Raw genomic sequence first — 253,076 nt, 5'->3', positions numbered from 1 at the left:
GCTGAATTTTTCTCAAATTTTACACAAGTTATGAGGGGCTTTTTGGCTACAATTCTGATTTTTTTAAAGTTTCTGTGTAAATTGCTGGGAGCACTACACTGACATTTTGTTTCTCAAGTCACATGTGAATTTTTAGGAAGCAAGACAAACTTCTTAAAATCTTGCTATAAATTTTTTTTCAATTGAAATTCTCAAGTGTTATCAGTTAGAACAGACTTTCATCTACAATTTGTAAAAAACAGGTAGAAAAAGTATCAGTTCTTTCTTTTTTTGTTGCTATTTTCATGTAGTGGGGTGAAATGGGACATAGTTAGGCTTAGCGAATTTTAATTCATAATGAGAGTAAATTGACTTTTAAAATCCATAAATAGGTCTTAAACGGAAATTTAGAAGATTTTTACATGTAACAAAAACAAAGTATGTATTATTAATGTGTAGAATTCAAAAGCTAAACTTGCCATCCATATTTACAACCTATTACCTACCTACTATTTCCTAATTCAAATTTTTTATTTATTCAATGAAAATGCCTGGGGTGTATGTAAGAAAAAGGGAAAAGAAAAATTCAGACTATGATTTAGAGGCTGCACTTATTTTAAGTTGAAGGTGATTTAGCAATTCCTGCAGCTGCAAGGAAATATAATATGCCAAGAGAAACATCGAGGAGATGGGTCTCTGGCGCACAAAGTCGAAAAGGTTGGTTAGACGTACAATGCTAAGTGAAGAAGAAAAATGTATTGCTTCAGCTCTACAAAGTGCGATTCCCCATTTGATAGAAAGATACAATCATTGTTGCTAAGGTATTTATAAAGACTATTTCTGAAAAATGCAATTGTGGCACTCTTGGCATAGAGTGAGCCAGGAATTTCGAAAAAAGATTGGCATGCCACTTATGTAAGAGAAAGCAAGAATTGCTCACGAAAGCAAGAGCCTGGACATCTTCTAAAAAGCAGCAACCGAATGAAACCCAACTCTTGGATGAAGAAATGTCTGAGTTACTTATGCAAGAACAAACACCTGGGAAGTGGGTTCTTGTCTAATACACGAGCAAAAAATCATCAAAAGAATTTTTTGATCACTTGTAATGATGTGGATCGGGTAAATACCCAGCGGGTAGGTAAATATTTTTTGGGTATTTACCCAAGGCCTGGGTAAATACCCAAAAACTGGGTATTTTACAAAAAAATGCAAAAAGTGAATGAGAAAATTTTTTTTCAAATGTAAATATGAAATAATTGGTAAAACCGATACATACTTATGTATTACACAGTTTATAATATTTTTTATTGAAAGAAACATATCGTGAATTAAAGAATCTTTCTTTTCAATGCCATAATTAGAGAAGATTTTTGCTTTTTTTTTTTTTTTTTGTAACCATTTGAGCTTTTCACTTTTTGTAGAATGGCTTTTTATATGTGAAATTTGGCTATCAATATTGATTAGGCATATCCAACACATTTAATGTGAATATCATATTAGCTTGCTGAGTTGTTTCACACAATAATTCTTTAAATATGTGATCAAAATACAAATTTTAGGGAAAAATTTATTGTTCTGTATATGGTTGGTTATACAGGGTGTTCTGTTTTAACCTGCAAGACCTTTATTTTTGCAACCGTTACTCCTAGACGCATATGTTCAATTGCAAAATATTTAAAATCAGATGCAGAGTAAAGATATTGAAAGTTTGAAGCAAAAATAAAAATGAGTCAAAAACTACAAAATTTACGGCCCTAGGTCCCCTAACTTATATTTAGAGAAATGATCTGCGTTTAAAACTTACTGACACAAAAAAAACTTGACATTTGTGCAACCAAAACTCAAGGAGATATTCCATTTGAAAGTTTTAAAGGACCATGCAGAAGATGAGATTAGAACTTATTACCCTTTCAGAAGAATGATAGGTTGGCAAAGTAAAAAACACAAGGTATTTACATTTTTTATTTCTATTAAAAAATTCATGCAAATGTTACGCCGTGATACGCAAAACCTTGAACAATTTGGAAAACCACACTCTGCACACATATAATTTTATATAACACTCATTAACTACTATATTTTCCCTCAAAAGATGTTACTGAGGGCGAGTGTAAAGTGGTGTAAGTCACAAAACACTGCGTTTCATATCTCAGTGAATATTGGTCGTACTAATGTCAAACTTTTTTTGTATGTGTTTTTCAACGGAGATTATTTCCCTAAATATAAGTCAGAGGACCTGGGGCCCGTGTAAAAAGTTAAAATTTGTATTTTTTTACTCATTTTTATTTTTACTTCAAATTTTCAATATCTTAAGTCTGCATCTGATTTCGAACATTTTTGCAATTGCAAGTCCTAACGGTTGCAAAAATAGAGGTTTTGAAGGTTAAAACAAAACACCCTGTATATATACATAGTGGAATACATACAGAAAAGTATTTTAGTTGAATATAAATTTTTGAAATAAATACCCGGGTAAATACCCATTTTGGGTATTTACCCGGGTATATACCCTGGGTATTTACCCCTAAAAATAAATACCCAGGTATTTTACATCACTAATCACTTGACATAAAGTCAATGACCAAGATTAACATTAATGACCAAGCGTAAATTTTCTTCGAAAAGCCAACTCAGGCAAATACTACATCTTTCCTGAGTAGATATACAGACATTGTTTCTAGATGTCAAATTCTGAAAACGTCGAATGAGCAGAATTCAATTGTTGCGGACATTATATTTTTGAGTTTTAGTTCAAAATATTTTGGTGTTGAATATGTTAAAATAAATAAATAGTTCTTTGGAAACAATTTCTCTCAGCTATTGTACGTGTTTTGGTAATAATTTCTTAGTTATTGTATGTTTCCATTGCAATGACCCATTTCACCCCATTAAAACCCATTTCACCCCACTGTGGGGTGGAATGGGTCAGATACTTTAATTGCAATTTTCAGATTGTCAATGACAACAAATTTCAATGAGAAGCAGCTTAAATTATAGGGAAAGAATCAGATGTAAAGAAGAAATTTTAAAAAAAGTACAAAAAAAAGTTTATGGGTTTGCAAATGACATCATTTTAAAAAATAGACAAAATCCGCCCCATTTCACCCCACCTGACCCTACTTGAATAGGAAAAATCTATATAATTATTTATTATTTTCAAACTTTAAATTTTTAACTCAAAACTTCCAGTTTACTGATGAAGTGAACAAAATGGACGAAATGGACAAAATGACATTTTGTCTGTAACGTTTTTTTTCCGGGGCTGACAAAATAGGACAACCCTGTCTAGGTGGGCACCCCCTATATTTGCTGGAATGTGGAATATCAAAGTATAAAAGTACTGGGACAAACCCAATGAATTTTACTTGTCTGCAGAATATAGAATATTTGCTGCATCCCTAGTTAAAACTAAATAAACCATCAGCTGTCTGAAATCCGCCAACTCTACAAATGAATGAATAGAACATGAAACTCAACTTAAAGTTATAGCTTGCATTTTACTATGCTTCAAGCAGAACTTCTCAACTAAATATTAAAGCAATGAGATAAGGAAATAGTTTAAATGAACATTCTAAAATTAAAAACAGCATTTTATTTCAGGGGCATTCGAAGGTATTTTTGACATTTATGTAGAGTTCGTAACATGACGTTTTTTGCCGTAACTTTTTAATTTACTGTTTGATTAGCATATTATTTTATTTTGATCTTTTCCTACCAACACACCAGCTTAAATTAAAATAATTTGCAAATCAAACGGTAAATTAAAAAGTTATGGCAAAAAAAGTTCACGTTACAGACTCTACATAATGTCAAAAATACCGTGGAATGCCCCTTCACTGATCTCGTTCTTTCTGCTCAAACTTTTTCAATTTCAGCAAATCTTTTTTTCATTATTGAATATGTAGTTTTACTGAAAAGCAAATGCAACAAAGAAAAACTTTTTGACTAAACGAGACAGTAACAAAATTTTCGGGCCTAAAACAACCTCCCATTCCATGAAAAAGTCAACATGTTCTTACTCTGATATTGTAACGTGTTCTAAGCTCTTAAATGCATGTTTTAACATTGCAAGAATCTTATTATTTAACTAAGAAAATTTTCAATAACCAAATAGAGAATTTACAACATGTTGTCAAATGAACTAAACTTTATGAAACTAAGTTAAGTTCCTGAGTTTCATAAAGTGCAATTACTTGTACATTAGCAAAGCCGCATTTAACATGATTGTGACATCTTTCTTTTGAAATTTAATAAAATTTATGACTTTTCAAAATGTTTGACACGCGGCATCACTGATTTTTTTCACGCCAGTCTTAACTGGAAAATTAAATGACATTCACATTGAAAAATTGTTCTACAGGAAAAAAGTTCCAAAACTTCTAAAAAAAATAAGCTCTGATATTTTCGCTTACAAGCAAATATTTTTTGGCAAGATGTCCACTGTAAGCAATTGCAAGCTGATTAATATGCAAAGGGAAAATTAATGGGAGAAAGCTACAATATTCCGAGGAAAAAATAAATAAAACAAGACGCCATGTTTTCACCTTACCTGTCCACTTCTAAGGGCAAGGTACTCTTTTCACCTGTGATCAAGTATAAAAATCCGGGGAATTTTTGAAAACACTTATTCACACACAAGCATAATCCTTGGCAGAAGATTTGTAATCGGTCATTTTCAAGTTAACTAATTTGTGATTATAACAACTCCTCTAGAAAATACAAAAGACTCCGGGACAGGACAATAACAAAACACAATAGTTTCCTAGCAGCCGCCGTGCGCAATGGATGATGGGAAGGAAATAGCAAAAGTTATTATCGATGAAAAACTTGTTCTCGGTTAATCGTTTTTCTGCGCTCCTGTCATCGCAAACGATGCTACATCCCAAATTGTCATTGAAGGACTTTTCCTTGAAAACGGAGATAAAACACAAGTAAAATATGCTACTAAAAAGTGCATTTGTCTGAAAAAAATTATTTGAATAGTTGTAGGGGCTCAATCTTAATACTTTTGACATTACGATAGTAGAATAAGCTGGAAGGGGGGGGAGGGCATGGGAGGTCGCTGTGCCCTCCGAAAAATATCCTTATTCGGAAAATTTGGAGGCAGCATTATAGAAGAATGCAGTTTTTTCTTCGTCTTCTTCTTCTTTTTAATTTATAAATGCTGTGTTCGTGGTACCCCTGAAGGGGGGTAGTTTCTCCTCCTCTTTTATACTGCACTCAAATATATTTTCAACTGAAAATTATTTACACCCTTTAGGATCAGTTAATAAATTGCACATAATAAAATTATTTAAATTAAATAAATAAACAAATTACTCAAAAAATATCTCAACCATAAAAACTTTAATTGAAACCTTTCTTTTCAGGATCTTTTTCATATCAAAACCTCTAATCCAGGCCCGTCATTTGGGGAATCAGGGGATCAGGGGCAATACGCCTTGCGGCCTTGCTGTCATGTATGTTTTTTCCTTCAACTGGTTCGACTCGTTTATTATCATTTAGTTTCTCTTTTCATTTTTGTTTCTTCTCTTTCTTTCTTTCTTTATTTTATTTAATTTTATTTTTTAATTCATTTATTTTATTTATTTATTTATTTTTATTTTATTTATTTATTTTTTTTTTGAAAAGACCAAAAACATATTTTGGTTTAAAATTTGTTACTTTGCATTGATACAGGGGCTCCCCTATGGGCAGGGTTGGTAAAAAAACTGGGTTTTTTCAACAAAAAAAACAAAAAAAACGGTTTTTTTTGGTTTAAACCGGGTTCTTTTGGTTTAAATACTATTTGCGAGAAAAACAATTAATTTTCGGAAGGTAATTAAGGTTCCATGTAATTAACAGTTTTTCAATAGTCACATTATACCTAATTTCTTGATTAATTAAAGAGATAAGAACAAAATCTTGTAACTAAATTAAATAATTAAAATAGCTTTCTTCGGGGAAATATTGATTGAAATGTTTGACTTGATTAACATATCAGTATGCATGTATATATAGACCCTTTATGATACGAAATACTTCAAGAAGTGGTTGTGATGCGGGTTAAGATAAAATATAATGAAGATCCAAGAAAAAAACTTTATAAAACCAACATAATATGAATAATTATCGAATAAAGGTAAAAGTTATATTTTTAAGCATAATCTTTTCAAAAGAACAATTTTCGTATTTTTTCTTTCTGATCTTACATAATTCTGATTTTTATATATGATCTTTCATCCTTTTAACTTGCCCTTCCATTTCACGACCACAGTTTTTACACTTAGCTCTTAATCCTTTTCTGGCTTCATTTTTGATTTCATCAAATGAAAGCCAGATTAGGTCTTTTTTTTTTTCTACCAGAATTCGACATTCTTTTTAAAACAGTATGAGTAAATAACTTTTGTAAACTGCACAGGTTAGCTAAGGCAAAGCAAATACCGAAATCCCAATTCCAATGAACAAAAGGGGGGGGGGGGACTAAGAATTATCTGCACCCAATAGTCATAAAGCAGCATAGGTGTATAGCCACTCAAAATCTTTTGAGCACACAGAATCCAAAAAAAAAAAACACCAATGGAGAGTGTAGTTTATATGTGAAGATTTATATATTTCTCAATTAATTTTTACACATACATTAGCATTTTGTTCTGGGAATTTAAAAATTTGTCTTTTGATCTTCCTACATTATAATATAAGGAACTATTATGTATCATAATATGAAGTATAAACTTTTTTTTTTTTTTTTTAATTTGATTCAAAAAATATTATTTGTGTTCACCTGCAGAACAAATCTTAATTTTTAGGTGCAAACAATTAAGACTGTTGATTACCTTACAAGTCAAAATTCCAGGAAAGTGCAAATAATTGGGCAAAAATGTCACACCCCTGCAAGAGGAGTGAGCAATACAATGGATTGCATCTACAATAAAGGATTCAATCCTTAGTAAATCTTAACTAATCATACAAATTAAGCATAATGATGGAAGTTGACTGAAATCTGCTTTATGGCACATATATGAAATAAAAAATATATTAATTTTTTTTTTCGATTAAAGCTTGTAATACATTTTGAAGAAGCAACTTTGCAATTTTAGTATTTATCTCTGCAACTTAGCTAGGAACTTAGCATAAATGGGATTTTACATTTTTCAATATGTGTGGGGAAATCAATGTAAACCTGTAAAATGGATTTTTTTTTTTTTTTTTTTTTGGGGGGGGGGGATTTAAAAAAAAAAAAAAACATTTTTTTAAAAAAACAGCATGGTTTTTTTAAAAAAAACAATTGGTTTAAACCATGGTTTAAGCCAACGTGGTTTAAACCAAACAACCCTGCCTATGGGAGGTCACAAAATTAAACGAAACACCTACGAAAAAATTTTCTTATTCGGTATATTTGGCTTACGATTTGGCTTTTTTAGTCAGTATTGCGACGTTGAAATTCTTTTCCTTTTTTTGTTAAATTTTTTTAATACATTATTTTAGTGATGTTTAATGGTCCTTCTCAGATGCTACGTATGTGCAGTATGCACAAGGGCGCTTTGATGGAAGGCCACGGGAGGTCACTGCGATCTCCAAAAAGTTTCCGTATTCGGAAAGGCTCGACAAAATTTTCATCTTTCTTAAAAATTTGGAGCTCTATTGGGGAAATTTTTCATCATTCGGCAAAATTTGGACTTGCATCCGGCAAAATCATTATCAATTGGAAAGATTTGAAGTTCCATTCGACAAATTGAGAATTTCCGCCCTATCTCAAAAAGGCCCTATCTCAAAAAGTTAAGTTCGGGGCGCCCTCGTGTTTATCATTCTGTAAAATTCAGAGTATCCTTTAGCAAAATGAGAATCTCCCCCCCCCCCCAAAAAAAAAAAAGAAAAATTAAATAACTCGTGCGGGGCGCCCCTGACTACATGCCTCATTTGAATAATGTAAATTTTGCAGCTCAATAACAAATTTCCCCTTTAGGGGAAAGAGGTACAGAATCAGAGTATACAAAGTGAAATTTTAAATTATTCTCACAAATGTGCACGGAGAAAAAGAAATATGAAGTGCATTTATGTCAATTCAACTACAGTTCTTTTTATTTTTACCAATGCTTATTATTTGTTTCCCTTCGTGAATATTTGTGAGAAAAATTTAAAGAGCTTCGAACATTATTTTTCTTCTGTTTTCTCTCCTCCAAAAATAACAATTTTTGGTTGTTCAGAATTCTGATTCGGTCCCCCAGCCCCGAATGAACAATTTTATTTTTATTCAGTAAGTTCAGTAAGTTATTCAGTAAGTAATTTACTGAATATACATGCCTTGCCTTCAATATTCGAGTTGAACCGAACCATTGATTCGGTCACTCGTCTAGTCAGCGCTAATTCTGTATTAACTACCAGTTTGTTTGGCACTCTTGACTTCCTTAAGAGGTTTTCCACCTCCAGCTCAGTCACTTCCTATGCCGGGCTGATGAGTGCTAATAAGCACGAAACTGCAGTCCTCGGCTGGAATTGACTGAGCTGGCGGTGTATTTAATTTAATTTTTATTCTTATTTGTACTACAAACATGATTCTATCATAAATGCAGTCATGTACATGCAATGATGATATAATTGATATAATTACATGGTTGAAGTTAAATGAGAAAATATTGATAAGTTAATTGCAGTAACGGAATGAATATATTTTCAGTTATTCGTGGCATTAATTATCGTCCCACATCACCAAGCACATGGTGAGCGAAATTAGTGCTTGGGAGCGAATGAGAACATTTTCAGTTTCTAGATTCTTGTCTTTATTTTTTATTTTTTATGTATTCTTTTTGAATTCTGACCGCCCGATTATGACATCCAGTTCAGAAATTGCAGTTTTGACCTTGTTATGTACTCAGCAGTTTGGAACAGTCAACAACCGAGTTGGAGGCAGATATTTTCCTCTTACTGAAGTAGAGATTAACTTCCAACTGTTTGCTAAGGGAAAATCTTTAGGTACTCATTTTACAAGTTGAGCTGCACCATTCCTTACATGTTCTTACTGGTGTTCTAAATTAATTTTAGCAACCAGTTTGAAGTTAATCTCTGCTTCAGTAAGAGGAAAATATCTGCTTTTTTTGCTCGGTTATTAGCTATTCCACACTGATGAGTCCATAGCAAGGACGGCGCAGTCTCTGGACGTCATTAAAGGGCTGTTTGGTAAATGCTTGTAGATCTGCCATAGCTCTGGTTCAAGGGCGGCAACTTACAGCTTATTGCTTAGTTCTTTGGTTGTAACCAAAACAACCGACAGACTTGTGCACTTATATTTGATTAAAAACACGCCGATCTCGAAAGTGACCAAAATGACTCATCGCGTTCAGTGGGATCCGAGCAGCGACTTAGGTCAGGAATAGAGATGAAAACAGTCAGAAAAAAACGGAAAATTTCCGAAATAAAACGGAAGAAAACGTTTTTTTTTTTCGAAGAAGTAAATTTCCACTTCGGAAAAATTGAAAAACAAAAATGAATGTTTTCAACTTTTCAGGGTTTTAAATAAAATTTTCAGCAAAAAGTGATTAGAAATTTTTCCCAGTTAATTTCTGATGCAATTTCCTCCCCCCCCCCTTTTGTGTTAAAATACTGTCTAACCTTAATGCAAGTTTTTGTATGATAATATAATTTGCATATAGATCAAAAAACGTTTAATAATATTTTTTGCAAAAAAGCTTAAACCAATAACCTTAGTGAAGAATTTATTTTCCTTCTTCATGAAACAAACAAGCATAACATCAACCACAAAACTATGTTTCTGGTGACTGTGCGAATCAAATGTACAGGGTGCGGCAAAAATACCCGGGCAAGCAATTTTCCATGAAACTTCATTAAAAATGAATAAATTAACAAAACACAAAAATAATAATATGAGCAGACCTTTAGCAATCAATAAATTTAATTGGTTTCAAACTATCAGTCTTTTGCAGTAATACAGAGATGCAACTGCTTATTGAATTTTTCATTAAAGGGCCACAAGTCCTTTAATCAATCCTATTCCCTATAAAGGAATTGGTTTAGAGAGTACGTGTAGTTTAGGGTAGATCTTCGACACCTAAATAGGCCATGCAGTGTAATAAATGGGATTGAGGTCTAGCGAGTAGAGCGTCCACCCAAAAATAATATCATGTCAAAAAAAAAAAAAAAAAAATGCGCCTTGCACTACTCTTGTCTTTTTGCCCATATATATTGGTGTGGAGTTCAAGGAAAAAGTAAAGTTTACATTGCTAAAGTGCTCTTAGGCCCACAGAAGTACAATAACTTTTTGAATGTCCTTCTGGTTCACTTTTTGATTCATTTTACGGCCCTCATTCACAAAAAAACTAGAGATTTTTTTCGCTTGTGCTGATTCCATCATAGACCGAGCCTGACTTCGGATTTTGGCGATATTTAACATTTTTTAAGGTGCTTGGCTACAGACCAATTCTTATTGTTCTGGGGAATAAAAGCTGGTTGAATACTATATCTTTCAGCATGGCCTTGCGACCCATCTCAAACGTTTTTGGCATCTTTGGAGTCATACAAATGCCTGAACTTTTTGAAACGCGTAAAACTTCTGTTTGAGCTGTTTTTGCACTTAGTCGCCCTTATCGGGCTCAAATTCCCTATCTCACGAACGATTTCTCTCGTATAAACCTAAGGATTTCATTGAACTCACTTTTGGATGACCTGACGATTAACTCAAATGTTCATTGTTCATTTTGTTAACTTTCCGAATATTGACGATCATTTCCAAGCCACTCGAAACGACATACTGTTTCAAATACTGTTTGTCGGGGCACAACAAGCAAACGAACTGTCGTTCTATTTTTTTAAACAACTTAAAATAGCAGGTATTTTATTTAAAATTGTAAGAAAGCACTTATTAAAATGAAATTACCTTTCTTCCATTCGATGATACAATTTTCGTCCGATATTTTTTTTGCCGCACCCTGTATAGTGCCATGCTAAGCAAAAAAGTGGAATTTGAAGTTGGGCTCAAGCTGAGATAGTGTTTTAAAATTTGGCTCTCCCATATATTTGATTCAGATTTCTTTTTTTTTTTCTTTTCTTTTTTTAAGTTCTTGATCAAATGACCCTAAAACATTTTATTTATTATGTAAAATACGAGACAGAGAACAACTTGGTTCTAATAACTCAGTTTTGTTCAAAAGTGCTAGTATGACTACTTTTACTACTGTGCTTAGCACGGTCATATGAACAAACTGAAACTCCAGTTTAAGTTTTGGTTCAGCTAAAGAAAAACCAATTTAGTTTTGATTTAGACTTAGACTGGATTGGAAAAAATCAAAACTCAATAGCCAGAGCCGATCCTAGGGTGTCGGCCGCCCGTGTGCAAAGACCTAATGTACCGCCCCTCAAGAGTAATTTGCATATTTTGACTAATCTTTAACGTCTATATAAATCTTTCTTTAAATTTCTATGCCAAGTTCGAATTTTTTAAAAAACAAGAAGTTCTGTCTAGAACTAGACGAGCCTACTTTCCCGTGTACCCATACCACTTTCTGGTACCTGATCAATATTCTCAAAAATAGCGAAAATCGCAAATTTTTTCAAACATATTTTTAAAATACTTTAAGCTGATTTCTAAGAATAAAATATTCCTCACTCATCTAAAAAAATTAAATGCGTAAAAAAAATAGCAGCAACTTTTAAACAAAGCAGCTAATACACTTTTTTCCATTAAAAAAATCTTTAACAGCTTTCAAAACGAAAAAATAAAAATTAAAATTAATAAGCTCATTAAAATAAATACATCATATCAAAAAAAAATCGTTTCTTTTTCCCCTGTTGCCAAAAACAAGTTTTTAAATGAATTAATGCACTTACCAAAATAAATAAAAACAATAAAATGTCAACTTAACGAAATAATTTTCATTCTAATTTTATTCATAAAGAAATCAAAATTTCCATTTTTTCCAAATTTTCCCGAAAAAAAACGGCAAAAAAAAAACGGTTTTTTTCCACCACTTCAAAATTTCCGGAAATTTTACATCTCTAGTCAGGAATAAACGTTACGTTGATCAATAACATCCATGACCTCGCAGGGGCTCGAACACGTGTCATTGGTTGGTCATTGAGGTATCTTTAGCTCTGCCGACTAGGTAAGCGATATCAATTCAATGTTTTTACCATCGATGTATTAAGGTCGATGTTTTTCTAACATCGATGTATTTGTATGACGACTGAAAGGAATTTTTAGCTTCTCCCTTGTGCCTTCTAATAGTTTATCGAGGAGAAAGTTGACGCATGGCATGTCAAAAGCATTTGTTTGTAATAGTAGTCAGTTACAGAAATCAAATTCAAATACGTTTTATCCATTCTTTAAAACAAATTTTCTCAACGCTTACAATGTATTAGTTAAGATTTTTTTTTTCTTTTTTACTTGCTTTTACAAAAAAGGAAGTATTGTATTCGCGAAAAAAAATTTCACTCAAAAATTGGCCTTAACTTCCATTCTATTCACCCCGAATGAATGTTGAAATTTTTTTTTTCGACTCGATCACACGTGGATAAGTGCCTAATAACGTATAGACACGCGAAATATCCATTTTGACGATTCCCGAGTTAATTACAACGAGTTTTCTCGTGACATCTGTATGTACGTATGTATGTGCGTATGTATGTCGCATAACTCAAGAACGGTATGTCCTAGAAAGTTGAAACTGAGAAAGTAGACTCTTAGTGGGGTCTAGTTGTGCACCTCCCCTTTTGGTTGCATTCGGGTGTTTCTAAAGGGTTCTTTTGCCCCTTTTTGGGGGGAATCATTGTTAATTTCGATGTAAACTCAAGTGGTGTTATAATTTGGAGGACAATTGGCGATATATCACCAGTCTTTTGGTCGCCAAGTTTTGTTGCCAACTTGGAGAAAAAAAATTTGGCGGTTTTTTTTTTTTTTTTTTAATCTGATTTCAATTTGGCCACTGTTGGTGATATTTAGAGAGTAAACTATTGAATCACATTAAAATTGCCAGTAATGGGGAAATGACATTAAATTGGAGTAAAAGGAAGTCATGTGATGCACACATCAGCTCGTTTCTTTTTTCAAATCTTGAGCCTCTTAATTTTGTAAGACGGGGGATTTAGTTTGCCCTACGTTTGTAACTTGAAACCCAGCAAAAATGAGACAATTCTGAATTAATTTTGAGGTTACACTTTGCTAACAGCGCTTACAAAGATTAAAAAAGGTTAAGGAATAACGCATTGTTTTATAGGAAGTCATCTGGCACATAAATCTCAACTGCAGCTCGACGTAGCTACTGCGATCAACTGTGATATTCGTGCAAAATTAGCTTGGTAGTTGAACAATAGAGATGTGTTCGAACGGTGTCCTACTCCCGTCCCCGTATTCCATGGAAAGCTAAAGACTAAAAAGTCATTTCGACCATGAAATCAAACGATAGTGTAACAATGAAAAAACTGTAACTAAGTAAGTCGTAAGTGCATAGTGAAACATGTTTTTGGACGAATAAATTATCTGCCTTCTTGTCCCAGTTATTGAAAAAATCTAAAAGTCTGCCGAAATTTTAAGAGAATTCGTAAAAAATTGCGAGTGAAAAGAATGGAAGACCTTTTTCATCCGCTTTGCAGGTGGACGTTTTTCCACATGCATACGATGAAATGGCGGAATACCGTCAATTTCTCGCCAAGTCATTAAATTTGGCGATATTCATAAATTTTCGGCGGACTTTAAGACCTCGTATCTTGATAACGGGAGCACGAGGGCAACTATTTTTTGCGCCAAAAAAAATTTTAATATGTTCTTTTGATTGCTACCTATTTACTTTTTTTTTTCATTATTACACTATTCATGTAGTTTTCTGGTAAGATATATAATCTTCCATCATTATATCAATAAATTGGCGAAATCTACGTAAACCTGTTCCGTAAAAGTTTTCGCCATTCTTCTGCTCAGACCCGTTCCTTTCAAATATGTTAGGGGTTTTATGCAAAAAGTATGAATTTAATACATTTTACAGAGAAAAAACAACATACATGGAAAAATGTATAACTACATTCTGTTTCTAAAACACGGGAGGTCAATTGACCCCCTCCCCCGATTACCCATAATGAATTTTTTTTTTCTTTCTTAGATTATTTACCTTCAGAATAAAAAAAAAAATACAATATTTTTCTTTAAAAAAATCGCTTCATAAATCCGAAAATTCGAATTCTTTAATTTAATTTTGAAAACGTCTGAAAAATTTTGCAAGCGCATTTAAAATATTTTTGATCAACTGTACTTGTTTACAGATATTCTACAGATTTTGTAAAATCTGTAGTAGATCTACAAATTTTATGCAGCTTTTTTTTTAGAAAATATTAATATCGTAAGATAAAAAATACTTTTTTTTTTCTGAAATTTTACGTAACTTTCAAAACTTTTAGTTCGTAAAGATTGTGAAGCAAAAGTAAATGTGAGCTCAACCACAAAGTTTGTTGAAACCAAGAATTTAAGGCACAAATTTGCTATGGTACTTGTTTTGAGGTTACAGAGTACTACTTTTTTAGTACACACAGAACCGGCGACGGCGCTAGTAGTTTTGCCGCCCCCCTCTCTTGACTATTCCTGCAAACATCATTGCATCTTATGGCACTAGATAATATTTTTTTTTTTCAGTTTCTAATTTGACATCAGTAAGTTTGCCGCCTCTAAAATCTTCCACCCTAGACGGTGGCAAGGGTCGTCTACCCCAGGAGCCGGGCCTGAGTACTCACAAATGTACATCTATGTAACAAAAACAGCCAGAAAGAAACATATTCTCAAGAAAAGTGAACAGAAAAGGAAAGAAAACCGCTGTGAAAATTAGAAGCAAGTGTTTTAGGAATCGAAGGACTCCTTTCTTCAAGAAATGGAGTTGCGAGCTATAGAAAAAATAAAACACTAAATTTGACAGAGAAAAGGACATGCATCATACATGTGTTAAGGGTGAAGATATTTTTTTCCTCCTTTGTGACATTTGCATGAATTGAGAAGTTCTTTGCAATTTGAAGCATTTGTCTATTTGTTTGTGTTGAACATATGACCTAAATCATAGCCCGAAAACAAATCGTTTCCGAAAACAAATAACGGGGAATTCAGAAAATCTAGCGAACGATTCCATCAAGTGTCACTTCATCGATAAATCATCTAAGAAGGAAATTTTACTCCACAATACCCTCCACTTTCCTTCCTCGAGTAACAGGAGGTGGCAAAACAAGTTGCACAAATTGATTACTTGGAGATCAGAAAGCTTGGAAGTGGAATCGAAACGATAATAATTGTCCAGAGTATCCAACTGGAACACAAAATAGAGCCCCTTTTTTAACTCCTGCTGGCGTGAGTTAAACCGAAGCGGAACGACTGAAAACGGTGAACTGCTTTGTTCTTTTTCTGTACCACGACTATCAACTAAATCTAGTGCAAAGCGTGAACACGGTTGGCCATGAAGGTTAAATATGAATACATATTTGTGGATTGATTGGAAGTAACAGCATGCGATGTCTAAAGTAACTTAGGTCGGAGGAATATAAAGTGTGTCGGGTTAAATTTTATCTTCGTATTGAAGCAGAAAAGCTAATTTTAGTATCGATTCACGAAGCAAGTATTGATGTGAACAAAACTGGGGCTTGTATCAGAACTTCAAATTTGATGTTTACAAAGATGAAGAGCATCTTCATCCACTGACCTTCAAATGGCTTCGAACTAATGACCTTGAACAGTGGCGCCGACTCCATGGGGCTTGAGGGGGCCCGAGCCCCCTCAAAAATATTTTTGAGGGGGCAGAGCCCCCCCCCCCCCCCAATAAATCAAGAAAATTATAAGTTACATTATGCTTTCTAAACTCATAAATTTATCTTTTATTTTCCTTGTTTGAAGATAGTTTACCTTGTAAAATATATTCAGTAATGAGTTAAAACAAATAATTATTACGGTTGTGTAAGCAGGTTAACTGAAAACGAGTGGTGCGAATGATGATAGTGTTACAGTGCTGCGAGTACTGTAAAAATTTGTCCCAGTGCGCGAACTTACGGGTCAAGTCTGTTGCCGGTGGGCAGCGCTGCGGCGCGCTCACCTAAGTGTTGCTGATCTGGAAAAATATATATGAGAGTTTGATTTGTATATAAAATGGGAGGCGTGATAGTTTTGAATACTTTTGGGAATCGTGTTTAAAAGAAAACCTTCACAAAATGATGATCCTTCCCTTCCTCGGAATCGACGTGTACCAAAGAAGTATGAAAACAATGAAGGCAGCTCACCGCACACTTTCAAAATCCCAAAGGAAAACATTTGACTCGCGCTACTTATGCGAAATAGCTATAACACGATTTTTTCTCCAGTATTCAGAGCTAACGCGAATTCCTCACCGCAACACGAAAATTCTCGGAAGGGAATCGTGGTGTGTTCGTATCAGCTTTGTTATTGGTACTAAAAATGTTTTTTTCATGAATGTATCTTTATCCTTTTATCATCGCTGAGAGTAGAAGCTCACTTTTCATTTTAAATGCGAAAGTTAATGAAATATAATGACACCTAAGAGCGCTGTTTCATCTAAAGTTTGTGAAGCTAAAAAGAGAAAGTTTCATGACAATTAAAGAAAAGCTAGAGCTTCTTGGAAAGCTGATGGTCAACTAAAAAATGCGTTGAAGGTAGCACGAAAATTAGGTATGAGTGATTCTTCCGTACATACAATTACAAGTCAAGAAAAGGAAATCCGTAAAAATTCACCGAGTAGTGTCTTGCAAAAATTTATGAAAATGGAAACTGCTCATGTATTGTGTACGAATATCATTAATTGATCGACTGTACAGTACAACTAAAGATGCATTTGCTTTTCTTACTATATACTGTGTCTACCGTATACCGGTTTATTTTTTATTTCTTTCCCATTAATCACTGATTTTGTACATCGTAGCAGTATTTTACGTTGAATAAAACGTTTTTTTTTTTAAATACAAGTAAACATTCAGTTCTTTATGTAAGAGACAGTAATGTACAGTTAGTTAAGAGATGGTTTTTAACAGTTTGAGGGGGTGTTTACAAGTGTCTAAAATAATTGGGTACGTTTATAAAAAATTTTACACATACCCTTTTTCACAACGCAAAAATTCGACCTACGCGAGAGGTCTTGGAATGCATCCCCCGCGTAAGACGGCAGTTGACACATTGGCTACACATTGCACTACAAGGCAATATACATTGAGGTTTGTAAAATGGTGCAATTTTGCATTATTGGGCGATTTACATCAACTGGACGCACACAGGTCATTGCAGTTGAACAAGAGTGCTTGCTTTTATTAAACAGAGGTGAAAGAGAAGAGAACATTTTGAAAAATCAACTGAGTTTTTCAAAAATGACCTAGACATTGAGAGACTGCGTTTACACTTGAATATGTTAGCCGAAGTCACTAATGTAAAAACAACTGGTCTTAAAAAGCATGCCTAAATTAAATTTCCTTTTTACAAAAATACTGTGTGTGTTTGTATTTATTTCTTCCGTTTTTCGAAACCAAAAAATATGTGTCGGGCTTGTCGAGTTTTCGAGGTTCTAATGTTGATTACATGATTTTAAAAAAACTTTAAAACTCACTATTTTTCATCTCAAATTTAGAAAATTTCCTGCGGCATGCCCCCTTTCCCCAGGTATTTTTTAAGTCGGCGTCTCTGGCAGTGCCCTTCAATGCAAGTCAAGCGCCCTACCTTTTCCATGCCTAGCTACGGCACTGCATGACTCCCCATAAAATTGAACAAAAAAATGTCTCTTACTAAGATAAGTGACATGATCTAGTTGAACCAGAAAAATTTGTATACCTATTTTTGGATTGTTTTACTTTGAAAACGCCATGTCACTTGTTTTTTAAATTATACACACCAGAAAATATGTAAATTGGCATTTTCAAGGCACAACAATCGACCTTTATTTGGGGGGGGGGAACCTCCATGGGATTACATAACCCCTAAACCCCCGTGATGACTGGGCCAGCCCCCCCAATGATTTTTGCAAGTCGGCGCCCCTGACCTTGAATTTACCTCTTAAGGTCGACGCGGAGGTGTAGAATAGGGATCCTTATGTTGTTCCTCCAGAGTAAGTATACCCTAGCTCTAGGGCCCGATCAAGACAAACTGGTGCCCAGGTCCTGAGAAGAAGATAGTGCCCACCCCCCCTCCATGAGAAAATCAGCACAATTTTAAAGTCAATGTTTTATCCTATAAATCTAATGTACTAGAAACCTACACATTACGACAGAAACCTAGGATTTGAATACCAAACACTTGATAGTCACCATACTAATCATAGTTAAAATTGCTTTACCTTAAGGTGAAAATGAGTTAAAAAACAATTTAACACTGCAAAAATAGCAAAAAAAAAATCTAATTCTGACATTTAGCTTTAAAAAGGCTTCTTTCTGGCGTAAACAGAGGCAAATGTGTCGATCACATCATCGAAATCTAATTTTGATGGCACTGAATTTTCAACGGTCAATAAGGAAAACGCTTAAATTATCCTGAGAAACGCAGCTTCTCAATTGATTTTTGATTCTTTTCAAAGCTGAAAAGGAACGTTCACTGGAGCAGAAAAAAAATGAAGGAAGTTAATTTAAGATATATTTTAGCGCCCCTAAATTTGTGGTGCCCAGGTCCGCGGACCCGCCGGACCGTGCGTTATTCAGGCCCTGCCTAGCTCCTCATAGAGAGATCACCCTCTTTTGGAATCAGGAGAATGCTCCCCAAAGATGTGTCATTTTCACCCATTGGTTTTTGCATTAACGTTGATTCGATAATTCATTAGCAACATTTGGTTATTGTTGTTTCGTGTTAACTTGAACTCTATAGGACATTTCTGCACAATACAGCGACAATTAGCGCGACAGTAAGATCCATTGACAAGAAGAATAATCAGGAGGGAATGTACCAAATAAATTTCATCAAAACAAAACGAGCTAAGTAATTTTATTTCCCCCTCCCGTTAACACGTGACACGACGACTTAACCGTAGACTAGGGTGGTTCAAAAATACATGTAAAAAATGGTTCTCCTAGATAACGGGACACCCCTCAATATTTTAAGGCTTGTGGATAGTAATATACCGGAAGAATTTTAGCTTCCTATTTCAACTGAAAGAGTCCGCTCAATCCTCTTCCCCAAACATCATACGTATGGGGAGGGAGGTTAAAATACATTGAACTGTAAAAACAATGCTACACATTATCATATACACTAGTTATATGCATATACACTATATAACCAAAAGTAATGGGACACTTTCAAAAATTCACATTTTAAAAGATTTCTCAAGAAATAAAAGACTAATTGCTTTGTAACTCTTGTCGTATAAAAGTTATGTTTAAGCTGTCATTTTCCAATAAAAGTTATGTCACCCATGCATTTAGGGGACCAGTAACAAATTGAGGAAAACAAAAATGTTTTTTGATCATCGTTCATCGTAAATAGCTGAGAATAAGCCGTAAATTTCAGAAATTAGTTACCTTACCATGCAAATAATTTTACGTACTTTCGAGAAAATATCACTGATATTCATGAAGACATAAGCATTTCTCTCAGAAGTACGAATTTTACTTGAAGGTTTTTGGCTCATAACACGCAAAGTTTTTCATCAAAGCTTACCAAACTTTCAGAAAACTTGACAGCACACAAGAGAAGTGTAATATTAAAATTTGAAAGTAAAATATTGAAAACTTGATAAAATATGGACATTTAAAGCAATTAATTTTTCTCTGCACGAAAGATAGCAATTTATAACTTTCATCAATCCAAACCCTAACTAGATTCTCCAACTCATAATAAAATTCCAGTTTATTATCATAAAAATTCAGAAAGTTATCATCGATATAATGAGCCAAGTTTGAATAGATCTTGGATAGGTGACGACTCGTTAGGGGTCGTTCGCAAGTTTGCAACATTTGCTTGCAATTGCTCAGTGTGATTCATGATAAAAACTGATTATTTACGAACAATCCATCACGATTCGTAGTCTGCCCAAGAGCTATTCAAATTCAGCCTATTAGAACGCTGATAACTTTTTGAATTTTTAAGATATTGTACTGAAATTTTTTATTATGAGTTGCAGAATCTAGTTGGGGTTTAAATTATAAAAGTTATAAATTGCTATCTTTCGCGCATGACAGATAAAAGTTAATTACTTTAAGCGTTCATATTTAATCAAATTTTCAAAATTTTAATTGCAAATTTTAATATAATACTTCTCTTGTGTGCTGTCAAGTTTTCTAAAAGTTTGGCAAGCTTTGATGGAAAACTTTACACGTTATGAGCCAAAAACCTTCAAATAAAATTCGTAGCTCTAAAAGAAATGCTTATATTTTCATGAATATCAAGGATATTATCTCGGACGTAATTAACATAATTATACATGGTAAGGTAACTAATTTCTGAAATTTACAGCTAATTCTCAGCTATTTACGATGAACAATGATCAAAAAACATTTTTGTTTTCCTCAATTTGTTGCTGGTCCCCTAAACGCATGGGTGATATAACTTTCAATGGAAAATGACAACAAGAACATACTTTTTATGTGACAAAAGTTACAAAGCAATTGGTCTTTTATTTCTCGAGACATCCTTAAAAATGTGAATTTTCGAAAGTGTCCCAATACTTTTGGTCATATAGTGTACATTGCAATAAAATAATTATTTATAAAAAAAACAGCTGGGGAAATTAAAAGTTTCTAAATTTGTGGCGTTTTCTATGCTACGGTTAATGTTAAATTAAGGGGTCATTGAGCACTCTCTTAAAATTTGAGCAAGAAACTTTTACAGCGTAATACTATATATAAGTTTAAAAAACATAGGAGGTGTCCTGGAATCTAGCTGAAAAAAAGGGTTTTTTTTGAACCACCCTACCGCAGACGTTATTGTTTGAGTTTTGCATTGCCGTAATGGATATCAGAATTAAATCAGGTGACTTTTACATATTTATGCATTTTTTGAAAGAACATTAGGTTTCAAGAACCACTGCAAAAAATCAGACTCTAATTTCTGAATGCTAAATATTTAAATCGTGTATTTATACAGAGCATCATGGTATGGAGTTACACTTCTAACCCCAAAACCTGCAAAATGTCAATAAGACTAATCTGAAACTAGGTGTGTGTCAAGCAGGTGTGCAAACTGTTTTGAACTAGGCTCAGGCAGCAAGGGTAAGCATTGGAGCTTCCAGTCATGCAATTGCTTCTGTCGCTTAAACAAGGTTTACGGTTGGTGGCATTTTTAGCAAACGAATTACATCCGTTTTTAGAAAATGTAACTGTGATATGCTCAATTCATTTGCCCGAATGTGACATTTAAACGAATATATTTGCACTTTATTTCCGGAATTTTGTACTTTCGCGTTCAGTTTATTTCTATTTGAATGTAAGGATTATGTATCACTGGTGGTACCCGCACGGCTTTGCTCGTAATAGAAAAATTAAAAGGTCGTTTGGTTCGTCTGTGTATTTACAAATAATGTATGGTGAATTTTCTCGCCAATTGGCTTGTACCCATGTTATGGTTCCACGCTATGATAATTTCGTATCTCGCCAATTGGCTTGTGCCCATGTTACGGTTCCACGTTATGATAATTTCGTAATTTACTCGTCCATCTTATGATGATTTTGTTCTTAAAATTGGAATAGAAAAAGAACCACATCGAATTTTTGAAAAATCGCTTCAAAGTGCACACCCCCATGCTACAAACTAATTCTGTGCCAAATTTCATGAAAATCGGCCCAACGGTCTAGGCGCTATGCGCGTTACAGAGATCCTGACAGACAGAGATCCGGACAGAGAGACTTTCAGCTTTATTATTAGTAAAGATAATACAAAGTATTAACTTTCTTTAAAAATATTTTTATTTTTAAAAATGATGATTCGTACTTCTTGCTGGAGACCACGCCAACGAAATGTACAGATCATTATTTTTTAAACACGCAGTTTTTTTTTTAGAAAGTTGATACTTTGTGTTATGAAACCAAATGGTTTCTAATATTCAATTATATAGAAATACTAGCATTCCCGTACCCGGAATTGCTCGGGTAATGGAATTAGCAGGGGTTAACAATGCTTGGTGCACCTGGTTTCGAAAATCCCCTATAATAATTACTTATTACCTATATCTTTTTCTAATTTTGGGAGGATCCCGGGGCCCCTGGACTCCTTATATATATGCCCTTGTCCTTAACCGATCTTTAACTGTCATTAACGATCCTTACAAAGTATTGATTATGTTTGCAAACACAGGTCATCCACATTTTATTGTTATACCTATGTTTAAGCAAAAACTTCTTTGTACAGAACATTTTTAGTTTTTTTTTTTTTTTTTTTTGGTGCTAAAATTATTAAGCTGCTTGATTAACTGACTTTGGAGCAAGCTACATAAAATTGGCCGTGTGAAAAAAAGTCTTCTCTTAAATCGATCCCTGCTATTTTTAATGTCTGTCCTCTTGTGACTTATTAACGGTTATTGCAAAGCAAACTTTTACAGGAAACTGCACTCTTCTAAATTCAAAAGGATAGTCCGCCTGTGATGATGTTCTTAAAAATTTCGTTTCTAGTTTTGAAAAAATGAAAGCAAAAGCCAGAAACATTATTATTTGACTTGAGAAAAGCCTCGAACCACGTGAGAAACAAAACCAATATCAAATTTAAAATTCGCTATCGACCAAAAGTTGAGATGAAGTACTGAATAATGATTTGAATGGAGGAAAGCCTTCGAAAATAAGGGATTTAAATTTCAATGACAGGTTTTAATTTCGCAGAAATTAAGGGGTTTTAATTAATTTCTCCCGAACTAATTGAGATTTCGAAAAATCCTTTCTTAGTGGTTACTTTCGTAATCATGCGGACTATGCCTGCCAAATTTCAAGTCTGAGGTATCAGCGGTTTCGGCTGTGCGTTGATATATATATATATATATATATATATATGTATATATATATGTTATCTCAGGACATTGATTTTTATGTATTAAGACTAGCTGCATTGCCCGGCGTTGCACGGTTGCCCCCGAAAATAACAGTTGTGTCAAGTGACGCATGTTCAGCAATCAGGTTTAAGAAAAAGAAAAGGAAAAGAAAGTGCAAAACTGTAGCTTCTGTGTAGAGAAGAGCAACTTCGTGACTCAAAATTAAAATTTAGACGATTCTTGATTTATTTATTTTTAACTCCAAAAATTCAGGCATTCTTATTGATAGTTGTAAACCGTCTTACCAAAAACATCTCCGAATCCCCATAGCTCCGTAAAACATCAGCAGTGTCGCAGAATTCAGCTGTGTTACGACAGAGATGATGTTCTACCGATGCTTATGACTCTAAAGACTTCCAAGGTAATTGTGAAACAAACATTCAACCATTTCTTCACGATTTTGAAAAAAAAAAAAAAAAAAAGGCGGGGGGGGGGGGGGTAGAGAAGTTGTACACCCACTTTCGGACCACTCTGTACATGTAAAGACTGTTATGGTTCATCCCCCCCCCACCCCTTCCCCAAAAGACGAAATCTGGCAGCACTATTATAGCAGTATGAAGTAAAAATAAATTCTTGAATTTGGAATTTTTGAAAGGGAGATCAATTCTAAAATAACCGCTCGAGAGAAGTAAGGGAATTATTTCAGGAAACGCAACAGCCTGTGAATTCTCGCTTTCCCACTAAAAGTAGGTTTGAAGCGATGCCGCTCTGTCAATGCTCACTGCTAATAAAATGAAAATGATGCGCCAAAGTAAATAATATTGTGCTTGTAGCGATATTTGACCCCTCCCCCCTTTCTGTTGGTGTATAGAGCAGTCAAGAACCACTTGTCGTTTGAACTTGATATAAAGTCCGCTTCTAGCTTCCCTCTTCGCACTTAGCAACCAAGAATTGCTATACTGCACCTCGGCAAAGGAAAGTGACACGACTCGAAAAAAAAAAAAAATAATAATAATAATTTGAATTCTGAAATTTTGAATTCAAATTATGTTTTTCGCAATCACGAACTGAGACAGGACCCTCATTGGAGTTATTGTTTCTAGAAACGGCTCCTGTCCCCCCCCCCCCCCAAGTCTGCCTCTCCTCCTGGGCGGTTACTTGTGCATAGTTTTGTGTGTAGGTGTGTAGGCTTGTGTGTGTGCGTAGACCTGTGTGTATGCACGGAGGCATGTGTGTGTATGTGTGTGAGTGTGTGAGCGTGCGTGTGTGTAGGACATGGACGCCTCCGACCAGGAGAAGCGGATAACTCAGGACCGGAGCAGCCGCGCCGCCTGCAGAGGACGGTGGGCGGTGGTGCTGCTGAGGCTTCTGGTTCAAGCTGAAAAAGGCACGGACCTCAAAAACGTTCAAATGAGAACAATAAGCAATCGTGATTGCTCAAAAAAAAAAACTGAATTCGAGAAAATTAGGCTTTACGAAATGGTCGATTTTAGTGATTTCGTCTGAAATTTTACAATACGCATAAAAACATTATGATGTGATATGTGATGCTTAAAGTAATAATGCGTACTTAAAGTTCGAAAAATGTTCTTCTAAATCATGAAAATTTAATGATGTTTCAGTATTGGTAATATCGTTTTTACGCCACCACGCACCAGGTATGTAAGCTAACTTTCTGCGAGTTTTGTGGCAAGAAAGAGCATTTTGTTTAGATTTTAATTAGTAGCTGGTACGTTTTTCTTAAATTTTGAGTTGCGTCACTTTCCAAGTCGGGATGCGATATGATGTAAGGGTCACTTCTCTTTTTTTAATTCAATGGATAGCTCATTGATTGAGATTGATGTAAGTGTCGCCGACTTTTCTTTTTTTTTTTTTTTCAAATAAAGGGATGCTCGTTGGTTGAGGTTGATACATGGATCACTTCTTCCTCCTTTTTTTACACTATGGATTGCTCATTGATTGAGATTGATGCAAAGGTCGTTTTTCGATTTTAGGTAAAAGATTGTTCATTGATGTAGATGGATATCAGGGTCACTTTTCTTTTTCTTATGCAAATGATTGCTTATTGATTAAGTTTGGTGTAAGAGCCGCTTTTATTTTTTAATTCAATGGACTGCTCATTGGTTGAGGTTGACATAAGGATCACTTCTTCTTTCTTTGTTTTTTTTTTTCTGCACTAAGAATTGCCTATTGATTGAGATTGATGCAAAGGTCGATTTTCGTTTTTGTATAAAAGATTATTTATTGATGGAAATTGATATAAAGGTCACTTCTCTTTTTCTCATGCAAATGATCGCTTATTGATTAAGGTTGGTGTTAGAGTTGCTCTTGTTTTTTTTTTTTTTTTTTTTATGCAAAGGATTGCTCATTGACTGAGGTTGATACAAGGATCACTTATCTTTTTATGCACAGGATTGCTGATTGATTGAGATTGATGCAAAGGTCGATTTTCGTTTTTGTATAAAAGATTATTTATTGATGGAAATTGATATAAGGGTCACTTCTCTTTTTCTCATGCAAATGATTGCTTATTGATTAAGGTTGGTGTTAGAGTTGCTCTTGTTTTTTTTATGCAAAAGGATTGCTCATTGACTGAGGTTGATACAAGGATCACTTTTCTTTTTATGCAAAGGATTGCTGATTGACTGAGGCTGATGAAAGACTCACGTCACGTTTTCTTGATACAATCAAGAGTTATTTTGTGTCAGAAGTTGAAGCAATGGTCAATTCTCTTCTTGTGTGTTTTTTTTTTTTTTTGAGCAATCACGATTGCTTATTGTTCTCACATGACCGTCTTTGATGTTGTGGTTCCTTTTTCAGCTTGGACCAGGGGCCTCTACAGCACCACCGCCCACCGGCGTGGATCCTCTGGTCCTGAGCACTCTCCCCCAGAATCTACTTCTGCTGGACGGTGGCGTCCATGTCTTACACACGCATGCTCATACACAGTCACACTCACACACGCGCGAGCCTTTACACACATACACATACACACACATATACCTTCGTGCACACACGTATGCCTACACACACACACACATACACACCACACTTTACACACCTAACCAACCAGGAGGAGGAATAAGCTTGGGGGGGGGGGGGCATTTCTAGAAACAATAACTCCAATGAGTAAGGTCTTGTCGCAACTCGTGATTGCGAAAAACATAATTTGAATTCAAAGTTTCAGAATTCGAATTAGAGTTGATTGGAGAAGCAGGGGGTTACAGTTTTTTTTTTTTTTTTTTTGAGCAATTAAGATTGTTTTTATAGACTTCAGAATTTCTTTTTCTACAAAAGCCTGAAATCTGATAATGCTGCTGACGGAACACTGGATACATTGTGAATAATTTATACAAACTCCTTCTCTACAACTATGAAACATTTTCGTATGTGTAAGCTACTAGTGAAGAAATGTGAGCATGATTTCCTGTGATATTTAATCAAAACTTCATATTTCAATCTACAAATAACATTCACTAATTCCATTGCTTAAGTGATCCTTACACCAAGATTCGCGCTGCGCCCCTGATAATTGGCGAATTAAGTGCCGGCCTTGGGATGATGGTGAGGAAACTTCTAACGCTTTCACAAAGAAGCGTTGTAGTAGAGAATTCAGTTTGTAACACAACATCCAATCTGATAAAATTCGGTCAAGTGTTTGAGTACTTGTTACGAAAAATAAAACTCAACACCAGAACCGCACTTGTAGCATTCGAACCTAGCGAACCAGGCAACATGCCTTTAAACAAAGGCCGTCTCTTTGGCATCGAACTATAACCTTTTTTATTTTTTTGTTTTTTGTGGCATCTACGATTCTATTCTTGGTCGCAAGCGAGACAAGGGCCCCTGATTTTGGATGTCGGAAAGTGAGCATGTCCGGGTGATTGCCCAAGCGTGAATCCGAAATCATTATGAAATAGCTTCCGCTCGTTTCCATGGTAACTAGTCGAAGCACATTATTTGCTTTATTGTCACCGCGAGTTAGATAATAGTGTTTACATACCGATATACTGCTGCTACTGATGGGAGTTTAGTGGGAAATGTTTCAAGGGAAAATGGGATTTAGATGCTGCCTCTTTTTTAAGGAGCTGCTGAATTCTAATAATGAAGGAAAAGGAACAATTCATAATTTACATTTTTTTTTCTGCGTCAAAACTGTAGCATAGTTATGATTTTTTTATGCGATACTCTTAGAAAATTTTGATTTGATTCATCGTGTGACTCATTCTGGCGTTGATTTTTCTTCGCCATCAGCCGCTCAAAAAGCCGGACGAAATCCGGACGTCTGTGTTATGACCCCAATATCAACCGATGCTCCTTACTTTTTGGACTCACTCAAAGAAAGTGGCGTACTCAAGCAATTTTTTGCTAAGCCATTAAAATTCGTGATGAGTTACTTTTAATGGTTTCATTTGAAATAAAAGTTCTATCTTTTTAATTTTTTCAAATATAGGGGATAAAATTGGCAATTTTGAGTAGTAGAAGGTTGTTTTGCAATATTTCTTGAGTCGTGTATTTGAGAGTACAAATATTTATATCTTTTTTAAATACAAAAAATAAATAAAGCCTAGTTGATAGGGTTTAAGCTTTTGAGTTGTTGTTGTCGAGTGGCAGATAGGTTGGCAATTTGGGGGGTGTGCAGCTTAACTTTTCCAACTGTACCATAATTTAGTGTGAAATCCGACTTCCAAAGTACACATATGCCATAAAAACCCGGTTATAGGGTAGGCAACCATTCACAGGACAACAACACATTCCCACAAACATAGGACAAGAGCGAAAGTATATCGATGCCGGAGCCGGGATTCGAACCCAGGACGTCTCCACCGCAGTCAGACTTCTCTGACCATTAGACAAGGTGGGCGGCAAGCTTTTGAGTCATTTTTGGTATAACCAAAGGCATTTAATGAAATAGAAGTGCAGTACAACCTCGTTTATTACGACTGGAATTAACAGGACTGTGACTTCTTACTAACTAAGACTTCCGGATAACAGAAAATCTGGATAATCCGGTTAGTATGGGTGATCAGCAAAGCAAATGCTTAAATGAGTAGACTTACCGGTCACTATGACAAAAGACCATATTTTGTAACAAAATTACATAGAATTGATTACAAGACGTAAAGAATATATTGTTACAAATTCTGTAAATAGTAATTATTGTAGGGACGTAACCTGTAAATAGTTTCCCGCAATGAATATACAACCCCTTTTTCATTCGGCTAAATTATACGACCCCTATTTTCTTTCTTTTCATTGATAACGGTCTACCATTTTACAGAAGCGTGTGGAATATTTGAGAAATTTCTTTTCGGTGTATTTAAGCCGTTAGCGATGGATAAACAGGGAGTTTCGATTGAGATTTCGAACTGAGTGCATTTTTGCTCTGTTTATTGCGAGGCATTTTCGCTGTATTGTTTTCGTATTTGGAAGTAAATACGTGTGTAAACGTTGAGTTTACGGTGTTGTGTGATAATTGCTTAATTGCTGATGAATAATTTAGCAGTTGTTGAAGATCTTTCCTGTACATAGTGTAAATAAATTTCCTGTGTTTTTATCAAGAACTGTGTCTTCATTTCAAGAAAGTGGAAGTCGCACCGAATCCGTTACAATTTGGCGCCCAACGTGGGGCTTCTTCTGGACTTTCTTGGAGTAAGTGTGACTTTGGACATTTTTTTCATAAAGACTGTTTGAATTTATAGACTTTGTTTTTATGGTGATTACTCGCGCAATGGATGACCAATTAAAACAACTTCTGGAAGCAATTAATGCTGTGAAAAGCGACCTGACTGAAAATATGGCGGCTAATCAAGAACAATTAAAAAATGAATTGGCGACTAACCAGGAACAGTTAAATAGTGATTTAACTGCTAAAATTACTACAAGTCAAAATGAAATAAAAAGTGACATAACGTCGATGAAAACCGTGATGGAGAATCAACTAACCGCCATGGGAGATAAAGTTGATGCTCTGGAAGAAAAATTTGATACTGTGGAAGAGCGTATCGCCAGTGTGGAAAATAAATTGGAAGAAGAAGACAAGAAATTTACTTCATTTAAGGAAGAAATAATTAAAGACATGGAACGGAGATTGGAGACCGCGGAAAGCAGCTCTGTACAGTTTGGCGCTCCCACATCGGTTGCTCGACCGTCCATTAAACTTGCCACATTTGATGGGAAAACTTCGTGGCAGGTTTACAAAACTCAATTCATTACAGTGGCGGAAGCGAACGGATGGGAATCTGCTACCAAGGCCTGTCATCTTGCAGCATCCCTGAGAGGTGACGCAGCGGACATTCTCCAGACCCTTCCGGACAGCCAGCGCCTGGATTTCGCCGCCCTCACATCTGCGTTGGAGCTTCGCTTCGGTGAGAAGTGCCAGAAAGATTTCAGCCGACTCCAGTTGAAATCCCGTTTCCAGAAAACCGGGGAAACCCTGCAAGAGCTAGCGGCGGACGTCGAGAGATTGTCTCATCTTGCTTTTTGCGACTGTCCTGCGGATGTTCGGGACAACCTGGCACTCAACTACTTCATCGACGGAGTTCGGAATCCTGAGATCCAGAAGGCCCTCCGGATGGCGAATGTAAACGACTTGAAATCCGCTTTGATGTATGCGATGAGATACGAGGCCGCCCAAGAAGCAACCCGTGTGGATCGCCATCTAATCCGGACTCAGGAAGCTGATGAGTCTGATTCCAGGTCGTCCCACCTCGTTGAACTTGAGAGACAACTCGGTGACTTGACAAGACATCTGAGCAGCATAACAGCCCAAAAGAAACAAGAGCAGAAGTGCTGGAAATGCGGTAGTGAAGGACACCTGCGAAGGAGTTGTCCGGCTCGCCAAGCTACGCGAGGGAAGGAAATCACCACCAATAAAGCTCTGCAGATTTCCTCTTCTAGTAGTGGCAGTGATGGACTTTTCATTTACGCACATGTAAATGGGAACCCCTGCAGACTGATTGTCGACACTGGAGCCAATGTGACAATCATTAGGACAGATGTGGCTCGTGAATTTGGATTGAAACTGCTGTGGACATCGCCACGCGTAAGTCTCCAGACTGTGACAGGTGACAAGATCGAGATTGACGGTAAAGTGGACTTGGAAATAGTGTTTGGGAATGCCACCTACCATCATACGGCATTCGTCGCTAACATCACGGACCCCTTCATTCTCGGATTGGACTTTTTGAAGAAATATGACTTCACTCTCGACTTCAAGACTAATGAGCAGCACTCGATGAGGGAAGACATAGCCGTTTTCCCTGCAGAAAGTGATGTAAAATCCGCTCATCAAATAATAGCCCAAACAGATATATCGATTCCCTCAAGGTCAGAATCATTAATACCTGGCTCCCTTGCAGAAAGCAATAGTTTTCGATTTGGACTCGTTGAATACCCTAACCTAAACAATAATCTAAAAGGAGTGCTGGTAGCATCTACGCTTGTGGACCTTTCTAAGGATGTAATTCCTGTGAGAGTCGCCAACGTGAGTGACAGGCCAAGGAATATCCGGAAAGGCGAAGTGTTAGCAACTTGTACTCCCGTAAACTGCATCATTAGAAGAATCAATTCCCCCGAGACTGTGTCTTCTGAGTCCTTGACATCGAAGTTAATTGGGAGTGCACCCTTATCGAAGGATCAAAGAACTGCTGCGGAACAATTGGTGGACGACTTCAAGCATCTGTTTTCATCTACATCGGAGGATGTTGGCCGTACGAATTTAACGCAGCATAGGATTTACACTGGAGAACACCCCCCTATTAAACAGCATCCAAGACGACTACCGTTCGCTAAGAAGGAAGAGGTTGAAACCCTCCTGAAAGAGATGAAGGAGAATGATGTAATCGAACCATCATCCAGTCCTTGGGCCTCTCCCATCGTCTTGGTCCGAAAGAAAGATGGCTCCACCAGATTTTGTGTCGATTACCGACGACTGAATGAAATCACCAAGAAAGACAGTTACCCTCTTCCACGGATAGACGATACCTTGGACACTCTTTCCGGACACAAGTGGTTTTCGACCCTGGACTTGAAGAGCGGCTACTGGCAGGTTGAGATACACCCTGAGGACCGAGAGAAGACAGCGTTTACAACTGGACAAGGCTTATGGCAGTTTAAAGTGATGCCCTTCGGCCTCTGCAATGCACCAGCTACGTTCGAGCGTCTTATGGAGACAGTGTTAAGAGGACTCTCTTACGAATCCTGTCTGGTCTACTTAGACGATATCATCATCGTGGGACGCAGCTTCGAAGAACATCTGGCAAATCTTAGGAAGGTGCTGCAAAAGCTTAAGGAAGCCAATCTGAAGTTAAGCCCGTCCAAATGTAATTTGTTCCGCCGGGAAGTGAACTACCTTGGTCACATCATCTCTTCTGAGGGTGTGCAAACCGATCCAGAGAAGGTATCTGCGGTCAGGAATTGGAGTCGTCCCGAAAACATCCATCAGTTGCGAAGTTTCCTGGGGCTCTGCACGTACTATAGGAAGTTTGTGAAGGGTTTTTCCAACATTGCACGACCTTTGCATAAGCTGACGGAGAGCAAGCAAAAGTTTGAATGGTCCAAAGAATGCGAAGATGCATTTCTACGACTGAAGGAGGCTTTAACATCAACGCCTATCCTCGCCTATCCTCAGCCTGAAAAATCCTTCATCCTGGACACTGATGCGAGCAACGAGGGAATTGGAGCTGTTTTATCCCAAGAAATTGACGGAAATGAACATGTCATCGCTTACTGGAGCAAATGCTTATCAAAGTCGGAGCGAAATTACTGCGTCACCAGAAAGGAGTTACTGGCCATAGTGAAAGCTGTAGAACACTTCCATCATTACCTCTACGGCCGAAAATTTCTGCTTCGGACAGATCATGCCTCGTTAACTTGGCTATTGAACTTCAAGAATCCAGAAGGCCAGATAGCCAGATGGATACAGCGGCTCCAGGAATATGACATGGAGATCAAGCATCGAAAAGGGTTATCTCACGGTAATGCTGACGCTTTATCAAGGAGACCCTGTCCTGAGAACTGCCACTATTGTTCCCGAATCGAGAAACAGTATGGAACGACTAGCCCTACCGCCTATCAGGTGACAGTGACTCCAACATCATCAGAACCTGATCCATGGAGTGATGACCAAGTTCGAAAAGATCAACTTGAAGACCCCGACATAAAACCAATTTTAGAGTTCATGGAAAGTGACAGTCGACGCCCTAGCTGGCAGGACGTTTCCATCTTCAGTCCTGCAACAAAAAGATACTGGACTTTATGGAACTCACTCCATTTACGGAACGGCGTGCTACACCGGAAATGGGAATCTGACGACGGCAAGACATCTAGGTGGCAGTTACTACTTCCTCGATCCAGGATTTCAGATGTTCTGAAAGAAATACATAGTAGTGCGACTGGAGGACATTTTGGTGTCTTGAAAACTCTCACTAAAGTTCGGGAGCGCTTCTTCTGGAGCAAGGCGAAGGATGACGTGGAGAAGTGGTGCCATTCTTGTGACGCCTGTGCTGCTCATAAAGGACCGAAGAAGAGAAGCAGAGGGAAGCTACATCTGTACAACGTTGGAGCTCCTTTCGAACGAATTGGGATCGACATCCTGGGTCCTCTACCAAGAACTGCTGATGGGAACAAATACATTCTTGTTTCCATCGACTACTTCACCAAATGGCCGGAAGCATATCCCATTCCAGATCAAGAGGCTACTACCGTAGCAGAGACTCTAGTCCAACATTGGATCTCGAGATATGGAACACCTTTGCAGATTCATTCCGACCAAGGGAGGAATTTCATCTCTGCTGTTTTTAAGGGCCTATGTCAAATTCTCGGAATTGAGAAAACTAGGACAACACCACTACACCCACAATCGGACGGCATGGTGGAGAGATTTAACCGCACAATCCTGAATAATCTCTCACTTATGGTCTCCAGAAATCAACAGGATTGGGACAAGAAGCTGCCTTTGTTCCTGCTGGCCTACCGCAGTGCTGTCCACGAGACTACCGGATATGCCCCATCTCAGATGCTCTTCGGACGAGAGCTTCGGCTACCTTGTGATCTCGTCTTCGGTCGTCCTCCGGATGCGCCTTCATCGCCTGAGGAGTACATCCAGGATCTCCAGGCCCGGTTGGAAGACGTTCATAACTTCGCACGAGAGCGAATCAACATCGCGGCGGAGAAGATGAAGACCCGATACGACACAAGGTCTACTGGACATGAATTCAACGAAGGCGACAAGGTTTGGTTATGGAATCCCATCCGACGGAAAGGTCTTTCACCCAAATTGCAGTCGCATTGGGATGGACCCTACAAAGTCGTTAACCGACTAAATGACGTCGTAGTGAGGATTCAAAAATCACCTAATGCAAAACCTAGGGTTGTACATTATGATCGGTTAGCCCCATACTATGGCCATAGTTCATGAGTATTACGTAAACAACCATGGTTGATAACATAAAAGTTGTAGATAATTTTTGCTTTTAATGTTTAGTAATATTTCTTGTTATTATTGTGTTTTCTGTATCTGCTAGTTATTAATTAATGTGTATATTTGTAAACTTGTGATAGAAGTTTGGCACCCTTTCTGGGGATTGTACTGCCCGGGACGTGCAGTCCTTAGGAAGGGGGCAATGTTACAAATTCTGTAAATAGTAATTATTGTAGGGACGTAACCTGTAAATAGTTTCCCGCAATGAATATACAACCCCTTTTTCATTCGGCTAAATTATACGACCCCTATTTTCTTTCTTTTCATTGATAACGGTCTACCATTTTACAGAAGCGTGTGGAATATTTGAGAAATTTCTTTTCGGTGTATTTAAGCCGTTAGCGATGGATAAACAGGGAGTTTCGATTGAGATTTCGAACTGAGTGCATTTTTGCTCTGTTTATTGCGAGGCATTTTCGCTGTATTGTTTTCGTATTTGGAAGTAAATACGTGTGTAAACGTTGAGTTTACGGTGTTGTGTGATAATTGCTTAATTGCTGATGAATAATTTAGCAGTTGTTGAAGATCTTTCCTGTACATAGTGTAAATAAATTTCCTGTGTTTTTATCAAGAACTGTGTCTTCATTTCAAGAAAGTGGAAGTCGCACCGAATCCGTTACAATATAAATCATTTTTCAAATCATTTCTTGACAAAGAATTGGTTCGGTGCCTTATGCTTCAAACACATGTGGTGTTTCAACGAAACATAATCAAGCAAACTTTGATTGATCAAAATAAAAAACTAATGTTTAGCGTACTGAAAGTTATTCCAGCTGTTATAATTTAAAATTATGTATGTGAACATAAAATTCAAAACAGGCTGAAAATTTGATCCGGATTATCCTCAGATCCGGTTAAACAAAAGCCAGATGATCGAGTTTCCATTGTAAATAATTATGACTCATTAAAAATTAAGTTATTCTTTAGTCTTGTTGAATTTTGAGTCCCTAAAGTCAAGTCATGACAAAAAATAATCAAATCCTGCCTTGAACATTTCAGATTCCATTAATTCAGTTACTTAGTAACTGGCTAACCTCATTTAGTTTTACTCGAGTAATCAAACTTTACCTTGAACATTCTTAAAAACTGAAATTCTGGCTAACCTCGTTTACTTCACTTTCGTCCAACTGAAACGTTTTACCGCTTCATCTTTCTTCATAAAAAAAAACTCTTCGTGCTTCTCAACTTTTCGCAGGATTTGAATACAGTAGGAAGTCAAAAATCAAGACGTCAAAAATCCAAAAGGTCAAAAATTCGAACGCACATTAGAAAAGGCTCTTTGCCAAAAATCATCGTTTTTTTTTTTTTTTTTTAATAAAAAAAAATATCAGTTTTTCTTTGCAGAAATTAGTTGAGGCAGTGAGAAGCAAAGGCATGCAAGCGGCAAAATTAAAAATTTGGAGATAACCAGTACAAATGGTAGGTGAACCTCTCCTCTGTCTTAGGGCAATAAATTGTACTAGTATCCCTAATAGGTGCTGCTGTATAGCATGATTTAGAAAAAAAATGTCCATGAAAGCCTAGCTAGGATCTGATCTTTAAACGCGTTTTACTCGAAACTTAAAATAGTCCACTTGCATCCCTTTGCTTCTCACTGCCTCAATTCAAGTCGGTGTATTGTCAGAAGTTCATTCAATTTCCCTTGTTTCATTCTGGAAATAGCTCCTCACAGAGTACATGAAGTACTGTAAATATTTTACATTTTCCTTTATGTTCAACCAGCAAAAATACCCGGCGTTGCCTGGGTCAGTAATAATGGAGTCGTTTCCAAAATTTTGAAAGTATTCTTTTCTGAAAGAGCATGCTTAAAAACATAAGATCTGACCATTTTTTAAATAATTTGTTTAAGTTTAATGTTTTAAAAAAATTACTTAAATCGGTGCGCTTTTATTGTTTATATTTCTGCCGGATAACATCACAAATGATGAAATGTGATTTAGTGTTGCCCCTCACAGAGCTAACCCGAGTAGCATCAACTCATCGGCCGATGATCGGCCGTTCATCGAAATCCGATCAAACTTTGATCGGTCGATGATCGGCCGATGATCGGATTCCGATGAGTTTTCATCGGAAATTGCTCCAATATGTCTCATCGGCAATAGTAGAATCCGATCATCGGAATCCGATGAATTTTGCTCCCTATACCGATGAGATTTGGAGCAATATACGAGCAGTGCTGTTCCGAGGCGATGAATTTTGGATAAAAATACGATGAGATTTGGAGCAATATACGAGCAGTGCTGTTCCGAGGCGATGAATTTTGGATGAAAATACGATGAAATTTGGAGCAATATACGAGCAGTGCTGTTCCGAGGCGATGAATTTAGGATGAAAATACGATGAGAAGTAGTAACACTCGCGATATAGGGACAAGCAGGAGGGAAAAAAATAACAGTGGGAAGATGGGTCCGCCATCTTGGATGATCACGTGACCCTTCCGCCATCTTTAAAACTTCCAGAAGGGGTATTTTCGGTTGACGTCATTTGGGAATTACTTAATATATATTATTTTTTTAATAACTTGTTTAACTAATTTCTAATTTAACAACTTTTGATGAGCGTGATTCATGAGTTGAATCTTAATCGCTCTAGCCGGGAATCGAACCCTAGTCCTCTGGAATACGAGACTCATATGCTAACCACTAGACAAGTTATGCTCGCTCCATGGCAGGAAATAATGTATTAAATAGAAAATCATTTGTGGCGCCATCCATCGGGTGGCAAGGCCATGACAGATTTCTGAACGGAAAGTGAGAATTTTATTCAGTGAATATACTTATGGCGCCAGCTAGTGAAGAGTCGGAGTCGGTAATTTTGGGAGTCAGGAGTGGAATTGTTTTGGAGATAGAGAGAAATCATTCAAGAGTCGGAGTCTCATTTTGTTCGCAATTCCAGTGAGGTAATCGGCGTTGGAATCGTGGAGTTAAAGTTGAATTGATTTTGCAGCAAATTGAAGTAAACCCTTCCAAAATCCAGGAGTCGGATTCGGAGTCAAAGTCTCAGTCATTTTTCCTCCTATTCTTAAACTTGAATGTTGATTCGTATAGCCTTACGTTTGATCAATAGTCGGATATTCAAATAATAAAATTTATCCTATTTTAACAGTTGGGAGATTCCCAAAAAATTTAGACTGGGAAAATTTTTATCGGAAAATTTAAACGACCTACTTTTTTTAAGATGAAATGTAAGTCGGCAAATTTTCATCGGAAAATTTGATCGTTACGATCTCTTTTTCCGATGAAATGTAGCTTAGCAAATTTTCATCGGAAAACTTGATCGTTACGATTTCGTTTTTCGATGAAATTTCGCTCGGAAAATTTTCATCGGAAAATTTGATCGTTACGATCTCTTTTTCCGATGAAATGCAGCTCGGCAAATTTTCATCGGAAAATTTGATCGTTACGATCTCTTTTTCCGATGAAATGCAGCTCGACAAATTTTCATCGGAAAATTTGATCGTTACGATCTCTTTTTCCGATGAAATGCAGCTCGGCAAATTTTCATCGGAAAATTTGATCGTTACGATCTCTTTTTCCGATGAAATGCAGCTCGGCAAATTTTCATCGGAAAATTTGATCGTAACGATATAGTTTTCCGATAAAAAACAGCTCATCGAAAACCGTTCTCGGATTCTGATCGCAACGATATCAGCGTGCATTATGCGATGAGTTTAGGAGGAGTCGATGATCGGTCGAGCAAAATCCGATGAGTTAATGCTACCTGGGAAATATTTAATTCGCATCTTTACTCACGTGTATTTGCAACGATATGGTTGATTGCAAGCGCAGAGCGAAATTTTAATTCGCTTCTTGATTATCATAACGTGGAAACGTGGTGAAAGATGCGGCAAAGTGCATCATTTGCGACGTCATTAAGACCACGCCTTGTTTCAAAAATGCTACATTTGAAAAACTTAATGAAAAAATTACCGCTGGGAAAATAAAGTTATTTCTGGGTCCAAGTTATTATTTTTTTTGCTTATTCTATTGATTTCAGTGACTAAAATTACTGCTTTTGACTGAAGTAAACCACCCCATTGTAAAAAAAAATCGCTACTTTCTTCCGTTTTCTGTTTTAACTGAAAGAACTCAAAACACACCGCTTTGACATGATTAAAAATCGAGCTTCTTCCTTACCCATAAAAGTGAAATAGCAATAAGTATAAAGAATGAACGAATATTCATTTAGAAACGAAAGCACGAATTTAAGCACATAAAAATTTGAAGAATTTTCAAAATATGAACTAACAAAAACAAAGATCGCTAAAAAAACCGTGCACTTTATTTAATTATATAGTATACACACACAAAAGAAAAAAAGCTCTCTGCTATGTTTCTTTAAAGGTGCAAAGTAGTGTTTCCAAATGTTTAAGTGACTTTAAACTCATGTTTACTCCGGAGAAGCCTTGATTCAAAATTTTCATTATGATTACTTTTAATATTGCTGTTTTTAGGCAACAAATTTTTGTAACAATGGGTATTATAAACGCAACTCCAGAGCTCGAATACGCTACCTTGCGGTGGTTACCAATACTAAAGAAAAAGGTAAAACATTCCATTCCACGTGTTTTATTTGGGGTAAATTACAGGCTTTAAGCAGTTTGTGATATTGTAATGTAATTTCAGAAGAATAGAAAAGAAAGCTCCTCACAAATACGATGAAAAATTACTTTTGTTACTGTGTAAAAATTTGTTTTACCTTTTTCATTCGCCATTAGACAATGGTTGCTGCGCCCCCAATAGTTTATTAAAGTTGCGAATTTACTAATTTGATGGGGAAATTACATGAAATTTACTGTTTTCCATCGCGACAATTTTAAAACAAAGTTCTTTAGCAATAAATTATAGCCTAAGTTGACTCTGATAATGTAGCTATCTATGGTAAAAAAATGGTTGAAAATTGTCCAGTAGTTTTGAAGTTTACCCCGGACATCCGGACAGAGATTAGCCCTTTATGTATAACTAGTGGCACCCGCACGGCTTCGCCCGTAATAGAAAAATTAAAGGTCTTTTGGTTCGCCTGTATATTTACAAATAATGTATGGCGAATTTTCTCGCCAATTGGCTTGTACCGACGTTACAGTTCCACGTAATGATAATTTCGTATCTCGCCAATTGGCTTGTGCCCATGTTACGGTTCCACGTTATGATAATTTCGTAATTTATGATAGTTTTTTTCTTAAAATTGGAATAAAAAAAGAACCACATCGAATTTTCGAAAAATCGCTTCGAGGTGCATACCCCCATGCTACAAACTAACTTTGTGCCAAATTTCATGAAAATCGGCCGAACGGTCTAGGCGCTATGCGCGTCACAGACATCCAGACATCCGGACAGAGAGACTTTTAGCTTTATTATTAGTAATAATAATAATAATAAAGATAAAGAAGATGAGGATACAACTCCTAAGAAAGCAATAAATGTCATGCCTGTCCAGAGAAGCCTTGATTAACAATATTAATAGTATAAATAAATACCTTTGTGCTGAACAGTAAAGTAAGACAAAACAATGTTAGAAGAAGCACAAATTTGTAAATTACAGCAGACACGTGTTTCGGCGTTACAGGGAACGCCTTTTTCAATGCAAAAAATAATGAGCCTATGGATGAAAAGACTTCCGACAAAAGCCAAGAGCAGATAAGCATGCAGCTTAAAAGATAAAAACAGCGGATTAACCAAACACCAATGACAAAGTTATAAACCGATCAGGAACCAATAGGAATGGAAGCAAAGGCCAAGAGCTTTCTCTTAGGTACGAACCCAGAAAGAAAGAATTCAATTGGACAAAGATTAAGCCGAAGCTTAAACAAAAAGAAAAGAAATTGTCAGTAACCGTGGACCGCAAGAAAGGAAAAGCTGAATGGAAAACCATGAAATAAAATAAACAGAAACAAAAAATATTCGAAAAAAGGAAAAATAAAGATAAATAGAAGAAAATTGGGGGAGGGGTGTCAATCAAGACAAAAAGGTAAAAATAAACAAAGGAAGATCAATAAAAATGAATTGAGAAAAAAAGGGGGGATGGATGGGGAAAGGGCAGTATTAAAGATATGGGAGCCAAATGTTAGAAAAATATGGAACTGCACTAAGATCGTTAACTAAGTTAGAACTGTTCCTCAAAGTATGAAAGTATTCCCAAAAGTCAAGATCTGATGAATTGGGGCATTTTTGGATAATCTGATTAGAGTTAAAATCAAAAGAGTGATTCGAATCCCTACAGTGTTGAGCAATACTAGACTTATTTAATTGTTGTTTTTTCACATAATTTTGATGCTCTTTCAAGCGAATTTTTAAAGCACGCCGAGTCTGTCCAATATAGGCAAGTTTACAACTACAATTAATTCTATAAATTCCACGACAATTAAGAGGGTGAATAGGATCTTTAAGGGGGTCCGGGACACAAAAATCCTCAAATTTTGCAATTTTTTTTTATAATTTGAAAAATTGCTCCGTTTTTTTCTGCTTAAGAGGACGTTTGAATCTTGTTTCTACCTTAAATAGAACGAAAGTTATAGTTATTTTGGTTGCATACATCTAACGAATGTGTACATAACTTTAAAACTTTAAACGCGTTTTTCTCCATGATGCAATTTTTCCCGATTTCTTGCATTCAAACTCTTATAAGTCAGGAACCGATAGAGATAAAGTAATGAAACTTGGAGCATATCTTTTTCAAGCAATTTACTTTAATTTTTATTCGGCGAATTTGAAAAAAACGTTTACTGCAAAAATTATGATTTTTTTAAAAAAAAGTATCTTCGAATTTTTCGAAATTTTTCTTCAAATATTTTTTATTTTTTATTTAATCAATATTTTTAAAATCGCCGAATAAAAATTAAAGCTTAGATATTTGTGCATACTTTTTTGAAAAAAAATTGAAAATTGACCAACAATATTTTGAGTTATAGCAATTTAAAGCAACCCCATTTTTTTGAAAAAAACTAATTAAATTTTAATAAAAAATATTTTTTTTTCATATTTATGTTATGATTTTGCTTGTTAAATAAATGATGAATCAGTTCAAAAAATTTCAAAACTCTAAAGTACATAATAAAAAAAATTTCAAAATGTGTCCCGGACCCCCTTAAGAGAAGAGAATGAAAGTTTATTAATAGGAGAGAACACCACCTGGAATTAGAAACGTTTTAGAATCTTAGCAACCTGATAGCTTACAGATGGAAAGAATGGCAAAACAACCAAATTCTTTCTGATGAAGGTTCGGTTAAGAACATTAGTTTGGGATTTATTTGAAAGTTTTTTATAAATGGAATCAATCAAAGTTGGCAGATAGTCTCTATCAATTGCCACAGCTTTAAGATAATTAAGTTCCACTTTGAGAAGTTCCGACGAAGAACAAATATTAATTGCGCGATAAACAAAAGAATTGAAAGCAGAATATTTTTGATTTGGAGGATGAGACGATAGTCTATGAGGAGGTAAAGAAACAGCAAAAGGTTTGCAATAAACAGTAGTTTCAAAACCAATTTCAGTACGAGAAACAAGTACATCAAGAAATGAAATTCAATTATTCCGTTCTTTCTCACAAGAAAACTGAATATGAGGATCAATGGAGTTTAAAATAGATAAAACCTCATCACTCTCAAACTGATTTTGGTTCATTAGAACAAAACAATCATCAACATACCGAACCTAAAATTGGAACTGCAGTTTTTGGAACAGCTTAACCTCAAAATAATGCATGTAAATATCACTAAGAATGGGGCTAAGTGGATTTCCCATAGCCAGATCATCTAACATAATATAAAATTTCCCATTAAAAACAAAAGAACATTACTTAAGACAAGTACGGATAAGGAAAATTAAATCCTCAATTTCCGTATTGGTGAAATGAAATTCAGAAAGTCTTCTACGAAGGCATAACAATGAACCCTCGACGGGAATGTTCGTAAATAAAGAGTTAACATCAAAAGAAGCCATAAAAGAATTATTTGGAACGAAACTATGAATTTTTTTAACAAACTCAACAGAATTTTTAATAGTAAATAAATTGTGACTCCTAAGGGGAGAAAACACAGAGACTAAATATTTTGCAAGTTTGTACGAAGCCGTACCAATATTGGAAACAATCGGCTTGAAAGGAATACCAGCTTTATGCTCCTTAGGTAAAGCATAAAATCTAGCACAATTAGCAATAGATGGAACAACAGAGCGTTTAACATTTGAAGGAATAGACTTAACAGACTTGACAGCAGATGAAATAGTTTTTAACTCTTTATCACTAGGATCTTTAGAAATTTCAGCATATGGCCCAGAAGAAATCAAATCATTAGTTTTATCAACATAAGATGATTTGTCAAGAACAACAATTTGGCTACCCTTGTCGGCTTTGGTAACAACCAGATCAGAATTCGAAACTAAGTCTTTAACAGAACGGCTAACAGTATTAGCAAATACAGGTTTAGAAATTTTCGAGTTAAAGTCAATATTAGAAGCTATAAGATGCCGAATCGAATCAATTTGAGAGGAAGTTAAGGCACTAAATTTAAAAGCTTTCTCAACAGGAGCAATAAGCTTTGAAAAAGAAGGATTAACACTCACAGCAAAATTATCATTGCATTTTAGAGCCTCAATTTGAGAATTACTTAATGGAACGCTAGAAAGATTAACAACAACATTCATATTAACAACAGGTAAATTATCAAAAGGAACGACATGAGAAGATTTACAAAGCATAGCTAATTTCTTTTTCAAAGCAATTTGATGTTTATCAGAGGAACGAAGGGTTCTAGACCAAGAATTTCAGTCAATAATGTTAAAGTTGGGAATGGAATTAGAAACCGAAAGATGTAAATCATAAAGTTCACGTTCAATAAACGATAAATGTTTCCTATTTTTTGCATTGAAAAAGGCGTTCCCTGTAACGCAGAAACACGTGTCGGCTGTAATTTACAAATTTGTGCTTCTTCTAACGTTGTTTTGTCTTACTTTAATATTAATAGTGATTACTTTTAATATTGCTGTTGTTAGGCAACGAATTTTCCTAACAATGGTTTTTATATTTAATCATTGAATAGGGAAATTACATGAAATTTAATGTTTTCCACCATAACTTTTTAAAACTAAGTTCTTTAGCAATAAATTATAGCCTAAGTTGTTCCCTGATAATGTAGCTATCTATGGTCAAAAAATGGTTGAAATTCGTCCAGTAGTTTTGAAGTTTACCCCGGACATCCGGACAGAGATTAGCCCTTTATGTACAAGTAGTGGCACCCGCACGGCTTTGCCCGTAGTAGAAAATTAAAAGGTCATTGGTTCGCCTGTATATTAACAAATAATGGAGGATGAATTTCTCGCCAATTGGTTATGTTAAATGGCTCGCCCATGGCTCATAACGGTTCCACGTTATGATGATTTCGTAATTTACTATTCCACGTTGTGATCATTTGCTCGGAAAAAGTTTCTTAAAATTAGAATATAAAAAGAACAAAATCGAGTTTTCGAAAAATCGCTTCGAGGTGCACACCCCCATGCTACAAACTAACTTTGTGCCAAATTTCATGAAAATCGGCCGAACGGTTTAGACGCTATGCGCGTCACAGACATCCTACAGACATCCAGATATCCTCCGGACAGAGAGACTTTCCGCTTTATTATTAGTAACTAGTGGCACCCGCACGGCTTCGCCCGTAATAGAAAAATTAAAGGTCTTTTGGTTTGCCTGTATATTTACAAATAATGTATGGTGAACTTTCTCGCCAATTGGCTTGTACCGACGTTACAGTTCCACGTTATGATAATTTCGTATCTCGCCAATTGGCTTGTGCCCATGTTACGGTTCCACATTATGATAATTTCGTAATTTATGATAGTTTTTTTCTTAAAATTGGAATAAAAAAAGAACCACATCGAATTTTCGAAAAATCGCTTCGAGGTGCACACCCCCATGCTACAAACTAACTTTGTGCCAAATTTCATGAAAATCGGCCGAACGGTCTAGGCGCTATGCGCCTCACAGACATCCAGACATCCGGACAGAGAGACTTTCAGCTTTATTATTAACTAGTGGCACCCGCACGGCTTCGCCCGTAATAGAAAAATTAAAGGTTTTTTGGTTTGCCTGTATATTTACAAATAATGTATGGTGAATTTTCTCGCCAATTGGCTTGTGCCCATGTTACGGTTACACGTTATGATAATTTCGTAATTTAACCATCTTATGATAGTTTTGTTCTTAAATTTGGAATAGAAAAAGAACCACATCGAATTTTCGAAAAATCGCTTCGAGGTGCACACCCCCATGCTACATACTAACTTCGTGCCAAATTTCATGAAAATCGGCCGAACGGTTTAGGCCGCGTCACAGACATCCTACAGACATCCTACAGATATCCTACAGACATCCAGACATCCAGACATCCTCCGGACAGAGAGACATTCAGCTTTATTATTAGTAAAGATAACTAGTGGCACCCGCACGGCTTCGCCCGTAATAGAAAAATTAAAGGTCTTTTGGTTCGCTTGTATATTTACAAATAATGTATGGTGAATTTTCTCGCCAATTGGCTTGTACCGACGTTACAGTTCCACGTTATGATAATTTCGTATCTCGCCAATTGGCTTGTGCCCATGTTACGGTTCCACGTTATGATAATTTCGTAATTTATGAGAGTTTTTTTTTTCTTAAAATTGGAATAAAAAAAGAACCACATCGAATTTTCGAAAAATCGCTTCGAGGTGCACACCCCCGTGCTACATACTAACTTTGTGCCAAATTTCATGAAAATCGGCCGAACGGTTTAGGCGCTATGCGCGTCACAGACATCCTACAAACATCCTACAGACATCCAGACATCCTCCGGACAGAGAGACTTTCTGCTTTATTATTAGTAACTAGTGATACCCGCACGGCTTTGCCCGTAATAGAAAAATCAAAAGGTCTTTTGGTTCGCCTGTATATTTACAAAAAATGTATGGTGAATTTTCTCGCCAGTTGGCTTGTACCCATCTTACGGTTCCACGTTATGATAATTTCGTATCTCGCCAATTGGCTTGTGCTCATGTTACGGTTCCACGTTATGATAATTTCGTAATTTACTCGTCCATCTTATGATATTTTTTTTCTTAAAATTTTAATAGAAAAAGACCACATCGAATTTTCAAAAAATCGCTTCGAGGTGCACACTCCCATGCTACATACTAACTTTGTGCCAAATTTCATGAAAATCGGCCGAACGGTTTAGGCGCCAGGCGCGTCACAGACATCCTACAGACATCCAGACATCCAGACATCCTCCGGACAGAGAGACTTTCAGCTTTATTATTAGTAAAGAAGAAGAAGATAAACAATATAAAAGTTAAATTTTGTAAAAATTTGTTTCAAAATGTAACTCAGTTGAACTCCAGTTATCCGTATCAATTGGGTTCGGACCCTATTCGGATGATAAAAAATTCGGATTATTGGATTTTTCGAAAAAATAAACGTCTATTTTAATAATCAATTACTGTACGTTTGCTGAAAATAAGAGAAAGAAAAACATTTTTAAGGAAAAAGAGCTTTTCATTAATCAAATAGAAAGTTAACGCTTTTTATGCTAACAAGTGCTGTACATTAGTACAGAATGTACTATGTACATTTCGTACTGTAAATGACAGTTATTGCTCGCAGAACATTTCGGTCAAAGTCATCTGTTTGTCTAGCTTACGCTAGGGAAAGAAAAATGCGTGCATCGACAGAATCATTATTTTGTGAATCGCACCAAGTGCAATCGCTTTTTTAATTGTTTCGCTCTCTCTCTTTCTAATACCTACTCTCTCTAACTACTCTACACTACTCTCTCTTAATACTGAAAGCGATTTGGTTAATCAGCGATTCGGATGGTTAGAGTTCGGATAATTGGAGTTATGCTCGGAAAAAACGTAATATTTCCAACTAGCGCATTTTTCAGTGATCCATTCGCATTGTAAGAATTTTTATCGGTTATTGTCTGATTTCGGAGCTATGTTCCAATCAGTAGCGTAACTAGGGGTTGGCAGGAGTGACTCTCGGCAGGGGGGCGGCATTTCAAATAATATATATATATATATATATTTAAAAAAAAAAAATTTTTTTTTTTTTGATCACAGAGAGAGAGAAAATTTAAAAAATGCTATCAGAAAACTAAAAAACACTCGCAAGAAAAAGAGCTAGAGGGGGTATATACATAATAAATACGAGGGGGACCCAAAAATAACCGGATTTTTATTCTAAAATATTTATATATTAGTTTATTCACAAAATTTCTTTTGTCTCCTTTAAAGTGTTCACCCTTAGATGCAATACACTTGTTAATTCTTTTTTTCCACTGTTAGAAGCTCCCCTGGAACTCTTTAACCTTGACCATGTACAGTGCCCGTCGCGAAGTAGTTTTTACAGCCTCTACATCATCAAAACGCTTCATTTTCAGATTTTTTTTCATCCTCAGGAACATTGTTTAGCTCAGGATTCGATGGGTTTTCAGAAGGTTAGGTACCAATTTATAGGAGGCACTGACTTCAAAAGGTGATTAAAAATTAGATTAGAAGAGATCGTATATAGTTAGTTAGGAGTTAAAACAATTTGTGGCATTTAAAATCAGGACATTTTATAATTTGGTGTTTAGTTTAGTTGATTTTTGTACTGGAATTGTAGAATAAATTTGATTTATAGGTTTGGGTAGGAAATCGTATGTAAATGTGACCAGTTATTTTTTTGCTTAAGATCCTGGGTGTTTTTTTAAAGCGGTTGTTTTTTTTTAAATTAAAAAATAATTGATCGTTACGTTAGTGAAATCACTATCATTATTTTTTTCATTTATTAATTCATTAATTATTATTATTATTATTATTATTATTTTGTAGCCGAAAGTTTGAGCAAACTAAAACCAAATAACAACTACCTTTAGTTAAATTTTTTTTCCAGATTTTGGAGGGGACCCGGGCCCCCTCATCCCCTCCCTTATATACGCCCTTGTGAAAGTTAACATTGGGCATCATTGAAAACAATTCTAAAAAAGAAAATAAGAAAAAAAAATACAATGCTGCCTCCTATTTGTCGAATCAATTAATCAAAATGTTCAAAGAAAAAAAATTAGGAGGTCACAATGACCTCTAGTGACTTCCCATGTAGGCGACTCAAGGGGGCGCAATTTCTTAACTTCGCCAGGGGCGCTAGACCCTATAGTTACGCTACTGGTTCCAATGCATGTCTACATTTCATGATAAAAGACATTAGGCATCATTAATGAGTAAAAAAAAACTAATTGCAACAATGGTTGTTTCCATATTTTTCGAATCACAAGTCAAAATTTCTCGAATTAGACACTTTTTGGGAAATCAGAGTGTTCCTGTATGTACATGACTCTTGCTTGTTATCGTATGCCTAACTTACTTGAAGATTATTAAACAATAGGTCAGAATCACACTGTACGTATAAGAACTCGCACAAGTCTATTACTGTTTGCTTCAAAGTCGGCTTCAACTACTTCATGTTTCACCAAATTATTCTTGAAACTCAAGAGTTAAAATTCTACATACCCTCCGAAATTCGGGCTGAAATTCAATACTCTTAAAAGCAATGAAACCATCCATATTCCGCATTGTCTTTTGTAAAGATGAGGGCTGTGAACTCATGGCTAGAAGAAATAATATTCAAATATATTCCGCATTGTTTTCTCGATTCTGCTATCCTGCTAAATTTCCTTCCTGTGAAAGAGCAAAGTTCAATGCCTTTCAAACATTTTCTTTCGCGAGCCCTTGCATTATTTGCAAAGTAGAGTGAACATGTGTAAAATATATTGATGAAGGAAGCAGCATGCAGCTTTTTCGAAGGCAAAAATATACTGAAAAAGAAAAAATACATTTATATAACAATGTATAGGGGAAAGGAGGGCACATGTTTTTTTTTTTTTTTCTAAATATCCTTATTTTCAAAAAAAAAAAAAAATGCACACGGGAGCTATACTGTACAGACATGGGCGCCCATATAGGAGGGCAAGCGGGGGCTCAATCCCCCCTCCCCTAGAAAGGAGAACTTCCTTGCTTTTAGTACTTTTTCTTTGCAAAAATGTAAAAACATTTCTTTTCCAGCCATTAATGAATAAGTTATTAAAAATGTCAAATTTTAATATCTCTACTAGCTGCGTGCTCGGCGTCGCACGGGCTACTTAAAAAATGAAAGAGATGTCCAATTGATGTTTTTGTATTACTCTGACATCAGTTTGGAAAGCGCTAAGGAATAATAAATACGCTTAATATAAGGTTTTCAAAACACCAGTAGAGCATATTTTTGGCAAAACTCTCTTTAACGTCAATCATAGTTATCAATGATACAAATTTTGAGTATTTTCAATTAGCACAAAAGATGAAAATATATGCATTACCAACTATAATCTTTGCTCACGTTAAAATGAATTACATCTGATAGACTACATCTGAAATATTCATGTACAATTACAATCGGCTTTTTACATAAATGACACATAATGTGTATTTGATTACTAAAGCACCAAGTATTAGTAAATACCAATAAGCATTAATTTAGTACCAACGCATCAGATTCTAATTTAGCTTTAGTTAAAACCCTTAAAAACAATATTTTTTGTTCAACTCTGTTTCACTTAAAGAAATCCAAACAATCTTAATTTAACATGTTCTTTTAACGATACAAACTGTATTTCAAAAATAGAAACAGGATGGAAAAAGAGAGTTATTATAATTTGAAAACTCACCCATGTGACGGGAAAAAGTCCAACAAAATAAACATCATTAGTCGCACATCCTAAATGTACCAAAATATGAGTCCGGTCAATGGTAAACTTACCCTACGATCAGTAAACATAGCTAAAGAAACAACTTTCATATGCTGAAAAGAGCTAAAAAGGTTGAATGTAAAAAATAAGAAAAAGGACAGACGATAAAATAAAGGCTATGTCCGAATAGAGCAACCAATTCTAAATTAATTTAAAATGAAATTCTAGAGGGAAACGTTGTTTTAAGGATTTGGACCTCAGTCAAAAAAATCTCTTTTAAAACAATTATTAGAATTTTACTTGCTCACCCATATGTAAAATGGCAACAGGAAAGAAATAAGAATTCCTAAATAACGTTATGTTAATTAACGTCTTAATTAATATATCCGCTAATTAAAGTCGCACAATTACGAGATTGGTCCTATTGTTTTTTCTTTGGAGAATTTCGAATTGATCGGTATTTCGTTTGACTCTCGATTCGCAGCGGTTCTCGAGAAGATCGATCTTCAGACAGACAGACAGACAGACGCGAACAGATTTTAATATTATAGTGGATTCTGTACTGAAACCAGTTTCCATGGGGAAAATATCCTGCTAAACCACGGGAAAAGTATCCGAGACGGCCCCTAAAATTTTGCATATAGGCGCCCCATGTGTACAGCTCGAGATTATATTGTACGGATATAATAGTAGTATGCTAATTGTGCACATTGTAAAATGTTTTGCAATATTATAAACAAAAGTAATAAACTAGGTGTAAGTTATACTGCACATGGGGTCTTTTGCGGCTTCCACCGTATCCCCACCACAAATGTCGGATCCTGTATATGCTTGTAAGGAAGGCTATAATCAATATCGATATCCAGAAGAAAAACATAACTTGTATTCCCCATTCCATCCCCACATATCAAAGAGAAACTTCTGCCTGCACTTGGTAAATTGAATACGCTCCAAAATAGCATACATATTACTCGAAGGCACAAATCGAATACAACTCTTTCATATTTAAGCCTGTTAACTCAATGCAAAATTTCGTCGTATTTTTAATACCTGCCGTATATCATATCCAGCGAGAAAATAAAACATACTGAAAGGGGCACAACAAGCATTCTTGCAGCTATTTATGGTTGCAAACAATGTTTGGACAACCTCGAATACCACAAAATTGTGATTACCAAGCAATAAAAGGATTAACTTTCAAAGAAACAATGAAGGAATAAAAATTTCGTTTCCATCAGCAGTCATCATCCCATAAATGTGGCTATATCTCTTGTAAACATGACAATTATTTTGAAAAAAAGTCTCAGTAAACCTTTTTTTTTTTTTTTTTTTTTTGAGGAAGAAAGTAATTTTTTCATTTTTATCAAAGAGTGCTGGGGAAAAACCTTGTTCTTGTTTTTCTTCTGGATTTTTTACATTGTTTTTAAAAAACTTCGAGGGATGTAAAAAGAGGTTAAAGATCGTGTAACTTTAAAGCAGGTCCTCCCGAAAACCATCTTACCTTTTATTAACCGACTTTCTTGAAGAAGGAGGTTAACAGTTTTTACCGTATGTTGGGGAGGGTGGCCCAAAGCAGGTAGGTTATCGAAGAACGCTCGAAAATTGTAGTTTTTGGACTTTTGTCGCAACAATTTCGGTTTTATTTCCTAGCAGGATTCTTGAAGTTCAAAATAAAAAGTGATTTTTGTATTATTTCAAACCCAATATTTATTTATTATCAAACTTTACAAACATTTGAAAAACTCGCTTTGCCCTACCAGGGCGTAAGCCCAAAGCGGGTAAGCTTAACTAATTGTGATTTGGTAAATTTGCCAATAAAATATGAAGTTATAAATGATTAAAATAGTTGACTAGCAACCTGCCTTTATAAAAAATATATAAAAGAATTGTACTTATCCAATTTAAAGTCGACACATGTGTTTATAAAACATGAAGAACTAACTGATTAAATTAATAGACTACTTAATTGCCATCCTAAAAAATAACTTTTTAAAGTTATAGTTATCCGAATGATATAAGTCAGCACAAGAAATTATAAATAAATATATGATCAAATCCTATATCCGCTTTGCCCGAATTCACGTTTTTTATTTCAATAATTATAACCTTAAATTTAAAAAAGAAACAAACGAAAGGACTATCGTATAGTTTGTAGGTGGATGGCGTCAGAATAACGTAATATTATTGACAATAAAATAAAAAAAATAATAAGCTGGTCCTCAACTAATCACAAGTTACAAAACTTCATTTTTTTTTTTTTTTTTAGAAACGTATCATTTTTTAAATTTTAAGTCTGGTCGCGCCGTGCCGATTCACTGCTGCTTCGCTGGGATTGATTAAAACACGGGGTGTTCACGTAAACACGACATACATATGCATCGCCGCTTACACACCATGGGGGGCCATACAAAGGCCTACCCGCTTTAGGCCACAATCTCCTATGTTCTCTTTGCTTGAATACTCACAGCGTCTAAATTTACTTTGTAGATGTACGACATAAATTTATAAACTGTAATCGAATCGGAATATTCACTCAAAACTTATTAGGGGAACCGACACACAGACCGACAGACATACATTGTCCCCACCCAAAACTCTACTTTCCAATTTTTCGATATTTCTTGAATTATTTTACTTATTTTTGACCTTTTTTTTTGTGTGTGTATTAGGTGATATTTTCAAAATGCATTAAACCTTCTTTCATGCTTTTTTTTCTCCTTTTTTTGCTTTTACGGGAAAGTAGACTAAAAACGCGAAGCCGAAACATCAAAAATAAGTTGAGTGTGGGAAAAATGCATTCAAATTCTGATTCATGGATAAATCCATGAACTATCTCTGACAAATATGGTAATTTGAAGCTTGCGTGTGTTCATGCATGCGTACTTGGCGCCTGCGTGCTCTGTAGATTCGTTTACATTGCATGCGTGTGCAATAGAATCGATAGAGCATTATTTATAACGGAACATGTAGGGGGTCCTAAAATAGACTGATATCGTATTTTCAAAAATGTATAAGAGGAAAGCGGTTGAAGTTAGAAAAAAAAAACAATTCTTGCAGAAAATTTATGGATCAGGGCATAAATTTTTCCTTCCGGAGTTCCCGGTTTTAGTTCTAAGTTTTCCAATAGATGGCACAGCAGATGGCAAACCGGTCAATCAAAGAAAAATAATTGAAAATCGCATCATTTTTTTTTTAAATTTTTAATGAATGAAATCACACTAGAATATCTCAAAATGTCTACCATCTGTAGAAATTATATGCACGTAAATAATAGACTGAACGGTTTTTAAAAAATCATAAATAGAAAGCGCTGGAGGTTAACTAACAATACTCGAAGCTTCTAACTTTTTCATGGCTTCATGCGGCAAGTCCTAATTTTTCCACCCAGAATTTCTGGTTTTAGTTCAAATGTTTTCTGAGGTTGCAGTATATGCCGGCAAAATCCTTGATTACCTGAAAAACATGGAAGAAATAATCCTTGATGAATGTGCAGTCATTCTGTTGGAAACTCACCAAAAATGAGTGTAATTTCATCCTCCGATTAAGACACGATTATTTGTCTTTGATTTACGGACAAACTATCTGCAGTGCCATCTATTGGAAAATTTTAAACTAAAATCAGGAAGTCAGGGAAAAAAAATTTATGCCCTCTCATATGAACTTTCTGCAGGTTAGACAATCCTCATAAATCCGAATGCCACTAGAAAGCCCAAAAACAATTTTGGATTGCAAAAGACCTCATCCTTTGCAAATCCCAAGCAAACTAAAGTGTGAGCACGTGAGGCCTCACCAGCAGAACTCCAGTGGCATACTGGAAAGGTCTCATGACCATAAGCGCCTATATGGGGGTGGGGCAAGTGGGGGATCAAGCCCCTCCCCCTTTGAAATTAGAATTTCCTTGCTTTTAATGCTTTTTCTTTCCAAAAATGTAAAAACTTTTCTTCTGCAGCCATTAATGAATAAGTTATTAAAAATGTCAAATTTTAATAATTCTAATCTAAACTGAAATCGGTTTCCATGGGGAAAATGTCTGAGCCACCCCCCCCCCTTAAAATTTTGCATATGGGTGCCATTGCTTATGACTTTCACAAAACCTGAGAGATCTCTTATGTCCACACAAAAATATGGAGTAGGTAGTCTAGTGGGATCTATGTCTGAGGTCTAAGATTCACCCGGACATTTTTCAAAGTGCCATGAGTAAGTGGAAGGAGTTTTCATTTTTTTATTTGGATCCCTCAGTTGCCAAATCGATTAATTCCACTTTTTAAAAAAATCATCATTTCTGCTTTGATAGTGCTTTATCAATGCTTAGCACGTGAATTTATATTAAAGTTTTGGTTCAGAGCATTTACGACCATGTGATGGCAGAAAATGTAACACGAGGTCCTTTTTACTCCTATGGATAACACCGTCTTCTTCATCACTTTTCTTGACTTTTTGTCTTATGGCGTTAATCGATTTGGCAAGTGAGGCATCCATTTATAACTCAATTTCTGACTTAGAAGAAATCTCACAAAAGGTGAGGTCCCGAAGATTACTCACACCCTCCTCACAGCAGCAGACCTAACCAGGGAGTCGGCTCTTTCATTGCCTTCAACTCCGACATGTGAAGGAATTCATTGGAAATGAATGGTGTGTCCTGGTGAAAGTCTGTGAAGAAGATTGTCTTCCTTTCGAGCAATCAAAATTGCTTATTGTTTTCACTTGGCCGTAGTTGGTGTTCTATTTTGAGATTCATTGACCACCGCGCTCGATGCTTCAGAACATCGATGTTTCAAAAAAGTGAGAAAGTTGTAACTTCGATAGGCCATCTAGAACGGTGTTCGTTTAAGACAATGATTTATCTACCACTTTTGGACGGTGCTACCTATTTATAAAAATTTCCACGGTTCATGCAACTTTTCACCATACACTTTTGTCATTCTAGTAAAGAGCATATATTAGCTGTAGCTTCTCCCCTGCAGAGATCAAAAAACAAATCACAGAACGATGTTAAACAAATGAGGAATTTTCAACAAAACCCGACAAATTTGTTTTACTTCCGTACAGGGCCGCGCCGTCCCTATGTGCAAGATCGTGCGGCGCAGCAACGATGGCGCCAGAGTCAAAAAGGACCCAAGCTCAAAAAGCCAGAGTTGAAAACAGCGCTTTGGATAATGCATTCGTTTAAGATATTGAATTCAATGCCTTTTCAACGATTCCGTATTGTTTTTCTGGAAAATATTTTACTTTTTCAGATTTTAAGGCGGAATCTCTCTTCATTATTATACTCTTGCGTGGTTGAGAGACTTGTATCGGCAATTTTTCAACACTGGAGTTCCAAAATTGTTTCTAAGACGATTTTCGATTAATTTAAGGAGCTCCCTAACCGGAAATGTTTCGGAACTGAAGTCTCAAAAACACAATTGCGAGTCATCTTTGATGACATTTCGATGAGGTTCGGAACTCTCCTCTCCCGAATTTTGAAATTGGGGCACTAGAAAAACAGAATTTTATCATCGGAGTGTTAGGGAGAGAAAAGGTTCTGGGGCTTGCAACATTTTGCAAAATTGAAATTTGGAAATTTGATTTTAAACCAACTTCGTTAACGTTAGAGGAATGCATAAGGTTCTTCTCTCTGCTATTTTTTCAAAAGTGCAGTTCCAGAAATTCAACTTCAATTGTTGTTTGATGATGTTAGAGAGAGAGAGAGAGAGAGAGTTCGGAGATATAGATTCTCATCTGTAATTTTTCCAAAATTGAAGTTCTAAAAACGCAATTTCGTTTCTCCCTTGACGAATTCTTAAACCCGCCTTTGATTACACTTCAATTTTGAAATCTAATCAGTGCCTTGTTGTTATGTTTGAAGAGGCAGAGCGGTTAGATTAATTATTCTTTAATTATAGATTAGAGAGGTATTTATAGCAGCGTTAACTTTGATGTTTAAAATAGTCTTTTTTCAAAACGCATTAGCAAATCAGAGAAGCTACTGAACTCGAAATAACTTCAAGATACGAAGTAAAAACGTAGATTATATTCCAAAATGAAATATTAGCACACTGTTTTTTTTTAATAAATTAAATGTTAAACATATTTCTTTCCATATTATATTTGTCTACAGAACCTCACTCCAGGTGCAAACTATACATTCCCTGAACATCACAGAATAAAGGCGCTCAAAAGACATTTGCACGACGGCGCCGATCTGGCTAGACGCGGGCCTGCTTCCGTGAGTAAAATAGCCCCTAAGGTTTTAAGTTTTAATGTAGGGGAGAGCGGGGCTAAAAGATCCGCGGGTAAGTTGTTCCCTTTGAAATAGTTTAATGAAGAAAAAAGATAAATGCATTTTGTAAATACCTGGTTAAATGGAATGTTGCAGCGCACCGATGGCAGCCATATTAGCCAGACTATTGGCTTCCGGTACATTAAAAGATGAGCACGTGCATCACTGAACTACTTTTGAAAATATTTTCGTTTTTGAACTTTTTGGTCTTTTTCACGGTCTTTAAGTGATAGTGTTTAGTTATTTGGTGTTTTTATACAAATATCAATTGTGCGTCCTAAAATATTACGATGAAGCGATTTACGTTTCTTTATCTTTCCTATAATTTAATTTTTCAAGGACTTGTGTTTGTGGGGCTAGTTGTTCCTCGAAACAACTTAAACAAAATAAACAACAATAAGTAGGGGAAGGAGTTTATAACAAAAGGAACTCCTTGCCCTATTTATCTATACGAGCAATGCAGTAAACAAAAGTACATATAAATAAATATTATAGGAACATATTCGTTATCGTAAAATATATATATATTGGAGAATGTCGACTCTCAGCGATGTCACCGTTGATTCACCAAAAATATTTGGTCGTTCTCCTATCAACAGATAGAAAAATATGAACATTTTCGGAGATCAAAATATGAACCAAAATCTTTCCTACTTTAGTATGAAAATGTGAAATTTGTTGCTCTTGAGCTTGATAACGCCACCTTGCGGTGATTTGAGGAAGTAGCCAAAGAGGTAAAGCAGTTCAATGTTGCTCAGACAAGGCAGATGTCTCATTGGCCAGATCATATCCTACGCAAGTGGATCTGTCTAGGCTTTAGATGTTTAACCGTTATTAGCCAGAGACTGCAGCTTCTCCATTGTGACTTTAGCCTGGTCGAATCTGTGTAGAACTTTCATTATCGGAAGAAAAAAAATTTAAACTTTAAAGTGAAAAATTCTTAGTAAGTTCACAAAGTTGTTTTATTTATTTATTTATTTTTTTGCTTAAACTTAGACTGCGCAACTCAGTTTCAAAAGAATCCGACCCAGAAAGAGAGTGTACATTGAGTTTCAAGATTCCGTAAATACACTAGATAACATCTGGAATCAATTAGGTTTTGTTATCATTGTTGCGAGAACCGAAACCGGTGGTTAGTATCCCCGTTCTTTCTCCCCACTTTTTCTTAAAATTCTTAGTGTTGTAATCCCTACGCCAATTCCAAGAATCTCCAATTCAACTTGGCGACCATAGCTTTGAATGTTAGTTTTTTTGAAGGACCAGTTTTCATTCTATTTACATTTGTTTTCCTTGCCATAGCTAAAAACCGATCGTCGAGTGCCCAATCTTGACTAGTATTCTATTATCTTTGACTATACTACGTAAAAATATGTGCGTAAATGCAAGGAAAGAATCGCTCATAACTGCAAACTGACACAGAAAAACATGCAAACGGATCAACCAATACAAATCAAGTTAGGTTGCGCCAAAAGCGTGTAAAACAAAAAACAAATTCTAACAAAACTGGATCGGTCACTCGTTTACGGGCATAAGGAGTGTAGATGCAAAAATATGATTTCAACTAGACAGGTTTAGGTGACCGAGGAGAGTTTGATGTCTTTGTGAAGAAAGGAGAAAGAAGAAACTGGAGTGTCTAAAAATAGATCTTGACCTTGTTAAGTTAAAATGAGTATATAAATTGAGTAAAAACAAATAAAAGTAAAAAAAATATTAAATAAACGAATATGCAATAACAATATTCGTCCACGAGTAATCAGGAGTTCATTGTAACTTACTTGCACTAACCTCTTTTATGGATCGTCTGCGAAGTATCGTATCATTTATAGTCAAAGATGGTTTTCTGTTATGATTGCAGACTGAACTGGTTATCATAACTTGATAGCTGAAGAAGCTTTTAAATATTGTATTCTATTTCTACTATATTTTACTATGTTAATATCTTATAATGTTACTATACTAATTAAATGTGTTTCAATGTATGTATTTGTACTTAAAGGGTAATAATTGAACCATTAAATACAAATTATCAACGCTAAAATGTAAAATAAGTTAAGTTTGTTTTAAGTTTAAGAAAAACATCTGATTATTTGGACGATATTGCTTATTAGTCTTTAGATAAACACTTGTTTTTAATCAACATTATTTTTTTGATTACAAATTATACCTTTAACAATTACCGTCTTCGAAACCATGTTCACTACGAAATCATCATCGTTTATCGAAATCATAAACATCGTCGGGTTAATATCGGAACAACTAGCCCCAAGAAGGGGCAAGTTGTTCCTTTTCTACTTTCGGTACTATAAAATTAACTATAAAAAAAATCAAACAAAATACAATTTTAATCTCAGAATAATTCTAGAACTAAGCTTTCATAATAAATTTTGAGCTTGCTTGAAAATCGAAACTTCTAGGTCCCGCTCTCCCCTACTTATTCTAGGGGCAAACCTAACCAGGCAGCATCGTAATGCTGTGACTAATACGCGCGTAATGGCGTAATCTTCACAGTGCAGGCCAAATTAGGTTTGTTCAACCATAATTTAAAACGGAAATGCTTGAGAGATTGGCGATTTTTCACAAATTAACAAATTATTTTGACTCGTCAAAACAGAAACTTCGCGAAATTGGGCAACCAATTGTAATGATTCAGTGATTCAGAGAGTGCCGGGAAAAACTATGAAGTGCTCATGAAGTATCTGAACACACAGCGAAAAGATCCTTGACCACGTTCTAAAATGATTTAAGAAATGGAAAACGAAGAAAAACAAAACGGCACGTCGAAAAACTCTTTGCGCCGTCAAGGTCGGAATGTGTAAAACGTATTTCCGAAAAGCTCCTTTCACTCTAATAACAATCTCATTTCACGTAACACGGCGCTGCTTATCACTACCACAGAGAGTGCACTGAACCGCAAAAGCCACAGGTTCCGAATTCTTAACGATTGTCTTTATTGTGGCTCTCGTGCAGCTTTGATTATTTCAATTTAAATCACAAAAATACCAAACCACGAAGGAACTTTTAGTCATCTTTCTACTTTTTAAATGTGAAGGAACTGGTTTAATACATTTGACTTCGTAATATGAATCATGCGTTCGCTTTTCTTTGGAGAGGAACAGAGTTTCAATAGGGATGCACCGATCAGTCGGTAGTAATCGGTCACTCTGCCACGAATTTATAATTGGACAATTGTCGCCGATTAATCGGTTTAAAAAATTTTTAATCAAAATTACTTTTAGTAAGATCTATAACAAAATGTTGGTAAAATTATCGAGTCGAATTGTCCCGCAGTTGACGGTGGAATAGCCCTAAAACGGCTTTACGCTACATGATGGTGGTTCATAAGTCGGACCTCCATACAGTGACTCCCAAAACTGTTCGTACACTTTGAAATTTTTTAGTAAAATCGAAATAACGCAAAATTGAATTCGAATATGAAGTCCAATATTTTTTCACATTATTCCTATGTCATTCTAAATAAAACCCTGTAGTTTTTTCAAAACATTGACGGATCTTCTTTTTAAAATGGGACAAAAAACGAAGAGACAGAGAAATATTGCGCTACAAAAGTCTTCGTACACTCAAATATTTTCGAATAAATTCATGATTAAAATTTATCATATGTCGTTTATTTATTATTTTTGCATTGTGTTGACCCTTAAAAGTCAGTTGGCTTTAATTTTTTGTTAATTTATTCCTTAATATTGTGCTTATTACTTTAAATTGGCTGGCATTCGTAAAAAAGCAAACACCATTCGAAATTTGAATTTTTTCCTCAAAGTATCCGTAAAGTGGTTTGAAATGTCTCTAAATTAGTTAATTTATTCCATTCAAGCGTAAAGTGCTTGATAAAATGCTTTAAAGAAAATAATTGGACCGAAAACAAGATAAGAAAAGGTCAACCGGCGAAGTTGACAAAGCGTGATCGAAGATTTACAGTTAAAAAATTTGTGAAAAATACACATTTGACTGCAGTAAAGGTTTCTGCAGAGTTAAATGAAAATTTTTATACTTTATTTTCACCTAAAATTGTTCGCCAAGTTCTCTGATTAGCTGAATTAAATGGGACCTCTTCCCGCAGAAATTTTCTTAGTCCAGCAAAAAACAGAAAGCTTTCGCTTTTCGTCGCAAAATCAATGATAAATAAGCTCAAAACGTTTTGAAATTACGTCTTACTTACAGATAGAAATGTAGTCAAGATTTTTGGTTAAATTGTTGTATATTTGTAAATAGAAGAAAAAATTAGGAACTTAACCTTGAGAACTTAGATGGAGCAGTTAACCAGGACGGTGAAGGTGTTCTTGTGTGAGGGTGCATATCAGCACCAAGACTTAATAGTTTGGAATTTTTTTATGAAATAATGAATCATGCTGTTTATTTAAATATTTTAAAAAAACAATTTTAAACTATTAGCCCAAAATTTGGTAATCGGAAACAACTTTGTTTTCTATCAAGATAACGATAAGAAGCACACGTTTGCGTTTGGTGACTCAAAAATTGTCCTTAAGCATAGAAATATCTCCTCAATCGCCAGATTTAAACTTAATGGGACATATTTAGAGATATCTGGAGGTTAGATTACGAATTTACGGCTTCGAAACGAAAATAGAGCTAGAAACAGTAAGACTCGAAGTGTGGTTGAACACTTACTCAGAAATTACGTAAAAGAAGAAAGAAAAAGGAATGAAATCTCTTCCCAGACGTCTAAAAGGTGTTGTTGATACTGTATGATATTCTACTAAATAATAACTTAATAAAAAGTTAGATTATTCAATAATATATAGACATTTTTAAAACTGTACGAAGACTTTTGTGAGATAAAATTTCCGGCACTTTTTGGTTTTTGATTGTTAAAAATTAAGTTTTAATATTAAAAAAAAATTCATGTAGTTTTGTTGAAAATTGATCATAGATCTTATAATTAAATACATATTCCGAAATATTAATTCTAACCAATGGATAGAGTCCTATTTCATTGAAAATCGTAGGTGTACGAACACTTTTGGGAGCCACTGTATATCGAAGTAGCAACTTGCTGGAAAAATATTCGATATATAGAAATTTCGATATATGGAAACGATCTTATTTTATTATAAAAGTATCCTAAAACATTAAAATAAAAGCTAATTTTCGTGTATGATACCCAATTTATAATTTATACGAGCATCGGATTAAATGAAAGTTAATGATTTAAATATTAACAGAAATTACATTTTTACGTCAACATAACATCTTCATATTCTTCGGCAATTCAGCTTGATCGAAACGTTAGAGGATTTTCGTTTTAAGAATGTGATCAAGAGAAAAGAAAAAAATCAATCTACTTAAATGATTTTTACTGAAGCTAAAAAGACTAGGAATGATAATCAACAGACAAAAGAGATAACTTGTAACTGATTTTACAGTGTTACTGGTTACAACTAAGATTTGAAATAAACTTGAGGGAATTTAAGAACTTCAGAACGGAACAACGACTTAACTACACACCCTTCAACCCCAGATTCCTTATGAGTTCCGTAGCAACCTTTAGTGAACATAATTTTCCTACGAATGTCTCGAAAAAAACTTTCGATAGATAGAGATTTTTTCGATACATAGAAACAATTTTTCTATATAATGAACATAAAAATTCGCTGGGATTTCGATGTATAGAAAATTTCGATATGTGGAAGTTCGATATATGGAGGTTCGACTGTATTTGAATATTCAAAAAACATTTTTCATAAGCATATTTTAAATGGGAATGTCCCCACATGTTAAAAGACTTTTCACTGCAGTAAGAATATTATTGCATAGAAAACAAATTCACAGGATTGTTCAAGGAGTGAAAAATCGATAAATGGAACATTTTCTTGGTTAAAAGTTTAAAAATAACAAAAACAATTTTGTTTCATCAGAAAAATTAAACTTTTTGCAATCAAGGACTGCAGCTTAGAAACTTTTTTTAATTTTTAATTCATATTTTTTTTTCTTTTCGAAGTTTTATGCCACCAAGTACGGTAGGTTGCTCCATGCTTCAAAAAATTACAGATTTGCATAAGTTTCAGATGTTTTTAGGGAAGTTGCAACCAATTGAATGTTTATATTTTGACTATTGGATATTGTTAATTGATCCTCAAAACTAAAAAATTCACCATCGCCGAATTTTAAAACACCTCGGTTGATTTAATGAATTTTTAAAAATCCACTCGCAAAAGTGCGCTCTTCTGAAACGTCAAGAACTTACGTCACAGGGCACTAATGGGCAACCTTCCGCTGAAGATCCCTTGTTTTCGCTACGGACATTTTGAATGCGCTGATATTTTTATTTTTTAGAAATTCAATAATCCTTTTGAACACACTATGGAGGCCGGATTCGTTAAAGCACAATCTAATAATCTTCCTCAAGTAACATCAGTGATGGTATTCGAATATTTCCGAGAGGATGAGACGTTTAATGTTCCAGAAACGCGAGGAGTTAAATGCGAGAAGGTAACCCTTACGTTTCGTCTTCGAAGTCGACTGCACGTCCTTCGGCTTCTCCCGCCGCGGAAGAACGCATGACGTCACTTCCTGTGCCATTTGACGTCACAAGCGCTTGAACTTCAAAAATTAATTTAAAAAAAAAATACTTATCGCATCGCAAAATTTTTTTCACCTATGATGTTCATACATGTTATTCTATCATATAAAAATAAAATTGAAAAATCGAAAACTTCTCTAATAGGGAAGTTTTAAGTTGGAACAGTTCAAGCGTTATATCATAAAACATAAAGTAATCATTTAAATATAAATTATCGACGCGGCAAGAATGGGACAGTTGTAATGCAGGCAGGGTTGAACTGGCCCGTCGTCGGCCCAAGGGCCAGTGCGCCCTCCTACATATGCGCCCTTGAATCTGTGCGCCGTCGGATTTCTTTCCACTCCCTCAAACCAGTGTGACTTTTTTTTTAATTAAGTCTTATTTATTTTTATTTTATTTTATTGTTTATTTACTTATTTATTTATTTATTTTTATTATTATTTTCATTTATTTATTTTTTCGCGAACAGGTCCTCGAACCTGTGCGCTTTATTTATTTTATTATTATTATTATTATTATTATTTTTTTTTTTGAGCAATCACGATTGCTTATTGCTTTTATTTGACCGTTTTTGGTGTCCGTGCCTTTTTCAACTTGGACCAGAAGCCTTTGCAGCACCACCGCCCACCGTCCTATGCTGGCGGCGCGGCTGTTCCGGTTTTGAGCTATCCGCTTCTCCTGGTCGGAGGCGTCCATGTCCTACACACACGCACGTTCACACACATACACACATACGACTTCACACACGCCTACGTGCATACACACAGGTCTACACACACACACAACTATGCACAAATAACCGCCCAGGAGGAGAGGCAGACTTGGGGGAGGGGGACAGGAGCCGTTTCTAGAAACAATAACTCCAATGAGTAGGGTCCTATCTCAGTTCCTCAGTTCGTGATTGCGAAAAATATAATTTGAATACAAAATTTCAGAATTCAAATTAATTTTCTTTTTTTTTTTTTTTTGTGCTCTCAAACGTGTGTGGCTTTGGGGTTTCTTTTTTTTCTTTTCTTTTTTTTTTTTTTTTTGAGCAATCACGATTGCTTATGACCAAAACGGCTCATTTGACCGTTTTTGGTGTCCGTGCCTTTTTCAACTTGAATCAGAAGCCTCTGCAGCACCACCATCCACCGTCCTCTGCGGGCGGCGCGACGCGGCTGCTCCGGTTTTGAGCTACCCGCTTCTCCTGGTCGGAGGCGTCCATGTCCTACACACAGTGGCGGATACAGCCGGCGGGCATTTGCCCGGTGGGCCGGTCATGCTTTGGGCCGATCAACTAACAGCATATTTCGGGCCTGTCTATTAACAGCAAAATGTAAATTTTGCGCGGATGTGTTTAGAATAACGCAAATTCGCAAAATACAGCCTCAGCTCCTCTTTACGCATGGATTAAAGCTTGCGGGTGGAGGGAGGCAGGACGTTACCAAGAGGGGGGGGAGGGGGAATTTCTGAAATGGGGCTGCCCAGGGCCTGATTACCACACAGGCTTACTAGGCCTAGAACTGGGGCCCCATGTTCCTAAGGGGCTCCACATTTTTCAAAGAATTATTCATAGTATTGCAACGATATGAAAAATACATGTATTTCAAAAAATATGTGACTTATTAATTGGAAAAAAACTTTTTTAAAGGGGAATTTTTAATCATTCTTCCAGTAACGAATTTCCTTGATCACGATTATGAGGGGGCCCAAAGGGGATTCATAAACGCACATAAGTGATTTATACATAGTTGTGTGATTATACAAAGAGACCTCTAAAAGTGCTTTCGTGCTTTAAAAATGTAAATCAATCACAGCATAAGGTGGCCTCCAAATTAATGTGGACCTAGAGCCTTACTTTTAGTTGTTCGGGCCCTGGGCTGCCAATATATTTTTAGTGATGTAATAAAAAATAAATGAATAAATTTAAAAAAAAAAGCAGGGAAACCTTAGCGGTCGTAAGAAGTTAAAATAATTTTGGTTTCTTTGACGCTTTTATTTATAAATGACCATTCAAATTGCTCTAAAATGCAGCTTACAACAAGGGCCGACGTGAGGTCATGTCAGCTTAGTTGGAGAATAGGGGTCCGGCTTTTAACTGAACTCGTGCAGAGGGTAAAATATCCTAATGGTGAAAGGTGTAGAAGGGGGCCTGTGAAAAACATTGACCTATGTCATTTTTTTCCCTTTTTTCTCTCGGCAACTCTGTTTATAACAATTGGAATAAAAGTGACACAATATTTTTTTCGGAAAAAATTATTTAAAAAAATGCAATTGTAAAATTCCATTGAGGAGCTTGAAAGGCTCTACATTATTAAGATTATCAAATTATAGGCCAAATGCCGCCGAAATGTGAGTTTCAAACATTTTTTGACAAAACATAAAGTATTCTGTACGCTGTACAAACTCACGGTTTCGGGCCCCTCAGTTTAAAAAGAAAATAAGTTGATAAAAACCAACGTCGGAAGAATTCCGGTGGTCCCCAGAACCTCCCCCCCCCTAATATCATCGAAGATCGTGTAAAATTTAAATTTTTGGGCTTCAATTTTGAATAATTTCATAAGAGAACAGCCGAACCCACTCCCGCCATAACATGGAATTTCAGTTTCGAAAATTTGCTGTAGGAAAGCACTCGAACCTCTCCCATTTTTTTAACTTTTCCAAAGATGGTCTAAAACTGGGTTTTTAACTTAACAGTTTCAAAAATTTTCTGGGAAAGTGCCTCGTCCCCTCCTCTCTCTCGGCATCATCAATGAAGAACGTTTTAAATCTCGTTTTTAGTGCTTCAATTTCGAAAATTTTCCGGGGTGAGCCTCCGGAAAATTCCTTTTCCTAACATCACTGAAGGTCAGCAAAAATTTCGTTTTTGGAACTCAACTTTCGAGTAACTGCTGGTGCCCTAGTCTTTACCAACATAGGCGGATTTAGGCTGTGAATTCTGGGGGTGCAACAAAAAAGCAGTGGCGTAGCTAATGAGGGGAGGAGAGGGTATGGTCCGCCCGGGGCGGCGATTCAGCACTTTTGGTGTGAAAAAAAAATCAAATAAGGGAATCATACTTTAAATCTAATACTGGAGGCAAAGAAGAAAAAAAAAAACCCCTTTGAAATGTAAGGTTTTGGACTGAACGATCATTTCCGTGTTCAAAGATGTAATATTTCCGTCGTGAGCCCTTGAATCTTCCTCATTCTTAATGTCTTTAAATTGTAAGTCCTTAAATTGTAATTCAACACTTAAGTTGTATTTTTAAAACTCAAATTTCGGAAAATATTCAAATATGTAATATGAAATATATTTCTGGAAATATAACATCTGTTTCTGTATATAAGTATCAAATATATTTCTGTAAAAGTTGTTTCTTTGCCAGTGCTGAATTAATGCAGGGAAAACATTATTGAACTTTGTTACGGAATAAAAGCTGATTCTCTATCGTCCTCAAAGGTTTAAACTGACTTCAGTTTTGATAAAGATTCTGTAGAGAACCCCATTCCCCCAAAAGTTACTTTAACTGCAATTTTTGATGTAAATTCAGAATATTTCTCCGAGATAGGCGCCTGACCCCGCCCCCTTCATTTTTGTAGGAAGAATACGGATTACATTAGTTTCCTTTTGCTACCTTAAATGAAGTTTTCTATTTTGAGCGATAATTTTCAATGCTTTAAATATTAGATACGTCTCAATGAAAAGGTGGCAAATAGAAGAACCGCCCCGGGCGACAGAAACTGTAGTCACGCCATTGCAATACAGGGGACGGGGAGGGGGATACAGCACTGCAAATGTCGACTAAAGCTGCTATTTTGAGGGCAAAGGCGACTATTTTGATGACAAAAGCGAGTATTTTACAATCATTTGTAAAATACAGCGACTATTTTAGTAAGTGTAACTAAAATTCATAAAAAAGATTTTTTTCTTCCTCCTAGAAGAAAAAAATTGTAAAAAAAAATTAAAAAATCGCTTTTCCCCCTACTTACCACGAAAAAAAAGGAACAGTTTTACCGCGTTCAATTTTTGAAAATAATTCTTTTAAAAAGTGGGAAAATGAAATGTAATAAACCATTCACGACCAGAAAAAAAATGTGAAGTTTATATTTTTGTATAAAAAAAAGTTTCGTAAAGTTTCGTCTCGATCGTAAAAGATCGCAAATTTCGTAACGGTATCGTTTCTGTGAGTGCGATTTTCGTAAATTATTAGTTCGTGCAATCATTTTTTTTTTTTGGTTTTTAATTTCTTTTATTCGCACTATACATTCATTTTTTTTTTTTTTTAACGAGAGCTAATTTTCTCTAGATAGGAAATATGAATGTGACGGCTCTTTTTGTAAGGTCAGTATTTTACTGTTGACTTTAATCAACAGTCAGACAGTAAGAAAAATATACTAGAATCTGTCAGTGCTGGTTTCTCTCTGGTGTTTATTCGAGTTGGGCTAAAATTTGGAAAATATTTTTTAAAGTTTTCCTTTTTAAAGGTTGTTTGGAGAAAATTTACCCCACGGCGTACCCCCGTAAATCCGCCTGTGTTTACCAAAAATAGCTTTTAAGACTTCAATTTGAAAATTTTCTGGTGGATGGCCTCGGAATCTATCTCGACTTAAAATCACCAAAGATCTTCTAAAACTGCGTTTTCAGAGCTAATATATTTTTAAAAATTTCAGAGGAGAGCTCCCGGAACCGCTCTTCATAGTATATACTCGGAGATAATTTAAAATTCTGTTTTTGGATTTCCACTTCCGAAAAATTGCAGCAGGAGAAACTCTGAAACTACGCTCCCCTAACATCGCTAAATATTGCCTAAAATTGAATTTTTAAGACTACAATTTCGAAAATTTTTCCGGGGGAAAGGCCCCCTGGACCCCCTATTTCAGACTCAAAGTTAATCTTTCCATTAAGTTTATATTGCTAATACTTTAATGACTCCCAGAAGCCAGAAAGTTAAGTCCACTTTCTCTCTTTGTATTGATACATGCGTTTGAATAAAAAAATTAAGGAGCTGTAAGACTCGTACCCGACTCCTCCCACCAGGTTTTTGACCTCGTATCGAGTCTGGGGGTCGTCAGGGTATGGTAGTATAAAAAAGGGAATGTTTATGACAGGGCCCAGTAATGTGTGTTTGTGTCGAGGGAACCATCACGTTCTAAAAAGACGGCCCTAGTCTTTCACCCATGAACATCGCTAGATCAGTTTCATAAAATAGGAAAATTAAGTTACTTGTTATGACTGCAGAAAAGGACACACTGAACAAGCAGTGTTATCATTATGGAAACATTCAATCATGTTCCGGGCATTATAAAAATACTTAAATGGGCAATTACAATCACAAATTTCCCCCAGAATAAGGTTTAGCTAATACTGTATCAATGTGTTCACCATTAAAGCGCAGAAGTGTTCCTATCTGTTAAAATTCGTTTAAATAAAACATATTTAATTGTTAGGAATAATTTCCTTATATTTAAGGGATATCCCAATCGTTAGGTAAAATTTATCTATAAGAGCTAGGGGGCCGCTACATCTCCTGATGCCAGGGCCGATTTTTTCAACCAATCCGCCACTGCCTACACACACACACGTTCACACACATACACACATACACTCACACACGCCTACGTGCATACACATAGGTCTACGCACACACACAACTATGCACACGTAACCGCCCAGGAGGAGAGGCAGGCTCGGGGGGGGGGGGGGGACAGGAGCCGTTTCTAGAAACAACAACTCCAATGAGTAGGGTCCTGTTTCAGTTCGTGATTGCGAAAAACATAATTTGAATTCAAAATTTCAGAATTCAAATTAATTTTTTTTCTTTTCTTTTCTTTTTTTTCTTTTTTTTTATGCGCCCCCGACGTGTGCACTTTGTGAGCTAAGGTTAGTTCTCTCTTGGGGGACCCAACCCGCCCCTACTTAATGGCATAGTTTTTCCTTATTCGATTAAAAAATTTTTAAAAGCAGAGTAAATAAAAACTGACAGTTGCATTTTCAAAATAAAATATAAGCGAAACATTGAATGGAATTCCATTGATCCCCGTTTGAAAGTCTAGGAAAGTCGTGACTCGACCTTCACACCAAAAAGAATAATAAAACAAGAGCTCCTATTCTTTTTGTTCTGATGTTCGCTTCCTTCTTCAGTTACCTGCATCTATTTGATCAGGAAGACAATGCCGTTTTGCATTCGCCACATATCATAAATAATGGAACAGCGTGGAACTAAATCCACTTATCAGAAGAACCTTTTCCTTTTTACACGTACACCTTTTGCCGACTGAAAATGGATTGTGATTTAATGGTTTTTGCAGTACAATATGCCATATTTTTTATCGGTGGATTAGCGTAAGCCGATTTTTTGAAACATTGTTCCTTTGCACTTTTTTTTTCTGTCTGACTAAACTTTGACATTTTTGAAGCGATAAAGCATCCGTCTCTCCTCCTTACTGTCTTTTCTTTCTCACGAATCCGCCAAGTATGTTCTTAGAATTTTTGTCTATCTATTCTTTGTAATGCTGTCAATTAGAATTAGATTTCTCAACTGCTATGAGTTTGATAATGTTTCCCAATAACACGTGCCTTTTTATGACAACGACAACTATGTGCAGAAACACAGGCGTTTAAAATCATGATTCAGGAAAGAAAACCATATTTAAATTTCAAAAAGAGAAGCAAAATAATATTTTAAAAAACCTCTATGAAAATACACGCGTAAATTTTTAAAACTTCATTTATATTTTTCGCGTATCCGTAGTTTCAATTTCAATGCAAAACTGCATGCTGCCAGTAGATAATCCTTATATATATATATAATAGACAATGATCGAGTAACGCTCCTGACACAATGAAACTCGCGCCACGACATGATAATTTGATAATATGTTTTGGTAGTGTTTGACACGCAGGGCTTGCATGTCAAACATTACCAAAGCAGTGCAGGGCTTTGCAGGGCTTGCTTGACATGCAGGGCTTGCATGCTTTATTGTGACAAGGCTAAACTGGATCCAGTAACTTAACTGTTTTACTAGTAAGACTGTGTCATTTCAAAGGAATGAAAAAACGAAAAAATGTTCAACAATGAACGCTTTCGACTGGAGATTACGGTTCATTCACTCGAGCAAGGGTTAAAATTTCAACTATCAAAATATCACCATACAAGCGATTGCTTCGTTCCAATACAAAAGCAATTCGCAACTCCAATAAACTATTGGGGGCGCTGCAGCCACTGTCTAATGGCGGATGAAAAAGGTAAAACAAACAAATGCCGTAACTTATAACTCGCTTTGACGCTTAGTGAATGACAGTAATTTTTCATCGTGTTTGTGGGAAGCTTTATTTTCTATTCTTCTGAAATTACATTACACCATAAACTGTCTGTAGCCTATAATTTACCCCAAAGAAAACACGTGGAATGGAATGTTTTACCTTTTACTTTAATATTGTTAATCACCGCAAGGTAGCGTATTCGAGCTCTGGAGTTGCGAATTCACTACAAAAACTTTTCCATAATATTTCATCGATTTAAAGACGATCAGGGCAGGATTTAGACCAATCGGGACAGTAAACTATTTCAGGTATGGAGCCCCTTTTGTAATCCGAACAACTTTTTCTGACGGTGGCGATAGAGGCCATTTTTTAAAGGTGTTTTTGTTTTTTCCCTAATTTGACTCCTTCTTCTGATACATAAAGTCATGCTTTTTATTTATTTATTAATTTAATTTTTTGGGGGGGGGCGGTGGGATTGGGGTCGTTTTCTTATGTTTCGCCTGCTGTCCTTTTTGGATTGACCTTAAGAGGGGGAATGCTATCAAGAGAATGACCCCAATTTTAAGGGGCTTGAGGGGCTTCTCCCACGGAGGAAATTTTGCAAAATAGATATAAAATTCTGCATTTTGAAGTCTTGTAAGGGTTAATTGGAACTACAAAAATCTATGGGACTTTACCCCACATTCCCCTACTCTTTTGCAATTAAGACAATGCACTTACCACCGCTTATTAAAATCACATTCGTTCTGAAGATATATAAAAGTTTAAATACTCCAAAGAAGGAAATGAATTACTATTTATATGTATTTCTAAATGTTTCAAAATACAGTTGACATTGAAACTAAACATGGTTTACATTTTTACTTGCACAAAGGTCTTAAAATATTGGCGTGTGATAAACAAAATTTTAAAATCAAAATTCTACATCGATTGAAAAATTTTAAAAGTTCTAGCGATTTTCAACATTTTTTTTGGCTACATCGTACAACATTAAGTGCTTTTCTGATCTATATTAAAAAGGGTCAATTTGGCACTGTGATTTCCTCATTTTCAGAGACACTATATGCCGCTTCTTGGTGCGACATAACTTTGGAATTTATTATGTCTGTTGCCATTTTCAACCTTATTATAGCTGCTGTTTTCAAATTTCAGCATATGCCCTCAAAAAGCTTGATTTTATAAAACGGCGATAATGATTTTATTAAAGGATGATTTTAACATATTTTGATACTTTTGATATTGTAATGAATCTGTTCTTCCAGATTTAATTTTAAAAAGCGGCTCATTTTATAATCCAGTGATTTTATAAGTGGCAGTGGCAGCATAGTAAAAATTATTTTTGATTCGACAAATCAATGACAGCAGTTGACAGAAAGAAAGATCGAGGGATTATTACTTTGTCACATCGGCTTTCTGTACAATTAGTTTTTGATAACACTTCTAACCCACCGACAAATGCAACAGTGAATTGAATATAAAATGATCAATAGTGAAAAATTCTTTAAAAGAAATGATGTACAGATTTAGAAAAATTGTTAACAAGAAAGTACCGTATTGCCCATTTGGTCAATTCCTGATTTATACAATTGATAAGAAATTAAAATTGAAGTTTACTTTGCTTAGGAGTGTCAAGACACATCTAATAATTTTCAAGGACTGTAGAACAATTAAAATTATTTTAAGGTACCCCATTTGCACTTTTCACTCACTGACATTTTAACACTTAATTGTATAATTTTACAGCACTGTAATAACTTTGTAAGAAACAACTATTGTAAGTTTAAAAGAAAAACATAAACTATAACTGTCTCGTTACAACAACTTTTTTTTTTTTAAATTCAAGTAGTGCCGAAAAGGTAGGGTTTTTTTTTTTTTTTTTTTGTGCTAAACTGATTGGCAATATGCAATAGAAATAAGACAAAAGCAAGTAATAACAAAATAATTTCAAAAATATTGCATTCAGGAATTAGTAAACAGTAGGATATGAAACATGTGAGTCACAAAATTTATCTCTAGCAAAAAGTTACAGAAACGTAGTAACCATGATTTTTATATTTTTGATGCAGAATGTAGCAAGCAGCTGAATTTGACATATTTTGTCATTCATCCTCCCTTTCATTTGTTAGGAATTTTAAAATTCAAGAATAACTTTTCCAAATTTTTAAGGTTTTCAAGCTTTTGAAAATGAATTTTCTTTCAAGTAATTTGCATTTTTTAATGAATGAATCATGCAAACTGCGTGCTTTTGGAGTTAGGGATCCGTCTACAAAGCGGGGCCCTAAGCTAAAGCTTGCTTTGCTTAAATTGGTTAATCCGGCCCTGGATTCGGATGAGAAATTTTTCGAAATCTGTGTAGGTGTCTATAAAAAGCGCTACATCGACCAGGAATAATGCACCTAAAGGGGCATTAGCGTTATTAATTAGATTTCATAAGCAATGAAATGAAGTAGTATCGCAAATGTTTACTAAACAAGCTGATGTGTGCATCACATGACTTCCTTTTACTCCAATTTAATGTCATTTCTCCATTACTGACAATTTTAATGTGATTCAATAGTTTACTTTCTAAATATCACAAACAGTGGCCAAATTAAAACAGATTTTTTTTTTAAAAAATCGCCAAATTTGTCGCCAAGTTGGCTACAAAAGACTGGTGAGTTTACATCGAAATTAACAATGATTTCCCCTCAAAAAAGTTAAAAGGACTCCTTCAGAAACACCCGAATGCAACGAAAAGGGAAGGTGCACAACTAGATCCCACTAGGAGTCTACGTACCAAATTTCAACTTCCTAGGACATACCATTCTTGAGTTATGCAACATACAAACGCACATACGCACATACATACGTACATACAGACGTCACGAGAAAATTCGTTGTAATTAACTCGGGAATCGTCATTACGGATATTTCGCGTGTCTATGTTCTTAGGCACTTATCCACGTGTGGTCGATTCGAAAAGAAAACTCAATATTCATTCGGGGGTGAGTAAAATGGAAATAAAAGTCGATTTTCGAGTGAAAATTTCTTCGCGAATACAATACTTTCTTTTTTTCAAAGGAAGTAAAAAATAAATTGAAACGGATACTGCAATCGTTTACATGTTATTCACATTAAATATTTCAACACAATACGATGGATAATATTGTCGACGATTGGGGGGAGGGATCATGACCCCCCTGACTCTCCCCTTGTATCCGTCTATGGTCGAAAAAGGTAAAGAAACGCTGCTCTATACAGAATATCGTCTGGTATGGAAATATCAGCTTTCATGAAACTAACTTGAAAAGAAAAATAACACGCATGAGTTGATCTCCATTCAGCTATAATAATGGCATTCCGCGATACAGAAGTTGTTGCTATATTTATCAGATACAAGAGCCGCTTGTTTCGAAAAATGGCAATGATATTGTAATGCAATTATTTAAGATGAGATAAACAGCTTGAGCTGCTGCTGTGTCCTGCATGCTTTTCATTTTTTATGTACATTTTTTCTATTTTCATCGACTCGCTTTCGTTCCAGTGCTTGACGTTTCACTTAACGATCCTCGGAAAGTTTTTTTTTCTCTTTTCATATAATCTGCGCTTTTTGCTCGTTATAACCGAGTGCTCGTAAAAAACGAGTAAGAAAAAAATTATGAAAATGTATACCTACTTGCTGATCCATTCCCGGAAAACGGTAATTTTGTCCAGCACGTGACGCTTCATATATTTCAAAAAATAAAAAATAAATAAATAAATAAAATAAAATAATAATAATAATAATAATTTAAAAGGATGATGAACAAAATTTTGTTGCTTAAGAAATCACAAATGCATGTGTAACTTCTTAAGCAAAAACTTTCTTCAAAAATTATTTCTTTTTAATGAAATATAGGAACCGTCACGTGCGGGACAAAATGGCCATTTTCAATGGAATGGGCATATACATATTTTTTTTCTTTTCAATGGTTTAAATAATTATTTCTAAACTAATGAGATAACGAACCATAGCTTTCAAAATCTACAATTTGTTTCGTCATTGCTGTATTAATAGAGCAAAAATATCAGCTTATGCATAAGCAAGTTACCAGAGGTTGACTTTGGATGTTCCGCACATGACGCATGCAAATAAATTTTATTTTAAATAACAAAATTGTTTAATAAAAATATAATTGTGTCAGGAGTATCTTTGTATCAAATGTAAAGATTTAAAAAAATTGCTTACCCCTGTTTCATTAAAATATTAAAAGATATGACGAAATGTTACTGAAATTTAAGCGTATTTTACCCCGAACGTGACGGTGGAATGGCCCTGCTTATTATTGTTGTTGGAAAATTTAAGTTCATTCGCTTCGAACTGTCTTATTGCCTCATTGTATCGTTAATGTGCACTTGAAAAAAAATCGACACTTTGAAAAAAGGTTCAAGTTTTTCAGTACATCAAAAGTCATTGATATAAAGATAGTTCAGTTTCAATTGTTTCACATTTGTTGTTATCTTCGTCGCTTTTATTATGTTTCTACATTTTCTTGAATTTATTCTACTATATCATCGGAAGTATGCCTCGGAAGTGACAACATAATGGCGTCAACAAATATTTGTTATTCAAATGCTTCTCTACACCACAAATAATTAAAAAAAAAAGACCGTCATTACTTGTTCTCAGGATGTATATGACTCATTATACTAACTTTCGGTTGACTTCGGAATAGTTGTGTACATGAGTGTTTGTGTGTGGTGGGGAATGTGTATGTGTGTGTAGGCATATGTGTTTGTGTCTGTGTGCAGGCATGAGTGTGTGGGTAGTTGTATGTAGGCATGAGTGTGATGAGTGTGTGGGCAGTTGTGTGTAGGTGTGTGTGTGTATGTGTAAATGTCTGTATGTATGTATGCGTGTGTATGTATGTGTTTGAGCGTGTGTTTGTGTATGTGTTTGTGTATGTGTGCGTAGTTTTATGTGTTTTTGTGTGTATGTATGCGCGTGTGTGTAGGATATGAACGCAACCTGGAGATGGCTTTCGCTAGAGGAGCAGCATTGTGAGGAGCCGGTCGACGGTGATGCTGCAGAGGGTGCTGGCAGGAAAATGAAATGACAGCACATCAAAACAGTCAAATGAAAGCAATAAGCAATCGTGATTGCTCAAAAAAAAAAAAAAAAAAAATCGAATGGGAACTTCGTCTTTTCTTCTTATTTCAGTAGTAACAATTTACACCTTTCACGAATTGTTTTGCTCGGAAAATAAATAAATAAATAAATAAAGCTATAATTAAGTCATTTTATCAATTCACTCTAAAGCGAAACAGATAAACCGGAGAAAAAAAGCGAGCAAATGGTTTCTCATTAAATATGATATAACTCAATTACCTCGTTCCTCATAAAATAATCATTTACCAAAATTCTCCCTCTTTCAAAAGGCTGTAAAAGAGTGAAATGACAGAAAGCAAAAGCAAAGAAGAATTAAAAAAGAAAAAAAGAACGGAACACGGGTTAAGTCGGTGAACCGCGACACCTAATGCCGGTCTTTTTACATCTTTCAGTTACGGTTGCGTGAGTCTTGGCAGAAGGGAAAGGTCCTCATAATAATGGAATGCGCCGAAGGCCGCGAGTGGCAAAGACTTCGAACACCGCCTATCCTGTCGGAGTCGAAAAGAGAGGAAATGTCGTACGCAATAATCAGTAACCTCACGCACGTTTAGATGAGCAGCTTGATTGGACTTTGCTTTTCGTCGCAGTGGTTTCTTTGTTTCGTCATTCCGTGTCAAGTGACACCCTAATTGAAATAGTGGTTGGAATAGAAGTAGAGTTCATAATCCTTTTCTTCAGGGATTGTTTCGTCAACAATTAAACAACAGTGCGGAATTTGTCTGTTTACATTGATCAAAAAGCTGATTCGCTGCAGGTGTGACATGCAGTCTGAGAGCATTTCATCCAACTTTGCCCTCGAACCTTGAGGTCTTTCTGGTTTAGTGGTGAGGCCGTTATGTATCGGTAAGGCATCGAAATTGTGACCGGAGGGTCACGGGTTCGACCTAGCCGGATTGAAAATCCACCGTCTTCATTAATGGTGACTGGGGGACGTTAAATATGGTCGTGGTCACAAAGTCCTCCAATACAAGTGAAACGATACTTCTGGGGTTGCTGGACCCCAGGGATTGCTCGGTTTCTGGTCTGGATCAAAAAACCGGAGTTGTCTTCAGTGTACCATCCAACTGGTTAAACCACAAATAGTGGTAGGTACGGGGGAACCCTGGGGGGAAAAGTGACTTAGTGGTAAAGTACTGGATTGTACAACGAAGATCAAGTGAATCAAAACCTGCCACGGACATGCATTGCTCACTCGCTTCACGTAGGTCAGTCAAAACCTCTTTTTCTCTGGAGATTCGTCAGCAACTAGAAAATAGAGCGGAAATTTGACTTATTTGAGTCTGTTTATACTGACCAAAAAAGGACTCAATTTCGGTGTGGCGTACGATCAGAGAGCTTATAAACCAACTTCTAACCCCTGATTTTTGAGGTTCGTATGGCTTAGTGGTAAAGTACTGGATTATAAAACCAAAGGCCCAAGGATGAAAACCAGCCATAGACAGATCACGGTCACGCATCACTCACTCGCTTCACGAACACAAGTTTATAATCCTTTTCTTAAAGATTGCTTCATCTGCAATTAGAAAACTGCTGAAATTGTCTACATACTTTCAGCCTGTTTAAGCCGACCAAAGAGCTGGCTCATTGCAGGTATCTTCAAACCGCGAATACAAAATTTCCCATCTAGGGGAAAAAAGCGGATCATTACAGGCAATACAAACGGATCTTTTCGGAATTCCCTACTTCCTACTTTGAACCGAGTACCTACTCGTTGAAACGCGCTCTTTATAACAAGACAGAACATGAAAATACAGCCTCATGTGTATATTTCAACAGAACGCCCCAAAACATATTGCAACAAATTTTAGGGGAGAATGCAAAGAATGTTCAGCTGTCCCACAGCTAACTTATTTTGTTAATTCGCTTGAAATAATAGGAATAAAATAAGTGATCAAGCAATTAACTTTAATGTAAAAAAAAAGATGGGGGTCTTGATATCAGATGTCATAGATTTCTTATCGCTAGCTGCGACGTTAGAAGTTTTGAAATGATGCAGAATCCTTGCAAAAATCTAAATGGCGAGCACCCCACGCTTCTCCTTCAAACATTAAAGTTGATTGCTTGATCAGTTATTTCATTTCTATTAATTGAAATTATTTAAAAAATACGCTAGCTGTGGGACAGCTGAACATACTTTACATTCAAAGATTATTTTTGAGCAATCACGATTGCTTATTGTTCTTATTTGACTGTTTTGAATTCCTATCATTTTATTTTCCCACCACCTCCTTCTGCCAGCACCACCGTCTCGTCGACCGGCCTCACGATGCTGCTCCTCTTGCGAAAACCGTCTCCAGGTTGCGTCCATATCCTACACACACACGCATACACAAACACACACACGCTCGTGATTGCGAAAAACATAATTTGAATTCAAGATGTCAAAAATTCAAATTAATATATATATATATATATATAACTTTTTAGTTCATTTTGCTACAAGAGAGCGTGTTTGTAAAGTTTTTAAACTATCGACTATACAGCTAGTATTAATTTCAAAACTATGTTAACTAAAATACACGAAAGTAAGAAAAAATACGAACTAAAATGGGTTCTTCCCACCGCAATTAAGTCCATTAGATACCATTAGATATAAATTTTAAATTTATTAAGCTCTCAAATGAATAAAATATTTTGTCAAAACATTCTACTATTTCTCTCATATGTCATAATTATCTTATTGTATAAACTTACAAATAATAATAATAAAGTAGAACTTACAAATCCATATAATCCCAAAACTTAATACCTCGAAAGGTAAAAAAAACCTTGGAATTAACTTCATAAAGAAACATTTGAGCGTTTGTAAAAATAGAGGAAGAAGAGGAGGAAAAAGATGTTAAGTGGAATTTACGATGACATATCTTGGTTGGGTAGTAAAGTATGAAATGTATTTCCAGTGAACTTCGCTTGAGATACGAAGGGTTTAATTTTTTTCTGCAACAATACATCGCGTGATTAATACAGTCTAAGTATTTAGAGTTAAGTGAGCAGAAAATTCCCCTATAATAGAAGATAAATACAATTCTGTTTCATTTTTCTTTTACATTAAAAACAAATCGTTTGGACAAACAATTTTTTTTTCGCGACGAAATTTCTTGTTTTCGAAAAGTACTGGAGTGCTATTCGCAACTCCAGAGCTTGAATACCTTGCGGTGATTAATAACACTAAAGAAAAAGGTAAAACATTCCATTCCACATGTTTTCTTTGGTGTAAATTACAGGCTTCAGACAGTTTACGGTGTAATGTAATTTCAGAAGTATAGAAAAGAAAGTCTCCCACAAACAACCGATTACTGTCATTCACTAATATAAGCGTCAAAGCAAGTTATAAGTTACGGCATTTGTTTGTTTTACCTTTTCCATCCGCCATTAGACAGTGGCTGCAGCGCCGTCTATAGTTTTTTGGAGTTGCAAATTTGACTGAAGTGTTATTTAAAGTTAAACGGTTCGTATAGTCGTACAGCCGTCTGCTCGAGCCGAATAACAACTAGACTTGCAAAGAATCCCAAGTTGCAATCTTCAGTGGCTTACAAAAACGTTCTTGTATGTAAACTATATTCAAGTACGTATTACCAAAAATGAAAAGCTTTTTACATCTACGGTGTTTGGCTGAATCAAAGACACATATCCTCCTTGATCGAATTAAATAAATAATAAAATGTCCTATTCGAAAAAAAGAATGCATAACGTGATATCCTGTGTTCCATAGTTTGGGGATCTATATGCAACACATGATATGATTATATCTAGCTTCCGTAGAAAGGTTAAATTAAGCTTCCATTCTGTTCTGTCCTTAAGAGGACGAAGAGCACACTTGTGTCAAAAAACACTTAGTTAAATGGGCAAAATGTATTCTTCCGCAAATTGCTGACTTCAATATTAATCTTACAGCTGACTATAACTACACTGAAAAGCAAGAAGTGTTTAGCAAATTTTAGCACTACTTGTGGGAATTAAGAAAGTTTTCATAAAAAGAAAATTTGGTTATAATTTCATGGATATACCCTCGAATTTAAGAAAAGAAATAAAAGGTTTTTTTTTGTTTAGCAATGTTATTTATCTGATAGGAAAGTGGAAGCAGGCAGCAGTGACCTCTTTTCCGCAACATGCGATAAAGCAACAAAAAGAGTTGTGAGCTGTGATTTAAAACACTGGAACTTTAAACGTCATGTATTGCAACTAAAGCAGAAGAGTAACAAAAGAACTAGAACCAGGATTTGAGGCAAAAGAAAGGAAATAGTGGGGAAATCCGAATTTCCTCAGACAACATGTGATAAATGAACGCACCATTTATGATGTTTCGATAATTTTTAACCCGACCGAGAACCAAACAATCACTGATCCAGTACCCCAGAGCATGGCACGGCTCCTCTATTTCTTTGCAGTTTTACATGCAGTTTCCATATGAGACGTAAATACAGGTTATTATGTGACGAGTTTCCACTTTTTCTGGATTGTACACCCAACTGAAGCGCTGTGTGCCCACAACTAAGGCCCCTATAGTAGAGGAGCCGACGCATCCGCCATTTTGGAGCAAACTTGATCCAGTGCTTCGTAGCGATAGCATTGCTGCTGATGTTTGCCTTTCTTTAGGATGTGTTAAATTGAGTCAAATGGGTGGTTGTTCGGCTGTTAATTGTGTAAACAGCTCCAAAAAAGGATTTCAGCTCTTCAGATTTCCAGCAGTTGCAGAAAGAAAAAAGATATGGATTAATAACAGCCCGCGAAGCGACTGGCAGCCTGGAAACGACGCCAACTGTATCCAAAATTTCGCCAATGTTCACCTTCGATCTCCGACTCTCTCGTTTCCTGTTTGGCGAATGATTGCCAATAAAGGTAGCTTTCCCTGTTGCACACTTGCTCCAAAATGGCGGATGCGTCGGCCTCTCCAGTTATAGGGGTTCTATCCACAACAGGTTTGACGCAGTGCTGATCCTACGCCTGGGGTTTCCTACTTATACTCTGTTCAGGGGAAAGATATGTCGAAAGTAAACAAATGGACTGTTAGAAGATTTTCGAGTTTTGGGGATTTTCTGTAAAAGACAAAAAAAGTAAACCAATATTCGCCGTTTTGCTTTTCGTTGATTTGTTATTGTCTGCGCTAAACACGTGGTTGACGCCGCCAAATGGCGTATTTCATTATTTACATCAAGTCTATCTTTTCTAAGAACGCAGTGTAGATCTGGGTTTTTTGGACATTCCTCTAAGTGGATAGTTCTTTTTCTCCCCACCTTCAAAGGGTTAAAAGACGAATTCAAACTTTAGGTAACTTTCAACTCTTTAAAAAACCGTGTTTCGCACAAAAAATAGTTTCAAAAGTACTCAGAAGAATCTTACAAAGCGGAAACCTTGAAAAGGCACGGATTGTAGCGAATTTTGCGTAACTGTCTGAGCAAATACAAAAGGTGTTATCAGCGAGCTCCATCTACAGAGTCTTAATCTTCTGTGAAGGTTAGGAGACATCATTCTCTCCTGAATTGCTCACTATTCGCTAAGCATGGTTCTGTGCGGAAGAAGACATTTATGGTTTGACATTACAGAGGAAACAGTTCGAGTTTTATCTAAAATGGTACTTATCCGTTGCTTGGCACATTTTTAACTTTTAGCGATTTTAAATCACTATTGAAAACTTCTTAACATTTCGCAGTTGGTGACATTCAACTTCAAATTCTATCGTTGTCATATACTTGTAGATATCGTTGCCATATACTTGTAGATAGCTTTGAGCAATTTTTCTATTGTCGTCCAAGCAGAAAGTCAACAAGTCACCAAACCAAGTAATGTATCTTTAACGGAAAAGTACATCTAAAATTTTACTCAAGCAGTAATCAGGGGCGCAGCAATTCCATCTCCTGGAGAAGATTTTGACTGCACCAGTATAGTTGATAATTAGCCTTCTCCAATTTATGAACCAATAGTATAGTGTTCTTCAGAACTGTTGGCACTCGCTTTTTGAAGGGTTATATCTGTACCTCAGAGCCAAGAACAATGTAAGTCACATAATCGCTATTAGAGAGGGAAAGCATTTAAGAGCCATTATATTTTGAAATTCAGACAAAAAACGCAAATTTTGGCAGTGACCATTCTTGATTTTCCTAATTTTTTTATATGTTAAAGTAGGTCATAAGAAGTGAACATTCTGAAATTTTTAGCCTTCCAAAAATTTTCTTTCGCTCGTTAAAAATTCCCAAAGTTTGAGGGTTTGCAGCGCTTTTTTAGAAAAATTCTATAAGTCGCATTTCAGTGCGCTATAGCTCTTTACAGAAACACCACCTCACGGTTATGTTTATATTTATTGGTTGTACTGTATCTAGTGAAGATGACTTCATAGTTATTTTGGTTGGGGATTGTTGCTTTCTTCAGATAAGGGGTCGCAAAGTATGGATTTTATCCGTTTTCGCGCAAGTTTAACCTGCGTTATTTCCCCCCAAAAAGCCACCCCCCGAAAAAATGTGACATATACTGAAAGTTTATACTATGAAGAGAGTAAATAGCACAAAATTTGTTTGAGGTTTAATTTTTTTTAGGAGAAAAATGCCCTGATATTTTTCAAATTTTCAAAAATTGTGCTTTTTTGATCGCAATTAACTCAAAGCAGCATCACTAGGGAAAAAAAACCTTTTGTATATTATGGTACCTGGCTATGTGTAAAACATCATGAAAAAGAAAACAGCATGGGATCTCTTCTTGTTTTCTAGAAAATAATTTTTTTTGTAGCTCATTTTATGCGTTTTCTCGTGCGTAAAACGTGTGTCCAGTATGCAGATTAGATCTGCTAAAACTTAAAGGATGTAGTAAGAATGTATATATGTATGTATAAAGAAAGAGAAAAAGACTAGCACTACTTTATTTTTCTGATTTTTACAAATTGATAACATTTTAATTGCAGGTAAATCAGAAAACGATAAATCGATATCATATATATATATATATATATATATATATATATATATATATATATATATATATATATATATATATATATATATATATATATATATATATATATATATTTGATAGCAATATAAGGATTGAACAAGAAAGAGAAATTCTTTTAAAATAACGACAAAATGAAAAATCCCAAAATACTCTGGGGCCTCATCATGGGGTACTTACTCCCCAAGGGTAGATACCCTTGGGGGATACTATGATACTATCTATCCCCAAGAGGTCTACCAGTATCATAGAGCAGCCTATGGCGCCTATTAAACTGAGTAGTGAAGTTCATTTTGGTTGACTTGTCCAGATTATAAATACAGTATATGATAGTGTTTCTTTATATATATATATATATATATATATATATATATATATATATATATATATATATATATATATATATATATATATATATATATATATATATTAGGGTGGTCCTTATTTATATGGGAAATTTTTTTTTTCGGAATTCAACAAGTGACGCCCCCTAGTTTTGTGACACTATAATAAAAAGTAACGTGTGCAAAATTTGAACTCAATCGGTCAATAATAACACGTGCCCCTAGGCCGTTGAACTTAACGCTTTTGATAATTCTCCCACAAATCTTCGAGTTTTTACTTCAGACCCAGTACATCGTTTCTCTTAGGTTTGCAAAATATTTTTACAGTGAGGTAGCACTAAAATTAATCTTTTTAATTACTTTATATCATCTAAAGATTTTACGTTGAATAAGAATGAAATAATGCTTTGAGAAACGTTCCTTAATCATACACTTTTCTCAATGTATCTGGATAGTGTGTATTTGTTTCCGATAGTCTTGGACGGTCTGTAAAATCAATTGTTTCTGTGATTCATAATTTGGTAAATTAGTTATGAAATTCTTCAATTAATATTGTGCTCCTCTTTCAATTGCATCATTCACAATTTTCAGTATTTTAACAATATCTCTTCCCTTTAAATACCTTCCTTCATTTTCCTTGAATCAGGATCAAATAGGAAAAAATCTTTTAGTATTTGTAACTTATCAAACAGTTTTATTGACACGTAATTAATTCTATTAAGAGGAAGATCTTTACTAAAAAAGTATTCCAAATCATCTACTGTTATCTGAAATTTGTTAAACAGTCATCAGGCACCTCTTCCTTATCACAAGCATTTTTTGGACTAGTCATTTCCTATCTTCAAAGTTAATTCCTTCATCTATTACCGACAAAACTACTAGTTTATCCCCTAAATACCATAAATGATATGTGAATTTTCCAATCACTGCTTCTGCTGCATGTTTGTCATCAGTTTTTACGCTGCTAGTTTTTCAGACATATCATATTATTCAAAGGAGCTTCGATTGGGTTGCTGCGAAAAACCATTTCTTCATACAGCATTTAATTGTAAAACAGCTTTGAAGGGCTTTCTTTTCATGTAAGGCCAATTAAAATTGTTTCCTAAATATAAAAATTTTCAAACCAAAATTCCTTTTGCCACCCGGGATAAGCTCCAGGTTGCCGAAAACATATCCCTGTAGGAGGAAATTCAGCAGGAAATATTATTACAAGTTACGAGAATTCTCTGTAATCTTTCTCAATTCCGCTTTTTACGAACAATAATATGTCATCAACTTCGTCTTTTAGAATTTAAGTGGAATGTGTACTTGATTGAAATGTTATAAGTTCTGAATGATGGAGATCTTTCCACTAAGTTTTGAAGCGCTTAAATAATTGAATATCTGATCTAGAACTAAGAAAGGCAAGAACTACTTTAAGGACACACTCTGCAGTACGATTTCAAGTGCATGATAATGCCAAATGTAATACATCACCGTTCAGTTTTTGCTCCAAAAAATTGCATGTACAATTTATACGGTTGGTATTGCAAGTCGTTGTATCAAACACAACAACTAGAGCAGTTAGCAATAAAGAGCTATCTCATCTAAGATATCATATACAACTGAAGAAATATCGAAGGAATTCCGAGTAGCTATTCAATATTCGGACCTGAAGCAATCACGGTAATCCTGTCGGCGTTCTTTTTCCAGTTACATCTGAATGTAGCTTTGTACCCCAGTAAATAACTGCAAAATATAACTCGAAGATTTTCTCTTGATCTCTTAAGGAATGTACGATTGATCACTAGGTCATTTGGATTTAAATTTACTGCATCTACATAGGCTGTAAATAAATGAACAACATCTTTATCCCTAATGTGGCATTTGTCTAACAGTAATGAAAGGCGAGATGATATCAATAGCTGGCAAGCTTTTTTGCATTGTGGTAGACCAGCTGTAGAAAACAAAAGTTCAACAGGTTAGGATAGATACACATTTCGGTTTCTAAATCTTGGGAATCGCAATAATTTGATGATAATAAAGGACTATGTACTGAAATAGAAGAAAATTAATTTATAGATTTCTACATTGTTCCGATCTGGATATTTTTTTTAAATTTCTATTTTAACTATGTAAAATACAGTATATTTTTATGTTAGGGGTAATCGAGGGAATTTTGTAAATCAACACCCCCAAAGCCTGGAAGAGGCAATTTGTTGTTGTCAAAGATCATTCATTAATGCCCTAGGTCATTCATTAATGGCCATGTGTTTATCTTGGTGGGAAGAAACGTTCCCCTGCTGCTTGGTTGGAACAAGCGCAGAAAAGCGGTACGCTTGACCCAAGTGGCCATTGGTGTACATGTATTCTCTGTAACATGTTAAATTTTACAGAATGAAAGTGAGAGAATGGTCAGTCTGGAAGTAGCAGCACCTATTGAGGTTCAAAATTACTTTAAATATAAAACGTTAGAATATTTTTACATAAAAATGAGAAAATCCGCAATTTTTTTCTTCGAAATTCAAAAAAGGGGGCCCTAGGGGCACGTGTTAATATTTATGGATTGACTTAAAATTTTGCAAGGATCATTTATTTGTATAATGGAACAAATTGAGGGGGCGTCGCGTAAAATATCTGCAACTTCAAAAATAAGGACCACCCTAATATATATATATATATTTATCGTATCAATCCCAAAATAATTCTTTCTTATTTATTTATTTATGTCCATAGCAATGGAAGAAATTTCATGAACAATATCTGCTTCACTTTCCTCTAAATGTCTATTTTTTATGTTATCTTCATATACCTCTAAAAGGCTGTTGGTTCTTGATAAATAAGTATTATTTGCTTTTTTTTTGCTTTGTATATCGGCTAAAAGCAGCTTGAATTTGACCTTTTGTCAGATATTGTTCGGTTGGAATATTTTTATGTCTTCAATCATCTCTGTTCTCATTGCGTGTTCTACTTGGTCGAGCGTCTGATTTCTCCCTGTTTTCTCCCCATAAAGGAACTTTTCTTAAAGAAACTCTCTTTCTTTCATTGAAAATCGTGTACTTTTACGAGCTGGGAGAGCCCACCCCTCACATGAGATTGACAAAATGTTTTCTTTGTTTTCTCCTCGTTGACTGGTAGATGCCTGACCAAGACCATAAGAGACAGAACTCTGAACAGTTATTTGAAGATGACATAGAAAATAGACATTTAGAGGAAAGTGAAGCAGATATTATTCATGAAATTTCTTCCACTGCTATGGACATAAATAAAAAATAATTATTTTGGGATTGATACGATAAATCTATATATATATATATATATATATATATATATATATATATATATATATATATATATATATATATAATATCGATTTATCGTTTTCTGATTTACCTGCAATTAAAATACCATCAATTTGTAAAAATCAGAAAAACAGTGGCGCCGACTCCATGGGGCCTGAGGGGGCCCGAGCCCTCTCAAAATAATTTTTGAGGGGGCAGAGCCCTCCCAATAATTTAAGAAAATTATTAGCTATTTAATGCTTTCTAAACTCAAATTTATCTTAGTATTTTTTATTTTCTTAGTTTGGAGATAGTTACCTTGTAAAATACATTCCGTAATGAGTTTAAACAATTATTACAGTAAAAAGCAGGTTAGCTGAAAAGCAGAAACGATTAAACAACTTGGCTGTTCTTTATATCCACCGAGATATTTTGGATGAATTAAATATTTGACAAGTCGTCAACGACTTCAAATTCAGTAATCTAGTCAGGCGGTCGACATATGCACCTTTCTAAAGAGAGCCCTAATATTGGTGTTCAGAGCAATTTTAAAAATCTCTGTAAAATAGAGGATTAACTACATACACAATGTTAGATTAAAATTTCGAAATATTAGTACTATTATTTTATTACCGTATTACTATAGTACTGCATTAGTTTTTTTCGAATACTTAAATATTTTTAGGGTATAAGACAATAAAAACCGGCTATTTTAAATACTATAATAACTTTATTAACTATTATTAAACAAATTAATTTGGGACATTATTTTTGTTTAATGAACTCTGAGCCTTATTCAAAGCAAGTTTAAATTAGCTATTTCACTTATAAATCAAAGTGCGATAGCAGTATTTTATGATTTATTTTTTAATGATAGTTTAAGATTTATTTGAATATCATTTCAATCTTTATATATATATGTATATATATACTGTTCTGTAATAGTCTAAAAAGAAAATTATTATACTATAAATTAGATTAACTTTTTACGAAAATACCGTACAAGTGTTTTTTTTTTTTTTTTTTTCGTTTTTCAAAGCCAAAACGTGTGTCGAGTTAGCGAGAGTAAAGTTTTCGGGATTCTAATGTTGATAATATATTGTTCTAAAATGCTTAAAAAACTGTAAAACTACTTTTTCCATCTCCAATTTAGAAAATTTCTCAGAGTTAGACTCGCGGTATGTCCCCCACCCTACCAATTTTTTGTGGGTAGGCGCCACTGGGAGTGCCCTTTCATGCAAGTCAAGTGCCCTACTTTATATCAATCCCTAGCCAACGCACTGCACGAGGACTTCCCCCAAAATAGAATTGTAAAAATGTCCCTCACTGAAGACAAGTGATATGATCTAATTGAACCAGAAAATTTGCATACCAATTCTTAGATTGACTTTGAAAACGCTATGCCACATATTGTTTGTTTGTATAAATCAGAAAATATGTAAATTGGCAAGTTCAAAAATCTGAACTTTTATTTATTTATTTTTTGAAAAAGGGCGGGGGGGGGGGGGGGGGTCCGTGGATTTACATACCCCCTGTATCACCGGTGACGTTTAGCCCCCCCCCCCCTCCAATAATTTTTGCAAGTCGGCGCCCCTGCAGAAAAATAAAGTATTGCTAGTCTTTTTCTCTTTCTCTATTCACACATATATACATTCCTACTACATACTTTAAGTTTTAGCAGATCTAATCTGCATACTGGACACACGTTTTACGCACGAGAAAAGGCATAAAATGAGCTACAAAAAAATTACTTTCTAGGAAACAAGAAGAGATCCCATGCTGTTTTCTTTTTCGTGATGCCATGATACACATAGCCAGGTACCATAATATATATAGGTTTTTTTTTCCTAGTGATGCTGTTTTGAGTTAATTGCGATCAAAAAAGCACAATTTTTGAAAATTTGAAAAATATCAGGGCATTTTTCTCCTAAAAAAAACTAAACCTCAAATTTTGTACTATTTACTCTCTTCGTAGTATAAACTTTCAGTATATGTCACATTTTTTTGGGGGGGGGAGGGGGTGGCTTTTTGAGGGGAAATAACGCATGTTAAACTTGCGCGAAAATGGATAAAATCCATACTTTGCGACCCCTTATCTGAAGAAAGCAACAACCCCCAACCAAAATAACTATGAAGTCATCTTCACTAGATACAGTACAACCAATAAATATAAACATAACCGTGGGGTCGTGTTTCTGTAAAGAGCTATAGCGCACTGAAATGCGACTTTTAGAATTTTTCTAAAAAAGCGCTGCAAGACCTCAAACTTTGGAAATTTTTAACGAGCGAAAAATTTTTTTTGAAAGGCTAAAAATTTCAGAATGTTCACTTCTCATGACCTACTTTGACATATAAAAAAATTAGAAAAATCAAAAATGGTCACTGCCACACCTTGTCTGAACTTCAAAATAATAGCTCTTAACATGCAAAGGATGGGATGCACACTCTTTTAACTCTGGTACAAATTACAAAGGACTTTTTTGGCTCGATGTGGAATAGGATTCTACATACAATGCACAAACAAATGGAAAATTGCAATTTTTGGACTTTTTTTCCTCACTGTATTCATACTGTATTAACTGAAAGTTCAATACATGGATGCCTCAGTTGTCAAATGAATTAACTCCACTTTTTAAAAAAATCATCATTTCTGCTTTATTAGTGCTTAGTCAATGCTTAGCATGTGAATTTATATTCAAGTTTTTGCTCAGTACATTTCTGACCATGTGAAGTCAGTACATTTCTGACCATGTGAAGGCAGCAAATGAAACACGAGGGTCTATTCACTTCTATGGATAACACTATCTTCTTCATAACTTTTCTAGATTTTTTGTTTTACGGAGTAAATCAATTTGGCAAGTGAAGCATCCACATATCGTCGCCTCCAGAGCAACATTTTATTATTTATTTAAGATATTTTAGTGTTATTTCTGGTATTAGATACCTTACTGTTGCTCTGAGGCCACGATATCTTTAAAATGATTTTTCAACCCAGTTTATTTTTCAAATAACTAGTTAAAAATGAACGTTTTTTGACATTTATCCGACTCAATTATAGATGTGAAGTTGGTATCAATTGTCCCTTAAGAGTGAAGTCGAGCTTGGATCGCCACTGATTTGACAGATCGATAATTCATCAAATTCATGTGCACAAACTCCAAAATGATGTAAATATTTCGGACTTACGCATTGCTCAGTGATCCATCGCCATCCGCATTGTGAGCATTTTTTTTCGGACTCTGATTTCAAAGTTTGGTTCCAACACGCGTATAAACTGCCTTGGGAAGGGTAACTCAGAGGCTTCAACGAATTTCATTTTTTGAAATTGCAACTCTAAAAACGCTGATGTAGTTTATCTTCGGTTATGATAAAGGGAGAGTGGTTCTGGGGTTCTTCCCTGGATATGTTTCGATCCTGTAGTTAAAAAAAAAAAAACGCAGTTTTAGATGATCTTTGGTGACGTTAGAAGGCGGAGGGAAATGGAGGCTCTTAACCGCAACCTTTTCAAAATTGAAATCCCAAAAACGCGATTGCAAGCCATCTTTGCCCACATAGCACAGTCACATCTCGGCAACGTAGCAAATACGTCGCACTGCGACGTCTGTAACGTCTCGGGCACATCACGGCACATTCCAGAAACGTCCCAGAGATGTTCTGGCAACGTGGAATTGTCCGACTTCAGTTACGTCGCAATGCGACGTGTATGGTTCGTCGCAATGTGATGTTGTCGTCGCATTGCGACAGCCCAGAGACGTTCTGGAGACGTGGAATTGTCCAACTTCAGTTACATCGCAATGCGACATGTATGGGTTGTCGCAATGTGACAGCCCAGAGACATTCTGGAGACGTGGAATTGTCCAACTTCAGTTACGTCACAATGCGACATGCATGGGTTGTCGCAATGTGACAGCCCAGAGACGTTCTGGAGACGTGGAATTGTCCAACTTCAGTTACGTCGCAATGCGACATGTATGGGTTGTCGCAATGTGACAGCCCAGAGACATTCTGGAGACGTGGAATTGTCCAACTTCAGTTACGTCGCAATGCGACATGTATGGGTTGTCGCAATGTGACAGCCCAGAGACATTCTGGAGACGTGGAATTGTCCAACTTCAGTTACGTCACAATGTGACATGTATGGGTTGTCGCAATGCGACAGCCCAGAGACGTTCTGGAGATGTGGAATTGTCCAACTTCAGCTACGTCGCAATGCAACATGTATGGTTTGTCGCAGTGTGATGTTTTCATCCCAATGCGACAGTCCAGAGATGTTCTGGACACGTGGAATTGTCCAACTTCAGTTACATGCACATTCATTGGGCTTGTGATATTGCTGAGGAAATGTGACAGCTCGCAGCTAAAAATTTCTGAAATCTTTTCTTATTTATTGGGAAAAAAACAAAAATTTTGTATTTTTCATCAAGTAACATTCACAATAATTCTAAATGTTTGCTAAAATTGTATAGCTAACCATTCAAACAAAATATTTAAATTCCCACATAACACAAACAATTTGTACAAGTTAGTACACACTAACTTAAGAAGTACAAAAGAAAAAAAAACTCAGATTAGTTATTGCCAGGGGCGTGCAAAGGGGGGGAGGACACCTGTTGACAAAATATTTTTTAAACTAGGGATGAAAATAGGGATAAACAACATAAAGGGTAACGGGAAAGACATTTGTGATGGGGCCCCAAAATTTTTGTGCATGCCCCTGGTTGTTGAATTCGAATAGTGATTGTTCAATTTAAAAAGTAGAAGGAGCATTCCACGGTATTTTTGACATTTATGTAGAGTCCGTAACGTGACCTTTTTTGCCATAACTTTTTTATTTTCTGTTTGATTAGCATATTATTTTATTTTGATATTTTCCTACCAACACACCAGCTCAAATTAAAATAATTTGCAAATCAAACTGAAAATTAAAAAGTTATGGCAAAAAAAGGTCATATTACAGACTCTACATAATGTCAAAAATACCTTGGAATGTCCCAGAAAATAATATAGCAAGAGAATATTGTCGCCTCAGAGTAACAGTAAGAAATCTAATCCCAGGAATAATACTAAGATATCCTACTGTTGCTCTGAGGTGACGATATATATATTTTAGTAGCATTTAGACCCAATAATAAAATATTAATGCAAAAATATTGTTAAATTCCCAATATTCACGGTTGATACAAAATCTCGGTTAAAACGAATATTTTCTTAGTTAAGTTGGTTTGAAACAATCATGGAACCAAGCAAAAATGTTTGGATTATGGACGTGTTCTTTATAGGAGAAAATTGGATAATGCACATGTATTCTGAGACTATCTAGTGTTCCGCCCTCCCAAAAATTTATGTTTCAGGCCACTGCCCACTTTAGCGAGTGTTCAGATAGGGTCCACTATATATAATCAGTGGTGCCCCCCTAGGGTATACTCCATATAGTACAACATATATCCTATACCCTCAAGCTTCAAAAATTTTCATATTATGCATATGATCGCATACACATATTGTGCATAATTGATTACTGGGAGTATACTCTCAGAAAAAATGATAGGACCATCACTGTACATAATTAAATTGAAAATCTTATGCACAATAGGTGCATTCAAACGAAAGTTTAGGCTAAAACAAACAAAAATTTTTGACCCCTCCTCTGAAAACTTTTGGTGATGAGCGCCATTTTTTTGTCGAAATTATACATCATTTTGTACGACTAAAAAGTCAACCATACGTTAAATATTTTTGTATGGAGCATTAAGCCCTTATACCTGTTGTATGTGGACATTTCTCGGAACTTTCTATGTGTCAATGCGGATTATCACTTGTTCCTCCACTGTTTAGCATCCTTCTTTTCAAAAAATGGAAAATCTTAATAACTAACAGATACGTTCATACCGTAATAATGAATAGTAGTAATTCATTTTTTTTAAGACAACACTCATTTGTTTTTTTCACTATTTCACTTATTTATGCAACTGTTATAAATAACAGCTAATCGAACAAATTGTGGAGTTTCTGGCATTTCACATTAACTAAGTTCAACTGTACAGTAAACTCCCGATTATATGAGGAGTTAAGAGGCACAAGTGTAGTGGATATCAAAAATCGCGGCCAAACCGCTAAAAGGCTATAGAGAGGGACAACCAAAGGTAAAAAATATTCTTGCTGACAAACATGGCTTTATTGATACATAGTACAGTGAAACCTCCGAATAGCGGACAGTCAAGGGACAAGAAGTTTTGTCCGTTATTGGGAGGTGTCCGCTATTAGGAGGAACTACTTAATTTACTTTTTTCAAAATGGGCTGTTGTTTCCTTTGTGGAACACAATCGAAATGATTGCGAAAGGTTTACTACATTTTACGTCAAGAGTAATTAATCTGTTTTTTCTTAATAAAGGTATACTGACAGCACACACTTGTCTCAAAAAGCATTTAATCAATTAAAGTAATCAGTTAAAACAGTTTGACATCTCCTTTTTGCATTACAAGCCTGTTTCTCAACATAAATATTTAAATCATTTACCTTAGCAAGTCTTTCAGTGTCCCCTTTGCTCAGGAAAGTTTTTCAATTCTTTACTGTATTTCAGTGCTTCCGAAAATTCTCTACTTTATATGGCTAATTTATTTTATCTGGAGTATCACTATTGCATTATTAACAGTTGGCAATATGACCTTGAATATGGGCAAATCTTTTTCATGTCTAAAAATTAAATAACCCAACGAAACCACGGCGCCATAAAGCTGACTACTACCGGCGCCAGTCTGTTCAATTGCATCTCCCAAGAGCCCCAGTTAGAAAAAGCACCCAGTTTCCCCTTTTTTATCTTAACTTTTGAATAGTTATTGTGTACAAAAATCATTAAAATCTGCCAATGGCATGGCAAAAACTGGTTTCTGCCAGCAGAAAACCTACCCTGTGCGTAGTAGAGCATTTTTCTGTGCATTGTTTCAAAATCTTGAAAGTATATGCATATTTTATTTAAAATCACAACAAATAAGAAAGGTAGACTATGAATAAAATAAGTCTTATAAATGAGCAAAATGTTTATTAAGTACAGTAAATATTAAACAAGAAATTAATTCAAAGCTACCTATTTTGAGCAATAATTTTACTATTTTGAATCTTTAATTTGAAATGTTAATGCCGTTCACAATAGACAAATTGGGGAAACCTCAACTATGTTTTAAAAATATGGTTTAAATCTTTATTTTTCTGAATGAAAATAACTTTTTGGATTACGTAATCTTGCGTGTGCCTGATTATTTTTAAAGTTATGTACAATTTTGTGCAATTATTAGGACTTCACACATCTTATATGTCAGTCATTACACTGAAATTATCTCGAGTAACTTGAAGATTTTTTAAAACTATATTTGACACAATCATATAAGCTTTTTTTAAACAGAGATACATGAAAATAAGAGAATTTTAAAGATATTAGGGTTTATTTTAAATTTAATATCTGCAAGTCAGCATGACTTGGTAGAGGATCTAGCAATAGATGGAATCACAGCACAATACAGAGATATACATCAATACTATTCATACTTACTTAGTCTGCATTCATGACATTTATAATGAATGCTTTATCATTCTAAGTTTATTGTACCAACTATAATTAGTTAACTGCTGACAAAAGGAATGGGACTGCTTAAGAAGACAGAAAAAGATACAACGGCAGAGAGAGTAAGAAAATACACTACTACCCTCTTTCGCTATCCATTTCTGAATTGAATTGTATTGCGCAGAAAAGTTAATATTTAATGTGTGCTGAAATACTGAAGACTAAGCAAATACACATTGGAGAGTAATTGTTTTCATCATACGTTATGCAAATAAAGTAATGAATATAAAATTTAACATAACTCATTCTATTCACACATAATTCTATTAGCTAACTTTTTTATGGATCGAAGACGATCCATCACCTACTAAAACTCAAAATTTTAAAATCAAATGTTTGAAGAGAAGCTTAACCGCTTAAGTTTAAAATAAACCAGCACACGTGTGACAACATTAAAACACAAGGCATAGAAAAAAATAATATCCTTCCATAACAAAGCTATAAATTCGGATTTTTTAAGTATTATTCAAAAATTTTTTTTGCACTCAATAAGAGAATAGTACAATTAGTTTACGAACTTTCTCGTTTAATCAGTAATCATAGCGGAAAACCACAGAAAAACAAACACATTGGAATCAATCAGTTAAAAAATTTACAGTCACAGTTAATCAGCACTCGCTAGCATTGTTCTTCATTTTGCGCATGCGTGTACTAGTTCCGAGAGAGGGGGAAACGTCTCAAGCATGTCGCATCAAGATGTTGCAGCTACGTTTGCTTGTAACATCGCAGCGACGTACTGTTAATAGCGCAGTGTGATGTGACGTGAATGGGACATTGCGACGTCGCTGGAACATCGCTCAGACGAAGTGTGCTATATGGGTGGTTAAGGAATTGAAGCTCAAAAAATCTCATTTTAGTCGACCTTCGATGATGTTACGGGGGGCAATTTTTGGGGGCTCTCCCCTGGAAATATTTTGAAATTGAAGCCCAAAAACAAAAGTTAAGACCACTTTTTATGATGTCGGCGGATTCAAGCCCAGAAATTTTTTTTTACACGATATTCTAGGCACTCTAGTGTTAGTAAAAGGACATTCAAAATTATTTCACAATTGGGAATCCTGAAATTGAAATTTCTTTGTCGGTTATTATGTGGCTGCAATCTGCTGGAAGTTTTCGGAAATAGGAAGTCCTATGAAAACGCTAGGTTAGACTTCCTTGATGACGTTAGGGAAAAGGATGGGAAACTTTCCTCTTGCATCTTTCAAAAATTAAAATGTAAAAAACGCACTTCAAACTTGTGAACCATTGTGAATTTTTCAATTTCTAGTCCACCATTTTTAGTTTTTTGAAGTGGGTTTTGACTGATGGTTTACTTTGAAAAGATAATCGGAATACTTCTATTCCATATATTTGTTCAGAGGTTAAAAATGAAAACAAATAAATGAATAAATAAAAATCCCCCACACATCTTAATTTAATACAGTGAAGATGATTTATTCATTTAACACTTTCTTAGAGGAAGCAAAAATTTCCTTTTCTCACCAACTCCTGGCTACGCCCCTGTGGATAGTTTTTTCGGAAAATAAATTTCAAATTCGCACAAAATTGGTCACGACTTAGGATTCATTTATTTCTTAATGGGGTTCGGGTACTGGAACATTTACGACTTCTATATAATTCACCCCTCCACCTAAAAGCAAGGGCACACCCGTCCCCACAGGTGGGCACTCCTGCCGTAGCCTATCCTCGTAAGCTACGCTCCTGCATTAGAATAAAGAGAGAATAGAGTTCAGCTGCTGCCATCTATTGTGCTCTCCACAAAATAAATTAAAAATATATAATGCATTATTATAACTAGTATGTTGTGGCCATCACGAAACTTCCTTCTATATCTTTCTTGTGAATTCTGATCAATCCCTATGCTTGAAAAGAATGCAATATTCCCAGCAAAAAAAAAAAAAATACTTGACGACCGTCCGAATTCCTGAATTCCCGCAAAAGCAAAGCAAAGAACGACTTGAAAGTTATTTTAAAAGCCTTGCTTGAATTAATTAGATGTTTAATTTGTTAACAAACATAAAATGGCAACAGTTATTAATTTTAAATCATTGCGATAATATTTCCGATTATCTCCCGAAAATTAAAATCACGTGAAATAAGCAGACGAGAGTATTGTAATTTATCTTTCTTATTGTTGCATTTATAAAGCTATTTTTATTAACACAAAAAAAAAAAAAAATCAGACCCCCATGGAGCGATTGGCGCCAAAATTGAAACAACGCCTATTTACAAATAGATTCACATTTATTCCAAATTTCATCCAGAACGTAGCATTACTTCTTGAGCAATGGCACTCACAATGAAAAAAAAAGAACATTCGATTGCGCCACCCCCTTTTCAGCTTTTGACACCAAAATAAAATCAGCTCTTATACCCACTAAGGTCTACTTGCCGATAAATATTTCGTTCATTCCGTTCATTATTTCTTGAGATACAGCAGTCACAATTGACGACAAAAAAAGTTCTATAGCTCAACCCCCGTTTGAGTTATTGCCACCAAAATTGAATCAGCACCTGTTCCTGTTAATGGCAACATATGGTCCAAATTTTGTTTGATTCCGCCAGTTACTTCCTGAGGAATAGCAAGCACGCGTAACTCAAAAAACGTCCCATTGCTCCACCCCCCTTGGAGGAATTCGCGCCAAAAACCAATGGGCACAAGTTCACATAGGGGCACATATGTGTACCAAATTTCGTTCGATTTCGTGCGGTAGTTTTTGCTGTAGAGCGGCCACAAAAAACTGGTCACACACAGACGTGACACACACACACACATACATACATACACACACACAGACAGACAGACATTTTCCAAAAATAGTCGAAATGGACTCAGCACACCTCAAAACGTTCGAATCCGTCAAAATTCGAAATTCGAAAATTTGCACGAATCCAATACTTTCTTCTATATATATATTAGATATAGAAGAAAGTAAAAATGGTTATTAGAAGCACGGATTCCAAACTTTCAAATGCAGAAACGCACGATGTCGTGATTAATTAATGAATTTTAAATCCTCATCTTTTCAAGCCTTTAAATTACATTTCTTACTCCACTCCTGACCTAAATTTAAATATTTGCCGTTTGAAATCCTAATCCTTTCTCAGCTGTGATTTTTGTCAAGTTTGTTTTTCAACATATGTAGGGTTGGATTTAGACTCATGGGAACCCTAAGCTGCCTCACGTAAGGGGGGCCCATTTTGCTGTCCGAACAACTATTATGCTGGTGGCAACACAGGCCAATCTCTAAGATTTTTCTTCACCATACGTATCTTTTCCTCTGATGCATTACAGCTATGTTTTTTCTTTTCATTATTTTAATGCTGTCCGGTCAAGCCCGCCATTTCACGGGGGGGGGGGGGGAGTTTATGTTTAAGATATTTAATAGGAAATAACAATTTCAAAAACTTAATTAAAAAAACACGCTTTTGTGGCAAAGTAAAATGAACTGAAAGGTAAAAAACAATCTTTGGATGATAAGTATATAAAGTAATTAACCAAGCACTTAATTTTAATGTAATAAAAAAAACCATGGGGTGCTATCTATTCACATTTTTTATGGGCAACAAATGGAGGAAATTCATGAAAACTAAGCCCCCTACATTAAAATTAAGCGTTTGGTCAATTACTTTATATACTACTAGCAAAAACACCCGGCGTTGCCTGGGTCAGTAATAATTATGAGAAACAATCGTTACTTGCACTTGTTTTCTGCTTTAAGTGAAAGAATTTAAAACACACCTTTTGGACATGATTACAAATCCAGTTTCTTCCTTACCCATAAAAGTAAAATAGCAAAAGGTATAAAGAGAAAAATAGTATTCATTTTGAAACGAAAGCACGAAGTTTAAGCATATACAAAATTGAAGAGTGGGGTCGTTTCCAAAATTATAAAAGTATTTTTTTCTGAAAGAGCATGCTCAAAAAATTAATTAAAAAATAACTGCTGGGAAAATGAAAGTATTTTCTGGGTCCATGTTATTATTTTTCCTTTGCTTATTCTATCAATTTCAGTGACAAAAAGTAGTACTTTTGACTGAAGGAAACAACCCAATTTCCGAAATATGAAATTAAATTTCACATGTTTCAGAATATTTATCAGTTAATACTTATTTTTTTTTAATCTTGGAGTCGTACCTTCTCTGTATGTCTATTGAAGTAAGAACTGTTTAAAAAAAAATGTATCCGTAATCCCTTTATACTTGCTTTAGTTACTTTGGGAAATTTCAATTTTTGTGGGTTCTTTGTGTGATTTTAAATCTTACCGAATTTGCAGGAATCGTTTTGAGATACGTTGGATAATGCTCCCCCTTATTACTTTGTAAAACGGTATATGTTACTAATTTTCGTTAAAGAAATATTTTCACCAGATGCTGAGATACTTTTGGTCACCATAAAATGTCGCTAAACAGTTTCATCCGAAATGTTTTCAAACTAAGTAGTAAAATTTGGCGATTGTTTGAATTTAAATGGAAAATAATCAGCCAAATCCATTTGCCAATCTTGTGGAAAAACTCTTCTTTAAGATTTAACTTGTGAAAAGCCTCGAACAGTCAGGCGAAACGCAAAAATATTCAACGATACAACAATTCAAGCTATCAACTGGGAGTTGAGATGATACACTAAATAATGAATTTGGTTGATGAAAGCCTTCGAACATGGAACAAAAAATTTCATAACTCGTTTTTTATACAACTTAGAATTTTCTAACAGATGCCATCTTCAGCAGAAAAATTAGCGCTTTCGATGGATACATAATTTTGATATGTACACGTATTTTTTCAACCCCATATTGGGTCTTTTATGCGATAATTGGGACTAAAATTGGAATAAAAAAGGAACTATCAATCGGATTTTTTTCGAACTGGTCTACAAACCTCCGCAGTACCAAAAAGAACAAACGGTGAAAGTTTCAGCCAAATCTGCCGGGTCGTTTCTGAGATCTTAGGGAACAAATTTACCAAACTCCATTTTTATATATAGAGATCATTCAAAGATTATTTTTCGCTTTTTAGTTCATTTTGCAACAAAAGCGTATTTTTTTTTACTTTTTTAAACTATTACATTCTGATTAGTTTAACAAAAAAATATTCATTTCAACAAAATTCAAAATTTTGTATATTCATAAAATTTGCCTCCCCCCCCCAGAAAAAAAAAGAAAGAAAGCTACTAAAGGTTACCTTACAGCATTAGAAACGCGGTCTCTCGAACTATAAAAAGAATAATTATACTCCTTTAAGTTTATGAAGCCGAGCTCTAAAAACCATTCAACTGCGTCGATAAATTGCTTGTTGAGTAATTGTCAGATCCATCTCAGTCATCGATGTATGTGTGCGGAAATCATATTTATATTACTTTGAAAATTTGAGAAACATTTTATTAAAAGTATTGTTCAACAATGGCCTGATCAACAATGAATTGCCAATTGAAGGCTCACCTAAATTTTGGCATGAAATCCGTTAAAAACAATTATAACTGATGTTCTAATTACCTTGGAACAATGGAACAAATTTTGTCTGATGCAGAAAAATCAAAGGCTTTTATAGATATTTAAAAAAAAATTTCTTCACATTGTTGGATATATGTTAAAATATTGATTAAAATTGGAATAAACTAACAATTAATAGTTAATTAGGTTATACAATATTGCATTGTCATCGGGTCTGAGGTCGCGTGCCAAATTTCAAAATCCGATCGCAGGAAGTGGGCGAAATTTGAGTTGCAAGATTACAGGTGAAGCTAATAAAAGCGTGTTAAAAAACAACAAACCAAAAAAATGCATAATTTCATTGTTTCTAAAATCTAGGGGGTCAGCATGTTCGTGTGACGAAAGTGACGTAGTTGTTTTTCAATTGCAGCCAAAAACAATGGGAAATAATAATTATAAAGTTTGTTTTGTTAATAAATTTAAAATTATTTTCATGGCTGATTATAAGTCAAGTCATCAGTGAAAAGCATAATCCACATTGCTTAATTTCAGCCAATATCTCACCTGTATATTTACAAATTATGGATGATGAAATTCTCATCAATATGGCATGTTCATTTGCTCACCCATGTTATGATAATTTGCTCAATAAAATTGGTATAGAAAAAGAATAAAATTGAATTTTTGAAAAATCGCTTCGAGGTGCTCACCCCTATGTGACAAACAAATTCTGTGCCAAATTTCATGAAAATCAGGCGAACGGTCTAGGCGCTATGCGCGTAACAGACATACATACATCCAGAGACACAAACCTCCAGCTTTATTATTAGTAAAGAAATTAACTTTATATTTACAAAGAATTTTTATTCTTTTTGGCAATAATTAAAAAGCGGATTTCGAGTATTGTTTATAATCTTAAAATACACAATTTTGTTGTGAATATGCTTAAGTCAGGCGTAAAAACGTGAGGGTGAAACAAGTTCAGAATGTAAAAAAAAGATAAAAGTTCATCTAGCTGTCAGATTTATAACATCCCTCTTCTAAATAATCACCAGATTTAAGGCCATTATGACTGAAACATTAAGCAGAACTTTCTGTATAAAAATTCAGACACGCTTGAGTATTTCAAGATGACGATTTCTTATTTTTTTGGCTTTATCAAAAATTGCTACGAGCTGCGTCATTTCTGAAACGTCAGATTTTCCAAAGGAAATATTTTTTGAGTTCCCCTAACACCCATTCTGAATATCTAACGTCGAAATTTTTCTTTTTTATTTTCTACTTTCGGATGCCCCGACCCTCTCCTACCATGCAAATCGGCAGATGAACATACCTTTGACACCAACCATGAAGTCGACATGTAATACATTATGATACAGTGATATGACGATGTTTTAAATTGTTTTATGAATATTAGCCCTTTTAAAAAATATTTTGATCATAAGAGAATAACCATGTTCGTTTTTTTAATACTATGCAATATACTAATACAATCATGTTTAATTGCTTATTAATTTTATGAAATTATATTTTTATAGCAAAAAAATATTAGATTTAATTTGACTTGTCTAATGAAGCAGTCGCCAATTTGTTTATTTTCATTATTTGTCTGTGTTTATATCATATTTTAAATTCCTTCAGTACTTTTTATCTGCGGATTCACCTTCAATATGAAAAGCGATACAAATTCAAACTTTAAAGTTATCTCAAGATAAAAATAAACAAAGCATTACAGAAATCAAATTGACATCATATTCAATTTATTAGACAGCACCTGTCATCAATACACAACTGCATGTAATAAAGAATCTCCAAAAATAATCACAATCTAAACTTAGTTCTACAAAAGTAGGTAGAAATAAATTAGCATAAGCTGTTCAAACAACTGGCAAAAGAAAGTCATAATTATCTCATAAGTAGCCAAGCCCTAAATTATTTCATCTGAGAAGCATTATCTGTCAAAAGTTTGGCGAATAAATGAATATAAATAATATAGCATAATATAAAACTTGTATTCATAAAAAATTTGTATTCATAAACTTTTTTATGTAAGAAAATAGTCAGATGAGATTATAATGCACATTATTTCTTTATATATTGCAAAACATTTAGTTCAATAAAGAGAAATAATTTTTTTTAAAAATATTTGTGACTAAAACTGAATAATAAGCAGTAAGTTACCGACCCTAAACCAGGACTAAGGCAGAACCACATGCAATATACTGTACAGACTGTTTTGTGTATAAAATAACGCTCCCTTACTTCTTTAAAGCAAAAATCAGTAAATAATTTTAATTCAGTTACAAATTTTTATAACTTCAAGATTAGTATTTCAATAAAACACAACTGAAGCTAAAAATTCAGTTTCCCATATTAGGCTGAAAAAATAAATTTTATTTGGGGATATGACAAGAATCAATCTATATTTTAAATGAATAAAATTGCGAAACTTTCGCAAAATCTCAAATGGTGAAAGGATTAAATAGTTCGAGATATATGAATTGTGAGGGTATTTGTAGGGACAATAAATACTCAATGATGAGACTGTATTGATATGAAATCAAATCTGATTTGTGTTGAGCAAAGAGGACAATGTTTGATAAATCAACATATTAGATGTACAAAAATATAAATTTCATGCTCATACAAAAGCAATGAAAAAAGATACCTATTTTTCAAGATTACTTTTCTGAAAACTTTCAACAATTAAGGGAATCAATAGAAGAAAAATATCAATTAACCAGTGTAAGTTTTAGTGAACTTTATTAAGAATAATAACAATAGTATGCCATGTTTTCTGCTTAGACATGTCCTTTAATGCAAAGATGATTTAAAAAATTTCAGCTAACACTTTTGCATGAAAGTTTTTTTTAAACAAAATGTCGTTTACAAATGTGAAAATGTATACAAAATTATTAATGTAAATGGAACATTATAAAAAAGAATTCAGTTTCATGCATTTACATTGAGTTTACAAACATAAACAAAAATTTAACCTATTATTCCATCAATCATTAGTGATAGGGATGGGCTGAATAAACGACAGTAATCAGTAATCTGCTGATTTGCTAATTATTCATAATGGAGGGTAAAAATATTTTAAGAATACTGTTTAAAAATTTTTCATCTTTCAATCTTTAATTATTCTTTGAACAAGAAACCAAGATGATTAAATCTATTAACAAGAAATGAATGTAATTTTTAACATAAGCATGCAGCATGAAATAAAGACAAACAATAAAAAAAATTGCCTTTTTTAAATTGGTGTCCTTTTTTGTGACCACTGGGTTGAAGAAGGTTAATTGGCTGATTATCAACAGCCAAGTAATAGGTAATCGGACAATTTGTTTATTGGCCCATCCCTAGTTAGTTAACAAGAAAACATGCCAAAAAAAGCAATCCCCCCCCCCCCCCATGGTAGTTATGGATATTACATACTAATGAATCATTCATTTATATTTTATGTACAATAAAGAATTTTGATAAATAAATTGCTGGGTGCAGAGTTTGTCAGAATTTTCGATTGACACAATAGGTAATATATAAATCTCGGCTTTCACATGCAAATCGTATAAAAATTTTTTTTGCACATTTACCATTTAAAATTCGTGAAAACAAAAATTGCATAGCAAATCTTTCTTCACATTGCTAAAAAGGAATTTCTTGAAACTTTAATATAAAAAATAAACCTAGCATATTTTCCTTCATTAGCAATGATGAATGGGTTACTGAATTAATACTATTCTTTTAATTTTTAAAGCTGCAACTTAAATAAACCTTTTGTTTCAAGACCACTTCCTATCTTAGGGCGTAAATGTTAAATTCATCGGAGATAACCGACCACTCTGATTGGCAGCAGTTTGAGCTTTTAATTGTGAAGCAGTATTTTTGTTTTCCTCGGCGTGAGCTCGACGAGCGGCTATCTGACGCAAGAGTGTTTTAGCGTCTTCTTTCGTTTCCGGATAATCCATGCACTTTTGAGCATTTTCGTGCGCCTCCTCGAGTTTCACATGCTCAAAGTAATATTTTGCCAAGTACAAATATGCATGGCATAATTCATCTCTATCAGTAGCATTTTTGGCTTCAGCATCACGAATATAATCTGTATATGCAGCTGCTGCTTGCTTTTCTTCGTTCAATTTCTCATACATCTTTGCTAGTTTAATCAAAGCCATGCCCTCGACGTCCCCGACGGCATGAGCCTTCCAGAAACATTTCTTAGCTTCTTTCAATTTGTCTAGCTTTTCATATGCTTCTCCGAGAGCAACCATCATGCGTGAATCATACGGTCTAAGTTGCTGGGCTTGCTTGTAATAATATAAACAATAATAAGGCATTTTCAAGATTTCATACGTTTGGCCAAGTCCGTACCAAGCCCTGTAATCTCTCCGATTCACTTCAATGGCTTGTCGGTAAGCTTGAATTGCAAAACTGGTGTTCTTCATTTCCATATACTCGTGACCCATTAAAGTCCACGCAGAAAGATAATTAGGATTCAATTTTAATGCTCTCTGGAAATACAAAACTGCTTTCTCATGCTGAGTGCGTAAGCTGTAGAAATTACCAATCACACAGCAGGTTTCAACCCTGTACTTATCGATTTCGCAAGCACGATGAGCTAGATAACTCAACTCCACTCTCATTTCTCGGACATACAACAAGTTTGAATAAATATCTAGATTGTCTAGTCTGTAGGGATCAATTTTGAGTACATCTTGGAACTCACTGATAGCTTTCTCGAGGTCTCTCATATTATGATAAGCGATGGCAACTTGTGCCATGATGTAGGTACTTTTTGAAAATCCTATTTCTATGAGCTTGGAATAAATTTCTAGAGCCGATTCGTTCATTTGGATTTCGAGATATGTGTGAGCGAGGAAAAAATCTTTCATCCAACAGTCTGGCAAAGTCAAATCATTGAGCATATCTCTATCCGAGATTAGAGTTGCAAGTTCCAACCAAGATCCCCAAAGGAAAGGCTCAGCTTCAATTGATTCACAAATAATTTCAAGAGCATATTTTTCTAACTGCAATTTTTTTAGAACAACACCATACAAATAAAGGCAATAACCATCCAGAGTTCCCGCTAAATGTGCTTTTTGCAAGGTAACACGCAACGATTTTAAATACGAATTCTTCGATTTATCCATCGGCGGTGAAATTTCTGCGATATCATCTAATCTTTTCTTCTCTCCTGCAGAGTACAAGGAGTAATAATGAAGAAACTTAGCAGCTGGTGACTGACAGTCTGTTGTAAAATATGCTGCTCTGTCATATTCCTGCAGATCAAAATAGGATTTGGCAAGCGCATACTTTTTACTTTCTTTTCGGTCCATTACGTCTACATCTTCCATGTGATCTGATTCGTCATTCACAAAATCAGACAATGCTAAATCTAACTCAGCTGCCCATGTAACGGTGTTTCTCAATCCTCTTTTATTACACTGACTCATTATTCTTCTCAAGTCGGAACTAACAGTTCCTAAATCACAGGCTGAAGTCAGTGCCATTTTTAGATAAGCAATGATACTTTATCTTCTCAATAAACAGCTGCAAAAGAGCAATTTAGGAACTTAAAGAAGTGTATACATATAACATTTTCATTACATAAATAAATAAATAAAAACTGGTCCTCAGAAATTTTTAACCTTTAAAGAAAATTGAGCCTTAATTTTGAATCATGACAATTCAAATAAGATTGCTTATTTCCCTAATTAATTATACTATAATCAATATAAACAAAAATGGAATGATAAACATTAAAAAAAACTCTCAAAATGTTTATTCGCCGTTCTTAAAACCCATTTCATCATTGAATTTCTCCATGAATTTGTCGTCCATTCGTCCTAAGCGAGCCAAAAATTCAAGCTTCTCTTCCTCGCTCCAGGAGGCATGCCATTCTCGAAACAATTTCATACGACATTGGAAAATACTCGGAGGACGCTCATTCAATTCTAAGCTATTCATAGAATTGGACATGCCGTTGACATCTTGATGTGAATAAGTTTCAACGAGAATATTATAGAAATCGTCTTTCTGCATCTCACTGTATTCCATAAACCATTGAATGAGATAGTTCAATTGTTCAGCAATTCCAATTGGACCTTTGTTTGACATGACTCTTGAAAGAAGGAGTTTACTAATTAATTTTAACTTGTAAAGTTGTTACAAACACATAAACTTCCACCAACCCAAATGCAGCTTTTGAATTACTTGTCCAAGACAACACAAAACACTTTCTGGCAATGTGCTATTGAGAGTCACTTTTTATTTTAATTTTCTAGAGAAAATACTGAAAGATAAGACAAATTTTTTTCTAAGTAAATTCTGCTCTCTGTCACTTTGACCAGGAACAAAACCAGCGAAGAGCACAGGCAATTGGATGATCTTAGAGACTCAAAGTACTCGATTTTGCTTTATGAAAACTGAAAAAGAAGAAGGGAATTGTAGGCAAATAAAATATTGTGCAAGGATCAATTAATTTAAAGCAGGTAAGTTAAAATTACAAAAAAAAAAAAAAAACTACGCAATTTCTGAGAAAAAGCATTATATAATTGCAAAGCAGCCATAAGCTAAATAATAGAAATTCAGATGACCTTAAATCAGGGTTCAACTGTATGTGTGAGAATATCATTTTGAGGTGTTTTTCTAGTAGGTATTTGGCGGGGGGGGGGGGGGGGGGCGGCATTGCTGTCTCAAGTATCAATATTTATCAACCATTTTACATTATTTTATACTAGAAATATTTCTGTATAGTATTTAAAATAATTGTAAAAAATAATAATAATAATAATAAAATTCAGATAAGGGTTCAGCATTTAACTTTTTGACCCAAGACTCTTAAAAAACAAAGAATTTTGTTATAAATTCCCTGATTTTAACAAAAATAAAAAGTTTTTTTTTGTTTAACTTTTAACAAAGCGTAATAAACATCAAAAATTCGAAAAATTGGATTCCCATAGTGGATGCAAAGAGATCGCAATTCTCAAGGTGAAGGCATCAAAAGTATAAAAACGGCTTGTAAAATAAATATTTTTGATAAAATTATTTTAAAATTGCATTTTAGAGTCCTATGATAAACATATCATTAATACCTGTGGACACAGTTGTAGAAAAAAATAAATAAATAAACCATCGATTCAGCATTTTAATTTTTTACTCATAAAAGAAAATGGAATTTTGCTTAAAAAACTTGAAATAAGCTTTGTTACAAAAATAAAGAGACTTTTTATTTATTTGCATCCTAATAAAGCGAAGTTAGCTTGAAAAAAGAACAAAATATGATTCTCATATCAGATGTTAAAAGATTGCATTTTTGAAAATGTAGAAGAAAAAAAAAAAGGTAAGTAAAAGAGTTTATTTTAAGTTAATCATGCTTGTTAGCATCGAAAAATCAAAACCATATACATGCAAATACGCCATTATTTTGCTTGCAGATTTGCTCTTTCAATAAACAATTTGTGAAAGATCCGTTCTTGTTTATCAGAATTTTTTGAAGGGTAAGTTTTGGTTGATTTTGTGAAAGGTCCATTTTGGTTGATCGGATTTTTGTGAAGGGTCTGTTAACGGACCCAAATATCCTCTGGCCAGACCCCTGGTTTAGGTAAGAATAAAATAGCAACAAATTAAATTTCAGGTGTCAGTTAAGAAAATGATGTTAATATTAAAGAACAGAGAAAAAAAGAAATTTATGTTTTAATATTTTACAATTCTAAAAGACACCACAGGTTTAATTGCATTTGAAGGGGAAAATATCCAGAAGTCAATACAAAGCTGGTTAATTCAATGACTAATACTGTCATAAAATTTGCAATTGCACAGCACTGTATCATAATTTTGTCACATATAACCATGAATTTAAAACAAAATAATTTTTGGCTTAAGACTTTAATTTTAGTTTAATTTAAAAAAAAAATATCCATTCAAATGAACTTGAAAAGTCCAATTGTTTTAAGCTTTCTATCACTGAATAAAACACATTTTTTAATTGTTATTCTTTTTGTTGGAAAATAATAATAACTCAAGTTTATCCCATCCCTATGAAACAACGCAGAAAAAATTTGCTTGATATGCATTACCATATCAAGTTGCCAACTGCTACGAAAAAAAAAATCGTAGTTATACGAACTACAGCTTTGAATCATGAGTCTTTTCATCCATAAGTTCAATTATTTTAAATGGAAAAAAGGGTTTCTTGTAGCTTAAAATACGTGAATGTACTAATTTCTTGTTGTTATTTCTTATTTTCACTAATTTAGATTTCCAAAAGTTGGCAGCTCTGTGCATTACATACATTAAAAAGCCCAAGAGATCAACACGCATTTTATTTAAAGGTAAAAAAAAGTTACCAATCATGATAGGATTTACCTAATGTATTAAATAAGAGAAGTACAGGGATCAAAGTGACCAATTCACAAAATATAGAACATTTTTAAAAAAAAAATATAGGATGCAAAAAAACTTTCAGCTTTTTGTGTTACTCATGAACACAAGACAATGTACATTATTGATCATTCATCCTTTTAGCACCACCAATCGAGTAAACTAACATGTCACAAAAGAAAAAAAAACTTGATTTAATTTAAAAATGACACAGAAACAAATTATAAATAACTTTTTCTTTCTGAACAGTTTTTCTAGCCTCTATTAATACTTAATCTTCTTTCATGGTCAGAGTCGAAGAAATGCTTTCCTTGTCCTGAGATGATTTTTTTTTGAACTAGATTACAGTTGGAATGCAAGTTTTTAATTTATTGATGTCTTCTAGATTTTGCTTTTCTTTTTGCAATCGTAGAGAAGAGCATGCTGCTTTGTAATAACAAACAATTTTTCTACAAACATCAATATCTTCTGTTTGGTCTTTTATTATTCAAAGAGCATCAAGAGTGTCCGAACCCATGTTTGGCTTATCATTTCTTCACTACAATTCTCTTGTTCATGAAAATGCCATTTTCCATGGAAGCTTAGCCATGGGAAAAAGTCAGAAAAACCTTTACAAGTTTTACCAAATGAGAATGTATAGCTTTTTTTTTTTTTGAGTTTAAAGATCAAGCATTTATATATCCATGCCATTCATTGGAATACGTGAGTGAAACAGACAAAACACATCACAAGACACAATGGCGGTGTTGGATTACTGTTTGAATGTTGTGAATTTGTAAAACCATTACTGGGGTATAAAAAATGAAGGGTTCCCCCCCCCTCCAAATATAGATTTTTTTTCCAAGGTAGGATTTTTAAAGAAAATATAGAATGGTTTACCACCTTTTTATAAACAAGCTGATGTGTGCATTACATGACTTCCTTTTACCCAATTTAATGTTATTTCCTCATTATTGGAAATTTTAATGTGATTCAATAATTAACTCTCTAAATATCACCAACAGTGGCCAAATTGAAACCAGATTTAAAATAAAAAGAAATAAAAAAAAAAAAAAATTGCCAAATTTGTCACCAAGTTGGTGAGAAAAAGATATATTGCCAATTGTCCGCCAAATTATAACACCACTTGAGTTTACATAGAAATTAACAATGATTTCCACTCAAAAAAAAGGCAAAAGACCCTTTTAGAACCACCCAAATGCAACCAAAAAGGGAGGTGCACAACTAGACCCCACTAGGAGTCTACGTATGAAATTTCAGCTTTCTAGGACATACCATTCTTGAGTTATGCAATATACATATGCACATACATACATACGGACATCGCGAAAAAACTCATTGTAATTAACTCGGGGATTGTAAAAATGGATATTTCGAGGGTCTATACGTTCTTAGGCACTTACCCATGTGTGGTTGGGTTAAAAAAACTCAACATTAATTTAGGGGTGAGCAAAATGGAAATTAAGGTAGATTTTTGAGTGAAATTTTTTTTTGCGAATACAATACTTCCTTTTTTGTAAAAGGAAGTAAAAATATAGGATTTATAGGAAATATAGGACGACTTTGATCCCTGTTTAAGAAAATCATTATCTTTTTCATTGTAAACATTTCTTCTCCTTAAATATGGTTAGGGAAAAAAAGCTCTTATAAAAAAACATTTTATCAAGCTTTAATGCTGCATTCTAATTACCGTTTTTTAATGAGTGTAGGTTTACCTCATATTACCTAACCTAGAAAATCTCCAATCATAATATGCATGACAGTTTTGAATTTTTCTCCATTCACATAGTTGCATGAATGTATGTACTTATTCAGAAAATCCCAGTTAAATTGACTTTATAGTTTGCTCTGATTTTGTACTTAATTTATTTTCTTCGTTTCTGTTAGGGAATGGGTTCTTAGGTTAGAATAAATAGAGATGGATAAGAAAATTTAGCAATAGATTGTAGAGGTAGATAGATATTACTTAGATCCACAGTAAGAAACAGGTACAAAAAATGTTTTTTTTTTAAAATTAATTATACATCGACTACCATCAGCTGCCGAGGGCGGCAATCTTGGTATAAAAAGATTAATGGCACAAAAAGCAAACTGCGCATTTAGCTGCTTGCGGCTAGTTAAATAAAATTATCTATAATCAAGTGATCCAACAAATGAAATAATGCCATCTCGCAAGCTATCCAGTGAGTTTCAAGTCGATGACCTCAGAGCGTTACTCGATCAGTGGTTTTGGCTATTATATATATAAAGATTTTTTCTTATCAATTATTTAAAAAAAAAATGACTTAATTTCTTTTTGACAACATTTTAACATAGTAATATCTACATGTAGCTGTTTGCATCCAGATAGTAAATTTAAAAGAATATTTGTCTTGAAAGCAAGGAAAGAAAAAGAATTAATCAGTTACTTAAAAACTTAGACATTTTAGAACTTAGTAATTCGAACAGTGTACTACCAAATACTTGGCTGAACAAAATAACTTAATTTTTTTTTTAAACACCGTATGTTTCAGTGAGTTAGGGAACATAAAACTTCGTCAAATTTTATTAACTTTCTTCTTTTTCAGTTTTGTAAACTTTTTATTAATGATGTTTGACTCAAAGAAAATGTAAAATAAATCCCTCCCAACGCTGTCACAATGTCATTTTCGGTGAAGCATGAGCTCTATGTCAGCAAGTTTTCCAAATATAAAATTTTTACTACATGAAATGTTAATTGTGACAGTTAAGTTGAAGTCTTAGATAAGTTTATTGCCTCAATGCACTAAATTTGATGCCGGTTTAAAAAAAAGAAAAAATATTGCAAAATAATCACATTTTTCTGGGGGGAAAAAAACCTGATTTTTGATGTGCACAAATGTGATAGGACAGGAGTAATCCCACAAAAATAGGAATAAAAAATTTGACAATTTTTTTAAAAGACATTTTATAAAATAAATAATTCAAGGAGTAAGAATATAGATTTCAAAGGTTTACAAGCACTTGAAAATGAAACTTTTTATTTCAAGCAAACTTCAAGGCTTCTAAAATGCACAAGAATAATTGAAAATCAACTGTACTTCAAAAAAAAATTTTTTTCCCCAGGAAATATTGTTCACTCCAACAAATTACAATTAGATATACAGTATAACCCCGATTTAACAATTGTCAAAGGACTAGAAAAAGTTATCGTTAAATCGAGGAGCATAGACATTCAAATGCAGTCAAATCTGGACCAGAGCAATGCATCATTAAATTGAGGAAATCGATAAATCAAAGTTATACGATATTTACAATTCTTAATAATATAACATTTATGTTCTTAACTGCAAGACTCATTCTCTTTTTCTCGGTACAAAAAACGTACATCTAACATTACTGTGTGGAATAAGCAGGTGCATGCACGGAGGGGGGGGGGGACACCTAGCTTGAAGGGGATCCAATATTTTAAAACTAGGCATGAAATATAGGGCTAAACAATATGGGGGAGGGGGAGTCATTTGTGAAAGGCCCCAAAATTTCTGTACACACCTCTGGAAATAAGTAACACTTTAGTATTTGTTTTGGCAAAACCATAAACTAAATAGCTCCACTCAGAATCCTTACTCTCATCTCAAGTCAAAAATTTTGAGAGCTATTTACTATTACTTTACAAGTGCAATTAATAATTACCAAAAGCGAACAAAATCAACAGCTATACTTACAAATTATGTGATGGTGGCCAACAGAATAACGGTCTCTTATGCACATCACTGATACATGACTATTTTTTGAATGCACAAATGTACATCTTTGTCTTGCTATCTTGTTACCTGTACAAGAATAAATCAACATACATGAGCATAACAAAATGGACAGTTAAAATAGGTAACTTTATTACTTAATTGTTTGGTTTGAAATTTAAGCTAATTTCCAGAATTAGTCTAGGCACTGACATGTTGTTCAACCAGCATTTTGTGAAGAAAAAAAAATCATGAATGCTTTGAGATTTGTCCCATTATAATGAAAATGAAATGCAATGAACATTTAGAAATGCACAATTTTCATGCTCATGCATGAAAATGTTTTGCTTCTCTAATCAAGATTTTCGTTGACATTTTTCCAATCGAGATTTTATAAACGGTTTGTTAAATTAATAACAAATTTTCTAAATAACAGTCATAGTAGGATAAAAATATAAAGTAATAGAACACACAACTAAAAACTATCTGCAGATACGACAATCAATACACAGCAGGTAGGGTAAATTTTTAGTAAGACAATTTCATTTCTTTTCAATTATGTATCCATGAAAGCAAAAGGTGAACTTTTTTCATTAATTTATCAATATACAGTTGGCTTTCTGTTTAACGACTTTCAAGGGACCACAAAAAATCGTTCTTAAGTAGAAAACGTCCCTTAAATAGAATGCTTTTAACACTACAGTGAACCATCTGGGACCATGAAAAGCTGTCGTAAATAGAGAAAGTCGTTAAACAGAGAGTCAACTGTATTCTGAAGATAATCAATGTTCAGTATTGATATTAATTACTAAATATCAAGTGATCTACAGTAAAAGAAAAAATGTACAACAACAAATGCATTCCGCGTAAGGCGTGCTCATCTGTATTTATCTAGGATGACTGCCTTAAATCTGTAACAATAACAAACAATAAAGTTTTTGATTTTTTTTCATTTCTTTTAGGTCTTTGTAGTTCATCTTCGTAAATTTCAATTTTCTTACAATCTAGGATACGATACAAAAATTCAGTGTTTTCCCCACAGCCAATTTTTTCCTAAAGATTTTAGTTAAAAGTTTAACAGTATAGAAATTAATCAGAATGTCAGTTTTTATTTTTCAGTATTTAGTTGAAAAACCTGGATTAAAGTACTAATAACTATTCAAATGCATTGAATTTTTTCCATTTGTAATAATCATCGAAAAATATTTCTAAAAATAGAGGCCAAGGTGCCGACCTCGCACGATTCGCCTTCGGTGGGTTGGTGCATAACTCTGTCCTTCTGAAGTACTAAAGTACACTGCCTTCGGCGCAGTACTGCTATTGGCTTTGATTAGTGAAAGAAATTAAAATGACGTTTTTGATACGTAAATTACATTCCTTCAAAGGAAAAGATGAAAAAAATATTGCATTAAAAAACATATCACCTGTGTAGGTACATTAATCAATAAACAGTGTATTAATTTTTGTTTTGCGGCGCAGCTCTAGAATCATTCGATTCTGAACTATTCAATAATTTCTGCTTTAAGCAGAAAAAAACAAGAAATTATGAGTGCATGATAACGTGGCTGTAAGAAAAAAGAACAAATTTTCCCTCTTTTAGGCACTTTTGCTAAGCCCCTTTCCAGAACAATGGGGAATAAGATAGGAAAAAATTTGGGGAAAAGTGGGGAAGGGGGGGGGGGGACAGAGGGAAATATCTTTCGAATGAAGAATCAAGAAGAGAGAATGAAAGGTTTTTAATTAATATCTCCACCAATTAAAGTTGTACAGCTATACCACATAGCTAAACACGATGTAGGCAGGAAAATTATGAATCTATCGGTACCTGGTTTGATGTTCAGTTTTCTGTTATTTAATAGGAGTAGCAATGAGATAGATAGATTGATAATCACATACAACAACTTTCATTAGTTTTAGACTATAGGGTCATTCCACTGAAAACTCATTTTGTTCCCCTAAGTGACGGTTTCTAAATTTCATTTAAAAAAAAAATTATTTTAAAAGTCATGACGAAATTTTTTGCTTAAGAAATCAGTCTCTCTCTCCAAATAAAAGGCTATGTTTTTTAAAGTTAAGGCAGAAGGGGTGAATAAGATCGGTGGTCTTTACCAGCGAAGTTTTTTGGAATTCGTCTTAAAAACGCAATTTTGAGCCAAGCAGTGATCTAAGTTTCGGAGCCACACCGGAATTTCCTACTTGGGGTAAGGGACAGGGTAAGCCGAGTTCAAAAGATCTTTAGCTAAAAAGCCAAAATTGAAAACAGAAGTTTTAGCGAAATGCTGAAATGTCGAAAGTTAATGTTCACCTGAAAATTAAAGTCAAAGTTCAGCATGACATCTCCAAAGAAATAAATATGCAGTAGAAATATTTATTTTTAATTTGAAAAAAAAAAAAGAATTGCACTTATTATTGAGAAAGCACAAAGCTTTATTTTTAAAAGTGAACTATTGTCCATTTTTCATCGAGAAGGCACTTCGCCACGCCTCCTCGAATGTGTAGTTCCATTTTACGCAGGGGTGATCGGTAAGCAGTCCATGCCCTTCTAAAGGAGATAACCAGACATCCTCAACTTGGGCATGCATTTTAATGTGCAAAAAAGTCTTAGTGTCCTTTACATCACTTACTTCTATTGTTATTTTAGTTATTCTTACATTTTAAGAACTGCTGCTTTTACAACAAAATGCTATGATCCAAATATGCCTTCTGCCGAAAACAGCAAAATAGAATCAATGGATGCCAGGTAACGGGGGAGGAGTCAAATGCCTTCTTGTGGAAAACGGACAATAGTCTACTCCCCAATGCATGCAGCACTGGGGGGACATAATTCTCATTAAGACTAAGCGTTGTTGAACTCTATAGTAATTTTAAAATCTTAGCTAAGATATCTAGTAAGATTAAGTTACAATATCAACATACTAGCTTCCTCCCTCCAACCATACATTGGTTATTTATTTAGTTTTTTTTATTTGAAAAAAAAAGAAGCAAAAATGACCACTTCATTTTCAGACTTTAAATAGTATTTTCGCATTTTGCGAAAAAATGCTACCATAGCGGAAACATTGGTAAGGGCTCTGTTCTCCTACTTAATCTGAAACCGGACAGTTCGTGATTTTAAGTACCTTCAGCAAAAATTGCTGAAAATTACAAAATTTTAGTTTGTCATTCATATATATTTGACTGTCAGGGGAGTCAATTTTTCATTGTCTCTCCTTGCATCCACATCCACAATAGTTGAATACAGAATTTGTTGTTTGAAATCCTTGCGAGAATATCTTACCAGTACAGTTTTAAAGTTTATAGTTTAATTAACTGACAGAAGGCACTCTTTAATGCTTTCAAGAGCATTGACCTTTAATGCCCCTCCCAGTATCCATGCCTGATTACTGGATCCCACAAATTTTGCAATCAAATGAAGCATGTGTGTAAAGAGCGAGGTTCGAAAATATGATATTTTTCAAAATATCTAAAATATCGGATATTTAGATATAATATATATCCAATATTTTCAATCAGCACAAACTAGTCTTCAAAATAGTAAATGTATCTTCAAATCACTCTTTTTTTTTTCTCATATTGTTTTTATTAGTTATTGTTTCTACTGTTTATTGTTTTTATGTAGACTTAATCAACTTATTACGTATATTGTAGGAAATTTTTGAGGAATTTTTCTTGATTAACAGAACCTACTGTGAGGCCACCCGCATGCGATTAACACCTGCTACAATTGGCCCCAGCAATTCAAAAACCAGTTTTGTACTTTCAGAACACTGAATTTACCTATAAACTTTGAGAGGTAATTTTTATGGCACCTTAAAATCTTAGAACTTTTGTTGGTCTCTATACCCTCAAAGCAGAATACTATTAAATTTGCGACGTACGTCGCAGAACAGATGCCTGAGCCGCAGAACAATTCTGATCAAATGATGTGAGAGGAAAACTGAAATTTTCTGCAGAAATTCTGTAAATTTCAGTGAAATTTCTACAGAAACCGCGGTGCAGAAAATCTGCAGAAACCGCGGTGCTGAAAATTTGCAGATACTGTGGTGCAGAAAATCTGTAAAAACTGCACATTTTCTACAAATATCTTCCAACTCAAGACAGAATTTTTGTAGAAATTCTGCAGATTTCTTAAAATTAGAAAAAAAAAATCTAAAACTCTCGAAAATTACGATAATTTGGCGGAAAGCTCACAATGTTGGATTCGATAAGTCCTTTGTAGACTTTCCCAGTAGATCTTCATCCACTATAAAGAATCTCAATCGGCTTAGGTTTGAGACCTTGTTGAAGTTTTTTTGATTTTATAGTTTTTTCATGATCAACTAATTTTCCAAATTCAGTGCTCTATAATTAGTCATTTGTTTGAAATCTGTGATATTTCCGAAAATATCTCATTTCCACAGAAATAAATAGCAACAGTCCAGTTAAAAAAAAAAAAAACCTACATGAAACGATTTTGAGTTTTGACTCCCAATTTGTGGAAAATGTCACGTTTTTTCGCGTACAATGCTTGAAGTACTTGCAGAACAATTTTGGTCAAATGATTTTACGTTGCAGAACATTGTAAAGTATTCTGCTTTGGGGCTCTATACATATTCAATAAAGGCAGAGTCAACAAGACGGCAAAACTTAGGCAGGTAATAGAGAATACTTAATCAAGCGAGAATCATATGGTTGCAATTACTATGCTTGCATTACATGAACACAAAGCAAGAAATTGAAGGATGCAAAAAATCTCAAAATTTTAAATAGTATTACACTTTTTAAAGAAGGCTTTAAGCATAGTTTCAAGTTGTGACCTGCAGCTATAATACACCGATCACAACTAAATCGTGGGTGACATTTATCTGTGCATTATAGTTACGTAGCGACACACATAAAAGCAGTTAATTTCGACTGCTTCAAAACTTTCGTGAAAACCTAAATGTTGTGTCAAATTGTTTTTTTAATAGTGGATTTGCGACCTGTTTCACAACCATCAATTTTTGGCTTAGTGTGCATGTAGTGCATCAGCATTGCGTTTGTGACCATATATTCCATTCGAATTGATTGTTTAGATATTTTCTATCATATCTAATAAAGTTTTGCAGCCTTGCTCACTCACCTTGCATAGATATATAGGGAGAATAAAACAAAACAAACGATCATTTTAACATAAAATGGGAAATAATAATCTACAGTTAGACATTTAGAAAAACACTTAAACATGAACAAAAGCAATGTATGAAATAAAGTAAGCAAATCAAATAGACAAAAGTAATTGAAAAAACGTGAATGGGTTTCAAAGTATTAAAATATAGACAGAAAATATCAATACACTTGAATAAAAAAAAAGCAGAACGACTCATCTACACTGAACTGACGAAGACCCGTATTTATACACTTCAATTAGTATTTTATAACAGAACATTCAATAACATAAATTAATAATAATTAATAATTCGGTAGCAAACCATATTTTTGTCTTACATTAAAGTCTTAAAGATGAAAATATCACTAATGATAACATTTAAATGTTTCCCGAGTTGATTGATGTTGTCAAACGCAGATGGGATTAAAAGATGCGTCGGTGTGAATACTGTTGATTTAAAAGTCGATAAATTGCCTTAAACGGCCTAATAACAAGTCAAGAAAAACCGAAATTAATATTTCGTGTGACAGTTCTTTGAGAGAGAAAGAAAGTAACTTACCATTTAATTAAAAAACATCAGCCTCCGTCATTAAGCAGGATGATAAATACACGTGCAAAAAACGGATTTCCATATCCGTTTAAACGCTACGCTTGTACGATTTCCCAGTCCAGTTAAAAAATAAAAATTCTTAAAAACTTTACTGGTATTAAATGGGCAAAATTAAAAGCATTAACGTTTTTGTACTTGAAATTTTCATGATTTCTGGAGAAAAAGAATTTTTGCATGCATATTAATTCAAATAAAATGGCAACAACCGCGCTCACATTATTCCGATGATTGTGCAATCACCAAAGTTTCGATTGTAAAACTGTAGCCGATGTCAAAGTTTTAATATTGTTTTGATTTCTTTTAAAACAGTTTCTGATTGTAGAAAGCATTCATTTTATGCATTTTTTGTGATAAAAGCCTAGTGACTGAAATGTCTGATTTAAGTTTGCTGATTGACATGGGTTTTCCTCAAGAGAAAGCGTGAGTGCTTTATTTACCGGCTTCAAAGTTTACATTTTTAATTTAGCTGTTGATTAATTTTTTTTTAAATTTACAAGTCCTCTCAGTACTTGCACATGTAATGTACATATTGATGTGTGGCCGTAGGTGAATTCTTTTAAAATTTAGCACATTTTTTTTTTCTCGCTAGGTGTGAAGGAGTTCAAATTTTTCCGTATTATCCAGCTCTTTCGCTTTTTACTTAAAATTTAACTGGGGTCGAGCTTGGCTTTTATTTTTAGTTCCACATTTTGTGAAGAAAAGAAATTTTTCTGAACTTTTTGTCTCTTTGTGAAAAAAATGATTTGTTTTTGAACATTTTACTTAAAACATAGTTTAATGCGAAAAAAACCCTGTCATATCGTAAAGAGCATGTTTAGACCAGAGTTACCATGTACCAAAGTGTAAACATGTGGTGGTCTTTATTTCATTCTGGCATCATACACAACAGGCCACTACCTAAACGTTTTTGAAAATTGATTTGGATCATAAGTATATTTTAAAAAAAAAGAAAGAAAATAGCAGAAAATTGAAAAACAGACCTTCTATCATACTGTATACCATCAAGCCGTTGATGACATCCAGAGGTTGCAGGTTGACTATTCCAGAGTGATGAGCCATAACAAAGACAAAAGTGTAGTCTCTGTATGTCGTAACCTGGCTGTCAGTATATTGCAAGTAGTCCTGCCTTAGGGGTAGCAACTTCCTGTTAAAGACCTTTCTGAGTTCTTGAATATTGGTCAATAATTTGATTCGTACAGCCCTCCTCGTTTACTGCACGTTAAATCGACCTAATAAAATTTTGTTTTTGCAGTAATATTATAAAAAGTGAAATAATACATAGTTAAGAATGAAGAGGAGTTGAAACTACAGTGAAATGGCGATAGCTCGACATGCGGATAGCTCAACTACCTCACTGAGTCGAGATTTATTTTTCAAACTGTTGGTCCAATGCTAATTTCAATGGGCAAAAAACCCTCTAACTTAACACTTTTACAGGAATTCCTTAAGTCAATCTCCACTTGGTGTTCTAGATCGCTTTTTAGCTCTTGATATTTTTTCACATTGATCATTTCTGAGAATTTGACATTGAGGTTTTGCAATTAAAGTCAATCAATTATTTTCTGGGAAAAGGCTCTGTTAGAGAAGATTCCCCCATGTGGCCTGGAGGATTGGTGTCTAGAGTGAAAGTACCTACATTACACAAGGACGGATCCAGGAAGTATTCAAGGAGGAGGCGATTGATTTCAAATACTTATTCTTTTCTAAATTCACTAGCCTCCGCACAGTAACATGTTTTTTTTTTTTTTTTGGAACTTCCATTTCTAAAACAATTTGGAGCAGTGTATTAAACACCATACCTTACCTTGACATCATAAAAGGTGTTGTATAGTTGCTTTTTTCGGACAAAAACTTTGGAGGAATAGGCACCCGAAAACCCCATCTAACAGCATCTGAGATTGTTTAAAATAAAGTTTTTGGAACTTCAGAAAATATCTTAAAATTAAGTTTTTGGAACTTTGAAAAACATTTTGTGCAAAGTTCCAATCCTTATCAAAGAGATATGTTACAATTGCGCTTTCAAGAAAACAATTCTGAAAGTATTGTGAGAAAGAGCCCTCTTTTTTGTAACATTATTAAAGATTGTCCAAAATTACGTTTTTGGAATTTCATATGCCAAGAGAGAGAGTTTCTGTATCTCGTCTCAAGGAGGGGGGATCCCCCTTCCCTTGTATCCGTCCTTGACATTACATTAAGCAATAAGTTGACGCCCATTGAGCCAGGGCTAAGGCAGAACTACATGCAAACCTACCGAGAGTCCGGTTATGACATCCAGAGGCTACAGTTTGGAACAGTCAATAACCGAGATGGAGGCAAATCTTATCACTCTAAGAAGTGCCAACAAACTAGTAGCCAAAATACATTTAGCCCATTGGCGAGAGTACGCAGCAGTGGTACAGATAACCCCGTTAGTTAATGGCAAAGCTTAGATATTAAGCAGCAAGTTACTTTGCCTTCAATGGGTGAGTTGAATTGTACCATTGCTGCAGACTCTCGCTGGTGTGCTTAATTTCTTTTAGCTACTAGTTTGTTAGCACACTCAGCTTCAATCAAATGACGCCTGCCTCCAGCTCTGTTATTGACTATTCCAAACTGATGAGTTCTTAACAAGAATTTGCAGTCTCTTGATGATATATCCAGGTTGTCGGTATATTGCATGTACCACAGTGCATGTTTTTAGAACATGTGAGTGACGGGGAACCTTTTTGTCTTTTCAGGCCATAGAATTCCTCATTTGGTATTCAAAATGATGCCATTTATTTTGGTATGCAACCTTCCTAAAAACTGAACAGTCATAAACTTGAACTGCATTTTATAACTTTAATGGCAATTACTAGTAAATAAGCGATAAAACAAGCTTTTTAGGAATGCTAAGTTTTTATTCTCGGTAAGTTGACTTCTGCATAACTCAACATGTATCCAAGTTCCTTGGGGTGTTGATGTATTGGGGTTTCATTGTATTGCATTTAAGCTTAAATTTGCTATATATGTCTTTGCTCTAAACAAGAAAAACATGTTTATAGGGGGGGGGGGGGAGGAATGTTAATTGACATATATGAGGTATTAAGGACTGGTGGCGTTTGATTTACATAATTTTTGGTTTGTTTCCGAGGAGGGAACTCAAGTCCCGTACCTTTGTGTACACTTGTGATAACAAAATGTATGCTTGCATAGTAAAAGCTACAATGAAAAACTAAAATATTAGTGATTGTATTTTTGTCCCTCTTTTTTAGAAAGAAAGCTTTGGATATCACTGGTAATAAAGGCATCGAACCAGCCATGGAATGGTAAAGTTTTATTCTACTCTTATTTTCAAATCTTTGAACAGAAATTTTAATTTCTAGCTCATGAAACTTTTATTGGATGTGAACTAAGCATTTTTTGCATCTAATGTCTATGAAAAATAAATAACAGCAGTTTTACAATTTGTGCATCAGATTTTTAAATTTTTTTTCCCCTTGATAACTTTTTTAATTTTTCAAATTAATTTTAACTAAGGGAAACTAATGCTCAGCTATTTCATTTAAATTCCTACACTTTATTAATGTAGTTTTTGTTTATTTAGGCTCCTTGCTCATGGAGACTCGGAAGAGCTGGTTCCGGAGAAAAAGGTTGAGGAAGGTATTATTGTTATTTATTATTACTGTTTACTTTCATATGAATTCTAGGGAAATTCTTTAAAGTTGTGCCGGAAAAGTTGAAACTCTCTCCCAGATCTTAATATCAAACCACATTCATAACAGTTTTCCTTTAAATTAATTGCTGAAGAGATTTACAGGTTAACTTAAATCAGAAGATGTAATGGCTCTCCTCTGATATGCCCCCCTCTTGGCGAGATTTTAATTTTTCGCTCGATACGAAAATCGCCAATAAGGCGATAACTTGGCAACCCTGGTTTTGCAACTTGAACGCTGGAAAGTAATTTCTCGAAGTCTGTCTTTTTGCACGTGTCTGTGTGGTAGGAGGTAGGTGCTCATATGTTCCGCTTTTAGAGTATTCTTTTTCTTGTTGTTTTTTAATGTTAATTTAGTTGAATTTTCTATTTTAATTATGAGTTCGGTTTGTGATGTTGTCCAAAAGTATCAATTGAAATTTTTGAATGAATCTTTTTCTTTTTCGTCAGGTCGTCCAACGCTTGGACGTACCGGAGTCCTAAATAGATTTTTTATATTTAAACTAATTGAAAATAAAGAGGTTTTTTTAGAATTTTTAAGGGAAATTGGTTTACTTAAGAATGAAATGTTATGTTCTAGATGTAATTCTGTTATGAAAATTAAAAAAACTAAAAAATGTTCAGATGGGTTAATTTTTTTTTGTAGAAAGGTTATTGTGGGTGTTGTTTGTGGAAAAGAAGCAACGATCAGGAGTGGGTCATGGTTTAGTTCTAGCAAGTTGAAAATAGAGGAGATTTTTTTGATAACATATGAGATTTTAATTGGGACCAAAACTGCTGATATTGAAAGTCAATATTTTTTTCATCACAAACTTTAGCCGATTGGCGAAATTATATTAATGAAGAAATATTAAATTACATTGAATTAAAATCCGAACAAATAGGGGGGGGGGGGTGGGAAAGTTATTGAAGTTGATGAATCTAAATTTGGGAAAAGAAAATATAATCGGGGACATGCAGTTGAGGGACAATGGGTTTTTGGGGGGGTTGAACGGGGTTCGGGGAAAACTTTTTTGGTTGCTGTTGGGGATAGGGGTAGGGAAACTCTATTTTTGGCAATTAAGCAGTGGATACTACCAGGCACGACGGTGCACTCCGATTGTTGGAGGGCATATGATACATTGGGGGAGGAGGGGTATGAGCATTTAACAGTCAACCATAAACTTAATTTTGTAGATCCAGAAACTAAATGTCACACTAACACAATTGAATCCACATGGAGACACGTTAAAAGTACTCTACCAACATATAATAGATTAGGGGATTTTAAATTTTATTTAGCTTATTATTTATACAAAAAAAATTGTGAATACAAAAATGAGGATATGTTTGTAAAGTTTTTTGAAATAATTCGCGAAATTAATTGGGTGGAGTACAAAATACAAGTAAAATAAGGTTGTTTTTTTTGGAATTTTTTTTTGTCAAAACAAACATAATTTAAATATTTTTGTAAAGTAATGATAATAAAAAATGGGATAATTTCCCTAAGAGCGGAACATATGTGCACTGCCTCACGTGAGGAAGTAAAAGAAAAGTAAAAAAGGTAAGTGAATTTTTTTTGAATTATTGTGTTTTTAGTGTGTTTCTGGTAGTTTGTATTTTGGTCTGGTTGGCATTTTTGTAGCACAAAAATGGTGTTAATTTCACATAAAATCTGTGACTTTATTGTATACTGAACGGAGGAGATCTGTGACTTATATCCGACTGTGATGTATATTAAAAGTCGGAGGGATAACGGACCGAGCGGCAGCGAGGTCCTGGCGAGCCCGAGGTCTCATAGTACTTTCGTAATGAGACCGAGGCAGGGCCGGCGAGCCGAGGTCTCATTACGAAAGTACTATGAGACCGAGGGCTCGTATCCCGGAGAAACAACGGAAAAAAATTAATGCATTAATTTCATTAAATAATTAATGACATAATTTGAATTTTTCCTGTTGGCGCTAAAAAAGCATCGCTAAGAACGATGTATGACATATGACGTCATACATAGTTTTCTTGGCGACGCTTTTTTGGCGCCAACAGGAAAAAGTCGCCAAGAGGGGGGTATATCAGATTTGTTCCGATGTAATTTTTTTTTTTGTCGAACAGTTTAGCTTTAAAATGAATCTCATTTGTGTCCGATGTATTTTTTTTATATTTTATTTTCTGATTTGTTAATGCAGTAGAACCTTATTAATCTGGATTAATAAGGAATCCATTCATATTTAAGGTAAGTCCAGATTAAAAAAAATAACCAAAAATTGAGTCAAGGTACATGAACCAACTACTGTACACACTAAAATCTATTGTGGTTCACCCCAGACCAAATAAAAGGCAGGGTGCTTTCAGTTAAAAGGGCACTTTAATTCAATTAAAAAGACACTTTTTGATATAAATTTTGCAGTAGGAAAGTGTTTTTTGAAACTGTTTGGTATACTTGTATGCATACAAAACACAAGTATTTTTTGATTGTAGTTTTTTTTTTTTTTAAAGTAATCACTCATGTAATTGCTTCTACAAAATTCTGCTATTTGCAGAACAGGAAGATTTCAGTAATTGGGAAATTATTCTTCCTCTTCAAACATTAGCAATTTTAATTCATTGCCATTGAATTTTTGGCACCAGTGCCTGCATGAGGGATGTTTTTCTCTTGAATACGTAAGCAAAGAATAGAGAAATATATACTGTTTGTTTTCCTTAGCCGAGATCTAGTGCAAATTTGCGCATGCGTCAGGTCTGTTCAGACTTTATCAAAATAGGGTGGGAAACCCGGAAGTAAAAGGTGCAAAATAGCGTGTTCAGCAGTTCTTCCAATGTAGCATCGAAGAAGACAGAGTGGAGAGTGCCCATCCTCAACCTATCGCCCCTTTTTGAAATGGAATCTGTCCTGAGTGGTAGTCTTTGCTTTCGAGAACGACAGTATTTGCATAGGGTTAGCATAAAACAACAGTTACCAAAATAAAATTACTCACGCAAAAATTAAACATGCAAATTTCTGAATCATCCCAGCAAAAGAACAATCAAAGAGTGAAAATTTAAATAATTTTAAGAGCCTTGCTCAAATTAATTAAGCATTACATTTTATATATTATTAATAAATAAAGGGTGTCCCAAAATTAACGCCAAGATTTGAATTTGCCACAATTTTTGCTGTGAATTGTTGGCAGCCACGGAAAAAGAACAATTTGACAGCTGGGAGTTTAGGTTTAATAAAAATGGAGTGTTATGCTATTATACAGCCAGCGAAACAATTCAATCGCTGCATGAAGAATTTCCTGTTCATGTACTCTCTTGTTTCTGTGATATGAATTGTACCCTAGATCGTATGATTTTATATCATTAGACTTCTCCCTATGGGGTTATTTAAAGTCAAACGTCTATGTCAGCAATCCCACAACCACCTGCGCATTACCTAATTGTGATATTGAGCGCCAATAACAGTAAACTGCTTGACCTGCCCAAACTTTCATTATTTTTCAAATAATTGTTCGATAATGAAAACGCATTATAGAATCGAAAACGCTCCATTTGTAATAACCCTAGACCCTCAGCTGCCAAATTGTCCTTTTTTCAAGATTGCCCACAATTTATTGCAAAAATGGCGGCAAATACAAATCTTGGGTTAATTTTGGGACACCCTTTAGAAGATAGCACTTCGTTGATCCCTTTTGGAAACTTCATAGACACCCCCATAGGGTGAAGATTTATTTTGATTTTTGTCCTTGTTCTTAATGTTTTAATTTAAATTGTGAACCTTTTTGTTGATAAAATAATTTTGATGTTCTGTTTTTTCACCAGTTATACAAATATTAATTAAAATGTGTCATATTTTTTATACGAAAATGATTTAAACTAAAAGTAGTGATAAGTTGAACTTCCGATGAATCGCTTTTTCAGTCCCGTAGATTTGAGCAATCAAGAATCAACTGTATATTGTCACACTGGAACCTCAATTTTGCATATTTCGCCGCACTAGGGGAAAACGGAAAATCAAGGGCAAGATTAATAATGTTAGCATATTGGTTACAAATTGACACTTATCCAATGAACTAGTAAAGGAAATCTTTAGTTGTTTTTTGTTTTTAGAAACAATTTTGTTAAAAGTTCGTTCGAACATTTTTTTTTTTTTTGTTGCAAGTTTGCTTTTTATTTGATATTTGCTAACAAAATTATTTCAGAACTTTCATATTTTGAATAGCTTGATCCGCTACGGTGACTTCTGCCATTATTTAATTATTGTCTTCATTGCTCCCAAAGCAGAATACTTTACCATGTTCTGCATGGTAAAATCATTTGATCAAAACTTCTGTAAGTATTTCAAGCACTTTACGCTTAAAACGTGACATTTTCCACTAATTGGGTGCCTAAAATTAAAAATCGTTTCATATAGGAGTTTTTTTTTCAGTTTTTAAAACTTGACCCATCTATTTCTGTGGAAATGTGATGTTTCCGGAAACATCACTGCTTTCAATCAAATGACTTATTAAAGAGCACTAAATTTACAAAATTAGTTGATCATGAAAACTATAAAATCAAAAACACTTTAACAAGGTGTAAAACCTAAACCGATTGAGATTCACCAAAAATATTAATATGCGTTCTAAAATGTATAGAAGTGCAAAGATACAAAATTTTATGAAATCCGAACCTCAGTGTCAAACCACGTATATTTGGTTTCTTTCACATGGCATAAAGGAGCAATTAAATAATGTTACTAAATAAATAAATTACTAAAATAGTAAATAAAATGCGTTGAGTTGGGTTTGCATATTATAAAACACTTCAAAACTTTCTAAATAATTGAAATATTTTCTGGATGCAAAGGAATTGAAATCTCACTCAAGACACGCAATTTTCGGCAATGGACGTGTTTCAATGTTGCCATGTTTCCAAAACATACGTTTGCGGTGGAAATTGCAGCGGATGGAGATTGGGAAAAATAGAACCAAAAGGCTTAAAGGGCATAAAGCAGGTTGTAGGCAGTCAAAACAATCAAAAACTATTTTCTGCAGAAATCAGTAGCATTTCTACAAATATCTGAACTTAGTACAAATTCTACAGATTTCTTTAAATTCAAAGTGAATCTAAAGCTCCTGCTAAGGACTTGTCGAATTCAACATCATGAGCTTTACGCCAAACTATCGTAATTTGTGAGAATTTTAGATTATCTTCTAATTTAAAGAAATCTGCAGAATTTCTGCAAATTTCTATCTAGAGTTGGAAGATATTTTCAGAAAATTTGCAATTCCTGCATATTACCTGCAGAAATTTCTCAGAAATCTATAGCATTTCTGCAGAAAATTTGTCAGAGTTTTCCTCACATTCTAACAGAATTGTTCTGCAGCTCAGGCATCTGTTCTGCAGCGTAGGTCGCAAATTTAGTAGTATTCTGCTTTGGGGTTCATCACTATCATTGAAAGTGGGTATTAAATCCTACATCTATGGAATTTGTGATGTATACACGTCATCAACTTGATATAGGAAGATTTTCATGATGAACAGCATTGGTAACACTGGTTCAAGATTGGACCAAAGAAAAATTAGATGATCAGAGGAAATCCCTCTCACAGTTTAAAAAATAGAAAGCCAGAGGGAAAAAAATGCTTTTTGAGTCTTGTAGATTAAAAATGATTTGTTTGTTGAAAAACGTATTAAGCAGATTTTCTGAAAAAGGGTAACACAAAATCCAGAAAATCTTAACATCATCAGTGTAGCAATTTTGACAGATCAGAAGAAAATGACGTCAGAAGCAGTATAACGTATGAAGCAGACAACATGAAACAGGGGTTCTACTGTATAATGTATATGTGTATTTTAACTTATAAAGTTTTAAATCTAAGTCTTCATTTTATGAAAGCTGCACCTGATGCTTCACCTGGTGCAAGTGAAGAAAAGGAAAGTGAGGACATAACTGAACTGACTGAAGAGCTTATGACTGAAGCAAAGTCTTTAAAATGTGATGAGTAAGTTACAGGTTCTGAGTTTTTCATTTAAACTCTTTCTTCTGTTATTTCACATTTTGTTATGTGTAATGATGTCATAGTAGCTCACTTTTTTTTTTAAATTTATGCCTATTGAGTCTTTAGATAATCTTCTTTTTCTTTTTTTATTGTTTAAGTTGAATTAATCATACATGTGATTTTTCCGCTAATTTGCGTAATATTGCAAATTTCTAAGTGCAGAATTTTGTTTTTCGCTTTTTCTAGTTTTGAGAAGAAAAATTCAGAAATTTAACAAAAATCCCAGATTTATAACAAATGACTTTGTGTTTTTACTCTGCATGCTAAAAACTGCATGCTAATTGCATTGCCTATTTCTTAGGAATTAAAATCTAATTTCTGCATTGTCTACTACTTAGGAATTAAAAAGCAATATGAAAAACTAATAGCAGATGTTTAGAGATTGCTACTGAATTTCAGATAAGCTGTAAAATAACTTATGCCTATTTTTCCATATGCAAATGAAAGAATCCTTATGCTTTGTTTCAGCGCAATTTCTCTTCATCCTGCAGAGGAATCTGATTTTTTTTTATTTCTGTAATATTTTAAGCTCATTTCTGAAGTAAATTTTAATGCCCCATTAAAAGCTAGTAAATGTAAATAAAAATGAACGAAGAAAAAGCAATTCCTAATTAGTAATGAGGTAATAAAAAACTGATATTCTTTTAAACCATGTTTGCTTCCCTGAAGTTGAAAAATTAATAAGATCAAAGTATTTTATGCTAATTAACTGAATTGCAATCTTCAATCATCAAAATTGCAAAGTTCTGCAAAAAACTTTCAGCCTTTTTTGTTTCAGAGCAATCACATATATGATAATTCTGATGACTTTGACTGCAGAATTTAGTCTTTCAATTTAAATCTACCACTCAATTTGAAATACCATTTGAAATATTTCCTTTGAGCATTTAAGACTTTTATTAACTAGTGTTTTTATCTTAACCCATTACCCGCTGGTGTTGCGTTGACGCAACGGTTATAATATCCATAGAAACTCAACTAGAAATCTATTTTTTTTATCGATTGCTAATTTGAATTTAAGAATATTAGTAGAAATATGTTAAATAAAAAAATTGCTTTAAATTTCTTTTTTTATGTATGATAAAAATTGTTTCTCTCACATGGTTTTTTTTTTGACTAAATTTGTGATCCAGTTTTCTGTCAGAAAAAATAAAAAGAAAAAAAAGTTTTGGTTTAGATATGAAATACTTTTAGTCAAGGTCACTTTTTATCAGATTATTCCTCAAAGAAACTGCTTCTGTTGGGGAGTAGGGGGAAATAAAAACTGGCGTTGCGTTGACGCTGACGCAACGTCAGCGAAAAAGGGGTAGACTGACTATCTGAATCAATTGCTTTAGGGTAGAACTATATTTCATTTTTATTCTGCGCGTTTTGACTGTGGAAGCTTTTTTTTCGTCTCTGCCTTTCAAAATGCCCAGAACAAGATATCTAACTTTGGAAAAAGCATTGGAACAGATTTTTGAACAAAACTCAGATGATGATGATAATGAAAATGAAGAAACAGATATTGTTGTTGTACCACCAGAAATAACAAAAGCTAGTGATGAAGAAGAAGGCAATGACAACATTTTAAATAATGATAATGAAGTTTCACCGGGCGATACTACTCCAGGCGAAGTTGAAGTCCACGTAAAAAAAAAAGTTCAATTGTTCCAAATCCCGTAGTAAGAAAACTAAAAAACGAAAAACAGAAGATTGGCGATGGACAAAACAGGAACCAATTGATAGGTATCAGCCAAAAAATGAAGAACAGGTTCCAATTCAAGCTGTAAGACACACTCTAGAAGGTAAAGCTAGTGTTGATATTTTTAATCTTTTTTTTTTTATTCTGATGTTTTATCGCATCTTGTAGAACAAACAAATTTGTATGCCCAGCAAAAACGATGGAATGACAACGCTGTTGTGACTATGGGTTCAACCTATGGAAAATTGAGCCTGTCAAAAACGTTTCTCGCTATTCCAGAAACCAGAGGAAGAAGATTTCTGTTCCTCAACCTTGTATAATTGAGCAATACAACATGAAAATGGGGGGTGTTGTTTTGTGTGACAATTTAGTTTCAAATTACAGAATTAGAGTCCGAGGGAAAAATGGTGGTGGCCAATATTCTGCAATTATATTGATGTTGCATTAACCAATGCTTGGAAACTTTCAAGACTATTGAAAGAAGAAAAAAGAAAGTCACTATTGGATTTTAGGCGAGAGGTTGCACTGCATCCTTTACAGACCCCTTATGATAGTGACATGAAAAAGAAAAGTCCAGCTACAGGACGGCCAAGCAAATTCAGCTTACTAATGCCTGTATCTGGGGGACATTTTATCGTAAGATCGACAGACAATAAAAGACTACGCTGCAAGAATTGCCACAGCCAAACTATTTATTGCTGCAATGTGTGTAAGGTTGCACTTCACGATTGCAGTGAAGCTTTTCATGTGTAACTATAAAAAATCAATGTTTCCTAAAAATTTAAAAATTTTCTGAAATGCATTTATGTGCTTATTTTATATAAATTTCAGTTTCTTCTAAAGTGCTCGGCATGGTTAAGAACCATAACTAAGATTATAAAAATTTCCTGTGTATAAAAAGCATTGAAACTGCTGAAGAATTTCTGATAAAACTACTTAGCATTAATACTCCTTTTCCGCTGACGTTGCGTCAACGCAACACCCTATATTTGTAAAAGTAAGTGCATTTTTGTTCTTTTTTAAGCATATTACTATTATATAGGTTCAGAATGATAACTTTTATGATTTTTATCCAAAAAAAAAATAACAATTTCGAGTTTCGGCGGTTAATGGGTTAAACTTACTTCTCCTATAGATATATAATCCAAGTTTGTTTTATTTATGTATATATTTTTTTAATAGATGCAACCGTAAGTTTCGCACCGATTCAGAAGTGGAATTCCATGCAGTTAAAACAGGGCATCAGAGTTTTTCGGAGTCTAGTGAAGAAGTAAAGCCTTTAACAGAAGAAGAAAGGCGTGAACAAATAAAAAAGTATGCAATGTGCTTTTCATTTAATAAGTTTTTACAATTGTCAGTCAAAAAAAAAAAAAAAAAAAAATCTTGAGTAAACTTCTTTCTTTAGGTTAAATTGAAATAAACAAGATATTTATTTCGTTACATAGGAAAACAAATACGTAGTTAACTTAGAAATTGCCAAATAGTTAACAAACAAATTTGTAACAAAAAATTGAAATATAAAGTGATAGTTGATCGGGTTGGGCCTTAGTAAATAATTTTTTTTTTCAAAATAGATAAAATGAATTAAAGCATTTTTGAAGTGAATCATTAAATGCAGTACAGTTTCAGCTGATTTTCTTTCATAGTGTTTGTGTATACAGTATTGGAAAATCTTTTAGGGTGGAAAACCTAATCAAGTTACGAAGAGCAGAAAAAGCTGAGCAGGAAAAGAAAGAAGAATTAGAAAAAGAAAAAAATCGGCGGAAAACTGGACAAGAAATGATCCAAGCAAGAGAAAAGTAATGTGCAGACCCCTCCCTCAAATATGTATACGATACACATTTTGATGAGATTACCTTCAAACTGCTACCTAAAGTTTTTTTTATTCATTTTAAGAGTTGAACTGCACCATTGCTTGCCGAATCTGGCTGGTGACCTAAATTAATTTTTGCTATGATTTTGTTGGTGATTTCTGACTGTCATAACTGGGCTGTCAGTACATGCTCATAGTTTTGCTTCGGCCCTGGCTTTAAGGGCGTAACTTACAGCTTATTACTCGTAACTGTTTACCAATAACCAATATTGATGTATACTTTATGATATGCTTTTAATTCTGTGGTTTGAAAAGTCATAAAATCTTGAAATATGGGTCTGCAAAAGTGAAATTTTACTCACATTTTGATTGCAAAATAGAAATCTTTTTGAAATTAATGGTATTTTATTAACTTGAAAATGCTCTTTTCAAGTACTGGGGGTTAAAACTTAATCTTAAATTTAGTTTCACTATAACTCCTTCATAATTTTTTTTACAGACTAATTTATTGGATTCCATAAATAGTATCGTAATATAAAGTATGTGAATTCAAAATGGTCATTTCAAGAATTGCAAGAAAAGAGTTGGTTGAGCTGGTTTTTCATTTATTTTTAATGTATAAATACAAGGTGTCTGTGAACCTGGAAAATTATGGTTTTTGGCAAACTGCTTAAAAATCATAGAAAATGACAATTGGTCATGGGTTTTGAGTTCTAGAATATACATAGGGGAGACCGGGGCAAGATGACTATGCTAACAATTTTTGTTGTTTATTAATTTATTTTTAAGGATAGTAAAATTAATTTTAATGAGCTGTTAGAGTAGTCCATTGTAGTATTAAATATGTTTCATTTAATTTTTCAAATAAAAATAACGAAGGATATTTTTATTTTTTCATCACCCTAATAAATCGTCATCTTGTCCCAATACTGGGGCAAGATGACTTTGGCCTTGGGGCAAGATGACAACGTTGAAAAAGGTTGAACATATCTTATGTTTTGCATATGTTACCTAGTTTTACAAATGGTTACTGTGTTTTACATTTTACAAAATATCAAATTAAGCGTAATGCATTGTAGTGTACTGTTGAAGCGTTAAGTTGTGCAGCTAACAAATAAAAATACCATTTTCATAATTGGAACATTCCTCATGCAACCACTTTTGGCTTTTACAGCACTGAATCCTTTCTTCTGTTGCAGTGTCACACTATTCCTCTTTACAAGCAGGGCATCTTATAACACTAATATTTGAAGTTGTTTCAACTGGATTGCTTGGCATGAGTTGTATAGACTTGGACCTACAGGAACTTAGTTTGAGTTTTTTTACTCCATTTTTAGCTTCACGAGCTTAAAATTTCTCTTTTTTTTTAAATAATTAATTTTTTTCTTCCTCTTTGCCCCTTGTTCGACATTTATTTGATGGCTGTGCGTGTAAGAATGTGTGAGCTTAGTTTTCTGCTTTTCCTTTTTTTTTCACACATTGTGTTGCTTTAGGCTATGCAATGAAATCAGAAACACTAACAGGCTTCTTTGGTGCATCGGTAACAGCGTTTGCCATAACTTCTGCTTCGTCTAGAGGATTTATATGTTTTTTTTTTATTTATATGTCTTTGATGAATGACCATAAAGTTGTCAAATGCTTGGCTGTATTAGGTTTTTAATGGGCAGAAAGATGACGCATCAGTAGCTAAAGACGATGCGATGTATGGGGTGGAAACCCAACCATCATAATGTTTTTCACTACAATATAACATAGCTGCAAAGTTATGCGAGATTTATGATTGTCAATAACCAACAGAGCAGGAGATTCTTTGCTTGGTTTAATTCAGTCAACTACACTGGTGTGCAAAAATTAAGGACAAAGTCGAAAAATTAGCATATCAGCTGAACGAAGAGGCAGAGCGGGCAGAAAGACCAATCAGGAAATTAAGTAAGGTGATGTACGGTAGCACATGCGCAGATATGCAGGCAGACGTAATGGGGGAACGTCTGAGTAGTATAAAGCATGTTGTCGGTGTAAGATCAGTATTTCTGGCAAAGAGATTGCACGCCGTATAGCAGTCAAAATCACACCGAGTTGCTGCCTCAGCGAGAAATGGCGAATAATCAATCTGTTAGACGACATCTGGATGCTTTTACCCGAGGTCAAATCATTGGGAAGTTGGAGGAAGGCCGCAGTGTGACAAGTGTGGATGCAGAAGTCGGAATTGTGCTCACAACATCGTTTCACGACTTTGGAGACAATTTCAAACTACAGTAACAGCTATCCGGGGGTTCAGTAGCGGTCGTCCACGAGGAACCACACCCGCAGATGACCGGTATATTGTCCTACAGGTCAGAAGAAACAGGCGGCAGACAGCGGAAGAAATCGCTAGACACACGGCACAGGCGACTGGACGACCGATATCGCGTTTTACCGTGGCCAGAAGACTGCACGGTGGTGGTCTGTTTGCACGCGCCCTATACGGTGTGTACCTCTAACGCCTGCCCATCGGAGAAGGCGTTCTCTGTGGTGCCGGGAACACTGGAATTGGGGAGACAATGAATGGGGACGAGTACTCTTTACAGATGTGAGCAGATTCAGTCTGAGTAGCGATTCTCATCGCATACTCATCTGGAGAGAGCGGGGAAGCCGCAATCATCCCTCGAACATCATTGAAAGGGACAGAAATGGAGGTCGCGGTGTTCTCGTTTGGGGAGGCATCATGCTTGGTAGTCGTACAGACCTTCACATCTTCGACGCAGGTTCAGTCAACGGGACCCATTATTGTGACGAGATTCTTCTTCCATATGTGGTCTTTTTAGAGACGCTATGGGTCCACAGTTCCTTTTCATGGACGACAATGCACCATGTCATCGCACAGTAGCTGCCGAACAGCTCTTAGAGAGTGAGGATATTGAACGTATGGATTGGCCGGCACGATCTCCGGATCTCAATCCCATCGAGCATGTGTGGGATTTTCTAGGCAGACACTTGGCAGCTCGTACCTTACCACCAGTAACGATTCGGGAGCTTCAATTGGCGCTGCAAGAGGAATGGGCAGCAATGCCTCAACAACTCATTGACACCCTAATTCTCAGCATGGGCAGACGCTGTGAAACCTGTCTAGCAGTCGGTGGAGATCATATCCCCTACTAAAGACCGGATGTTTCTTGCTGAACACCCATCACAGGGATGTTTCGGCCTTCAGTCGCATTGCGCTCCATGCTACTTTTTCAATAAAGCTTCTTTTTATCCCTCTGATTTCTCTTTTAGTAAGAGTTGCTTACATTACACATGTCCTTACGTATTGGGGAACTTACGGTATTAAATGTGTTGATTTGGAAAGCTTTTGTACAAAGTTATATTGAAAAAACCGTCTTGTCCTTAATTTTTGCACACCAGTGTAGTCATTAGATTAACTAGTTATAGAAGCGCAAGGTAGCGTGGACAAACATACAGACAAATAAGCGTTTACAGGATTTAATAAAATGGACAATATAGTTATTTTAATAAATTCCGAAACACGGGGCAAGATGACGAGCTCGTCATCTTGCCCCTCGCTTCGATCTGTCATCTTACCCCGGACTGTTTGTTTGAACGGATTTTTCTCCATTGCCATAAAAGAAGGCGACTAATTGATATTTATTCATGGTAATAGGTAGTATTTAAACTAAGTTACTCATAAATACTCCAGATACACGATATATCTTATATGTATATGCAGCAGAGCTTATTTACACATGCATAAAAGTTATACCGTGGCAACGGTAAACAATCAGCGCTTCAAAACTAACACAAATATCGTGATTTCAGCGACTCTATACTATTGCTGAACGAACAGCGGATAGGAGAGCCAGTAGCATGCAGTTGATGCAGTTACCTAGTGGAGAATAGAAAAATTAAGGCATTCGTCATCTTGCCCGGCTCCTCATCTTGCTCGGGTCTCCCCTACTTGCCAAATTTTATGAGTTAGGCCAAAAATTTAAGCATTTTAGCTGTTTACGCCTTAAGCCTCAGCCCCAATTTTTGAAGTGTATCAAAATCTGATTGGATCTTCTTAAAATTCACTGGTTTTTGTATACTGTGATTCTATCACTTGGATATGTTTTTTTCCTTCTTATACTTCATTTTGTGCAGTTGAAAATTTCACACACGTCATTTTGCCACACCCACTCGAAAATTTCAATCCATTTGCATCTGAATCGATTCAAGCCAATACCCCTTTAAAAAATTATTATTAAGTTTCACCAGCATTTATCCTAAATTTAAAAAGATTTTTAAAAATAAAATTGCTTTAGAAAGCCAATTAAAAATACATAGGATGTCAATAAATATAAAAATCATGGAATTTTCATTTCTTAAATATATTTATCAATTTTATTATTATTAAGTTAAGAAATGTTGCAAATTACACAAATGTGAGTTTTTTTCATTATTTGGTATCTGTAGCATTTCCAAAAATTTTGGGGATCACATCATGTAAGTTAATTGCTACTCTTTATTAATATTTACTAATAATAAAGCTCAAAGTCTCTCTGTCTGGATGTCTGTGGCGTGCATAGCGCCTAGACCATTCTGGCGATTTTCATGAAATTTGGCGCAAAGTTAGTTTGTAGCATGGGGGTGTGCACCTTGAAGCAATTTTTCGAAAATTCGATTTTTTTCTTTTTCTTTTTCAATTTTAAGAACACTTTCCGGAGCAAAATTATCATAAGATGGACAAGTAAATTATGAAATTATCATGAAATGGAATGGGAGAGCGAATGAACATAGCCAATTGGTGAGAAATTTGTCATCCATTATTTGTAAACATACAGGCGAACGGAGTGACCTTTTAATTTTCAACTACGGGCAAAGCCGTGCGGGTACCACTAGCAGGGTTGGCAAGGTTTTGGACACTACGGTAAAAACCACGGTAAAAACCCTGGTTTTTACCTTCCTGTCCAAAACTGTCCGAAAGTGTCCAAAACTCTATTTTTGGAAAAAACGTATTCTGTGAAAAAACATCAAAAATAAATAATAAAATGTTTTATATTGAACATTAATTCAATGAGAACATTCAACTTATTTATGCAGATGATTTTAATCTAGTTACATAGAAGTTGAATTATTTATTAAAATTTCAATTTGCATGCATGAGTTTATTTATTTTGATAATAGTAACCAAATTTCCCTATGTTTACGCATGTGTGCAAATGAAAGCAGGTTTGGCAAGGTTTTTACCATCCTGTTCAAACCCCTTGAGCCCGAAAGTGTCCAAAACTATTTTTGAGAAACTATATTTTGTGGGAAAATATCAAAAACAGAACAAAATGTGTCGAAATTATTTTTTTGACTGTAAAATATATTCATTTAATGTGAACATTCAAGTATAAATATACTATATGTAACTTATTCATGCAGCTGATTTTAGTATAGTTAAGTAAAAATTAAATTTTTTCATTGAAAATTTCAATTTGTATGCAGGAGTTTTTTTGCCTACATAAACCAAATTTTTCGACATTTATGCTAGTGTGCAAAGGAAAGATTTCAAAATGTAGTACAATAATTGACTTAAATGCAATAAATTACAATTTTTTGTAGTTACGGAATGTATTATATTAAAAATATAACTAAAAAAGGACTAGCACAGGTTCTATAACATAAGTGTAGTCATCAATTTCATGTTCTTTAATCTATAATTTAAAAAATAAATTTTGTTAAAACATCATGTAAAACTTATTTGCAAAAACCATTTAAAAAAATAAAAGCTTTTTTTTTTTAATAACATTCCTTTGTGTTATAAATGGAACTGACATTTGTTGTCTTGGTAGTGTTGTGAATTTCCTTTGATAACTCTGCCAACTGTTACATAAGGATGTTTTTACGCAATAGCTATTAGCAATTTTTTTAATTAAAATATTTTTTAAATGAACATTTTTGAGAAATTTTTTTATTAAATACCATTAATTAAACCTGATTAATATCTATATTTATACATTGCGAATATTGCAGTAAATACGAGTTGATTAGATTACACCCCTTTAGCTTTAGCATAGTTTTGGACAGTTTAAGACAGTTTCAGACACTTTTGGACAGTTTTAGACAGTTTTGGACGCTAAAAACCACCTGTCCTGTCCTAAACCGGTTTTGGACAGTCTAAAACCCAACCCTGACCACTAGTGATGTAATAAAACACCAAATGGCAACTTTTTCAAATGACTGTGTTTGAGATTAATTTTTTTTTTCTATATCCTGCTAATATTTCAATCCTTTGAAACATGGCAGTTATTTTGATGCATGCCAGCTTAGATTGACTAATTTTGTCATTTTTTCTAATACTTCATTTATTTAATTTATTGTTAAAATAATTTTAGTACTTAACCCCTTCCCTCTTGCTCCTGTGAAAATGACGGGCTGGGGATTCAACCTCCATTTCACGCGCCCGTGATATTGCCGTCCTGGGGTGTGCAATATTAACACTACAAAACAATTAAAACTAATTCTAGAATATATTTTACTTCTCTTCTTATACACCAGATGGCAGCACCAGTTCATTTTAAATGTAATTGCAGAGATGCAAGAAGGAAATTTGGTTTTTCTGTCCAGATGGTGAGGTGGCCTCTATATCTCATGCTTACACACAAGAAAAATTTACTAAATCTGTACTTATATTACGCAAAAGATTAGTTAAATCCTTTTTTAATGTTTAAAAGACGTATTTCTTAAATTTTCGCTGCTTGCTTGGGCTTGCTTGTTGGCTTTTCATGAAATTTAAAAAAAAAATTAAAATTTCAATGTAAAAAATGTTGAAAACTAAAAATTGAATGCACATGTTTTTCATACACTTTCTTTTATATAATTTTCTTAAATGAAAAAATAGACACTTTTATGACCGTTTTCTTGAAAATTATTTGATTGTTAAGGGGTTAATCAAATTATTGGTAGTTGCATGTTTTTTTTTTGGAAAACTGCTAGCTTTTTAAATAATAAGCACCTAATTGCTTAATTCTGTTACTTGTTTTTGAAATAAAATATTGGTTTAAAAAAGTCTCTCTAAATAGAAAAAAAAAAAAAAACTTTTAAAACTCTTAATTTTTCCCTCTTTGCTAGTAATCTTATTATGTTATTATTGCTACAAATTTGAAGATTCTTTTATTTTGAAAATCTATATTTTAATTAATACTTTAATTCAATATTTTTAGCGAGTGAAAGAATATCAGATCATTTTCATATCAGAATTTTTTCTGAGGATAAAACATTATACAGTGAAATCCCGTTACAACGAACTCCGAGGGACCGACAAAATATTTCGTTGTAACGAAATATTCGTTGTAACGGAATTTACTTAAAATTTTCTTTATTTTTGTAAAAGTGTTAGTTTTGCAACTCTGTACTCTAATATAATTAAATCTGCAATATTTATCGTAACTAACGATCGCAAATTTTATCAAACACATTATTTATTCTGAAAAAACAAAGAGTAAAATATTTTTTAACACTGACCTTTTATTTATCTGTTGTCTTTACAAAAAATCTGTTATTTTTTTTTGCACGAGAGATTTCGTCCCAGAGGACACTACAAAAGATTCCAGTTTATGAATGTGGGAAAAAATTAAGTCAGGTACATCGCTCTGAGACGAAACAAATTGCTTTACTTTTGAAAGGATTTCAATAGCCTGAGTTGCGGTGACATTTGGGTCAGCACACGCTGTATCTTCATTCTCACTTTCTTCACTTAGTTCACCATTTAATTTAGAGTTTTTAATGGAATCGATGATTTCCTTGTCAGTAATTTCGGCACAGGTCATTAAACCATCATCTGCTGTTATAAAATCGTCCAGTCGGACGTCATCGGGGACAGAAGTACGAGCCTTGACAGTACTCCATAGATCCTTTAAATCGGATTGGTCAGCTTCTACGGAATTCTTATCTCCCTCGCATAGCTGCGCATGAAGCCAACAATTGACAATTGTATTTTCGCTAATTTCGTTCCACGATCCAGCAATCATCTCTATGACTTCTTTGACGTTCGGCTTTCTTCCACTGTCATTTTCGATGCCCAAAAGAATGTGCCTTAACAAAAGTGATCGGTAGCGAGCCTTAACAGCTCTGATAATGCCTTGATCAAGTGGTTGAAGAACGGAGGTGCAGTTAGACGGGAAGTACTCCACACGAACAAAATCTAAATTAGGAAGATCATTGTGGGCGGTGCAATTATCGATAAGAAGGAGTACTTTTCTGTTTTGTTTTTTCATATCCTTGTCGAAATTAAGTAACCAATCGTTAAAAAGGCTTTGCGTCATCCAAGATTTCTTATTTGCCCTGTATTCGCAAGGTAAAGAATGACAGTTTTTAAAACATCGAGGCTTTGCTGACTTACCGATGATTAAAATTTTTCGTTTCTCCGTTCCTGATTTATTACAGCAGAAGAGAGCTGTTAATCTTTGCTTCGAAGATTTACCCCCGACACATTTATCTGCTTTAAATGTCAATGTTTTTTGCGGCTCAAGCTGATAAAAGATACCAGCTTCATCTGCATTGAACACATTGTCTGGACTGTAGTTTTCTATTAAAGCGGCTATTTCGCCAGACCTACATTCACTTATTGATTGGGCAGGTGCATCACTTGCTTCTCCGCAAATTACTTTCGCAACTACACCATATCTGTCTCTGAAGCGATTCAACCAACCAATGCTTCCTTGAAAATTTTCCACTTCAAGCATTGCTGCAAAATGGCAAGCTTTCTCTCGTAGCAGAGGGCCGTTGATGGGAATGTTGCGTGCTCGCGCATCCAGGAACCACTGAAACACAGCAGAGTCAACATCTTGAAATTGAGCTGGCCACATTCGCTTCCGACTCGGTCCAAGCAACGATGATTGCAATTGTGCTTCAATTTTCTTTCGATCTTTTAAAAACGTAGATAAAGTTGACGGGGATATGCCGTACTTTTTTGCTGCCTCCGATTTCTTTAATCCATTATCCACTTCTACGATAATAGCCATCTTTTCTTTAAGAGAAAACTGCTTTCTTTTGAGAGTCGCCATTTTCACCAAAAAAACACTCCGTGACCCTTGGTCAGAATTTTAGCGATTCTAAACTAGACCACCCGTTGGCAATAAGAATGACGTATGCTTGTCTTCTCATCCCGCTGACGAATCAGGAGCCACTTTGTTCGATTTCTCTCTTCGCACCTTACAGACTGAATGCGTGAGTCACTGGCCACAAGAAATTTGAAATCTTGCGGATTCCCCCCTGACAAATTCGTGGGGAACCATACAATAGCGCATGGCTAGACACAGGCTTTTGTTTGGCTTACGTTTCAGCATGAGTGGATTTCCACCTTGAATGGCTCTGTCGCTCTGTTTCAGAACTACAAACGGAGTTTTCACGTTACGACTAACGAAAGTTGTTTTTTTATTTCCAAAAACAGCATTAAATGAAAAATATTCAAACTGACGCCAAGAAAAACCTTTCGTTGTAACGGATTTTTGTAAAAATTCTTTTCGCTATAACGAGATTTTTTTTACATTATCTTAATGGGGTTTTAAACGGGACCGAACGTTTTGTTCGTTGTAACGGATATTTCGTTGTATCGGTATTCGTTGTAACGGGATTTCACTGTATATATTTAAATTTTTTGCTGGAAAAATTTTGTATGAGTTGTCATACACCAAAAAACTTTCGAATCTTTTAGGTTCATAAATACATATCCTTGGAAGTAAAATATGAAATTTAAAAATATGTAAGCATTTAACGTGTAATGTCAAGATTTATTTTTGCATTAATCGGTTTTTAGTTATTCTAGTTGCTTAGCTAAATGCAGTTTGGTTTGATTTGAGTTTTTAAAAACATATGCAGGAAGAATAACTGATAGCTATTTTGTTTTCACAAAACAATACTTTATATAGTTCTTGTGAAAAGCGTATGTTTTTTCTTAAAGAAAATGCATCATGTGAATCATGGAAAGATATAAGCAAAAGTCGTGGATTCAAAAACTCTTTAAATGTAGCAGATACCCAGGAAATATTGCACAAATGATAACTAAGCAGATAAACTGGAAAACATATCCTTATGTGATGAAAGTGAAAAATGAAATGTAGCTTAAAAATTTTTTAGTCATTTGCTGCCTAGATTTCAGAAAACTAAATATGTGCAGTTTTCTATCATTTTGAAATTAAAAGTACACAATTACATATTCAACATTGTTTCAGATTAAAAGATGAAGAATTCAAACGTTTAGCTGAATTAAAGAGACAGGAGAAATTAGAAGCCAAAATGGCTAGGTAAGTAGTATATTTTTCTGATTCATTCATTCAAAAGTATTACATATCATAGAGTAGGATAAAATGCTCTATAGTGTAGAATAGTTGTGTATAGTTTTGTTTCAGTTTAATGAATAAGTGTTTTTTCTCACTATTTATAATATAGTGAATAATTGTAAAGATGAATCTGATTTTTTAAACATGATAAGCATACAGGATAATGAATTTTGGTTTTATTTGGTTATTCAAGAATTATACCTAGGCGAAATGGTTACAAGTTCAAAATTTATAATGGGTAATTCTAGATAGAATATAACCTGCATCTTAAACTATTAGGCATTCAACCCCAAAGCAGAATGCTTTGTGATGTTCTGCAACGTAAAATCATTTGACTAAAATTGTTCTGCAAGTACTTTAAGCATTGTGTACGTAGAAACGAGACCTTTTCACAAATCAGGATCCCAAAATCATTGTTTCATACAGGAGTATGAAAGGAATGTTTTATTTATTTGTTTAGTACTCAGTCTTCAGGCCCAGACTTAACTTTTGCCCTTCCCCCTCCCCCTGCAAAAAATCACCAGTGCCCCTTAGAACCCACTGGATTGGGCCGTGCCCATATTCAAATATAGAAAGCTACAGTTTGTGGAAAATCCGGAAAAATCTCATCCCTGTAGGGTGCTTAAAGACATAAAGCAGGTGCAGACAGTAAAGTTAATTTTCTACAGAAATCTGTAGACTGTCTGCAAATATCTTAATTTTGCACAAATTCTGCTGATTTCTTTAAGATTAAAAAGTTAATATAAATTTCCTGCAAATGATGCATCAAATTCAACATTTTATGCAAGCTTTTTGCCGAATCAATGTAATTTTAGATTTCCTTCTCATTTGAGGAAATCTGCAGAAATTATATCTTTCATTGAAGATCATTGTAAAAAATCTGCAGTTTCTGCTGATTTTGTACAGAATTGTTCTACAGCTCAGGCATTTGTTCTGCGACATACGTCACAAATTTATTAGCATTCTGCTTTGGGGCATTCAATAGTAGAGTAAAAAAATATTGCATTTGGGCATGAATATGAATGATTTGCTAATGAAAGATACCTAAAAGGAAACACAGAAAGAGGTTAAAAATAGAGTACTTAGTACTCTATTTTTATACTGATAGTACTACTATCAGTATACTAGAAGGAGAAAATGAAGCAGTATTGTATTAAATACAAGATTATGACCTGCATTCAAACTTATGAGAAATTTGAAAGGGCCAAAAATAAATATTATTTTGATTGTAAATGGAGATTTTTGTATGGTTAAATATTTTCTTGAATTCAAACATTAATTAAACCTGCTTCTGCAGTAAATGTTTTTTTTTTTTAATTTTAATTAGTTTTGAATTAATCATTTTTTCACCTTTGGTGAAGAATTTATGAAAATTAACACGGTTTACATAAGACTACCTCGCTCATCCAGATTGCCTGGGAACAAACTAATGTTATGGATTAAAAATCCGGATTATTGAGTATCCTCATATAAATAATAGCCGATGATAGAGTAACCCGCGTGTTTCAACAAAAAAACTTGCGCCACAACATGATAATTTGATAATATGCTTTGGTAATGTTTGCCGTGCAGGGAAAGGTTTTTTTTGACAAGGCTGAACACAATCCGGTGACTTAACTGTTTTACTGGTAAGACTCATTTCAGATAAAAATGGTCAACAATGACCGCTATCTACTGGAGTTGATCTCAAAACTTAAAACTACCAAAATATCACCAAACTGGCAATGACTGTTTTCAAATATAGAAGCAAATTTTCTCCTGTCATACCATGATGGCGACTTTCTAGTCTTTACTAATAATAAAGCTGAAAGTCTGTCTGGATCTCTGTGATGCGCCTAGACCGTTTGGCCGATTTTCATGAAATTAAGCACAAAGTTTGTAGCATGGGGGGTGTGCACATCGAAGCGATTTTTCGAAAATTCCATTTTGTTCTTTATCTATACCAATTTTAAGCACATTTTACCTAGCAAATTATCACAACGTGGAAGAGTAAATTACGAAATTATTATAAGGTGGAATCGTAACATTGGCAAACAAATGAACATAGCAAATTTGTCATCCATTATTTGTAAATATACAGCAAACCAAATGACCTTTTAATTTTCAACTACAGGCAAAGCAGTGCAGGTACCACTAAGATAAATAAATACCTTTGTGCTGAACAGTAAAGTAAGACAAAACAACGTAAGCAGAAGCACAAATTTGTAAATTACAGCAGACACGTGTTTCGGCGTTACAGGGAACGCCTTTTTCAATGCAAAAAATTATGAGCATATGGATGAAAAGACGTCCGACAAAATCGTCGGATGTCTGCTCATTATTTTTTGCATTGAAAAAAGGCGCTCCCTGTAACGCCGAAACACGTGTCTGCTGTAATTTACAAATTTGTGCTTCTGCTTACGTTGTTTTGTCTTACTTTACAGGTACCACTAGTTTAAAATAAATCCTTAAATGTTTCATCCCTCTTTTTTAAGAGTTAAACAATAGGTTTAGTAACAACATTATTTTGCATTGTTTAAAATGACATTAAAAATATTTATAAGTAATTTAAAGCAAATAATTTTTCTAGTTCTTTCTGTATTTTATTTTTTTAACATTGGCAATGACAACGTTGGTTCCTCTCCCTCCTCACCCCCTGTTTTCACAAGTGTGCCATTTCACCCAAATGCTATTAGTTAAGAAATACTAATTTTGTTCTCATTTTAAAAAGACCTACCTGTGATTAAGAATGAGTTACAGGTTGTTCCCAATGGTTTTGAACGCAAAGCAAATGGAGAGCTGAACAAAGTTTTCAAGCAGCTTATTTGAATAAAATTTGAGCAATAATCAGTTAATTTATAACACACCAAGTATTTAAAAATGTGTGATGCGTTACAAACTATAGGATCATTTCAGACATATAACCGGTTGAGATGAATTTCAAAATGAAAACAGAGTTTTAACATTTTGACAAAATTCATTCAAAAAGTTGTAAAAACAGAAAATTGCCAAACTTCTACATATTTGCGGCAAAAGAGGGGAAAGAATTTTACCATGCTCCTCAATTTTTTAATGAGAATTTAGAACAAACAATGGAATCTTTTCCACACTACCCATTTTTGAAAATATATGTATAAAAAAAACCTTTTTATTTAATTGTGCTAAAAACATTGAAAAGCAGCATTCCTAACTTACTTCAATGCAATAGCCGCAGATCAAGCAAAAACTTGTTGTATGCACCTTGCTCCACTAATAGCGCCTTTTTTGCACTACCCATCATCGAAATTGAAAAAGAAAAGTAAAAAAAAATGTCGGCTTACCCTATTACACAGTACACACGGTACAAAATTCAAACTTTACTTATCAGGAAATTTTCTGGCACACTTAAAATTTTTAATGTCAATAAAAATAACTAATGAGAAAATAAGAAAATTCAACACATTAATTTTGTTCCAGAAAAAGATGTTATGGCAGTTTATAGTACTTCTAGGCTAGAAACAACAGCTTCTTGACACTTAATATTAGTGATAGTGTATGTAACATGAAGCAAAAAAAAAAAGGAAAAAAAGATAACTTTAAAAAAGCAGGCTAATTTATTTCAGGAATATTACTAAAAATAAATAATTGCATGGTTTTTATGTTTAGTCAACATCTTACCCTGTGGTTATAACTTTTTATTCATTAAAAAAAATAGTAGTGTAGGTACTAAATATTAAAAAAATAAAAGGCATTGGGCGATTCTCCAAAAAATGTCTGGTGTGTATTGCTGAGTTTTTTATTTTGTCCAGCTAACCAAAACCTTCAAAAAATAATGCTGTTGGGGAATAATACATGTTTTAATGTACTATCAAAGCATAGCTTTAATATACTATCAAAGCATAACAGTTAATCCCATATTTAATTAATAGTTATTTAAATAAAATAAAAAACTTAGCGTTACGCACGGGACATTTTTTCGAGAACCGCCCATTGGCATACTAAAAAAAAAAATGCATTTTAAGTAATGTAATTCTTGGTCTATGAGCAAATCAAATTTTTCTATCCTTGTATTCTGCAATTCTAAGTCATTTATTATTTTGTTTAGGCAAAGGGTCCTTGATGATATTGAACGAGATAGACAGGCAAGAAGGGAAAAGTTTGGTATGGGGCCTCCTGCAGCTACTGCACCAGCTGCTACGTCTCCTCCTGCATCTGTCACTTCAACACCTCCACAGTCATATGATGAATGCAAGCTTCAGGTTACTGTCACTGATTTATTTATTATTTTTTTAAAAAGATTGTTTAGATCTAAATTACGAACAACAAGTTTCATGAAACCCATATCTTTGAAAAGTTGTAGACGTGTTGCAGGACGACAAGAAAATAATAATCTGCTTTAATGACACAGGATGTAAAGTCATGGATGTTTGGCAGGTTCTCCGCCAAGGCAGTTGAAGCCACTGGTAGAAACTGGTTAAAATTGGCATGGCAAAAACCCCTTTAGGCCAGAAACTAGCAGAAACCCAGAAAATAACTTAAAGTAATTACAGATATGCAATAAATGATGCAAACAAAAAACAATTAAATGTCAACCAAAGTAATTTTTTTTTTTTGTGTTATCACCATTTAAAATCAAATATGAGATTTTTTGCACTCTGCAGTAATTTATAACAAAAAGCATGTCGTGATGTAGTTTCAAAACCTAAATGATTTTCATTTTATTATGCACAAATGAAAAATTTGAGAAGATTCTCAAAGCGCAGAACTAATAGGCATTTCCATCAAAGAATCCTCATATATAAAATGACGATTAATCGAGTAACGCTGACGCCATCAACAATGAAACTCGCGCCATGGCATGATAATTTGATAATATATTTTTGGTAATATTTGACATGCAGGGAAATGCTTTACTTGGACAGGGCTGAACTGGATCCGGTATCTTAATTGTTTTACTGGTAAGACTCATTTTAGGAGAATGAAGAAACGTAAATATGGTCAACAATGAATGCCATCTACTGGATTTTAGGGTTAATGCGCTGGAGTTAGGGTTAAAATTTCAACTATCAAAATATCACAAAACATGCATTTGTTCAAATATCGAAGCAATTTTCACTTATTATACCTTGCCGAGTGATTGTCTAGTAGGTAAAATTTGTGAAACTTTCATCTCTTGAATATTTTTTGGACTAAATTGACAATTAAAGGTTTAAATGTTTTATATGTAATTATTTATTGCTGTAACGAAATTCATTCAATAGTAGAAATAAACTTATGCATTTTACTATCATTTTTCAAAAAAAAAAAAAAAAAGATTCTTAAACGTTGAAAATATTTCTAAAATGTATAGCAGTTTGAAATTATCAGGTATTTTTCAGGATATTTTGAAATATGCCTGAAAAATATTCTCCATGTATGTGTGTAGAAAGCATTGCATATGGCAAGGAGTTAAACATTAAAATTTTTAATTTTTCACCTTTCTTTTGAAAACAAATCCAATTCCTTGAACTTTCAAGAAACAACAATATCATTGGTTGTAAGCTAAAATTTATTAAAAGAAAAAACAAATTGTTTTCTGCTTCTTAATTTTATGAACCTGGTAGTTAATTTCATAGATTTAATTTTAACATTTTCCCCAGCCCTTCCTTGCTTCCTTGTTACATATGTTTTGTAAAATGTGGCTTAAGTAACTTTTAAAGTCTGTTATACAAAAATGAATGCTGAACATTTTATTTCATGAATTTTTGAATTGAAAAAGAATTAATCAATGTTTAATTGCAGATTCGACTGACAAATGGTCAATGTATGACGCATACATTTAATCCTAAAGAAGAATTAGCGGCAGTGAGGTTATTCATTGAGATGAATCGCACAGATGGTGCTGTTCCTTTTAATCTAATGACCAATTTTCCTAAGAGAATTTTCACCGAAAGTGATATGAATGCACCACTTCACTCATTAGGTAAATGAAATTATTTAATGCATTTTCAGTTTTAGAAAGTTTTACTGTTGCTTAATATTGTAAATCTGTCTTATTTTCAGGTCTGGTACCCTCAGCTGTTTTAATTTTAAGCAAGCAACAGCAATAACAAATTGTAAATTTTTAAAAATTGATATCCTTTTTTTTTGTTTTGTAAAATGGTGTATCTTCTTTTTTATTCTTAAATAAAATTTTAAAAACAAGCAACCTTGATAGTGATTAATTAAGTATTGACATTGGTTAAAAATGAAGCCCATTTTGATGCAGTGACATCCCATTATAAGGGACTTTCAAATTTTGTTTAATGGAATTTGTCAATGTAGCAGAAATTCAATCAGGACTGAAAATTTATTCATTGAAACTGATATTCTGTTGTATTGGTATTAGTTGTTATGGGATTTCCCTGTACAGAAAAAAATTCAAGTATTAATAAATGTGTGCTTAATTGACCTTATTCAATTAACGGACATGGTGAGAAGTTAAATTAAACATTCACTAGAGAGAGAGCATAATAAACTTAAATATACTACAGTTTTACAAAAATGTCTGCATATGCCAGTGATTTCCACATCCATATGCCCCTAGGGGAGCAGTGAAGTCTTCCCTGTGGTGCGGAGAAATTTTGAAAAAACTTCACAAACAATGAGACTTCTTATGAAGCTTTTGATTTTAAACCTTCATTAGCAATCAAGTTTGTCTTGAAATAACTCTCCAGAAAATTAAACACAATGTATTCATTGATTTAAAAAATTCTCTCCTGTAATGTAAAGGTTATAATTATTCTAATATTCTGTATGCTGCTAAAATAATTATTTTTTGTAAAATTAAAACTTGTTTAGTATGTAATCATAGGAGTTCGTTCGGTTAAAAAAATATAAACTGATACTAAGTGCCCTTTTATAGTTCAAGGTGGATTTTAATTTTGCTTAAATGTTAAGTAAACCTTTTCATCGATAGTAGAGAGAAGAAATTTGCACTATTAGGGCACTATTGAAACTAAAACACACAAGAATTGCTAGGATTATTTTTTTAAGCCTCATTACTGCTAAGTGAAATAGTTCCCCATAACTTTAAAACATGTGCATATTTTTTTTGTGAAAAGCTTAAATTAATCTTGCCTCTCTAATCAATATGTTTAAATCTTTACATATTTCAGTTTCAACAGACCACAATGCTTTAAGAAGCAAACATTAACTATAAAAATTCCAAATAAATGTATAATATTTTTATTTAAAAGGTACAAAACATTATTGTATCAATTAAATAAAATGTTGCTAAAATATATATATAGATGAACACATAAATGCTCGATTTAGTTTCTATCACAAGTTTAATACTTTCTTGCACCAATCAGAGACATGCTGGAAAGCTTCTGTGTACATATCATCTTCATAACTCTTTGCAGGTTTAGCACTATGATCACAGCCTACAAGCCAATGTATATCAAAGTCAACATTGTATTTCTTCAAGATTTTATCAAGTGAAACTTTATCACACATTTCGTCCTTAGTTCCACTGAGGAAGAAAACAGGTGTTCGTAATGTCCTAAAGGGTTCCTCTCTGAGTTCCTTCTTGTCACCTGGTTTATGAAGAGGATATGACAAGCAAATTATGCCCATAATTTTGTCACACAAATTCGTATTCATTGTTCCTTCTGGGTCAGAACATAGCATTACAGCAGATCTTGCCCCCATAGAACGACCTGAGATGAATATATTAAAAATTATTACTTAAAATAAATTTATATTTTGGATTAATAGATTAAGGCAGAATATAGTGAAATCTCATTACAACAAACTTCAAGGGTCCATAAATTTTGTTTGTTTTAGCAGGAACTTCATTGTAATTGAATTCAAGCAATATAATGGTAATTAAAACGGGACTTAACATTTATTTTGTTGAAAGGGATATTTCTTTGTATTGGTATTCACGGTAATGAGATTTTACTGTATAATCTTAATTAGAAAATATCCATTATTAGAAATAAAATTAATTCAAAAATCGTTGAAAAAAAGATTACTTGATATCTCTAAACTCAAGACTGTTAGTCAAGAATTAATGCATCTAATGGACAAGTTAAAAACAAGGACTTTTGTATGTAACCTTTTACCTTCAGCAATTTGACACAACCTAATGCAAAATTTTAATTATGTTTCTATTTAAAATAAGGGACAGTAGAAAAAAACCATTTGCAAATCTTGTTAGATGTTAAACGTTCACTGCCTGCAAATAGCCTGTTAGACTTTGATAGTCTCTTAAGGTAGATGTTTAAATATCTAAGGCTAATATTGCTTGCTTGGGTATTTTCTAAATATAAGCATTACAGAAAAGATTTTTAAAAGAAATCTTGCTATACCCTATGTAAATGGAAAAATAAGTAAAAATATTTTCACTCATTTTCAAATATCAAGTACAAGAAGTAAAATGTTACATAGGCCTGGCAACAAAAATTTGTGCAGTATGCAGTGTGTTAAAATATACCTAACAGCTCTTAAAACAAAGCAAAACAATATCTGTTGTCTTAAAACTCATGTCTTTAGATATATGTATGTTGGCAACAGAATTCTCCCTGAGGTTAAGAATTGTTATAAGTAAATAAAATGCTGGAAATGCAGCAACAAAGTTGCAATTACCAGTTATATACATTTATAACAACACACAAGCGACATTATTTACAAATGTTTATTGTGTGAATTTTTGAAGATGATGCAGAAGAAAACCCTTAACCAAATTTTTGTCAAATTTGCCAGCACATTTCATAATCTATTGTAATGAATATGACTGTGATTTTTCATCATAATTATATTAACTCAAGTGATATACATAGTTGCCAACTTGGGAAAATCTCAATGTGTAAAAAACTTAGATTACTACATAATATTGTCGAACACACAAAAAAAAAAAAAAAAAAAAAAAAGCCAATGCAACCTCACCTGTAATTCATAAGCAACTTAAAAAAGTCGCAACCATAGACAAACAAAAATCTCGTTACATGATTGTATCTTTTTTTTTTTCAATGTATAGACAATATCTATTTTATTGGGATAAGATTTTTTTTTTCTATTTTAGTTTCAGTCATATACATTTTATTCCTGAAAATGTACACAGTGCTTTCTCCTGATCAAACTTAAATGAAAATGATAGAACTTTCTTACCTCCTATGAGTATTCCTTTGGGTTCATAAGTTTCATTCAAATATTCCTGTTCAAGTAAAAAAAAAAAAAAAATGAAAAACAATATTCTTCCTGATTAAAATTGAAAATAAAATGTACTTTCAAATTCCAAACAAGTTTATTTATAAAACTATATAAATCGAGTGGGGTTTTCTTAACTTTACGGACTCACGGTACCCTTTGAAGAGTTTTAAGACAACATCCGAGTCAATCTCTGTTATATCTCTGTAGGGACCTATGTATATTGATACCGAGGACCCTTGGCAGCACTTACTTTAGGAACTCCTGAAGTAGAGCATAAATTGTACATAGAAACTTTCAATTGCCAAAAGAAATTGGTGGAAAAGTTTTATCACAGAGAAACACGAAACTGTAAAAATCCTTGTTTTCTTTTGGCCTCAAAAAATGCTTTAAGTTTGCTTGGATAATATTGATCAAAATAATTAAAACAGCTGAGATGATTGACTTGCCCTGTTCTACATGAAAGTTAATAAATTAAGTTGTCACTTTTTATCCCAAGAACTAGATACTTTTCCCAAAAATATTTCCAAAGCTCTTACTATTATAAATACACTCTCTGCCCTCTTTTGTTTCACATGTAAGTGTTAATAAATAATATGTTCAATTTTAGTAGAGCACATAATTGCAAAAATATTACATGTGATAGCTTTAGGATTATAAGGAGCTCTGTTTCAGTCTAGAAAAGGTAAGAGTTTAGCATCACTCACACTGAAGCTTCAATTTATTGGCTGCTTATAGAGCAAGATCCCAGTAGGCTTGAGCCACCCTTATGGAGTTTCCAAAAATTGTTACCATAGAAGTAGAGTAAAAGTTGTAAATAAAACGCAAAAGTAAGAATTTCTACCTGTTTCATGTGAATTAATCAGGGTTGCCAGGGGTTGAGAAAGGTGCCTAAAAATAAGTAATTTAACCTCATCGAATTTCCGAAAATCGTTATCATAAATGGAGAATAAAATATGGGAATAAAACATTAAGTGAGGTTGCCTTTTTTTTCATGTCCCTAATCAGGGTTGTCAGGGACTAAAAGGTGCCCAAAGAAAGAGATAATTTACCACTCTAGTTTCCGGAAATTGTTGTCATAAATGAAGAGTAAAAGCTGTAAATAAAATGCTAAAGTAAGATTGTCTACCTTTTTCCGGTTCTAATCAGGGTTGCCAGAGGCTAAAAAATGCCCAAAAATAAGTAATTGATCCTTCAGTTTTCAAAAATTGTTATCATAAATAAATAATAAAAGTTGTAAATGAAACGCTTAAGTAAGGTTGCCTACCTATTGCATGTGAACTAATCAGGATTGCCAGGGGCTAGAAGGTGCCCAAAAATGAGAAATTTACCCTCATCGAGTTTCCACATAAGTTATATAAAAAAATGTTGGTAAAAATATTACAAAACGGATGGTATAGGGTTGCCCAAGAAAAAGTGGTCCAATCATAGGGTTGACGCTATTCAAAGTTTCAATAATTGAAACTAGCGGAATCTTAGACAGCTTAGCAGTAGCTAGAGCTCAACCAGCTATGGCTCACTTGACTTTTTTCTTCACAACAAAAATGAAGGTTTTTAAAATTTACTTTTAGCTTTTAAAAGCGCTAATTAGTCCGTCATTTATAGAGGTCAATTGTTGCTCCCCCCCCCCCTGGCAGCAGAAAAATTGTTTTTACGTATTAGTATGCTTGGTTTTTGTTGTTTTCCCTATAGAATTTACATTGACTATATAGCCTTGGAGAAGCTTGAAAATACAGGCCTGGTACTAACTAAATTACTACACCAATTTGCAATTATACATTAGTTACCCTATATTACTTGTAATACAATATTCAAAAACAGTAGGAACAAATACTTACCAAAACAGAGTTGAAAACATTCATTCTATATTTCATATTGAGGCCCTTGCAAGTAAATCTTAACACAAAGCAATTCAAATTCATTAAATATTTTGTCAAAGCAACTAGTTGAGATGTATGCATATCACCTCCAGCACCATGTGTTAACACAATCCAATATTTTTTCTGACCAGGTATCTTTTTAGCCGATGAGTGACTAATTTCAGCTGGTATGAGCTTCTCTTTGTATGGTATATTGATAGAAATCTGAAACAAAAATTACATTTTGAAATTTGTTAAAAGAAATTAATTTTAAATTATATCACAATTTTATGTTAATAAACTTGAAACATTAGATTGTAACGTTCATCTTAGTTTATAGGAACTCATAGAGGACTGAACATTCAAACAATTTGAATGGCACTAAGTTGGAAGTTTTTAAAATTCATATCAGGTACAGAACAATTTAATAAATCAATTAAATTCATTTGACTGCATCTTCACATCTGGGTACCTGTGACAACATGAACAAAATTATTTATGTAAAAGAATATGATTAAAGCTTTACACAAGAGTTGAAAGGTTTTTGCGATACTGTTTGGGATAGTTTTCTAATCAAAATAAGGTGCTGGGGCCTCGGTAGCAGTCTTACATTTTTGAGATGGAGTGCTTGATTCTCTTCCTTGCCCTGTTTGTAATTTCTTTCTGTGTGCTGTAAATTCTGCTCTGCACTGCCTATATTGTGTTATCTGCAAGGGTGTTTGTAATCTGAAATTTCAGAAAATTGGGTTGCCGTTTACCAAAATTTTGGGCTGACAAACTCATTCAAAAGCTAAAAAATTATTGAAAAAAAAAAAAAATTTAAATGTTTTTTTTTCCAATGATTTCTGTTTGCATATGTGAAGGGCTGTTATGGGGGGAAAGCAAATTTCTAAATAGTTTCTGAAAATTTCAGTCCTCAGAAAATTTTACTCGAGTCCTGTATCATATTTAAGAAGAGTTCATAATGACTAAGGAGCTCCACCCCCTGCCCGTTTCGCTCGCCAACCCCTGTTTGCCACCCGCGGCGGATGGCAATTTTAATGTTTTCCCCCCAGTACATCCAAGGGGTGAGGATATCCTCAAAACTGGATGTTCGGCCCCTTAAGGTTTAGAAGGGTGAAATGGCTTCTCCTGGATGTTCTGCATCCAACAGTACCAGTATCAACTTGGTAGACATTGACAGGTTGGAGGAAATAGGATTAAAGGCCCACACAGGGTTTAGATAGATAGACATAGATTCTGTAAAGTAAGACAAAACAACGTAAGTAGAAGCACAAATTTGTAAGGATGTCTTTTCATCCATAAGCTCATTATTTTTTGCATTGAAAAAGGTGTTCCCTGTAACGCCGAAACACGTGTTTGCTGTAATTTACAAATTTGTGCTTCTACTTACGTTGTTTTGTCTTACTTTACTGTTCAGCACAAAGGTATTTATTTATCTCATAGATTCTGTGATTCCAAGTACACAAGCTCGAAAAATTTATGTTGTCAATAAACAAAAATTAAGCTTAAATCAAATTTCCGTGTTTATGAGGAAAAGTTTTCATAATAAATTCCAGAAATATTGATTACTAGTGGCACCCGCACGACTTTGCCCGTATTAGAAAATTAAAAGGTCTTTTTGTTGGCCTGTATATTTACAAATAATGTATGATGACTTTCTTGCCAATTGGCTTGCCCATGTTACGGTTCCACGTTATGATAACTTGGTAATTTACTCGTCCATCTTATTATAATTTTGCTCGGGAAAATGTTCTTAAAATTGGAATAGGAAAAGAACAAAATTGAATTTTCGAAAAATCGCTTTGAGGTGCACACCCCCATGCTACAAATTAATTCTGTGTCAAATTTCATGAAAATCCACCGAATGGTCTAGGCAATATGCTCGTTAAAGGGATCCTGACATAGAGTGAAATGTGGTGTAATCCACATTAAAATCCCTTATTTTTCACTCGCTTTGAGTTCGCGCTTTTGGTTTCGTTTCCCTTTCAAAGCGAGCGTTCATCTCTGTCCCGGTCTGAGACAATATAAAAGTGATGACGTCATAGCAGATGGCTATTTCGTATGTGGCGCCTGTGTGTTTTTCTCCGCTATTATAGGCTGCCGAATATGGTAATGTTGTGATATGGACCTTGGTTACCTCTTCCAAGATGAAATGCTGTCAAGTATCTTGTATATATTTTTCTTTCTTGACAAATTTTGATTGAAAATTTTGATGTATGCTGTTGAAATTCTTTTAAAAATGATGATTGATGTTGTGCATATGCTTTCCCCTTTGGCTTGTAGTTGAAATTTGGAATTGTCTTTGTCACACAATTCTAATTTTTCTCTTTTGACAAAAATAAATGTTGAGTGATGAAAAATAAGGGATTCTAATGTGGATTACACAAGAAACTTTCAGCTTTAATATTAGTAAAGATGATAGACTGAGGCAGATTTTGAAAAGAAAAAAAAAAGGTTTTGCAGTCAGTTTGTTACATAATAAAATAGAACTATATTGGGAGTTTAAATGAAACTGAAAATACTTAAATTATGTACTCCATAAGCAAAACAAAAGCTTCTAAAGGTTTTAATTGGACTTCAGTATTAAGTATGGGATATTAAATTTAAAAAAAATCATGACACACAATGCAGCAAAAAGTACCAAACATTCAAATTCATTTTAGGCATATGAAAAAAAAGGAAGATGGTACATTTTAAAAAGAAATTGTTTGCAACTAATGATATTAGATATCATGGAATTTGAAAGTTTTATATTTATTATCCCATTAAACGTCTTCTAAGAATAAAAATCTTCTAGGAATAAATACTCTAGGAGTAGAAATAGGGCAAGAAGAAAATATTAAGTTCTAGATGGTGCTTAAAAAATGGGAGTTGCAGCCATTACTTTTGTAATCTTCATATGGTGCAGCTTCAGAATAAGTGCTACAGCAAAGATTTAGAAAAAAAAACAAAAAAAAAAAAAAAAAACAAAGGACCAGATATTTAACACTTTTGCTGAGAGATTAAATGTATAACAGTAGAACCTCGTTTATACATATCAAATTAGTAGAGTTAAAAAAAAATTGTATTCACTTAAATAATAATTCTTAATTGTGATAGCAAGAATGGAACTATAAATGTGCCAAATATTCGCTTTATTTTGATACACAACTTCTGCATAGGCCGTATTATAAATTATAGTAATCTAACTAATAACATGGCTTATTTGGAGTGTAAGTCCAACGCCACTGCAGCTGAACTATAAATGATAAAGTGTTTGTGTGTTACAAACCTCCATAATTTTGTTACAAAGTACAGTATAACCTAAATTTAACGATTGTCAAGGGACTGGAAAAAGTTATCGTTAAATTGGGGAGCACAGACACCTAATACAGTTAAATCCAGACCAGTGAACTGCATCATTAAATTGAAGAAATCATTAATTCAGGTCTCGTTAAATCGTAGTTATACTGTATTGTTTTTTGCTGTGATAAAAAAGAATTTTTATTTTCAAATGCCCATATTACCCCGATTATGCAGATTGGCCTTTGGGTAGTTAGTAACTTTATTAGTCTGGATAAACAAGATTGTACTGTACTTTGAACAATGAAACTTCATCATAGTGCTAACCTAAAATAGTATGAGGATAAAAAAATGAAGTGCATATTTTAAAACTTTATGATAGTCAATTAAATCAAAAATGGTTAAGCAGAAATCGCCAACAGAATACAAGAAATAGCTATTTCAGGATTACAGAGTCCCTTCATCAATTCAAAGAAGTGCTCAGCATGCAAGAAAATCTTGAGTAATAGATATATTTTCTTGGAAAATGTGTGCTTTATTTACTGTATTACTGACCATCAGTATATGAAAGAAATAAAAAAGATAGAGCAAGATGATGGAAAACTCAAATTTTCCAGCATGCTGGATACTTGGAGTTCATTCTTTTGTTTTTCTTTTTATTTTTCTCCTAAAAAATTTCCATTCATTTTTATGCCATTCCCATCTCTACTTGCACATGCATGCTTTCTATTCTTATATACAGTATAATATAAATATTAGTTTCATGTTCAAAAATGGCTAGCATATCATTTTGAGTGTTAATAAAACTTGATTAATGTGCCATTTGAAAATGGTGATATAGAAAATTGATATCTGCAACAACCAGTGGCGGTTCTTGGGAGGGGCCATAGGGGTCCTGGCCCCCTCACTTTTTTCAGACAATAATTTATAACTTTTATATTTATTATCCTTTTTTTTTTTGCATACGTGCTTGAAATTTAAAAAAAGGATTGTACCGTATTTTTCTGCGTGTAATCTGCGGATTGTCTGTTATAAAAGTAAAACTAATGAGGTGCGGTTTATACGCTGCCGCGGATTATCTGTGTGTGTGTGTTTTTCCCTCAACACCAACGCATTGAACCTCAATATTTACAGCAGCATTCACAGAGACCGAAGAATCGGTTACCCTGCCTGTATGTTGTTTTTTTTACACAGCTTGAATGTTATTAATATCGTTCGTGATTTACTTATTAGATTAAGTATTTTGTAGCTTTTCCTGTGTTTAAAATGAATTTAATTTTATTTATTTAACACAAATAATTCTTTTCAGAAAGTTTAAATATATTTTTTTCAAAAACCGGGGAGGGGGCTACGAGTGCACCCATGATCTGGCCCCCTCACTTTTTCAAGGCACGAGCCGCCACTAGCAATAATGCAACAAGTGGTGACATTTCCCCACAAAATCATTAAAGTTGTATAAGCATTCTGAACTACAGAAAACTAAGTCAATTAAACATTTAAAATTAAAACTTTTATCTTATGCAAAAGCAGAGTAATTGCTTGTCAAAAACTTTTCAAGAAATTTTGCTTTCAAAGTGGGTCCCCTATTTGAAACTTCAACAAAGAACATTTTTTATCTTTTACTGCTACACAATAAATGCAATTCTGTCACTGGCGACTAAAACAACTATTTTTAAGCAAAGGCAACTTAGAGCCAAAAGATGTGCAAAAACAACCATTTTGCTCTTCACTGTTTTTACAGTGCAGCCTTTTTAGGCTTTTATTTGGATGAAAAGATGACAAAAATACATAAAAGCATCCCTTTTTTCTCTCAAGGCGAAAAGAACTGTTAATAATACAAATGTGACGACCAGCAACAGGCTCTGGGCCCAGCTAGACTGGTCCTAGTCAATTTACAATCCCCAGTGAAGATCAATGGCCCTCTTAAAACTATCTACTCCCTTGCTCATTACCACCTCTTCCGGTAAACTGTTCCAAGGTTCCACTACCCTGCTATAATAATAATTTTTCCTAATATCCATGTTAGCCTGAGATTTAAATAGCTTAAAACAATGACCCCTTGTCCTGTTTTCAGTGCTAAACTTCAGCCCCGTAACATCTTTCATTTTAATAAATTTAAACAACTGAATCATGTCCCCTCGGTCTCTTCTTTGCTCAAGACTGTACATTTTTAACCTTTTTTCCCAAAAAAAAAAAAACAATGTATTGTCCGTTTTTTAGTTTTAATTTTTTAAAAGCATTTAAAAATTAGGAAAATGAATTTTAAAAAACCTGTTTACAATGAGAAGTGTTATATGTTTATGTGACTCCGATTTTTTATAAATGGTTGGTTGTTGTGATCACGACTTTTGCAAAGGGTTAGTATTTGAAATTGCGATTTTTGCAAAAAAATTACTACTCAGTACTCCGATTTTTGGAAACCGTTGCTTGTATCCTGAATATTTGTGCGTAAAATTTTGCTTTCGAATTTCGTGAAAAAAATAAGAAAATTTTTTTTTTCAACTATGAGCATTGATTTCTACTGGTCAGAAATATTACACATTTAGCCTTTCTAGTGCTTTTTATACAGTCAGTCTTTAACTGTTGCTTTTAATTAAAGGCAAGCAATGTTTAATTACACCAGAATATGTCAGCATAAAATGTTTTGGTGTTCATTTCAAAAGGTTGGAGTAAAGTCTGAAAAATGTGTTTTTAAGTTTTTTTTTTGGGGAGTATTTTTTAGATAGGATAGATAGGAATTTATATGGGCCAGAGTGGAGCTCTTTTACCCTGTATGAGGGAAAGTCATGAAGGAGTTGATTTGAAATGGTGTGAGGGAGGGGGGATGGAGTAAAAAAAAAAGGAATCTTTTCAGAGCCACACTATATGCATATTTACAGGGATTACATAATTGAAATGACAGGAGAAATGAATAATCTGGAATATGATAAGAACTGAGTATATACAAGTATTTACATGGAATGTACAAGTGGAATGAAAACTGATAGGCCTAGTCCTATCAGTGCCAAGAGTGAAAAGAAGCTTAGGCAAAACCTAAGCAAACAAGAATCATCAACAGATGAACATAGCATCCGACGGCATATTTTTGCCGCCAGAATTAAATGTGAAGAAGATTTGATCGAAGATCAGTGGGTTATCGTGATAACCAAGTTTGGTGAAGAAGTTTGTGGTGGTGTCAACAATATAGTTTTTGATGTAAGATATCCCCGGTCCTTATGCAGGGTTTTATTGGAGACGAACCATGGAGCTCTAAAAATTCTCCTGAGAATTTTATTTTGGAGAGCTTGAATTTTTTTGATGTTACTAGCAGCTGCATATCCCCAGCAGGGGATACTGTATATGAGAGCAGGGTGAATGATCGTGGTGTAAAGTAGTAGTCTGCTTTTAGTGTTCAGTGAGTTATTTTTATTAAAGTATTTTTTAGGAAAAATGTTTCTCGTATATAGGTTTAGCTCCTACTTTAAGTGGTCTCATTAATATACCACAGAGCCAAGATGACGATTTATTGAAGTAGCATTGTATATTACAATGACGTAAATACTATTTGAAAAAAAAAAATGGAAGACTAGTTTTAGAAGCTATATTTTCTACTCCTGGTGACATTTCTTGGGGGATCACAGTGACCTCAAGTTGGGGTGTTCCTGAGTTTATATTTGTTTATTTACTGTGAAATTACCATTTCTTTCTACTTTGTAAAAATCGCCCAACACAAAATATTAAATATTTTCGTTTGTAGTATCCAATAATTTATAATCAATTAACTAAAAATAAAAGTAAAATAGTTTAATTCAATCAATAAAATTTAACGTGCAAAGAACGGTACCATTTTTTTAAATCAAAATTAAAACGTGCGACAATCAACTAGTTTCATTTGAAAATTTTGGAAACAGAAGCAAACGGCAGCGACTAAAAAAATAATGTAGCAAAAACAAAAAAGAGGCGTGGTCGTATACGTTCACGGTTACAGTTAACTTTTGACGGTTTACTTTTTCTTTTTTTGTTTCATTGCAAAATCAAATGAAATTACTCAAAAAAAAAAAACCACTTTCATTCCTACAGATAATCCCCATGCTTAAAATTTAAAAATATAGAGATAGTACATGTTTTGATCAACAGAAACTGCTGAAGACATTACTGCAAAGGAAGGCCTTTGTCAGCTAATGGTGTGGCAACATAAGCAAAATTAAATCTGTTTATGGCCTCAATAGTAGTTTTGATTCAGTTATTGTGCTTTTTAATATTAATAAAATACAAATGATGTTGTAAAATAACAAACAGTAATGTCATACAGCGTGAAATTATTTTCCAGCAAAGAACCAGCGTTTTTATTATAGCACTTCTGAATGAGATTTTTTGTTGATTATCGCTAACGTACGATTCAGGTAAGGTTTGTTTTTTAATTTTCGAAGAATGATGCGAAATATAGATTTTTTTAATACGTTATATTTTACTTGTATGTAAGCAGAAAGAGTATTTTCAAGGTTCTTATGGGTGAAAGTGCATTGATTGTTTTCAAGGCCGTAACTTATCCTTTGCATGTATTCATGAAATCAATCAGCTGATTAGCGGCTGACTGCTTGCAAATAACATCGTGAATTTTTTTATGATTTCAAAAAATGAGCTTGAATATATCATTGCAGCACTGTTCTCAAGATTTTTTTGTTGACGAATATACATATTGAGTTACAGAATCATCCATGACGATGTGTATCAACGATAATGATATTAATGTGATGTAAATTGAAAAAGTTTGGAACATGTGCTATTTAAAACTTCTTTGTAAAAAGTCTTGTCTCCTCTAAGTATTTTTTTATTTGTGCACTAGGTGTGATTGCGTACCAACTGGTGTCTAGTTCTGCTTTTAAAAAGTTAAAAGTAAGTTGTGAATTGTACATAATTTTTTACAAGCCACTGATGTTATTTATAATTTTTAATACAAGTCACTTGACTGCAATTTAATTGATGAACTTACAGTTCTTGGTGAGTGGATTAGTGAATTGATTCTCCAACTGGGGAGCGGCAAGAATTGTTGAGGGAAGGATGCTGCCAAGTGTCCGGGTTTTGTGGCAATTCTCCTGGGCTTGGGAGGCATATTAATAAATTATATTATTAGTGTAGCAACAACAGTGACTTTGCTCCTCTTATTGTACAACTCTGAAGCATAGCTTCTATATAGGGACACTAGCTGCAACGACACATGTTACGATCAATGGTCATTTGTTTTCCAACAAGATGGAGTAGCCCCCCCCCCCCCACTATCTGACAGACGTGGTCCTATTTCCTCAATAACAAGCTTTTTAGTCATTGGATTCGACAAGGTTCTGATGACTACAATCAACTTCTTCCGTGGGCACTGTATTCTCTGGATTAGGGCCGTACCAAGCCTGATTGGTCGTACAAATGTTATTTGAGCGCCTTCATGTAGTGGCATTCAGGGAAAAATAGTTCACACCTGGAGCGAGGTTTTGTAGACAAATATGAAATGGGGGAAAAAAAAATACGTTGGGAATTTATTTTTTTTTTAAACAATGTGTAGACTTCTTTTTGCTTTGCCAAAATGTACTCTTAAATGCATTTATAGAAACACAAATTTTTATTTTTCAAAAATTAGCATTGAAAACAAATTTTGATTTATGTATATTATTGAACACATCTTATACCAAAAACAAACTGACATCATTAACTTACAGCTAGGAACAAATTAATTAATAACATACTATGTAACAAATTTAAGAAAAAAGAGCTTATGATATGTATAAATATCAAGGAGGAAATACATGTTGTTTTAATTATTTAAAGTAAATTATGCTAAACACGTTGAATCTTTTACACAATCGCATTCTATCTGTAATAAAGCATACAACATGCACAAAGTGAACAAATAATTAAAACTATTTTATATCAAAATAAGCTGAGCATCTAGTATTAGAAGTTAAATTAGAGGAATCTAACTTTTATAGCTGTAGCGATGTGCGTAATACAATGACTCGAGGCGGATACAAACCAGACATGTTTATTAAGCTACGGACGATCACATACTACGCGGGCGGTAACCGCCTACTGTGTAGAGATACAATTGGCACATGCGCAATAGGCACAAGTGTGACGTATGCGACATCTTCCCCTGTAAAAATAAAAAAAAAGCACAAAACATACAATATTACAAGAAACAATTAAAGAGAGTTTATAAGTCCAATCTATTAGGTGGCCTGACAATGCGGCCCGATTTGGTTTGGACAAGTTTGGGAGAAAGTTCGGAGAGTTTTGTTGGTGAGGTGTGTCTTAGAGCTGGTGAAGTTACTGGAGGTGGGGGCGATGAATGAACTTCTGCAGGTGACTTGTCGAACTTAAAGTCAACAAAACTTTTATGAGAAACAGGAAGGTCTGCTAATGTTGGGGCTAGTTGAATAGTGTTTTGCCGGAATACTTGCTCTCCACTTTTAATGATAGCGGATCTTGGATTAACCATTTTTTCTACCTCTCCTCCGATCCATCTTTTATGATCTTTTTGCACTCTGACGTGATCACCAGGACCGATTGTATAAGCAGGATCTTTTGTATGTCGATTAGCGAATTCTGTCTTTTTCATCCGTGCTACTTCCAGTAATGCAGACGCATTTTCAACAACTTTTGGCATTAGAGCTTCTTTAGTAGTGGGCAGAAGTGATCTGGTTTTTCTGCTCATTAAGCGTTGATTGGTGGACATGAGATTGTTTTCTCTTGGGGTGTTACGGATATTTAACAGAGCCAAAGCAATGTCTGTGTTATTTTTATAACATTTTTGAAGAACAGTTTTTGCTGCTTGAACAGCTCTTTCTGCTAAGCCATTCGATTGAGCATGATATGGACTGGAGGTTTCTCTTTTTACATCCCAGTCTTTTAGAAATGCTTTGAACGGTCTGGAAGAAAATTGGGGTCCATTATCTGATTCCAAGACTTCGGGAATTCCGTGTACAGAAAACCACCTTTTTAACACTTTTATGCAGTCGTAAGAAGTAGAACTTTTCAATTTTTGAAAGTCGTAGAACCCGGAATAACTATCTGCGATAACAATATATATTTTTTTATTAAACTCGAAAAGATCTGAACCAACCCTTTGAAATGGGTATTCAGGTATAGGCTTCATCAAAACCGGTTCTTTTTGTTTGTTTGGTTGATGTGACTGACAAATCGTACACTTTTTAATCATTTCTTCAATGTCATGGCACATCATGTACCAATAAAAAGATTCTCTTGCTCTTCGAAGCGAGCTTTGGATACCCATGTGCCCCTGATGAAGTTGATTTAGCAATTTATTCTGCAAAGATTTTGGTACAACTATTCTTTCACCTTTGAAAATTAGTTCATCATAAATTGATAGTTCCTCTCTAAAGTTCCAGTACTTTTGCAACTCTGGTGGCACTCTAGCTTTTTCATCGGGCCACCCAAATTCGATAATTTTTTTAAGTTCATTTAATTCAAAGTCATTTTCTGTCTCAGTTTTAAAATCTGTTAATGCCTTTTCAGACATAGGCATTACGATATGTACTACGTAAGTATCATTATCATCATTATCATCTTTAGTTTCTAGACAATCTCGACTCAATACGTCTGCAACAGGAATGGATTTACCCTCTTTGTAAATTATTTTAGGGTTATATTGTAAGATATCGTAGAAAATTCTTTGAAGCCGTGGTGGGCCCTGATTAATTGTTTTTTTTTCCAATAATTTCTAACGGTTTGTGATCAGTTTCAATTGTTACTTCTTTCCCATAAATGTACTGGTGGAATTTTTCGCACCCAAATAAAATGGCTAATGCCTCTTTTTCAATTTGGGGGTAATTTCTTTGAGTTTTTGTCAAAGATTTAGTGGCATAAGCGATTGGTTTACTATTTTGACTTAACACTGCACCGAGTGCGGATAAACTCGCATCAACGGTTACAGTAACCGGGTCATTAACATTATAATAACCTAATACTAGTTTTACGGTGCAGACGATACTAGTTTTTTTATTTTAATGAATGCATCATTTTGTTCTTTAGCCCATTCCCACACAATGTCTTTCTCTAAAAGTTTTCTTAATGGTTCGGTAACATGCGAAAAATTTGGAAGAAATTTCCCCAGATAATTTGCCATCCCGAGAAATCTACGCAATTCTTTAATACCAGTGGGTGTTTTGATGTTTTCAATAGCTTTAACTTTATCGGGGTCCGGAGCAATACCATTTTCATTAAGAACATGTCCTAAGAATTTAACTTCGTTAGAAAACAAAATACATTTTTCTTTATTTAAACGTAACCCTGCCAAATAAAGTTTTTTCATAACTTTTTCTACTATGCCATTCAATTGTTTTTCATTTTCAGCGTATAACAAAATATCATCCATAGAACATTCGACATTCTCAAAATCTTTCAATAATTCTGACATTTTCTGCTGATAAATTTCAGGTGCAGAAACTAACCCAAATGGAATTCTTTTGTAAGCGTACCTTCCCCAGGGGGTATTAACTGTTAGGTATTTTGAAGTTTTATCAGTGACTCGTATTTGCCAAAAACCTCGTTTACAATCTAATAATGCAAAACATTTTGCTCCTTTAATTTTTACAGCAATTTCCTCAACAGTTCTTAACGGAAAATGACGTCTTTTTACATGCTTATTTAATTTGGAAGGATCAATACACACTCTTAATTTACCATTTTTTCTAACAATTACTAATGGACTTACACACAAACTAGGTTCAGTTATTGGTTCAATTACACCCAATTCTATCATTCGATCAATTTCTTGTTTTACACTGTTTTCAATAGCATAAGGAATTTTTCTAGGCGGGCATACATCAAATTGAGCTTTTTCATCAACATCAATATCATATTCAAAGTCTTTTAAACAACCTAGCCCCTCATAAATTTTTGTTTTCCAATTTACTGGAACCATTTCGTTCTCAGCAGACAGCACTCTTTTTATTAAGCCTAGTTTTACACAAGTGTTACCACCAATAACAGGTTTTACATTACCATTAGCTACAATAAATTTTAAATTAACACTTTTGTTCTTAATTTTACAAGTAACATTAATTTCACCTTTAACGTTCATTTCATGATTACTAAACGAAATCAATTTTTTTACTTTTGTTTTGACAATCGGGACTTCCAGTTCGTTAGCTAATTCATCGCTAACAACGTTACACTGAGCCCCCGTATCTAACTTAAATTTAACAGATTTATTAGAAAAATGAACAATTTCATGCCAATCATTATCAATAGAATTTATATTGAAATTTACTTGCACACTGTCTAAGTATACTTTAGACTCACTACCAGAATAACATTTATCATTCTCATTATTGTTGTTCTCAAAATTATTCAAAACATGAATATTCTTAGATTTACAAACTTTAGAGACCTTATTACATTTTCTACAGCGCTTGTTAAATGCCGGACACGATTTAACTCCGTGTTTTGTACCACAACGCTGGCAGTCGAACTCTTGATTTTTGTAAAATCCACTCCTGTTGTTTCTGTATGAGCCGGATTTCTTGATTTTTTCGAAGTTTTGTTTCAATTTGATACGATCAACTTCTAATTTCGGATCGTTCTTTAATTCTTTTAGCTGTTTTGACGCTTGTTCCGAAATACGACAAATTTGTATAGCTTTCGTTAATGTTAGATCTTCCTCTGCTAATAATTTTTCTCGCACGTTGTCATTAATGATACCGAAAACAATCTTATCTCGCAAGAGACCGTCAGTCAGTTCGTTAAAGTTGCAGCCTTGAATTCTTTTTTTAGCTTCGGTGACGAATTCATCGAACGTTTCGCTTTCGCTTTGCTTCAATTTAAAGAAATTCCATCTTGTGAAGGATTCATTTTTCTTCGGAGCGAAATAATCTTCGAAGTTCTGCAAAATAACATCTATATTTTTGGAATCTTCATCACTTAATTTGAAAGTATTAAATATACTTATCGCTTCATGACCTATTGTTGTCATAAGCACCGCCGCTTGAACTTCTGCTGGTTTTGCTTTCAGATTAGAAGCTACGGAATACCATTGAAACTGTTGCTTGAAGTCATTCCAAACATCTGCCATATTATCTTGGCGAATTTTGAGCGACATCGGTGGTTTTAAACCACTCATTCCTGCCTCTTGCTGTGTCATTTTTTTATTTTAATTATTACTTCTGACACCATGTAGCGATGTGCGTAATACAATGACTCGAGGCGGATACAAACCAGACATGTTTATTAAGCTACGGACGATCACATACTACGCGGGCGGTAACCGCCGACTGTGTAGAGATACAATTGGCACATGCGCAATAGGCACAAGTGTGACGTATGCGACAATAGCTTTACATAAAAGTTTGATTTTAGCCAATTTTATAGCTTTGTTTTTAGCCAATTGATTCATAAGTAAACCTATGTCTAATTTTTGTAAATCCCGGTCTCGGATTATTTTTAGTTTTGAAAGTTCTCTGCTGTAGCTACTGAGACTGGAGTTTTTAATAAAATGAGCAAAGCAATATAAATGTTTGGAATGGAGTGAGTTAAATTGTTTACCATTTAGCTCAGAGTTTTCATCTGCAATATTAAATTTTCTCCAAAATTTTACAATAATTAAAATTAACTCATGCATTGAGATCTTTATTACCTATGTCGTTTTAATTTTTACCAAATAATGTTTGTTCCAATTTTTTACATAATGTGAGTTGTTCTTGTTTCGAATATTTGTTTAAGTTGGAAACATTTCACAAAAATTTAAAAACTTCTGAATAAGGAGATAGTAGATTGAATCTTTCACCTTATGCCGAAATTGCAAGATCTAACATTCCAAAGAAGCAATTTACTTAAAGTTTGCTTCATTGTTCTCAATAGGTTGATCATCATTGTCGGAAGAATTTTTTTTAAATTTTTTATTTATCAAGGTCTTAAATTTTAATTTTTGTAAGCAATTAAAAATTACATCAACATCAAAAGAAAATGCTAGTTCTTCATCTTCACTATATCTGTGAGCATATGATTGAAAGCTTTACCACAGCTGTGGGTACATCTTTCAGAAAACATTTTAACTTGCTTAAACATTTTGAATAGCGTTGTTTTCACACAACAAGGCAATAATTTTCACTTTAGATGGATTGCTTGTTTAAAAGAGTAGCATAATTTCACCTCCATCATTTTAGATGTAATAAGAAGTTCAATTTTATTTTTTTGATTGGAGATTTTTTCCTTCATTTGGAGCTTTTTTTTTTTTTCTGTGAAGTTCGGCGCCTTTATATTCGGCGCACATAGGGACAGCACAGCCCTGCTCCGGACCTAACTCCAAGCGATTTTTTTAGCATCGTTACATCAAAGATTGTGAGTTTGTTCCCCTTGGGGCATGTGGTTTGCAAGATTTATGCCAAAAGATCACAATTGCATTTTCAAAGATTGATTGTGATGTGTAGTAGTGAGTGAAACAAGAATTAGACTTTAGACTTGATATCTGCCAAAATAGTTAAGGTCTATGTATCGAACACTTCGTAAACAACACTTGTTTTGTGTCTATGTCTAGTAAAGTCAGCATTGGCTCTGTCGGTAATATATTTGTTTCAATAAAGCTTCCAAACCTCAGAGGGAATTTTGATATGTTTATATAGCTAGGTGCCACTAGTCGTAAAAGTTTAAAAACCCTTGTTTTAGTGAGTTGTGTCCATTTACAGATTAGATTCTTCACACGGAATTTGTTTTAATCCTAGATTCGTTAGACTTTAAATTGATGGGAGATTTGTATTAGGGATGCACCGGATAGTGATTTTACCGGATATCCGATGCCCCCTTACCTGCCGGATTCGGATATCCAGCATTTCGATTGCATTGCATGTTCGCATATTTTTCTACAACGCCGTTTCAAAACAATAAATCAAACTTGTTCCATATATCATTTCTTTAAAAACATGTTAAGTACATTCAAATGTACTTTTTTTAGAGCCTCTATATTTTAATTTAGGAATTGTGCTATATATAAAACGAAACATTAAAATATTGTTTTATTTTGACAGATTTTTTCGAAAGAGAGAAAGTTTCGGCAAAAGTTAATTCTGTATGTAATGTACACATGGTTTAAACTTTTAATTATTCATAGTTGAAATCTTAAAGGTCGTATAATGAGTTGTATTTGTTATTAGATTTGCATGACATGTAGAAATTTTTTTAAACTTCATCATAAAGTAATACATTTTCTTGTTTCCAATTTAGAAATAAAAAAATAAAACTTTGAAATCATTTTTATTACACACGTGTAAAATTTTTCTAACATACAAGTTAAAAAAGAAAATATTGTAACGGATTCGGTGCGACTTCCACTTTCTTGAAATGAAGACACAGTTCTTGATAAAAACACAGGAAATTTATTTACACTATGTACAGGAAAGATCTTCAACAACTGCCAAATTATTCATCAGCAATTAAGCAATTATCACACAACACCGTAAACTCAACGTTTACACACGTATTTACTTCCAAATACGAAAACAACACAGCGAAATGCCTCGCTATAAACAGAGCAAAAATCCTCTCGGTTCGAAATATCAAACGAAACTCAACTGTTTATCCATCGCTAACGGCTTAAATACACCGAAAAGAATTTTCTCAAATATTCCACACGCTTCTCGAAATGCGTTGACCGTTATCAAATTTTATCAATGAACAAAAAGGGAATAGGGGTCGTATATTTTAGCCATATGAAAAAGGGGTTGTATATTCATTACGGGAAACTATTTACAGGTTACGTTACTACAATAATTACTATTTACAGAATTTGTAACAATATTAAAACAGGGCCAGTTTGACTCAAAAAATAAATAAATAAACTTAAATAATAAACTTAAAATTTTACTTTAATTCCAGAAATAAAGGTACATTTTCTCTAAAGATGCAAATTAGCATCTTAAATACAGGGGTGCCCCCCCCCTAAGAGCAAGGGCCCACCCCCTAAAAACCATAAATACCCCCCCCCCAAATAGAAAGCCCCCCAAAAGAGAGGAAAATGCCCCTAAAACATCCCCCCCTAGGTGGGCACTCCAGTTAACAGATTAATAAACTTATGCTAAAGTAATCAACTGAAAATTTTACTTTAATTCCAGAAAACAAAGATTCACTCTCTTAAAAGATGCAAATTAACATCTTAAATACAGTATTAAGAGTCATTCTCAACGCGTTCACTTTTTAAAAACAAATTAATAAACTTACGCTTAAATAATCAACTTAAAATTTCCCTTTAATTCCAGAAAATAACGATTCACATTATTAAAAAATGCAAATTAATATCTTAAATTAATTATTAAAAGTCATTCTCAACTTGTTAACAATTTTTTTAAACATAAATAAAATTATACTTAAATAATCAACTGAAAATTTCACTTTAATTTCAGAAAATAAAGATTCACATTCGTAAATGATGCAAATTAACATTTTAAACAAACTATTAAGAGTCGTGTTAAACATGTTCACGCTTTTAAAAATAAATTAATAAACCAAATCTTAAATAATCAACTTGAAATTTTACTAAATTCCAAAAAATAAAGTTACACATTCTTAATGATGCCAATTAACATCTTATATGGGTCATTCCACATCAATTCAACCAAGCCATGACACCCACCAACTCAGATTTTGATGAAACTTGGTGAGTTTAGTCCTTTAATGTAGAAAAGTATCCACATTATTTTTTTTTCTCAATTCTCTTTAGTTTTCATTTTACAGCCAGTCAAAATTTTGAATTTTTCGTATTTTCCAAACTATGACGATTCTGCACGTTGATTGAAAATAATTTCTATTTCATTTATTTTTCAGCCAATTTTTATGAAAATTTACAGTAATAGTAATGAAAATATAAGGATTTCAGAAAAAAATCTAAAAAAATTTTAAGTAATATTTTAAAAGTAGAAAAAAAATTATTTTCTTAATTTTTTTTTCTAAAAGTATGAAATACGTTAAAGTCAAAATCAACCAAAGGGAATATGATAATCAAAAAAATTCTTTTTTCCTGATGATCTTAGATGTGTGTTCTGTCATTAAAAGAAATAAAATTAATGGCTTTTTCAGTTCTTTATATTTTTAGCTTAAAAATATATCTGCTTCATTGGTTTTCTTTTTCTTTTAATTTTATTTATTTATTTATTTATTTTCCCACACTACTATCAAAAACTAAATGTATTTAAAAATATATATCTCAATAATTTGCACATGAAATACCCTTAATTTTTATTTTAATCACAAAAATGCTATTTTTTTTTTACAAATTTCATTACATAGTACACTAGTGCAGCCAGAAATACCTTCTGGAGGGGGTTTTTGGACCAAAAATACCTACTGGAAGGGGTTTTTGAACCAAAAATACCTTCTGAAAGGGGTTTTTGAACCAAAAATACCTTCTGAAAGGGGTTTTTTGATTAACAATTCCTTCTGAGGCAATTCCTTGATCAAAAATATCTTCTGAAAGGGGATTTTTTTCATCAAAACAGTCCTTTCATATGCAGAAACTACTGTATTAGAATACACATATATGTTAAAACCAATGCCTTTGGGAGAATCTTAAAAGTGTGTTCTGCCATTTAAAAAAATAAAATTAATGGCTATTACATTTCTTTTTAGGTATGTATATATTTAAAACAAAATATTTTTGAAAAATTTTCACTACCCAATTTGTTTACATAGCTGTATTATTTGCTAGAATAAAGAGCCTACAAACAATTTTTAATGTATTATTTTATCAAACATTCAGCATCTATCAAACCAGCCTGTTATTCCTATTATTTACAAGATATTTTTTATTTACTTTTTCTCTGAAATATTGATTCCACTTCAATGTTTTTCCAACTTTATGAAGTATGATGATTAATGTTTTATTACCTTATGCAGAAATTCAAACTTTTTCAGAAATATTTTGTGATGCAGACAAATAGTTTGAATTCTTGTTCTGATTCAGTTCGTAGCTTTAGGAAAATTTGTTCATCTTCAGACAAATCATTCAGACAAAACGTTTTTTATAACTTGTGTGCTCCATGACTAAATTTGTGACAGTGAGTTAATGTCAACTCTCCCACACTACATTTATCTTCCATTTAGGTAAACATAAGCAGCTCTAAGCACACAGAACATCTAAATGCAACTTACTACAGTAGTTGTGGAATTAAAGTATCTCAAAGTTTAACTCGAATATCTGTCAGTTTCAGTCTTTATGTTCAGCATTTAATTTGCTTCTATGTGTGTGGGAAAATCCTTTTGCTCCTTGAAACATTGATCAAAAGGGAATATCAAATTTTAAGAAAAAGTTTTTTTCTGACTTAACAGTATACTTATTTGTAACATTGAATCAGATGGCAATTAAGGAATAGTTTCAGAAAATACCTTTTAGAAACTCTCAGTTTAACAATATGATCCTTTTTCTTGCAATAAAACTAGAACAGCCTTTAAATTTATAACTTCTTGTACAGGATTATGAGTCTAGCTGTTTGGTAGGAATATACGGCGCATAATTATCATTTGACTGCAATTTCGAGTTTGAGTGCTTAAGAATTTTCTTTTATTTTTGAAAAACAATAGAACTGCTTTAATAACCAGATATTTAAAAAAAGGGTATTTTTTTATCAACAAACATATTTGTATGCCCACTTGTTAAGAGAAACTCAATCTGAACAAATTTCATGAACTCCTTTTTTACATGCACCACAAAGCAAGTTGCATAGTTTATTCCTTTGATTTTTTTTTTTAACTGTGTAATTCACACTGTAGCAAGTTTCACCCAGAAAATTGATCTTAAGTAAAAATATTTTCCCCCATCCCTGATGTATTTTTGGGTTGCCAATCATTCCTTCTCTTTTTCATCACTAAAAGGTCATAGGAAATTGTTGCAACTCCTTGTCCCACTTTAATAGTGAAGCAGGCGTTTGCATATGCTCTTTGTACTGTTTCCATTAAGTTTAATCGAATTTTCCGATCAAAAGCTACTGAGAAAACGAAAGTATTTATATGCTTTCAACTTCATATACCCTGTACCCATAAGTTTAACTTCTTCAGCACTCTATGGAACTTGGCCTTGCAAGAGACAAATGAATAAATGATGAGTAAACAGCACATGAATTATAAACTTCCGCCATCACAATAGTATTTTTGAGAGCCCCCGTTCTACCCCTCAGCCCTCACGAAGCCCTAGGGGTTCGCAAACCACTGGTTGGGAAACGTGTAGATGAAGAAGAATTTGTGTTTCACTTTTGAAGTAGCAGAACATTTCACAGGCTGGAAGAAAGATGAGAAGAGAGCACTTTTAAATAGGCCACTGTGTCAGTGGTGCAGCGAAGGGGGGGGGGGGGGGGGGGTTTGAACCTCCAACCCCCAAGGCATTGGTTTTAACATACATGCGTATAATAGTATAATAGTTTATGCATATGAAAGGACTGTTTTGATGAAAAAATCCTCTTTCAGAAGATACTTTTGATCAAGAAATCCCCTTCAGAAAGTATTGTTGATCAAAAAACCCCTCCAGAAGGTATTACTGATCCAACAAAACCCTTCCAGTAGGGATTTGTGGTCCAAAAACTCCCTCCACAAGGTATTTCTGGTTGCACTAGTGCACTATGTAATGAAATTTGTAAAAAAATAGTATTTTTTTGACTAAAATAAAAATTAAGAGTATTTCATGTGCAAATTATTGAGATATTTATATTTTTGAATACATTCATTTTTTGATAATAGTGTGGGAAAATAAATAAAAAAATAAAATTGAAAAAAAAAAAAACAATGAAGCAGATATATTTTTAAGCTAAAAATATAAAGAACTGAAAAAGCCATTAATTTTATTTTTTTAATGGCAGAACACACATCTAATATCATCAGGAAAAAAGAACTTTTTTGATTATCATATTCCCTTTGGTTGATATTGACTTTAACGTATTTCATACTTTTAGAAAAAAAATTACGAAAATAATTTTTTTCTACTTTTAAAATACTACTTAGAATCTTTTTATATTTTTTTCTGAAATCCTCATACTTTCATTAATATTACTGTAAATTTTTATAAAAATTGGCTGAAAAATAAATGAAATACAAATTATTTTCAATCAACGAGCAGAATCGTCATAGTTTGGAAAATACGTAAACTTCAAAATTTCGACTGGCTGTAAAATGAAAACTAAAGCAGATTGAGAAGAAAAAATTGATGTGGATACTTTTCTGCATTAAAGGACTAAACTCACCAAGTTTTATCAAAATCCGTGTCGGTGGGTGTCAAAATGCCATTTTTTTTGGTTGAATTGACATGGAATGACCCATATATAATATTAAAAAATATGCTAAACATGTTCAATCTTTCTTAAATGAATTTATAAATTTATATTTGAACAATAAACTTAAATTTTACTTGAATTCTAGAAAAAATAAAAATACACATTCTTAAAAAATACAAATTAAATTCTTAAATATATTATAAAAAATTATACTGTACAATTAAAAAATAGAAAGAAGAAAATGAAGCAATAACTTATAGCTGTTATTTCATTGTTGCAATTAAAAGAGAAAGCATCATCGAAAAGTTTATGAAACAGTGAAAGCTTTAACTGGAATTTTTGCAAAAGTAAATTCAAAATTAAACCCTCATTTCGTACTGGATAACCCCACATCAACCCCGGATATCTCTCACATTTTTACCGGATAACTGCTCGGATATCCGGATCCGGAGTGGCTTGTCGGATCGGATACCTCATAGTTCCGGATAGTTAAAAAATCAGCCGGATACCGGATAGTTGCCGGATATCCGGTGCATCCCTTATTTGTATGCTTAGTCTGAAAAGAACACCGAGAGTTGACTCAGGCACAAATTGGGTCTGCTTTGCAGCCCCTTCTCAAAATTCTGTATTGTAAAAGCAGCCACTTCATGAAATGTTATATCTCAAATTGGACCTTTCACAAAATTTTATTTGTTAAAGCAGTTCTTGCATTACTTTTAAGCTCAATCAATTTGTCTGAACTCATTGAGCATCAGTAAAAAAACATCCAGTTTCTAAGTCACTCCCAATGTAGTCAAGGATTTCAGCCAAAGTGATTTCAGATTAGATTTGTGATAGCTAAACATTATGTACACGATACAGTGTTCGCGCTCAACTATCCGTAACTTGGGTCCCAAGGACCCATTAATGAAATAGATTTGGGTCCTTTGGCGGAAAAAATGAGTCCCTTAAATTTTAAACAGAAAATCTTAGCACATAATTGAATAATATACAACTATTTATACTTAGGGAAAAGAAACTATCCACATAGTTATTTGAAAAAGGTATGAAATAAACTAAATTGGTTAATTTTGCCCTTTTTTTCTGTGATTATCATATGTTCAAATAATACATTTGCAAGATTTAGTTATTTGAGAAACTATTTAGTCAGTTACAATGAGGTAAACTCAAAATTTACTTTAAAGTTGGATTTTACCATGAAATAAAAAATAAATGCCTTTGATTGATCAAGCAGAAAGCACTCCCTTAACCTTTGCTTTCATGAACATTTTTCTAGGTGAAAAAAAGCAACTAGCCCCCCCCCCCCCATCAATTATCAATGGCAATTTCATAGAAATAGAAAAAAATCGCAAGCGAATTAACACAACGCAAAAACCGCGATCGCAAAAACGAAACATTTTCTCACATGAGTATGAAAATTGCTCATTTGCAATTTTAAATTAGAAAATTTGACTTCAATGTGAATCTTTTAAAATATCTGTGTTGGCTTTGGTGCTACTTTTAAAATTTCGCCATTTTCAAAATGGCGCGATCGATTAATACGTGACTTTTGCAAGTCCAAATAAAAATAGCCCCTCAGAAATAGGTGAATTACTAGAAAATGAACAAGTGCTTTTGTATAAAATTCATATTCATAAGTAATTTAAGAAGAAAAATGTTAAGTTCAGAACTTTGTGTTTTGCGCGATCGGGAAAATGTTCGCCATTTTTTTTTCACCCATCCTTTTATTGAGGATGCAAGATAATAATTTTCAAAAGTAAGTCTGGTTAGGTGAATGCAAAATAGATAAGCTTTTACTACTCAGTTGTCCTGTATCAATCCTGAAGATTGCATTGAAACCACTCTTACTTTTGATCTTTATTGTTGTTTTCAGGAATTTCCCCCAAGATAAAAGTTGAGGGAGAACTTATTTTTAGAATACAGTACAATGGGCTATTTATGAACTTGCAATATTTTGCTCCTTGAGCTCTGCCCAGGAGGTCACTGTAAGCTCCAGTCTTATCACTAAAATTCCATTGACTGGTCAACAGTAGGGGTGTGTTTGAATAGCTGATACAGAGATAGGGTCATTTTAATCCTTTTCTGTTGATTCTCCTGGTCATTGAAGCTTAAAAGCATTCACTAGATAGATTTTCAGCATTTTCCACAATTTTTTTTCTGGTTTTTATCTTTTGGGTGTTCTGGGTCCGTAGGACCCGAATTTTCGCGGAAGTTGCGTCCCTTTCCCGCGAATTTGCGTAAAAAACCCGCTATAGCGCGTAAACGCGAACCCTGCGATATGACAAAATTTTCACAAGAAAAATGACATTGCTGTCCAAAAAATATACTATGTTAAAAGTTCACATAAATTTCCTTTTTTTTTTTTTTCATAATATGCAGACCACAAAATTAAAACCTGGATCTGCCTCTGAACACATATTTCACATGTTTCAAATAGAATTTTTAACATTTATTGGTTGTGCAGCGTGACATTGCACTGGCTAATTCTTACACTGCATCATTCTCTCCTTTGAAGTTAAACATTTTGTAATTTATGCCAGCTTTTGTAAAGCTTCTTCACTTATGAATTTATTTACAGCTGTAGATGGCTAAAAGAATGACAAGCTTATTCTTGTACCCTGAATAAAGTTTGAAAAATTTAATCAAAAGAGAACAAATATTCAAGATGATCTTTTGAAAGTTCTGCCCCCCACCCCCACCTTCTCAATATAATTCAATTTATAAGTTGTCTTATTTTATTATTATACTTATATATTGGTGTGTGTGTGCTTTTATGTATTTTTTAAAAATTGGTTTGCTTATTTTATTTTTCTTTTATTTTCAACATAACAAATTATTATTGTTTTTATTTTTCAGTGTTTGTATAGTATACATGATATCTATCCATTTTATTCTCCTTAGTACATTTGCAATAAGTATTGCACTGAATAAATTTTAATTATTGTTTCCCTTATATTACAGGATGAATATTACAGAAAATATGATTCAACCTCCTATGCGTCACTTCATGTCTTTGCCTCTCCCTCAAAATGATATTACAGACTCTTCTCCAGCGGCAATCAACAAGTCATTCATCAATGAGACTGTTATTCCCCCTATATTCTTACAGACGATAGCTGCACAGACCATTTCTGGAGTATTTGTTTGGGCTGCTTTACTAATGACATGCTATCAAGTAAATCTTACTAGTTCATTTCTGTATAATAATTTTTTAAATCAGAATACAAATGTATTACTAAGGGGCTCTGCCTCCTGCAGCACAGTCTTGCATAATATAGACGAATGTACAAACGCCGTTTTAAAAAAATTTTTGGTTCCACAGAAATATTTTTTCAAATTGTTAACGTTAATTTAAAAAAAAAAAAATTAAGGGATTTTTGAAAATAATCCCAGTTTATTTCTGTTAAAGCCTTTCTCCAAAAGCCTTTTAAAGCACATGTGTGAAAAAAATAATGGTTTTGACAGTTTTCTTCATTTGTTAAAAAATAAGCACAAACTATATGCTATTGCAAAAAAAAAACTAGTATGTTGTGCCATCACGAAACTTTCTTCTGTATCTTTCTTATAATTCTGATCCTTCCCAATGCTTGATAAGGAAGCAATAGTCCCAACAAAAACAAAATTACACCCGCCAAAACTTGACGACCATCCCAGTTCCCGATCTCAAAAGCAGAGCAAAGAATGAAAATTGAAAATCATTTTAAAAGCCATGTTTAAAATAATTAAAAACATTTATTTGTTAACAAACACAAGATAGCAAGAGTTAAAAAGTTTAAATCATCGCAATTTTCCTAGTCATTTTCCAACAATTAAAATCATGCAAAATAGGCAGATGGTAGTCTATTACGATTTATCTTATTGTTGCAATTATACAGCTATTTTTATTCACACAAAAAATTTAAAAAAAAATCAGCCCACCATGGAGCGATTGGCGCCAAAATTGAACCAACGCCTGTTTATGTATGGATTCACATTTATCCAAATTTCATCCAGAACATAGCATTACTTGTTGAGATATGGCACTCACAATGAAAAAAAGAGAACATTCGATTGCGCCAGCCTCTTTTCAGCTGTTGACGCCAAAATAGAATCATATCTTATACCCTCTATGCGCTACTTCTCGATAAATTCTTGTTTAATTCCGTTCAATATTTCTTGAGATACAGCAGTCACAATTGACGACAAAAAACGTTCTATAGTTCAACCCCCGTTTGAGCTATTGATACCGAAATTGAATCAGCAACTGCACAAGTTCACATAGGGGCACATATGTGTACCAAATTTCGTTCAATTTCATGTGGTAGTTTTTGCTGTAGAGCAGCCGCAAAAAACTGGTCACGCACATACGTGACACACATAAACAGACACATTTTCCAAAAATGGTCGAAATGGACTCGGCACACCTCAAAATGTTCAAATCCGCCCAAATTAGAAAATTTGCAGGAATTCAATACTTTTTCTATATATTCGATATAGAAGAAAGTAAAAATTAAATGATTTAAGCACTCTTTTTTGTCTTTTTCATATTTGAATATAAATTTAATTCTTTATTCAAGGGTGAGTTAAGCAAAATAATTATTTGCAGAAAGTTTTCCAGTTAGAATTTGTTCGCAGAAATCTTTTCATTTTATCTACGTGTGCTGCAGCATCTGCCCCCCCCCCCTTTGGCAGTGCATTTTGGAGGCGTTGCCCTCTCCTTGCCTTTTTTTTTAACTTGTAACTTGGCGATACTTTGCCAAATTGAGCAACAACAGTAACTGTGTCTCGCCAGTTTTGGAGCTATCCGGGGTGGCAGTTGGTAGTTTTAATGGCATTATTATCTATTTAATATCTCGTAAAGGTTTAAAGAAGTGAAGCAGGACCGAATGGCTTCTTAAGGATGTCCTGTATCCAATGGTGCTTCTATCGCCCTGGGAGACATTGTCAGTCTGGAGGATATAGTGTTGTAGACAGATGCTCACAGATTCTATTAGTATAATTGAGGCAGTGAGAAGCAAAGGGACGTAAGTGGCAAAATTAAAAATTTGGAGATAACCAGCACAAATGGTAGGTGAATCCGTCCTCTGTCTTGGGGCAAGAGATGATACTAGTAGCCTTGATCGTTGCTGCTATACAACATGATTTAGAAAAAAATTTCAGTGAAAACCTACCTAGAACGTTATCTTTATAGTTGTCTTTCTTGAAACTTGAAAATGTCCACTTACATCCCTTTGCTTCTCACTACCTCAATTGAACCTTGTTAATCCAGATGATATTTGCAGAATTAAAAAAAAAAGTTGACAGTGGAATTCCATCCATTTTTGTCCGCCTCTCTATTTGATATTTGTTCAACTTGTTGATGTAAAATTCCTCCCTGTTCCTTATTTCTCTAAAACATGCATATGCAATATTTTAGATCTTTTGTCATCCATTCATTTTGTTCTTATGCATTTATTTTCAGAAGTTTTAAAGTTTTTAAGCCAATTTTATGATATTGAATTCATAAAATAATCTATCTACTTGTATTAGCATGCTTTCGAATTTTATTATTTGAAAAATGATGATCTACACTGAATAAAACAAAATGTATTATTTAAATTAAAATATGAATTCTTTTGTTTTCCAGATATACTTGCACCTTTGTTACTACACCAGTCCTGCTGAGCAGCGCTGGATAGTTCGAATCCTCTTCATTGTGCCTATATATGCTTTTGATTCATGGTTATCTTTGTTGTTCTTTCATGATATGTACTATGTATATTTTGACAGCGTACGAAACTGGTATGAGGGTAAGTACCCTGAGTTACATTAATTTCGTATGAACAGACATCAATAATCACTTATGTAATTGTGTATGTATCTCAGATAAACTGAAAAAGGTCTATTTGTAGAATGTTAATTTTTTTCAGTAAAGTAAGATTTTTGTCCTGACACCGTACTGTCTAGTTGTGCATCTCTCCTTCTGTCTGGATGTTTATGCAGGCTAATGTATTTATCTATGCATCTCACCTTCATTATAATCAGGGGAGGGGGGGAGGGCAGGATTTCCATGCCACAGAGATACTTGAAGAAACAGGGATTTTTTTTTTTTTTAAAGGGGAAAATACAGAAAATTTCAAAAAAAAAAAAAAAAATCCTAAACACCTGGAAAGTGCAGGGAATTTTACTTATTTATTTTTAAATTGAAGCTGCAAAACTCAATATCGGAATATATAAACTACCCAAAACTAAATTAATAATAATAATTCATAGATAAAATAAAAAATAATAACGAAAAAAAAATTTTTTTTTGTCAAATTAAACATTAAAATGTCTATCACAGATGCATGCATTATTTAATGTTTTCTTTGTCATACATCTTGAACTTTATGTTAACATAATTGGTCAGCAGCATTTATTGTTCTGCTTAGCTTTTGCATTTTTCGTCATTTAGTCCAAGTAATGAATGGTAAAGGCAAGTCTTTTTTTTTTTTTGTATGAAAAGTTAAATACATTATGTCACATGCTATTATTTCAGTTTTAATGATTTTTTCTTTATTTCATCTTATTTATTTTTCCCCCCTATGATGAAACTATCAAGATTTTTATGTTCGCTGGTTTGTAATGCTGCATATTCATACGTTACGTTACACCTCATTGTTCCCCGTACCTACCACGCATGTGGTTTACTGGTTGAGTAAGTCCCTGGAGACAATTCAACCTCTGCAGGAAAAATACAGGGAAATTTTCCCAGAATTGATTGGCAGCCCTGGGGGGAAGGGTGGGACCCTGGTATAAAGTTTTGCAAAAAGGATTTCGATCGCACATGGCAAGAAAACTTTTTCTTTACTTTTTGAGGACTTTTTCTAAACATACTTTTTCCGTCATAATCCCTGCATTTGGCTTCTGGTTTTTGTCCGCTTTTGGTTTCTCATTTTAGATTGCCCCTCCCCTTCCCCCCCCCCAAAAAAAAGAAACAAAAATAGTAGTAAGTATAAAGTTAATTTTGTAAATGAACTAATTTCATGACTGAACCTATGCATTATAGGTTTTGAGCATTTTCCTTGCTCGTGATAGCACGTAAGTGTGTTTGTGTTTCATCTTATTAATAGATGGCTATATGTTACTATTAAGTAGACTGAGATAAGCCTTCTACGAGTATAAAAATATTATAAAATACAATAGTATCTAAGCCTTTTATATAGATTTTTTTAACGTATATTTTATAGATGTTTTCCTTACTGAAATGTTTTAGGAGCTCGTTTGACTCGCATGACTGCATTTTGGAAAAAGAAAGGTTGCAAAATTTGTTAATAGTTCAAATATTTTAAAACATACCTGCCACTTTATTCAAATGAAAAATAAACTTCAAAGAGAAACTTCTAAAGAATGTCAGCAATGAAAGAAAATGAAAAAGAGGAGAAAAAACTTTATGGTGTGAAGATTTTAGAAGAATAAATCTAAATATAGTTTCCATTTATTTGGCTCACTTAAAATTATGAAATAAAATGAGTGAATGATTTCTTGATTAAAACACTAAAACACTGCAGTTAATCACAATACCTTATATTTAGTGTAATTCTAAAGCAGCCAATAAAATTTAAATTAAAAATTGAGAGGAAGATAAATAGAGGAGGTATAGTAAAATCTGTTTATAAAACGCTGTACACCACTTATTTCTTTTTGCCTCAATTTTTTAATTAATATATATATATATATATATATATATATATATATATATATATATATATATATATATATATATATATATATACATATATATATAAAATTAAGCAATCAGAATTACAAATATTAAACAAATTGTATAGCTGCAATTTTTTAGTGTTTTAATCAAGAAATCGTACACTTATTTTATTTCATACTGTTTAGTGTGAACCAAGCTTCTAAAAATAGACTAGATTTAAAAATCATTTTTTACATTTAATTATAGAGCTTTATATATTTTTTAAACATTTTTGTTTTGCTCAAAATTATCTTAAAATACAAAAAAAAAAAAAAAAAAAAAAAAAAAAAAAAAAAAAAAATATATATATATATATATATATATATATATATATATATATATATTTTCAAACAATTATTTAAATGAAAATGAATGAACACCTCTTTGTGTTTACTTATGACATTTTAAGAAGTAAACCATTCTGCCTTTGTGTCAAAATAAATTGTAAAACAACTTTTTTTTTCTCTTTGAAAATGGGTTCCTTATAACCTCAAAACATATTTGGCTTACAATGTTATTCCCTCCTAGTTTATTTAATTATTACATGATGGATGAGGACTGTTATAACTCGTAAAAATGATTAATATAGTGCCAAAAGATGTTGCACTAGAAAATTAAAATAATATTTAAAAAGTAATCATTAAGTCATACATTAATATTTTTCATTACCATCTGCAAATCCACACATTTGTGAAATCCTAACACAAAACCTAACAATTATTATTAATATATTTTTGAAAAGATGTCTTAAATTGTTATGCGTGTGACTGAAACAATGTATTTAATTATAATTAATAGCTGAATGCCTTCATTTTATTGAGCACTCACAAATTGCTTATTGTTTCCACTTGACCCTTGAATGCTGTTCATCCTTTGCTCTTATTTTTCTTTGCTTATAATGCAGGTGTCCTTGTACCTCAGAATGAAATTATTTATTAACGACTTTCTCGACCTAACACAATCCTTTTTGCGCGAAAACAGTATTCAGCACACAATATCCAGCATCCAGTCCCTGGCATTCACTTGAATTTTGATGAATTCAAATTATGTTTGCGATGAAAGCCATTAGTAGAAACAAGAAACCCAATGAGTAGGGTACTATTGCAATTCGAGATTGCCAAAAACATAATTTGAATTCAAGATCTCAAAATACAAGCTAATTTTTTAATGTAATTTCAATATGATATTAATACTGAAGAAGTTTGAATATCATGTTAGAATTTTTATTCTAAACTTAATATTTTTGTGTTACTGCAGCAACTAAAATGTCTTGTAACCATTTTTTTTTTTTTTCATAAGTGCACCAACAAGGAGCTATAGCTTTTCTTTGCAATGAAAATAAAATTGTTTTATTGATAAATTCTAATGAGTCACTCTGTAAGCTTTAATATGATATGCAACACACAGCTTATATATAGAGTTTTTTTTTTTTTTTTTTTTGTCATGTTCTGAAATCAAATACTGTGAAAGGACCTGTTGATAATCATTGTCATTTTTCAGGTATTTTTTGAAACAAAGTTGTTTGCATACTAAATTTTTTTAATACCTTTTTTAATCCTATGTTAACATTTTGTAAATACAATGTACATATTTTCCATGTGGACGCTAAGTCAAATTAGAGTGAAAAGTAGTAGGAAAACTAGAGTTTCATTTGTTAAAAAATTAATTTTGATAAAAGGAAATTATATAAATCTTTTTTTTTTCCTACTGAGTTTTACAGATTAAGAATTAAAAGTCAATAATTTTAATGTTTATTTTTTTTAAACTTTTTTGGAATAAAACAATATCTGAGCAAATGAGTATAATTTTAATTTAATAGCTACTTTATAGAAAAGTTTGTAATGTCAACATGAAATTATTTATTCATTAATTTAATTATTAATAAGTAAAAAATTGTATTTGTTAATAATTTAAAATTATTAATAATTTTCTTTGTTTTCTCTTTGTTTTAAATGGTGAAAGTAAAATAGAAAATTATAAATGTATCTTTTTCTTTTCCAGCTTTTGTAATATACAATTTCTTAAGTTTGTGTTATGAGTATTTGGGTGGTGAAAGTAATATAATGGCAGAAATTCGAGGCAAACCAATTAAGTAAGTTTAAATATTATATAAGTATGATTTTGTCATGAGAGGCACAGATTTTTTTATTTTTTATTATTCTTTCTGTGTCTTATTTTTGACTATATTAACACTTATACAATTGATCAATTGAATAAAATATGACAACGTATATAAAGTACAAATTCAAAATGAAAAAAGGTTAAAAAACCAGCAAACAGCTGTTTCGGCACTCAAAAATACAAGTGCCATCATCAGTGCAATTAAAAACGAAGACAGGTTCAACCCGACTAAAACACAGTCGAGGCGAACATTGGAATGAGAGACGAGTTGTAAAAGATATGAGAGCAGTACCGGAAACGATGACGTCAAGGTTACGTCAGAACTACAGAGGACAGTTGCACTCAGGAGAAAACGTCACGGACAAAAAATTAATCAAATAACAGACTTCCAAACATTAGGAAAAGGGGGAGTGCTAGACAAATCATTGACGATTAAATTAGCATTTTTCCATATGTAATATGACTCCCAAAAATCTAAATCATGAATGGACGAACACTCGTGAATAACTTTGGCGGAAGAAAAAATAAAATTATGGCCACAAGACCAACAATGTTGAGCAATAGAGGAGCGTTTGAGATCCTGTTTTTTGACGTAATTTTCGTGTTCTTTAATCCGGAATTTGAGGGATCGTCGAGTCTGCCCAATGTAGGCCAATTTGCACTGGCAGGAAACACTATAAATGCCCCATTTGTCAAGGTTCTGAACAGGGTGTTTAAGTTGTGAAAATTTTAATTTATTAACAGGAGAAAAAGTGACGGAAAAATGAAACTTTTTTAAGATTTTGGCAATTTGTAGACTGATTTTAGGAAAAAAGGGTAAGACAACGGAACTCGAATAGTTCACAGGAGCAAGTTTTGATTTTTGTTAGCTGAGCTACATAGCTTCATATAAATGGTATCAATAATATCTGATGTGAATCCCCGATCAACCGCAATACCTCGTAGGTAATTCAGTTCTGATGAAAGTAAGTTGGAATTTGAACAAATGGCTAAAGCACGGTAAATAAAAGATCTAAAAGCAGCCAATTTTTGTTTAGGAGGGTGAACGGATAACTTGTGGGGGGGAAGAGAAACAGCAAAGGGTTTACGGAAAACAGTAGTTGTAAACATATTGTTATGACGAGTGATGGACACATCAAGAAAAGAAAGATGATTTCCGGATTCCAATTCAACAGTAAATTGAATATGTGGGTCAATAGTATTTAGGATGGATAAAAGGTTATCAAGGTCACTGACAGACGAGTCCAAAAGCACAAAAATGTCGTCAACGTACCTGACGTAAAAATCAAATTGTATAATTTGATATTTGATTGATAATATAATTATAATTTGATAAATTGATTTATAATTTTTCTAATTTTTGAAAGTCTGTTATTTGATTTATTTTTTGTCCGTGACGTTTTCTCCTGAGTGCAACTGTCCTCTGTAGTTCTGACGTAACCTTGACGTCATCGTTTCCGGTACTGCTCTCATATCTTTTACAACTCGTCTCTCATTCCAATGTTCGCCTCGACTGTGTTTTAGTCAGGTTGAACCTGTCCTCGTTTTTAATTGCACTGATGATGGCACTTGTATTTTAGAGTGCCGAAACAGCTGTTTGCTGGTTTTTTAACCTTTTTTCATTTTGAATTTGTACTTTATATACGTTGTCATATTTTATTCACTATGCAGTACAAAGTTTTTGACTACTTTTTATGAATTGATCAATTGTTTTCAAATGTTTCTAAAATTCTTTTAATTTTCTAGATGTAAGTTTTACTATGTTTTGTGCTATCGTTTTATTTATTAATTTTATTTTTACTTTTTTTGCATGTAAATTCTAAGATGCCAATCTTAATGAAATTTTCAGTAGCAAGAAGGATAATTTACTGTAGTTCTTTACTCTTGGCAGAAATCATGTAGATAGCTAAAATTTTACCCTAAACATATCTTCTGTATTCTATTTTAAGGTTTTAACTGGCAAAAATGAACACTGCTATGCATTATCAGAGTAGACAAAAGCTTGTAACTCTGAAGATGCACAAGCAATTTATTCAATAAATAAATAAATAAATAAAAATAAAAGCAGATTAACTTGTAATACTATAGTAGGACATAGAACATGTACTGCAACTGCAGTTACTGTCCTTTACCTGCTCACGGCAGTATACATGTATCTGTATGTATGTACGCTGCACAAATTAAGAAAGATTAAAAGTGTCCAGATTTTTGTCCTGATACTTTTGTAATATTTTGTCATGATTTTTTTTCAAAGTCATTACAAAGTCTTAATGAGACCCCTCCTCCCCATCCCCTTGGGAATTAACAGTTTTCAAAGTTTGGTTAATGAAAGCTTTCAACTAAACTTGGCACTTCTGCATGCTAAATATTGCTATATAAAGAACATTAATAAATCATAATATTTTCAAAGTTACACCATAATGCATCAAGTAATCATCAAGTATTGGTAAACAAAGATTAAGTAACATACCAAACCGAAAACATTAACATAAAATAACAGGAATAGAATTAAAACAAAAAAGACAAATGAAGCTAAATATCTGATTTGAGATTGAGCTCTTCAGCAGTGAAAATCTCAAAGTATCAGTTACCAGCTCAACAACACATCATTAGGTGGATATTTAGGCTGAAACACTAAAAAATGCAGAAAATTAATACTATGAAGAGGCAGGTGAAGAAATTAAAAAGTTGAAGCAAAAAGTAAGTATTAAAATCTATCCAATGTTGAAAGCAAAAGGAATTTTTGTCTTGGATTTGCAAATGTAAAAAAAGTACAAATCTAGCAGACATTGTGTGATATTTAATGCATAAAACAAAAATAAAAGTAAAGTGGGGTTCGTCCATTTTGCAATGTCCGAAATACAGTGGACGCCAGTGCCAGTTAATTGAATCTAGTTATTTAAATCAACCACTTTAATGAATCAAATCATCAAAAAGCGGAACAAAATCCAGCTTTATTGAATCAGCCATTTTATGATCGGCAGCTACCGTGTAGCAAAATTTCTACTGGATCAACCATTGACTCTTTAAGAAAGAATACTTGTCAAAAAGTTTCAGACACTTAAATCCATTCCATGTTCATCTCTAAATAAATCCATTCTATCTAGTTGCAACTAAGTTTTTGTAATATTCCAATATTGATCTTTTTATTTTTATGTTTTTATAGGTCTAGTTACTTATACGGCACATGTTGTCTCGGTGGCAAAACATATACTATTGGAGTGTTACGATTTTGCAAACAGGTAATTGATACTCTCCTTTCAAATTCATTGAATTATTATTTGTGGTAACAAGGCTTGACATACTGAATAAATAACTTTGTGCTTGAAAATTAAATGAATGAATTACCAACATTTTGATGCGCGAAAATTGCAAATTTCTGCAGACACGTGTTTTGCTGTTACAAGGAACACCTTTTTCAATGCAAAGAAGTGTGAGCTTTTGAATGAAAAGCCATTTAAGGAAAGCTTGACGATGACTTGACAGCATGACAATGACTTTTCATCCAAAAGCTCTTAATTCTTTGCATTGAAAAAGGTGTTCAATGTAACAACAAAATGCGTGTCTGCTGTAATTTGCATTTTTTGTGCATCAAAATGTTGATGATTCATTCATTTAAGGCTTGAATGTTCAGTTACATACTTAACGTTTATTTTTAGGCTACTTTGCAATTTTGTGCAGTGAAACCACTGATGTCTGTAATTACTTTAATTTTGCAACCTTTTGGGAAATATTCTGATGGTGACTGGAGGTAAAATTTTGCTTTTTTTTCACACTTGTTGAAAATAATATTTTTATGACTAAATTTAAGTCAATGACACATAAAAATCATTTTGCAATTTAGATGTAGTTATACAATATTCTCTGCTTAGTGTGATTAAGGTTTACGTTACCAATCTATAGAGTTGTGTCTTAAAATTATCCCCTTATATGATCATTGCATCATTCAGCAAAAATTTGGGTAAAGTTTGAAAAAGGTAAAAAGCGAAAGTTTAACACTATAAGTGTTGTTGCTTCATCCCAGTTGGTAGTTGATAATTAATTGAGGGGTGATGGTGAAACAAATTCATTTGAAACTCAATTTAGGTCCTTTCATCAGCTTGGAATCTATAAAATTTAATGTGGTTTTTATATGAAAATATATTTCAAGGATAAAAATAATTTGATTAAAAACTGAAAAATTATTGCTTGCTCATTTTGTTTTTGCCAGTGTTACGTTTGTATGTGTATGTTTGCCTTTTAATGCAGGAATTTTAAACTTCAGGCTTTTAATTTTAATGTATTTGAATACTAGCTACATCGCCTAGCTTTGTACCATATAAAGTTATGTCAAGTGACGCATGTTCAACAATCAGGCTTGAATTTTTTTAAAAAAAGAAAATAATTGTAAAATTTCTCGACACATTACCGAAAAATAACCAAAAAGAAAAATTTATAATTCTTACGATTGCAGGAAAAGTCTCAAAACAAAAGCAAGAATTTTATTTGTTCATATTCAAGAAAAAAATGGCAACAGATCTTTCTTCTCAATGATTTTCTTAACGCTACAAATTTTAATAAAAGCATTGTTCAACAATGAGTTTCTAATTGAATGGTTACCTACATTTTAGTTTGAAATTAGTTAAAAACAGTTATAAACGTTCAATTACCCTGGAACAATGCAACCAATTTTATCTGATGCACATTTCCAAGGATATTTTATTTTAATTTTTGTGAGCATTTTTTCGCCCTCTCATTAAAAATGCCATTTTCGGGTCCTACAATTAAAATTTTAACGGTTTGGTTCTTTTTTGATGTTTGAAAACTTTCCTACTTTCCTTCTTGGATGCTCAAGTACCTCACTGCCAAATTTGGTCAAGATCCGATGTAAACTGTCGATTTGTATAGGGAACATACACACATATATTCTATGTTTTATTTATATAGATAAGTAACCTTTTATGTATCTAACAATTTTCTAAAAAAAATGTTTTTATTTAAGACTAATAATTTGTACATATGGGGGACATTAAAGATGCACCAATAAGCAAATTGACCGAATATCAGTTACCAATTAATCCTCTGTTGATAATCAGCCGTTTAATGATCATAATGATTATTTTTAATGCTACCAATTTTTCTGTCACTTTTTTTTTTTTTTTTTTGACTTTAGAAAGTCGGCATGACATGAAAAAGACACACTTTTACTTTGCTATTCAAAAAAACCAAATTTTATACAAATTATGGTCATAGATGCATACATAAGATATAATTTTTTTTATTGAACAAAAATGCATAAGCTTTCATCCACCATAAAAATTTAGTTGCCATGTTATTTCTTGCTTTGTACATGCATTGCATTGATACGCCCTGGTTATAACTTAACTAAATAATTGTTTATATTAATGCATATACTTCAAAAACAACTTATTTAGCTTCCAGTTAAAAATGCTTGTGGTAGTATGATCAGAAATATATTTCAAGTCACCTAATTGTATATCCAGATAATCAGAGTGTATGTTAATGCAATAAAAAGGTAGTCCTTTTTTTTTCTTTTTCTTTTTGTTTGTTTTCCTAAGACAAAGATAATAACACCTATGAGCCTATTGGAATCATTAAAAGTACCATTTTGCTGTTTAATGCAATTTTAGCTAGCTACAAAACGGTAATTTCTACATTCGGAAATGTGCTTACTGTTAAAAATTTCCTTTCTCTGAGTAGATTTTTTGATACCTTAACAAATCTGAACTCAAAATGTAAATGACCCCTGTGTTCATTTTGAATCAAATTGTAAATTATTTTTGCAATTTGGGAAAAAAAAAAAAAAATTTTTTTTGCATGGCACGAGAGAGAAGATTTAAGATTTAACTTATATTAACTTATATTAATAGATTTAACTTATATTACTATCTTGTTTTATTTGCAAAGAATGTTTTAAAAAAATTAACTTAGTTTGAGTAGTAAAATAAAAATATAGTTATAACATTGTGGAAAATTTGAAAATATTGTTAAAATATTTGCACATGGAGTATAAAGAAAGAGCAAAATCTTTTATAATTGGCAACACCTAAAAATAGCTCTAAAATTTCACTGCTCCGCCAGGATTGTTGCAATAGATGGGTATGGTTGTCATGGTGATGATGGGTGGGGGGATTGCATGGTACCTCGAGGCTCTTTTCTCACAGCATTTCGATTTCATCAGAGTGACTATTTTTGAAATTCAAATTATAAGCTTAAAATTACTCTCTGAGACACAATGTAATCTGCATTGTGCATAGTAATTGTGCGCAAAATCTTCTTTATATATTTTTGAAGCTTTGATTTTTCCTGGCAAAAATAAAATTGTCAGATTCACTCTGAAACACTTAAGTTTTTGTCGAATTATTTACACAGGCAGAGGCTGCATACTCTGGAAAAGTGAAATTTTGTTGCCACTTTTGGGAAGCAGAGATTTAGCTCCTAAGCATTTATACTCCATGATTTGCACATTGCTCTAAATGTATGCAAAAGTTTTAGCTTAAATTTTTTTGAAATGAAAATATTTAATTTTTCCTTTGTGTTTCTTCTATTTCAGTCCCAACAGTGGTTATTTATACATCACCATAATATACAACATTAGTGTAACTTTAGCGTTGTATGGAATGGTATTATTTTATTTTGCTACGAAAGAACTTCTTACTCCTTATGAACCGGTGTGGAAATTTTGCACTATTAAATCAGTTATTTTCCTATCATTTTGGCAAGGTTTGTGAAATTTATTTTATTTCCATTATTATTGTAGGTTATATATGACACTCGCAAAGTATTTTTCTTCTGAACAAGGTTCTAACGGCATTTAGCTGTGCTCTAAAATGAAAAAAATCAAGCATTTCTGTCAATCTATTTTTGTTTATTGTTCCAAATAAGTTATGGAATATGAAAATGTAAATGTATAATAACAAAATTATGATTTCTCTGCAAACTTCAAGCTGGTTTTTCTTAATACCAACTTGAATGCAGTTAAAACCTTGTCTTATCAGGAGAATGAAATATTGATAGTATGTCAAATTTTTGAATGGTAAATTTTTAAATGGGAGCTTCAAAGACAATACTGAAAAAAAAAAATCTTCATTGGATTCCAGTTTGAAAACAGACCGCTTACTTTTGCATAGCCAACTGTCCAGATTTGTCTGGGAGACTCCCGATTTTTGATCCCTTCTCCCACACTCCCTAATAATTAAAATATCCCGAATTTTCATCAAGACAACAAAATTCTTTAAAAAAAGAGATTTTTCACAGAAGTTTCTAAATATTTACCTCCTGCAAATAATAATATTTTTTAAACCTCAAAGTTTTTTTTTTTTACTTCATTGAAAAAAAAACTCAATTTCTGGATTTTTAATCCTTTCTTATTTTCGAGTGCCGAATTTCAGGTCCTGTACAGACCTAATAGGGAAGTTTTCGATTTTTCAATTTTATTTTATATGATAGAGTAACATGTATGAACATCATAGGTGTAAAAATTTTTGCGATACGATAAGTAGTTTTTTTTAAATTAATTTTTAAAGTTCAAGCGCTTGTGACGTCAAATGGCATAGGAAGTGATGTCATCCCCTCTTCCGATAGGGGGGAAGCGAAGGTCACGCATTCGACTTCGAAGACGAAACGTAAAAGGCTTTCTCCTCGCATTTAACTCCTCGCGTTTCTGGAACATTATAAACCTCTCATCCTCTCGAAAATATTCGAATATCTCATTGATGTTACTTGAGGAAAATTATTTAAATTGTGCTTTAACCAATCCAGCCTCCATAGTGTGTTCAAAAGGATTATTGAATTTCTAAAAAATAAAAATATCAGCACGCTCAAAATGTTCCTAGCGAAAACAAAGGATCTTCAGTGGAAGGCTGCCCGTTTGCGCCCTGTGACGTAGGCTCGTGACGTTTCAGAAGCGCGCACTTTTGCGCGTGGATTTTTAAAAATTCATTAAAAATCAACCACGGTGTTTTAAAATTCGGCGATGGTGAATTTTTTAGTTTTGAGGGTCAATTAACAATATCCAATAGCCAAAATATGAACATTTAATAGGTTGCAACTTCCCTATTTATATTTTAACTCCCTTTTGCACTCAATTTTTTCTCATTAAATTAATTCATGTGAAGTCTTAAATGTTATGTGTAAGTCACCATAATTTTCAGCTTTCAATATTGAAAGCTGGGCTTTTTTTCCAAGTATTAAAATTTTTGAAAACAATTGAAAATGGAAATCACAGTAAAAATTGCAGACATGTATGTTGAGGACAAAAGGAAGCTTTTTTTTCAAAGAAAGAAGGAAGAAAAAAAAAAAAGCTTATGGTTCATCCATCAGCACATTTTATTGGCAATAAGTAAAAGTGTTCCTAGTCACGTCAAAACCAGACCTGTCGTTTCAAATTTTTCCAGGGGGCAAAGGGTACACAATGAGGGACCCCTATTGCCCTACCTTTTTTGGGTTTCTTAGGAAGTGACCGTTAAGCTAGGGCCCCACTCGTCTCAAAGGAACACTTATGTAAATTATGTTCAAAAGCAGCAAAAACCATGCTTAGACAATACACATGTAAATGCCAGCACATGTTACATCAATTTCCCAAAGTCACTGTCCCGACTCCCTAAAGGATGGGCCTGCCCAAAACATGTGTCTACAATTGTAATTGTGTTTTTGCAATTGTTTTTTACATTATTTAGATTCCAGTTTGTTTGAGTAATAATATGACAACATGTAAATATATACAAATATAAAAACAAACCTCTTCTTCAGTGAATAAAAAGAGCGATGGAACAACCAATTCCGACCAAGGACAAGTAAACGAGAAATGACATTGCTTTTTTTTATGCAGAGAAGAAAGGGTTTGATTTTATAACCCCGAAACAGCTGTTTGCAGAGTTTTTAAACTCTTTTTAAATGCTTTTATTTGTATATACACATTGGGATATTTTTACTCATTTCATTGTACAAAGTTTTCTACTGCCTTTGTTACATATGTTATTTGTTTGTTTAAAGTGTTTTGTAAGGCATAGAAAATTCATTGATTATGTATTTTCCCCTGTTTAGGTGTTGTCCTTGCTATCCTAGAAAAAGGGGGAGTTATATCTCCAATTTATTCAAATAGAGGTTTTCCTACAGCAAGTGCTGGTACAGTATCAGCTGGCTATCAAAATTTCCTTATTTGCATTGAAATGTTTTTTGCTTCCTTGGCTCTTAGATGTGCCTTTCCTCATCATGTTTACATGACAGGCTTTGCCACAGATGGTTATGGAAGATCTGTAACTATGCAGAGTATATCAAGCAGTTTGAAGGTTTGTTAACATAGAAGCTTCATTTTATTTATTAAGATGCGCAGAGTATGTATCTATGTTTGTATGTATGTATGTATGATGTATGTACAGAGTTGGCCGGAATGGACCCAATGGGTTTTCTTGAAAAAACCCATTTAAAAAAACCCATTATTTAGCCCACTTTTGGGTTTTTTAAAATTTTCCGAGAAGTTTTTTAAAAAATTAATTAATTTAAATACTTTCACAATTTAAACTTCCTTTTTATTTGTTCTTCACCACAGACAATGGACATAGAAAATGAATTTTGAACTTTAATAGTATTTCTTAACTCTTAGCAGCACTAAAAAAAATACTTCAAAGATTTTAAATAAATATATTTAACTTTTTTCTTTAACTGGTCAATAAATAACTCAAATTATCTTGACTAAGTCCTGTCATGTCTGATTTTCTCAATATTTGTAGACTAAACAGAGGAAACTACTCTAGCTAAAAGGCTTTCATGTGAATTATTTTCTGCAAACCAACAAGTCACAAATCTCGAATAAACAAGATATATTTTTTAGAAACTAACAGGTTTTCAAAAGGTTTTCAAACGGTCGGACAGAAAACAGAAAAGGATGTACAGTATCTTCATTATCTTACGAAAAAGTTAAATATTTCTTGCTCTGTACACAGAAATAGAAAAACAGACAACATAAAATTCAAAGAAATGTCTTGATTAAGCTGGAATTCAGTAAAAAAGGATTTAAACTACTTGAGGTTCAACAGTAGTTTTGCATAACAAAATGAAATACAATAAAGTAAAATGAAAAAAAAATGTAGTAATTACAAACAAACAATAGATTTTATCACTCGAGAAGTAACTCTGCCTTAACTGTTGATAATCATGGAAACAAAAAAATCAGAAACTTCACCATTCTTGGGTTTTGTTGTCTTTTTTACTTTTCTTCAGAAAACGCTGAATTTTCCAGCTTTTTTTACCCAAAGACAATTTTTGTGCTTTGTCCATATAGTAACGCTACAATATGCTACTACCCCACCCACATTTTCCCTAAAAAAAGACAAAAAGAACCCTGCTTTAGTTGGGTTTTATTGAAAAAAACCCTGGGTCCATGGGCTTTTGTAAAAACCCCCGGGTTTTTGCCAACCCTGTGTATGTATATATGTCACTGTAGTTCTTCCAAACATTTGAGAAATGATGATTGAATCAGGTAGAGTCATAATTTTTCGGGTATCATGTTTAGGCAACTTTTGTTTTTCTGAGACTTGAATTACCTAAGATACTAATTAAAATGTTAATTTTCAAGGACATTTTTATCTGATTTGAAGCAAAGCCTTCATGGCAAAGTTCCAGTTTCTACCCTTAGAACTTTAAAAAAAAAAAAAAAAAAAACTCTTTGAGTAAAACTGTTAAAAAATTTTTAATTAATGAGGCCATTAGTTTATTGTGAAAAACTATTGAAGTTTTAATTATTTTTTCTGATACGCCAATGCTTTTGGAATATTATTAGATTACATAAAACTCTTCCTAATGAAATTTTGTGAACTAATGCATAAGTATGCTTTAATTTGATGCATCATTTGGAAAGAAAAGTTCAAATAATACTATTATATTGCATGTGTGACTACTGACAAAAAACAAGAAAACCAATTAGCATAATTTTTTTCAGAAATTTAGTTGTAAACAAAGTTTTTGTGAGCTTACAGATTGAAAAAAAAGTAAAAGTAGTGAAAAAGTGTAATATTTGATTTTTTTCAGATTTTTTCACCAGTGAAAATATTGTTAAGTAATTTTTAAAAAAATTCCTGGGATTATTATTTTAATACAATACATTATTTTGGTGTTATGTATTATTTTTTTTGTTCCTTAGGAAACTATGAACCCAAAAGATATCATGAACGATGCCATACATAATTTCCATCCTCAGTATCAGCAGTACACCCAGTATACTGCTCCACCACCCCCTCTGCCGGGGATGAGTGGCGATTCTGCTGCCAACAATCCTGAAGATTTAAATAACGGGAAGAGAGCAGCAAGTACCAATGCAAATAATGCACAAGCTGCACCTCCCCCTCTGCAGTATGGAGAGAAAATACTTTTGTTGAGCTCCGATGATGAATTTCAGTGATTCTAAAATCAATGGTATGGATTTGTTTTCATTTTGTTGTTTGCAAAATCCTGTCAGTTTTAAAGTTATCATGTTTCGTTTTATTTCAGCACTTGTGGTATCCGCAGGGCTTTGTTCTTAGTTGAAAATTAAAAGGTCATTTGGTTTGCCTGTACATTTACAAATAATGGATGAGGAATTTCTTGCCAATTTGCTATATTCATTTGCAATGTTGCGGTTCCACGTTATGATAATTTCGTAATTTATTCTTACATGTTGTGATAATTTGCTCGGTAAAATGTTCTTAAAATTGGAATAGAAAAATAACAAAATCGAATTTTCGAAAAATCGCTTCGCCCCCATGCTGCAAGCTAACTTTGTACCAAATTTCACGAAAATTGTCCGAACGGTCTAGGCACTATGCGCATCACAGAGATCCAGACAGACAGAGAGACTTTCAGCTTTATTATTAGTAAAGAAAAAGCACTGTAATGAAATAGAGAAAACCATGTTTAATTTTATATTTAGTGACAAACGGCATTGTTAGATGTAATTTTTCTGTTTAAAAATAATTATTTGGATTCTTCTCACATGACTTGATTTTGTTTAATGTAAGAATTTCACTGTAAACTGCTGAATTTGTTTACTATTGAAATCTTTGGTATGACTGCTATTTAAGCATTCATAGTAATGTAGATGCCTCATGATTTATTTTGGGGAAAAAAAGTTTTATTAAATTCTTAAGATCAACGTAACATTTTTAAAGTTGCAACTTGGCAATGTATTGCCAAGTTGGTGTTAAAAATGAGATATTAAATCTTCCATTTTTCTAATTTAACGGCATACAATCGAAAACAAGTAAAATGTTAAGAATTTACTCAATTTTTAAGATACAGAAAAAAAGAATATCATTGTGATCAGTGAAGCATATCTGATGATATAGGGAGCAGGAGGGTTCAATTTGAAATTAAAAAAAACTTCAACAATGCCCCTTCCTAATATTAATACTTTCCCCACTCTCCAATGCAATATCTATGACTTAAAAAAAAATCATGAATTTAGATTATTTTATATAAATTGGGAGGTGAGATTAGGTAACAGAAGTATTTAATAATTTAAACGCAAGCTTATAAATATAAAATACTTACTACCAAACGGCACAACCTTGAGGATCACGGATTTAGACAAAATCCTAGATATAGGTCAATTCCGACAAGGTATGAGCCCAGGTAAAGTGGTTTGATTGCATAGGCCCTAATTCGTCTGCAACAGGGATCCAAAGTTCATAATTCGGACCCAGGAATGCAATGGAGTGTCCTTTAGAATTTCTCTTTTTTCCCCTTTTTCTGCTATTGTACTTCAGTATGAATCATTTTCATGCACTTACCTTTGAATTAATTACGGTGAATACCAATTTTTAATAAGTGATTCTCAAATTAAAATTGGACATTACTTTTAATTTCAATAAATTGAATGCCAAAACAACATAGTTACAGGCAGGGGCGGCAAATAGGGGGTGCGAGAGGGGCGATTGCACCCCCAAATTTTTCACTAAGAATAATATAAAATGGTAAAATTCAATTTAGATACCTTAGAAAATCATTTGCCTGAATTTTCAGAACAGAAAAAACTGATGGAGGATAAGTGTTTGCCTTAACTAAAGAAGTAATCTCTTCATATGGGTTAAATATTTCAAAGTTGAGTAATCTATGTTATGATGGTGCATCTTGTATGAGATACCCGTACAGTGTAGAGACTGTGCAATTTTTACGCGTAAATTCCATGTCATTTTACATAAATTTTTATGCTCATATTATAACTTAATGTTCAGCTTGTAAGTATTTATTGATGCCATGTACTAGAAACACATTTTAGCAACTCGGTGTATCATATGCTTTCATGGAAACTTTTTGTAAAGATATGCTATTTTTGAAAAACATCTCACATCAAAAAATACTTTCACATCAACAAATGTATCTTGAGGCTCTTTACTTGACAATCTCTGAGTGACACAAGATGGTCTTCAAGAGTTATAAAAGCCCCCTGGAAGAATTACTGGAAAGCGACCTTTTCATTGATAAAAAATTTGATGTCATTTTAATATGTGTGCCTTTGTCTGAATTTTTTGTATACTTTATTTATACTGCGCAGCAGTTTTTTTTTTTTTTGATAAATGCTACACTCTATCATAAAAATTTTAAATCGCTAATCTTAATTCTTGGATTGACAATTGAAACTCTTAGTAATTTTCGCATTAATGCATACTTGAACCAGGTGTGGAACTTTGTGACAGAACTTTTCGTAACAGTTTTTAATGTATGCCAATGTGGAAGAGGTGACAAAACCCAGATGAAATTTTAGTCAAAATATTAAACCAATATTTTGAATAAACTGATCAATTCAGTTTCTCAAGAAATTGAGACAGGATTTAATGAGATATATTTATTATTGGTCTTAACTTCAATATTATGTAGGTTGATTATAGAAAGCGAAAAAGAAAATATTACACTTATAAGTAATAGCATGAGGGAAGAGGAATTGTTTTGTGAATTGTGACTATACTTTTTAATGACACAAAATAAATACTAGCCTATTTAAAAAGCTTTCTTGGTTATTTTAAAGAGAGGAATCTAAAGGAAATGTGCTTTTTTTGACATAACTTTCTTGCTTCCATGGTTTTTTGACTGTTTCAATCAGGTCAGTCATTTGAAAGATGACTTCCGTGATTAAATTGAAAAACCGACGCAAATAAAGCACAAATTTACACGAAAATACAGCACATAGCTATTTCAAGGCTACAATAATGGAGCCTCTTCATCGGTGTAAAAAACTACGCACACAACCAGAAAGTTGTAGGAGAACTGAACGTCAACCAATTTTGACTTTCGTGTCTCAGGAGGTTAAAGAATTGCCTTCGAAGCGCAATGAGGCAAAGCAAGACCTTCCTCTTTAGCTATACTGGCAATAAATTAAGTCATTGGATATTGATTAACTATAGTTACAAAATTTTCTGTTCTTTCTGACTCCAAAAATAACAGATTAAAACTTTACTAGAAAATAAAAACTAGTACCGAGATATTTTGTGAGATAACTTATAACAAAATTAATTTAAAGCTTCGGTCGAAAAAATTTTAATTGTTCTTTACAAACCTAATTATTCTTAACATTAAAACCATTTAATTATCAGTTCTTGTTAACCAATATGTATTTTATACAGTTCTGAGGAAATTCATGATCAAGAAACTCGACCCCCCAAACGAAATGCTGAAATGCTGCCCCTGGTTACAGGATATTTATCGTTTGCAAATGAAACTAATTATTTTAGTTTCATATTAATTCTCTGCTACTAAAATGTATTTATCGTTTGCTAATGAAAACATTTACTTTAACTTGATATTTATCGTCTGCTATCAAAGATATTTTCAATGATAAGAAAAAACTAATTTATTGCACATGGCACATGCAAAAACATAAATACAAGATCGTTTCGACTTTTCAAGTAACTTAAATAATGCCCATTAATAAATAGGTATTCTCCCTTCCACTCTTTGTACTAACAAAAGATGACAAATGTGTAGGGACATCCAACAGTGTCGAAGTCTGAAATTCCAATGGAAACGCCATTGCATTTCTGGGGCCAAACTAGCAACTTTGGACCCTCGTTTCAACCAAACCGGGGCCTATGCAGTCAAACCGCTTCACCCGGGCTCATATCTGGTGGGAATGAACCTATATGTAGATTTTTGTCCAAATCCGTGACCCTCAAGGTCGTGCCGTTTGCAGACCCCGAAGAGTTCCTATTTTTCCTACTTTTTCCTACTTTTTAGAGCTCTCTCCTTATTTTCCTACTTTTTCCTTTTTTTTCCTACTTTTTCTTTCTTTAGTATAGCACTTCTAATTGTGCATTGATTCTTATTTTTACAATGCCGCGCCGATAATTTTCTGCATGTTTTGATTTTGAAAAGTAAAAGGAACAAGCGGATCCTTAGCTTTTCATTGAATGACTAGACTATAGTAATTTCTGGAAGGAACGCCGCGGCGTTTGTGTGTTTAAAAGTTAAATTTTCGTAAGTGACTTTTTTTTTTGCCGTTGCGGCGTTTATGATCGACTTTTCTTTTTATCGCCCTGACTTCAGTCCTACTGTATTAACGAAACTAAAAAAAAAAAAAATAGATACTGGCACATTCTGATGCAATTATATATTATTTACCCATCAATTAGAAGCTTTAATTAAAGTAAACGGCCGACTGTTCAAAAAATGCGGGAAAAACCGAATTTCCTATTCGCCAATTTTTTGTATGATTACAAGTGAAATGGAGCTCTATTTAAACAGAAAGGCAATGTAAAACCTTAAAAGGACATAAGGAAACAAAAACGGAAACACTTGTATACTGTACATATTTTATTGATGTTAGTACAACATAAAAGCGACATCTAACAGAAATTCGCAAAAACGGACCACTTCAAAAATAATCGCGGAAACTTTTTTCGTACATAAATATGATTATTGTTCATTCTAAATCGTAAACATGATTATAAAATTTATGAAATTTCATTTTCTTTCCTTGCAAAGAGTGTATTTGCAAAAAAAAAAAAAAAAGCGGCAAAACCTGGATGGGCAAAACGTTCCCAATTTTTGGAGAAAAAATCAAAATCAATTTAAATGCAATATTTTGTTTTTATTTCTTATCATTTTTAAAAGTTGGGAGATAGAGCTACAAATTAATATGCATTTTTTTTTCTTTTTAATGGGTATTTTCTACTCTGATATATCATCAATATCGAGGAGTTTCTCATCATTTTTATGTGCTGTGTTTCTGGCAGTGCGACATTTCTGAGCATTTAAAATTTTTTTGACAGACTCTTAACTCTTTTCGGGGTGCGGCAATTATACCGATGCGGCGTATCTACTGTAAGTTATTGTACTTATTGCGCCTGATCAAAGGGAGGGGGGAGAAAGAGATATATGCAGGCATTTGATGCCAAGTGCTTCCCCTCCTCACTCTCAATTTCGTGAACAATATCCGAATGAATATTTTTGTTGTATGGTGAGGATTGAGATAAACTATTTGCCTTCCCTTTTATGTACATAGAAACATTAGTAACTGATCTTTGTCTTTGATAAAAATGTTATGTTTACCATGCATGGATGTTTCCTTTTATTTTCGTGCCAAAAAATTTTGAAACAAGAAGGAGGTAAAAATCATCAAACCATTAAAACAATATTCGTTTTTATTGCTTGATTAAAATTAGAACTGACTCATCACTTTGATTCCCTCCCCCGAACCCCCCCCCCCCCCCCCCCGGAGGTGGCTAGCGAAGGATGTATACTGAATGCAAATTTTATCTGCAAACAAAAAAAAAACGCACAAACTTGTATAGCTAAGCATTAATTTTCCAAAGCCAGGGAGGGGAGAAATTGACCCCCATAAATGACGTGCCTGAAACAAAAATGTATGTTGAATGCTAAAAATACATAACATAGTACAAACCCTTTAGTTGACTTATTTCGTTATTTATTTAGTTTAATTATTTTGTTATAAATTTTATGCCCCATATTTAAGAACACATTTATTTTAGTTCTGTATTTTCAGTCGTTTCCCCCTTTTTTTTTTCAAATTCAAACATCTGCCTCTGATTATGCAAGAATGCATGTCAACTGCTGATTATTTTTGACTAAAACTAATTTAATATTTGCTTTGCTTTTGTATCATAGTTTATGATAACAGGAACTGAAAGTGATAGTATTTTTAAATGATAAATGGATGCTCTTGAAGGAATGTTTTCGTTTTTGACAAAACAAATCTGAAACAAAAATGGTTTTATTGAACCAAAATAGAAGTTTTATTATTATTATTATTATTTATTTATTTTTTTGCGATCGCTATATTGCATTTTATTCTTTCACACTTAAAAATTTTATTACTGTATTGGTGAAAGGTATTTCTTTGTTTAGATTTTATTTTCATATTTTTGTAATTACTATCTTTGTTTCCACTAGTTTATTTTCCATACTAATGATTGTCAGTCGTCTTGACGTGTGTGTAGTCCTATCTCTTCCTATTTTTTCCTACTTTTTTAAGCGATTTTTTTCCTACTTTTCCTACTTTTTTAATTTTTGATTCCTTATTTCCTACTTTTTCCCCTCAAAAAACCACTTCGGGGTCTGCGTTTGGTTGTTAGTTTTTTGTTTCAGGGAGTTGAAAACTAAATTTAGAAAGCAGTTGATATAAATAACATTGATTTAAAAAATAACTGCAGTCTGCTCCCTCCCCTTAGAAGATTTTTTGTAAAACTCAATGTAGATGACACAGGAAAAAATAATACTATTGTGATCATTGAAGCATTTCTAATGATATAGAAGGGTTCAATCTGAAAATTAAGAAACTTCAACAATGCCCCCCCCCCCTCCAATAATAATACATTTCCCACCCTCCAAAATGTTATGTATCACTTAAAAAAATCATCTTGTGAATTTATTTTATGTATATATTGGTGTAGCGGAATTATTTAATAATTTAGACACAAACTTATAAACATGAGAGACTTTCATGAAATACACCGCCAGCTCAGTCATTTCCAGCCGAGGACTGCAGTTTCGTGCTTATTAGCACTCAACAGCCCGGCATAGGAAAGTGACTGTAGAACGAAGCTGCAGTCCTCGGCTGGAAATGACTGAGCTGGCGGTGTATTTCATGTATTTCTGCTTTAGCCCTAGCTAAAGGGCGGTAATTTACTGAATATATGAGAGACTTAATTTCATATTTCAGGGGGATGATAGAAAGTTTTAAAATGTTTGAAGACTAAACTTGGAAAGCAATTGATATAATGTTTTCAGCTGCTTGTTTGATTTTAAAAAATGTAATTTCACTGTTTGCTCCTCCCCTTTAGAAGATTTTTTTTTTTTTTTTGAATTTGGAAAACAATATGTTGATTAGGTTATAAAAAATTTACTCAACACTCTATAATATATTTTGTAATTGTTATATTCTTTTTTTTTCTTTTTTGTTAGTTTCGAAAAAGTGCTTTCATTATCATTTTTTAAAATTCTTGAATTAACTTCTGTATTATATTTCAGTTTTCTGATATGATCAATGTGAAAAATCATGTGCTTTTATGATCCAATGGACTTTGTGATTGACATCAGTTTTCCAGCTGTTAGATGCTTTCATTGATCAAGATGCTGCAAAGTGTAGGATATTCTGCAATATATTGGGCTAAGTTGTTATTTTGTGTGAAAAATGTATAATTTATATGAACTTTTAAATTATTGTTGTAGTTTTTTGTTATTTTGTTGTTCAGCAATTTACAGAATAACTATAAGCAGCAAAACAATTATTTCTGTAGTTACAATTGCATGTCAGACTTTTAAGCATGACCGAATTCATTTGCTCATACCTATATCAAATATGCATCATTTACACATAGATATACAATTTTAGTATGCTTCATAGATTTAATTTATTATGTAGCTCTACCACGTACTAGGTATAATGCTAGAAAATAGCTTTGCAATATTTTTATGTGTTTTGCTTACTTTTCATTTGCTTTCTCTTGCCAAAGCTAAGCTTGACATTCAATACTGAATTTTTAATGTTGAAAGAGAAATCTCCGTGCATCATAGCTTTATGTATTCATCTGTAAATTGTTTCACTTTTTTTATTATGTATATTCCAATTCAGGTCATTTCCGTTTTTGATTATAAATAATCAAATAAAAACATAATTTAAGGTGAAATAAAATGTTGCTTTTCTCCACTCTTTGAAAGGAGGATGAAGGATGGGGGGAGGGGGGTGATTTTAGTCATTTAATTGATTTTATCAAGCAGATGTTAATATTCATCTGACTTTTTTTACATGAAATGTCTGACTTGACTAATTCAAAATTATTTTAATTGCAAGTGTGCGGATCATGTTACTGCATAATATGAATCAATGTCTTATTAGTTAAAACTAGTAAAAAATGCCTTTGTGCTGGCAAGACCTAGTGTCTTACTCAGTGCATAAAAAGGAGTTACGTGCATTGTTATTATTTTTCACTTGTCTGTTTCTGCGGAAGAGTTTCCTGTTACTCTAAAAACATGTTTTACAGAAATTTGCTGCAAATTTGTTTTAGAGATGGTATTTTATGCCTCTGTTGTTGTGCACTTTTATCCCCTGTGAAATATTTTCTTTACTATTGTCTATTTAAAAGTAGTTAATTTCAAGTAATGAAACCATGTATAAGGTGACCATTTATTTTTTCTCTCCAAACGGGACATTTACAGATTTTGGCCTTTTTACTTATTCATTAAAATTAAAAAAAAAATGAATAGTTAATGATAGATAAAAACAGAAATGAACATTTAAAAGACAAGAACTAATGTAGGTTTTTAATGTACAAATTCACTTGAATAACATTAGGCGCAAACGTTAAGTAATAAAAAAATTCTGGGCGTAATTTCATACAATTCAATTTGAAAATCAAGAACTGCAATTTGCAACTCTGCTTTTTCGCTAGCAAACAAACAATTCATGAGCGAAAATATCCTTTCCATGAGTGTGAAAAGACATCCGACAAATGGCTTTTCATCCATAAGCTCACTTATTTTGCATTGAAAAGGGAGCTCCTTGTAACCCCAAAACATGCATATGCTGTAATCTGCAATTTTGTGCAATTGAACATAGTTATTTACAACTATGCTTCATTTATTTTATTAATAAAAAATGCTTAAAAGGGTCCACTAGGTGATTTTGGGTTGAAGCATTCTGAATTCCGTTCTGCTACTTCAGAAAAGAGGACATAACAGTATCTGTGGGACAGGATACCTTTAACCAGATTTTTGATCACCTTAACCGTGTATTATATGTAATCTTGTTATTTTAATTTGAATTTTTGACTTATTGTTCATGACCATCGTTTTTTTTTTATGCTAGCAAATGAATACATAGAGAGAAAAAGCAGATTCACACATAAATCAAAGGAAACAAATATGTTGGTAACATATATTCTATACTTCATCATAAAATTAATACAAAACTATCAAAGTTTGGAGTTGAAAAAGATCAGTTTTATTTACACCCAAACCTCTTTTTGTGCAGTCTTTATTTGTGCGATTTTTTTTGTGCAGTTTATGAAGATTGTTTATAAAAGGAGCGGAAATTATTTATAAAACGAGTGCAAGGGAGTATCTTCAAGTGACAACAGTGGCATCCCTATGGGAAGTCAGTGTGACCTCCCAAAAATTTCTTTATTCGGGAAATTTTTCGGGAGTCAGCAAAATTGTCATCACTTGTTTTTTTTTTTTATTTCGTTTGAATACAACATTTTGGGTTATTTTCTATGTGAGACTTCTTTCTATGCAGTCTCTATCCACCGCATTAAAAAAATATTTTTTAACTATTACGAAAACAACTTTTTAAAGCTACTGGTGAAGTTTTGAACAATTTTTTTTTTATGCAGTCCCTATTCACAGCATAAAAAGAGGTTTGGGTGTATTTTGTTTTATTTTCATACATTTCAATGTTCACTGTTAAACATTAATTTGTGTTAATTTTTCTAAATTAATTTGTGTTAATAAGACTAATAGTATTCATATATAAATATTTTACTGTTTATTACAATAGCATTTTAGATGTGGTTTTCATATTTGATGAGTGAAAAATACTTTTTTCATATTACTGTTTTTGCCTTATAACCAGATAGCTTTGCATATTTATTTATAATCTAGAAGTATTGTGTGTTGTTATTTTCTTTTGTGGCGGCTAATATTTGATATGTTTATTCAATTTTAGAAAAAGCTCTTGCCAAATGTGTGTTTAAAAACTTATGTTCACTATCCATGATTGGAGATTAAATTGCTTACTTTTCAGTTAGCCAAATGTTTCCCCCCTACTTTTCATATTCAAGTAGCAGCTACTTGATTTGAAAACTCAAAAGTGATTTTTTTTCTAACCTGAAATTACTTATTTCATATGTTTTGTCTCTTTTATTTGAAAAAATAGTTCATTAGATTATTATTGCTTTTTGTGTTTCCTTTTGAACGTTTTGGACATGAAAGTATATACAAACAATGACTATTTTGACTTGTGATGTATTTTACTTTATTTTGTTCTACTTGTTTTGCTACTATTAATTTATTTTATGCTCGAAAAGTGTGATAAGTGTTTTTTATAAATCGAAATGTCAACTTGTATTTCTATTTAGATTTTTAATTATCAGTTCCTGTTAGAATAAACAAATAATCCTATTAGCATGCATTTTACTTTGCTATGCACTTTTTTCCTTTGAATATTATCCATTCTTCAATTAAAAAATAGCACGTTTTGCCATTCATAATAAAACTGTCTTTTTTATAGACAATTTTAAACTATGCCTAACTATTATTTTGAAACATTATCAATTTTTGAAGTTTAAAAAAAATATATAAAGTATGTCAATTTTATAAGTTCTATTTTATTCATCTTTATTTTAGCTGACATTCGTTTTGACTGACAAATTACTACATTTAATTCAAACTGCTACTCTTTCTACAATGTTAAGAAAAGCATCGTTTTTCACAGAAAAATTCTTTAATATAAAACATACATCATTAGCTGACGATCGACTTTCCAATTTCGGCGAGAAGTAAGATCAACTTTGAGTGTGTGTGTGTGTGGGGGGGGGGGGAGGGGTAGATTTCAACGATTGTGTTTTTTCATACATGGTTGAGACTATATGTCTGACTTCATAGTGTAGGTTAACTTAATTTTAACAGACTTTGATGCTGATTAAATAATAAGTTTAAACTGCTAAAACAGTATTAAGTGAGCACTGTTAACTTATGTCAAAACAATTTTGGACACTAATGTATTGTATTTTTTTAAATGATAAACTGTATCTAGGATTCTCAAAGGAAAATTTTCTTTTGAAATGCTAAGATGTGTATTTTAAACTCACCAAAAACAAACTTAATGAAACGGCTTACGTTTCATATTATTAGTAAGTACGCTTATACGAATATTGAATGCTGATGACTTAACCAACTTTTTCCCAACTCACCCAAAACTGAAATTGATTTCAAAAAATCTTCATAGATCAGGGAAAAAAAAAAATTCCTATAGTTTAACATGATAATTGAAGTGATAGAAGCTGGTTTTGCTCTACATAACAATACAACTAATACCCAATTTCTGTGCCTAATTCAAACTTATATGATTTTTTCTTTTTTTTCAAATAAAGTTTCAACAAACTTTTGAAAATTGATACTAGGTACACATTTTTAATACTTTTAAGACATTCTTTTCTTTAATGTACATGAAATAATAATTTACTAACTTAGGATGAATTTACATTTAGAGAAAAACGTTGAAGGTGGGTGTTTAGGTGTTTTACAATTAAAAGAAAAATACAATGCAAAATCCTATTCAAAACAATGTTTTCTTACCTCCCCAAAAAATCATAAAACATTCCTATTAAAGTTTTTCTGTTCTTCATTACAAATTTTGCAGACTATGTTTTCAAGAACAAAAAGGGCAAAGATTGAAAATGTTAAAATTTGTGGCAAAAAATTTTGAATTAAGTTTAGAAGATGATCCAAATTTTTTCCCTCAAAAATAATGTTTTTACTGGTATTCTGACGCAAAAAAAAAAAAAAAGAGAGAACAAAATGTTGCCTTAATCGACTAAAAATCGACTTGAGGTCGATGGGTTGCCGAACGCTGGTTTAACCTATACTGTGTCATTTCAAATTGTATCATTAAGAAAAAATTGCATGCATATCTACTAAATATTTAATACTGTATATCTTTGAAGCGTGAAAAACAACTTTTTATTTTATCGAAATAAAAAGGCCTTTCTCATATTGGGGGGGGGGGGGGGATAATGATTTACTAAAACATACCTCCACAGCTCCACATCCCCGAAAGGTTGTGATTTTTCTTTTTTTTTCTTTCTTTAATTTTATTCTTTTCTTTCCTTTTTTTTGCATTGAAAGAAAAAACTTTGAGAGTCATTTTTCTGAGGAAGCAGTGATTTTGCAATATAGTTAGACTGATGTTTCATTTATATAAGTTGCTCAAACCACTGTTGAGGGGAAAAAATGAACCAATCTGTCTCTGCTGTTTATTTAGTTTGATTTAACGTGTTCATTACTGCTTTAAGTTCCTGAAGTTATAAGAACAAAACAGTAAATCTCAGTTGCAGAAATTTTATTAGTTTTTGGGAAATTTAATTATTTTGTAATTTTGAAAATGTATGCCATTTATGTTATGATTGCTAATAATAATGCTTATTAATTAATTGTTATGTTTTAATTTTAATGATGGTTTTATTATTATGTCCAAGTTTTGCATCGAGAAATATATATTATTTTTTGTTCTTGATTTTGTAACTTGAAAGGAAATGAAGCAAATCTTTGTAAAAAGAGAATTTAACTCTTAAAATTAACTTTTCCAAGTAGTATACTACAAATAAAATTGATTACTTTGACAGAGTGTATGTAAAAACAAGTTTATTGGTTAAAAAGTGTGTTTGAATAGAATGAATGGAACAATTATGCAATTAATCAGAAATGTGTATTTTATAAATGCAGAACACAAGCTGTGTCCGTATCACATGCTTATAAAACTGATATTTTTATTCCAAATCTTTTATTGTATTTGCTGCATTCATTTTTGATTTTCTTAACCCCGATTTATTTTATGATAATTATTATTATATATTTTTTGATGGCCAATTTATTAATATGTCTTCTCTCTTATTTCTGATTTTATTCTTTATCAGCATTTTAATTTTTTAGGCTAAAATTTAATTTTAAATCATTTGCAAGAAGTTTTTAAATGAACACAAAGGGAAAAAAAAGGCATGAGTACTTCAAGAAAGCTATGTGATAGTGTAATTTTTTATTTCATGATATCTCTCCAATATAATATAAATGTCTGATATAAATCTATATCTTTTTATGCAGTCATATATAATGGATGTCAATTAGTTCAAACCTGATGTAAAAGCTATTCAAATAATCAATGAAGCATACGTTTTTATTCAAACCAGATTCCATTCACAATAACATGTTTGATAATGTTGTCAGTCAAGCAAAAGTCACCAATATAGTTTAGGGTTTGTATTCCATGGTTCATCCAGGACATTCCGCCAAATGTTTCACCTGACATGTCTCAGGTTTCTTCTGAGCACAAAATAATGAATTACATACCTTTGAAGAAAACATGTCAACATGAAAACATTGACCTGAAACATCATGGATAGACCATGTCATATAGTCCTCTAAAATAATTACAATATAATATCATTAATGTATGTCAGCCTTGAAAAAACTAAAGAGTTAACTGTCCTAAAGTAGTTTTGAATTTAATGACTGAAACACATATGCAGACTATATTGTTCATTGTATTATTATATTTCTGTGGAGAAGAATAGTTGATTGCAAGCTACAAAATAATTTTGTAAAGATGGACTTATCATAACTTTTATCTTTATTACTTTAAGTGTAATGTGATCCTCAAAGACAAAGAAAGAACACTAAACCAATTTCTTAGTCTCAGAGGTATTTCAAAATTAAGAAAATTTATTATTATTATTATTATTTTGTCTGAACTAAAATTTTCTTTTCTCGTATTCTCTTAAAGTTGATTGATTTTCTCTGGCATATTTCTAGTTCTTTTGATTTTTCATTTTGTATGAAAATCCTGCTTTGAAATAATTGCTTTTTGGTTGAATTGCATCTGAGACAAAGGTGATTGGCACCAAATGACATGGAAGTAAGATAATCATGGGTTTGGTGGAGCCATAACATACTGATACAACATTCAAGTACTATATCTATTTATATGATTTCGTAGAAAGATACATATTTATGCTATGACTACTTTATTCTAAGGTGCTGTAAAGTAAAAATAAAAACCTCAATTTACTTACTACATTTATTGTTACTATATTTACTCTTTGTACAAAATCAAATATATGTAAAATAAACTATGCCTTTTCTGTAAAATTGTACATATTTAGATTTAGTTATTACAAATTCTTCATTTTTTTAATTTGAAGTATATTATTTAGCAATGTAAAAAAATGTATATACTAAAGGTTTTTTGTTGTAAATACAGATTAATGTGATTTATATTTAAAGCATATGGCCTTAGAACCTCTACTCCCTGTATGCTGTTCGTTATGTGTATTGTTCATGTTTCAGTACATTTCTTAATCTGTTTTGTCCATTTGTGATAGCATATTCCTTCTTTTTTGTTCGCCTAAGTATTAATTTGCAATGTATGCCATTTTTTAATTTATGTGAATTCATTTTTGTTTTCATTGAAATAAAGTTATATAGACTTTTTATTTGCGTTGGTCTCAAAAGTTAATGGTTGTTCTAAGTAGAAATGAAAAATAACTAATCAGGTATTGCCAGCAGTGAAACATGTTTCATTAATTTACTATGTTTAAAATTTTTAAAAATCTTCAATTTGCGAACAAAAGAAAATGTTGAACTTCACATGCTAAACCATTTTATTTTGCTCTTTTCCACAGCTGTTTTTAAACAATTCAAAGTAATTCTTCCCTTAAATTTTAGGAGTTTTTTTTCCATACTTTTTGATAAGAACTATTATGTTTGATTCAAACCACAAATATTTTGCTTTTGCATTCATCTCGCATACACTTAAACATTTTTAAACCCATTTTGCACCGAATCTGCATAAAAACGTTTTTGTATTCATGCTTTCCATTTTCAAAAAAATTTTTTTGTAGAGGGGGGGGGGACACAGATACATTTTTAGAACAATTGAGAGTACTTCATTAGTGCACCATTTAGTAATTGATTTAAAAAATCTTGCCCATTTAACAGACATTCAAAGATATTTTAATGTTAAGGTAGGTGTGCTCTTTGATATGTGTGTGTCTGGGTTCGATCTAAGCCGTTTGAAGATCCACTCTTTTCATTAATGCTGACTGGAGGACATTAAATATGCTAGTCACAAAGTCCTCCAAGTGAAACAATACCTCTGGGAGTGCTGGACTAGGGATTGCTCAGTTTCTGGTCTGGATAAAAAAAAAATTAGAGCTGTCTTCAGCAGGGGCGCACCCAGGATTGTTTCCTGGGAGGGGCTAGAATTTTCGCGATGCAAGTCAAAGGCAAAATCAATGAAGCTTCAAAAGGCCCTCCCCCAAAATAAAAGTTACAAGTCTACAAAACATTAAAAGTCCCGGAAAAAACCTAATTTCAGGGAATCCTTAGTGACTTCAGAGAATAGACGGAGGTGGGTGTTTCGTGAGAACTGCCACGAAAAATTTTGGAAGTGAAACCTTAAAAATGACATTTTACGGGTGTTAAGGGAAGATGAGGAGACTTTCCCCCTGGAGAACATTGCTAAATTGAAATTTCTAAATTCCGAAATTCATTTAAAAATTGAAGATTTATGCAATTGTGGTGACATGAAAGTGGTGTTAGGGGGCTCTAAACAGGAAATGTTTTGAAATTTAAGTCTTAAAAATGCATTTTTGGCTATTTTAGATGGTATTAGAAGAGGACCAGAGTTCTGGGGTTCTGCCCAGAAATGTTTTGATATTGAAGTTATAGAAACCCAAATATAGATTATTTGCTGAGGTATTAGGAGATTGAAAGAGGGGGGGGGGTGCTCTGGGTAAGACTTCAAAATTGAAGCCCAAAAAATACATTTTCATGCTATGTTTCGTGATTTCAAGGGTTCTCAAAAATTTTTGACATAGAGGATCTAAAAACACAATTGTAAATTATTTTTGGTGTGCAAAGGGGCAGTGTTGCCAGAGTGGGGGAAATTTCCCCATTTTGGGGGAATCTGGTGCTCTCTGGGGAAATGGGTTTTGAGGGGAATTCTTTGGGGAAAAATTTTTTCCTTGGGGGAAAAAAAACCTCGGGGGAAAAAAGATTTTTTTTCGAATTTAAATTCGCGTCAAGAAGTAGTGGAAACATTGTTTGTATCAAACAGCGTTATGTTAGCTTTGCTCAACTTTATGGAATTTGCATAATGTGGAATATTATGCTATGGAATTTGCATTAATGTTCTGCATGAGTAACTAGTTGATACGTGAAACAGGTAAAAATAAGTGTGATGAAGAGTGTTCTTGGATAAATATATACAAAAATCATAGTTTAAATGTACATACAGAAGCAGAGTAGTAAGTGCGAGTAGAAAAAAAAAATTTGGTTATTTCTTATCTCTCGGTCAGGCGCTTGTATTTATGACTAGTGGCACTCGCACGACTTTGCTCGTAGTAGAAAATTAAAAGGTCTTTTGGTCTCCCTGTATATTTACAAATAATGCATGATGAATTTCTCGCCAATTGGCTTGCCCATGTTACGGTTCCACGTTATGATAACTTGGTAATTTACTCGTCCATCTCATGATAATTTTGCTCGAAAAATGTTCTTAAAATTGTAATAGAAAAAGAACAAAATCAAATTTTCAAAAAATCGCTTAAAGGTGCACACACACATGCTACAAACTAATTCTTTGCCAAATTTCATGAAAATCAGCCGAACGGTCTTGGCGCTATATGTGCGTTAGAGATCCTGACAGACAGAAAGAGATCCGGACAGAGAGATATCGAGACAGAGAGACTTTCAGCTTATTATTAGTAAAGATAACGAAGACAAAAAAAAAAAAAAAAAAAGCGAAAATGTGAAGAAAAAAAAAAGTTGGGAATTTTATAAGAAAATTTGGCTATTTGGGGAAAAAAAATTTTCCAAGAGACAAAAATATTAGAGGAAGTCTATTCATTTTATGAAAATATTAGTGGAAAAATAATTTTTGTATTTGGGGAATTTTGGTAGAAAACATCGCTTTTTGGGGAAAAGTTGGAAGGGAATTGGGGAAATCTGGATTTGACCATCTGGCAACACTGCAAAGGGGTACAGGATGGAAGATTCGGGAGTTCTCCGATTTAAAAGATTTTGCAGCTATCTTTCGAAGATCATACACAAAGGGGGGAAATGCGGAAGTTCCATGCTGGAAATATTTTGAAAATAAAGTTCCCAAAGCTTACTTTAGGCTATATTAGTACCAGTACCAGTTAGAGGAAAAGGAGAGGTTAGGTAGCTGTCCATCGAAAATTTTTCGAATTTAAAGTCTTTGAAAAAAATTAATACTTCTGGGAGGGGCTTAAGCCCCTTAGCTTCCCCCGTGGGTGCGCCACTGGTCTTCAGGGTCAAATCCAGCTGGTTAAACCATAAACAGTGGTAGGTACGGGGGACCCTGGAGTGAAAAGTGATGTGGATGTGTTTTTTAACTAATTTTATGTGTATTTCAAGTTTTTTTTCTTCTAGTGGGAGCGGGATTCGATATTATCCTAATTATGATGAGCTCTTTAAGGAAATTCTGCAGTATGTTTATTAAGTGTTAAACTGATTTTTAAAAAATCATTAAAAAAGACTACTTACAATTTAATCATAATTATTTTTTTATTTTGATCCTCATCTCATTTTTTTTTTTTTTTTTTTTTTAGGGAATATTTTACTTTTTTTGCCAGGCACTATTGTAGCCAGAATTTACCTTCTAGGGAGTAAGGGACTGGTCAGAACATTCCTTATGTGGATATAAACTCATGTTGGCAATATGTGTTAAATCCAAAGGTTCTGGAGGATTGATCCCCCCTTGCGGCATCCTTGGGAACTTCTTTTATAGAAACCACTTTTAGTTTTCGATGTTAAAAGTCACCAAGATACCTTTAGCTCATAGTATACCAGTGGGGGGAAAATGGTGGGATAAGGATCAAAATAATCTCGCTGTTTTCTATGTGAGGCAAAGCAGGGTTTTCATTTGTTCTAACTGTGAGGTAAATTTTAATCTGATTCTTCTTAGCAGACTATTTAGATTTTCACGAACCATAGGCGGCTGGTGTGACAAAAAAGTGAGGGTCAAAAGAGGTTTAGGGATTAGGAGACGGCACCCTGAAAATATTTTTTTTTTTTTCGTAAAATTATGCTGCATGTTATTGAATTTTTGTAATACTGGTTTAGTGATCTTTAAAAAATGTTGAATGTGACCTAGAAAATCGGGCGGATGACCACCACTGTACAATTGACTCTGTGTAACGACTTTCAAGGGACCACAAAAAATCGTCCTAAAATAGAATGCTTTTAATACTATAGTGGACCATCTGTGACCGTGAAAAGCCGTCGTTAAATAGAGAAAGTCGTTAAAAAGAGAGCCAACTGTATATGCCCCCCTTATAATTAAAAGTTCCATTTTTAAGAAATAACACGAGAAAATTCCATTTATTTGGAATTTTTATTTTTGTGAAATAAATCGATCTATCTAAAAATTTCTTTCAATTAAGCGTTTATTTTTAACTCTGAAAAGTGAGAGGGCAGTGGTCCCCCTGTACGAGCCGCCTATGTCGTGAACCAAATAAGATAGTGAAGTAATCTCGTTGGGGTTAGTGCACATCAGCGAGCACGGGGAACAGCCCTTTTGTTGGCAAAAAATTTACAAATCCACCGTTGTTACTTATCAAAATATCCCCTGAAAGTTTTTTGTGCAGCTCTATCCTGTTTCATTTTTAGCTGTTAAACTTTGAATCATTTACCTGGAAAATGGAAAAGTAGTTGATGGCGTTATTGATAATAAATAATGTTCAATTTAATTAACAAATTATTTTAAGTGAATTTATAACGGTTTGTGTTGTTTATTTGGCGGATAATTCTCAATTTAAATGAAACTCCTTATGGTGTTCAATGGTCGATTTATTTATTTAGTGGAAGTTTTACATTTTAGTGGCATTTTAGATTGGTTTGTGGCATGAAAAGTTTTGAAAACTTGGGGCGTTTTTAATAATTATTGGTCAAACCTCGCCACAAAGGGTGGCACAAATTCTTTTGCAATCTAAATGCAAACAGTGCAAAATATGCTCTTTTTTTTAAAAAAAATTTTACAGGAAAGGAAATTTGAATTTTCAAGGTCTTTTTTTGTACAAAAATTCCATAAAGCCAAAGAAAATATAGGCAAACAACTTTTATTTAACAGTTTAAATATTTCAATTTTAATTCCTTTTCAATGAAACAAAAACGCTTGAATCGCAAAAAAGAAAGTACATTTTAAAAACTTTAAGAATAAAAATAAATAAATAATAAAAATTTGAATTTTTTGTCATTTTGAATTCCAGTTATGTTTTTCGCAATCACCAGTGCATGTGTAGGTGTGTATTGGGCATAGACGACACCGTCCAGGAGTAGTCCCGCTTCCGGAGGCAGGTGGAATAGCCTTGAATAAATGTCAACGATTTGTAACCATGGAGACGAAAATTTGTCCTCCTAATCAATATTAAAAGAACAAGCTAAACTTATTCTCGTTGTAATGGTAATCCAAAAAATCAGATCAACATCAACTGTGGTCAAGCGTGATTGCTCAAAAGAAAAAGAAAGGAAGCTATTTTAGCAAACCCATGAAAGAAATTAAAACTGCTAAAATGTAAGCAGTGAAGATTCTTGGTGTAATTAATGCCATGAAAATATAGTGTTGGGAAATTGAGCATTACTTTGGCATGTTCCGCGTTATGATACTTCCCAGACAAAACGTAGGGGAGATTGTTGTACCTTGACCATGGTATACCTTGCGCCATGCACTCTAATCTGCTAGCGCTTATACCTAGTGAGGAATCAAGGTACTATGTCAGCCATGACAGTCTCTCCATTAGAGGTGGGCAATGTCGTTCTTTTCAATGATCCGTTCATCAGAGGATCATTCATTCTTTTGATCTGTTCATTTACCTTGTTCATTTAAAAAAGATGCATGTGATCTCTCTGCACGACATACTAACGTACATTCGAAATGTTACATTGGATCAATAGTATTCTTTGAAGGAAAAATAAATAAAATGATCTAAAAGTAAGAAAATATGCCTATGAAAAATGAATTTAAAAAACTTTATTCTGGTTTAGATGCGTGAAAAAATTACGGTTCATTTTGTAAGATATTTCTCAGTTGCTGAATGGTAAGATACGTTTTCCATTCCAAAAATCGTATGTCAGCAAGTTACAAAATTAAGTTTTTCAATTTTGCCACCACCATCAATTTTAATCACCAGAAAAGTGTTTTTGGAAATAATTTTGACAACAGAATGCGTGAGAAGGATCTTAGCGGGTGTGTGGGACATGAAGTAGAAAGTCGAAACATTTTTTTAGTTAAACAAATTACACAAAACATTACTAATGGATACACTGGAAAATTGCAACTGTTAAAGAAAAATGATGAATAAAGTAAAAAGGTTCGAAATGAATTTTTTGCATTTCCTTGAGAAAAAGGAAATTTGAGATTGATTGAGAGTTAAAATTTTGAAAATGAATGTAATTCGAAAAAAAAAAAAAAAAACAAAGAAAAAAAAACGATTTTATTACAAGTGCACAATACAATGTTCCAAACTGCTCACCATTCAAATGAACGGTAGTTCATTTTTAGGTGAGCGAACGGATTCGTTCATTTTAAAGATTCGTTCTTTTTGACCCGTTCGTTCATGGACGACACATCCCTACTCTCCTGCTGCCAGAGTGAGTTGTAGGTTGAAACTCCAGCTTTTATGTGGACAGTGATTGTTTTGTGATTTGTGCAAACAAAAGTAAATAATTCCACTGTTACTTAAACGAAATTGGACTTTTAAAGACTAGTGTTATCCAACGTATTCAACATTTACTCTTTACTTTTTACGTAGCTGTTAGGTTAGGGTAACCACTTTTGTATAAACATGCATCCTCGTGTACCTTGAAACCAAGCTCCATCTTGTACCTTGAACCACTGGATCAAGGTACAATAGGTTGTAGTTTTTTTTTTTTTTTTTTTTTTTGTTTATTAGGATTCCATCATGCCTTGAAGTAAAACTGGAATCAAGAGGGATCCAGTAGATGTTGAGGCATCGCAAAATGCTATTGAAGCAGTAAGAAGTAATGATCCTGACAAAAAATGACTGATAGAGAGGCCGAAAAAGTATTCAAAGTGAGCAGGTCAACCATTACTAGGCATTTAAGAAAGTTGAATGAAAGTGGGTTCAATAAACTTGAATACAACGTAAGTTATGCAGTTAAGCAAGTACAAGAGGTCTGTCTCAAGGTACACGAGCATCATGTACCATGGATCAAATTACATAAAATTTGTGAAAAATATGCAAAATAGAAAAATCTATATGGGCAGTTCTCAAAAGGTGGGAACAAAAAAGTTAACTTTGAGCAATTTCAAAAATTTTCGAATTTGATATCAATTTTGCTTTTATTCTATAGTATACATACCTAGAACACAATATATGAACATGAAAATACAGCTATTATTTGTAAAAATTGTTAATTAGCAAATTAAATTAGCAATCTGTAGGTAACACATTTTGAACATTGTTGTCCTGTAGGTAACGGATTTTGGACATCATCATAATGTAAGTTTCACCATTTTTGACAACTGTTAATCTGATTTTTAACTTTTCCAATGAAAATTTTATTTACTACTTTTTGAATTTTGCAATTTAAGGATAAAGAGGATATTAATGAAGTACTTGAATCGCTATACATGCTGCTCTTTACATATAATAAAGTTTTGGAATGATTTTGAAGAAGTTGATGAAAGGTAGAAAAAAGCCTCATGGAAATAATTATACAAACTTGTAGTTTGATTTATTGGGACAAATAAGGAATAAAAATAGAGACAAATAAATACGACATATATATTTTTAAAGGAAAAATAAACAAAATATGCTTTAAGAAAGAATGTAAAAAGGGACATCAGTTTTAATAATGGATATTTTTTCTAATGTCATAAGAATTGAAACGATGTCTAAAAAAAACAAGATATGCAAGACAATCGTTTGTCTCTGCATTAAGACAATGGATGTACCGCCCGTCTGTTTCAACCGCAGACAACGTGCCAGTGGACACGACAGAACCAAAGAACATTGTTGACATAACCCCGATAACATGCCTCATGCTTTTTCGTTTTTACTTGATGCTATTTTTTCTGCAAATGCTCAACTTTCTGTGCTATTTACAGTCTTGAAAATTTGAGCCTAGAGTGGTGTGAATGCTGGTTTTTACTGTCATTTAGATAGAATTCCTCCATTTAATTATCTAAAAGATATGTTGCATTGAGAAGCACCCGGGCAACGCAGGGTATTAAGCTAGTATTTTTTATATAATCCGAAATATTTTTTTACTTATGCAAAAAGGCTTGAAGTTAAGTTTTAATAACTAAAAACCAGTGATGCCGAGTGGAGTAGTGATGGCATAGATTGATACATACATACAAAGATACAACAGCTTTTATTAATATTAGAGAAACATTTACGCCCATAAATTGTTCATTAGAACTTTCCCCCTTATCCTGGCTTCTGTAATCTTTCGTGGATTGTAAAAAAATCCAAATTCTTTTCCGATGAAATTTTTTCTTTCACCTTAATACAAATAAAATTTGTAAAATCATAACTTCGAAAAGGTTTACTTAATGCGATGTATTAAGAATTGGGGTTTTTTCAAATTTTTTTTAAAATAGCTTATTATACTTGTGACCTCTCAATTGGCTCATTAGTTTCGTTTTCTGCAATGAGCGCTGATGGGTATTGTCAAACAAGTGTTCCAATTCGCGAAAAAGGATAAAATGTAAAATGAACAATTTACCTTGATTTAATTTAAAAATTCATCTCTGAAAGTGCAACATCAAGCCGCTCAAATTATCTGAGTCAAATTTCGTTTTAAGATGTGAAATGATCTGTCCAAAAATTAAAACCCAAAAAGCATTTCGTTTGGCTTTGCTTTCGGTCATTATACGACTTTTAATTGCGTTTTCCTGACGTCTCTACTGAAATGTGTGTGTGTGTATTTTTCTATCATAGAGAGTTAATTTTTTGTTAATATATTTTTTTTTTTCATGATAAGTGTGGGAAAAAAATCTAGTATGGGTTTGGATAATAGAGTAGCAGTTACTTTCCGAAATTTCAAAGTTAATATTTAAAGTATATTCTTACATATTTTTAAACTATACAGAAATAATTTTTAAAATTCAACGGGGCACCAGATCTTCTGGGCCATGCAAACATTTGGTCCCAGTAAGTCAAAAATTATAAATCATATAAATAGTTTAAAAATATCAACATTTTAATGTTTTATAAGACTCCAAAAAAAATACCTTCATCACCTCATCTATTTTTTATTTATTTTTTTAAGAAAGAAAAAACTGCTCGATTAACTGAAATTTTTTGCCTGAAAATTAATTTGCTATTACAATCTTAAGTAAGTCCATTCCCATTGCTTCTAATGGTACTATCACCGGGAAACCTTTATAGAAATGAGTACCATCTTCCTCAACAGAAGAAGGGAGAATTTTTCTGGGAGATAATAATAAAAATGGAGCAGACATCAAAAAGGATTTACGTGATCTTGACCTTTCGAAAACCCATAAAATATTTTCCGCTTCGATTTTTATGGATGACGTTGTAATATCTGTGATTGTAATCAGCTGCGGTTCTACAATGAGATTATATTATTTGTAGAATATCCTTTATGTTTGTACAGAAACGTATTGTTGTAAGCTGAATTTCTGCCAAAGTAAATTTTTGTGTGAAAAAGGAGATTTGCAAAACGAACTTCTCAAATAAGAGAGCTATATGAATAGCCTCTTATAGATATAGATCTGTTTCATTACTTACATCTTTAAAACACTTTACAAACTAGTGCAGTAGACCCTCGTTGTACGTGGGTTTATTTTACGCGATTTCGATTATACGCGGTTTAAGATTTGACAAATTTATTTTATTTTACAGGGATGAGTTTCAGTTTTACGCAGATGCGGCCATGCAAACGGATCAAGTTTTCCCCTCTTTCAAAATCCCAACTTCTAAAGATTGCAGATAACGCGTAATCAACTGCATTTTGACGTGCTAATAATCGAACTTGGGCCACTGGAGACATTTTATGCGATTGGTTCCAGAGCTCTTTACAGAAGTAAAGTTAGTAAACTCTCTCAGTTTAGAACTCACTGGAAGAAGAGATTTCAGAAGTGACAAAGGAGGCCAAAACCAACGAGGATATCGACGGGTTCGTTCACATTAAAAATTTTGAGCCATTCCTAGACAATAGAAATGTTCTTTCTGATTTGTTTGTGAAAGAAAATTCTATCATGGAAATGACGCAAGTGATCATGGATGCGTTAATGCTCTGCAGATAAATACAAAGAAAAATTCTTAATGACTGCCAAAAGACCATTACAGCCAACTCCTCTTTATGAAGAGGACACGAAATTAATTTATGTTTTCTTTATACACGTTGTGCATAAAAATCGATATAAGTACGCATTGAACTTGATACACAATTAGTCATCACTGGAATGATTTTTTTTTAATCTACGGAACCTAATCCCTGGAAGTTTTCGATTTTTCAATTTTATTTTTATATGATAGAGTAACATGTATGAACATCATAGGTGAAAAAAAATTTTGCGATACGATAAGTAGTTTTTTTTTAAATTAATTTTTAAAGTTCAAGCGCTTGTGACGTCAAATGGCATAGGAAGTGACGTCATGCGCTCTTCCGATAGGGGAGAAGCCGAAGGTCACGCATTCGACTTCGAAGACGAAACGTAAAAGGCTTATCTCCTCGCATTTAACTCCTCGCGTTTCTGGAACATTAAACCTCTCATCCTCTCGGAAATATTCGAATATCATCATTGATGTTACTTGAGGAAGATTATTAGATTGTGCTTTTTAACGAATCAGGCCTCCATAGTGTGTTCAAAAGGATTATTGAATTTCTAAAAAATAAAAATATTAGCGCGCTCAAAATGTCCGTAGCGAAAACAAGGGATCTTCGGCGGAAGGCTGCCCATTAGTGCCCAGTGACTTAAGCTCGTGACGGTTCAGAAGAGCGCACTTTTGCGCGTGGATTTTTAAAAATTCATTAAAAATCAATCACTGTGTTTTAAAATTCGGCGATGGTGAATTTTTTAGTTTTGAGGGTCAATTCACAATATCCAATAGCCAAAATATGAACATTTAATAGGTTGCAACTTCCCTAACGCGGCATTTCCGTGGAACGTAACCCCCGCGTAAAACGAGGGTCTACTGTATATTGTGGCCATCACGAAACTTTCTGCTGTGCTGCCGTGGGCAGGTAAACGGTAGTATCTCTAGAAATGTATTTTCGATATGCAGTGGCCGTCGCTTATATGAATCACGTTTGTTCTAAACAGTTTTGATTCTATTAAGCGGCTAATTCAATAGAGCTAGATTTTGTTCTTTTTTTGACAATTCGATTCATTTAAAGCGGCTTTATTCAATTAACCGGCGTCCACTGTACTATTTGAAGAAGCGCTATGGTATAAGAATTCTAATACTACTAACAATAGGAAAATGTTAGAATTGGACATTTTTTTTCGCACTTTTTTTCAGCGAAAACCAATGAGCAAGCTTGTATAATAAAGCTTACATACAGTAGATGACAAAAAGGAAAACAAAATGAAAATTTTGCAGTTACTGTTCTTTACCTAACCACGGCAGAATATCTTCCTTTCAAATTCTTGGCTCTAACGCAGCGTTTTTCAAATCAAGGGTTCCACCGACGCTCGAATTTCGAATTCCTTCTTTTAAATCAAAAGAAAAAAGTGTAAGAATAAGAACGATAACCAAATCAACCCACGTTTCACTTCTAGATGAGGGTTTTCGACGCGGTAGCCTATATAAAGACTGAGCACTTTTTTAAAATCATGTAATTTTCGTATGTTATGAATTAATCTACCGATATAGTAGGACTTGTGAAATTTATTGTTATCATTAGGCTATCAGTACGAAAACGCATTATTGGAGGATTAACTGCAATGCAAATCATTGTCCAGGCAACATCATACAAGACCGAAAATATTTGCGTTTGTTTTTCTCTTTTCTAACAATGAAATTACATGACAAAACTGCGTTGATAATTGTAGTCTTTTCTTTACTAATAATAAAGTTGAAAGTCTGGATGTCTGTTGCGTGCATAGTCGGGGCATAGCGCCTAGATCTTTGGGCCGATTTTCATGAAATTTGGCACAAAATTAGATCGTAACTAGGAATAAGCATCTCGAAGCGATTTTTCTAAAATTCGATTTTGTTCTTTTTCTATTCCAATTTTAAGCCCATTTTACCGAGTGCATTACAATAACATAGACGAGCAAATTACCATAACATGGACGAGCAAATACCCATTACACGGGCGAGCAACTTGACATAGCATATTGGCGAGAAATTAATCATCCATTATTTGTAAACCTACAGGCGAACCAAAGGACCTTTAAATTTTCTACTACGGACAAAGCCGTGCGGGTACCGCTAGTGATGGAATAAAGATCATGAGTGACTTAACTAATAGGATTGCGCAGCTCATTAAAAAATTTTTTTAAAAAAAGGAAAATGTACGACCTCTTACAAGAGCGTTATAAGAAGACAAAACTTTTGTTGAAATGAAATCTAATTCGTCCTTGCAGAGGCGTAACGGCTGGGATGGAGTTTGAGTTAACATAAAAGCTATGTTTTAATGATCTAAAACATTTTAAACTTCACGTAAAATTTAGTTCGAAATGCTTCGTGTATGACCTGAAAAGTTCGTTTGATGTCAAAAAATAAATGCAAAATTCAAAAGCTTCTCCTATTGTCTGAAAGTACTGCAGCTAAAATTTAATAAAATGTACCTTTTCTGAAGCTACAAGCTGAAGTTCAGAAGCATCTTTTGACGTTTGGAAAAATGACTTTGAACTTGAAGTTCATCGGCCTTTTTCATCCTCTTAAAATTTTTATTCGATATTCTATTTGAATTGAATTAGACTCATGAGAATAAAATCTGGAAACATTTTTCGACATCCGAAGAGGCAATCTGCATTTCAAAAAACACATTATGTACAAATTACTTGAAAATCAACAAAACTTCCATTTCGAAAAATAACAATACATTGTAATCTTGAGATATTATAGCCCGATAACATCACCCTGTATTTCAAGGATATTTTTTGAATTCTGAGCATTTATGTTAAATGCTTCTACAAACTGAAAACTTGTTTCTAAACTGGGATTTGGAATGATTACAATTGAGGCAGTGAGAAGCAAAGGAATGTAAATGGCAAAATTAAAAATTTGGAGCTAACCAGTACACATGGTAGGTGAACCTCTCCTCTGTCTTGGGGCAAGAGAGGGTACTAGTTGCTTTGGTATATAGTTGCTGCTATCCAACATGATTTAGAAAAAAAAATGCAATAAAAGCCTACCTAGAATGTTATCTTTAAACGCTTTTTACTCAAAACTTGAAACTGTCCACTTACATCCCTTTGCTTCTCACTGTCTCAAATGTAAAAATTAACATTTCTTGGACAGTGGAAAAGTCCAATGCCGTGAGCACTGATTCAGTTATTCTTTTAAACAAGAGGAAGAAACAAGAGAAGTTTTATGAGCAAAACTTAATTACATTTGAATCTCGTTTATCTGGAACTTCGGTTAGTTCGGATCATATTTGTAGAGTTTTAAAAACGTTTGATATTTACATCTGTACTAATAATATAAAGCTGAAGAGTTTGTTTGTTTGCTTGAACGCGCTAATCTCAGGAACTACTGGTTCGAAAAGAAAAATTCTTTTTGTGTTGAATAGTCCATGAACCATACCGCGCCGCTCAGGGCTACGCTATTGTGGGACTGTTATGGTCAGCGAGCTGATTTTTGAATGCGTTTTGTTTCGATACTTAAGTACATAATTTGATTTTGTAGGATTTTTTCATTGGGTTTTCCTCGTTTCTTAAACGTTTGTTTTTGCTCTTATAGTTGAAGATGGTACTTATCTAAGTAAATAAATTTGATTTGTCTTATTATTCAATTGTGAGTGTTCTTTATAACGTTTTAATTATTGTATATATCATAGGTACTTATCTAAGCACATAATTAAACTTTCCAGTTTCAAAGCTACTGAAAATCTAATTTAATGTTTTGGCGAACAGTTTCAAATTCCAAAGAGACTAATAGGTTTTTGAAAATGTGTGTACGCATTTTAGTTTCAGAAAAACGATCATTTCAAATCAGGAGGGAGTGGGGGGGGGGGGGGGTGGAGTACCTACTTACTTTAAATTTTTTTACACGGGCATCGCCGTGCGGGTACTGCTAGTAAATAATAATTTTAAATTACGATAGCTGGGTTATAAATGCGACAAATAGAAGCTTTTTATTTGTCGTAAATATTCGTTGCAAATAGCCGAAAAAAATTCTGCTAGTTAGCTGCAACTGAACTAAAAATCATCAAGTGTTTGACCGAATCAATCCTGTGTAATTTTATTACAAAGTATTTTTTTTTTTTTGCTAGTAAAAGGTACGTCTTTTTTCTGAGCAATCACGAATTGCTTATTATCCTCACTTGACCAAAGTTGATGTTGCTCTACCTTTTCAGTTTGCCATAGCGACGAGAATAAGCACAGTTGGTTGTTTTAATATTCATTAAGAGGACAAATTTTCGTCGCCATAGTTACAAATCGTTTGCTTCCATTCAAGGCTTAATATAAGCATAAACTTAACTCTGCGAACTTCACTGTCCACCGGCATCCACGAGCGGGATCAGTAGTGGATGGTGGCGTCTACGCCCTACACACACCACACAAACACACACACACACGCCTACACACATACTTCTGCACACATATGCCTGCGCACACAAGCACGCCTGCACACGCAAACGCACTCACGTCAACACACACACATACACGCCAACATTTACATACGCCTACACACCACCACTTACGCCTACACATACACACTCGCCTGCACACACAAACACGCCTGTACACTCACGTCAGCACTCACACACGTCTACATCATTGAGAAGGAATAGATGGAGAGAGTGCAACCCTACTATCCCGATACGGCAACAGTACCATGTGACCTGGGGAGCAATTTCGAGTTGACCGTAACCGCTGAAGAACTTTTCATTAGCTGAAGCCATGCTTGATAACAACTTTTAACTGTAGAAGGGAAAAACTAGATTTATAGTAATAGTGGGGCCGTGGTAGCCCGATCGGTAGAGTGTCGGATTCGGGGCCGGAGGGTCCTGGGTTCGAACCTCGATGGTCGAAGACCCACCGTCGTCATTAAAGGGGACTGGGCGACGTTAAATATGCTCGTGGTCTCAATGTCCTCCAAGTGAAACGATACCTCTGGGGGTGCTAGTACTAGGTAGCTATTAGCTCCTGGACTAGTTCTAAATTCTCATTAACTGTTCGATCCGGTGATGGTGCTGCCGTCTATCGGTATATAAAATAATGGAGGCAAGGCACTTAGTATGCAGTCCTCGACATAAATACAGTTGTAGTCAGTTGTGACTCTGAATAGGAATAGGAATAGTAATAGTGTATAGGAATAGGAATAATAATAATTAGGAATAGTGTAGTAGGAATAGGAATAATAATAATTCTAGCATTGTAAACTGTGAGGAAAAAGCCACACTAGGAGGTCTAGTAACTTTTTCCTAGCATGCACGAATGTTTTTTTTACTTCTAAATAAAGTAAAAATAACATTTACATGCATTCAACGAGTACATATTCCACAGTTGCCTATAATTTTTAAATTTTTGTACTTATTTTGCCTCTAAAAGTTATAAAACATTGTATATCTTGAGTGCAAATAACATTTTAGTTCCATAAAAACACTTTTTACTTAACTAGTAATTATTTTAACGGCTCTTAAGCATTTTGTGTACATTTGCTTTGTTGGCGAGTAGCTTCAGATTTGCTATTTTTATGCTTCAATTTAAATACTAGTATGCCTGCGTATGAAATCATTTCAAAACATTGATTACAATACATATGAATACATAAATTTTCAGTCAATAACAGAACACTTTAAACTATTTGTACATGCCCGTCATTTCAGGAAATAAACATCAAAATACATGAAAAATGCAGTTACATTATATTGTAAAATCCGGAAAGAAATGGGGAGAGGGAGTTTGACTGATAGCCTGTATTTGTATCCGTTATTTATTTATTTATTTATTTATTATTATGCGGTAAAGGAGTTGGAGCCAGAGTTGCTCTGATTTGTAGCCCAGACTTCATAATACGCGCCGCAGCGTAGTCTGAAAAATATTTAATGCCAAAAGAGCGATTGCGTGCCAAAACGCGACAACTACCCAGCGAAACAAGTCACCTGACCTGGGAAACATTGGTTCCCAAGCTTATTTCACTGAGACATTTGCTATGGCTCCCTCCATTAGTATTCCTTCTCAATGGTCTACACACATACATGCCAACATGTACACACACACACACACACACACACACACATCTGCATACATACGCCTGCACACACATCTTATCTACACACCCATACACGCCAACATTTACACACACTCAGACTCGTGATTGCGAAAAACATAATGAATTCAAGATGTCAAAATTCAATTTTTTTGTGTATATATTTTTAAGATTTTGTTTCGCTTATTGCCCATATTACCGGGAATATCCGGATCTTCTTTCATCCGTGTTGCTTTTGGTCGCAGTATGTCTGGATAAACAAGATTGTACTGTATTAAGTGCTCAATTAATATTTTGACAAAAAATCGAAAGTTTTCTTTTTTTGTCTGATTGCAGTAGCATTAATTAGATTGTTTTACAAGTGCGCCAATTAAATCACATTAGTTTGATTTATCTAATTTAGAGATATGATGAAACATCAATGAGATAAATACTTTTTCTCAATTAAGATCATGACGAAAGTTACAGAAGGCAAAATGTATGCGTCTAATTATTTACTTGAGGTAAGTTTAAACCACGTGGGTTAACAGTTCAGGTGGGTTAACAGACAATCACTTTATGCGTGTTGATATGTGTAACTTCAAAAGAAGCTGTAGACGGCTTAATACTGTCCTCGGCTCTCGGCTGGTAAGGTTCAGTTTCTTACTTTTTGTTTTATAAAATGGATTGGCAACACTGTACAATAATGTCGTATCATTAAAATTTCATAATTTAGGGCAATTGTTTTCAACCTCAACTACGACCTGTGGCAATTTTGACACCTTGAATTCAAATTATGGTTTTCGCAATCACGAGTGTGTGTGTGTGTGCGTAGGTGTGTGTGTGTGTAGGTGTGTGTGTATGTAGGTGTGTGTGTGTATGTAGGTGTGTGTGTATGTAGGTGTGTGTGTATGTAGGTGTGTGTGTATGTTATGTGTGTGTTTGTGTCTGTGTGCAGGCATGATTGTGTGGGTGCGTGTGTGTAGGATATAGACGCAACCTGGAGACGATGCTCGCTATAGGAGCAGCATTGGGAGGGGCCGGTCGAAGGTGGTGCTGCAGAGGGAGGCGGGGTGAAAATAAAATCAGCGTAACGCCAAGGACAGTCAAGTGAGAACAATAAGCAATGTGATTGCTCAAAAAACATGGAGCAAGAATTTTTTTTTTCAACATTTGTTTTTTAATTAATTTTCTTAAATGTCCGATTTTGTAAATAAGGCGTGGTCTTTATGACGTCACAAGTGATGTACTTTGGCGTGCTATTCCATTGCCACGCTAAATGTTTATGCTTTACTGTCAGTCGCGTTGCCAAGTTATGATAATTTGCGCTGTGCGCTAATAGCATCAGTGAATGGCATTTCATCACTTGCGATGTCACGTGCAGAAGCGTAAAAAATGAAACTAAATTTGCACACCGATTAAAATACTTTCTAAAAAATATTAACGTTTGCCAAACTGTTTGAAAAACTGGTAAATCTTATGTTTTTAAGCAAGCTGTTTCAGAAAAAAATACTTTTAAAATTTCGGAAACAAACCTATTAAATAACGAGCAGAGGCTGTAAAATATTTTGTTTTGTTTTCATACATTTTTATTTATCATTTTCAAAATACTCACCCCCTCCTCTATCCCTGCAACGCTCCATGCGAATAATCCATCATTCGTCTAAACAGTGCTGAAAATCTTCTTCTGTCAGCTCTTTTAAGACGCTTGTCTCTTCATAGGCGGATTTAGGACTGAGTTCCTGGGGGGGGGGGGGGGGGAGGCAGGATTTTTTTTTTAGTAACATTTTTATTGCCCTCCACTCCCATTTTTTTGTCTGTTTCCTGTGCTGCATAAGTCCATGCTTTACTTTTTGTGTGTCGTTTTCATTAATGTGTGTTTTCATGCTGTCCTTTTTGAATTGACCTTAAGAGAGGGAGCTGATATCAAGAGAGCGACGCAGGGCTCCCTTTTAAGTGGGAAATAGAATATCTCCAATTTTAGGGGGCCAGGGGCTTCTCCCCCGGAGAAAATTTTGTAAAATGGATATAAAATTCTGCATTTTGAAGCCTTATAAAGGCTAATTGGATAGACATAGAAATTGATAAATAGATTATACAGTTGTACAGTATCGTTCAAACTTTGTAAGAAACAGCCATTTTAAGTTTGAAAGAAAAAATAAACTATAGATTTCTCATTACAACAACCTTTTTTTTAATTATAAGTAGTGCAGAAAACGAAAAGGAATAGAGAAAAGGAATAGAAGTAGTGTAACATTTTTTTTCCTGGCTAAGCAGATTAACAATATAAAGTAGAAGTAATTGGAGCCCATTTTGCTTAGGATTTTCAAAGACTTATCTAATTATTTTCAAGGGCTTCAGAATAAATAAAATTATTTAATGCACTTCATTTGTACTTTCCAGTCTCTGATATTTTAGTACCTGATTGTAAATTTTTACAGTCCTGTTCTAACTTTGAGAGAAATAGCTATTTTAAATTTAAAAGAAAAAAGAAACCATAGATTTCTCATGACAACAACTTTTCTTCAGTTGCAAGTGGGGCAGAAAACGAATAGAAATCGAAGTAATGTGTATTTTTTTCCGTTCTAAACAGATAGACAATATGCAGAAGAAGTAAGATAAAAGCAATCAATACAAAAGAATTTCCAAAATACTGCATTCGGGATTGAATAAATAGCAAGATATGAAATATGTGAGTCACAAAAATTTATTTGAAATAATATGTTACCAACGTGAGGACTATGATTTTTACATTTTTAATACAGGATGTGGCAAGGAGCTGAATTTGACATATTTTGGCATTCCTCCCCCTCTACCATTTGTTAGAAATTTTAAAATTTAAGCTTTGTAGCCACACGTTTCCAAATATTCAAGGTTTTCAAGCACTTAAAAATGAAATTAGTTTTTTCAAGCAATTTCCATTTTTTAAAGAACGAATCATGAATTTTTTTGGGAGTTAAGGACCCACTTCAAAGCGGGGGCCCTAAGCAATAGCTTGTTTATCTTATAGGCAAATTCGTTCCCATTTGTAATTCACTCTTACCTGCAAATTTTTGCTTGATTGTTTTGTAATTTTTACGAAAATTCGTCAGTTTTTATGGTTAAAGGATTTTTACGATTTTACCAATCTTTGTTAGGCTTTTATAGACTTTTATAAAATTTCAGCAAATTTTTCCAAAACTTTTGATGACTCAATTATTTAGATTTCCATAATGACAAGGACTGATTCACTTAGACTTAGATGATTATGACTTACCTCACTTTTTAAACAGTATTTATAAAGTAAGTAAAATTGTACTCTCCCTCTAAGTGAAAAGATTCATTTAATTAAAACACTCAGATAACTGAAATTTATTCAGTTTGCGATAATATTTATTTTTTCTCTCTCTCTCTTTTTGAGAGAGAGGGAGAGGGGGGAGAAGGGAAAAAAAACTGTGTTTTATGGAATTTCTCAAAAGGCCAATTAATCTACTAAGAACATAATAAATATTATGCACAAATATACTTTAAATGTGGACACAAATCATAACGAGTAGATCGTTCTGTTAGCGCGAATGGGGGTGGGGGGGGGAGTTTTTTCCCCTTTGCTTTAGGTTCTAATTTGTTAAAATAATCGTCAATTATTACAAGTGTTGCAGCTTAATGTATAGCGCGTTTAGCCTATATTTTCATTCATATACTTGCCCAAATGGTTTTCAGTCCAAAATAGTGAATTTAGACACATTTTCAGCACCCCAGTGACAGCTGTACTATTTGTATAGTTAATGTTCATTTTTTCCCCCTTTTCTTTTCTCCCATCAGAAAAGGACATTCGCTTTTCTCTTCATTTTCATTGAACTATTCAAAAAAGAAAAAGTCATGATTTTTTTGTTTTAAGATTTTGGAAGATATGCTGTTACTATATAAAGTCCTCCCAAAACTTTGGGGCATTGCCCCCTATGCCTCCCCCATAAATCCGCCCATGTGTCTCTTTCTTTTTCACAGCTTCAGAGGACTCAAATATTGTACTTTTTCATGCAGTTGCACCTTAGGAAAAAGACAGAAGTTGCACGGCGCAAGAACCGGATAATAAGGCGGATGATCTAACTCTGGGATGCTGAAGTTGACTAAAAACCTCTTATTGACAGACAATGAGAAATTAGCCGGTGCATAATCTTGGTGGAGGACCCACGACTTCTCATTTCACAGTTCGAGTCTATAAGTTTCAGAAGCGGTTCAGAAGTTTCATGTAAAATTTCACTACAATTCTTTCACTGTTACACTTAACATTTTCCCAGCAAAACAAAAATCAACTCTAATGCTTCGGAATATTGAGGTAAAACTGATTTGTTTGCAGAAGCAATTAGCCCTGCATGCGAAAGAAACGGCTTCTCGATAACACGTGTCGGTCGCTGGCCTTTGGCGCATGCGCAATTCTTCTGTACCAGAGAGCCTCGTTATTTAATAGCCACACCTTGCTATAAACTATTAATTTTGACCACAAAAAGCAAGAGTAAACATAGTATCATAAATTTTTAGCACGTATTGTAAGCATTTGAGAAGAAATCAGTTAAAAGCACTAAGAAGTTTTTCGCTAAACCTTGATTTTCTCCAATACAGTACCCGCCACTAATAAAATCACTGGATTATAAAATCACCCGCTTTTTAAAATCAAATCTGGAAGAACAGAATCATTGCAATATCAAAACATGTTAAAACCATCTCTTAATAAAACCATTCTCGCCGTTTTATAAAATCACTTTTGGACATGTTGCGTACAAAATTGATACAGAAGCTTTAAGAAGTGAAGTAGAAGGTCTCAGAAGATGAGGAAATCTCGTTGCCGAATTTCCCCTCTTCAATAGATGTCTGAAAAGCGCTTGATGTTTACGTTATACTATGTACTTTAGAGCAAAGAGAAAAATATAACGTTGAAAGTTACAGTGCATTTTGTAAAATCTAAACGAGATTGAATCCTTACTCTCAAATTCTGTTAACCAAACTGCAATAAGCCAATATTTTAAGACCCGTGTGTAAAAAAATAATAATAATAAAAAAACCTCATGGTTAGTTAAAAATGACTGCTTTATTTTGAAATACTTCAAACAAAAATGAATGACGTAACTCATTTCTTTTTTTAAAGTACTTAAACTTCAAAACCTTTCTTTTTTTTACAATGTAGGTATGCCGGTTTATAAAATCAGCCGCTTTATAAAATCAAATGTCCTGAGAACGAATGTGATTTTAATAGGCGGCGGTCACTGTACTTTTGTTTTCTCTTTAGAGATGTACTACTATGACATGGCTGTTTTCTTGTCGTTTAAATCGTCGTTTTCAGTTGCACTCATTACCTTGCTTGATGGATTTTCAAACGTCGTCTGCAAAATATTCTTTAAACTGTTGCTCAAATTCAACGACAAATCCAGATCACTGCGACATACATGCTCATAATAAAAATGCATCTGTCTTCCGCACTGCTCTAATAGATTACAAAAATTCCACAAAATCTTGAATGAATATCGAAATTCTGCGAAAATCCTAAAGAACGTAACATTTAATCGCAGCCTGATGCAACAAGCAATGCCAAGAGCAGCTGAAGACGGGAGAAAAAATATTCCGCGAGGCTTTTAGTTTTCGTGCCTTCGTTCTGTAAAAATTTTCAGTTTGAACAGCGGCGCCTGGGAATTAAGTGGATTAATTTATTCTTTCTGAAAAATTATCTCCTCACGGCGTCGAATGACAGGCTGTCAACGGGGTATGTTTCAGGTAAAAGCTTACAAAATCGTTTTCCGGTGTTACGTTCAGCTTAAAAGTATTTCTGCTTTCCTGACCATCGTCGCTTCAATTCTGAGTTTCAAATGCAATTAGTGAAGGACACATATTATTGGGATGCATGTCAGGAATAATATAGATTACTCTTTCTTATTATGGCGCATATTGGATTCAATCGTTATATGTGAGAAATATTTTATCTGCGACTTAGTAATTTATTAATTGCCAGTTTCAATTTTGATCCCTGGAAATTTTCAGCTGTTGGAGGAATTTGGTCTTTTTCATAGAGCTGAGTTTATTTTGATTTTTTTTTGGGGGGGGGGGGCACTGTCTGTGTGTGAATGAAGGTTTTTTTTTTTTTGTAGAACTGTTTGGCGTCTTATCACTTAAAGTAGGGGAGGTTAGGGGACGGAATAGAATAATTTTTCTCTTTTAGAATGACTGCTGTAGCTCAAGAAGTATTTGTAAGAAATAATAAAATGATGCATATTGTTTGCTAATGGGAACTGATGCTGATCTGTTTGAGTTGTGGCGTCAATAGCTTCAAGGGAGTGGCGCAATTGAACGTTTTACTCATCGAACGTAATTTCAATAATTCAAATCGGATTCAAGCCAAACAAATCCTGACATATATAATAGCCAATGATCGAGTAACCCGCATGTTTCAAAAATAAAACTCGCACCACGGCATGATAATTTGATAATATATTTTGGGTATGTTTAACATTCAGGGAAAGGCTTCATTGTGACAAGGCTGAACTCGATCCAATAACTTGACTGTTTTACAGGCAAGACTGTCATTTCAGGGGAATGAAGAAACGAGAAAATGGTCAACAATGAACGCCACCTACTGGAGTTTAGGGTTCGTTCACTGGAGTTAGGGATATAATTTCAACTGTCAAAATATCACCAAACAGGCAATTCGCAACTCCAGAGCTCGAATACGCTACCTTGCGGTGATTAACACTACTACCGAAAAAGGTAAAACATTCCATTCCACGTGTTTTCTTTGGGGTAAATTACAGGCTTTAGACAGTTTATGGTGTAATGTAATTTCAGAAGAATAGAAAAGAAAACTTTCCACTAACACGATGAAAAATTACTACCATTCACTAAGCGTCAAAGCAAGTTATAAATTACGGCATTTGTTTGTTTTACCTTTTTCATCCGCCATTAGATAGTAGCTCCAGCGCCCCCTATAGTTAATTGGAGTTGCGAATGGCTTCGTTCAAATCTAGGAGCACTTTTCACCCGTCATACCTTGACGGGCGATTTTCCAGTAAATAAATGAAAACCATATATTTTTAGAGTAATATTAATAAGTTGGTACCAGTTGACCTGTGCGAAAATTTCACTCTCGACGGCGAAAATTTTAAGGGTTTTTCAAGTGAGATTTTTTACCCGGATCTCTGAATCATCCGAATCAAATTTTTATCACTCAAAAAAATAAATAAAATAAAATAAAATAAAATAAAATAAATAAAATAAAATAATAAAAATAAATAAATAAATAAATAAAATTGGAATTTTGACATCTGGAATTCAAATTATGTTTTTCACAATCACAAGTTTGTGTATGTAGGGAGGCGTGTGTGTTTGTGTCTGTGTGCAGGCATGAGTGTTGTGAGTATGTGTGTATGTGTGTGTGTAGGCGTGGGATGTGTATGTATGCGTTTAGGTGTGTGTATGTATGCGTGTGTTTGTAGGTGTGTTTATGTATGCGTGTGTTTGTACGTGTGTTTATGTATGCGTGTGCAGGTGTGTGTGTAGGATATGGATGCAACCTGGAGACAGTTTTCGTTAGAGGAGCAGCATCGGGAGGGGCAGGTCGACGGTGGTGCTGCAGAGGGAGGCGGGGGAAAATAAAATCATAGGAACATCAAAACCATCACAATAAGCAATGTGATTGTTCAAAAAAAAAAAAAAAAAAAAAAAAAAAAAAACCTTCTAGATAATTTTAAATTATGATAGGGAATTCCCGGTCTTCATTAACCAGACTTAAGAAGCATTTCATAGTTGAACTACCAGTAAGTCCAAATTTAAATTAGAGTTGTGGTTTTTGCTGTATACGAAATAAAATGTCTGAAATGTTAACCGAACTGCTACATTTCAATTGAAAAATGCAAAGGAAAATAAAAACTATATGATAAAAACTAGCAAACTTTCATGTTGGTTTATTGATAGCATAACACAGAAAAAAAAAAAAAAAAAAACTCTTAAGAAAATAAAATCGTAATCATCAGTTTCAATGCTTCTTAGTTCATAAGTATTTGAATGGAACTTCTTTGGGTAGGACGGAGTACTTCAGAAAACTTTCGCGAAAAAAACTACTAATTTGAAAAAAAAAAAAAAAAAGGGAGAGAACGGTGTATTTTGGCGATTGGTGGGAAAAAAAATGGTTTTGTAAAAAATCATAGATCAATAGCTGTCGCACATTAGATTTGTTCAACTAACTCTAAAAAACGAAAATTCACTATTTGATATGCAAAGGAATTTATTCGTTTAATGGCTAAATTATTGCTGGTTCTCGATTGATTGAAGAAACTCTAATTTTAGAAACATATTCAGAAATCAATTTCAGAAACAAACTGAAAGAAAGCATTGTCTCGCAGCCTTTTTTTTTTTTTTTAACACTCGCTGTAATAAAAAATCTCATTTTTGCAATCCGCTTGGAAAAATAGCTTTCAGTATCAAAATAATCATGTATTTTGAGAAATATGTATGTGAAATTTGATGCTCTTTAAAATCACAAGAAAACCTACCTTTTTAACTAAAGAAAAATAATTCAGATTTTGAAAGAAATCGTGGAAAAATGATTTATATTTCAGAAATAAGCTGCTGCTCGAAACGGAAAAAAAATCAATGCAAAACTTTCCTCGAAATGGAAAAAAAATCATTGTGCATGAGGACATGCACCCATGTACTTACACATTTTTTTATTATATATATATATTTTTTCTTTTTAAAACTCTTTTAGGAAAGATCCAACATTGCGGAGATAATCAGAACCAGGACAAACGAAGACCGAAGCAAGGCGCAACAATTGGCATATATAAATTCGTATTCTTTAAAATAGCATACATGTAGGGGGAGATGGGGCACGTTGGACCGGTCTCAAAAATTTTAATACCATTGACATTTTTCATTTTAATTTGAGACTATCAAATAACACCAATTCCTACAAATCCTATAATGAAATCGCATAGTACAGTTATAAGGAACAGATTTTATTCCAGAAAAAGTTGCTTCAGTAGTGCTAAGTAATTTTTAGAAAACTGCAACTTTATTTTTTTATGGGTTTCATCAAGATTGCAGAAAAAAATTAACTACTTTATCAAAGTTTTTCAGTTTATAATTATTTGCAGGTATTATTTTTATTTTTTTGTCACAAAGAAAAAAAATATGACTACATTTTTTCAGACCAAGAACGTGAGGTACGTTGGTCCACCTCATTGTGGGGCACGATGCACTGGATCAGCCTACCTCAAGTAGTTTAAAAACTATTTTAACAATTACAATAATATTCTAAGTGTTCGTATATTATACATTGATTTCATGTTACACTTGTTTGGAAATAATATTAAAACTTAGGGCAAAGCAAAAGCTTTAGCAAAGGTATATTTTATAATTGTTTAACAAAGATTTTGCTAAATTAATTTTACCAGAAGATTTATTTCGTATCTGCATTTTTTTTTACGATTTATATTTACAAATATTCTTCTAAATTTTGGCACACAATTCTTTCCAAAGTATGAAGTATGTAATGCATGCAATAATAAAGTTCATTTATTAAACATAAATTTTACCAGACAAGCATTCTATATAGAAGCAAAATTAATAAAACCAACAATCGATTGAAAAAAGAAAAAGGTAAGCTTTTCTCAAGATTATCTAATTTCATTTTCTATATCTAATTTTAGAACAAAGATATACTAACTTAAAGCTGTCCATATTGATGAACTTTTTGTTTGAAATTTATGGCATAGTTGGATAAAAGTTTTTTTTGGAATTGTTTCATGCGATGCTATGAAGAAGTAAATCGCCAGCAATTTTCCCATGCGCAAATATTGATGTAACTGTGCATAAATGTGGCCTATGACTTGTTTTTCCAGAACCCAATGCCTGCTGAGGAAGTAGCACTTCTGTATTATCAGTAGGGCTGGACGATGTAGGAATTTCTACTTCTTGATGCATCGCCAACCTTACATCGCGATATAGTTCAAGCAGTTTGAATTATTCTTTCCGCTGTAGGCGGAACCCCCGCCCCCCCAATAGGGGAGTTTTCTTACAGAAATCGAAGCTTTTTGTCAGATATTTCTCAACTTTGACAAGAAAAATGCCCTATGGGAATTCTCGAGCATCAAAAGACAAATGTACCAAATTTGGAAGAGATCCGACGAAAACCCACACGGGGGGATTCCCCCTACATAGCGAGACGAAAACAGGGGAATTCTCGAGCGTCAAAGGACATCCGTGCCAATTTTGGAAAAGATCCGATGAAAACTGGATTTTTTATAAGAAAACCCTCTATGGGGGATTTTTGTCTCATAGCAGGATGAAAACCACCCCATGTAAATTCCTGAGCATCAAGGATCCTCTGTGCCAAAGTTAGAAAAGATTCAACAAAAACTTGGTTTTTATAAGGAGAACCCCCAATGTGGGGTTGCCCCACCCCCATACAGCGACGAAATCTACCATGTGTTAATTCCCGAACATCAAGAGAATTCTGTGACAAATTTGGGAAAGATCTTACAAAAAACGTTTCTTTTTTAAGAACCCCCCCCCCATAACGGTATGAAAACTACCCGATGAGAATTCCTGAGCATCAAAGAAGTGCTGAGTCAAATTTAGAAAAGATCCCACAAAAACTTGTTTTTTTTCTAAGGATAACCTGCATGGGGGTTGGTCCCCCCCATAGAGGAACGAAAACTCCCCTGTGTGAATTTTCAAGCATCAAAAGACCTCTGTGCTAAATTTGGAAAACATTCAACAAAAACTTGGCTTTTATAAAGACCTCATGGAGGTTGCCCCCCCCCCCCACCCATAGAGAGACGAAAAGTACGTCGTGTGAATTCCCGAACAGCAAAGGACCTCTCTGCTAAATTTAGAAAACATCCGACAAAAACTTGGCTTTTATAAGGAGAACCCCCATGGGAGTTGCCCGCCCCCACATAGAGCGACAAAAACTACCTCGTGCAAATTTCCTTGCGGCGAAGGACCTATGTGCTAAATTTCGAAACGATCTGACAAAAACTTGTTTTTTTTAAAGGCGAACCCCATGAGGGTTGCCCCCCCCTTATATACCTCTTCTCAATACCTTGAATATCAATAGTGTTACATATTTCGATTTTTATTGCTATTTAAATTTAGTTTGCATTTTAAGCAAGGTTAAATAACTTACTGAAGTATGATTTTTATTTTAAGGTTTAATTTTATTGCACGTAAAAAATAGTTTATCCATTTTCTTTAATAGAGTGCATTGCATATTCTACCTGTGTTACTACCTGGAGTAAAATGTTTTAGTTACACAATAAATACATGTTTCCAGCAGATAGCTGGAATGTTATTTTTCCAATTTTACACTTTGTGTACTTAGATTAGGCTCTTAAAAAAACATATGTTCTTCTCTCTATATGGCTCTTTTAACTCTAGAAAAGTTGGCAACTTTTTGGATTATATAGCAGAAAAAGTAGGCAGCATTCCGTTTCGAACTGACGTCATAACTCCTTCTATCAAACTGCCTCTGTCAGCGGAATTTCAATGCTGCAGCGGTTGAGAGAGGAGTTATGACGTCAATTCGAAGCGGAAGGATTTCGTGCGGATGCCGGAATAAACCTCTTAGTCTAAAGCTTATCAATTGCCGGAAAATAATTTTCCTGGTTTTGTTCTCCTCAATTAAAACAGATAGCAATCGAAAGAGTACACTGAGACATTTTTTGACGCAAAAACTAGTTGCCCTCGTACCCCCTTATCGGGATAAAAGATCTCAAAATCTGCGGAAATTTTAGGATTCCAAATTTAAAGACTTTACAAGAAATTGGAGCTCGCGATTTCACCGTCTGCATTACATCCGCAAAGGGTGTGAAAAATGTCTTCCATTATTACTCACCGAAACTAGCTAAATTTGGCGACTTCTCTTGAAATGTCGGCGGAATTTAAGACTTTCTGGTACATGAGGGAAAATAATTTATGCTTCCAAAAAAAAAAAAAAAAGAGTGTTACTATTATCTTTTGATTGCTACTTATGGTTAACGGTACCAGTAACAAACAAGAGTCTTGTAACAGACAGTTATAAGTTTGGTTTTAAATAAAAAGAATTTTAGGCGGTTGGAACTGATGTTGCTGCGACTCATGAATACGGTGCAACCATCTAGTGCTCTCAGAGTAAAGTTTATTCGCCTGTTGCTATTTACAAGGCAGTGGTGGAAGGTTATGAACAGTTACCACGAGATCTGCCGGTGTTTCATGTTCATTTAAATTCAATAAGGATTTAGTACTAAAAATAAAGAATTTTCGCAAATTTTAAAGAGAAAAAGGTATCTATATCCTTACTCATCCTTTCTTCATCATATCTGTTACTGGATATCATCAGAAATTTCGGTGTCTCTTACTGGGGTCGGGATGGGGGGGGGGGGACATTTGTTTCGAAATTTAGCAAATAAAAATTAATTAACTAATTCAGAAGATCCAGAAAAGCAGCCAAACATTAGATGAGATGCTGTTGCCATGGGCGCCCATATGCAAAATTGTAAGGGGGGGGGGCTCAGAAATTTTAACCATGGTTTAGCAGGCTATTTTCCCCATGGAGGCAGATTTCAGGACGGATTAGAGTCATTAAAATTTGACATTTTTAATTATTTATTCATTAATGGCTGGAGAAGAAATATTTTTATACTTTTGCAAAGAAAAAGTACTAAAAGCAAGGAAGTTCTAATTTCCAAGGGGGGGAGGGAGGACTCGAGCCCCCCTTGGCCCCCTATATGGGCGCCCTTGGTTGTTGCATGAGAGAAAAATAGTTTAAAAAGTCTAAATACATTAAAAGGCTCAGAAAATTGAGTTAACCTGAGAGCGATGCCTTAAGCATGTCTGTTACTGGTGCCGTTACCCTGTGTAGTTTTTTTTTTTCATCATCGCGATATCGTGTGGCTTCCTAGTGAGAAGTCCTCCAGAAAAACAAATTTCCCTTATTTTCTCTGCAACCAAGAATAGTGAAATAAACCTTATGTGTCGCAATGCAGCCTTTGAAGGTTCTTTACCTGATTCAGATACCGTCTTATTGAAATTAGGATCTGAAATTCAAATGCGTTTTTCTCCAAACTTATAAGTCCACTCACATCCCTTTGCTTTTTTATTGCAGCCCATCCATAAAAAATAATTGTACTGGGTTAAAAGAAATTGTAAAGAACCACCCGGAAAAGCAACTCAGTTTTTGCTAATAAGTGCAGTTATGACCTTTGTGCTTAGCACGACAGTGTAGGCATATACAGTGGTGGTGAAAAAAAATGCATCACCCGCGTCTCAAAGGAGAGGAATATCATCCCGACTGCATTCAACACACAGTCAAGCATCCCGTATCCCAGATGCTTTGGGAATGTATTTCTGATCAAGGAGTTGGTGGGCTTCCCTTGGTGCAAGGAAGAGTAAACGCTCAGGTGTATATTGGTATTTTGGAGGAGAAATTGCTTCCTACTATCCGGGATCACTTTACTTCAGTTTCAAACATCATTTTCCATGATGATTCTACTCCGTGCCATAGGGCAAAACTTGGTAAGTAACAATTTAAAAACCTTTGTCCTGCCATTAGACTTAAATTGACATGGGGTAAAGTAATTTTTTTTTCTCTGAACTCACACGCAGGTTCAGAAATGGAAAAATGAACATGGGGTTGCCTTGGCCCGGAAACAGCCTCGATCTACGTAAACAATTATCGGATTCCTGCTGTTAAATGCTTATTTCATAAGTTTTGCAGAATTTCACATACATTCATCGTTAATTGGTCGGTCAAAACTTCTCACGTAATCCCATGGTTGTGAAAATATGAAAATGCGAGGGTGATGCAATTTTTTTTATAACCAGCACTGTAAATAAGCGAGTCTGAATGAAAATAAAGCAATTTATTCAAATGCCGCTTGATTAGTATATGATACAATCTAATGTTATGTTGATGCAAGTAAAACGAATGTGTACTTCATGATATCTTTCAAAATGCTACAAATGAAATGAGTTTTGAAAATATAATGTAGAAACTACGTTTTATTTGTAAAGTTTCCACGAAATAACTTTTAATCCAACTGATGAATTAAAGAAAGTTGAACAAGTTGAACCGAGTATCAAATTTTCTCATCTGAATCTCCATCAACAAAAACTTTTTGGAAAACATAAATAGAGCATTAAATCTAGAACATTAGAAAAATAAATAAATTTAGATTATGAAGGACGGAGAATAAAATAGGCGAAACTCATATACTATTTGGTCTGATGTTCAATAATTAAATTAAAAGAATTTTCATAAAACTGCGTTAATCTCTTTTAAACCATGATTTAGTAAAACTAAATAGAATATAAATAAAACTAATATAAAAAGCGAATGCAAGTAAGAACAAAAATCTGAATAAATGGTATTGATGTGTGAGAAAATATGGGAATTATTTCTTAATGAATGTGTTTTTAAACTATGCGAAAAACGAAATTTTTTTTGAACCACTTCTTTGTTGATCATATTATATGCCGATTGGTACATGTATGGGTGAAAATAAAAGGTGCATTTAACTTTTATAATATTACATCTTTGAAGTTCTTCAATTGAAATTAAATATGTTTTTCATGAACATACAATGTGTTGCAAATTACAGTGCTGGTAAATAAAATTGCATCACCCTCGCATTTTCACAACAATGGGATTATGTGAGAAGTTTTTCCGACCGATTAACGATGAATGTATGTGAAATTCTGCAAAACTTATGAGATAAACATTTAACAGCAGGAATACGATAATTGTTTACGTAGATCGGGGCTGTTTCCGGGCAAAGGCAAACTGTTGACCCAATGCTCATTTTTTCATTTCTGAACCTGCGTGTGAGTTTGGAGAAAAAAAATTACTTAACCCCATGTCAATTTAAGTCTAATGGCGATGAAGGTTTTTAAATTGTCACTTACCAGTTTTGCCCTGTAGCACGGAGCAGAATCATCCTGGAAAATGACGTTTGGAACTGGTGATCCCGGATAGTAGGAAGCAATTTCTCCTCCAAAATGCCAATATACACTTGAGCGTTTACTGTTCCTTGCACAAAGTGAGGGCGGAATACATTCAGATCAGAAATACATCCCCAAATTTTCTGGGATACGGGATGCTTAACTGTGTGTTGAATGAAGTCGGGATGATATTCCTCTCCTTGATCCGCGGGCGATGCATTTTTTTTTACCACCACTGTAGACATTTGAATCGCTGATTTTTTTTTCAGTTGAATAATTTACAACAAACATTTACAGCTCTTTCAAAACTAGTGTAGTTTGTAGCACCAGATGTTTATTTGAAAGTATATTTGAGTCATGATCAGTTACAGTAATCAATTATAAAACAAAACAAATAACATGCGTACATAAAAATACAAATGACTAGATAACCATTTCGTAAACAGAGAGCATTAAAAGTGAATGATAGAATATATTAATGCACAGGTTGCTTTCATAATTTAAAAATATTACAGTACAAAAAATGCTGTGGAACCTTGCTTTTCCAAACTCACAGGATTGAAATACGTGGATAATAGGAAACGAAATCGGTAAAAATTCAAATTTGCTAGTGTATAGAAATGCGTAAATGCCAATGGCTACCCAGATGAAAACGTCTAAGTATGTATTAGTATGTTGGTAAAGGAAAAATTCAGCAATTACATTTACTTGCACAATGATTTTAGATCATCAATTTATAATATGCAATATTGTGAAGTAATACAGATCAATAGCAACTCTTTTATATTGACTCATTGAAAAAAACATAGCAGATACGGATAATTTTCTGTTCTACTGTGATACATTTTAATTAATGGCCTTAAGATTGCCAACTGCAATGTAACATGGTAGAATGTTAAATTAATAAAATGTAATGTAATACAGTAGTGGAAATAAATTAGGATTTTCCTTTCTATTAAGAGAAAAATAATAATGAATCAATTTTATCATTGAATTTTCCCGGTAACCCTGATGCTTCAAAATTTCTATTTGGTTCCAATCCCAATGATTTCAAGGAAGCAAATTTCCACTGTAATTTATTGTATTGTGCGTTCTCAACGAAATGGCACTTCGCTCAGCCTTCTCAAACGCAGTTTTCATTTTAGCGTGGAGGTGATTGGTAAACTCGCTCACGTGGTTGTAAATGAGACAACTACAACTTTGGCGAGCGATAGCTCAATTAAATGTGCGAAAAAGACCTCGTGTCCTGTAGGTCACTTGTTTCTCTTATCTGCTGTAACTTTCCTTATTCCTAAATCCTAAATTATAAAAACTGCTGCTTTTTCAGCAAAATGCTACGACCATAAGCCTTCTTTCGAAAAGAGCGAAATAGAATTGTCGTATACCACGTGATGAAGGTGGAGCCAAGTGCCTTCTCCTGGTAAACGAACAATAGCAACAATTTAATACTTTTTAACCTCAAAAAGTTCTCTGATGCAACACCAAACACCCAAGAACTGCTTTAAAAAAGAAATTGTATATTAAGTCATGACAAAGCTACATTTCAAAACAGAGGCATATTTCATAAATTGAATGAAAATGTTGTATACTGGATCGCCTGAAGAAATGATGGCGCCATCGGAAAATATCTTTTTGCTTCTACCCTAGGAGTCAAGTTTTTACTCAACTTAGACAAAGTCAAAAATTTCACATATTCATCGTCATCAAATGAATTCAAACATATTATGAAATGTTGAAGAGTATACATTGAATCATCGAAGACATATTCAAGGCAATCTTTACAAGATACACATTTATCATACAATATTTGTAAAGTATGTTACGAATATTTTACCAATATTTTTCGTAACGAGTAAGTATTACGTGTAAATTTTGATTTTTTTCTTCGGCAAGTTGTATATGAAAAGCACCACAGTAGACATAAAAAGAAAAAAATATTAAAAAAGTAGTCACTGTATCGCACAACTGTGTCGTTTTTGTTCGATTATGTTCCTGACTCTCGGCAATGTCGGTTGAGCAGGCAGGGATTTTCGCCTGCGCTCGACAGCAGGTCCCAAAGCATAACAAATATGAGCCTGTGCAAGAACAGTCTTGAAGATCTGAAGAATATTGTGGTTGTCTTTGGCTGAAGCTTCGACGAATCCGTTTTCCCAATCGATCGTCACTACAGATTCCGCGATCTCCTTTCGAACAGTTCGTTTATCTTCGAGGTCGCTCTTGTTCCCGACTACCACAATCGGAACACTATCCTCTTTGAGTCGCAATTCCAAGATCAGTTCTCTCAAAGTTGACACGTATCGGAACGATTCTGTGTCGTCGACGGAATACACGAGGATGAAGGCGTCCGCTGTCTTGATGGCCAGCCTCCGCATTGCTGGAAACTCATAAGATCCACTAGTGTCCAAGATGTTCAAGGTCAAAGAAGAACCTCCGATGTCGTACACGCTGCAGTGCATTTCTTCCACTGTGGGCACGTGGTTCAAAGGGAAGGCATCGTACAGAAATTGCTGGACGATGGACGTTTTCCCGACACCTGCTGCGCCCATGATCACAACACGCGGGTTGTCGGTGACTTTCAGGCTCTTCGCCATCTGTTCCGTGTCCATCACTGACTCTGTACACACGCTGGGCATCGTGAATGAGTTTATGACTAGAACGTATAAATATTTATATCCACTTTTAGTGGACGATATCAAGATGGTAATATGTTCTGGATGGGAAAGGATCTACCTATTTTCCTGTAAAGTTACATAATCCTAAGTCCAATAAAGTGATGGGACAGAGGTCTCTCTGGCTTGCAAATATCCTTGCAGATTGGGTTTTCAATTTCAATTTCGAACCTGAAAAGAAAATTAGAACAAATTAAAAACATGTTTCAGTTATAAAGCATAAAATGTCAGATACATATTTACAAGTACATTTTAACACAATGGAGGAGGTTTTTGTATGTTAACCACTTGACATAGAATAACGTTTCGGAGATGTCAGAGTCTGTACTGGCACGTGATATGAATTCAACCACCAAAATGTCATTCTACAATGTGACATGAGCAGGGGTAACCACCCCTAAGAGCAAGGGCGCACCTTCCTTTGCGAAGACCACCCATAAAAAGAGAAAAATACCCCTCAAAACACCTCCCTAAAAATTTCAATGGCGCAGTCCGCGCCATGACCCCCCCCCCCCCCACAGGTGAGCACACCTGGCTTGAGCTGAAAAACTTCTCAGAAACAACATGATCTACAATGTCACATGAAATGAATCATGCAACCAGACTTTTGAATTTATCGTAAAAGTAAGTGATTTTATTTGTACGTTAAGGGTATAGTGACGTTTTCAAAACAAATAGTTTTGGCTTGGACGTTGTCTAAACATTTCTTTAAAACTATATTTCCTTTTTTTTCACGCTCTTCACATATTTTGAAACGAGCTAAAGTGTGCATTACATGACTTCCTTTTACTCCAACTTAATGTCTTTCCCCATTATTGGCATTTTTAATGTGATTCAATAGTTTACTCTCTAAATATCACCAACAGTGGCCAAATTGAAACCAGATTAAAAAAAAAAAAAAAAAAAAAAAAAACCGCCAAGCTTGTCACCAAATCGAAGACAAAACTTGGCGACCAAAATACTGGCGATATATCGCTAGTAAGTAATCGCCTTGAAGTGTCCGCCAAATTATAACACCACTTGAGTTTACATCGAATTAACAATGATTTCCCCCCAAAAAGGGGCAAAAGACCCCTTTAGAAACACCCGAATGCAACCGAAAAGGGACGTGCACAACTAGACCCCACTAGGAGTCTACGTACGAAATTTCAACTTTCTAGGACTTATCGTTCTTGAGTTATGTGACATACGTATGCACATACGCACATACATACAAACATACGTACATACAGACGTCACGAGAAAATTCGTTGTAATTAACTCAGGAATCGTCATTACGAATATTTCGCGTGTCTATACGTTCTTAGGCACTTATCCACGTGTGATCGAGTGGAAAAAAAACCTCAATATTCATATGGGGGGGGGGGGGGAGTAAAATGGAAATTAAGGTCGATTTTTTCGCGAATACAATACTTCCTTTTTTGTAAAAGGAAGTAAAAACGCTCGAATTAAAACTTAAATTGAACTAAGCAGTAAGTTACCGCCTTTAAGCCAAGGTTGAGGCAGAACTGCATGCAATATACAGACAGCGCTAGTGAGATTAATTTACTTAATGTGCCAGTTTGTTGGTACATTCAGCTGCCTCCATCTCGGTTATTAACTATTCCAGACTGATGAGTCCATAAGAAGGACGAAACTGTTGTCTCTGGATGTGATAACTAGTCTTTTGGTACATTGCATGTAGTTCTGCCTTAGCCCTTACTGCTTAATGTGTAATTGCTTTTTATATTGAAATATTGACTGCGTCTGCAATTCGTTTTTCATAAATTCTAGGTGGTCGGTACAAATACATCAAGAAAACAATTCAAATTCGTCAAAACTCTTTCGATAAAAATTTAAGCGAATTTTATTTAATCTAAAATATCGCCCCTAACCGAAACTTGAAATAGTTCCAATGTTTTTAATTTTCTACTATTGATTTCCCACCTCATAAGTACCTAATATCAAGTGTGACCATCACTTAATATTTCAAAATTTATTCAGCAAAGTTTAAAGTTTATTTAAAATTCTCACTTATCACATTTGACATTTATAAACAAAGATCTCGCTTTCGTGTTTTCTTTAAATCTTAAGAGTGCCACGTGCGAGCGCTTAACAAGTGCGGCGAGACATTTAAGCTTATTTTGAGATTGAATTTGTGAGCTTGACCTTGGAAAGTAGGAAAGAGGAATGGTTTTAATTTCCGTTAGGAGCTTAAGATAAGTGAAATCGATTTGTTTTCATTTAAAGTTGCTTCAATGTGAGTATTTTTTTTTTTACTCGAACTCCACTGAGTTTAGACAATTTGTGTCAATTGTGATGTCGGAAAGTGATTTTGATTTTTTTAAGTTGTTTATTGTAGGGAAATGGAATTTCAAAATTAATATGACCGAAAAAGAATGTGATTTTTCATTTCTAATTCATTAAGAGTTTTTAAATATATTTATGTATTTATGTGTATGTGTGTTTACATACAGAAAAAGAAAAATTGGTTTGATCCATACATTCATCATGTTATACAGTGCAAAATATATATTTAAAAAAAAAAATGAGTTTATATGCAGAAGTACAGCAAAAATTTTCTTGAACACTTATTAAATAATGTCTTGGAGATTGGGTAATGAAGAGGCAAATGAAGAAAAAAATAATGCACATTTGTGCTTTGAGAAATCAAAACAATTAGATAAAAGTGCAAAGCAATGCAAAATCAAAATGTTCTTAAATAAGCTAGAACAGTATTAAATGGTACATGTACACACAAATTAGGTTATCCCATTGACTTAACTTTAAACAAAGACTTAAAAAAAAAGTATTTGTAAACGTTAAGGCAGGTGTTCCCACCTGTAGGGTGTGAGGGGGGGGGGGATCATGGCGCAGGGACTGCGCCATTGAAATTTTTAGGAAGGTTGTTTTGAAAGGTATTTTTTTTAATATTTAGGGGGTGGGTGCTCTTGCTCTTGGGGGGGAGTTGGGGCTGGTTAAGAGCTTCTGAAAGCTATTAACGCTACATTATAATTATTGTTTCTGGTTAAGTTTGGATCAAAGAAAAATTATTTTGGAGACTATCCATTTAAATTTTTAATTTAACGTATAGCAGGGGTGCCCATCCCTTTCAGAAGACTTCTTGTGGATATTTTTCGTTTTCTGGTGAGTTTCGTTCTTGAAGTGACGGGGCTCTGCTATGTTTGGGTAGGTTTGTACTATCGCGAGATAGGCACCTCTTCTTATAGCTCTACGCTTTTTTTATGAGGGGCGGGGGACAAGGGTTCAGAATTCCTCCTCCATTTAATTATTGATGCAATACACTTCCTTCAGCCTCAGAAAAGTGTTCATTTATCAGAGATAGTTAAATATTTTATTACTGGAAAATCGCCCGTCATGATATGATGGGGGAAAATTGCTTCTACATTTGAACGAAGCAGTTGCCTGTTTGATGATATTTTTGATAATTGAAATTTTAACCCAATTCTAGTGGAGGAACCCTAAACTCATCCCCTTGACATCATCATTCCCCTGAAATGACACAGTCTTACCAGTAAAACAGTTAAGTGACCGGATCGAGTTCAGCCTTGTCACAACAAAACCTTTCCCTGCATGTCGAACGTTACCAATAAATATTATCGAATTATCATGCCGTGGCGCGAGTTTCATTGTTGATGACGTCAGGAGCGTTACTCGATCCTTGGCTATTATATATATATGAGGATGGATCTGAATATTAGTTGAACACATGGTGGGAAATTGTTTACCCCTGTTTCATAAAAGAGTTAGAGCTATTGGAAAATTGCTAATATGGAAGGTCATTACAGAAGTCATTATTAATATATGTAACTGTAACTTCCTCTTGCATTTATATTGTACCGCCATTAGGACTTTGAATAAGAATCCTATAAAAATGACGTCAACTTAGTTTCCAATATTTATTTGTTTTCGTCTAACTCTGTCTTATGACGAATAAATTTTATGATCCAGTTGAGCAAACGTTTTTCGAAGAAATGAATTGTACGCTAAGAACCGCATTTATGTACGTAGTAAAAAAGAAACAGTGAGTACACTCAAAACATTTCTACTAAGTTCGTCAATCCCGCAGACAGTGAGCAAACGAGCTAAAATGAGTGAATCACATGTAAGAAACTCAACGTTGCATGCTGAAGTTCATTGCTTCGGAAACCTGAAGGGACGCCATCGGTTTTTAAAATGCATCTCTAATTATTTGCTTTGAATGTTAAGGCTCGAAAAAAAAAAGCGAGAATTGTGATAATTTGCATAAAAAATTCAATTTTAGCAGTCTAAGAACTGTTGACTGCAATTAAAGTAGTCTCGTCAAGTGAAAAGAAAGATAAGCCGACGGTAAAATTTTACCAAAAATCGTCTGCGCGACGGAAAACAAATTCTTTCTCAGTAAAAATGTGTGGTGGCGCTGCAAGCTGTGGAGTTTGCTTTTATTCTTTAGTCGTTGAAACTAGATTTTTTTAGCAAGAAGTATGTTTATAATTGGAGAGAGTATTGATAAAAATAAATAAGTAAATTCAGGGTAACTACGATTTAAAAAAAAGGGGACATTTAACAATCGCAAACATTTGGACGTAAATTATTTGTATCTGTAAGTAGTTGTAAACTTAAGAATAGTGAGTTTGTTTTGAAGCAGTGACACTGCTGATGATATAATTTATATTTATTAAATGGATATTAGATTTTATAATTTTGTTACTTACATTTACAGCTGTTATATCTGCTTTACACATGACTTTGACTAATCATAGGTAAAAACTTACTCGATGTCAGTTCTCAAGTGAATTTCACTTGAGAACTGACATCGAGTGGTCTGAATCTCTGCTTCGACCACTTTCTACGACTTCGCTGAAACCACTTACCTCGCAAGATTCCATTGATATATACTGAGTAAGTATTACAAATTTATCACGCTAACTAGTGATTTTATTTAAATACTTTGCAATGTGCGGAAGAAATGCAAATTGTAAACCAATCAAAACTATATATTAATATACAAATTTTTAACAACAGCATCAAACTTTAAAAATATAATCAACAACTTCAACAAAGCATGAAATTGGTCATTATCTTTTCCTTTTTTACCTTAAATTATTTATTTGTTCATTAACATCACACTTTAATTTTTATGTTGAAAAAAAAATAATTTGAACTTTGACATCTTGAATTCAAATTATGTTTTTCGCAATCACGAGTGTGTGTGTATATAGGCGTGCGTTTTTGTGTGTGCGTGGGGGGATATGTTTGTTTGTGTGTGGGGGGTATGTGTATGTGTGTGTAGGCATGTGTGTTTGGGTGTGTGGGGGGAGTTGTGTGGTTGTGTGTGTGTGTAGTTGTATGTTTGTGTCGGGGGGGGGGGGGTATGTTTATGTGTTGGTAGTTGTGTGTATGTGTTTGTTACTGTGCGTGTATGTGTGTGTGCGTGTATGTATGTGCGTGTATGTGCGTATGTGTGTGTAGGTGTGTATGTAGGTGTGTATGTATGCGTATATGTATGTATATGCGTATGTGTACAGGATATGGACGCAACCTGGAGACGGGTTTCGCTAGAGGAGCAGCATCGTGAGGCGGCCGGTCAACGGCGGTCCTGCAGAGGGAGGCCGGGGGGGGGAATGGAATAAAATCATAGGACATCAAAACAGTCAAGTAAGAACAATAAGCAATCGTGATTGCTCAAAAAAATACACAAGGGAGGTTTTGCCAAAAAATTTTGAATTCTTTTTTCTAAATAATCCTCTAAAGCAACATGCGATTGATAAAGTAAATATTAGTTTCTTTATAATCACACACGTATAATGTCAATATTTTACTCATTGTTTAGTTTAGTATCAGTACCAACTGCAACTGTTTTGACTATCGGAAACTCAATTCTTTATGTGTTTTAAAAACCTGTTCATTTCAGACTAATTTTTTAAATAATGTTTTGTTGTGAAGAAGTTGTTCTATGGTGTGATGAATTTGTTTTATAACACAGATGTATTGCATTTTCTTCTATTTACTTTACTCCCATACAGTATCATGGTCTGGTATAGCTTGGCCACGAAAAGAAGGTGGATGACCTTGAAGCAAAAACATCATTTGTATCATTTGATATAGGTTTTTTGGTATTATATTGGAATAGATAGGATTAAAGAGACCGTACCTCTTACTATTCGGTACTTGCTAGCAGATGCTAAGTATTACGAATGGTACAAATGATTTGTTTTGCTTCAAAGTCATCGCGGTCTATCCGTGGTCAAACTGTACGTTACATAAAGTTTGCAAATTTATTAGCACGCTTTAAAATGTATTTTTTTTTTTTCGTTTACGATTACTTATGGTGGTACTTTGTGTGTCTCATATTACGTGTTGTCTTTTTTCGTGATACTTTCATGTTGTAAATAAATGATCCAAAAGGAAAAAATGGAAAGGATTGAAAATACAACGTATTTTCAAAATACTAGGTAGGGGAATGTGGGGCAAAGTGAAGTGGTGAAATATTTACTCTCCTTTTCGCGCCACCTATTTGGTAATATTTTAACTATATAGTAGTACATAATATATGCTAGTCAGTAAAAAATACCCATAGAAGATTAAAGCATATGGTAATACAGGCAATTTTCAAAAATTGACACTCATTTTGTAATACTATTTTGTTGCAAGTTAAAAAATATTTTTGTAATTAAAAAATGATAAAAATCCTTGTTTTTAACATTTTAAATATTTGTTGAGACCTCCTAATTCGCAACTTCCGAGCTCGAATACACTACCTTGCGGTGATTAACATTACCGCCGAAAAAGGTAAAACATTCCATTCCACGTGTTTTCTTTGGGATAAATTACAGGCTTCGGATAGTTTATGGTGTAATGTAATTTCAGAAGAATAGAAAAGAAAATTTCCCACAAAAACGACGAAAAATTACTATCATTCACGAAGCATCAAAGCTAGTTATAAGTTACGGCATTTGTTTGTTTTACCTTTTTCGCCCGCCATTTTACTGTGGCTGCAGCGCCCCCTATAGTTTATTGGAGTTGCTCTGTGAAATATTTATTTAGTTTAAATTAAGCTCATTTGTATTTTAAATATTTTCGACAATCAGTCAAGTATATGGAGGGCAAAATGGATGGGGTAGAGTAATATAGTTTATTTTACTTACTCGCTCATCTATTTACAAAACCACTTACGTATTCATTTATAAATTCATTCATTTACATTCCTCCATTTAGTAATTCACTATTTTATTCATTCATTCACTTATTTTCTTATTCATTCACTTTTTTACTAGTTCATTTATTTTTCTTCATACATTAATTAATTCACTAGTTTAATTTTCAGTTTATTGTTTCAGTTAATTTTTATTTACTCATTAAACTTTTTATTTACTTATTTATTTGATCAAAAATATTTTCTATAATTGAATAGAAAATATTTCATTAGAAAAATCTTTCATTTTTCACTTTGCCCCATGGGTAAAAAGAAGTGAAAATTTTCCACTTTTTTTTTGAAGACGTAAATTTACTGTCAAAAATAAAATATATTGTTTCAATAACAGTTTTATTATAAAATATAATGTTCTTTCTTTCTGTACTGTAATTTTCAAAATAAATTTCCAAATTTTTCATTTTGAAAAAGCTTAGTCATCTTAACAATTACACTTTGCTCCATATTCCCCTACTTTAAATTTTTTTGAGGATTTTCTTTTTTGCCTCAAAGAACAGTAATGGCATTTCGACTTTATTTTTTGTTGACCTATAATTTCTTTATAATTTGTTATCTTTACTAATAATAAAGCTGAAAGTCTGTCTGAATCCCTGTCTGTCTGTCTGGACGTCTGTGACGCTCACAGCGCTTAAACCGTTCAGCCGATTTTCATGAAATTTGGCACAAAGTTAGTTTGTAGTATGGGGGTGTGCAACTCGAAGCGATTTTTTGAAAATTCGATTTTGTTATTTTTTTATTCCAATTTTATGAAAATTTTTCCGAGCAAATTATCACGACGTGGAAGAGTAAATTACGAAATTATCATATCGTGGAATCGTAACATTGGCGAGCAATTGAACATAGCAAATTGACGAGAAATTCGTCATCCATTATTTGTAAATATAGAGGCGAAGTAAATGACCTTTTAATTCTCAACTACGGGCAAAGCCGTGCGGGTACCACTAGTTTATACATATTTCTACTACTTTTTGTAAGTTGTCTGGAGTAAAAAATACGAATGTTAATTTTTGTTTCAAAAATGAATCTTCTAAAAATCATTTCAGTGTAAATTACACTTTATTTGGGTGCTAGATTTTATAATTATTTTTTATTGTGTTTTCAAATCGGCACCCCCCCCCCCCCCGAAAAAAACGTTTTGCGTACTCTACAAGATTTTAACTTACTACAAATTGACATAAAATCATTCAACTCATAGCCATCAGTTTACTTTTATTTTATTATTTTCCTTTTCTGAAAAAGCACATTTTTATTTTCCTTGTTTGTAATTTCTGATGCATTGTGCCTGTCTATTGTAAAAAATAGCGAATTAAAGTGGAGAGACCCGGCTAGTATAAATCTTTCACCATTCATGGTTCAGTGACTCAACCTCAAACCTCTCACTTCCTTCTTCGTACATAAGATAGTTTGTGAATGGCTCTAAATAAATGTAAACCAAATCACCAATTCATTAAAACACATAATCTGGCCTGCATTTGCTATCGCAACTAAAGTAATCGAAAGTATTCAATTTCTGAAAAGCATTTTTTGTTCATTAAGTCGCTGAAATATCTTTGTTTCTTTTATTCAGATAGTTGTACTTAATGAGGTTTTTAACCCGAGCCATGAAATGAAAAAAAAAGAAGACATTTATGCTGGTCAGACGTCTCAGGCTAAAAAAAAAAAAAAAAAAAAGGCGCGTGAACGTAACGTAAATGCTACAAAATACGAGGAAGGCTTAACAAAAAGGATTAACTTTTTTTTTCTTTGAAATATTTTTATAATAAACTAGAAATCAAATTAGCTTTTCTGAATTAGTTAGATCAGATTATTTTTTTCTACAGATACCCCCCTTATGCTTCTCGGAAAAAATATTCCTCTGCTATTTAAGGAGTCTGTGTCATTCTTGGACTTAATTCATATTATGCATTGCTCGAACTTCGTGTGTGGTTACTTTTTTCAACAAGTTAAAGAATAATAGTAAAAATCATTTACAATTTTATGTCAGTTCAAATTATGTTTTTCACTATCACGAATTGTGATAAGACCCGACTTGTTAGATTTCTTGTTCCTACAAATGGAAATGGCCAAGAAATTTGCACCCGTCTTATTATGACTGATGGTTTTCTAGAATTGGTAATACGAGCTATATCCATAAAAAAAATGGTAATTTAGATGCGGGATTAAAGATAAAGATTTTATGGTCGATACCCACCAGTGCACTTATTATAAAGATTATTTTCAGCGCATAACGTTATGTATGTTTATTTCCTATCAATCTTAAATGACGGGAATTAGTAATCTGGAAAGTTAATTTCACTGCTTAAGTTCATCTGCATAGGCGTTTTTTTCCAAAAAAAAAAAGAAAAAAGTTAATATTAATTTGAATTTTTCGCATCTTGAATTCAAATTATGTTTTTCGCAATCACGAGCGTGTGTGTGTTTGTGTAGGCGCATGTGTGTGTTTGTATGTATGCGTGTATGTGTATGTATGTGCTCGTGTGTGTGCGAGTATGTGGGCGTGTGTGTATGCATGTGGGCGTGTGTGTATGTATGTAGGCGTGTGTGTATGTATGTAGGCGTGTGTGTATGTATGTAGGCGTGTGTTTATGTATGTAGGCGTGTGTTTATGTATGTAGGCGTGTGTTTATGTATGTAGGCGTGTGTGTGTATGTAGGCGTGTGTGTGTATGTAGGCGTGTGTGTGTATGTAGGCGTTTGTGTGTAGGGTATGGACGTAACCTGGATACGGTGCTCGCTAGAGAAGCAGCATCCGGAGGGGCCGGTCGACGGTGGTGCTGCAGAGGGAGGCGGGGGAAAAAATCAAAGACATCATTCAACAGTCAAATCATTTAAATTAGCAATCGTGATTGTTCAAAAAAAAAAAAAAAAATCTTTTAATGTAAAGTTTGCACCATTGTGTTTTTAGCATTTCAATTCCGAAATATTGCCAGGAGCGGATGATTGCCGAGGAAGATCGCCCTCATTCCCCTCTCTTTTATCCACGCTTGACCAAAATTGATGTTCTCTCAAGAGTAGGTTGTTTTCATCAAATACAAATTGTGAGTTCTTTGGTACAAGGAAATAATAAATAAACAAATGAGTGTATGAATAAAATTAATTGAATAAGTGAGTAAAAATAATAAATAAACAGATTTAAAAAAAAGCATCGTTAATAATATCAAATGTCTTGAATTACGTTCAATTCTGCGCAAAATCCTTGTTTTTCCTGCAATATCATGGAAAATCTTTGTATGTTTACATTTTTTTAAAAGTGTATATGTATGCATACATGGAAACTGATTAACATTCAGTGCTACTAAAACAACGAAAGTGCACAAAACAATAATTATTTGTTAATAAATGAGTGCCGCTACACTATTTACAAACTATTATACACTCTCGTTTGTGAAAATTACAACACCACGAAGGACTTACGCGAGTGAGCTGAAAATTGCAGGAAATGTAAAGTAGGGCAAATGATGATAAAAATGATATGCAATGATATGCAAATGATTACAACTGCAGACCGGTAGTGCATGCGTATTCTGAAGCGCCCTCTGAACGGCGGATCGAACCAAATATAAATAGACGGCTGTAGCGAGTAGCGAGGCGTGTATGATTATCGGTGGTTATATGCTAGAGTAAACGTTAACTGAATCGTTACTAAATGAATCTTTACTTGCCTCTTCGACGAAAAAAAGCGAAATTTGAACAAATTTCGGAGTTTGAACGGGGCAGAATCGTCGGCCTTCGTGAAGCTAGATTGTCTTATCGTGCAGTAACCGCTCGTGTGCAGCGTAACAGCAACACAATCATGCGTGTTTGGAATCAGTGAACGGACGAGGGTCGGACAGCTCGGAAATCCGGGAGTGGACCCCAAAATGTGACGTCAGCTGGCGATGACAGATACGTGGTGAAGGTGCGTATGGCGCTGACGAACCGCACAGTTTCTTCTAGACAATTGGCAGCACAGTGCTCAACAGCTACAGGTGTTTCATTGTGTACTTCATCAATTCGGAGACGTCTGCCGCAGCGTGGGCTGCGCGCAAGGATTCCTTTATACAGGATACCTCTCACGCAAAACCATCGCCGCCTGCGGCTGCAATGGGCCAATGTGCATAGGAGCTGGCGTGCTGATTGGCAGCAGGTCGTCTTTTCTGACGAATCTCGCTTCAATTTGTGGCAACATGATGGCCGAATTCCTGTCAGGCGCTATGCCGGTGAACGACACATTCCGGAGTGCATTATCGAACGCCACAGTGGACACACTCGAAGTTATGGTCTGGAATGCCATAGTATATAATGGACGATCACAATTGCTACGAATTGTGGGCAATTTGAACAGTACTCGATACATAAACGAAGTTTTACAGCCCCAAGCTATTCCTTTCCAGCAAGGATTGCCAGGGGCTGTATTCCAGCAGAATATTGCCCGTCCACATGTCGCCAGGACTGTCAAATCCTACCTTGATTTGCAGCAGGTACAACTTTTGCCTTGACCTGTATATTCCCGGATATGTCACCGATTGAACATGTGTGGGAGTTCGTTGGACAGCGTCTCGCTCGTGATTCTCGTCCTGTTGCTTCGACAGACGAACTTTGGTTACGCATACAAACAATGTGGAATAATTTTCCGCAGGCAGATATTCAAACCTCGTTTCACTCCATGCCAAGTCGTGTAGCAGCTCTTATTGCGCCGCGTTGGTGGCCACACAAAATACTAATATCTATCTCTTTTTATTGTTTGTTTGGTTTGAAAATGTAATCATTTATTTGTACCATTACCACTCAACTGTGTATTAAATTTCATTCAACTATGATGCTTTCTAAATGGTGTTGCAATTTTCACAAGCAGGAGTGTAATATCACAATAAATAAAATGAGTTAAAGCAACTTTTATGTCATGACATCTAAACATCTACAAATAAAAAAATAAAATAAACAAACAAAATAATGAACATTAAATTGTTTAAATGTCCGTTTGTGCAAAGAAATACTCCCGAAAGAAGAACAAATTAAATTACATTGAGTCGAGGTAAAATGAATTTTCCTCCAGCAGCTTTATTAAAGAACTGCATTAAATGGATGGATATTTTTTGAGTGGTGTTAGCTTGTTTATGCAAAACTTTCCTTACATTTTTGTTCAAGCATGAATTATTGTACATGAAAGTGAGCTAGCAAAAGTGAAAGCGTGAGCTAGGTTTTTGTTCTCCAGCGAGGTATTTAAAGCAAAAAATTTAACATTGTTCTTTAAAATGTTATTCCTAATTAATTTATGAGTAGTCATAATTGTAATAATAAAAAAGACTTGTTGTAATTATCTGTTTTGTCGGGAACATAAAATTCGCATTCACGTTTGTATGAAACGCTTCCTAATATTTTTTTGCAAACAACTATAAAGGGCATCGTCAACTGGAGTAACTTTGGCCGTTACTCTCCCCCCCCCCCCCCAAAAAAAAGGTAAGAGGTTGTCTTATACTGTGTTAGACATAAGAGAATAATTATCTTCGCATGAAGGGCATCACTGACTTGAATTAATAATGGTAGCAATGTTTGACTTTTTATTTGTTGGACCAATATTAGCCCCCCCCCCCCAAACGCCGAAGTAACCGCAGTTGAAAGTACTTTCAGGTATGACGGTTTATAATAAGCGGAAACGGTATCCCCAACTTTTCGCCTACTCGAAATCCACACCCCCATCTGCTTTTTAGTTTCAACCTTACTTTATGATTTATTTAGGGGGGGGGGTGGAGGAAGTTTTAATTGTCAACAAAAAAAAAGTTTAAACTACGAAAACGTGAGATAAAGTAATAACTTTATTTAAGATCTCGTGATTTTTATCAAATATTTAACAGAAAATTGAGATTCTGTAGTAATTAATCATATTTTTCAATTTCACGGTTCCTTTTATACATCTATTAATCTATTTAAAAAAAAAACATTCGTATTAAAGCATTGTGTCATCTACCGGAAAAAAATAAAGTCATTTTTTAACAGGAAGCCTATTTCTTTATGTTTGGTAGAATAATATTAAACAATTCTCTCTATTTTACATGAAGTTCAAGTTTTAAGAAATTTCCCAGCAACAAACTAAAAAAAACCCAGGTCTTAGATTGTATTTGATTTAATATATATATATATATATATATATATATATATATATATATATATATATATATATATATAATTTCTGCTGAAATATTTGAAATTCGTTCCCAGAATTATTATTTAAAAATTGTATTTCTTTTAATTGTGTTCAGTAATCGGAAATAATCCACAGTAACTTGAGAACATGTAAAGAGTAACCAAATAAAAAAAAAGTTCTTAGAAGTTCAAAAAGAAATTTATTTCCAAGAAGTGGAACAACAAGATTTTTTAAATTTATCATAAATTCAAGGTTTTGCAGTTAAACAAGAAATGCGTATTTCGATGGAAATGTTTTTTTTTGGTATCGTTAACTTAAAGTTGGTTCCTGTGCAATAGCGGCAATGGGACAAGGAATACACATTTACACACTAAGAAAAAAGAAAAAAAAAAAAAACCTATAACTGCAAAATATAAAACCGTGAATTGAAATGGGTAGAATATTTTGCGAAAATCCCTATATGAAGTAAATTGCGAAGTTAAAGATAATGGTTAAAAGATTAGAGTTATTATAAAAGAAAAGAAATTTCTCTTTTGGTTTGGTGCATTTCAAACCGATGAAATGTCTCATAATTCGTTGAATGAGGTCGTTTCCAATATTAAAAAAAAAAAAAAAATCTGAAAGAACATGCTTAAAACATAGGACCTAACCATTTTTAAAATAATTTGTTTAAGTTTAATATTTAGAAAAAAAAATACTTAAATCGGTGATCTTTTATTGTTTACATTTCTTGCCGATGACATCACAAATCATGAAATGCCATTCGGTGTTGCTATTCACAGTGCAAAGTATTTAATTCGCATCTTTACTCACGTGTATTGGCAACGATATGGTTGATAGCAAGCTTAGAGCCCAATTTTATTTCACTTCTTGATTATCATAACGTAGAAACGCGGTACAAAGATGCGCCAAAGAGCATCATTTGTGACGTCATCAAGACCACGCCTGGTTTGAAAAATTGGACATTTAAAAAAATTAATTAAAAAAAAACTGTTGGGAAAATGAAAGAATTTTCTGAGTCTATGTTATTTTTTGCTTATTCTATCAATTTCAGTGTCTAAAAGTACTACTTTTGATTGAAGGAAACAACCCCATTATGAATTCTCCAAACTA

The 253,076-nt window shown here is 33.8% G+C and overlaps 6 protein-coding genes across 7 annotated transcripts in view; 2 read left to right on the top strand and 4 right to left on the bottom strand.

Annotated features, from left to right (window-relative positions):
- Window positions 1-98,588: 98,588 nt before the first annotated feature.
- LOC129217638 (cell division cycle protein 23 homolog) lies at window positions 98,589-114,721 on the bottom strand. Of its 2 annotated transcripts, none has more exons than XM_054851967.1 (3): window positions 114,616-114,721; window positions 108,911-109,018; window positions 98,589-103,270 (listed from the first exon to the last, which is right to left on the bottom strand). In XM_054851967.1, the coding sequence occupies exon 3, from the start codon at window positions 102,353-102,355 to the stop codon at window positions 100,649-100,651; it is 1,707 nt and encodes a 568-aa protein (XP_054707942.1). In that variant the 5' UTR covers window positions 102,356-103,270; window positions 108,911-109,018; window positions 114,616-114,721; the 3' UTR covers window positions 98,589-100,648. The 2 variants fall into 2 exon arrangements, with proteins under 2 accessions (XP_054707942.1, XP_054707943.1); XM_054851968.1 differs by having other exon boundaries at window positions 98,846-102,395.
- On the bottom strand, window positions 102,627-102,962 carry LOC129216764 (uncharacterized protein C14orf119-like). The gene has a single exon (XM_054850981.1). The coding sequence runs from the start codon at window positions 102,960-102,962 to the stop codon at window positions 102,627-102,629; it is 336 nt and encodes a 111-aa protein (XP_054706956.1).
- Window positions 114,722-114,898: 177 nt separating the features above from the next.
- On the top strand, window positions 114,899-144,254 carry LOC129217637 (UBX domain-containing protein 1-like). The gene is made up of 10 exons (XM_054851966.1): window positions 114,899-115,086; window positions 117,900-117,953; window positions 118,232-118,287; window positions 124,176-124,281; window positions 127,205-127,336; window positions 127,702-127,821; window positions 138,011-138,082; window positions 142,182-142,335; window positions 143,858-144,038; window positions 144,119-144,254. The coding sequence occupies exons 1-10, from the start codon at window positions 115,037-115,039 to the stop codon at window positions 144,163-144,165; spliced, it is 972 nt and encodes a 323-aa protein (XP_054707941.1). The 5' UTR covers window positions 114,899-115,036; the 3' UTR covers window positions 144,166-144,254.
- A 1,077-nt stretch (window positions 144,255-145,331) lies between these two features.
- On the bottom strand, window positions 145,332-159,910 carry LOC129216763 (testis-expressed protein 30-like). The gene is made up of 5 exons (XM_054850980.1): window positions 159,777-159,910; window positions 152,619-152,703; window positions 149,089-149,334; window positions 147,212-147,257; window positions 145,332-145,758 (listed from the first exon to the last, which is right to left on the bottom strand). The coding sequence occupies exons 1-5, from the start codon at window positions 159,908-159,910 to the stop codon at window positions 145,379-145,381; spliced, it is 891 nt and encodes a 296-aa protein (XP_054706955.1). The 3' UTR covers window positions 145,332-145,378.
- Window positions 156,620-198,009, top strand: LOC129217635 (transmembrane protein 184B-like). The gene is made up of 10 exons (XM_054851965.1): window positions 156,620-156,776; window positions 172,590-172,803; window positions 175,234-175,396; window positions 179,332-179,422; window positions 182,618-182,693; window positions 183,111-183,202; window positions 186,005-186,174; window positions 188,497-188,741; window positions 190,592-190,863; window positions 197,908-198,009. Exons 2-9 carry the CDS (start codon window positions 172,591-172,593, stop codon window positions 190,847-190,849), a joined length of 1,308 nt encoding a protein of 435 aa, XP_054707940.1. The 5' UTR covers window positions 156,620-156,776; window position 172,590; the 3' UTR covers window positions 190,850-190,863; window positions 197,908-198,009.
- Window positions 198,010-236,295: 38,286 nt separating this feature from the next.
- Window positions 236,296-253,076, bottom strand: part of LOC129217634 (GTP-binding protein Di-Ras2-like) — a 19,922-nt gene continuing 3,141 nt past the window's right edge. Inside the window, exon 2 of the mRNA XM_054851964.1 lies at window positions 236,296-238,819. Within this exon, the coding sequence (XP_054707939.1) occupies window positions 237,929-238,612 (684 nt within the window). The 5' untranslated portion in view covers window positions 238,613-238,819 and the 3' untranslated portion in view covers window positions 236,296-237,928. The remainder of the gene's footprint in view (window positions 238,820-253,076) is intronic.

Source organism: Uloborus diversus, chromosome 2 (assembly GCF_026930045.1).
Source record: "Uloborus diversus isolate 005 chromosome 2, Udiv.v.3.1, whole genome shotgun sequence".
NCBI lineage: Eukaryota > Metazoa > Arthropoda > Arachnida > Araneae > Uloboridae > Uloborus > Uloborus diversus.
This window is presented reverse-complemented; position numbering and strand designations above follow the sequence as displayed.

What these genes read in the sequence shown, in the direction of transcription:
- LOC129217638 (XM_054851967.1), bottom strand. Translation starts at nt 102,355, where the DNA reads ATGGCACTGACTTCAGCCTGTGATTTAGGAACTGTTAGTTCCGACTTG.
- LOC129216764 (XM_054850981.1), bottom strand. Translation starts at nt 102,962, where the DNA reads ATGTCAAACAAAGGTCCAATTGGAATTGCTGAACAATTGAACTATCTC.
- LOC129217637 (XM_054851966.1), top strand. Translation starts at nt 115,037, where the DNA reads ATGTCTGATTTAAGTTTGCTGATTGACATGGGTTTTCCTCAAGAGAAA. An exon ending in GGAGAAAAAGGTTGAGGAAG is followed by an intron (nt 118,288 to 124,175) that starts GTATTATTGTTA and finishes ATTTTATGAAAG; the next exon opens with CTGCACCTGATGCTTCACCT. An exon ending in TGCACCACTTCACTCATTAG is followed by an intron (nt 144,039 to 144,118) that starts GTAAATGAAATT and finishes TCTTATTTTCAG; the next exon opens with GTCTGGTACCCTCAGCTGTT.
- LOC129216763 (XM_054850980.1), bottom strand. Translation starts at nt 159,910, where the DNA reads ATGCCTATGTCTGAAAAGGCATTAACAGATTTTAAAACTGAGACAGAA. An exon ending in ATGTTTTCAACTCTGTTTTG is followed by an intron (nt 147,258 to 149,088) that starts GTAAGTATTTGT and finishes TTACTTGAACAG; the next exon opens with GAATATTTGAATGAAACTTA. An exon ending in CAAAGGAATACTCATAGGAG is followed by an intron (nt 145,759 to 147,211) that starts GTAAGAAAGTTC and finishes TATTCATCTCAG; the next exon opens with GTCGTTCTATGGGGGCAAGA.
- LOC129217635 (XM_054851965.1), top strand. Translation starts at nt 172,591, where the DNA reads ATGAATATTACAGAAAATATGATTCAACCTCCTATGCGTCACTTCATG. An exon ending in ATTCGAGGCAAACCAATTAA is followed by an intron (nt 179,423 to 182,617) that starts GTAAGTTTAAAT and finishes ATGTTTTTATAG; the next exon opens with GTCTAGTTACTTATACGGCA. An exon ending in TATTCTGATGGTGACTGGAG is followed by an intron (nt 183,203 to 186,004) that starts GTAAAATTTTGC and finishes CTTCTATTTCAG; the next exon opens with TCCCAACAGTGGTTATTTAT.